Source organism: Stegostoma tigrinum, chromosome 14, assembly GCF_030684315.1.
Source record: "Stegostoma tigrinum isolate sSteTig4 chromosome 14, sSteTig4.hap1, whole genome shotgun sequence".
Taxonomy (NCBI): domain Eukaryota; kingdom Metazoa; phylum Chordata; class Chondrichthyes; order Orectolobiformes; family Stegostomatidae; genus Stegostoma; species Stegostoma tigrinum.
Window position 1 is genome coordinate 17,294,701 of NC_081367.1, and position 288,358 is coordinate 17,583,058.

The 288,358-nt window shown below is 39.9% G+C and overlaps 1 protein-coding gene, 1 long non-coding RNA gene and 1 pseudogene across 7 annotated transcripts; 1 reads left to right on the forward strand and 2 right to left on the reverse strand.

Annotated features, from left to right (window-relative positions):
• Positions 1–2,167: 2,167 nt before the first annotated feature.
• stag1a (STAG1 cohesin complex component a) lies at positions 2,168–200,784 on the reverse strand. 6 transcript variants are annotated; one of them, XM_048542711.1, is made up of 34 exons: positions 200,624–200,784; positions 79,455–79,639; positions 73,575–73,680; positions 65,131–65,289; positions 64,207–64,303; positions 63,417–63,493; positions 62,476–62,680; positions 53,568–53,719; positions 41,458–41,531; positions 40,146–40,269; positions 36,948–37,046; positions 31,254–31,333; positions 30,903–31,010; positions 29,290–29,404; positions 27,589–27,706; positions 26,464–26,567; positions 23,033–23,125; positions 22,810–22,899; positions 21,687–21,890; positions 20,904–20,974; positions 19,842–19,929; positions 19,380–19,460; positions 17,512–17,604; positions 16,228–16,402; positions 15,708–15,847; positions 14,879–14,980; positions 14,640–14,788; positions 13,524–13,652; positions 12,819–13,024; positions 10,727–10,901; positions 10,431–10,541; positions 9,714–9,834; positions 5,375–5,455; positions 2,168–4,299 (listed from the first exon to the last, which is right to left on the reverse strand). In XM_048542711.1, exons 2-34 carry the CDS (start codon positions 79,481–79,483, stop codon positions 4,276–4,278), a joined length of 3,780 nt encoding a protein of 1,259 aa, XP_048398668.1. In that variant the 5' UTR covers positions 79,484–79,639; positions 200,624–200,784; the 3' UTR covers positions 2,168–4,275. The 6 variants fall into 6 exon arrangements, with proteins under 6 accessions (XP_048398668.1, XP_059507005.1, XP_059507006.1 ...); XM_059651022.1 differs by having other exon boundaries at positions 30,903–31,027; positions 31,253–31,333; XM_059651023.1 differs by lacking the exon at positions 200,624–200,784 and adding an exon at positions 200,245–200,306 and having other exon boundaries at positions 30,903–31,027; positions 31,253–31,333.
• LOC125457717 (heat shock cognate 71 kDa protein-like) lies at positions 110,870–112,308 on the reverse strand (annotated as a pseudogene).
• A 218-nt stretch (positions 200,785–201,002) lies between the features above and the next one.
• On the forward strand, positions 201,003–205,396 carry LOC132210503 (uncharacterized). The gene is made up of 2 exons (XR_009446634.1): positions 201,003–201,126; positions 205,289–205,396. It is a non-coding gene; the product is annotated as an uncharacterized LOC132210503 (long non-coding RNA).
• Positions 205,397–288,358: the final 82,962 nt, after the last annotated feature.

The following is a 288,358-nucleotide window of genomic DNA, read 5'->3' on the forward strand; positions in this document are numbered from 1 at the left end:
GTGCATCCATCCACTAAAACTCGGGCCTCGTTAAATCTTGCTAGCCACTAGCCCCCTGGATAATCATAGGCCTCTTGAACTTTGATTGGATTATTAGCATATGAGCCGTTCATAGTAAATCCTGCATAGGTTATACCCATTTCCAAAGTACTTTTATTTTAAAGAAACCAAAGGTTACCTTATTGACATCACTGCCTATTGACTCCTTATTCATTAACATGTCAGTCATTTTATAAGATTGTCCCGTTTATAACAAGTTGTCCTTAGTTTAGCAATTCTGTGGATCACGATGAGGTGGCACCACTAGACAATTGATGTGTCTGCTTACACTATGTAGTATTGTAGTTACAACTCTGAATGGGTAGATTAAAAAATATCTAGGCTATATACTGCCACCTCTTACAGTTCAACTACCCTGCCAAATGATAACTCTAAGAATTCTAGAATATCTGTCAATCCCTTTAGTTACAAAAACCATGTCTGAATTAATTAAACTGTGGATACTCAAAAATACAAACCTTGATATAACAATACAAATTAATACAAAAACTGTTTCAAACTTTAAATTATAAAACAATCATTTTAAAACATGTGTCCACTTCAAAAGCATTTTAATATCAGTCAGCCTAAGTTTACATTAGATTGAATCATTATACAGCAATAAAACCATAAAACTTGCCCTAACTTAGTCATAATGTTTCTTGTGAGCAAATGCTATTCAATAACTAATCACAATTAAACATTATTAAGTATGTGGGGAAGTCAAAGTTAATTATTGTAAAATAACTGAATTAATTATACAGCATACCTTTTGCCAAACTTTGTAGAATAGCCACAACACTGGCATCTACTTGACAATCACCCAGGAATGACTGATCCAGAAAAGGAATGCAAACTCAAATTCACCTCACTAATGCCTAATCAATACATTCTCATTCTTATTCAAAGCAAGGGAAGATTTCATCATCAATGTTATCAAGTGGCACTTAACAAATGCTTACTGAAACATAGTCTTGGCTCTGTCTACAAATATTCTGTTTCAGAACTCATTACAACCTTGATCCAAATATGGGCAAAGAAATCAAATTCCAGAGACATGGTGAGAGACTCCGCTTGAGATCAAGACAGCATTTAACTGTAGCGTTCAAGGTGCCCCAGCAAAATAGAGAAAATATCTGATTAGAGTCAATACCAACAGAAGGAAGACTGCTGTAGTTGTTGGAGGCCAATCATTTCAGCTGTCAGAAATCATTGCAGATGTTCAAATTAGTGTCTTATGTACAGGTGAGGGTTTGAGCAGTAGTGAGCAGGTGCTGTGGTTCAGTGGAGTATTGTAAGGTTGAAATAGAGCTTCTTGATGGCAGGTGGATGTGGTTAGAAATTCAGCGTCAACATGGCACCAAGGTTCTGGGTTATATGTTCAGCTACAGGCAGCTGCCAGGGTGAGTGATGGAGTCAATTGATTACAGTTTGTGATTAAACAACAGCTTTGTACTTCTCAAGATTCTTAGTTGGAGTAAATTGTTGCTTATCCAGCAGTGGAAGTCAAAATAGTGTGACAAAGACAGTACTAAGGATTAACAAAATGAGAGGTCAAGCTGAGCGTTGTCAATGTAAATGTGGAAGCTAGCGCTATAACAATGAAGTTGTTGAAAGCAAGTAGTTGTAAAAAAAACAAGAGGGGTACAAGTATAGTTTCTTGGGGGCTCCTGAGGAAGTGATGTAGGACTGGAGACAGAAGCCATATTTAATCATAGATTTAGATTAGATTCCCTACAGTGTGGAAACGGGCCCTTTGGCCCAACAAGTCCACAACAGCCCTTGCAGCGTCCCATCCAGACCCATCCCCCTATAGCCTACACATTTACTTGTCCTCCTTATATTTTATGCAATTAAAGCTACTTTAAGAATGGGAGCTGAATTGACAATGTTTATTCCACAACAGTTGTGCTAAGATTCCGACTTTTTTTTCCTCAAAAATTGGATATTTTGGCTGAATAATACTCTCCAATCCACCATTGTAAAAGTCCGTGATCTACTTTTATTATATTCTGGGGTTCAAAATGAAGGAGGAAATCATCAGCTGGTAGACAGAAATTAACTGATGTTAAAAAATCAGTTGTAAATAACATTCTTTGCAACTAATTATTTTCAAACAGTTTATTAAAGGAAAGGTGAAGCATCAGCTTTAAAATGTACAAAAAGAAATTTTATACTGAAAATGTACAATTTACAGTATTACTAGTAAAACCAATCAAGGTAACACTCAAAATATAAAACTTATTAACTTCAAACTCAATTTCAAGCCCAGCGTGGAGGTATCCAGACATGAAACCATCGTTTCACATTCTGCTACAATACTGCCGAAGAATTCAGATTTATATAGTTGACTGCACAGCTTAAGTTGATGCAGAGATGATTCTAACCATGCAGTACCTATCATCGCGCCACTCAATCCACAGAACTATTTCAGATCATTGACAATTTAGCCTGAAAACTGTACAAAACTAACCAATATCGCATATTTTCACAACTGCTTAATAGCAATACCAAAAAGTCAATACCTTTAAAATCAGCTTTTCTGTTCATCTAAGTTAGTATTGTAGATTAGTAAATGACTCGTATGACCATATAATTTAAAATCTAGGCATAACTACCTTCAAAATGTGAGAAAAAGTTAAAATTTATAACGTATTATTCTTTCATTTTTATGACACTAGCTTTCAAATATTTTCTGCAAACAATTTCATGTTTTGATTAGCTTTTGTGAAATTTCAGGTGTCAAATTGTCAATTTCTATATTGGAAACTGTCTATGAACAGCTAAATTAAGACGGTTAAAATGTTAAAATTGTAGTTTACAAAATTAATTTGTTTCTGATATTACCTTAAAAATATGATCAGATGGAAAATGGCATTAAAAGAACAATTCAATACTGCAGGTAACAAATCAGAAGCAAGACAGATGGAACACACATTCTAGCACATTGGGCTAATCCTCCATTTACTCAATTATTGAACTCTGTTTTGTATAAAATTAACATTATCTGTAAAAGTACATTTAGACAATTGAGAAAGTCAAAAGTGGGTATTTCTTAATACAGTATAGAGTAGATCTGGAATCAAGGGGAACAGTGCACCAAAATTTATCAATGAAATGTGCTCTTGACCTAATTTTTACACTTTTGGGAGTGTACAGCATTGATTTATACAACCTGGTTTTAGAAAATGTACTGTATTGTGAAGTGTCATCAAATAACAATTCTCAAACAACTGAATTTTAGGAAGCTACACCAGCTTCTAAATTTTACCTGTTGGATTCTGAGCATTAAAACTAAAAGCAAAATGCACCGGACTAATGATGATAAAAGTGTACATCTCAACTCTGCTGAAGTCAAACTTAAAGCAGGTAACGAGTAGTTGTCACAGTAAATAAGGCAGCTTTTGTTATGAAAGGAAGTAGCTTGCTGGAGATGTATGTATAAGACCTTAGTAACAAAAAGAAAAGAAATCTCTAGATTACTGTTACCTGTGATTTGCAGAAGCAATATTTCACATTTCTAAAAAGCCCCCACAGAACCTATTACCCATTTATACAATAACTGCATAAGTTTTTGCAATTAATTTCCAGTTACCCACCCCACCCCTCAATAAAATAAATGCGTACCACAAAGAAACCAAACTCCAGTGTGAGAAAATTGCTTTGCTCCTAATCTAGTTTTTCAGCATTGCTGCCTTCTGAAAAATTTCTAAGCTTGAATTAAAAAACATAACATAAACTGCTGATCTCAAAAATTCTTTATATTAAACTGTACAGCAGAAAAAAATTACAAAAACTCAAGGAACTCATTTGTACTTTTGGTGTCATCTGCTGTATGTGCCACCCTATCTTTTTAAATATGCCTTCATGATTTTAATACAATTTACTCTTGGTTGATATATATATTTTTTTAAAAAATCCTACTGTGGCACTCCTCAGCAGTGCTACAGTCCATGTGTCAGGTCAATTTTGGGGGTAAGGGGTAATTCTTCCCATGAAGATGCCATGTTTTTCGGTCCATAAGAAAATCTGTCTCAGTAACAGACCATTATAGTGCTTCCTCCTTCAGGCTTCCCCATTTATCATAATCAAATCTTCATCAAGTTTATCCTTTGATAAAAAATAAATCAGATCTTGAGTATGTAAAATTTAGTTTAAAAGTTGCTGTCACAGTATTTAGATCTTGGATTCTCTTTAGACGATGGAGTTCTTAAAAATATAAAACTTCCAGCAGTCTCAGAACATTGGCATCCCAAAGCCCTGTAGAAAAACAAAAATAAAACGAAAAATCCATCTTCAGATTTGTGAGAGGAAATAAATTGATGCAACATGGAACATTTTCAAATATATCAATTCAAAACATTTTCTGTAATAATTCATGTAGGAATGCGGTAGTACAAAAGCTGAATTTACAAGTTCAGACATAAGTTTACAAAATTTAGTACAGAATGGATGATAATCATTCTAAGCAGAGTAACTAATTGTACCTCTAATTCTTGTTAGTTATTGTTAATCTTGAGAACATCAACTAAACAGGTTAGAATTTTACCTTTGATACATTACAATTGTTCAACACTTAAAAATCTCCACTGTGTGAAACGGAAGTACATCACTATATTTAAGGTTCATATATAAAGAAGTTCTACAGTTGAAAAGGTATATTTAGGAGTACACTGAAGGTTTTTACCGAATAGACTATTAGAGAAATTGAGAGATGGTGAAATTTTGAAATTTCTACTTACACAGCAAACACAAAATAATTAGTAATGATTCACATCAGTGGAATCAAGATCAACTTATTGCAGAGATGACAGGGAAGAATTATGATTTAAGTCATTGGTAAATACAGTATACAAAACAATGACTTCAAGATACGTGGGTTTGGAAAGATAGAATTGGGGCAGCTCCCACCTTACACAAGAGCCAAAAAGCCTAAATTCACATAACCAATGTTCCTTGGGAGTTTTTGTATGATATACACCTAAATAGTATACAGTATCAGTCAAGAAAACAGCTCAATCAGACTCATTAAAACATTAACATTGCAGCAGGAAATGTTAAAAGAAAATAAATAGACAACTGCTGTAAATATTTAATCCTTTGAAGATGGCAATTATAGTTGACCACTAATTTTGGAAGAAACAGAACTTTTTGGTTTAGTTTTGAACTCTAGTAAATAAACACACCCTAAAAAATTTAACTTTTCCAATTATACATTCAGGCCTTTTGCAGCTATTTATAAATATTTTGACAGCTACAAGGGAGTACTCAAAAACTTAATTTATCTTGATTATTAGTGGATGTATGATAAACCAAAGCACTCCTTGATACACACCGAATCATCTTCCATTATGGCAGTAGAGTCGAAGAAATCTGGTCTGAGCTCAGCCCGTTCACGTCTGTTTCGTGATGGAGGCTGTAAACACAGTTCACATAAGTATAAATTACTGATCAAACACGACTATCAAAAATCTGAATACAGACAACAAGCCACTCAAATTAGGAATATGATCACAAGTAGAGACAAATCTTTTCAGTTGTAACACACACAGAGCATGTTTATGAAAAGTGCAGCAAGTCTGTGCTTAATGGCAAATTGCTTTAATGTTTTATTTCACATTACTGATAATAATATCAGTATAACTGTTCAATGTGGTAAGCTTCAATTTAATGCTGCGTGCCAGACTTTGTGTTCTGAGACCTGTCTATTACATATATTCGGCAAGGCTGTTCCATATGAACGATTTTTGCCGGAATGCACCATAGTGCTATTGTCAAGGAGGAGTATAAAATCAGGTATTGCTGCTCATCATACTGACAATCTGCAAACTAGGAAGGACACAGGTCGAGATAGAGGGCCGTCTGGACGCAGCCCTCAAGTACTGGTTCCCCGCATATACACATCATTGCATTGGACAGTGCCAGCCATAATGGTGGTAACTAGATCTCCCATTGACATTCTTGAGATCCCAAACCTTTTAAGGTGTGAGGCACTCTTGTTATACATAAATCCTCGGCAGGAAATCACGACTCCGGTATCTGTTTCACCGTTGCAACCCTGTGGCCTAATGCTGCCAAGTACTTTCACGTAGCGACTACAACCTCTTCATAGCCACACTTATCATAGTTCAGAGTCCAAAATTCTTCCAACCGGGACTCTGAAGGCACCGCTACATCGCACACATAGGCAGTCTCATTCTCCACAATCACGATGTCAGGCTTATAGAATGAGATCTTCAATGGGATCCTAGGGTCCACAAATATTTCAGCCTTTGTAGCATGACGCAGCTGCCGCACAAGTTGTCTCACAACACGGTTGTGCCGTGCACAGCGAGCATCATGCGTAATCCCGCAGTTCTGTAAGATGTGGTTCAATGTCTCCGCCTGGCCACAGTTGCCGCGGCATTTATTGTCCTCAGGCCCCTCGAGCTCTCCTAGTCTTTGTCGAGAGCGACCCAGTTCTCAGTTGGGTCGCCCTGAGAATCAACCTAGGGAACATCCTTTCATTCTTCATCAGCCACCGATAGGATGTTTGGTCTGCCTTCACACCCCGGAGAATCTTACAGTCGGCATGGCTCATCACTTGTTCCCTCCAGCCCTCCTTAGCATCTTCCATGGTAAACACTTCAATATTACTAACCCTGCCCGCTCTGGACATCTCCCTACATATGGGCTGGAAGGACTCCAACGTTGCCATCGCCCGCATCCACGGTATCTCCTTCGTCAGTAGCCGGTCCAATCTCTTCCCTTTCTCGATTGGTATTATTGTCGAGAGGCAAGGTATGCCTAACCCGCTGTGGTTTATAGTTGTATGCATAAAACCAACCAACGTGTCTTTGGGAAGGTGGAGCCAGCTTCTGACGGCCTTCCGGATCTGCCTATCCATTGCCCTAAGACTATTTCGATGGGCATCGCCTAACGTTAGGCTATACTTCAATTTTGGGATCAAATAGGTATGGAGGATTTCCACCCGCTGCTGTGGTTTCAAAGGGACGTGCGGTACTTCCTGGAGCATACTATGCAACATCTGTTTGTGGGACATCGGTGCCTGACCTTTCCAGCTTAATAGGACGCCCAGGTACCTGACACGATTAGTAGGATCCATCGACGGAATTTCTGAGCCATTCACACACACCTGCATCTCCCTGATGGCCACCTTCTTCAACTTCTTTGAACCCATGACCGAGAGAGTCATCGATTTTGCTGGATTAATGTTCATACCAGCCATTTCTAAGGATGCTGTTAATTTCCTCAATTTCTCCGTCAGTCGGAGCACACTTTCAGCCATAACCACCAGGTCATCTGCATAGGCCACCACATCCACCTTTACGTCAGTGAATCGATACCCTATGCGTGGATCAGCAAGGACGATCACCTCGTCCATCGCCATAATAAATAGCAGTGGAGAGAGGGGGTCACCCTGCCTCACCCCCCCGGCGGCTCTAACAGACGTTCCTTCCAACAGAGCTTCGGCTCCGTCATACCCACTCTTCAACAGAGCCACCAATGGGGGTGGCGCTCCAAAACCTTCTGCTGCTCGGAAGATGGTATTGTGAGCAACCGAGTCAAACGCTTTCGACACATCCACAAACGCATAGGCCATGTTGTCATATCTTGCTCTGGCTTCTCACAACACCGCAGTCACCAGCTAGGTGGCCTCAAAAGTTCCATCCGTCCGCAAAAACCTGAATTGAAAGGATGGCAAATCCAGGCAGGACATCCCCCTCTCAGTGAGAATCTTATGGAACACCCGCAGCGCTAATGATGTTACATTTATGGGCCTCAAGTTTGTGGGGCTACTAACTTTCCCTTCAGACTTGGGAACCAATGTAATTCTGGGCATGCGTAGTCTTCTTGGAACGTACTCCAAGGCGATAATGATGTTAAAATATGTGGCCCATATCCTTGCATCTACCGCTGCCATGCCTTCAGCTGACAGCCCATCAACCCCTGAAGCCATGCCCTTAGACATGTTATCTTGTGATCTTCCCTGGTACTTCCACTTTTGCCCTGGGTATCCCTACCTACCATCTGCCCATTGGCAATAACTCTCTCAACCTTGTTTCCCATCATGTCCTTGGCTTGACCTCCTGTCCTCTTGACCTCACCACTCCTCTGGGCCCTGTTTCCTCAGACAGCCTCTCCCCCAAGCCTTGCCTCCTGCCTTCTAACTCAGGTAGCCGGGTTATTCACCTGGCTTCTGGTTTTGTATGTTCCTGAACTCAAGTTTTGGTCTCCATCTAGTGGCATGCATTCATCAATACAGGGTCTCGAGGTAATAGCAGCATTAATTAACAACTGCCACTAGATGGAGAGAGATAATGGGAACTGCTGGTCAACCTAAACGTACTGCACAGTGAACATTGTTATAAAATTGTATACTGTGTTGTATTTCTTTTAACGCACTCTTTTAGTTTGCAAGTTATTTCAACTAGGACTAAATGGTACTGCACATATTGTGTGTAGTATTTCAACGTGTGCCTCTATTTTCTCAGGCGATAAATGAGACAAGAAAACTAACTGTGCGTTGATTTCCATGGGAAGCCTCAATTCACAGTGACTTCAGTCATAAGTCCAGTTAGTCAGGAATGCAAACACAACTTTGTGAGGACTCACTAAAATGGGCAATTATTAATTTGAAGTTTACAGGCATTTATTATAAATTTGGGACAATTAACAAAATGGTCTGATTTTCAGCAAAATTTGGTTTACTATATCCGATAAAGCAGAAAATATGAAACTGACATAAGAATACAAAGTGTGGAGCTGGATGAACACAGCAGGCCAAGCAGCATCTCAGGTGCACAAAAGCCGATGTTTCGGGCCTAGACCCTTCATCAGAGAGAGCATATGTCATATGAAACTGACATTCTGCTCTCAGTACAGGATTCACCTGTTTTGTTATTTTGTTCAGCAGCAAATTTACTAGTTTGATAAGTTCATTCATGCTAAAAGAAAGCAATAAAAACAGTCAGGGATGATAGTCGATCAGTTTAATCCACTTAGCTCTTTTGTCCAATAGTGATTAAGCTTGATGCATCAAAATTGTGTAAAATTTAGACAATTTCCAAGATTCAAGCCTCATTTACAATTATGCTCTGTCTGCTTTGTAACTATCATTAAGTAAGGTTTGGATGTTCTATCACCTTCAAGAATGGCAAGCATATTAATGCATAATCCCACCGTACAATGAAATAGCTTTGAGATCGCTCTCAGCACTACAGTGAATTTCAAATTATATTTTCCTGGTTACCAACGCATTTCAATGTACTCACCGTGATACTGCATCACTGTCATTAAATGAATTTTATGAATATAAATCTCTTGAAGTTTCTAATTCGCATGGATCTTCAAGCAGAAAAATTAAGATATGTAGTCACTTTTAAAACACAATCAATTAGCATTTTCAATTTGATGGAAGAACGTAGATAATTAACTGTTATCCTCATAAGTAATCAAAGGAACATTCTGTGTAAATTAAAAGAATAGCCACAAACAATTCAAAATACTAATTCTGTACTTTCAGAGCTCTTCGTGTTAAAAGCAAATTACAAACCACTTCTCAAAGAGATTTATGGCTTGCTTTGTCTCAAAATCTCCAAATAGATTCTTCCAAATATGGTATTGCCCAATATTAAACGCACTTGTTTTTAAACATACAAATGACTACCTACCAGATCAATAACCATAGTGTCTTCAAATTCTTCATTCATATCCTCCAACTGACCCCTTGATGACATCATTACATCTTCAAAAATTGGTTCAGCATCATCCTCCATTAAACTGTGACTGCGGCTGTAGGGAAAGATTAAATATTAAATTAAAAAGCTAGAAGAGTAATTATATCCAATCATTTCCTTCTGGTCTCAATGGGAGTAGCATTATGACTTTTCAATAAACTGATGGCATTCAGCAAACTCCTACGTCTGGTGTCATCCTAGTGTCCCCATCTATGAACGGACGTATGAATACACACAGTTGTTAGCTGTACAATAGATTTCAAATGGATCTGTAAAAGACTGCAGTAGGGGCTAATTAATCATCATTCCTTGCACTTATCTAACAAATTCCTTAAACTAATATGCAGCCTCTAGGCCTGAACCCTTTGACTCCTTGTGGTATAGTCTTTATCACAATATTCCTTTCAATTTACAAATGAAATCATAACAATACTGTCCCAAACACCTTCAAGCCGCACCGTAACCATTTTACTTCTAACTAGTATTTCATTAAAAATAATCTCAACACTTTAAATATTAAAAATCATTAACAGAACTGCCAGATATGACCATAACTAACTAATCTTGGCACTGTGACATCTTTCATATCTTCTCAAGTAACTCAACACGGCAACTATGGTTTCTTAATAAACAAACAGTCTACAAACTTACACTGATTGCCTTACACCGCCTCTTGCTTTCATGTAGTTCATGGCCACTCTGTCTTTTCGGTGTGCTTCTTCAAGCTTGTGTTGACCCAACCAAGGCATTTGCATTTGAGGGCTAAACATAAAAGTGCCTTACTTTAAAAATGAAATGATTATGAACTATATCTATAAATTTCAATATAGAAAGAAAATATTTTAATTGCTGAAATCATAAGCTTGTTTCTAAGTGTTGCACTTTCCCCTTTATGGTCCACAGCGCTCAAGAATGATCAGTTTTGATCATAGGTAAAGCTCACTCACTTCTGTACGTAATCAGATTCGGAGCCCCGTTCAGACTCCTGATCTTCCATGTTGTGTTCTGCCGGTTGTCGAGGATTTTCCCGCATGACTGTTGAAGTCAACTGTGGAGGATGCAAGACTCCTGGAGTTTGAACAGTGTCATTCCTGTTCATCCATGAATTATCAACATTCTCCTCTACGAAACCAAACCAAAGAAAATGCTGTCATGAAGAAGTAACACGATGGTCGCTCCTATATACATTTTTGAATGGTTGAATTCTGAATTAACACTTTGAAGGCTAACCTGGAGGGGAAATTCAAATGCTACACTGCAAACAAATTTTGTCTGGAATCACTGAGGTGCTTTCAATGAAGCGCAACATTTCTGAAGTGATCATTGTGAAGAAAAACTACTAAAGATATTGTATAAAGTTTGCTTTGTTAGTTGTCACCTCCTGAGGCTGATGTAGAGTTACAAAGGAGCCCTCTAATAATCTACTCCAATGCCCACTCTAATATGAGCTGATAGCCTATTAAGAGACGTTCCAACTTTGGTGAACAAGGTCAGGAGAACACAGGACAATGGTGGGGGTATCAGTTGAATTTGATTATGCCTTGGGCTTAAAATACAAAGTTTATAAATATAGGACTTGGGACTGTTTAATATAAAATTGAGTGACAAAAGCCGCCATGTTGCCTGCTTAGAATCCTCTTCAACAACAAATCCAGGTGGCTTGGTTGCTGTGGGGACTGAGGGGCTAATTTTGATTTACTGGGAAAAGGCGTAAGATGTTCGCATCTATCAACTATGATTAGAACAACTGTGCCGACAGTGGAAAGATTTTATCCCCAAGTCTCATAGAGAGGCTGTAACAATGCCAGGCTTTATAAATGTTCATACCTTAAACTGCCTACTTAATTCCAAACTATTGGGGCTGAAAGAAGATTATATGATTTAGCACTTCTACTGCCCTGCAAGGCAGAGACGGTGACAGACAGAGACATCCAGTTTCTATAGATTACCATGCAGAATATGGATGGAATCTTATACTCAGGTTAAAGAAAGTGAAACCAGGCTGGAAGATTTACCTAGCTTTGGCCGGAAGGAGGAACCTCCAGGATATTCCATACTGTGACATTTAGTTCAGGAATTACTAACTACCCAGCTGGAAAAGTGAAAGGAAACAATCCACTACAAGCCAAAAATATTTTGGACTGGCTTTTAAGAGAATTAAATGTCAACTTAACCTTGGAGTAGATTTTCAATTGTTTCATAAGTTAAGTGAGAAATGTCTTCTGTAATTTGAAACACACGTTTCTTACTAAAACAGTGTTCAGTCAATTCTAAATAAAGGCAAAGTGCTAGAAATATACCACAACTCTGGCAGCATCTGCACAGAGAAAAACTGTGTTAAGATTTCAAGTTAAACATGACTTATTCAGAACACAGATTCAAAATGTTAATCTGTTCTCTCTTCGTAAATGCTTCCTGATCTGCTGAATATTGCAGTATTTCCTGTTCTTTTAAAAATGTTGCACCATTATTTATTAACTACTACTTGTACCTGCTGTTTTTCACCTGTTTTCTTTTTCATGTTGTTACATTCCCTTTAGTACTTCATAAGTTAACTTTCACAACGCTTTTATACACCACTATATTAAGCACTTTCTCAAAACCTGTATTAGGCAGCATCCATTTGGTCTCTTCTGTCAATGTGTTGAATGTCATTTTAAATCTGTTAGACATCACCATTTCAGCAATTTATGTATCATAGTGTCAAAATACTGCTTTAAGTAATTTTTAAGAACAGAAATGATTCATAATCATGTAGCACAATAGGTTCAGTGCAAGTTCAAAAACATGTCAAAACTGGAAAATCTGTTTAAAAATGTACAGCAACAGTCATGTTTAATATTTTATAAAACGTTCATTGTTTGATAGCCCTAATAAGAGTATCGGGGTTGGATGTAATAACAAATTATAAAAGCGCTGTGACAGAGAGACAAGCAATGTTATGAAACTGCTTTCTTAGCTATATAGAAGTTAGAATATGAAAGTTAATTTTCTCAATAACTGAAATAAGGATGCATGCTAAATAGTTCTGTAACTTGCCTTCCGTCCTCCTTTTATTTAGTGATGGACGGCCTTTTTTACTACGTATTGAGGAAGCTTTACTACTGCTGCCTCCGCTAATCACCGACATCCTATCGTCCTCCCCACCGGTAAGCAATGAGTTGCGATAGGAGATCAGGGGCAGCCAGATGTCCTCTCTTCGTTCCATCATCTGTTCAGACATGAATTTCTCCAGGTACGCATGGCTACAGAAAACACAGTAATATAATATCTAACAACTCAATTAAATAAGGATAAAATATGTTTTTTTTAAAAACAGTATTACACAAATACAGAGACACAAATTGAGAATATGTTTCTTTTCAGTTTGATTTTAATGCAGGCCCTGTCTACTCCACCAGACTATCTCCAGACGCTTTGATCTCTACACAGATTCTGGATTATTCATTGGCCTGCTTGTCAACAATTCCTTCCATCTGCTCAGATCATTCCCTGCTCTAACCTCTGCACCAAGAATTTTAATACTGCTGTTATATAAATTCCATAAACAGCTGAGAATATACAGTTCCCTGTATAGCTCATTGGAATAAAATTAGTAATTTTACTTGAAGTAATGAATTTGTTGCATCTTAGTTTCTCAAACATGTTATTCTTAAAAACACAATTAAACAATAGAAACCAGGAGTAAATGCGAGTTTTTTTATTATACTAGTTTAGAAATGAATTTGTCAATATTTTACTTACACAGTTTTTTTGTCCTGCCGCAGAAGTTTAGAAGAAAATTCACCAAGAATCTCAAGGAAGGCAAGATTTGGTGGAGGATACTCTGGTCCATTTGGGTTAGGATACTTAAAGGCAAATTCTATGCCATCCCTAAAGTAATAAGTAAAAAATCAGAAATACTGTACAGACCCCGATTTTAAAGCCAATTAGGTCTCATAATTCAAGCAAATAACCTATGGATGATAAACTGTTCAAAGACTGCTTGCTGCCTAACGCCCATAATTTTAGGGAGAAAGTATTTTAAAAAAATTATATCCTAAACAATAAAATTATTAAGAGAGGAGGAACAGAGTTTCAGGTGTACAGACAGACAAATCTTTAAATCAAATGACATTTATAGGAGAAACAGCTGATTTTTATTTATTCATTCATTGGACAAGGTATTGCTGGCCAGGCAGTATTTATTGCCCATCCCTAATTACCCAGAGGGTAGTTCAAAGTCAACCACATTGCTGTGGATCTGGAGTCACATGCAGGCCAGACTGGGTAAGGCTGGCAGTTTCCTTCCCTAAAGGACATTAGTGAACCAGATGGGTTTTTCTGACAATCGACAATTGATTCATGGTCATCATTAGATTCTTAATTCCAGACATTTTAAAAATTGAATTCAAATTTAATTTGAATTCCGCCGTGGTGGAATTTGAACCTGGGACCCCAGAACATTATCTGGGTCTCTGCATTAACAGAGTTTAGGAGGAAATTAAATTGAATTTACTAAACACTTATGTCAAGTTTGTGTTGCATGCATCCCATTGTGGGAAAGATGCAACATGAACAGGGGAGGTTCACCAAAATTAAACTCAGAATAAGGAGTTATGTTAGGAAGGAAAACTCAAAAACACAGAATTCATGGGGAACTGAATGAAGACGTTCAGAATTATGAAAGATTCTAAGATTATATTAGTGAAAGAGTGCTTTAATCAGTGGGTACATCAGAATGAAGAGGTGTATATTTTAGATTATCACAGCTAACACTAAATCAGCTATAATTAGCATGAGAGATGTCACAATCTGACGGTGCTTTCGTGAAGTATAATCTTACTGTTGTAGTACTTATAATTTTGTGCTGGTACTCACTTGTGTAAGGTAGCAACAGCTTCTCTCGTTTTAATCTGATCCAGACCAAAGGTGAGGGCAAACCGACGAGCAAGTTCTTTAATACCACTGACATGGGCTGACGACCTGTCAAGATTTGGACCTTGCTCCTGGATGAGCTCATTGAATAGCTAAAGTAGAAAAACTGAAAGTCAGTATTTCACCTAACTCAAATTTGCTCAAAAATAATTTGCTGCTGATTAGCATTATAAATGTCTTACCTGTTGTAAACTTAGAATAAGTGTCTTGGCACATTGAATTTTGTCAATTTGCCTCGTTTTACTTAACGTCTCCTTTATGATGTCTCCATAGTCATTGTAATACTGTTTTTAAAAGTACACAAACATGACACGATACCTTATTGGATACTATCTATTTACTACTTTTCTTTAAGATATTTATAATTTTCAAGATGTCAATAAATCTAGAACATTTTTCAACAGCAGAATGTATACTAATATTGCATTACTTAATCGAGCAGTCTGTTAATTCAACATGCTATGTCTTAATTGATATTTACAAAATTTCAACAGCTCTCTAAAGTTTATCTGATAAAGGTATAGACAATGAATAACTAAGCAATACAGACTAAGCATTCACAAGTTTTATTTTCAGTTTGTGCTGAGTTAATTGATCTCAAGCAGTGTAGCAAGTGGCCTCAGTTTTCCTGAATTACTGAGGAAACACTTGGGATTTAAGTACATAAATTCTTTCAAGTGACTTCAGCTGAAACGTGCACATAGACAATGAGGGATTAGGCAAGGATCAGGAATGGCTGTGTCATTACAGTCGTGAGGTCTATTCATTGTCTGGGCATATACAGGAAAATGGTGCTTGGATAAAGCAGATAGAGATCCTGTCGGCTTGGAACACTAACCAAGCAGAAATGACTGTCAAGAAAGTAAAAGAGTAATAAAAGATGAATATTCCCCACAAGTCCACATTAAGTGAAGCTAAAAAGAAATTTACCAGCAAATTGTATTGATTTGATCTACAAGGTACTTTTAATTCTGCTTTATAAGATAGCAATTTTCTCTTCTCTAAAATTACCTTCATATAGTGCTTGAAAATGTCAGCAGCAGCATTCATATCCACAACATCATAAATTATAAGCTTGCAAAAACCTGCCAAGAGGTTTCTTCTTTTATGGAGGGCTTCAATCTTGTTGGCTTCATCCTCTTCATCTCCTTCTGCACAGGAAATAGAAATGCAAGATTACAACTTATTTGGTTAAAATGGCAATTTCATTCTTGATTGAGAGAAGAACATAGTTACTACAATTACACCCTTGTGTCTTCTTCTCAATCTAAAACTTAAAACACACATCAAATTTTGTCTACTGTGCTCCTGATGCAGGTTAATTTCAAGTCCTATGTTACGTGGTCTGAACAGATCAATGCCGAAACTCAAAAATAAAAACTGACATCGTAAATAACATTATATTCCAGACACTGTCAGGTTGAGTATCTTAAATTATGATAAAGATGGATAAACCCTGAATCTCACCAAGAAACCAAATAAACTTACTTTAATTAAATACAGAAATTAACTTTCACGTGGACAGTCTTACCCATGCTTTGGTTCTCCTCATCTTGATCAATAAATACATGATCCATTACAAAGCTGAGCAATTCTGACTGTAGTCCAGTATCTGGGCTGTAAACAATCGGCTTGAGCCCATCCCTGCCACCAGTTGTCAACTGATGACTGAATATCATTAGCAGATCACAAAGCAACATGAATGCCTATAATGTGACAAAATAAATCTTTACTAAAAGATAGCATTTTTATAGTTCCAGTTGAAATGACAGTCTGGAATCAATGTTTTAGCTTGATTCAATAATCTCAAAAAATAAAAATTATTTCCTATAAACTTAGACAAAGATCTTTCAAACATTTTCAAAGCACTCACTTGCTGTGATGGAACTTTAACAGAAATAGACTTTAGAGGGCCAAGGAATGGCAGATGGAGTTTAATGCAGAAAAATGTGAGACGTTGCATGTTGGTAAGACAAACAAGAGCAGGACTTACACCTTCAATCTAGGGTCCTAATGAGTGTTGTTGAACAGAGAGTCATGGGGATGCAGGTACATAGTTCCTTGAAAGAGAGGCCACAGGTAGACAGGATGGTGAAGGTGGTGTTTGGCATGCATGCCGTCCATTGGTCACAGTGCTGAGTGCAGGAGTTGGGACATCATATCAAAACTGTACAAGATACTGATATGGCCATATTTGGCATACTGAGTACAATTCTGGTCACTCTGTGTTAGGAAGGATGTTACTGAATTGGAAGTGATGCAAAAAAATTTAAAGGACTTGGCCAAGATTGGAAGGTTTGAGTTGTAAAAGAGGCTGGTACTTTCTCCCTCCACAGCGTAGGAGGCTGCAGGATGACCCTGCAGGAGGTTTATTAAATCATGAGAATGCAGAGAAAAGATGAATAACCAAGGTCCATTTTCCAGGCAGCTGTCTCCAAAACTAGACAGCATAAGTTTAAGGTGAGAGGAGAAAGATTTAAAATGGACCCAAGTGTCAACTTTTTCCACAAAGGTCGTGCATATATAGAATGAACTGCCTCAGGAAGTCATAGAGATGGGCACAATTGCAACATTTACAAGACATGTGGACAGGTACATGGATAGGAAAGATTTCGAAAGATATGGGCCAAATGCAAGCAAATGGCACCATTCAGTTTAGGAAATCTGGCTGGCATGGATGAATCGGGCCAAAGGACCTGTTTCCATGCTGTTTGATTCTATGACTCTAAATAATACTTGAATTACACTAAATTAACCAAATGTACCACTTGAATTACTTGTGAAAAAAATCTTACTTTATGATGGAAATAGGTACCTGCTCTTTGACAGAAGGGTTGACATTTGTCAAACAGTGCTGACAGACAATACAAAATGCTTTCAATGTTTTCCTCAATCCCAGTTGTTCATCCTGAAAGAGATTTTTTTTTTAAAAGACAGTTACAGTTAACACCTAATCAAGTCTATAGGTACTCAGCTGAGCAAAGCACAAAGTTCAATGCTGTGTTCAAATGTTCAAAAATGACTAAATTTTTTTCCATTTTTCTCAGTGTACTACATTAAAATTGCATATTTCATAGGGCTAATAAGAATCTACCAATACGTAAGTAGTTCCAAATTTCTCCCCAGTTTCTATTGTTAGAACCCTCAGATATTAGAAAGGCTTGGCACAATATGCCTAACCACAGAAAGTATTCGAAGGGTTCAGCTGAGTACAACCCAGAACATACTCCTATTAGGATGTTGCTCATTCTGCTCCTCTAGCATATTTGATTTTAAATTTCACGTTTACGCTTTCGTCTGTCTGATTAATTCAACTCAAACAGCCATGAAACAGGAAATAAGATCTACTATTCAAACAACCATAGTGGTGGAAAGAGTTGTGTACATTTATTACTGTGTACTCGGGACTGGCACACTCTGTATTTCCAGTGTTGATATATTTAAATGGAATACCTTTCATACAGCTTCACATCTGCTTCCAACCACTGACCTAAACTTGAAAATAATCAAGTAAAAAGAAATACTGAAGAAAAAAAAATTATGAAGCTGCAATGGAAGGGGGGGATTACACCTCTGGAATGGCAGGGCACGTGTAATTGACAAGTTTAGCAGTATGGTGATTCAGGTTTACCACCAAGCGCTGTAGACTAAAATAATTAGACTCCAGTGAAATAGGATCTGAGCTTTCCATTCCACTTTAAAGCAGAAGTTAATGAAAGTCAATGGATGATGCATTCTTTCCCAGCACCAAACATTGTGGGCTTCCCTACCTCTATTCAAGCTATCCGTCTTCAAGCATTCAGAACGTAAACCTTCAATCACTTGACTGATATATCTTGGCTTTCATCATCTAGCTTTCTATTGTTTTCAACTTAGTTGGTGTGCTGCATTTATAAGCCATATCTCTTGACAGTGATTTCTGAAAATAAAATCCTTTTCCTTTTGATGTTCTCTTATGGGTAAATCTCAATACAGGACTAATGACCAGTCAACCCCTAAAAATAAAGTAACATAAATTTCAAACTCTCACATGTCACTTCTAACATCACTTCTCTCCAACATGCCTTGAGCACGATTAAAGTGACATTTTAACAAGTTACCTGATTAAGACCCTGAGTAAGTGCAGCCACCACTGTAAATGAGGAAATTGTCCCTTCAACAGAGTGAAGCCAATATCGAGTGCATAAGAATTACAAACTAGACTTTTTAAAAAAAAAATCAGCAGGGCAGATTTACTTCTGTAGATAACATGAATAATAAATTATTAAATTGAGGAGTTAGTTTGTAATTTAAAAGTATTGAAAGAAAAATAAAGAACATGAATTATTTTCCAATAAACGAGAACAGGCAAACTAGTGCAGCCAAAAGTAGACAACTACTTCCAACAGGTACTTCCATTCTGATGAGGAACACCACGGATCTAAAAATCAATTTAGAAATCTTAGACGTGCTTTCATAATTTTCAGCATAACTGGAAATAACACCCCAAAGCAGACTGCTACAGTTTTAAGAATGTATTCTTTAACAACATTTCAATTATAAGTATAACTTTTTCCCAATTTGATTTAATTGAAAAATTATGGTACCTTGTTTCTGGCACAATTCCAATTCTTCGAGATTCGTAAGAAGTTTTTTTTTTAAAACAACAGCATTAATATTGCTGACTTTACAGCCTTTCCTCACCTTGGCTGGAGAACCTTCTGCTATCTTGACAAGTTGCCACAGAATTGAGTAGTGACAACACTGGAGTGCCTGGACCACTATCTAGACCAGGAAAATAAACATTTCATAACTATTACATTTGAGATAAATGGGTAGACAGCAAAGTGTTCAAACTTTTAAGAGTTTTCCCACTGGCAAATAGAATGAAAAATTGTATGCAACTTTTTTTTATATACAAAGTCTATTTTAATCAAACTCAAGATTTTTAAGACATACAGTTTAAAAGCATTAGAAGAGCATATCCGTTAGCTTTTCTGATATTCATTAGTCAAATTCAAGCTTTCTGGGCAAACATCTTATACATATTTGAATTTTTTTGAGCTCCTGAAAAACTAGCACATACACGTTCGACTATTTTAAATGTTCTTTAAAAAACAACTGCAGGAGTTAAGCTTTTTTAAAACACTTTCAAGAAATTTTTACCTGTTCTGGCATAGATCCAAGTTCAATCCCACTTTTCAAAAGCCTGTAGCAGTTTCCAAACAGTTCCCATTTTGTAAGATCGTGAGCACTAATAAAAGAAAATTTTAAACTGATGACTGACCATTTTCTTCTATGATCCAGGCTGTACGGGTTTCATAGCTCTCTCAGAACATTGCATTCAATAAAAAGGTTAAAAACGAACGTCTGTCTCGCAATAGACCAACATGATCCAGATTGCTGCAGCTTAGAATGATCATAATTTGAAGTCCATCATTCGTTATTTAACACACAATGGCTGAAGTTTAAAAACTACACAAAGTTTCGAACATAAGTTTCAACCTAAATTAGTTACATAATATCTAACAGCTTATCAATTACACCAATGGTATGACTACCTGAAGCAAATAATGGTAAACTATGTCCAAGCCTCAGTTCAGAACTACAGAAATTAACATTAGTTACTACCAAAGATTTTCTTAAATTAAATTAATGTAAAATACAAACAAATCTAAAAATGACAAAGTGTGGAATGCCGAATTTATTCCAATTGTGTTCAAACCTCTAACATAATTGTTAGAACACTTTCTATATATTAAAACAAAAGCTCTAGGTATGCTTGTTTTATACCGAGTGTTTTAGAGGACTATGTCTTCAATGTGAAATTTATCACTGAATATTCCAAATTGATACTCCGTCTTCAATGTGAAATTTATCACTGAATATTCCAAACTGATACTACTTTAATGAAGTATTTCCTGCTGATTTATCTTCTCCAGCTGTAATTCTGAGCCATCAATTCCCTTTCAATGGTCTAACTAATGCCATCCTAGAGCCAGTGCAGAATGGTCTGAAAGCAGCTATCTACTGTATCAATTTTTCTTCCCTTACTGCAGAGAACCTAGTTTTTGCCTAAGACACTTCATTGTTGGGTGAACACATATCAGCTGGAGAACAATAAAGATAAGGTTACATTCCAGCATTCTACAGTACCATGCATTGCTGCACCCTGTCACCCTGAAAAAGCAAAGTGCTCATTATATAGAACAAGCACATTTTACATACTTGTGGAAGGCAGTTAACCTCTTCAAAGTAGAGAGAACATTATAAATGTCATCATCATCTGCTTCTTCTCCCTATGAAAACAGATAAAATTGACGCAGCCTTAAAATCATTTCATACAATACGGTGAATAAAGGGAAGAACTGCAGCTCAGACACTTATAAATCCATTCTGCAGTCTGCCAAATAAAAACTCCTATAACAAGGGAGCTTCTTCTGAATTTTAGAAAATGTAATTTAGGAGGTGAAAACCTTCAGAAACCTTTAACCATTACTTCAAATCATACAACCAGCTTACTGATGTTCAGTTTGTGGTACATCCAAAGCCAATCATAACAGCCTTGGCCCAAACATGGACAAAAGGACTGAATTCCAGAGGTGAACTGAGAATGGCTGCCCACGACATCAAGCCAATATATTGATTGTGGCATCATGGAGCCCTGGCACAAACGAAGTCAGTTGAGATGGGGCGGGTTCAGTGGAATCCTCCACAGTAAAAAAAAGTACAAGATGTGTACGGTTATTAGAAGCCAACAGTCTCAGTCCCAGCAGTTCAAGCTGATGATTCACAAACACTTTCTCAAGGGCAATTAGGATGGGCAACAATTTAGCAATACCAGCATACCAAAGAATATAAAACTTGTCAAATGTAAATGTAATTCTTTTAGCCACAAAACAAACTGACATATCAAACGAAACCCTCAAGATTGTAAAGCACATCTTTACGACAGATTGGATATTACTATTCTGAGCAGATAATTTATTTATTGGCACAGCTCACACTCACCTCTTGCAATAAGTCTTCAACTGACTGACTGAATCGCTCTACCAGTTCATCAATCATCTGACTGCGTGCAATGTTAACACGGTTCTGAATTGTGTATTCGTCACTACACAGGATGTTATACGTTTTGCTGCACGATTCTAAGACATCTGATTCTATGTGCTTTTCAACAACAAACTTAGTTTGTTTTAGCAATGCGTCAAGGTGCTAGGAAAGGGGAAAAAAACAAATCAAATAAGCATAATTTTATTTCCCATTAAACACATTATTTATTAACAAGGTAGGAATGTGATTATTTCCATGCAGCTCATTTTTAGTCATTCATGTTCTCATGCAGGATCTTTATTATTTTATTTTCTACTCTAGTAGCAAGTTCTCCAGAAGTAGTATAGCCTCACTTCTTGAGCATTGTTCACTCACTTTATGGCAAAGTCACTGGCCTCTACTTAGCATCTCTCTTTACTGGGAGGGCTTAAAAATGAAACTACATCCTGTCACTTTGACAGTGAGTTGGAAATCCAAAAGCACTGGCTGATTTGTTCCATCACCACGAAAAGATAACTTCCCACTTACTGTACAACTTTCTTAACTGAGTGAATGGATCACTATGAATCAGAATTTACTTCAACCATTCCAAACAGCACAAATAGCAGTCAATATCAGAAACTATAATTTTACATGCAGGTGAACCATTGATCCATTTTTTTTCTTTTCAAGAAAGTTATGCCTAAAACCTGGTATCCAATTTAAATACATGTTGCTTTGTCATGATAGAAGTGAAATGACTGTGCTGAACTTCATTTCCAATACACAGACACAATCTTTACATGTTGTAGACATTTTCCCAAATGGAAATAAAAATTTTGACATTTTTACAAATTTGAATACACACCGAAGGAAACTATTTTATTAAGGTTTTTGCTCGCGCTAACTGAACACGAACACCTTAAAATGTAGAAAGTACAAGATAGAGGGGGCTTCACCCTGTCAGTTTATGACATTTGACCTGAATTTAGAGATGGTACTACTGCCTTGACAGTCACATTGAGGCATCTATTATTCAAAGAGATTCTGAGAAAAAATTAAGTACAGAATATATTACAAGATAATTCTCATTACTATTTACCTTTTCCATTCTGCCTGTACTGTACAGTTCCAAGTCAAAGAACTGAGGGATTTGCAATAGGTTTGCCACTTTCTCAGAATCAGCTGAGTACTAAAACACAATAAATATCAAAATTCAATATTCTTTACATTCAGAAAATAAATGAACTGTAACTTTAAAGCATATTCATTCTCATCTGGATGTTTACTGTGTGAATACTGCATAAATATAACAAACTGGTCACCTTTCCTAACATCATGGGGAGTGCCACGATGAACTGTTCTGTCAATTTAGTGCGATCATCTATCTGCATTTTTCTCTCCTTTGCAGTTAAGACCTGTAAGATAGCAATGAAAATTTTCAAACTAACTTTGCAAATTTTTACATTTATTCATAGATTTATGTATATAAAGGCAATTATTAAGTACTTAGAATGAATTACAAGTTGCCCATAAAAAGCCTCTAAGTTGAAACAACGCATACAAAAATATTTGTTCAATTTAATCTACCACAACAGAAAAGCTTAAGACTTCATATTGAACTTTAGCAAGCGGCTAGGATTGCAGCCACCAAGTTCTGCTCCTCCAGGGATTGAGAACGTATATCCACGTATTCTCAAAAAGGTATTCACACGCAGCCACTGTTGTAATAAGGGAAAAGAGCAGCCAAACTGTGCACAAACAATAACTTGATAAAGACCAGAAGATGGGTTTTTGTGACATTGGTTCAAAGATGAATATCAGCCATGACATTGCCATAAATCACTAGTATTTCTTTAAAATACTGCCCTCATGGTGACGGTAAGGGTCTTGTTTCATTGTCTTATTGGAAAGATGGCACTACCAATACAGCAGCACTTCTTCAGAGCTAAATTGGAATATCACACTTGATTTTTATGGTCAAGTCCTGAAATGGAAGTAATATCTACAACCTGGTGACTAAAGCAAGATCATCATTTTTCATTCGTTCATGGGCTAAGGGCATCACTGGCTGGGCCAGCATTTGTTTCCCATGCCTGATGGCTCAAAGGGTTGTTGAAAGTCAACACATGGCTGTGGGCCTGGAATCACACACAGGCCAAACCAGAATAGCAGAGTTCCTACCCTGAAGGACATGAGATGGGTTTTTCACAATAATCAGCCACCAGTAGACCAGCATTTTACTCCAGATTTTTGCTACTAATTTCAAATTTACCATAGTGAGACTCAAATCCATATCCTCAGGTTCTGGATTAATAGCTCAGTACCATTACCATTACGCCATCGCCACCGCTAACTGATTCAACTGAAATCTAAATTAAGATACTTCGATAACCATTTGATTGACAGAATTATCTCCCTCATTTGTGATTAATCCAATTATAGATTAAGGGGATGATGGAGGGACAATGATGCAGTGACACTGCCAGTGGACTATTAAAAGAGACCCAGGCAATGTTTTGGGATTCAAATTTGAATTTTACCCTGCCAGATGGTGGAATTTTAAAAAATTTGAATTGAAAGTCTAACGATGACCATAAGACCACTGTCAAATTGTCATAAAATCCAATTGGATCACTGACGTTGTTTTGCTGCCGAATTTACCAGGGGCCTGGCCTGCAGGAGCAGAATTGTATTCAGTCATAATGATAGCCAGTCTATTCTCTTTCCCATCAATCCAGGAAATCAAACCTGGTTCACTTATGAGTACAGGAGAGTATGCCAGGATCAGCACCAGGTAAACCTAAAATTGAAGGGTCAACCTATAACACAGGACTACTTGGGTGTCAAACAACATAAGCAGCAAGTGATAGATAGAACTAACTGCTTCCACAATCAATGCATCAGGTCTAAACTCTTCAGTCCTGCCACATCCAATCCTGAATGGTAAAAGACAATTAAAAACTCACTGGAGAAGAGGGCTTCACAAATATCCACCCTCAATGATGGGGAAGTCCAGAAGATCAGTGCAAAAGATGAGGCTTTTGCAAAAATCTTCAGTAAGAAGTATCCCATGGATGATCAATCTTGGCCTCTTCTGGAGGTTCTGAGCATCACTTACGTCAGTCTTTAGCCAATTCAATTCATTCCATGTAGCATTAAGAAATAGCTGAAGGTTCTGGATACTGCCAAAGCCTTTCGGTCCTACCCGTATTCTGGCAACAGCGCTGAAATTTTGCTCTTTGGAACTTGCTGCGCACCTAGCCAAGCTGATCCAATAGAGCTACAACAGCGGTATACACTCAATAGTGTGGAATGCCCTTCACACAAAAAGAAGCAAAGATCCAACGTGAGCCAATTCCTGCCCCATCACTGTATTAACAATCATCATTTAAGTGATGGAAGGGGTCATCAACAGTCCTATACAGTTGATGACCTGCTTAAGAACCAGCCCACTGATACTCAGTTTAGTTTCCACCAAAGCCATTCAGCCCTTGACCTTTTACACTCGCTTCAAACATGGACAAAAGACTCAACTCCAGAAGTGAGATGAGAATGTTAGCCCTTGATAACAATGCTGCATTTGACCGAGTATGGCATCATGGCGCACTCGCAAAACTAAGTCAACACAAATCATGGTGAAAATCTCCACAGGTTGAGAGCCACACCTAGTGCAAATAAGGTTGTTCGATTTTTGGAAGTAAGTCATCTCAGCTCCAGGACATCACTGCTCGAGTTATTCAGGGTAGTGTTTAGAACCAACCATCTTCAGCTACTTCATCAGTAACTTCCCATCCATCACAAAGTCAGCAGTGGGGATTTTCGCTGATGATTCACAATGTTCAGCACTACTCATAATTACTAAAGCAATGAAACAGTCCATAGCCAAATACAGCAAATCGTGGGGTTACCATGGCAAATAAAATTAACTGAACTAGCAATTTAAATGACTTCAAGAGCAGGTCAGAAGGTAAGCATTGTACAGTAACTAAATCACCTCCTCACTCTCCAAAGTCTGTCCACTCTCTATAAGGCACAAATCAGCAGTGTGATGGAAAGCTCCCCACTTGCCTGCAAGAGTGCAGTTCAACTAACATTCAAGAAACTGCACACCATCCAGGACAAACAGCCTGCTTGATCAGCTCCCCATTCACCATCTTGAACATTCACTCCCTTCACACTGAGGCACAGGTGCACTTTGAATAATCTAAAAGATGTGACGCATAAATTCACCAAGGCTCCTTAAATAGCATCTGCCAACCTCGTAACTACCATCGAGATGGACAAAGGTGGATATAATGGAATGCTATCACTTACAAATTCCTCTCCAAGCCACTAATTACCCTGACTTGAAAAAGTATCACTGTGCCTTCAGTGTTGGTGGCTCAAAATCCTAGAACTCTCTTCTTAAAAGCATTATGGGTATACCATGAAGACAGCTCACCAACTTCTCAGGGGTAACTAGAGATGGGCAATAAATGCTGGCCTGGCCAGCAAAGCTCAAATTCCATGTATGAATAAAAGATAACTATTGCCATTTTCTTACTGATTGATTAATCACAGATGAGAGTAAAGAATTCTAGCCAAATAACGTACAACAGTTATCGTTATATACCAGATTTAGCTTTAATTACATGTGAAGTATAAAGATATTAAAGTTTTGTGCCAAAAAGTAGGAAACGTACTTACAAGTATCAACCTTATCTCCTTCACTTCAAACTTGTGCCTCTTCAGGGGTTAAAAGTGCAATACATACCCTTTTGCCTGTTCCTCTTCCAACTGGAGGATGTGCTTCTGCAGCTTGCCGAATTGTACACACCATAAGCTCTATGAGCGCAGTTTCCTGCCTGTCAGTCATACCTAGTAAAGATTAAACAGCTTCAAAATCGCAGAACATTCTCGATGTTGTTGTATTAGGAACAATTATAAAAATCAGCAGAGTATTTGGACAGTTTAATGCTATAGTAATGAGTTAACTTATCCACTTCATTACGTCTCTTATTTCAGTGAAAATAATTTTATACTTCAGTGTTAACTTTCTCTTGTCAAATATTTGAAGATTTAATTTGTCTTTTAAAGTTCACGGCCTTTCAGATTCTTATTTGCTTCTACAATCATTTAATTTTCTCTTTTAAAAATGTAATAAAAATTGAAGGATTAACACTGTGCTTTACCTCGAGGTTGGCTCCATGTGAGAATATTTCAATGAAAATGGCTGCTTGCCCTACTTAATGACATCACTGTCAACTGGTGCTAGATTCAAACCAATCTTTAAAAGGTGACATATGCACCATAGAGATCACTAGATCTTTATTGGCAGCTGTTAATGAGGTCAGCAATGAATAAAATCACTCCATCACTGACCACAAAATTTAGATTGTCGCTTTTTGTTTCAACATGTTATCTGGTGAGGGCTGGTTTCTTCCAACTGGCTTAAACCCTTATATATCTTTTACTGTGGTGAGTGTGATTTTTTTTGATGTCAGCAATTATGTAAGACTTACAAGCACAATAGGAGAGTAAAGAAAGTCATACTCTTGGAAAAATGTTCCCAATGCGGTTTCAGCAAGTAAATCTTTGACGGATACACTTTCCTTAGCACATCAGTCACATGCTTCAGAATCAGGAGTTTCACGTGCCTTTATTGCATTGGATGGTAAACCAAATATTCCCGAGAACGTTAGTAAATAGGCTTCAAATAGTTTCCTCTTACTTCAAACTTTCACAAATCATTGTCGCAATTATTATTCACATGAATGTTAAATTTTGCAATGAATATTCTCAATTTACTGAGCAAAAACCAACTCTATAAGCCTATTGTACTAGTAAACTCTGTTATCATCAAGATCATATGTGTTTTTATAATTAAACATTTGGTTACCTTCTTCTCCTTGTATAGGCTCTTCCAACAGCAATTCTACCATACATTCCCAATCCTTGAGAAGTTCTTGGGAGCTTTCCCATAAACTATCCACCAGATAGGCAGCATGCTCATGCAACTGAAATGTTAGTTTGAAAAGCAAATAAGCATAATAAGTTGAATTAAATTTCAAGATGGGAATACACAGTTTTCAAATTCTACTTTTAAAAGAAGATCAAGGTAAACAGCAAAATTGCTAAGGGACCACAGTTTCAGATCTTCCAAAATAGACCCAAGAGACATAAAACGTCTGATCAGGATCAGAAACTCTATTTATGACATTCGTCAGACAACAGTTTACCCTATGAACTTCCTCCAGTTTTTTTTGCCATCTCCCAGTGGAGGATTCTTCTAAACTGACTCAGCACTGGAATCCTTGGAAGTAGCAGCACACAGAATCTGTGGGAAGCCACACCCTCTTTCTACACTTTTTGCTGCCATATTCCAGTGGAACTACAGAACTTAAGTGCCCCAAATCTCTTTTGAAAAGCTCTGGAGAGAGACATGTGTGCAAATGGGTGGATAGGGAACTCAGTGAGTAAGGCATATCGGGTAAGGAGGGTGGCATACAGAGGTAGGGTAGGTGCCAGAAGTGAATAAGGGGCAAGGGTGGTGATCGATCTGGCCCAATTACTGCGATCAAAGTGATCATTGTAGGGAGGGGATGGTCCAGTGAGAGTGACTAGAGGAGAGCGGAGTTAAATTAGGCTTTTTGTAAAACACCACTTCCTGGCTAACTATTCAGCGAAGTAAATCTGAACTGCCCATAGTCTCAGACAATAGTTCAAACCCGGAGACATTTTGAGAGGGTTCTAGGAAGCAGGGGAGTTGCTTATCGGATGTTCAAACTTCTTGGGAAATTTCCACTGAGTCCTTGCTTTGCAATATACAAGGGACACCTTCCAGAGTATATCAACTTCTGACCATCTTGGGTCAGAAGATCTTGACTCGGATCACAGTGAAACAGAAATGTTGACTGGAATGACCACTGTATTCTCAAAGATGAAAGTATGATCAACCTTTCTTTAATTCTTAAATGCTTTCAAATAGCCAGAAACAAAAAAAAAATCACTAATTTTGAATAGCGCAGGAGGGAAAGACAAATGGAGCAGAGAAATGTTGCAAATATCTGCCCCCATGACGAGCGTAAAGCCAGATTTCTCTGTGAACTTCTGTGCCATTGTGAAACAAATTAGAGACAACTGGATTATGTTACATTTAATAGACTTTATCAAAGTAAATGTCTAGAAATAATTCAACAGAATATTACTCTGTTCCACTATTACATGTAATTAAATATTACTAACAAATATAACAGCAAAATATGCTGCTTGAACAATCTGTACACTAACATTACGGCAGTCTATATTTAATTGCAGTACTATTGCTGATCACAGTTACATCCATATTTTTCTTGTGGTTCAATTCCTCTCATTTATTTCAGCAAGTTATATCTTTGTTAGCTGATCCCAAATTCCCTACCCATCAGCCACAATGGAATGCATGCCATCAGATCACCTCAATAATGTAAGCAAAGTATTAACACAGCTTTGAAACCTCATGGCCTTTTGATACTTTCTCAGAACTGCTGTATTCCTTTCCATTAATAGGTCACCTTTTTCTTGACTGTTTCAATTCTTGATTTCAATTCTTTGATCTTACCTCACTTTCTAGGAAGAAAAGCACCAACATCTTAATAAGATTTCCGTTTGGACTATGCCTTCCCCTACTCTTTGCATAGGCCTCTTCTGCTTGTGGGTCATGTCGACTGAACAACCTAAAATTTATAATTAAGATGTTGTGAAACTTTCCCACATGCATCATAGCCGAGTGATTATGCTTTGTCCATGCAAACAGCAGTTAAAAGGGCTTACAATATTATTTCTAATGGGCTGATGTTTTTTGGCTCCCAAACAAAGTTAACAGTCTTTATAATATGCATTTTGGAAGTTGTGGGCAAAGAAAAGTAGCAGAAAGCTCATAAAAGTGTCTCATAATATTTCATACTTTCCAACTATTACAGGATAAATTATGAAGGAAATATGTAAGAGATAAATTAGTAAAGAAAAGATCAAACAGATTTTGCTGAAAGAAAATGATGTACTGTAGGATATTACATTGCTAACTATCAACTTTGTCTGAAGCACTATCACATTACAATGATTTGATACTATGTCATCAAGTTATGACATAAGCAGTGCAAGTTAAAGCTAATGTATTTATTGAGAAATAGCTGCAGAAGTCAGAAATAGCATCTCTACAAGCAGCTACTTTCATAATAAACAGCACTTATACCTCAAATTCGGCATTACTTTTAAAAAGGTGCAATAATCACTGCAGTAATTCCTTGAAAATACTATAAATTGCCACCTCGTTATTTTAGTTTAAATCTTTGCTCAGTTTTGCCACCTTGTGGACATTACCTACTTTCTTTTTTAAATTCAGTGCTGCCATCTGCTGTACTGCTTCTACATTGCAGGTAATGAAATTTTCAGGGAAAAATGAGTTGTAGAAGAAACAAAAAGCTTGGTTTCACTGACTTTTCATGCTCTCAAGATGCCCAAAAATCTTTAAAACTATCACGTCCTTTTCAAGTTTGGTGAACGTTCTCCAATATTGGGATCGCACAAACAGCAGTAAAGTAATGATGACTTTTGTCGGGGATGTTTTTGAGGCAGTGGTTTGGTCACTGAGACTCAAGCGAGCTTCAGAGCTCTTCTTCAAACAGTGCCATGAACCATTTATAGCCATCCAAACAGAAATATGGGAGCCACATTTTAAAGGTGCATTGAAAAAACAACTGCATTTCTTCAGTAATGGACTGAAATATCAGCCTAAATTCTGCACTCACTACCCCACTAAAGCGAGGCTAACATTAATGTACAGGAAACTATTCTTAATAACAAGCTAAATTATAACGGAAACACTGCAATGATATACAGAACAAACACTGTACAGAAAACTGTATTGTGGCAAAACTGTTTAAAATTGAGGCAGTTTAAATTTATAATGCTGCTGTATAATTCAGCCATTCAAGGTGTTACGTGATATGGTTCCACCTTGGCTCTTGATCCTAGAAAGATGAATGTTGTTGCACACATCAGAATGAAATATTTAATATCATTATGTCCTTCCACATTAACATTAATTAAACATGAGTCAGTCTAAAAAGGCTGGCTTGGGTTTGTTGATAATGCACATACTTTTGAACACAATTTCATACTTCATGGAAAGCTAATGAAGGAGAACAGATAATGTATAACTGTGTCGCTTACTTTTTGTTTAGGAATTCCCCAGCCGCCACAGCAACAGGACGATGTGCAGAATATACAAGGTGATACACATTCTCACAATCTTCATTGGATAATGCCTCCTCACTTCCCCTAAAACAATCATGAAGCCAATAGGACAAAACGTTTATAATGCAAAACTGTAGTACAATTTTTAGATTTAATCTATCAGACCCAGTGGGGGTAAAAACAACATTAATAGCCTATCTCCCCATTGTTAGAGAAAGATATAGTCAGAATGCCCACACTATTGCATCAGAGCTGGTTATCTAATTCTCGCAACAGGTGAACCAAGATAGATGTACCGTTAAACGAAAGAATAACAACTTTACTCACTGCAATATCAAAGTGACCAATCGGATAGCTTCCACAGCAACATCATACTCTTTGTCTAACGTCATGGATACAATACGATCCTATAGAGAGAATTCAAAGACTCTGCTCAAGCAAGACAATTTCACTGGGTTACCTTCTATAACAGATTCATGAGCAGAGACAGTTAAACTCCGTTTACACCAATTTCTCAACAATGACAGTTTTTCCAACAATGTAAAATCAAACTAACAAATACGAACACATTAATGAAGATCTGGTGCGGATTATTTGGCCCCTCAAGTCTGCACAGCATTTAATAAGACCATGGCTTGTGCGACTGAGGACTCAAAACTCACTTTGCAGGATAGTCAACTATACCCTGTGACTCCCTTGTTGATCAAGAATCTATTGATGTGCCTTAAAAATATTCAATGACCCTGCTTCTGTCAATTACTTGGAAGAGAATTACATCGACTCATCACCCAGAGAAAAATTCTCCTCATTGCCATCTTAATTGAGAAAAACCTTGTTTTAACATGGTCATCTCTGGTTCTAGTCTCTCCTGTAACAGGAAACATCCTTTCAGCATCTACCTTGTCAAGACCATCAGGAACTTATAATTCAATAAGATCACCATTAAACTCCTCTAAACTCTAATGATTATAGGCTCAACCGTTCATCATTCCAGGAAACAGTGGAATGAAATTCCTCTGATCTGTTTCTAAAATATTTAAAACCTTTTAGAAATAAGCTGTCTAAAACTGCACCTCATATTCCAAATATGATCTCATCAATGCCCTGTACAGCCTGCAACTAAACATCACTCAAAGATAGTAAGAACAGCCGATGTTGGAGTCAGAGATAACTGTGGAGCTGAAGGAACACAGGAGGTCAGACAGATCAGAGGAGCATGAAGGTGGACGTTTCAGGTTGGGACCCTTCTTCAGACACGGGAGAGGAGGAAGGGAGCTCTGAAATAAATAGAGAAAGGAGGGGTGGGGCTGAGGAAGGTAGGTGGGATGGGGAGTGTAGGTAGGCTGTGGTGGGCATCGGTCATTGACGTGAGAGGAGCGAATAGGTGGGGGAGAAGACGAACCAGTCAGGGAGGCAGGGATGAGAGGGGCTGGGGGAGGGAAGTGAGCTGGTGATAGGTCAGTGCAGGTAGGCAGTGACGGGGATTGGTCAGCTCCTTGACCTGTCCATCTTCTTTCCCAACTATCCACTCCTCCCACCTCACTGACCAATCCCCACCACTGCCTACCCGCACTCACCTACTGCCATCCCCAACTACCTTCCCCAGCCATTCTCATTCCTGCCTCCTTAACCTGTACATCTTCCTCCCCACCTATTCGCCCCTCCCAGCTCAATGACAAATCTCCACTCCTGCCTACCTGCACTCATGTACCACCACCCCACCTACCTTCCCCAGCCTCACCCCTCTTTTCTATTTATTTCCCAGCTCCCTTCTCCCGCCCCATTTCTGAAGAAGAGCGTCGACCCGAAACATCAGCTTTCCTGCTCCTCTGATGCTGCCTGGCCTTGCTGCGTTCCTCCAGCTGCACAGTGTTATCTGTAATGAAATATCCCTACTTTTATATTTTGTACCCCTTGTAATAAATGCCGTAATTCTATTGCCCTTTCTAACCACCACTGCATGTGTATATTAACCTTTTGAGATTCACGGACCAGGCCAAACAAATCACTCCTTACCTCAGTTCTGTAATATCTTCCCATTTAAATAATATTCTGTTTTTCTATCCTGCCAAATTGGATAAGTTCACTTTTTCCCCACACTATATTCTATCTGCCCAATTTCCACGCGCTCACTTGACTTATTCATATTATTTTCAAGTATCCCTATGTCTTCTTTATAGCTTACTTTCTGAACTACATTTGTGATATCAGAAAATTGAACAACCGTACACTCAGTCCCTTCATCCAAGTTATTGCAAATATCTGTGATTCTCTTGCGATTAATTTCTAAACTTCAGCTTCAGGAAATGTTAAGTTTTCGGACACAACATTCATGCCTTGCCTCTTTTTAGTTCTGGATTCTTGGCCAGGTAAAGTACACTTGGGCCACAACCCTCTCTACTGTAGCAGTTAAAGTCATGCCATGACTACTTAACAGGAGAATGCATGTTTTGAGGTCCAACGGTGAACTAATGGAATCAATTAATAACAGGTTAGCCTGAATGTCAGCATTGCTAGAAATCAAACATGTTCTCTCCATTGGAATGTAAACACTTGCTACTTAAAACACTGAACCATTCTGTTTAATTCATTGTATGCAAACACCGCAATGTAATGCAATTTTAACTTAATGCTGCCCATTTGGTGTTTTACAAATATTTCTACAACATATCCTAAATCTAAAGTGATCAGAAACCAAACAGCAAATAGCTTCTGCACAAGTTAGCTATACTTCAACAAAATACAGAGCAAAAATTTCAAAGCAAATTGTTCTTTCAAAAGTACATAATTTTGTCTAAAGTTAAACACTAAATATATAAAACAATGGTAACATCAACTATACATTCTCTAATACATTACTGTGCATGTAGAACATACTGCTAAGTAAAGAATATCACAATAAATGGTTATCATTGTCTGAGACAGAAAAAAGCCAACAGAACTGCAGATGTTGGAGTCAGATACAACAGGCTAGCAGCATACAGATGTAGACTTTATAAATGACAATGTGGTAACATTTTCACTAACCATTCAAACTTCAACAGCTTTGTAAATATACAATATTTCTTTCAAAAATGTTTGACAGTAACATTAGGAAAACTATGGTATACTGTTATGCAGCATCTCCTCCACACTCTTAGGGCAGGTACGTCTTAATGATTTAATTAATTAACTAGCATTTCATGTCTTGGCCTTAACATACTGAAGCATCACATAACCCTATGCTGAAGCTACCTGGCTTCTCTGCATAAATTTACATTCAAAACTGCATTATAATGTTAAAAAAGGGATGGAATAACTGTGCAATAAATGAATTTAGATATGAACGGAATGTACTTTCGACAAATTCTAGGTTTAGAATGTTCTACAGCATATATATGGGCATCAGGGTATCGATTTAATTTCATGTTTTCAAGCAACACGACGGTAGAACCCGCACTGATTTTGCACTTTTCTTTTATTCCAATTTTGGTTTGTAGCTGTGAGTGAGAGCTGAAAAGTGATCTTTGGATTGTGAGCAGTTGCTAGTTTAAAAAAATCAAATAAATTGCTGTTTAAGAGGTCACGACTGGAAAGCATATGTTTGCCCACTGACGAGGTCAGTACCTGAGAATGAGTATCAGCAAGTCTAGGCAGGAACATGATGGTCAAACAAAGAGAGGCTAAAGTTGAACCAGTTTTTGAACAGAGTTTACAGGCATAGCGTCATACAGCAGGGAAACAGATACTTCAGTCCAACTCATCCACGCAAACCAAGATTCACAAACAAAATTAGTCCCATTTGCCTGCAGAGGTGGAGTCTGACTGTTGATGCTAGAGCACAAATATTTGAAACCTCCCTGGTTAACCTTGTATTATCGGCTATTGGAGGTTTAAAGAATAGATACTAAATTTTAAGTATTATTGAAAATTTCTCAAAATGAATTGACAAGGTCACGATGATCAACTCCTTCAGAAAATCAGTAAAGAAACAATCATACATATCTGTGGAAGAACATTTTCCGAAAACACGTAATCTAGCCAGTTCTGTTATTCACTATTTTCTAATCTATCCTTTAACTGTGTTTATTTGTCTGTATTTTGTGAAAATGGGGCCGAAAACAATGGTTTTTGGGTTTAAAACACACACATTAATTAGATTACGCTGTTGCTTAATTCTGCTCTGCTGACGTTGGTGTACTGATCAACTGGTCCAGTTGATCAAGATCCCATAGCACTCTTAGAAAACCTTTTTCACTTTACACTACACCACCAATTTTAGTGTCATTGGCAAACTTACCATCCACATCTCCTATATTGTCAACCAAATAGTTTATATAAATGATGAAAAAAGTGGACCCAGCATAATCCCTGCAGCACACAGCTGGTCACAGGCCTCCAGTCTGAACAACTCTATCAGCAACCCCTCTCTCTCCCACCATCAAGCCAATTTTATATCCAAATAGAAACTCTTTTTGTATCCTACGTGATCTAACCTTACTTACCAGTCTACCATGCTGTATCACATTGAAAGCCTTGCTAAAACCCATGTAGATAACATCTACCACATGGCCCTTGTCTGTAATCTCAGTCACTTCTTCAGAAAACTCTCTACTAAGTGCATCAATACCTCTAGTCATCCAACGTTCTTGCCGTCCCTGTCCTTCACACTAAAACAAACATGCTGGTCCGGAACTCTTGTCATCTTGCAGTTGGAAGCCTCCCACTTGTCAAATACCCCTTTACTTGCAAACAGCTCCACCAACCAACTATGGAAAGTTTCTGCACAATACCATCAAAACTGACCTTGTCCCAATTTAGATCTGAAAGAATGGACCAGAGCAATCTTTTCCCATAACTATTTTAAAACTAACAGAATAAGGATCACTGGTCTCAAAGTACTTCCACACTGACACCTCAGTCACTTGCCCTACCTTATTTCCCAAGAGGTGGTCAAGTTTTGTCCTCTCTCTACATACTGATTGAGAATTTTTTTCTTGAACACACTTACCAAATTCCTCCCCATCCACGCCCTTTACATTATGTAAGTTCCAGTTTACAGTTGCAAAGTTAAAAATCCCCTACTATCACAATCCTATTATTCTTACAGCTATCTGCGATCTCCTCTCCTCAATTTCCTGCAGGCTACTAGGGGTCTATACATCAAAGTGATCAACCCCTTCTCATTTCCAACCAAATAGATTCACTTAGCAATCCCTGAAGAATATCCTCTCTTAGTTCCGCTACAATGTCTTCCTTATTCAAAGGCTCTACTTCCCTATTCTCTCGCCTCTTCTTCTATCCTTCCTGTAGCACCTGTATTCTGGGACATTGAGTTGCAAGTCCTATACCTCCCTCAGTCATGTTTCTGTATTAGCTAATATCCCAGTCCCATGTTCTCATACATGCCCTGGGAGTTCATCTGCCTTATCTGTCAGACCTCTTGCACTGAAATAAATGCAGTTTAATTCATCAGGTTCAGAGACTGAGTTATGAGTTGAAAATTGCAGAAAGTAAGCCTGTTCTCTCTCGAATTTGCAAGGTTAAACGGTGATCTGATTGAAGTCTTAAAAGGTAATATCAGAAAAAGTCAGGTTAGATAAATATAAACTATAACTATAACCCGGTTTGGGATTCTAACTTGGGGGGCATTGTCTAAAAATTAGGACCAGATCATTCAGGACAGCTATTAGGAAGCACTTCCACAAACAAAAGGTGGTCAAGGCTTGGAACTCTGCTCCACAAATGGCAGTTGTTACTAGTTCAGATGTTAATTTTGAATCCAAGATAGATACATTTTTGTTAAGCAAAGGCATGAGGGATATGGGCCGAAGGTAGTTATAAGGAGTGAAGCCAAACATCAGCCATGATCTCAAGTGAATGGCGGAACAGGATGAGTAGCCTGCTCCCGTTGCTATGTTGTAACCAAGTTCACTAAATCATTGAACTGTATCCATTTTGGGAAAATCCAAAAAATAAATGTTAAAATATACTTTTTAAACTGACTAAGCTTTCAGTCCAATTGAATAAAGACATTCTCACCTTGAACCTATTGGTGAAGAGTTCTAGTTTTGGGAAGAGTTCCTTATTAGTGTACAGTGACTGCAGAGCTTTAAGACATTTCAGCCTCACTTCACCTTGCTAAATGCAAATGAAAAAAAAAGAGAATTAATTAATTTGCACACAACTGTACAAAAACAATGCAAGAAAACAACAAACTTTGCCTCTGGTCCTTTTTGTTTTATTCATTCACACTAGGCCAGCCTTTAATACTCTTTGCCTACAGTCCTTGAGGTGGTGATGGTGTTGAGCTGTCTTCTTGAACTGAAGTCCACATGGTGTAGGTACACCTACACTGATATCTGGGGGAGTTCCAGGATTCTGACACAGTGACAGTGAAAGCACACCAAGACAGTTCTACATCAGCACAGCGACAGACTTGGGGGAAACTTGCAGATGGTGGTATTCCCATTTGTCTGCCGCCCTTGTCCATCTAGGTGGAGGAGGTTGCGGGTTTGGAAGGGATTGTCTAAGGAGCCTTCATAAGTTGTATCAGTTCAGCTGATGCACATTGTTGCCAATATCCATCAGTAGTGGAGGCAGTCAATGTTGATGGTGTTAGATGGTGTGACAATTAGTGGAATGCTTTATTTTGGATTGTGTAGAGCTTTGACTGTGTTATTGGAGCTGCACTTATCCAGGTAGTTGAGAGTATAACATCATCCAACAACAGAAACTGGGAGTAGGATGCTGCAATTTAGCCCTTCAAGCCTGTTCTACCATTCAAATGATCATGGCTGATCCTCTATCTCAATGTCATTTCCACTTTCTCCCATACCCTTTAATGCCTTTAAAATCTAAAGATACCTTCCTTTCTTGAACGTATTCAGTGATTTGGTTACTACAACCTTTTGTGGGAGGAAATTTCACTGGTTTGCTACCATTTGAGTTAAGAAAACTTACTTCAACTCAGTCCTAATTGGTCTAACTTATTTTCAGAGACTATGTCCCCCGGATCTATACTCCCCACGGTCCTCTCTGCATCTTGTCAGTCCGACACTGTTGGAACTTTATACATTTCAACTTGATCCCTTTTCATCCTTCTAAATTTGAGAGAATAAGGCCCAGTTGAACCGATCTCTTCTCATTTAATAGTCCTGCCATCCCAGATATCAGCTTAGAGAACATCCACTGCACTCCCTCTCCAGCAATTCTATGCTTTCTTAGGCAGGAAGTCCACAAACTGCTAACAATACCCCAGGTGTGGTCTCACCAACACCCTGTACAATGGCAGTACGACATCCCTAATTCTGAACTCACATTCATGACTTGCGCCTTGTAAATGGTGGAAAAGCTTTTGAGAAGGCAGAAGGTAAATTTCTCATCACAAAATTCCCAGCCTCAAACCTCCTGTTGTAGCCACAGTTTTTATGGGCCTCATCCAGTTTCTGGTCAATGACAATACCACTGAATGTCAAGGAGGGATAGTTAGGTTCTCCCTTGCTGGAGATGCCCAATGGTATCACACATGTGCCAGGCAAAGTTGCTTGCTGCTCATCAGCCCAAGTCCCAATTGTTGTCTGGGTGTTGCTGCGAAGGGACAGATCTTGCTTCAGTATCTGAGGACACACTGTATAATCATCGGTGAATATTCCCATCTTTGAGGTTATATTTGTAAGGAATGCCACTGATGGAGCAGCTGAAGATAGCAGCATCCAGGATACAACCCTGAGGAATTTCTGTGGTGATGTCCAATGGCTGAAATAATTGGCTTTCAACAACCACAAACATATTCCTTTGGACTAAGTATGACTGTAAATGGCACACAGTTTTCCCTGAATCCCATTTACTCAGTTTTGCTAGGGTTCCTTGATGCCACTTGGTCAAATGCTGCCTTGATGTCACAGGCATTCAACCTCTCTTACACTTTTGAGATCAGTTCTCTACCCATGTTTGGACCAAGGCTGTAATTCGGTCAGGAGCTTTATGGCTTGGTAGAACCAAAAGGAGTGTCTGTAAGGAGGTTATAACTGCGCATGTGCTGTTTGACAGCACTGTTGACAATACCTTCCATAATCTTGAAGATGTTCAAGAGCAGATTAATGGGTCAATAAGTGGCTCCAGTAGATTTGTCCACTTCTTGTGGACAGGACACAACTGAGTAATCTTCCACATTGCGAGATAGATACCAGTAATGCAAGTGTACTTAGCTCAGAGTGCAGCTAGTTCTGAAGCACAAGTATTTAATACCATTGCCAGAACATTATGAGCACTTAAGATAATGAAATGTGAGGCTGGATGAACACAGCAGGCCCAGCAGCATCTCTGAGATGCTGCCGGGCCTGCTGTGTTCATCCAGCCTCACATTTCATTATCTTGGATTCTCCAGCATCTGCAGTTCCCATTATCACTGATACAACATTATGAGCACTCATTGCCTTTGTAGTGTCCACTGGTCTCAGCCAATTTTTGATATCACGTGAAGTGAATCAAATTGGCTGAAGGCTAACGTTTATGTTGTTTGGGGCTTCAAGGGCAAGGCAGAGATGGTTCACCCACTTGGCCCTTCTTGCTGAAGATCCTTGCGAATGCTTCAAGGATTATTTTTGTGAAGGTGGACAGACCCATCACGGAGGATGAAAATATTTTTGGAGCTTTCTCTTCCGGTGAGTTATCTAATTGTCTGGCCTCATTTACAACTGGATGCCTTATCCTGTATTGTCAAAAAATGTCCCACACCTCAGTTGAAACCCTTATACAAGAAAAAGCAAAATGATAACAGATGATTTCACGACATCCCTGTCAACAGATTTTGTATCACTTCTATTGATGATGCACAATGAACAAAGTGTCTCATCTGTGATCTCAAATTGCAAGTGCTCTCCCACTTGTGCATACAGCTAATTAGAATTCACCTGCAAAACTTGAGAATTAGCAATCTTATATAGCCAGAAGTGGTGTAACACTCCAAGAAATTATGTCTCAGTGATTTAGACATAAATTCAAATTAAGTACATCTGGAAAATCTTTGCTTTTGTGAAATATTTAAAAAATAGGTTGACTTTATTTAGTATTCATACTTCAATAGTAATAGCATAATATTTAGTACTGGAAAGATTATGCATTATGCACAACATCATGCTCTATGAAACAGTCTTGACAAAATAGATCTTTTTTTCATAGCAATACAAAGCTTCTCGCCCAACACTGCTAAGCATAACATCAATTGACAATCCTTACCCGGTCATGTAGTGTCCATCCCACATACTTTAAATAACTGTCATTGAGAAAGGCATCACTGTAACTCTTCATCCATACACCAATTTCTTCAATACAGATAGCTCGAATCTCTGAAATTGCGTCACTACAAAACATTATAGTCCAATTTCAAACACTCCGCTTTTTGTTTTACATTTTCGTCAAAGTTTACAGCAACTACTTTTAAGCTTGTCATACTTATACAACTAAGATGCAGAACTATTAAAAAAAGCTGAGCATTTAGTTACTCTTAGAACTGTATTCAATCTCTGCAAAAATAAATCTGTTTCAAATTCCTGACATACCAAGCAGAAACTGGTTGTAAATCAATCTTGATTGATACATGCTCAAAGGTCAAATGAATATAACTTGTTTGTTTCAGCAGTTCAGTTAAAATTTATAATAGCACTTAAAGAGATTAGGCTTCAGGGGTCTGAAGTGTCGTACCCTTGGGAATTAAAGATTTTGCTTTTTTTGTTTTTGTGGATGAGTAGTACCCCTGTCAAAAGAGACACATATTTGCTTTTTGTTAGCAACTTTCTTGCTGGATCCAAAGTAGTTAAAGAAACATATGACGAAATGTAGGCGAGATGGACAGATAAGGTTTAAAGCATGTCTTCAAATGAAAGGAACGGCAGATAGGCTTCTGGGGATGGAACTCCAGAGTTAAGGGCACAGACAGTTAAAGACTTGACCACCAATGGTGAAACAATTAAAACTGGGTTTGCTTAAGAGACCAGGCGACAGGAGTGCATATGTCACGACAGGGGCTAGAGGGGATGACAGCAAAAGTGTCAGGCCACGGATGAGATTTTTAAAATCCAGGTGCCATTTAACTCTGACCCAGGTTAAAGCAGTGAGACTAGAAGTAACAGGTGATCAGGATTTGATGCAAGTTTTGACAGGAATAGTTGAGGTTTAGATTATCTCAAGTTTAGAGAATAAGAGTGTATTGGAAAAGTGAAGTTTGGAGGTGGGTAAGGTATGGATGAGGATTTCAGCAACAGAAATACTGATATGGATGGAAATGGACACAGAATACAAAGGTGAAAGTTGGCAGTCCAGTAGTACGGATGTGTTTGAAAGCACACCCTGGGATCAAATAGGACACTGAGGTTGTGAACTCTTCAGTTCAAATTCATACTGGTGCCAGAGAGAGGGGTGGAATTGGTGACAAGGAAGCAGAGTTTGTGGTGGGTTAAGACAATGATTACTGACTTTCTAATATTTAACTGTGCACTATTTATAATTATTCAAAATTACTTCTCAACCTAATTGTGCAGAAATCACTTACCGATATCGGTGTACAAATATACCCTTAAAAACAGAATTCATCATGTTTTCTATTTCATCTTGATTTTCTTGAAGCTAAAAAGGAGGAATAATTAAAACGTAAACTATCTATTTGTATTGAAATAGGAAGTACTTTTCAGTTAAGTACATACCTCAATAAATTAGCTGATGCCATAGTTATTCACAACTTCAATCAAAAATTACGTTAAAAAGAAATATTTGAAACAAACCGCAAATTATAATATGCTAAAACTACGAAAGGTTTAAAATGTGGTGAATGCTAAATTTTTGCTGGCCAGTTTTTTTCCTCTAGTTTCATCAGGGGACCTAGAATTGGAAATGAGAGAGAAATTTATAGTCTACTAAGGTGTTACAATTATGGACCTTTATAAGACGTCATGGCTTCGAACTGTATCTTTAGATTTATTGTAAGGTAATTGGAGTCTTGAGACTGTTCTGAATGACAGTAAGCCCAAGTGGTTTGATTGCTAGAGATTAAGGAAACATTAACTCAAAGCAGAGGTAGATATTCGGCCTGTCGCACTTGCGCCACCATTTGATACTATCACATCTGATCACATCTCAGCCTCAACTCCATTTCTCTGCTTGCTCTCCACAGCTCTTCAACATATTACGAATTAAAGATCTACCTAGCTCCTCCTCAAATTTAATCACTGTCTGAGCAGCCAACACAGTCTTGGGTAATGAAATTAATATGTACATGATCCATCACAAAGAAGGTTTAGACTGTCCTTTTGGGAAGAAGGCACGAAGTATTTTCCACTTGGCGACAACAGCAGCAGTGTTCTAAAAGTGGATAGACTGAAAGTTTCCAAAGTCCCAGAAAAATCTGAGAATGGCAGTTTATAAACAAAGTCAGAAGTTACACAACATCAGGTTATAGACCAAAAGGTTTATTTATAATCACAAGCTTTTGAAGTGCTGCCCCTTCGTCAGATGGACGTCGAGGGAGGCGCATGGGCACAGAACGTATAGGTGGACAGATAGTGGCAAGATAATTCCAGGTTAAAAAGATCATCTGCAAAGACTTGTTATTCAAAGCCTGTCGACACTCTATTCACACTATTTGCACTTATCTGTTGACGCTCTTAAGTGCCTCAAATTATCTTGCCAATACATTCCACCTACATATTCTCTGCCTGTGTACCTCCCTCCACTTTACCTGACAAAGAAGCAACGTGTTGAAGGCTTGTGATTTTAAATAAAATTGTTGGACTATAACCTGGTGTCATGGACTTCTGACTTTGGCATCCTAGTTCAACATCAGCATCTCTACATCAAAGTTATAAACAGTCTGCTTCAAACCATCCATATAGTGTTACGACGAGAGAGACCTGGGCTTGCAAGCATAGCTATTTAAAATTTCTACAAAGATACAAGCTTAGATGTTTCACATTGCAATGTGAAAAGGTGCAGCAGAAATGAAAGAGAAGATCAGGTAAACTACAGGTTTTTCTGAAATATCACCAAATCTCGCAGTGTTTTGGCTGAATGCTTGGGTCCAAGAGAGAGGGAGCAGCTAGAGACCAAAGAAATCTCCGTGGATTGCTGCATAATAACAAAACACAAGTTATTGTGGTTAACAACTTGTGCTTGGATTGAAAAAACCAAATTCATAGGGAGTTAAAATGAAGATGAAACAGTTCGTAGCTTGAGCAAGAGGGAGAATATTCTGGATAAGAAAACCTAATATGGAAAAATTTTAAGATTGCAGGTTACCAGGGTGACCAAAGAAAAGCACAAGAACAAACCCTCTGGAACTAAGAATACTTAGGACTGAATGAAGGAAAAGTGCATGTCCATATAATTGGCAAAGTGAAGGATATCTGAGAAGTGTTTTCTTCATTTAGGCTAAAAATAAGAAGGGAAGCATTGGTGTTCTGTGGTTGAAAGGCAGTGTTAAGCTAAGAGGGTTTTGGTCATTTACTATGGTAAACAACTTTAAAGATAAAACTGATGTAGTTTTTTCAGCTATTAACTGGAGGTTCAAATTAAATAAAGCATTATTGGTCTCTTCAGGGATCACAATGAAGGGCAATCTAATAAGCCATGTAAATTAAATTACATATTTTCAAATGTTACCACAAAATTGTCAGTGTCCTGAAGTAACTGACATTCAGAGCGCTTATGATAGTTACTTGAACAAGGCTCAAGGTGAGCAGCTTTTAAATTAGTCCAATCACAGAACACATTGGATTGGTAAGAGATATGTTACTTCGGTTTTGCTTTCTTCACAGATTACAAGTACGGTGGCACAATAACAGTCAAAATGCTCTCTACTCTGAACTACGATGATGTGTCCTTGGTTGAAGAATTATGTTGAAATCATGGCAACATCACCTGTAGACAATTAGAATAAATCAGCATGTACAATACAAAAAAAATTATTCACTAGCAGGGGAAGCAAAAGTTATGTTTATAAGGACTTTGTTGAAGCCTTAAACTGTTTCCTTACTCATCTCCCATTTCAGGCCACTGAATGTCTGCATCAGGCACTCCTAATCTTAAACAATAAAACTAAATGCCAGTAAACCTCTCCATACTCTGGTCCAAGCTTACATCATTCCCAGTCTGAATGGCTCCTGTTGCATGAACGCGTCATTCATCCATTTTCCAATGCATTAAGTATTCTTTGTACCTATCCATTTGTGCTGAATTGAGAGCCATTTTATGCTAAAGGAAGTAGATTTGAAACATTCAAGTTCCTTTCATCCTATTGGGCAACTGCAATTACAAAAGATTCTTTCACCAATCTGAAACATCAACTCTAGTTTCTCTGTCACCAGATTCCGTCTGATCTGCATAGCAACTAGCTACCTTTGCTTTCATTTTTGGAAAGCATGCATTGAGGATCACAACTTGTATTTTCTGGTGCCATGAGATGATCTTCAGCCATAGTGCGAGGCCTCATACACCCTCTTCGGATTGTCCTTTCAACTGGTTGCCTCATTTTCACTCAATACTGATATTTGCTTTGAGGATTCCTCCAGCTGTACTAATATCAATTCACTCCTAGTGCCAAGATTGGATGGATGGAGGATAAGATAGAGGGAGAATGTGATTTGTGACTGACTTCCACACCATATCAGAGAAAAGCCAACTTGAAATTTTCCATTGTTGATTCCTCCATTCATCAGGATAATTCATCTAAATCCATCGCTCACAATAAATGCATGTTTAAAAATACATCTCCCATAAAATGAATGCATGAATCACAAAATTTAACTGCAAGTTTGTGAAAGCCTTCGTTATCATGTCCACAATTATAATTTCAGACTATAACAAAGTTTTTGTTTGATGATTCAGGAACTTTGCCATTTTAATTGCTTTCACTGACAAATTCTCAAAATATTGAAACTGTTAGCGTTAGTTGTGAAACTGTAATAAATTGGTTAACTATGATGTGGAGTAGATCATTTGGAATTTTAACTTGCAGAATGATGCCACCTTTAAAATATAATTGTATAAACTACCATTTCATCACAGCCTCTGTTAACAGATCAGACCCAATAATTGAAATTTTACAAAACTAAAGATATTTTTTTCTACCAGGGTTTAAGCAGTAAAACTGAGGGTGATAAATCACACAACAGTCTGTGTAAACAACCCAGGCAAATTGTTCCTGAAGACAGCCAAAATTAATGTTAAATTTCCATAAATGCCATGACAACTTCATTTTTCATCTCTCAGTTTCTGTTCTATTCATTAATGAGATGGGCATGTCACTGTTCAGCTTTTATTGTCCAATGCTCCGAAGGAGGTGGTGGTCAGCTACTTCTTGAATTGCTGCAGTCAATGTGGTTAATATTCTCCCAAAGTACTATTAGATAAGGAGTTCTAAATCAATCCCCAAATGGAAATGTGTACTGCTGAAAAATGGACATATTTTGTCAAAGCTATTCGCCTTGAACTTATCAGGACCAAAGTACAAATGTAAAGAGGAATAACATTTCAGACTGAATGAAAAGTGAAAGATAAATAGTTGGCAAACTGCCTGATTGGTAGAGGTGCTGGAATATAGAAAGCACCCGTGAGCAGAGGGCTGATGATTAATTTCCAATCTTGGTTTGAATTTAAACCAGGCAGTTCGGTTTGTCACAGCATTAGATATGATTTCCATGATGCACGATGTTTACTAAATAATCCTGAGTGGGCTAAAATTGCACTGACAACCAATTTTACATTGTCAGTTTGTCACACAGTGTGGCATGGATATGTGTACGAGAAGCTACATATATTAACATGCAAGGCTTTAGCGTTTACAGACCGAGTGAACACGCGCACAATTTCGCCTGTTTCAACTTCTGAAAATAGTGACAGTCGTTCTCTGGTTCATTCTTCATTTCAATGCTTTGTCCTGAATGCTGTCAAGCTGTTTAAATAGCATTCAGGCAGCTGAAGTGTTCCATTACACTACATTTGTTCCATACTGATGGCCCGAAGTCTTTAGAAGTAAACATTCAAGTTACTCATTACAGAATGTACAGCTCTTCAATTAATTCTTTAATTCCCTGGATGTTGGCAAGGAACACCAAGTTGAAGAGGCTAGAAATTCTCTTCCACGCAGCTACTGTATGATACAAACATTATAAGATCAGGGACCATAAAAGGTAGGAGCAGGAGGCCATTCAGCCCACTGTGTCTGCCCTGCCATTCAATGAGATCATGGCTGATGTGATAATCTGATAACTCCACTTTGCTGCTTTTTTCCTATAACCTTTGATTTGCCTCAGTGATCAAAAATCCTTTTACCTCAGCCTTGAATATACTTCACGACTTAGCCTCCAAAGCTGTCAACAGTTAAAAGAGCTCTACAGATTGACTAACCAATGACAGCAGAAATTTTTCTTATTTGCATTTTTTTTTAAAATCAGCAATCTCTTACTCTGACATTATGCCTTCTGGTCCTGGACTCTGCCAGAAGGGGATACAACCTCTCCATGTCTAACTCATCAAGGCTCCTAAGAATCTCTCATATTTCAATATGGTCACCCCTCATTCTTCCGAGGTCCATGGGTACAAGCCCAAATGGTATCGGTAAAATCCAACCGAGCATCAAAGAGCAGTTAATATCCACTATTTGATGGGATTGGGAATAATACGTTCCATCACTTTTGACAATCAAAAGTAGACAGACAGGGTAGAAATTGAGCCGAAGGAAAGTTCTGTTTTTCCTTTTACGACCAGAACATGCCTGGGCAATTTTCCACTTTGTCCAGTAAGTATCAGCGTTGTAGCTGTATTGCAACTTTGGCGCCAGTCTTTGCTTCTAAAATTGGGTAACAGCAGGGACCATTACTGGCATTATACCCAGTTAACCCATTGCTAAATCCAGTGGTCCCTATGAAATAAATAACTGGAGGAATTAGCTGAATATTGGCCTCTGCAGGAGGCAGAGATAATAATCTACTCGGCTGAAGCTATTCCAGTCTCGTCGAGGGACAAGAACGCTAGGATCTAGAAGTTGTTTTATATCTATACATAAGCCCAGGTTAGATTATGTTTGAAATATTATGAGCAGTTTATGGTACCATTCCTTAGGAAGGATGTACTGGTTCTGGGAGGAGTACAAAATAAATTTTACCTGTACTCAGTGTTAAATTACAAAGAGGATGTACATAAAAAAGCTCGTACGCTGTGGAATTTAGAAGGGCTGCACAGATCGAAGCTTTCAAGATATTAAGGGGAGCAAATAGGACCAACAGAGCAACAGATCATATTTCTTTCAGGTCCATGGTCTGATAATGAGAAAAAGGGACTTTGCTTTAAAAGAAGACAAAATATAAGGAGTTGTTTGTAGTATTGGGAGCAAGAAAAGCTAACTGCTGCATATGAAATAATGCTACTTTTTGGAGACATTGAGTTGTTCCCTTAATTATGGATGGAGGAAAAGCAGCATAATAACAGACTCGAGTGGTCGGATTACAGTTTAACACATACACTGAGTAGGGCGAATCTGAAAATAGAACGCGAATTGCTGAAGTTAGTTGTACCAATCTCTTTCTCCCCTTTCTCTGTGAAGTTGCTACCTCCAATTTTCTCTGGAGGAGCAGAAATAAAAAACGACTTTCAGAGCTGCTAAAAGAAATAACTGTAAAATCCAAAGGAACAAGACAGACCCTGGTGTAACCCAAACAATCAGTGAACAACAGGCAGGTCAATGCTGTGCCAATTACACCAAGGCATTATTGAAGAATTGAGGATTGCCCAACCAAGCAAATTAGTTTGAAGATTTTGCACCAGCGAAACAGGACAGCGTTCCTCTGCTTATCCCTCCACTTATAATGTTTACGTGCACACACACAGAGGTACAAGTCTTACTGGGGGTGGATGGTTTTAAAGGGCATAAAGTCTAAGAAACATATATTAGGACAAGGCAAGAACAACTTGTGTGTGGGTAAATGAAGGAAATAGGGAATAAGTATTAGATGGTGGAAGATGAGGTAACCAAGTAGTGATTAAAGAAATTGGTCGCGAGAAGTTCTAAAAGGAAATGAGGAAAATGAAGTGTTTTAGAGAGGATTAGGCAGATAATAAGATTGAGATGGCTGACAAGTGTTACCAAAGTTGCAGCACGAGAGGGCAAGACACAGAAAGCATCAATCTCTGAAACTATGCAAGAAGGTACAAAACATGCTGCAGAAACAAAAGTAGAAAGGGCCATGAGTGGTTTGAAGATGTAGACAAGGACTAAGATTTTAAATCCAGTGCATCAGAATTAGGAGGTCAAAATAATTCATAAAAAACATCAATAAAGAGCAAGAGAAACAGTATGGAATATGATCAGTGAGTTTTGAACAAGTCATTTACAAAAATGGAAATGGAGAGGTCAGCATGAAGGATATCAAAGAAATAGTCTCAAGATGGAAAATGCATGAATAATAATTTCAGCACCAATGGGGCGGGGGGGGCAAGAAGAGAACAAGACTTCAAAGCTGGAAAGACTTGGCAATGAACAGGATGTGCATTTCAATTTCAGTTCCAACAATGAGTACTAAGGATTTGTCAGATTAGTTCAGCCTGAGGTGCTGAATACTCAGATGAGTCAGTGACAATGGATCACAGTTCATGGGAAAAAATGGAAAGCAAGTTTCCCGAATTTTGATTTATTATAACGGTACTGAACATGTCATCTGACAATACGAAGGTGATGTTGGAGTTCAGGAAAGTAAGGAAAAGATTGAGCTTACCATAAATAATATACAAAAGGAAGCTGATTCCAGATCAAGTTATAAAGGGGCAGCACGGTGACAAAAAAAAGGAAAAGATATGTCGTACAAATCCTAGCAGAACTCAAGACAACATTTCTGCAGATTTAAAAACACGCAGAGCTCTCTGGGACAACTCAACAGTTTTACTTTATTTTATTATAAAGATGATATTATGAGAATGAAATGCTACTCACAAAAATTATAACAGATATCGAGAAGGAACAACACACCATAACTTTGATCCTAGAATGTGTAAACTTCATTATTTGGCCAGAGTTGATTTACGGGTAAGACTGAAGCTAAACTGGCAGAGTAATTTTGAAGAGTTGAAGGCTGATATGTATGGCAATGACATGTCTTAGGCCCTTATAAAGGAATGAAAGTTTAAAGTTAGGAAGTAGTTTAGCCGAAGAGATGGACTGAGAATAATTTCTTTTTAGGAGTGGGATGATTGATTTTGAAAATGAAACAACTTTCAGTTTGTATGGTTAGAGGACGTGGATTGGAGATACAAGTGGAGAAAGGAGAGCTTACAGGATCGGTGGTTGCATGAACAGTCTCAGTTGTAAACTGTGAGCTTCTTAAACCTGATTCAAGAAATGAAGGTAGGGGAAAAGTTTGACGACGAAGTTAAATATGCAGTATGGTGGCTTCTAGCTACATTCCAAATTGTACGGAGAAAGGTGGTTTTTGCTGAGTGAGGATAAACACCACAATGCTAGGCATTGTCAAGCTAAATCTGCAAAGCAGTGGCAATGCCGGTTCTATGCTAGACAGGCCTTTACTGTGAACCTGAAAATGGTCCATCTATACCTATTATCAGTTTCTTGAAAGCTAACCAGTTCTCCATTCATGATTGTTGTGTCCCTTACACCATTAGTTCTTATTTAACATAGTAGCCTTTGATGTGCTACCTGACTAAATGCCTCTTGGAATTTCAAGTACACCAAATATACAGGTTCCTCTTTAACCACATTACTTGTTACTCCCTCAAAGAACTCGAATAATTCAGTTAAACGTGAGTTTCCCATCACAAAATCATATTGATTCTGCACTTGTGCAAGCTACAACTTCTTTATTAAGGGATGCTTGCTCTTCCTTATGACAAATGTTAGGCAAGCTGCCTTGCAGTTTCTGTTTCTGTCACTGTCACTCTCCTTTCTTGAAAAGGTTAAATACATTGTTTTCCAACCTCGAGACTGCACATAAAAACGCTGACACATCTGTCCTATTCTCTCTCATTCTTCACACGTCATCACCCATACTTGCTCTTCTTTACTGTGCTCCCAAGGTCTTGATCACTGACAGACTTTGTTGCGATCATTGTTTGATCTTTCAGCCATTTCATCACAACATTAGTTTAAACTGTCTTCATAAGTTCACAAGCTGAAACCGGGGAGTGCCACAAGGCTCAGTGCTGGGAACTCAACCACACGCAATTTATATCAATGATTGGATGAAAAAATCAAAAGATGAGGTTGCTAAATTGGCTACTTACACAAGGAAATAAATTAAGATAAAGAACTTTGATTGGATTTTGGTGAAGTGACAAAAGATTTGGCTGTTGGAATTATAATGTGGGAAAATGAGAAGGCAGACTAGTAAAATATTGCATAACTCTTTAGTCCATAGAGATCTCGGTATCTTGGTACATGAATCACAAATTAGTAAACAAGTGCATCAAGTGATTAGGAAGAAATGGAGTTTAGCTTTTGCTACAGTTGTACATGACTTTGGTGAGACATACACCTAGAATATTGTCTAAAATTGCGATCTCCTTACACAAAAAAAAATCAACTGCACAGAAGCATTTCAGAGAAAGGTTCACTTGATTGATCCTCAGTATAAAACGGTTAGCTAAATGAGGATGATTAGCACGGGCTGGACCTGTATAGATTGGAGTTTAGAAAAATGAGAGGTGATCTTATTGAAACATATACGATTTGGGGAGGTTTGACAGGTTAGATGTTGACAGGATTTTTCCCCTTGTTAAAAAATTTTGAACAAGGGGATATAGCTTCATTTTAAACTGTCTCTGAGAATCATCAGTCTATGAATTTTGTTCTTCAGAGAATGGAGGAGACAGGGTAATTGAATATTTTTAAGGGTGAATTAGATAGATCCTAAGGAAATCAATAGGATCTATCAAAGCAAAGTAGGTGAGAGGCCACAATCAGACCAGCCATAGTCTTACCAAATGGTGAAGGTGGTTTTGGGAGCTGAATGACTTACATTTGCCCCTAATTCATTTATCTATTATGTTCGTACGTAGGTTGAACTTATTGAGGATAAATTATCCCATTAAATGTGGAGGTTCATAAAATCACAGAATCCCTACAGTGTGGAAACAGGCCTCTCGGCCCAACAAGTCCACACCGAGGACCAGACCTTCCCACCCAGACCCATCCCCCATAACAAACACAATCCACACATCCCTGAATGCTGTGAGCAATTTAGCATAGACAATTTACTTAACCTGCAGATTTTTGGACTGTGGGAGGAAACCGGAGCACCCAGAGAAAACCCACGCAGACACGGAGAGAATGTGCAAACTCCACACAGACAGTTGCCGAGGGTGGAATCGAACCCAGGTCGCTGGTGCTGTGAGGCAGCAGTGCTAACCATTGAGCCACTGTGCCACCTAAGCCTCAACAGATGCAGTCTCCTGAGAGTCCTTCAGCACCTCCTTCATACAGTTTCCCAGTCACACTGAATTCCACGTAGAATGCCAGCTATTTCACTCACATCAGGGAGGAATTTGTTTGTGAAAAAACACTGATTTCAGGTCAAAATCCTTCAGCATTTGCGACATCATTCCCTATAGTCTCCAAGAATACGAGGACTTATATAAACATTGCATAAGAACTCATGTCAGCAAAAAACCTGAATTTAGTGAATGATCGATTTAAATAATAGAGCTCCTTCCTATTCCTGAACATGTGCTTAGCCAAACTTGATAAAGCAAAGGTGTCAGCTGAGAGTTTTGCAGCAAAGTGTTAATGCTGGCACCAAACGCGTACTATCCTTTGACTAACATTATCATCGACCTGTACGATACAGTTTTAGCAAATGTTCATCAATACTGTGTCCAGTGCAACTTGCAACCAAAAATGTGCACGTGCACTACTGACACAATTTTGGACATCACAGGTCACTGCATTCAAGTTTTGTACCCATGAGCAGTTAAACTTGGGCTGCTGTGTACAGCAAAGGAAGAGATGTTGGAGTGAGAACAGCAGAGGAAGCTAATGTGATATATCACAAAAAGAGGTCAGTCATACAAGGGTCGATTGAAAATGTCCACAGTAGCAGCCATCTAAGTCCTTTAAGCCATAACCAACTATTTACATCTTAAACTGTGCCTTAGCAGCACTGTGGCTGTATTTCCAAATGAGCTGCAGGGCTGTTCATCTACTTTTGTATTTTGTGGCTTTAGTTCTCACCCTTGAACAAGGCAGGCAGCTGAGTTAGAGGCTCCTCAGCCCAGGAGCCCAGGGCTCATCTGCTCTGTCCACTTTTCCCACTTTTCTTTTTATGTTTTTTTAATGTCTCCATTTATTATGGTGCCTTACCATCTGTTAACAACTTTGGTGCAAAGTATCTTCTCTCAGGCCATGTCCAGTGATGAGGTGGCTTCCAATGGCTTGGAATGGCGTACAGGCCTGGCAGGAAGATTGCTCGGGGAGGCACTCTGAGTGTGGCCATCTTGTCTGGGAGAAGCAGCCTCAGCCTAGAACTGCATTTTTGTACTGACGTGGAGATCTCATTCCATTGTAGAGGTCTTCTTCTGTGGTTTCCGGATATTACAGCAGCCTGGCATCAATGTCTAGTCCCAGGATGGAGGTCTCGTTCTTACTGTGGAGATTTCCCAGTCTTCCAATGGTCCAGCATGGGCGTCTAATCCTGGCGTGAAGGTCTTGCACAGTTGTGTGGCAGTCTTGAGCCAGCCCTGCATGGCGGTTTCAGCCCAGTTTTCCAGTGTACCCCAAACCCAGAAGCTGTTAATTGAACTGTGATGAACTTTCCCCCCCTTATTTATGCCTGCCGTCATTAATTTAGGCACTGCGTTATGGCGACACAAAAATACACATGACAATAAATTGCTATTCTACTCTACATATTTCTAATTCGTTCTATTGCCTCACAGATCATTCATTGTCATCATTTAACCATTTTATATCAAGTGGCTTGTCGGTCAATTGCCTCACTTGTTTTCTTTTGGAAATTGGCCTGAGCATTTCTTGTTTCTCTCCCTCGTTTATCTCCCAGTTCTTCCAAATTCATTAATGTAATTCTTTAACCATTAAACTTCTTTTAAATTGACTGTTTGAAACTAGTCTTTTTGTTTTACATTGACGAGCTATCAATTTTCAGGCTTTTACGTACAAAGATGTCCAATTTTTTTTTTAAAAATTATGCATTAGTGGTCAAGGTTTATTTCACATTAATAGTGAAAATCTTGAATAGTGCCCAATTTTAGTATGCTAAAAATAATAAGTTGTTTGCAAACAGATACCACCAAACTGTGACCAACAGCTTCTGCAAGGTGTGAACTGGTGTATACAAAGTGAATACTTTTTCAGTGTTCAATTTCTGCTTATGGATCAATCGTTTCTATATCTTTATGATTTTCTGGCTGCTGTTGTTCAAGTAGGTCAATCATTTTACAAATACAGAAATCGAGGTGCTCACAAAACAAAAGAATATTGTATACATATATGGATTAATCCAGTGTCAATTAATTACAGTATATCTTGTTCGAGAAAAGCCTAATTTCCTCTTACTGCTTTGTGTGTATTTAGACATTATTTGAATTTATTGCCATTTTTGGCTGAAGTGAAACATTTGCAAAAGCAATAAAGCATACCAACAACCTTACCTCCTTTCTTTTTTGTAAAAGCAACTCCAGTCGGTCATTGGCTCGTTTGCCTATCATTTTGTTCCTCTCAGCCTCATACTGTCTTTGTGTGTTATCCTGATGTATACTTAAGTTTAAGGCCACATTCACCAATGCTGTCATAAGCTTCATAGCTTTGAGGAAACAAGAAAAAATGTTAACTTAAAACTGCAAATGTAATGTACAAATGGCCAAACTTACTCATATTTATTGTATTTCATGGTGGATGATAAAAAAAATGGTTTAAATGTTATCAATGAAAGAAGCAGGGAAGTGACTGCTTGGTAAGTATGTTTCTTCATTTTCCTTCTCTAAATTACAGCATTTACGTCAACTAAGAGTCAGGAAATTAACAGTTTCAATTAGGCAAGTAAAACAGCAAGTAAATTAGTGGCTTCATCTGCATGAAGATTTCAGCACAGTCCAAAGGAATTTCAGCAACGTGGGAATTCAGCGAGGTATGGGTACAAGATGTTGCTTGACATATAAACATTAAACAAACAAAACTAAATCTGTATGTCAAATCAAAGATAAAGCAAAGAACTAAATTTAAGAAATTAAACCAGATTATCTAAATTATAATCTAAAAATAAACATTTGATTGATAATTCCAAGTTTGAGGTCCTAATTAGTTGAATAAAATCAAACTGACTTAGTAGGGCAGGTAACACGTGGATTTGTAACAGCTATATCAATAACTCAAAGAACCTCAACTCACTACTGACAAGATGGAATCTGAGTTTCAGAAAAGACAGTAAGTTAGATGGATACTTCAGTCCAGGAGGCATTAGGTACCATTAGGTTAAGTACATCAGATTTGGTCCATGGTCAGAGACAGGAGGGTATGACTAGAAGTTGGGTAAGTATGGGAATCCTCGATTCCTGTATTTGTTCAATGGCTACAAAGTTCTTGCAGCCTGCATGGATAAATACAGGCTCTGAAGGATAGAAGACAACTGGCCACAACACTGTGGCACAGCAGGAGGGTGGCAGAGTAAAAAATAATTAGTGGAAGGAGGCAACATAGTTGGGGGAAATAGATACAATCCTATGCAGTTGATACAATAGCTCTAAAAGCAAGAGTTGCCTGCACAATGCTAGGGTTAAAGACACCTGTTTGGCCAAGAGAGGAACTTGAGGATTGGGAAGAGAAGCTGTTGTTCTAGAAGTTAAACACTTTCAGATTAAGTCCAAGTATAACCTCCAAGTTAAAAACCAAAAGAACTGCAGATACTGGAAATAAGAAATGAAAACAGAAACTGTTGGAAGCGCCCAGCAGGTCGAGCAGCATCAGTGGAGAGAAATCAGAGTTAATGTTTTGGGTCCAGTGACCCCACCTCACAACTCTGATTTCTCTCCACAGAAGATGCCAGACATGCTGCGCTTTCACAGCAATTTATTTTTACAACTTTCCAGTTAGAATTTTACATCCTCATACTACATACACTGCAACACATTCTAGACGACTCTCTTTTATAAACATTTGAGCAGTTATATTAATCTATCTGTTTGGACATGTCATGACGCACCCCTCAGATAGTTGGGACTCGAACACAGATCTTCTGCATAAGACGTAGGGTCAGTATCACTGCATCATGACACCCTTTTAATACATTTTTGCAAAATGGAAAGAAAAAACCAAATCAAACTAAAATAAATATCAAACAGACCTAAGGGGCAAATATATCTTTGAGTACAATTACCTAATTGTTTCACTTACCTGGTGCATTACCTCCCAGCTGTTTAGCAACCTATTAACAGAATTAGATACTAACAGAAAGGTGGGACCCTCTTGTGGTACAGTCCCCACCACTGGCCCAGGATGCCTGGGTTCAAGTCCCATCTGCTCCAGAAGTGTGTAATAACATCTCAGAACAGGTTGATAAGAAAAAGAGGCTAAATCAATAAAAAATAAATTAACAAAATATGCGGTTGTTGTGGTCTACATTGGTCTTCCCATCTTGCTGGTACCTAGGTTAGAAGTTCAGCTAAGAAAGTGAGAGCAGCTAAGGACCAAATTAGAAAACAGAATAATAAAGCTAATTATCTCTGCGTTATTATCTGAGCCACAAGCAATTTGGCATAGAGTTGATAAGATCAAGGAGTTGAAAATGTGGATCAAAGACTGAAGTGTAAGAAATGGATTTTGATTGATGGAACACTGACACCAGTACAAAGGAAAGTCAGAGCTGTTCCAATAGGACTGGCTTCATCTGTACCATTCTGGGGCCAGTATCCTGGTGAAACAAACAACTAGGGTTATTGATAAGATATTTAAACTCAATAGCATGTTTAGAAAGGTAAAGAAACAGGACAAGGCAACAGTGCAGGGTTGTGACATGGGGATAATGACCACCAGATTGTGACAAAGGAATCCAAGTAACAAACTTAAGATTACACCAGCACACGAGGTCAGAGTAGAAAAGAATGGTAAAAAGACAAAGCAAAAGACTTGTTATTGCAACACGATAAACTAATTGGTGGTACAAATAGAAGTAAATGGTTATGATCTGATAGCCATTATAGAGACTTAATTGCAAGATGACTGCAGCTATTAACTGCGTATTCAGAGATCCTGGGCATTTTGCAAAGCGGTTGCAGAACATTCTGAAGGGGAAGGGTGAACAGCCAGAGGTTATTGTGCACATCGGGATAACATAGGTAATCAACGGGATGGGGTCCTGTGAAACAATTACAGGGAGTTAGGTAAGAAGTTAAAAAGCAGGACCTCAAGGGTAGTGATCTCTGGATTACTCCCAGTGCCACGCATCAGCGAGGATAGAAATAGAAAGATAAGCCAGTTGAATAGGAGGCTGAGGAGCTGGGGTAGGGGCAGGAGTCTTAGTTTTTGGGTCATTGGGACCTCTTCTACAGTAGAGGTGCCCTGTACAAGAGGAACGGGTTGCATTTGAACCAGATGGGGTCCAATATCCTTGCAGAGAAATTTGTTAGTGCTACACAGGAGGGCTTAAACTAGTTTAGCAGGGGGTGGGATCTGAACAAGAGAGGGGCCATCGAGAAGTCAGGGGAAAATACATTAGCCATCGAGAGCAAGTTTACAATTCAGGATAGCAGTGGCACAGTAAAGGGAGGGAACAGACTTCTGGTTTCAAGTGAATTTATTACAATGCATGAAGCCTGACTGCTAAGGCAGATGAGCTCAGAACACAGATTGGCTCTGGGGACTGGGGTATTGTATCCATAACAGAAACATGGCCGAGAGAAGGGTAGGACTGGTAGTTCAATGTTCCAGGCTACAGGCATGACAGAAGTACAACTAAGTGAGGAGGGAGAGTTGCCCTTATGACAAGTGAGGACATAACAACAGTGCTTAGGGAGGTTATTCTTAAGGGGTCATCAAATGAGGCTACATGGTTGGAACTTAGAAGCAAGAAGAGCATGATCACTGTTGGGACTGTATTACAGCAACCCCTCCCCAAATAACGAGCAGGTATTAGAGGAGCAGATGTGCAGAGAGATTGCACATGCCTGTAGGAATAAGTGTCGTACTGGGTTGGAGATTTTAATTTCTCCTGTATTGACTAGGCCACCCAGCGTGTAAAAGTCCCAGATAGAGTGGGATTTGTCAAATGTGTCCAAGGAGGTTTCCTTAAATCAACTTATAGAGAGCCCTACTCAGGAGGTTGCAGTATTGGACCTCCTCTTAGGAAACGAGGTCAGGCAAGTGACTGAAGTGTCAGCTGGAAAACAGTTTGGGTCCAGTGACCACAACTCTCTTAGCTTTAACAGTTATGGAAAAAGTTAGGACCAGTCCACAGGCTAAGGTGCTAAACTGGAGCAGGGCCAATTTTGGAGCCATTGGGCAAGATCTAGCAGATGTCCACTGGGTGAGTCTGTTTGAAGTAAATGAATGACTGGCAAAAGGGAGGCTTTTAAGTGTGATATCAAGAGTCCAGTGTCAGTATGATCCTGTTAGGATGAAGGGAAATGCTGACAGATTTAGGGATTTCTGGCTGACGAGGGATATTGAGGCTCTGGTCAAGATAAAGAAGGCGGCATACACTGGGTTTAAGCTATTGGGCTCCAGTGAATGATCAGGTGACAATAAAAAAATGTAGAAGCAGCTTACAAGAGAGAAATGAGAACAGCAAAGGGAGGGTATGAGATGGATCTAGCAGTTAAGGTTAAAGATAATCCCAAGAGGTTCTACAGCTATATTACGAGCAAGAGGGTGGTGAGGGAGAGAACAGATGGCATGGCCATCTATGTATGGAGTCACAGGAGATGGGATAGATTTATAATGAATCTCTCTCTTTAGTCAACACTGAGGAGAGAATGATGGATGCTAAGGAAATAAGGGAAACAAGTGGGGATGTTCTGGGCTACATACATATTACCAGAGAGGAGGCGTTTGCAGTCTTAAAGTGAATTAAGGTGGATAAATCCCCTGCACCTGATCAAGCCCATCTCCAGATGTTGTGGGAGGCTAAGGAAGAAATTAGCGACACTTGCAGTGATTTTTGCTTGATCGTTACTCACCGGGGAAGTTCCAGAAGACTGGAAGGTGGCTAATGTTTTTCTTTTGTTTAAGAAAGGTAGCAAAGACAAGCCAGGAAACTACAGGCCAGTGAGCCTGACAGCAGTGGTAGGCAAGTTATTGAACAGGATACTGAGGGACAGGACCAACTGGAATTTTTTATTTTTATTGTCACATGTACCGAAATACAGTGAAAAGCTTTGATTACAAACAGTACAGGAAAATCATAGCAAGTAAAGGATGTACAGATTAAAAAGACTCAGAGGCATGCAGGTTATATTATTTGAGGGTAGAGTCCATTCAACAGTCTGATAACAGCCAGAAAGAAGCTGTTCCTAAACCCACTTGTGCTTGTGCTCAGGCTTCTGTATCTTGTGCCTGAGAGAAGAGGTTGTAAGAGGGCATTACCAGGGTGCAACAGGTCTTTGATGATGTTCACCGATCTTCTGCGGGAGCAGGCAATGTAAAGACAGCCTGGGGTATGCATACCACCTTCCGTAGTTTCTTACTGTCCTGGGTAGACCAGTTGTCATACCAGGCTGTTACGTACCCGTAATACTTTCAATGGTGCATCTGTAGAAGTTAGTGAGGGACCTTATGGACATGCCAAATTTCCTGAGCTGCATGAGGAAACAGAGGTGTTGTTGTATCTTCTTGATTGCTGCTTTTACGTGTGAAGTCCAGGACAGATCGTGGTTATCGTCACTCCAAGGAATTTGATGCTCTTCACTCTCTCAACCTGAGATGTAGATGGGGCTGTGATCGCCTCCAATCTTTCTGTAGTCAATTATCAGTTCTTTAGTTTTGCCGACGCTGATGCATAGATTGTTTCCATTGCACCATGTCACTACACCCTCCATCTCCTTTCTGTATTTTGATTCATTGTTGTTAGATGTCTGCCCCAGTATGGTGGTCTTATCAGTGAACTTGTAAACAGCGTTCATTCAGAATTTGGCCACTCAGTCGTAGGTGTGCAGGGAGTACAGGAGGGGGCTGTGGACATATCCATGGGGGCTCCAGTGTTCGGTGTGATTGTGGAGGAGGTGCAGTGACCTATCTTCACCGATTGCAGCCTACAGGTCAGAAAGCTGAGGATCCAGTTGCAGAGGGCAGAGCTGAGTCAAGGTCTGATTAGGTATAGTCAGCATGGATTTGTGAGCGCAAGTCGTGTCTGACAAATCTTTCAGAGTTTTTCGAAGAGATAACCAAGAGGATGGATGAGGTAAGGGCAGTGGATGTTGTCTATATGGACTTTCGTAAGGTCTTCTACAAGATCCCGCACAGGAAGCTAATCATGAAGATTAAGTCGCATGAGACCCAGGGAGAGCTAGCAAACTGGATTCAAAATTAGCTTGATGGTCGATAGCAGAATGTGATGCTTGAAAGTTGTTTCTCAGACTGGAGGCTTGAGACAAGTGGTGTGCCATAGGGTTGTTGCTGGGACCTTTGTTATTTATTATTTACATACATTATCTGGATGTGACTATACAAAGCATGATTAGTAAGTTTGCAGATGATACAAAATTAAGAGGAATTGTTGATAGCAAGGAAGGTTATCAGATCTTAATCAGATGGGGAAGTGGGCTGAGGATTGGCAAATGCAATTCAATGCAGAGGAGAGCTGTTAAACTTTGGAAAGTCAAATCAACGTAGGATTTATACAGTAAATGGCAAGGTCCTGAGGAGTGTTGTGGAAAAGAAGGACCTGGAGAACAAGTACATAGTTCATTGAAAGCGGTGTCACAGGTAGATAGGGTGGTGAGGAAGGTGTTTAGCATGCTGGCCTTCATCGGAGGAGGCAGTGAGTATAGGAGTTGGACCATTATGTTACAGTTATGTGAAATGTTGGTGAGGTCACACTTCGAAGTATTGTGTACGGTTTTGGCCACCATGTTATAGGGAAGACATAGTTAAACTGGAAAGTGTGCAAAGATGATTTGCAAGGATGTTGCCAGGACTAGTACGCTTGAGTTACAGGGAGAGGTTGGCCAGGATAGGACTTTATTCCTTGGAACGTAGGAGAATGGCAGGTAACCTTATTGAGATGCAAAAAATCATAGGGGGTGTAGATAGGATAAATGCATATAGTCTTTTTCCCAGGGATGGGGAATTGAAAACTAGAGGTCATATGTTTAAGGTGGCAGGGGAAAGATTTAACAAGGGCCTGAGGCACAACTTCTTCAGGTGGAGAGTCGTGTGTATATGGAATGGGCTGCCAGACAAAGTGGTTGTGGTACAATAGCAACATTTCAAAAACATTTGGATAGGTACATGGATGAGAAGATTATGGAAAGTTATGGACAAAACGTGGGTAATTGGAACTAGCTGAGTGGGCACCATGGACAGCATGGGCCAGTTTCGGCCAATGGATTAGTATTAGTATCAGGTGGATGTTGTATTAGACTGACTCTTAAGCATCAGAAAGGAAAAGGTGGTGTTATAAATCCATTAATAAAGAATGACAACATTATAGCTGTGAGAAATTATCTTGACTCAGAAGGTTAAAATAGAGAATTACTTTGGGCTGAGATAGAACTAGCAAGGGAAAGATGTCAATGACGGAAATGGTTGATCAGTCCCCATATAGCAGCTACACTGCAGAACCGAATATATAACAGGACAGAATGGGATGCTGGGGAGTTGTTGCAAGAACGCACCTGTAATAATCATAGGTGACTTTAATCTTCATGTGAATTGGTGAAATCAAATTGTCAACGCTAGGCCTGAGGCCTATATAATGTACTCAGAGCAGTTTGTTAGAAGAACATATCAACAAACCAGTGAAGGAATAGGATATTTTCGATGTGATAATGTATAACAAGACAGGATAAACAAACAGTGCACATTAAGAGAATTTCTGGGGAAGAACATTAAAATGTGAGGGAAACTGACATTTAGTTTGAGAGAGGAAATTGGTTAGTACCTGATTTGGTTTACTTATGGCATTGTTAACCTGTGTCAAATTCATTAATTATTTCTGCATTTGTATTCTGAAATTCCTTGGTTTTTCTAGCCCACAAAGACCCATACTTTCTAAACTACCTCCTTTTTCTTCTTACCAAAACCTAAAATATCATACTTTTCTACCTTAAAATTCATTTCCCATGAACTTGAATCTATGCAGCACGCTGACTATTACAAACATTTTTTGTAATGGAGCACATAAAATTGCAAAAAGCCCAAATCCCTATTTATACAAGTTAAAGTTCGACTGACTTGAACCATCTGCAGTGAAAATACCGTCTGGTAATCTGCACAATTAAACATCTGGAATGCAGAGTGCAGTTAATTTCTTCCTCCAGCCATTTCATCTACTACCGGTCTTATAGATAATTTTTAAACTTAATATGGCAATAAAATTTAACTTTAAAAAGCAACTAAGATACCATTGCAGCCTGAATGAGACTAAATTTGTTGTGAATTGCGCAGAGTTTTCACCTGCGGGCTCAGACCATCTATTAATTGGGTCAAAACAACATTTTACAGTGACATATCTTGCAGCTCTCTGTCAAAACCAATCACAGTTTATCAGAAAAATGAAAATTTAAATTTAGACTGCTAACAAGCAGAATAGAATGACAACTCAATCAACCACTCAACCTTCTTTTGCCCTCGTCTTAAATTAGTAAAGAATCTGAAGATAAATCAAATCCCCATTCCACACCCCAAAAAAAAGTTGAAAAATCTGCTTTATATGTAAAATTAGTTATGTGTTTGAAAAGTTATCTGCTAATTTATAGTAACAGCAGAAAATAGAAAGTATCCGGTACTCAGCACAAAGTGCAGCTGTTTTCCTGGCTGATAATTAGTTCCAACTTGCCAGTTTCCAACGGTATGTTACTTGGATTTCATCTTTGCACTAGTTGACCTACTTTTTTCTTTTGATACACCAGTATTTCCAATTTAAAATTCTCATCCTCAAAGCTAAATCCCTCATGGTTTCACCCTTCTCCATTTCTTTGTGACCCAGTTGAGTCTTACAGATTAGCCATATATTCACCTCTAAAAGTCTGCTGACATGCCATCTCTTTGAACATGCTTCTAGTCACTTCGATCTGTCTCTGTGGCCAATATTGTCTGATTATGCCAGAAACCTTTACGCTACAGGTGCTTTGTAAATGAAAGCTGTTGTTGCTCTGTTCAGGAAGTAGCAACTTACTTTCAACCCCAAACCTGCAGCAAAGTTCACTGGAACCATAATTAAACATAAATACACAAAGGTGCTGCATTTTGCAGATTAGAACCTGAAAGCAAATTATTTAATTTAAATGCAACAAAATGGATACTTAATATGCATAAAAAGGGACCATAATTATATACTTCAACTACTGACTGTGTGTTTAACAAAGCAGCACAGTAAACTTCCTTTGGCGAAGGAAACTGTCAACTTACCAGCTAATGTGCTGGTGTGCCTGAAGGCTCGAACTTGTGAATCTGAAAGCCCAGTCAGGAGAGAAATCACTGTATCCATCATGTACTCATCATAAATGATACTGTACTGACACTGCCGGATAAGCACTCCAATAAACTCACAAAAATTTGATCGAAATTTCTTCCATTGAGGACCAGGCATAGTTAGAGGGTAATCTCCACTGTCCTGTAAAGAAATATATTCCAAACTATAATTTTAACTAAATGCAAACAAATGGTCTATAAATTTACTGCAGTGAAGTAATACGGTTTTGTTTACCATATACACATTTATTTTTCTGGCAGGCTGTGCTTAACTCATATTTTTGGTAGGCCAGGCCCTTGAAAACTAAACCAAATACATTCAACATCTTCACTACTTCTAAGGATTATTCAATTTGGTTGACTATCCCTTTCAAATTGATAAGTATTGAACTTAGGAATTGTGTGTGTTAGGACAACATTCCAAACACACTTGTCATTTATGTCTGTAATCATCCAAATCGTGACTGTGGATACTTGGTACCTTTCTTTAACATAGCAACTGAACAGAGTACTCAGTAAACAATCTCAGTTAGTAGTCTTGCCTTTGAATAATTCCCCGACAATATTAACTGTAGCAGTTTTAATTCTTTCAAAAATAAAAGAAAATACTAATCCTGATTCACAGCTACCTTTGCGTTTACAGCAATGACAGATCTTGTTATTCACACTGCTTAGGTGTAAACTAAGAAAGCTTCATTTTGCCCTAGCGAATTTTTAAAAACTTAGTCTAACCTTCCACATTCAAAGCAGGACAGCTTACTGTACACAGTATCTAACTTCCCCAGGAACAACTAGTTGTGACATACAACAGACCAGAGGTCAGATCTGAGACAATTCCAGTTTTTACATTATCATTCATTTAATGACTGAGGACCCACCTCATCAAACTCTTCGGTCATTTTCCTAATTATTTCTGTATTCTGCATATTTCGAAACATCTCAATTCTTACAGTGCCTGTATAGGAAACATGCACAAAGAGATCGCAAAGAAACATCAGTGTTAGAGCAAAGTCACTGCATCTAATAATGCATACCTTAAAATCCATTGGCTGCACTGGTACAAAATTTAAATTGTGACAAGCTAAATCTTGGCAAAAATATTTTTGGAACAATGCACTTTAATATTCTATGATAAGCTCTGATCCTCTGAACCTTACTTGGCAATTTAACTTTGAAACAGATTTTGCTGCTTAAAATACTGTGAAATTTGAGAATTGTTTATTAAATTTGCTTAACAACAGAACATGCAACAAAAATAAAGTAGCAGTTAAAAAATGACTGGAAAATTGTTGAAAGACTCAATTATATACCTCTAATTTCTTAAACTGCTACCTTTTCTATGAAGGCTACTTCGATGTTTGTATAGCTCTTTTGTTTATATCACATAGGGGGAGCTAGTGAGGCAGTCTGAGCAGCGGGGAAATCAATACATAAATGTATTAAGTGTTCAACAGTAGTTATTCGTACAAAATCAGGTGCCACTTGATGAGCAACCAAACAAAGTTGGTGATAGTGTTTACTATAACATTACTTGTGATTATACTTTTCTTAACAAAATTACCTTACACAGAAACAAAATGCCTCAAGTGGTAAAAGTGATTCATTGTTAAAATAAAACAAAGAAAATTATAATCCTTTAATGAATGTTTCAAGGCCTTTAAGATTTACCCTTGCATCCTGAGCACTGGATGAAAAAGTTGATTAGATCCAAAAGTGCTATGTCTCTGTCCTGTTTGTACGATTCTATCCAGTCATCAACGACAGACTGTTGAGAAAAGTATTACTAGTAATTATTATGCAAGTTCGATAAACTTCAGATGAGGTATTTACAGCAACTATGACTCTACAACTTACTTGCATGATTATTCACTAGAAAACACTTCACAATAATTTAAACTGAGGAGTGAAAACCAAAGAATGAAAGAAGGCATGTAACTGAGACAGGAAAGACAGCGTGAAAGTAACTACACATCTAGGTATTGGCACAATTAAAGAAAATCTGTGAAAGACAAACTTAAAGAAATGAGTACTGACATGATTATGTCAGCCAATGTCTTGGAAGAGCGATGGAACATCTATGTTTGAGTAGATTCAAGACAGAGTTTGATAGATATTTGGATTCTAAAGAAATTGAGCTATACGGAGGTAGTGCTAAAAGATGGGATGGAGGCAGTAGTTTAGCTGTATTGTTACTGAATGACAGTGCTGTCTTGAAAAGCCAAGTGTCCTCCTCCAACTTCTGCTTCTTCTTCTAACTTCTTCCAGCAGGATTGATTAATGCTTGGACATTATGGAGTAAAATATCATATGTAACACAAATCTCACCGTTAACATGATAACTACAGGTTAGTGCAATTGAATTTTCATGCATTTACAAATTATAACCAGAAAACTTAGAACAGAATTATGTGGTCAGATTCCAATTAAAGATATGAATCCTGCCTCAAGTTCATGGAAATATGCATGGAAACAGATTCAACTTTCAATTATTCTTGCAACATTCTGACAATTTGATTAGAAGCATAAGAAATAATCTGTTCTTTTCACGAGAGCTAACTGAAAGCAAAGGGTGATATTTCAATTTCTGTTTACCTGCATGGCACTCTTTCCCATTTTCACCACCTCAAAAAGTGTGACTGGTTCAATGTCTCCATTTTGTTGATGGTGCCCATTAGCCTTTCCCAGACTTGCTCTACCACCTGTTCCTACACGACTTTTCTCTCCTGGGATACGTCTTGCCTTCTTAGCAGTCTTGGAAAGAGAACAATATGGTGTTGTCAAATTAAAAACAGCAGTCAAAATTTTCTGACTTGCACTTCTAAATATTTAAACATTCACATTCATTTATTAAAATGTTAGGAAAGCCCTATATTTAAAGGGGCACTGACTGGCTAATTCCACCCTGAGATAGGTCAACAAATTTGTGAATCAAAATGTTACACCTACTGTAAACAGTTAAATGAATTTGTTCTTGCTGTAATTAATCTGACCGAGTTTAAATATGATCCTGTCAACTGTTAGATACAACACAAACTCACCTTCCGTCAAAGCTTGCACTTTTCAAATGTCTGATACCCAGAAAAGCAACGGATGTATTTATTTAAACCTTATATCTGTTAGCACATTGTCTCATGTTCCTTCACTTCTAAGTGCAAAAGATTACACAACCAATGAATCTTATTGCATCAGGTGTAGCCCAATTGGCTTGGTTTAGCATTTCATCTTAAAAATAGCACCTTGAAGAGTGCAGCACTCCCTCAGGACGTAACTTGAATTGTTATCTTCAGATCCCGGAGTGGGACTCGGCTACTTCACACACCACAGCTTCCTACTCAATTTGTCTTGAGTTAATGCCCCCTGCTGAAATGCCAAGCGGTGTCATTATCACAACTTCAGCATCTGCTTGGAGTTTGCTCCAATACCAGGCATGCCCCACTTCTAACCATCTGAAATTACAGGGAGAACTCCCAACAAAGCATAAAGCCACAAATGGCAGTTGAGGCCACAATACTAAATGTTTTCAAGAACAAGCTAGATATGATTCTTGAAACTAAAAGGATCAAAGAGTATGGGGGCAAAGCAGGAACATAGTACTGAGTTGGATGATCAGCTATAAGTACACTGAATAATACAGCAGAATTGAAGGGCTGAATGGCCTACTCCTACTTTCTATGTTTTGACAGCCTAAAAGGTGATGGCATTCCAATCCGTAAGTCAAAATGCATTATCTTCTCCCAAGCAATAAATGTGTGAGGAATTAAACAATATATAAACATTAACATATATAACAAATATATGGTATTGCAATCTGACGCAGTGGTTAAAAAGTCTGCAGGAGTGAAAGGACCAGCCATAAGTGTTGGACGCAGGAGAACATTGAAAGTAAGGCAGAGTTAAGATAATAGGGTACAATATGAAGTATCAGATTGGACAGGCTGGGAGTTGATTTAAAGCGGCATCCAAATGTCTGGCGAAAATGGTTAGAATTCTTAAGCCTGAAGCTGCCAGGTCATAATGGGAGTTGGGTGAATTGTGAGCAGAGACAGATAACGCTATCAAAATGAAAATGGGTAGTCTTCGTGTTATCTGGGATATGGGGTTTAAAAACACAATTTAGCATTAAGTGAAACTGTTTCTGCAGTCAGGTATAAGAGCGTAGCCCAAGAATATGAGATAAAGGAGCAGAAGTAGGCCATTCAGCCCATCCAATCTGCACCACCAGTCAGTGAAGTCATGGCTGACCTGATAATCCTCAAATGCACTTTCTGGTCTCTTCCCTATAAATCCCCATTTCCCTACTAATTAAAAATCTGTCTATCTCAGCCTTGAACATACTTGAAGTCCCAGGTTCAAAAGCCTTATGTGGTAAAGAATTTCATAGATTGACTATCCTCAAAAGAAATTCCTCCTCTTCTGTCTTACATATGCAACTCCTTATTGAGATTATGACTTCTGGTCATAGATTATCCCACAACAGGAAATAACCTTTCCACATCCACCAAGTCCTTTAAGAAGCTTACATCCTTCAATGGGGTCACCTCCTATTCTTCTAAATTTCAATGTGTACAGGACCAAACTCACCAACCTCTCCTCGTGAGGGGGTCACTCCATACCCAGGATCAGGTTTGTGAACCTTCTCTGGATTGCCTCTAATCTCAGTATGTCTTTGTTTTGATATGGGACACAAAACTGTACAAGATTCCAGCTGTGGTTTGACCAGTTACTCCTTCTAGTGTTTAGCAAAACCTCCCTACTTTTGTACTCCATTCCCTTTGAAACAAAGCCCAATATTCTACTTGCTCTTCCCATTATCAGGTGAATTTGGATGCTAACTTTTTACAATTCATGCAAGAGGACTCCTAAACCCCTCTCTTCTGAAGCTTTCTGCACTCTATTTGAATAATGTTCAGCTTCTCTATTCTTGGTACCACAATGTATTTTTCCCAAATTAGATTCTATCTACCAACTTTTGTCCACTTTCTCAACCTGTTTCCACCCCTGTCCAGGCTCTTTCTACATCCTCACCACTCGCTTTCCCAAATATTTTTGCCATCCATAAAACTAGCTCCCATCCATTCACTTTTCTCATCTAAGCCTTTAATATAAATTGTAAATAATTGTGGTCCTAGCACTGATCCCTGTGGCACCCTATGAGTTACAGGTTCCATCCTCAAAATACATATTCTCTTAAGTAAATTTTTCTATTAGCTAGTCAACCCACTAACCACGTTAGTATATTAAGTCTAACAGCATAGATATCTTATAAAGTAGCCTAACATGTGGTATCTTTTCAAATGCCTTCTGAAAATCCAAAAATATTACATCCACTGTTTCCACTTTACCTATCCTGTTTGTTACCTCAAAGAATTCTAGTAAATTTATCAGGCATGATTTTCCCTTCATGGAGGCATGCTGCTTCTGTTTGACTACATTATATACTTCTGAATGCTGTGTTAGTACATTTTATATGACAGATGTTAAGCTAATTGCCTTACAGTTAACTATATTTTGTCTCATTCCATTTTTAAATAAAGATGCTACACTGGCAGTTTTCCAATCCTCTGGGATTTTTCAGAATCTAAGACTTCTTGGAAGTTTACCATCAGCGCAAAGCTGTTGGAGGGTAGAGTAGCACAGCAAGTGAACTCTGGAACTCAGGAATCACAGCCTACTTGGCAGGAAGCTTTCAAAGGGCAGAGCAGCAGAGTGAATATAAACCTACTAGAGCTCGGCGCAAAATGCGGCTGTGAAAAAAAAACTGGACTGACGTAACAGGGAGGCTGTGATCTGATAGGAAATCAGTACTAAATTTGAAAAAGAATACAGCGAAGTCGCATCAATAAATTTAATTAACTCAATAAAGTAATTAACTAAGTAGAATTGGCTGGACAGGTGATGTGTTGTAGCTGTGTGATGTGGGAGCCAGCTGATCCCACTGAGAACTGCGATGCCCACATCTGCAGTAAGTGTTGGTTGCTTGAGGAACCAACAAGCAAGCTGGTACAAACGAGCTGGAATCTGACCTTCAAACACTGTGGCACATCCGGAGAAGTACCTGGATGGTGGATTTCAGGAGGGAGTCACACCTGGTCATTGGCCAGAGACGCAAGGGCTGACTGCAAGTAAGGCAGGTAAAGGGATCCTACATTCAGGAACAGAGGAGCCTCAGCTCTTGGCCTTGTCCAACAGGTATGAGGTACCTGCTCCCTGTGTGGATGAGGAAAAGGGCTGCAGGGAGGATGAACCAATTGACCATCGCATTATGGCATGGGAGGCTATTCAAGAGTGGGGAGCAAAAAGGCAAGTCGTAGTTGTAGGGGATTCTATGAGTAGGGGAACAGTTAGATTCCTTTGTAAGCAGGATCGAGAGTCCTGCCTGATGCCAGGGTAAGGAATATCTCTGACCAGCCTGAAAGAATACTGGAGGGGGAGGAGTAGGATCCAGATGTTGTGATGCTATTTGGAACAAACAATACAGGCAAAACTAGGAAAGAGGACCTGTTCAAGGATTATCAGGAGCTAGGTACAAAATTAAGGAACAGATCCTCAAGGATAATAATCTTCGGATTGTTGCCTGAGCCACGTACAAATTGGCATAGGGATACGAGAATAAGGGAAGTAAACACCCCAAGCCGCACCTCCATCTCCTACCTACCAAACTCATCCCACTTCTTGACCTGTCCATCTTCCCTGGACTGACCTATCCCCTCCCTACCTCCCCACCTATCTTCTTTTCTCTCCATCTTCGGTCCGCCTCCCCCTCTCTCCCTATTTATTCCAGAACCCTCACTCCATCCCCCTCTCTGAAGAAGGGTCTAGGCCCGAAACGTCAGCTTTTGTGCTCCTGAGATGCTGCTGGGCCTGCTGTGTTCATCCAGCCTCACATTTCATTATCTGAGAAAGAGGTGTTCTTTTCCATGGGGCACTGACATCAGTATTGGAACAGGAGGGATCTGTACTGCTGGGACAGGCTTCACTTGAACTGAGCTAGGACCAATGCTCTAGCGAAAAGTGTAAATAAATTGGTCAACATGACTTGAAACCAGAAGTGGGGAGGGGGCTACTTTCCCCAGTGGGGAACAAAGCAGCAGGTTAACATTTTCTAAACAAGAGTCTAGACCCAAAATGTCAGCTTTCCTGCTCCTCTAATGCTGCTTGGCCAGCTCTACACCTTATTATCTCAGGTTAACATCTGTCAGGGTGGATTCAACTGTCTGGAAAAAATGTGAAGAAAAAACTGACAGGAAAGGAGAACTCAGGAGAGGTTATTAAAGTTTTCAGCACAGACACAAATAGGACAGAGTGCTTGGAAAGGGCGAGGCATCAAATTTCAAGTACACTGGATACACGAATGACAATGAAAAGAGGAACTGCTAATACAGGACTGAAGTTGTTCTATCTGAATGCACACAGTGTAAAAAATAAGGTAAATGATCGAAGTTGGCAAATATGATGAGGTGGGCACCATGGAGACGTGGATGCAAGGGGATCAGGATTAAGAGCTAAATATCCAAGGATGTACATCCTATGGAAAAAAGATAGGCAGGTGGGCAGATAGGCTTTGCCTCACCGTAAGAAATGAAATTAAATCCAAAGTCAGAAACTAAGTAGGGTCAGATGATGTAGAATCTATGTGGGTGGGGCTGAGGAACTGCAAAAGTTTAAAAAAAAACCATCGCTGGAGTTATTTAGAGAACACCAAACAGTCGTCAGGAACTGGGGTGCAAGATATACCAGGAGATAGAAAAGGTGTGTAAGAAAGGCAAAGTTACAGTGATCATGGGAAATTTCAATACGCAGGTGGACTGGGAAAATCAGATTGGTAGTCTAATGCAAGAAAAGCAATTTGTGGAATGTCTATGAAGTGTTTTTTTGGAGCAGCTTATGGTGGAGCCCAATCTAGATTTAGTGACATGCAATGAGGCAGACTTGATAAGAGCTGAGGGTGAAGTAACCCTTAGTAGGCAGTGATCATAATAAGATTGAATTGCAGAGTAAATTCAAGAGGGAAAAGAATGAATCAGAGTTAACGGTATTACAGCTGAGTAAAAGCAACTACAGAGGCATGAACAAGGAGCTCAGCAGAATTGACTCAGACAGGAGCCCAGCAGGGAAGACAGTGGAATAGCAATGGTAGGTCTTTCTGGGAGTGATTCAGGAGACACAGAAAAAATTCATCCCTAGGAAAAAGCATCATGATACAGGGAAGATAAGGTAACCATGGGTGACAAGGGAAGTCAGGGATAGCATAAAAGCAAAAGACAAAGCTCACAATGTGGCGAAGGGCAGTGGGAAACCAGAAGATTGGGAAGCTTACAAAGGCCAACAGAGGACAACAGAGGACAACAAAAAAAGAAATAAGGAGGGAGAAGATTGAATATCGGGATAAGTTGGCCAGTAATAATAAAGAGGAAGGCTGGAGGAGTTTCTTTAGATAGTTAAAGGGCAAAAGTGGACATTGGACTGCTAGAAAATAACACTGGAGAGATAGTAGTAGGGAATAAGGAAGTGGCTGAGGAACTGAATATGTAGTTTGCATCAGTCTTCATGGTGGAAGGCATGCATATCATCCCAAAAATTTGAGAGAGACAAAGGGAAGAGCGAAGTATGTGGGCCCTCACCAAGGAGAAGGTACTAGAAAAACTGAATGGCCTGTAAAGGGATAAATAAACCTGGACCAGATGGACTACACCCCAGAGTTCTTAATGAGATAGCTGAAGAGATAGTGGAGGCATTAGTGGTGATCTCTCAGGAATCGCTAGAGTCAGGAAGGGTCCCAAGAAGGCTGGAAAATCACTAACATGACACCCCTGTTTAAAAAGGGATTGAGGCAAAAGATGGAAAATTACAGGCTGATTAGCTTAACCTCGGGCGTGGGTAAGATTTTGGAGTCCATTGTGATGGACGAGAATTCTGAATATTTGGAATTGCGTATAAATGACTTTTACCTGCAGGAGTTTTTATTAAAAATGGACAGTTTAAAAAATCCCAGATTAGCTTGATTCTTTGTTTTTTAAAAAAATCTCACCTGAGACTATCCCTAAATCTACAAATCTGCCAGTTGAATGCAAGTTCCAATTCATTCTGTTTTTGAGATTTAAAATGGATTAAATACAGGAAGGATTGGACGTGCTGTGTCCTTCACAGCAAATGTCTCAAAGCACTTTACAGTCGATGAAGTACATTTGAAGTGTTAATTTTGCACTGTAGGAGTTTCTACACAGCAAGCTTCCACAAACAAACCATGACCGACAGAGATGACTCTATTGCCATTCTTGATGTAGTGTTATTAGATCTTTTGTGTCTACTTTAGAGGGCAAACAGGCCCAATGTTTAACTTTTCTCCAAAAAGACTGCGATAGGTTTAGGGTTTCAATCTTTCAACGGTGTAGTACTTCCCTAGAATTGAACTGATTTTTGAGCTCATATCCTAAAAAGGGCTTTAAATGAGAACCTCTGGCTTACAAGTGAGCATGCTAAAAACCAAGCAACAGCTAACACACACTCTTCCATACTAGAGTAGCTTTTCATTGATGGAGGAATGCCCTAATCCTGGGATTTGCTGTACTTTTAAAATCCTCACAGAGTGAAGCAGGTTCTAGAGGGACAGCAATCCTAGAAAAACTGAAACCGGGTAGTTGAAGGTAGCAGAACTGATATCCTTGCAGACCTTATCTTGGACATCTTTTCCTTCACATGCTGTAGAAGTTAAAAACTTAAAGTGTGAGAAGTGAATGCCAGTACCTCATCAACATGACTTACTGTTCAAGTAACGTTCCCAAGAGTAAGCAAAGAGATTCAGCAACAGCAACCTAGTCTGAATATAAAGAATAAGCTTTTATGAATATATACCAAGGAGAGCGGATAAGTAAATATTGGTCCCTTAAAGATAGAGACAGGATAGACCATCATGGGGAATAAGGAAATGGCAAAAACATTGAAATATTTTCCATCCATCTTCATATCAGACTAAATCTAGCAATTTAATTGCACCTTTTTTGTTCCTTTTGTTCTGCCCAAATAGCTTCTGTCCTTGACCCTCGTTGGACATCCTCCAGCACTGTAATATTATTCTTCATCAACGCTACCCACTCCCTCTTTTCCTGTCTTTCCTTAATATACTGTATCCAGGGATATATAGCTATAATATTATAACTCCACATGTTGCTTCACACCTGTAACTCACCAACTTACCAGATTCCATCTATTCACGAACATGCACAGTATCGCAAATTGACATTTTTTACTTCATTTATTTTGTACCCATTTAATAACTTACTATTTCCCTCTGCTATCATTCCCTCCTCGTACTCTGTGCATGTGTATATTCCTCACAGATACTACAACCTGACTCCCGCATACCTGCCCAGATAATTTAAAATCTCCCAAATAGGAAAGCAAATCACCCTGCAAGGAGATCAATATATTTATGCACAACCACAGCCAGTAGTAATGTCTCAAGAAGCTAAAGCCTTCCTTCCTGGGCCATATCGTCAACCATTATTCTTGCGCTTTATTTTCCTATTTTTACACTCACTCACATGTAGTATTGGAATAATCGGGATTTTACTAATTTTAAAGTCCTGCTTGCTAACTTCCTGTCATCTCTCTAAATAGTGACTGCAGGAACAGCTATGGGTGCCCACATGAGCCATCACTCCTCATAACCGAATACTGTTTTGAAGGAGACTGGAACTCAGTGCTCCTGCACGTCCTGCTTCTTCTTGACTTCTGGTCCTTATCCATTCAGTTTATCCTTGTATCCATGAACTAAACACGACATTTATGAGACTCAACCTTAAAGATGCACTAAGAATAGTGAATTAAGTCTGGCAAATTTGGAGAAAATATGAAAATTTGTAAATAAGCGTATTGGAATGTTGTGCCTTTGTATGAACTGCATAACTCTCATGTTTAAATTGTTAGATCCATCTTCTTCCTTCAAATGAATGTCTTCAGTATAAGCTTCTTAATGCAGCAAGTACCAATGCATAATTTCTATGACAAAATGTCAATACTTAATTAAAAAGTCATACCGGTGGCCTGCCAGGACCGCGAGCTCTACGCTTTTGTCCTTTCCCCTCCGGATCATCAAATTCACCAGTAACATCAGAATGAATAGTTGTTTCATTAGCTGATTCCCTGAAAGTTAAATGTTGCAGATATTAATCAGAGTATATCATAGACCATAGAATCCCTACAGTGTGGAAACAAGCCCTTTGGCCCAACACATCCATACCCACCATCAGAGCATCCCACCCAGATCCATCCCCTTTAATCCACCTTATCTACACATTCCTGGACACTACAGACAATTTAGCATGGCCAATCCACCTAGCCTGCTCATCTCTGGCCTGTGGGATGAAACTGAAGCAGACATGGGGAGAATGTACAAACTCCAAACAATCACTCAAGGGTGGAATCGAACCCGGGTCCCTGGCCCGTATCACTGAGTCCGACTGTCTACAAATTTCAATTCTTCTTGTGACCACCACCACCTGAATTTAGATTTTGCCCACTGTGAGATCAGAACTGTGGAATTAGTTATATTCTATAATACATGTTAATCAAAATTCAGTAAATTAATCTACCCAAAGTGACACAAATCAAAATCAAAGACCTACATTCTGTATGACCTACAAAAACACACCTTTTGTGAATATAGTTAGTAAGTTTGCAAATGACTCCAAAATATATGGTGCAATAGATAGTGAAAAAGATTATCTGAGTACAATGGGACCTTGATCAGATGGGCCAATGAATGACATTCGGAGTTTAATTTGGGTAAATGTGGGGCGTTGCGCTTTGGTACGGCAAACCAGGCAGGAGTTAGATGCAGAAAAAATTTACAAGGGTGTGGCTTACAGGGAGAGATTGAACAGGCTGGGGCTTTTTTCTAACCTGGAGCGACAGAGGCTGAGGGCTGACTTTATAGAGGTTTATAAAATCATGTGGGGCATGGATAGGGTGAATAGTCAAGGTGTTTTTCCTACACAGGGTGGGGGGGGGGAAGCAGCAGGTTTAAGGTAAGGGGGGGGCAGATTTTAGAAGGACCTGAGGGGTATCTCCTCACACAGAGGGTGGAGTGCACAGAGTCATGGAGGACGATATAGTTACAACACTTAAAAGGCATCTGGATGCATATATGAAGAGGAAGGGTTTAGACGGTTATGAGCCAAATTCTGGCAAATGAGACCAGGTCAGATTGAGATATCTGATTGGTGTGTTCAAGTTGAACTGAAGGGTCTGTTTCTGTGTTGTACAACTATGACTTTAAGTTTTTCACAAAAGCAGGAAGCAAAAGAGGTCAAGTTTTCTGACTTACCACAAGGTCCCTTCGTTGTCAACTGAATCACAGAAGTGTCAAGGCCAGAAGATTTAATGTGGACCATCGTGTCTGCACTAGTTCTCCAAATAAGTACCACGACTTAGTACAATTCACCTACCATTTCCCAACACTTTTGTATATTATTTAAATTGAAACAATCATCGATGTCTTGAGTGCCTCAATCGAACCTGCCTCCAGCACACTTTCAGGCTGTGCATTCCAGAACCAACTAATTATCGTGTCAAAGAGTTGTTTTCCCCTCACACCATATTTGTTCCTTTTGCAAATCACTTTAAACCCAATCCTTTTGCAGGCAGGAACTGTGTCTATCTAGCCCCCTCATGGCTTTGTAAACTTCTATCTGATTTCGTCTTAGTTGTCTTCTTTCCAACAACACTGCCAATATCTCCAAAATATATTCAAACTGAAATTTCCATATCTGTAACCAATCTTGTAAATCTCTCCTGCACTTTCTTTTCCTGTTTCCATTTCTTGGCCATAGAAGAGGTGCCGAAGGACTGGAGGACAGCCAATGTGTCACCAGTATTCAGGATGGAAGAGACAAACAGAAATATAGAATCAATGAAACACTGCATCGTGGTGATCCTGTGCAATGCTGCCTTCTTCCTGGCAAGCCACGAGAAACATGCAGAGCTTGATGTGTAGCCCCTAACTACCATGATGGGAGTGATGAAGTATTATTTTATTGGCTGTAGGGGCTTTGTGGCTCTTCATTTCATTGATGGGGTGGTCATAGTTTCTGCAGGGGTTAGGGTCTCAGCCAGATCTTCAACAACAAACAGTTGCTTGATGTGGTTGCACTGCACATGTCAGGTAAGTGACGAAAACAAAGGAGAAAGACCAATTCAACTACTGTGGGATCATCTTCTTTCCAATGGCTGGGAGGATCTTGACTAGATTGTCGGAAAACAAAACTTCCTAGAGAGCCAGTGTAGTTTCAGTGCAAGCAGAGGTCCTCAAAATCTGGTATTTGTACTCAGTCAAATACAAAATTGTTGTGAACAAAGTAAAGCCTTGTATGTAACACTCAGAGATCTTGCCAAGGTATCTGACACCGGACTCAGACTTTTGAAAATTCTTGAAATACCATGCGCGCCTTTCTAGGTTCCTGGGTATTGTGAATCAGTATCATGAAAATCAGTATGGACAAGTAAAGTGCAACAGCAACCTCTAGGCATGCTTCTAAATTTCCAAAAGGGTTAAGTGAGGATGTGTGCAGGCCTGGATCTAATTCAGCAACTCCTTGAATATAATGCTACTGCAGGGAATGGCAGAAGGGAGTATATGCAATCATGTGGGCAAATTAGAGATCTTTTCAACCTCAGGCATCTTCATGTAAAGAAAGAAGAAAAACTTATCAGTGATTTTTTTTGTATTGATGGCTGTGCCCTCCTGTCTTCTCTAGAGTCATTAAGTACAGGACAAGCTCCTTACAACATGTTTCCCGAGGCAGCACAACTCTGAATTAAAATACCAATTAAAGAAATATGAATGCCTGCATTTGCCTGCAAGCATTGTGATCGAAGTGAGCAAACTGAAAGCTCTTAAGCAATTAACCTATTAGTGAAGCATCATCTTGCCTGCTGCCATCATAGATCAGGAAGCAGGTGATAGGATCTCTAAAGCAAACACAGCATTCTTCAAAATCTAAGATTAATCTGGAAGAAACACATCATCAAAGCACAGACCAAACTCAAACGTACAAACCAGAACTGAGTCAGTGGTGCTATACTGCCACAATATTTGGCTCGCGGGCACTTCCAGCAACACTACCGCCACAGCATCAAGATTCCCTGTCAGGACTGCATCACAAACACTAAAGTCTTGGAAACAGTCAACATCAAAAGCATTGAGGTCAACTTTCTGAAAAGCCAACTACAATGGGTGAGTCACCTTGCCCAAGATCACGCCATACAAAGAGTTGCACACTGGTGAAAGGGATTGTGGAGCCCCGGCAAGCTTTTCAAAACCTCCCTGAAGACATCACTCTCTATCCCTCACAATGACTATCATTAGTGGGCAGTGTCAGATTGAGATTGAGATGTCTGGAGATGCTACAGACACCTTGGAGGCAGACCCAGGAACCAGCACTGAAGTAAAAAGGAGACGGTTAGATCCAAGATAACAAAGTGTGGAGCTGGATGAACACAGCAGGCCAAGCAGCATCTCAGGAGCACAAAAGCTGACGTTTCGGGCCTAGACCCTTCATCAGAGAGGGGGATGGGGAGACGGAACTGAAATAAATAGAGAGAGAGGGGGAGGCAGACCAAAGATGGAGAGAAAAGAAGATAGGTAGAGAGGAGAGTATAGGTGGGGAGGCAGGGAGGGGATAGGTCAGTCCAGGAAGACGGACAGGTCAAGGAGGCGGGATGAGGTGGTAGGTAGGAAATGGAGGTGCGGCTTGAGGTGGGAGGAAGGGATGGGTGAGAGGAGAACAGATTAGGGAAGCGGAGACAGGCTGGGCTGGTTTTGGGATGCAGTGGGGGGAGGGGAAGAACTGGGCTGGTTTTGGGATGCAGTGGGGGAAGGGGAGATTTTGAAGCTTGTAAAGTCCACATTGATACCATCGGGCTGCAGGGTTCCCAAGCGAAATATGAGTTGCTGTTCTTGCAACCTTCGGGTGGCATCATTGTGGCACTGCAGGAGGCCCATGATGGACATGTCGTCTGAGGAATGGGAGGGGGAGTTAAAATGGTTCGCGACTGGGAGGTGCAGCTGTTTGTTGCGAGCCGAGCAGAGGTGCTCTGCAAAGTGGTCACCAAGCCTCCGCTTGGTTTCCCCAATGTAGAGGTAGCCACACCGGGTACAATGGATACAATATACCACATTGGCAGATGTGCAGGTGAACATCTTCTTGATTGGAAAATCATCTTGAGGCCTGGGATAGGGGTGAGGGAGGTGGTGTGGGGGCAGGTGTAGCACTCCCTGTGATTGCAGGGGAAGGTGCTGGGTGTGCTGGGGCTGGAGGACAGTGTGGAGCAGACAAGGGAGTCGCGGAGAGAGTGGTCTCTCCGGAAGGCAGACAAAAGGTGGGAATGGAAAAATGTCTTCGGTGGTGGGGTCGGATTGTAGATGGCGGAAGTGTCGGAGAATGATGCGCTGTATCCTGAGGTTGGTGGGGTGGTATGTGAGAACGAGGGGTTCCTCTGGGGGCGGTTGTGGCGGGGGCGGGATGTGAGGGATGTGTTGCGGGAAATGCGGGAGACGCGGTCAAGGGCATTCTCGACCACTGCGGGGGGAAAGTTGCAGTCCTGGAAGAACGTGGACACCTGGGATGTGCTGGAGTGGAATGCCTCATCCTGGGAGCAGATACGGTGGAGGCGGAGGAATTGGGAATAGGGGATGGAATTTTTGCAGGGAGGTGGGTGGCAAGAGGTGTATTCTAGGTAGCTGTGGGAGTCGGTGGGCTTGAAATGGATATCAGTTTCTAGCTGGTTACCTGAGATGGAGACTGAGAGGTCCAGGAAGGTGAGGGATGTGTTGCAAATGGTCCAGGTGAACTTGAGGTTGGGGTGGAAGGTGTTGGTGAAGAGCATGAACTGTTTGAGCTCCTCTGGGGAGCAAGAGACGGCGCCGATACAGTCATCAATGTAATGGAGGAAGAGATGGGGTTTGGGGCCTGTGTAGGTGAGCAAGAGGGACTGTTCCACGCAACCTACAAAGAGGCAGGCACAGCTTGGGCCCATGGCCACCCCCTTTGTCTGTAGGAAGTCCCATTATCACGGTTAGATCCATGTGTACGCAGAGGCAACTACTGCTTCTTTTGATTCACTATAGAACAATCTACCTGATACAGATAGGACTGACTAGCTTCCAGCAGGTCTGCATCCAATAAGTACCAACTTCCTAAATTCTTCAACTGTGAATAAATGCCAAGAAGACAGGCAGATTGAGGGCTCGGGTATTATGTTTTCTTCTTGATGCCCAAAAGATTTCATTGTATTTTCTGCCCTGACCAATTCCCTTGTATTTTTACCTGCTGTGCAATGAATCTCCCCAAAGAGTTTGATCCTGATCAATCTTAATCCAGGGTTCCTCTTCTATTGATAAACTACCACTCCACCTCGAGTGTTTAGAGTGAGAATACAGTTTTTCCTGCTTGGACTGACTTTCTGACGTATGATAAGATTCAATATTTGATAAAAATGTTCAAAACACATTACGTAAAAAAAGCATAGAATTGGAAACTGATTCTGTTTAATGATCGGATTTTTAAAAATATTGATGAAACAAATTGTAATTGAAAATTTGTAGGGATACATAATTGTACTTTCGTAACAAAAACATATTGTGTTTGTGACATGGCTTTAATACATAGCTTGAATTTTTTTGAACACTTTGTTGGTCATATAACAATTATTTTCAAAGTGCAAACAAAATAAAAGGTTGTACAAAACATTTTAATTGTTGCTCTAATTTAGAGGATCAAAAAACTGTTTACATTCAAAGAAATCGCACTGCAGTCCACACACAAAGTGTGTCTTGAGATAAAAGATAGATATTTTGGAAATAGCCACTGCAACGTTACATCTAAAAACATATTTTTTCAATATAAACGAGTACTTACTGTAACACTGGTAACTCTGGAGTGATCATCTCTTCAGCACCTTTGCTGTCCACAAATCTGGACTGGAATTTTGTAATTTCTTCCTTTTACTTTTTGGCAATCTTTCAAGTAACTTGATCGTGTGAAAACTGTTTGCTGCTTCTTTTTCTTGATCAGTTTTTATGAGAAACATGTTTGGGCAATTTCTAAAATTAAAAGTGATCATGTTAGAAAAGTATAACAACTTTAAATAACACAGACACAACAAAACATGATTCTTTACAATTCATGCCATTCTCAATTATTAAGTCAATGAAAGATTTACATCAAGCTCCACTGCTGATCACACAAGCTTGTCCGAATTCTATGTTGACTATGAATGCTTTAAATACAGTTTGAGACACCAGTTTCTACCACCATACAGATTATGTCCAAAATACCTGGAATAATTTGTACTTTACTCTAATTCATGACTTAGTTAAAATATTGGAAACAGAACACTCCTCCATACAATGAGTTCTTTAAAAAGGCTTCACAATTTTAACTATTTGTACTTTATTTGAAATAATTAATACATGACCAGATTTTAATAAATAAAATGTAAAAATAACTTTTACAAAAACCAACATCTATTAGCATAATTATACATGGTAGTTTTAAAAGCTGGATCTGATCAAGAATAAAACTCAGTTTTCCAAAAGAAGCTACTACAAGCTTCCATTAACTCTAATTTCAGTTACGTTTTCCAAAACAGATTTTTTAAAGTTGACTGCATTTTTTATTCCAAATGAAATACATTAGAAATTGGAACAACTGAAAAAAGCCACTTTAATACTCAGTCTTCTCTATGCTTGGAACCCACTGTTGCTCAGTTTTGTGAAATCACAAGGGAAAAGAGACACCCACAGGAATACTTCTGTATTGCACACTAAAAATTTGTTTCAATTCTAAATGTTTACATCCACGTTAATACATTTTATTTTGACACTGCACCATGTTTTGCTACAGTATGATTACAAAGGGGATGTCACCAAACCCTCTTATATGGTTTGTATTTAAAGTAGCTAATCTTAAACCTCTTGAAATAAATTACATTATTGGTTAAATACATTAATCAAAGACTGTTTTCATAAAATTCTAAGATCTTGTGTTACATGCTTCATCCACAGCTACACATTTAAGGCATCTTTTGAAAAGGACAAGGAGTTTAGTTATTCAAATTACAAAGAAGTTCCAAACTGATCTTGTGGTGTGGTCTCTCCCTCCAATTTAGCTGACACTTTTGTCTCACCACCAGGGGCAGTATAATCCACAAGCTTAAAATGATAAAAGCATTAACCCCTTGGCTAACTATTTCTAAAGCTAAATTGAAATATTTCAAGTTCCATTCCAACAAAAAAACTAAAGCAAAAAAAAACTGTTTGATTCGTTTTGGCACTTATACTTAAGACACCACCAGGATCTAAAAATTTTAACATTAAATGCTCAACTAGTTACAAAGCAGTAACAATGAAGAATATCAAAATTAAATCTGCTACTCAATTAGTTTTATTTTTGCACAAGGTGACCAACTGTCAACAAACCTAGTGTTACTATCATTTTAATATTCTTGAAAACACGTATTTCTAAGAACCTTCAATATATACCGGATTCAACGAAACTCAATTTTACAAAAACACAAATTAAATAACTTATTAGCCTGCCACTAGATGGCTGCATTGCAGATAAGCTGATGTAAGGTTAGCTTGGATCTTACAGCTGCGGTGAACTCTTAAATGTTATGAAGCTACAGCCTACAGCTTCTAATTTCTGTAACTTAGAATGGTACACGTATTGTTTCTCAAGCACAGCGTGCAGCATGTTACCAGCAGAGGGTTCTCCTAGATAATACGAACCATCTCACTCACAGATAATCTAGATTCAACTCAGAACTACAATAGCCATTACAACTCAAAAGAAAAAAAGCAATTCAGAACTTTATAAGTCAGCGTTTAACTGCTTTAAATGTGCTTTCCTGCTGAACTCACTTTAATCTGTCTTGGAATATTGGCAGATGCCATTATGTACTGCTGTGCTTGGGTGAATTTTGTTTTGGTTTTCAAATTGTTTTGGCATTCTTGCATGCTCCCTGGCAACACAAATCCTCAGCTGACTGTTTCCTGTCTGACAAGCCTGACAAAACAGCTACATAGCTGTAAACTGCAGCTAATCTTGCTACAATAGCTGGTGAATGAATAGCAATGCCCATCCCCCACCCTGTTAGCAGTATGCTCCGAGGACAGAAGAAGTCAACTGAGCATTGAATTCTTATCATAAGATAAACAAAGGGGACACGTTTCTGTGTGCTTTCAACAGAAATAAGTGACTTTGAATTCCTGAAGTTCTAAAGAAAAAAGCATTATTATCCACTTTACTTTTAGTCACCCTTCCTAATATCTTTCATTTGCCTTTGCGTCCTTGGAAACAGAGACATTTTTCATTAATAGCAATATAGATTTTCTACATATGTACGTGCAACTAGTACTGATACTCTGTTACTTCTTTGAAGGGGTGTGGGCATTGCTAGCATGGCCAGCATTCGTCAGCCATCCCATACTGTTCTTTAAGTGAGTGGATTGCTACGCTATTCAGAGGGCAGTTAACAGTGAACTATATTGTATGGGTCTGATATCACATACAGGTCAGACAAGAATGAAAAATTTCACTCCGTTAAACACCAGAGTGAAATCAGATCAGTTTCATAACAATCAATGAGAGTTGACATGGTCACCATCACTAGTTTATGCTTCAGATTTAGTGAAATTCAAGATTTCACCAACTGCCATGCTCCCACAGCATTAATGTGGGCACCTGGGTTGAAATTACCACAATACACCCTTTTATTAACCACAATATGATTTAATTAGGAAAAAATAAACTGAAACCCAGCATTAGGTAATAGAAAATCAATTAGAATACTCAGGTCCAGATGTCAATCATTTCTATTGCGTAATGATCACCTGTAGTACGAACATTTTTCAGTGTTAGCTCAATGCATACTATTTTGATTATTTAATTCATAACAAAAATTTTAAGCACAATAAGATGTTAAAATGGAAGTGTCATCTGATGTCGTTATTTATAGTTTAGTGGGTTCTGTAAGGTTTAGGAATATCGTGATTATCAACTTAATTCTTAAAATTCTTGTGCTGCTTGCACAATTTCTTGAAGAATGCCCCAGAATATGAAGTGTGCCATGAAAAAGTTCAGTAATTTAAGCCAGCTAGAGATAGCTTCCTGCAATTTTCAATCCCAATACTCATTTGCTGGCTGCTTTTCTTTGGTGCCAGTTGCTCATGTTCAGAGAGGTGGTTACACTGCAAGTTAGGGGCAAGCAGACAGATAATGAATGGGTGACTACCAGCTGGTTCATTAGATCCCACTCATTAACTGCTGTTCTGTCTGGGTGAGCAATGGCCCAAGGGGAGTGAAGCAAAAACCAAACCTGTACCTCCCCTGGTGCCCAAGCTCTAGAGGAAGAAAGGAAGAAGAGTGTAACAGCTGTACTGATGGGGGATTCATTGGAGAAACAGGCAGACATTTTGGAGGCCAGTAATGTGACACCAGAATGGTATGTACCTCTCTGGAGCTAGGATCTAGGACGTCACAAAGGAGATACAGGCCATTCCTCGGGGAGGGCAAACCACTAGTAATCGAGGTCCACACTGGTCCTTATGAGACAAAAATGAAATATGGTCCTGCAAACAGAATTTAGGCAGCTAGGTAGGTGTTCAAAAGTTCAGGGCCATGCAATTGACTATAGAAACTGGAGGACAGGACATGTGACTATGTGGCTGGAAGGAAGTTTTGGATTCTGGCACACTGCGACTGGCTCTGGAGAGTTGGCACCTGTGCAGGCCAAACAGGTTATACCTGAACAGAATCAAGACCAAGCTCATTGTCAGTGTCTGTTACTAGTGGTGGGAAAAGGTTTAAAGTAACTCAGCAAAGCGTGGGAATCCGGACAGAACACTGGTGATTACAAGGATTCAAAAGGTCTGGGAGAGCAGATAGCGCTTGGAGAGAGAATAGTATGTTTGAAGTTAGAGTAAGAGCAAAATAATGAAGTCGAAATCAGGATTAGACTGCACATATGTGCAGTTAATCAGATTTGAGAGTTAGAGGCAAGAATGCTAGGACAGGGTGTTAAATATTCTTAGTTATAAGGTGATCAAAAAAGACTGGGAAAGGGAAAAATGGTGAGCAGCATTTTTTGTTAACAAGAACAGCACTGAGGAAGAGAGGATGTTCCGGGGTTCAAGAACAAAATCGACTTGGCTAGAACTGAGGAGCGAAAAGGGTGCAATAGTCTATAAACTCCAAAGAGTAGGAAGATGTAAAAGAACAAATCTGTAAGGAAATCACTGAGATACACGTCACTGAGTGCTTATCCAGGGGAGATTAATTACTCTAAAATAGATTTAGTGTAGTGTTAGGTTCAGTGCAGATAGTAGCAAGCATTCTTAGATGGTTTTCTGCAGAATTTCTTAAAGCAGCATGTGTTTGGTCCAACAAACAAGCAGGTCTGTTTCTTGATAATTAAAAGGGTCAAGTAGATAATGGGGAGTGGAGGAAATATTTAGGAGATAGTAACCATTCTAATAGTAGAATGTTTAGGATTACTGTGGAAAGGGACAACAAGTTAAAGAAAGACTAACTAACTGTGGGAAAGACAATATCCACTGGGCAAGAAGGGTGCTGGGCTCTGTCCTTCGGCACTGCAGCAGAGCATCCAAAAAGTGTGAACTGGCTGGAGACGCTTCCCCCAATTTGCATTCCCAATCCTCGTTTGCTGGCTGTTTTTTTGGTGTCAGTTGCTCATGTTCAGAGAGGTGGTCACGCTGTAAGTTAGGGCCAAGCAGACAGATGGCAAATGGGTGATCAACAGCTGGTCCATTAGATCCCACTTAGTAATTGGTTTTTCATTCTGGATACTGGTGAACAATGGCTCCTCAGATGAGTTAAAGGAGGAGCCAAGCCTGTGACTCTACTGGTTACCCACTGCTGCACATTCTCTTTGAATCCCACCCCCTGACAAGCTATTCAAACACTCCCCAAACACCAACAGACCTCCCCACAAGAATGGTGGTCCCGTTCCAGTTCAGGTGAAACCTGTCATCCTTGCACACGTCTTATCACCCCTAAAAACATTTCCAGTCCCTGAAATCTAAGATCCTCCCTCCTGCACTTCCCTCCAGCTATGCATCCATCTGGACTAACCTCTTCATTCACCAGCAAGTGGCACATACATAGGAAAATGCTAAGGCCTCAGCTGGAATGCTGCACAGAATCTGGGCACAATGCTTGAGGAATGATATGAATACACTGAACACAGCGCTTAATTGCTTTATATGAACAGTTCCGGGCATGAGAAACTTCAGTTATGAGTATAGATTGGAGAAGGTGGAGAGTATAGATTGGAGAAGGTGGAACTGTTTTCCTTGGACAGGAGAAGGCTGACGGGAATTCTGATCGAAGTTTTCTAAATCATGGGGATCTGGACTGAGTTTCCCTCTCAAACAGACAGAAAAACTAAAATTTTTTGCAGAAGGGTCTCGGCCCAAAACGCCAAACTTTCCTGTTCCTCTGATGCTGCTTGGCCTGCTGTGTTCATCCAGCTTCACACAGTGTTATTTCAGAACACTAAGTACATAGTTTGTAGCTTTGCAAAAGAAACAAACGTAAGATGAGAAAGAACTTTTTCTCACTGACCAATTCAGGTCTGAAATGACTGGCTGCAAGTGTGATGGAGGTAGGTTCATTTGAAGCATTAAATTATTATTTAAACAGAAATAATGTACAGTTACTGGGAAAAAGAAGCAGTGCAGACAGGATGGTTAGATTCACCTCCGTCTGCAGCACAACTACTATGATTCTGTGACTTTGCTCAGACAGTTTGAAATTAAATGCTATTATGACAGGTATTGGAAGCCACACCAAATAAATCAGAGTCACTATCACTGAATTTACCACATGTGAAATTAAACCATTCGCTGGCCCACAAACCCATGTTCCTAAGCATCCCTTAGAAATAAGAGATTCTGGACAATAAGTTTATAACTTAAATAAAAGTCAATGTTTTTTAATAACATAATTTGAGCAGAACATAGATGAATGACAACACAATCTAATTCATATGTATGATTTAAACCCAATCTTCTGTACCAAGCCCTGCTCACACACCGACAGTCACAAGAAGTAAAGGGATAAAGTTTTAAAAATAAATTATTAAGTTGCCAATTCGGTAACCAGTTCGATGACTAATGCCAAGCCTTCATGAAATCTGATGGGTTGTATTACAAGGATCTTGCTTGAATTTTGAAGTCACCTGTCGATGCAAATACATTCTGCAGACCTCTGGGAGATTTTTCCTGATTTCCTATAGACTGGGGTTCTTTTCTCAGGGCTTACAACAATCCAATAATTGGAGAATAATTAGAGAGAGCAAAACGAACAATCCAGTTCAACTTTTGGTTTGTTTCTTTTTTTGACATTGTCTGTGGTCGGCTGGCAGACCAGGTACTCTCTTGACTGATCAATTCAAAATTCATCTAGGTGCCAGTCCCTGAGCATTCTGATGTCTTGGTTCTGGTTATTCTATAGTGTTCTTAGAGGATTTTCAACCTGCATTATCTTTCCAGGCCAATCCTCAACAGCAAACATCAGTTTTTATTTAACAAGGTGTGGAGCTGGATGAACACAGCAGGCCAAGCAGCATCATAGGAGAAGGAAGGCTGACGTTTCAGGCCTAGACCCTTTATCTGATGAAGGGTCTAGGCCCGAAACGTCAGCAATCCTGCTCCTATGATGCTGCTTGACCTGCTGTGTTCATCCAGCTCTACACCTTGTAATCTCGGATCCTCCAGCATATGCAGTTCCTAGTATCTCTGATATCAGTTTTTAGTTCGCTCCTTTACTTTAAGAAAAGCTCGTAAAAAGCTTAATTCTCAAATGCAACTTAGTTCCAACCACAAATGAGAATAATAAAAGAAAAACAGTGATAGTCTCCAAAAACATCTCGCCCCTGCTGTGAGCAGACTGCCAGCACTCAGCAAAGCTGAAAGCTGACTGACCTTTGTATGTGATACTCAGCAAGAAGCGGTTAGTTTGAATCCAAGCTTGCAAGAAGTCACTTGCATTGCAACTGCTCCTGGAGACAGAGAGAGAGCAATTTCAGCCTGCAATCAGCAACCTATAAAGTTCCACAGTCGTGTACTTTCATACGTGTTTTCTCATAGTTTCTTTTGCAAAAATGTGTAAAGAAATACATAGTTAAGAGGCTACAACTAAATTAGGATACAGGTTTATGCTTTTCTTTATTAATTTAATTATGCTCAACTGAGACTATTCTGCAAATGGAACTTGTCTGCTTTTCAGGGCAAAAATCAATGGAACCTTGCTTAATTCTTTTCTTGTCTCTAACCACCAGCATTGTTTTATTCACTACTTCCATAACCAGAGTCTAAGAGTGATGAATATAACAAAAGTTGTGAAGAAAAATAATCTCCAATAAAACTCAAAATCTCAAGTAGTAAAACTTTCCTTGGAGATGAACTGAGTTATGCATAAGTTTCGTCAAGGAAGTGTTTACTGTATGACTTGTTTAATATGCAGTTTTCTTATTATAAGTTTTAAATTTGGTTAAGTCAATGTATCTTTCAGTTTCTTAACTCTTCATGATTAATAAAGCTTCATTCATTCGCGTAACTTTAGTAGAACACAGATGAACTACAGTGCTATCTAACTAAGAGGGTGGATTGGCTGGTTCATTTTTACATAAACTGTGTTCAACCAGGGTGATAATTTTCAAACCTGACTTCATTGGCCAGGATAAGCCACCCGCAAACAATCAACTAGTCATAGGTGACAGGTCACACAGGGGTCAAGCATTTCCAATTGATATTAACTGACTGGTCACAACCATCCTTGGCTGCTCCAAACCAGAGATAGCTGGCCAGTCAAAAGGATTGTTGACCACAAACAATTGGATGAACATATCTGCTTGGCAACCAGGGTCAACTGTTTCAAATGGTCTTGCATGGTGGTTGTCAACTGCTTTAACCATTCCAGTTAAACTTATTTTCTGTGATTATGCCCCATCTGAATTCCACACAGTGAACTAAATAGTTTCTTCATACAAAGTCCCAACAACAATTAATTCTTTCAGTAAGCACATTAATAAATTGAAATCAGAAAATGTTCCTGAGCTCCACCATCTCCATGATGACTTAGCACATGCTGGGCTGTTCTCATTTTGAGCTTTGAGGTCATTTATTCCTCATTTACAATTTCTTCTTTGTTCTTGTTAAGTGAATGGATTTTACAACCTTTCAGGATTCAATGAAAACTTTGAAATCAATTTAACTTTTGTTCTCTAATTTAAACATCTCTGTGGAACGCCCAACTTGCGATGATTACAGACACTATATCTCCAATTCTTCAGCCAAGTATACCTTCAGTTTTATGATCTTACTTTTCTTGCTATTAACCTATTAAATCAGCATAGGTCGTAACCTTTTGAGTGTAATAGTTTTCAAGTTGCTTTAATTGCATTTACCCCCTTTTCTACAATTAAATTTTAATTGTTAAAACTAGAAATTCTATACTAAAACACATGAACCATGAACTAAAGCCCATTCACAGTACAGAATGTAATGATTTTCTACATTAAAGTCAATAAACTAAGTTTATAGATCATCTCAATTTAAGATAATAGATCTTTGAAGATTCGGAGTATTATTACAGAAACCAGCAGATATCTTGTTCACAAAAAAGTCATAATAAAATGTCAGAAATAACTTGTCTTTCTGAAATGATTTCAAAACTTAAACTATTAACTAGGTGACACATGTTTACAGTCTGTACAGTTGAAGTGGAGGTAATCATTTAAGCAAAAAGTACCAGTGGTTGAACCACTGAACTAAGTAATCTAAATCCTGGAGACGTGCTTAAATCCTGTCCCAGCAGCTGGAAATTTTAAATTAAGTAGATACTTAAAAATAAAAGCTGATTTCAGTTTTGGTAACCATGCGACTGCTAGCTTGCCACTTAAAACCTACTTGGTTCCCTGATGGCTTTTACTTGCTGATACCTGATGATCTGACAAGACTTGCCTTATATGGCTACATGCAAAACACCCAGCAAGCCACTCAGTTATCAAGGGAGGATAACACGATTTGAAAGTTCTGACCACTCCAGTGCCACCCAAATTCTATGAAGGAGTAAACAACAAGAAAAAGATAGTCACATACTGCCCTATCACATTTGAAATGCAGTGATTTGTGTAGGCAAACAAATACATCACTTAGAAAATCCTTTTATTGCAATTTTAGTTCCCATAAACAACTGTTTTGGCTTTTTAAGCAGAAAAACTAGAAAACAAATTCTAAGCCAGCTGCTGAATCAAAACACATGTTATTTTTAAAACTGATTTGACTGATAATCTGGAATTGCACCCCAAGTTCTGAACGTGTCTAGAACTACACTAACGTCAAATTCATGGTTATCAGTTATGTTTGCATCATGGCTCATTTACACCAACTGGAAGCTATGCTCATAAGAAGACCCCTGTCCTCTGAAAAAGAAACCATCAATCTGGGGCATTGAGATATTTTCAACAAAGCAACCGCCTGGTGTGAGAATGTTTCCCTGTGGCACACCCCACGTCAACATCTTGATCAATCAGGGTCAAGTGGCCAAGTTGGGATTTAATGTGACTCAACTCTATTTAAATATGTATTGGTAGAAATGCATATATTTTATACTCAAGTTATGTTTCTGACCAGATTTCGAAAATGTGACATTTCTAACAGAGGCAGCTTCGTGGTACAACAAAACAATCCTGGATGTGAGATTTCTCGCTGAGCTGGAAGGTTCATTTTCAGACGTTTTGTCACATTCCAGGTAACATCATCAGTGAGCCGTTTTGTCACCATTCTAGGTAACATCATCAGTGAGCCTCCGACGAAGCGCTGGTGTTATGTCCTGCTTTCTATTTATCTGGTTAGGTTTCCTTGGATTGGTGATGTCATTTCCTGTGTTGGTGATGTCATTTCATGTTCTTTTTCTCAGGGGATGGTAGATTGGCTCCAAATCAATCTCCCATCCCCTGAGAAAAAGAAAAGGAAATGACATCACCAATGCAGGAAATGACATCACCAACCCAAGGAAACCTAACCAGATAAATAGAAAGCGGGACATAACACCAGCATTTCGTCAGAGGCTCACTGATGATGTTACCTAGAATGGTGACAAAATGTCTGAAAATGAACCTTCCAGCTCAGCGAGCAATCTCACATCCAGAACCTCAACCTGAGCTACAAATCTTCTCAAAACTTGCTAAAACAATCCTTTTAAATAGATCTCAGTATGACATTCATTTTCTCAACTTATTCTCTTTACTGAAACACATGTATTTTGTCTCAACATACTGCACTGTTCTACCTCTGCATGTAATTTTCTCACTTAATTTTGTCCCAAATCCTCAGTCTCGTCTTTTGTAATTCACTACACCAATTTGAAAATTTACATTTTGTTATCTCAGACTCTATTAAGTTTAACTCATGCAGTCTAATAATTACACTTCCTGATTGAGTTTAAATACCTTTTTAAAATAGGCATCCTTACATATTCACCGAACACATTTATCCTAAAAAAAATTACATACAGTTTTGTTCCATTGGTGGTGGTTAGATTTTGGCTAGAATTTTAGCCAAGATACATTCTACTCTGGACAAACTACTTCTATTTTGTTAGAATAAATTATAAATTGAATCTAATGTTTGTAATTCTTGGTTCTTTCTTACAATTGTGGAAACATTGAAGACTTAAAGAAAAAAAAACTACCAATGTGTTATAATCTTGTCAATATCTTAACCAAAGTTTGGCAGTATCTGTGGAGAGGAAATACGTTAACAATTTTAGAACAATAAACCATTTTGTTGAACAGCACCAAATTTTGATACAGTACGTGATATTACATTAGGTCTCTATTTCTTTAATGTCATTTAAGGTCAATGTGCACAGCTTCCAATTATTGAAATTATTTTTGAATTTTAAATTAGTTTTGAATTATTACAAAAATAAGTTTGATTTAAATTAATTTAAATGATTTACTGGGTCACCACAAAACAAATAAAAACACTACTTAAATTGATTTTTCCAGCACAATCAGGTGTTCCAATGATAACCCAAATAATTCTAGTTTTTGACAGTTTTAGTCTGTGTTGGCATGAATTCAAAGTTATCTCCAGGGAATGGGAAAAAGAAAATGAAGGTTCAATGACAGAATCTAAACCTAGAACAAAAACAAAAAAAATTATACTTCTGCCAAAGTTGCATTATCGAATGAAGGAGGAAGTTATGTAGCATTATTTGAAAGTAACATGAAGAGAGACTGAAATATCAAATGAATAAACTGTAAAAACACTGTTTCTAGGTTGCTACGTAAGCACAGATTCTTGATGCAGACAAGGTGCTTCTGCAAGTATAAGAGGATATTTACCTATCCAATATTCTACAATCTATTTGGATTTACATTTTTAAGGGATAAAGTAACAGATGCAGTGGTATTAGAACAAGATTTACATTACCTGCAGAATGAACATAACCCACTGGTTAAGCACAATGAAACAAGGACCCACTCTCCACTCCCTAGCATCCCACAGGAAAACAGACATTTGGCCACAGGAAATCTTCAGGCTACTTTTATCAACAGTATCAATACTGTTCATCTTTGCTCTGATGAAATTAGTATCAGATATTTCCCCTCAGAACTGAAAGACTTTATTGGTTTCAAATTGTAACGTAGGGTTTACATTCTGCAACTATCAGTAACTGAATCAAAACAAGTGGTCAGCCGTCTGTGTTCAATCACCTACCCATGGTTTAAAAAAGTCTTACTTGAAGAACACTTTACAGCTCATCCATAAAATGTTATCTCTGCTCTAACAATTAGACACCAATTTTAATTCTTATAAATACAAAAGAAATGTAACAGGTTCTCATTTTACTCCAACTTATTTTGAAAGTTTAGTTGTGACAGTGCAGAAACAGTTAAGAACAGCTTTTTCATTGTAAAAGTAAATTATTGTGCAATAGCTTGAGAGGCTAACTGCTTTAAGTATTCCCAGATGACATACAGAATTGGAACAGTACAAAATTAAATGGTTCCTAGTAATTCTAAAGTGTTGTTTTAAGTCTAAACTCAGAAAATTGCATGCTTAATTGTGCATGTGTATGATTAGCAAAAAACATTAAGGGCTGAGTTCTATCATGGTCACATTCAACAATGACATATGCAAGTTTTATAGTAGAAGCTGCTGAAATGTATTCAAACACAAGAAACCCTGTCAGATTAGAAACGCATCTTGGCCTCGAGTTCAGCTTACTCAAACTTTATTACTGAGTAAATATAAAGGTGTTTTTGGTCTGCATGTATCATCTAGACCCACTCAATGCTTTTCAGCATCACATCAGACAGCTGCAGAGAACAAAATCTCATCATAATCATCAAGCACAGCTTTACACAAGTAGCTCAGCAACTAAAACACAATACACTAACTTGTACTGCTCAACATCCCTTTCCACATATTTCCCCCCGGAAACTGAGCGTAGCAAGTAAAAATGACTCGGACCATAACCCAATGGTGCAAAATAAGAAGCATCACATTCTCAAAATCTGTTAACCTTATACTAATGTAGTTTCAAAATAAGCCCTTCTCCTACACATACATCAACAGTCATCTAAACTTACTGTATACCCTTAAAGCACCCAAGCATTTCACACACATCAGTAAGGAAACGTTATGGTGACGTGAGCAAGTGTGGCTGAAGGGGCAAATTTTAGCATTTCTGAATGTCAAGAGAAAAAATAAGTTACAGGCATTCAGAGGGCAGTTTGAGTGGATAGGCTGATGGGTAAAGACTTCAATGATAGAGGTGAAGTGGAACAAACATGAGAAAACCAGTTCAGGTCGGTGAGGATGAGACAACAATTTGAGCTAAACTCCAAATGATAGGATCCAGTGGCAAAGATTTGATCACATTTCAGTTTTTCAAAGTTTAGTCTGTAAAGTGCATGGAAAACATTATTAGACTACTGGTTCTATTTTAGTACATGTGATTGATATCTAAATTATTAGCAGAGATAGTGGCAATCGGAATGGTGGATAGGTTGTGTCTGGAAGTAACAAAGACATGTGAACATGATCTCCAGCAATGGTACTGATGGGTGGATGCAGCACAGATTGGGCTGGTAGGTATACAGTATTATAGAGGTAGAAATTGGCAGACTTTATAATAAATAGGATAGAAAGTTTGAACTTCAGCCAGAATCAAACATGAAATTAAGAGTGCATATTCTTAAACAGGCAAGCATCTGAGAAACAAGACAGAACCGAAGGATGAAGTTTAAGAGTTTCTGACAACAGCTGAACTGAATGGCTTTGATCTTGAAGCATTAGCCTGGTCATACTGCTGCAGATGGCTCCAGTTAGATGGGCGAAATTGTGTCACCCATCCCTGTGGAAAGATTTGTACAGAAAACAATTCTGAGCACATGTCCATCAGGCACTGATCAGCACATAACATTCTTGAGGACCTTACAGGAAAAGTAGAGGGTCAATTCTGTCAGATGGATTCCTGAGCAGACTGTCAAAGTCATTCAGCAGAATTTTCAAACAAGGACTAAAATATAGCCTGGCAGCTGGCGAGGACAGTACTTCCCATGGATACGTGTGTGAACTCTCCACGTCATCTTACACAGTCCTCGAGACCATTGCAATGATGAAGGTGCTATTACAAATCTCATTCTAAAGGTGCCTTGGCAAAGAAGGTGAATAAGGAATGCAAGCTTTATCAAGATTCATTCCAAACAGTTCTATGACACAGGATTTGGTTGTTGCAGGATGCAGAGGTTCCAACACAAACATCAACTACACCTGGCGGATCATCATTGTTATGAGAAACCCCCTTTTGTATGCTCGCATCAGCTTGGTCTTCCAAGAAAAGGAATTATGCATGACAGAGCGTTACAGGCTTGCACATTCCAAGGTCCAGGGCTATGTGCTAAAGCTTAAAGCAGCCACTACAAAAATGCAGTAGGAAAAGACCACTTCCGTTCAGTTAAAATTTTCTGAGGACATGGTAACTTATAAAATCCTTTGGGACTGCATGCTTGTAGAATCATAGAATTTCTACAGTGCAGAAAGAGGCTATTTGGTCTATTGAGCCTGCATGGACCCTCTGAAGCACATCTCGCCCAGACCCAGCCCGCCACCCTATTGTAACTCCCATTTATCATGGATAATCCATCTAACCTAGATACTACAGGACAATTTAGAATGGCCAATCCACTTAACTTGCAGGTCTTTGGACTGTAGGAGGGATAGCTGCAGCATCTCACTGAAACCCACACAGACACAAGGAGAATGTGAAAACTCCATGCAGTCACCCAAGGTGGAATCAAACTCAGGTCCCTGGCACTACAAAGGCAGCAGTGCTACCCCACTGAGCCATCACGCCAGCACAATGTACCAAAATTAATAGAGCTCATCATCATTTTGTAATTGGATTCAGTCATCGAACAGCACAAAGTGCACAAATACATCACAGAGTACTTTGTTAAACTTCTCAATTTTCTGACCTGACATGTTATGTAATGGACTAATAGACATTTTATAAATAAAGTTTCCTTTTGCCAAGAAGGAAAGAAAGCTCATGTATGTTTTAGGCCAGCAAAAGTTGGGTAGTTCAATGTGACAAAGATAGATAAAATTGGGAACTGTTGCTAGCCAAAGGAAAATGAATTCAACTCACTGCTAAGTCAGGAATAGACCACAAGTGACACGAGGCAAGTGTCAAAGATGGATTTTTTTTTGGGGGGGGGGGGGAGGAGAGACAATTTTGGCCTTGTGGGCACAGGATAAATCGACTCCAAAAAAAATCACTGAATTTGTAGAAAAGGGAACTGAACAAGAAACTAAGCTTCTGAAAAATAAGCGGCAGAATTACCCCAAAAAGATGAAATGCTAGGAGATTAAAAGAATACAATCAAAAAAGTCATGTGTTTCAATATGTTTATGATGGTATTCCAAAAATTAGCATTGTTTGCATGCACATGGGGTAATTCTGCCGCTTATTTTTCAGAAGCTTAGTAATGTGCCAAAATACTTTAATAGGGAAGAGATTATAAAATGGCTCTTTCTTAACACAAGTTTGTCTTGGAGAAAGCAACACAATTTAACACTGAAAGAGAACATTTTTTGATTGCCAGGAGTTGGAGTTGGAACTGATATTTACTTAAAATGTGCTCACATGACATCATGAATTTCTAATTTACCAATATGATAACAGCTTGCATTTATGTAGCAGCTTTTATTTGGAAAACATCACAATGTACACTACAGGAACTTGGTTTACCAAATACACTTTGACACTGTGCCAAGCAAATGAAATCAGAACAGCTGAGATTATATAAAGGAGTTTCTTAAAGAGGAAGGAGGTACAGAAGTGAAAAAGGTAAAGAGCTGAGGTTAATGCATCAAATTCCAGAATTTAAAGTTTTGACAGCTAAAGGCATGAAGGGATTGGAAATTAGCGATCAGCAAAAGATCACAGTTGGAGGACTGCAGAGATAAGGTGGAACGAAGGGGTCAAACAAGTGCGCGTGTTTCAAAACTGATGGCTTGTCAGGATGGGACTCAATGAATACAGGGATAATAGGTGAACAGGATTTCGTGCAATTTAGAATAAGAGTAGTAGATTTTTAGAAGACTATGTTTATGATCAGTGGTAGATTGGAGGCTGGCTGGCAAAGCACTGAAATATCAAATCTAGATGTAACAAAGGCATAAATGAGAGAGTACAACAAACAGATTTTGCTGCCCTGAGTCACCAGTGCTTTCTGTGCGGTAAGTGGTGAGAAATGCCTGCCTCATTGTGGAATGGTTCACATAAAACATACACCCCACCGCCAGATAATCTTTCGTCAGCATATAAAGTGAATCCTAGTAAGAGTAGAAATAATCATTTTACATAATCCATGTGACATTTAACTAACATGCACTATGTGCACCTAACATACATGAACACACACAATAATATTTTTGTAGACACACTAAGGATACAGTAGTTTATAAATATGTGTTTATATCAAACACACACCGATTCAAGCAATGAAAACTGATGGCATGAGCCAAGCTATTTGCATTTTTATAGCAAATACCTTGACCTATAGCTTGTACATGGTGAACAGATCCAGACTAGAAATACAAGAGATACCACACAGTGGAAAAAGAAGCCAGCCACAATATGATTTACAAAGGTATAAGTCACTTAAGTTTTCTTAGAGAAGGAAAAATTTGTCAAGGTGAACCTCTAAGGCAGCACAATGCAGAAGGAAGTAGTTCTCGCTCTCCAAATGAAATATGACATAAGTTAATGTATCTATCCTGTTATTGTAAATAGAAAACTAACTTGGAAATGTCCATGGGTAGTCTGCCTCAACTAAATAACTACAGCAGCTCCAACGTTCTTCAGTCAGCCAAATCCATCACATTAAATCAACTGACGGAAATTGGTTTAAAAACACACATTTTGAGGGAGAAGGTAAATATTTTGTTTGAAAACAAATTATACGTTGCGGCTTTCATTTAGTTAAAATGTTTTGACTTTCAGCTATATTTTACTTGGAGTTCAATTTCTCGACAAATAGCAAGTCTTGCTAAATATACAAATTGAAAGATTATATGGTTATATTCAATCGTATTTGAATTATAACAGATTTGATTGCAACAGAAAATTTCTGAGCTAACTGTATTTACACTTTCCCAGTTTAGTTTGCTTTGTACACTGGAGACAAAATAATGATTATTAACATTTAATGGATTCAAATCCCCTCCCCCACCCAAAGCATTTCAAGCTTAGTTACTGCCTCCAAAATAATTGTGTGCCTTTTATTAGAATCCAAACTATAAGAGGTTGAACTGTATAGGATACAGTAAAAATAAACAGCATTAACAGTTCAGATGCATAACCACACTCAATGGAAATTGTACAGTATTTGATTAAATATGCTTTTTGAAAATAGGTTTAAAAATTCAGTTTAAATCAAAATCATTATTAAATCTGTTGTTTGCATTAGTTTTCAGGCAACAAAATTCAGCATGGTCCAGGAGGGGATGCATGTGGAATTTGTGCATACTCACGTCTGCTTATATTTCCTCCTACAGTCCAAGTACGTACCGGTTAGATGGATTGGTCATGGTAAATTGCCTATGGTATCTAGAGATATACAGGCTACGTGAATTAGCCATGGGAAATGCAGAGTTACAAGGAGTGGGCGGGTGTCTGGGTGGGTTGCTCTTTGGATGGTCAGTGTGAACATAATGTGCAAAACTGCCTCCTAACACACTGTAGGGATTCTATGATTTTAAGTATTTCCTACCACAATAATGGAATGGTTTTAATTCACACTGATGCAGCTTGAAGCTTGCATAAATAAGGCGCATAGGTGCTGCAATACTGTGTTTTCCATTCTGTGGAGCATGTGTGTTTCACCAAGACATATCTACAGACTTCAGAATGGCAGGGTGAACTTATGTTGCTTATCACTTGCCAGAACCACCAGCTACTTTAGCTTCTAAGAGAATTGTAATGAATTGCATAGCCTGAATGATAGGAATAGAACCAGATGACAACAGCTCAGGGAAACATTGACGCTAATACTTTTCCAAACTGTAGGGTACGGTACAAGGGATAAAAGCAGGTTGACAATTTGATAGCTCTTGAAATCAAGAAAGCAAAGTTGGGTCATTAGGTTGGGATCGGAGAAAGGTAAAAGGAACAGATAGTGTTCTTCTTCAATTTGTTAATATTAGTGCAGGGAGAAATGTGATAGAAACTAACGATTGAGAAGGTGGTTAGAAGATGAAGTGTACAGCAAAGGGAGCATGTTTGTGATGGCAGAATGAATATTCCTAAGTAACACCTTTAAACTTTATCAATTACCTAATTTTAAAAAAATTGCCTAAACTACACAAAGTCTACAGCTGCTTTACTTGGCCTCACATCCAAAAAATTTGGACAACTCTTTGTATCCTACAAATTTCTTTTGCCATATTTCAACATACTGGATGGGCTTGACATTTTGCATAATATAAAAATATACATTCATTGTCCAGGCACAATGTTTTTATTTACACAGGCTAGAATTGCAGATCCAAAAGTAGAGAATGAAAGCCCAAAAAGCAAGTGAATGGTGGGAAGGTGCCAATTTCAGAGGCCAGAGCATCATAAACTTAGCTGCATCAAAATGAAAATGACTTATAAGCTAATACTGGTTTCACTTTGCATAATAATGTATAAGCCACTGGGAGACATTTACAGTTAATCCTCAGGCCATCAATTTATTAGTTTCCCACCTCTTTGGAAAAACTAAAGATGATGCAAAGGGCAAACCTGCCAGATTAAATCTGCAGCAAGTGGTGAGAAAGGCACAAAAGGTAGAAAATCCTACCTGACTTCATCCCAACCAATTAACTGATCTATCTGTAAATAACAGTAGGTAGCAGCGTCCCTACAGTCAGGCTGAAGACAGAAACAATGAGTAGGGTTTTTGTGGACAAGCAGTAGTTTGGCACTAAGTCAAAATACTCAGAGGTGGTGAAGACCTAAAGAACTGAATGGCTTCCTTCTGCAATTCTTTGAGGTGGTGACAGAAAGGAAAGAATTACACAGAAAAAGACAATATGGGCTAAGAAACCACTGCAGAAAGCTTAAAATGTTAGAATCCTTAGACAAGAATGCCCCAATATATTTTAAGATGGGGAATGTCTAAATAATTTGATGCCAGACTGCACTACCTTTCTCATACTTTTCCAATGTATAATTAATTAGTTACATTAGCATCAGCCAGGACTTTGCAGTCAATGACAAGCAAGGGCACTGGCACTGCAATTAAAGAACGTGGTGCCGAGATTTCAATGTTACGGGTGAGAGAATTTTACTGTTAAGTAACACAGCTTTATGGGATTCCCAACATTAAGCTGTCCAAGCAGCCAAACACATTAAAGAATTCTCACAGACAACCAGAAAAGGAAAAGCTCTAATAGTCAATGTTAAAATTATTTATAGTGAGCAAACTAAAGATTGCAAGAAAAATAATTAAATTTCAGACTTTTTATTATTATCCTGACGTGTTAACTGTTTTTCTGTCCACAGAGGCAACTTGCCCTGCTGAGCTATTTCAGAGATAATGGGAACTGCAGATGCTGGAGAATCTGAGATAACAAAGTGTGGAGCTTGAATGAACACAGCAGGCCAAGCAACATCTTAGGTTCACAAAAGCTGACGTTTCGGGCCTAGACCCTTTTCTGATGAAGCTTGGGCTGCTGTGTTCATCCAGCTCCACACTTTATTAACTGCTGAGCTATTTCAGCATTTTCTGTTTGTACAAGTTTCCAATAAATACAGTGTTTTACTTTATTATTTACTGGGAAATGCATGATCTTCACAATTCAGGTTGTTTAGAAAGTCCTTGAGCAACTTCAATACCTTGGAATCGATGCATGATTTAAATAAAGTATAACTGAAGGCCGGAACATTAAATATCTTCAAGGCAGAGATTGATAAATTCTTGATCTGACAAGGAATCAAGGGCTACGGGGAGAGCGCAGGGAAGTAGAGTTAAAATGACCGTCAGCCACGATTAAATGGCGGAGTGGACTCAATGGGCCGAATGGCCTTACTTCCACTCCTATGTCTTATGGTTTATGGCATACAAAAACCTTGTACGTAATACTTTACAATTCAAAATTTCTAGATTTCAATATAAACAGCATCTTTTGAAATGCATTGCGCAATCTGGTTTTCAATGGTTCACATTTCTTCTGTTTCAATCAATCAGTTTCAGCATTAACAATACTACATTACAAGTTGTATGAATGACACAGACAGACAGGTGGCCGGAAGAACACAGCAAGGCAGGCAGCATCTGGAAGAAAGGAGAAATCAACATTTCAGGTACTACGCTTCTCCTTCAGCAAGGACCATTCCCTCCTTAGTTCATGCCACGCTCCCTACCAACCACCCCAAAGTACTCGGTACTTTCCCTTGTAACCACAAAGATGCAACAACTGCCCATACACCACCTCCCTCACCTCCACCTAGGGCCCTCAGCAGTCCTTCCAGGTGAGACAAAGCTTGACCTGCATCCCCTCCAACTTCGCCTATTGCATCCGGTGGTCCTGATGTGGTCTTCTCTACATTGGTGAGACCAAATGTAGACTGGGTGACCGTTTCATCAAGCATCTTCACCTGGTCCGCAATAGCCAGGCTAACCTCCCAGTCACCGCCTATTTCAGCTCACCCTCACCCCCTTGTCCCCTCCCCTACCCTTGCAATGGTTGCATACTAGACACTGTTTGGATTACGTACGTTCTCTGCAGACAGGTATAGCAATTTTCTATAGCGATTTCCCAATAACGTGGTTTTCTATAGCATGAGGTCACAAGGAAGCTGCTATTGCATGATAGGAGAACTAGCTGTATGTCAGTTAGCTGGATGACTGGTTGTGATATAGAATGATGCCTACTGCATGGGTTCAATTCCCATGCCTGCTGAGATTACCATTACCATACTTCTCAAACTCTTCCTCCCTGGGTCTTGGTGACCTTCAGGTCAAACTACCACCAGTTGTGTCAGTCTAATGAGAGAGTAGCCCTACAGTCCAGTAGGGCACTGGCATCTTTATGTCAGTCATTGATTGTGATTGCATGTAAATCCAAAGTCATTACATTTAAGAAAGTTGAAAAGAGGTTTCATTACTAAGCTTTATTTCAAATACAAACAGAGTGAAGCAGCAGCAGGGCAGGTGGCCCCTCAAGCTTGTTCCACTCGTTAACACAATTTTGGCTGATGTTTGTGTTTTGAATTTCATTCACCTTTCAAGACCCCAAAGACCCTTTGATTCGTTAACCAGAATCTACCTACTGCCAGTCTAAAAATATTCAATGACTCTGGTCGCACTTTTGAAGCAATGTTCCAAAACCTTCCAAATCTGAAGGAAAACATTCACCCAATCTCTATCTTAAATGGACAATACCCACTTTTTAAACAGTACCCCAGCAAAGTCAGTCTCACTTCTCATTTGAAAATTGGAACTTAAACCTTAAGTGAAACCTGAATCAAAAGTTTCAATGTGGTGCTAGTACCACCATAACATGAAGGATCTTTCTACAATTCCATGATAAATTGATCCCAACCAGAACAGATTTCAATCAGTTGGACAGTTTTCACAAAACAAAATTTTCTTAGAAGGGATCAATTTCATATTGACCCTTATCTTAAATACACAACCAACTTTTTAAAAAAAGATTTCGTGCAGGGCTTGTAGCAGTGCATGATATTTGGGTAACAAGTCAGTTATTCTAAATTATGCTATCAGTTGTCACGAACAGTAATGCAAATTCTTTATTCCTGCTCCAGTTACATCCTAAACTGTCACTACAACCACATCCTTCATCCAGTTTTACCCTTTAACTGTTCACTACTCCTTCTTCAAAGAATGCAAGAATGGTTACTAAATTCTTTTTATGTGCATGTAGACATAATATAATACCTTCCCGTGGTGAAATTTAGGATTTACTAATGGTGTTTCTATTCTGGGCTTTTGTAGAATCACTGTCTCACGAAGCAAGATTACATCAGCAACCAGAGATTAGCTCCATCTTCCACAACCTACAGTTTGTGAAAGTTAAAGACTACCAATTATATTTTTCTTTATTCATTCACGTCATGAGGGCATTGCTGACCAGGCAGCATTTACTGCGTATACCTAATTGCCCAGAGGGTTGCTCAGAGTGAATCACATTATTATTTGTCTAGAGAAGACCCGGTAAGGATGGCAGTTTCCTTCCTAAAAGGGATTTAGTTAATCAGATGGTTTTTTTGGACAACTGACAATGGATTCACGGTCATTACCAGATTCTTAATTCCAGATATTTTGTTGAATTCAAATTCCACCACCAGTTGTGGCGTGTTTGAATTCAGGTCCCGAGAGCGTTACCTGGGTCTCTGGGTTAATCATCCAGTAATAACATCACGAGGCCATCGCCAGCTCCCCATTACTTACAATGCAATGTTGCACTACACTGATAAACATTGAATTGGCAACAGATAATAGATTTCATAAGATGAAACATATGATAAACGGGGAATATGCAGTCAAGGTTAGTAAGTGAAAAATGTCTGCATTACTCTCTACCAATTTGTGCAATTAGGAAATAGGTTTTGAAAGAATTTAACTTTTAAAACCTAATGTAACTTTTTTAGCCATTTCTCTCTCAGATGCTCATAACCACAATACATTTCTACCCTTATAAATTGCTCTGAAACATCCAGTTCTCCTGGACAGTGCAACGGAAATGTAATTCCTTATTTTTCACTTCTGCTCACTTGTATCTCAAAATGGCACATAACCACTTCCTTCAAAATTTATACCTGTCTTTTTGTAAGATATACGACCTTTGTTCCCATCTATTCAGGTTCCATCCTATTTTTTTTTCCACAGAATACTAATAACTATAAGCAGCGCAAGTTTCCTGCTCTCACCATTAATTGGGTATTTTCACCAATCTTGCTTCAAATTTCCAGGTCACGTTCATATGTAGCAATGCTCTCTCTGATCCTTTCAGTCCCCACTTCTGGGTATGTTACTTACCAATATTTACTATTATAACACTAATACCCACAACGATCTTGACTACACATCCTCCCACTCCACTTTGTGAGGGGATTTTCATTTATTTTCCTAATTCCTAAATCTCCATGACAACTGATCTATCAATGTTACCTTTCACACAAATTCTTCGAACCTATCCTCCTCTTTCCTTCATGAAGGAGTCTCAACTCGCATCTTCGCTTACCTGGGCCTTGACTATGTCTATTCCATTTCTCACATGTTTCTGACATATGTTCCTCTCTCTTCAAGAACTATAATAGCATTTCTATTTCCTCACCTTCCAACATACCAGAAAACATGATAATAAAACGTGAGGCTGGATGAACACAGCAGGCCCAGCAGCATCTCAGGAGCACAAAAGCTGACATTTCGGGCCTAGACCCTTCATCAGAGAGGGGGGTAGGGTGAGGGTTCTGGAATAAATAGTGAGAGAAGGGGAGGCGGACTGAAGATGGAGGTGCGGCTTGGGGTGGGAGGAAGGGATGGGTGAGAGGAAGAACAGGTTAGGGAGGCAGAGACAGGTGTGGAGGGGAAGAGCTGGGCTGGTTGTGTGGTGCAGTGGGGGGAGGGGACGAACTGGGCTAGTTTTGGGATGCGGTGGGGGAAGGGGAGATTTTGAAGCTGGTGAAGTCCACATTGGTACCATTGGGCTGCAGGGTTCCCAAGCGGAATATGAGTTGCTGTTCCTGCAACCTTCGGGTGGCATCATTGTGGTACTGCAGGAGACCCATGATGGACATGTCATCTAAAGAATGGGAGGGGGAGTGGAAATGGTTTGCGACTGGGAGGTGCAGTTGTTTATTGTGAACCGAGCGGAGGTGTTCTGCAAAGCGGTCCCCAAGCCTCTGCTTGGTTTCCCCAATGTAGAGGTAGCCACACCGGGTACAATGAATGCAGTATACCACGTTGGCAGATGTGCAGGTGAACCTCTGCTTAATATGGAAAGTCATCCTGGAGCCTGGGATAGGGGTAAGGGAGGTGGTGTGGGGGCAGGTGTAGCATTTCCTGAGGTTGCAGGGGAAGGTGCCGGGTGTGGCGAGGTTGGAGGGCAGTGTGGAGCGAACAAGGGAGTCACGGAGAGAGTGGTCTCTCCGGAAAGCAGACACGGGTGGGGATGGAAAAATGTCTTCGGTGGTGGGGTCGGATTGTAGATGGCGGAAGTGTCGGAGGATGATGCGTTGTATCCGGAGGTTGGTGGGGTGGTGTGAGAGAACGAGGGGGATCCTCTTTGGGCGGTTGTTGGGGGGGGCGGGGTGTGAGGGATGTGTTGCGGGAAATGCAGGAGACGCGGTCAAGGGCGTTCTCGACCACTGTGGGGGGAAAGTTGCGGTCCTTGAAGAACTTGAGCATCTGGAATGTGCGGGACTGGAATGCCTCATCCTGGGAGAAGATGCGGCGGAGGCGGAGGAATTGGGAATAGGGGATGGATTTTTGCAGGAGGGTGGGTGGGAGGACGTGTATTCTAGGTAGCTGTGGGAGTCGGTGCGCTTGAAATGGACATCAGTTACAAGCTGGTTGCCTGAGATGGAGACTGAGAGGTCCAAGAAGGTGAGGGATGTGCTGGAGATGGCCCAGGTGAACTGAAGGTTGGGGTGGAAAGTGTTGGTGAAGTGGATGAACTGTTTGAGCTCCTCTGGGGAGCAAGAGGCGGCACCGATACAGTCATCAATGTAACGGAGGAAGAGGTGGGGTTTGGGGCCTGTGTAGGTGCAGAAGAGGGACTGTTCCACGTAACCTACAAAGAGGCAGGCACAGCTGGGGCGCATGCGGGTGCCCATGGCCCCCCCCTTCCTCTGTAGGAAGTGGGAGGAATCGAAAGAGAAGTTGTTGAGGGTGACAGAACCCATGCTACTTCCATAATCTTCAATGAGATGTCACCTTTCAGCATTCTGAAAGGATCAGAATAGACAGTTGCATATTTTCAATAGCCTCTCTTCTTACCTAAGCACAGAAAATACAATATCTTGCATTGAATTTTGTCCTATCCTACTGTCCAACGCCTTCAACTATATCTCCAGGTAAAATAATCATTCAAATTGCATGACGTACTAGTAGCATGCATCACCCATTATGCAATTCCAACAACATTCCACCCAATAAATGCAAGTCCAGTGATGATTTTCAGAACATACTCAATTTGAAAGTCCCTGTTTTAATTCTCTAACACACTCCCATTCTGCCCTATCTTTTGTCAATATACTACAATGCTCCATTAAAGCTCAAGATTAACTTGATTCATGTCATGCTTTATTGGTACTTGACAGCCTTTGGATTCAACACCGATTTCAGCAATTTCAGATTGTTTCCTCTCCCCTTGCTTTGTTATACATTTCTTTAGATGACAGATGCAGGTGATTATACTGCTTTTCCCATTTATAACTTTCTAGAACCACATTTTCTTTCTTTACTTGCTCCACACCGTCAATTTTTGCTTTGCAGCTTTATTTCTTTTAGCATTTAATCCCTCTGCTTTCTATCCTACCACAAGACATTCCTTATTATTTTCCCTCTTACTTGCCTCTAATTACTTAAAATCAATAACATCTCAATGTTTTCAAAATCATATGCGACACCATTGACCAGCAATGATAACTCTTTTTTCGTCTCTCCAAATGTCACATGATCATCTGAAAATCTTCAGCATTTTCTGCTTTATTTCAGATTTCCAACATCTGATGCAGTTTATTTTTATACTAACATTCATCAGTATTTTAGTTGCTGAACTTGATCTCTTTTACTTCATTAAGAAAAATTCCGCTGGCGACTGACATCCATATCCAGTGAAGGATTTTTAAAAAATCCTGAGCGCTGCATAACTTGTACAACCGACAACAACTCCACCTGCAGTTACCTGCATTCAATTCAATGTATTGTTAGCCCGTATTCTTATAAATTTAGGAATTGCTAAATATGACTCCATGCTTACTCTGTAAAAATATGAATGACAGTGGAATTTAGCAAATATGAATACTGATAGTAAACTTGTGGTCAGTTCATATTTCTCAAAGAAACACTTTTAGATAATTACTCAGTTCTTCAGATGGTAAATTCTGTCCACGTCGATTTTACTTCCAAGGAAGGGTCACTTGACCCGAAACATTAACTCCAATTTCTCTCTACAGATGCTGCCAGATTTACTGAACTTTTCCAGCAATTTCAGTTCTGGTTTTTGAATACCTTATCCTTATTCAGATTTTCAATTATATTTGATCATATTGTCTCAAACACAAGCATTAATTTGCTACACATTAATTTACAACTTAGAATAAATTAAACAAGAATAATTTATCATCCTTGAATGCTATAATGATATTTTCAGCCGAGCCGAACAATTAAAATTCCTGGACACAAAAGGATCCATTTTATCCATCTACTGTACCTGCATGTGATGAGTTAACAAACGGCTTCCAATCCAAATCATGAAACAGATGAGCCTCCTGGTGCAATACACTTTACAACAAGTACATGCATTCTTAAAGCACCAACAACGTAGTAAAACACCAGAAGAACTTGACAAAAGTGCTAAGCAAAATGTAACATCATATAACAGAAGAAGTTATGACGGCGGATGAACAAAAATTTGTTCAAAGAGATAGGCTGCAATAAAGTGTTTTAAAGAGCAAGACAGAGATGGAGAAGCAGAGAAGTTTAGGGAAGGACTTCCATGGCTTTGGACTCAGGCAGTCTAAAGCATGGCAACAACTGTTAGAACGACTGAAAGTGGGAATGTCTAAAATATCGTTACTGGAGGTACACAGAGGTCTTAGATTTGTAAGAGTGGCATAGATTACAAAAACAAGGAGGGACGAAGGCATAGAAGGATTTAAAATCAAAGATAAACTTTTTAAAACTGGAATGCTCCAATATCAGAAGCCAGTGTCAGTTGGCTTTATGAGCATGTGATTTGCAATTTCAGACAACGCTACAAAATATGAAATATTCAGTCACTTCGCAGCACAGAACTTAAATACTTCCAGAAAGAGACAGATTTTGCTGAAACATTCAACGTCTGTGTTATATCAGGTATATAGACCACACATCTGTATTTAGAGGGATTGAATCAAACTATGTTCCTCCACAACAACAACCATTCTGACAAAGGGTCAGAAACTTTAACTCTGTCTTTTCCCACACAGATGCTGCCAGAGCTGCTGAGACTCTCCAGCAATTTTGTTTTTGTTCCTGATTTACAGTATCCACAGTTCTTTCAGTTTTTATTTTGTATGTTCCTTCAGTTGTCTACAATCATCAGAGGACAGTGTACTCAGCCAGCCCATACCTACAAAACACAAATCAAAATATCTCCTATTATTTGTGATTCCACAAGTAAACAGCACACGGGGACAATCCTGACAACACTAACCAGTGAAATAACAATCATCTTCAGATGATCAGTTAAGCTTATAACATTTACACTTGCTGAAAGCAACGTGCATTCATATATAGGGACCATTCTGAAAGCAAAACAAATATGTTCAAGCACGGAGACTTTAATGAATTACTCTTGGAGCCTAGGGAGCTGACAGATCTCTATTGCTTTTGCGATGGCACAGCTCAGTCAGTTGAAGTTGATCTACCAACTAATCAGCACCCTTTTCTCTTCTCAAATTCGAAATGCTGAGATTGTTTGAAATTCGGCTCTCTTGCATTTGTCTTGCATTGAACAATATCTCCTTTGAACAATGTAATGTGTGCTTTTAAAGTATGGATAAACTGTAAGCAATTCTAAAAACCAGTTTTATTTTTACATTAAATATAACCATTTGGCTAATACAGCAGCAAACTAACAGGAACAAAGGATCCATGCTTTTTTCCACGCTCTTGACTATACTCAATGTTCAACTGTCACAATCAACTTCGCACATTTGCAAAATATGGTTACTGGCATTAGGGGTTTAGCAGGTTCATTTTCTAAAAAAAAACTTAACCTACTTTTCTACTCAACCTGCTCAGAGATGTTATTACATATCTGGGGGCCGGGTGGGACTTGTCAGGGACTCTGTATCGGGGTTAAAACCTAAATACCAATGGATGGTTTCAATCCATCAACCTCTGGGTTATGGGGCCAGCACATTTTTCTACTCTGCTCTCGGTTCATTCTTAAAAACGGCATGCAACTGTACACTTGATTGTGCAATATTCCATTAACAGTGAATTCAAAGAGAGTTCTTGACACAAATTCCAGCAGATGGAGAAGATCTCCATTGTCACAGAAAAACTAAAAGTCTATCTTTCTGAATGGCGGGAAAGGGAGAATGGGTTCTAAACTGCACACCATTAGTTCCTGGTGGGAAATAATTATAAACATATAAATCAGCACTTGCCTCCACTTGAGTGGTTTTGGTACAGTAGAAGCTGAAGACCCAAAGTCAACAAAATAAAATAAAATTAAATTAAATTGTAGAAATGATAAAAAGACTGGACCCAGCACTGATCTTTGTGGCGCACCTCCGGTCTCAGGCCTCCAGTCCGAAAAGCACCCCTCCACTATCACCCTGTCTCCCACCTTCGAGCCAGTTGTGTCCAAATGGCTAGTTCTCCATCTTTATGTGATCTAACCTTGCTAACCAGTATACCATGTGGAACCTTGTCAAATACCTTACCGAAGTCCTTATAGACCACGTCCACTGCTTTGCCTTCATCAATCTTCTCTGTTATTTCTTCAAAACTCAACTAAATTAGTCAGACATGATTTTTATGCATAATGCCGCGTTGACAATCCCAAATCAGTCCATGCCTTTCCAAATACACGTAAAAGTTGTCCCTCAGGATCCCCTCCAACAACTTGTCCACCACTGATGTCAGGCTCACAGCCTACAGTTCCCTGGTTGTCCGAGCCATCATACTGGAGCACAACAGTCCCCCAATATTAGTCTTTTAGATCCAGCTTGGCAAAGTACAAACCACATTTCTGTGCTTAACAAGAACAAACATAAGATTGATGGATTCTAGCTACACAGGAGATTCCAATATGTATATTGCATGAGAGGAGACTGGTGGCAAGTGGACTCTGATTGGTAGAGGTGTTGCCAAGGAAAATGCACTTTTAAAAGCTGATTCACAATTAATAACCAGGGTTTGTTTGAATTTTAACTAGGCTTTGTTTGAATTTTAAATGAGGCAAGATAACCGACTGGTTAGGACACTGTAATGAGGAATCACCGACAGAATAACTGGCACCTATTTTGTTATGTTAAAACAGGTTCAGTACATTAGTATGTTATGTCTGCCAAAGAAAAGATTCTGTGTATAATATGTTGCTTCCAGTACAGGTGAGTACAGCGCTTTGGGACGTGGGCATTACCAGCTGGGCCAGTATTTACGGCCCATCCCTCAGTTCTCTAAAAAAAAGTGATTGTGACCCGCCTCCTTGAACTACTGTAATCCAATGTGGAGTAAGGTAGACCCACAATGTCAGTAGGGAAGATTTTCAAGGATCTTAATCTAGCGACAATGAAATAATGGGGATATATTTTGAATTCAGGATGGTGGCTTGCTTGGAGGAAAACTTGCAGGTGGTAGTGTTCCCATGTAGCCACTGCCCTTATCTTTCTACATGGAGGCAGCCATGGGTTTTGGAAGGTGCTATCTAAGGGCTATTAGCAAAATTCTGTCATACACCTTGTACCGCCGCTATTGAGTGATGGTAGTGGAGTGACTAAATTTTTGTGGATGCGGTGCCAATCAAGCAGGCTGCTGTCCTGGATGGTGTCAAACTTCTTGAGCATTGTTCCAGCAGCAGTCATCCAAATAAGTGGGAAGATTCCATCACATTCCTGACTTTGTTTTGCAGCTGGTGGACAGGCTTTCGGCAATAAAGAAGTGAATTACTTGCTGCAGTATTCTGAGCCTCGAATGTGCTCTTGGAACTACTTTATTTATATGGTGAGTCTTCAGTTTCTGGTCAAAATTACCTCCAAGGTGTTTACAGTGGGGACCTTCAGACATGGTAACACCACTGACTGTCAAGGGCTATTGATAAGCTGTCTCAAATAAGAGATGGTCATTGTCTGTGACACAAATGTTACTTGCCACTTTTCAGTCCAAGCCTGGACATTGTTTGTTTAGCTCTTGTTGCATTTGGACACAAGTTGCTTCAGTATCTGAGAAGTTACCAAACATTCTGTAATTGTCAGCTAACATTATCACTTTAGACCTTAGACTTTAGGTAAGGTCTTTGACAAAGTAGCTAAAGATAGTCTGGTTAGGACCTACCCTGAGGAGCCCCGCAGAGATTAGCTACAGCTGAGATGACTGACCTCCAACCACAGCCAACTTACTATGTGCCACGTATGACTCCAACTAATGGAGAGTTTGCCCCCTAATGCCTATGGGCTACAATTTTGTTCAGGCTCCTGAATGCTGCACTCAGTCAAATGTGGCCTGGATGTCTTGCAAATGCTAATCCACTGCAAATCCATGGAAACCAGAAAAATGCATCCTGGGAGTAGCAGCCAACAAGGCAGCTAAAGCAACATGATGTAAGTTAACTCAAGGTACTGCAGACAATATGTTCACAGAGGTGATGGAGAAGAGACAGGTTTGAGTTTCTTATAGTATTCATTTCAAAGCACTTGGTTAGATAAATACAAATGTCCGCAACACATCAAAATTAATCTATAACAGTTTTGTAGAGAATAATCTGACTGGTCATGCTAGTTACTGATATCAGAAAGTTCAGAATTAAGTATGCTAGATGTCTGAATAAATATGAACATCACTGATGTACAAATCAATTGAAAAATAAGAACAAAAAATTACTTTTTAAGAATGTAAAATTGAACTAAATTAAAATACTAACAATCAGAAAAGAAAGATGATAATCTTCCACCTTGTCAAAACAATGCAAATTGATTGGTAAAACAAAATATAAAGAGCAAGAAAGAGTTTAAAAAAATGAGAGTAAGTCTACATAGTAAATAACAATATAAGACTGTAATTGCAAAATACATTATCTTATTCTCAATGTTTCATTACATTAAATTCTAGCAGAATACTTTGAGAGGAATGACAGATTTGCACAAGACTCTACAGGCCTTCAAATCCTACAAGTTTTATAACTGGGAAACACAACAGGTAAAAAGGAAACAACAGATATGAGCATTAGAGAATTTTACTGTCTGGGAAGACAAAGCGAGACATAAGGTTCACAAAACAATAAAGTGAAGAATGAGGTATATAAAATCTTTAACAGGCTACCAAACACAGTTAAGATATTTCATCAAATGAACATAAAGTCACAGGCTTGACTCCAATTTTTGAACAAAACACAGGACTGTCCATTAAAGCACAATTAGCTCAATAATAGAAACAGACCACTTCAAGGCACTGCAGATAAGGCATTCAGAATCTAAAAGTGAATGGTCAAAGAGGGTAAGTCTTTCAGTACTTTGTTGGACTTCAATGATGCAGTTAATTTTGGATAATGTTGATAAGCCTATTAAAGAAATGTCAGAAGTCCAGGATATTAATTTAGACAAAGCTTTCAATTAATTAAAGGATAAGTTCACTTAAAGGTGGAGTCGCCATCATGAAAACATAAAACTTAATGTGAAGCATTTATTCTCACAGAATCCAGTATTAAAACTGGCAGCGTAGTGTCAGTATTTGGTTGGGCTTGCTGGCAATACCTCTGCTTTCTCTCCATATTCTGACCTTAGCTGTGGGATTCCTGTTGCTGGTCATCTTCAGTTTTGCACTTCCCAGTTTCCTGGACCATATGTTCAATATCTTGCTTGCTCAAGAAAACTTTGTCATTCCTGATGGTGATCTTGTTTTCTAAGCCAATGCTCTTGTCCATTGTAAACATGTTCAAAATGCCACTGGCATCAACATTAAACTTCACCTCAATTTGAGGCATACCCTGTGGATCATATGGACTTCCATTAAGTTCAAACTTGCCCAGTAAGTTGTTATCCTTGGTCATGGGTCTCTCAACCTCAAACATCTAAATTAGCACACCAGGTTGATTATCAGAGTAGATAGTGAAGATCTATGTTTGCTTTGTTGGAATGGTGGTGTTGCTCGATTATTGTTATCATTAAATCACCAGCAGTTGACATCCAGCAGCAGATCGGGCACTGCCTCAAACTTATCATCAGACAAGAATGCAGCCAAACAGCTGCAACGTATGTTACAGTCTCAATGGGGTTTGATGCTCTCGTTCAGTTCATTATCATTGAAGAAAACTTCCAACAACTTTGGATTTTGGGAATATCAGTGGATCCACCAGCCAGTACAATGTCAAGGGTTTGAGCGTTGTCAAACCTAGCATCTCGCAAAGATTTTTGTACAGGGTTAGTTGTGCCATAGAGGAGGTTGATAATGAGCTCTCTGAATCGCTCCTTAGTGATGGAGATGTAAAAACCAACAGTTTCTGCACAGTCAATTTCAATTCTAGCTTGCATACTCGATGACAGGATATGCTTGACATCTACACATGGTGCTAAGATGACGAACAGCTCTCTTACTGTCAGTAAAACCTTTTTTGTACTTCCTTTTGAGTTCATTGATAAAATGATTGACCATACGGTTGTCAAAATCCTCACCAAGATGTGTTTCACCAACAGTAAATTTCACTTCAAAAATGTCATCTTCAATGGTCAAGATGGAAACATCAAAAGGCCCACCAGCCAGGTCAAAAATCAGTACTTTTCTTTCAGCATTAATCTTCTTAGCCAAACATAAATGATACCAGCTGCAGTTGATTCATTGATATTACACAGAACATTAAGGCCAGAATTAGTACGAGCATCCCTTGTAGCTTGTCACTGAGAATCTGCAAAGTAAGGTGGTACCATGATGACTGCATTCATAATGGTCTTCTCAAGGTAGATCTCAGAAATCTCCTTCACTTTAGTCAACATTATGGATGATACTTCTTCTGTATGAAAGGGCTTCTCCTCAGCTCTGTACTTCACTTCAACCTTGGAATAGCCATCATTGGTACACAATGGCCAATGCTTCATGTCAGAATGAACAATAGAATCAAACCTGCAGCCAATAAAATGCACTGAAGATAGTGCTGGTTGGGTTCATTACAACCTGGTTCTTGGCTGCACCACCCATGAGCCTCTCTATATCAGTGAAAGCAATGTAGCTGGAGCTTTCCACAATAAAAAGCAGAGAATGCGCATTACCATTCACAAAAAAAAATCAGAGAAGTTTAGTCACTGTAAGGAATAAAGAGCACCTATTTGATTTATTAAGTACCATAAATATACCAGCTTAATGTAAACAAGTGATTCTTGTTCTGTTGTTGCTTTAAGAACTGGATATGCTAATAAGCCAAAGATCAGAATGAAACCAAATTACTGCCAAGTGCAGGTCATCAGAAGCATGCAGAGGACGTGTGCATCATTATCTGCAGTCTGGGTTGTTAAATAAGTCCGACATTTTCAAGTAAACAGAATCTGTGTCACTTAATCTATGCTAATTCCCAGTAACACAAGAAATTATGGCACAGTAATAAGTGCTGGAGAATTTCCTTGAAAAAAAGTAATGATGTGAGCTTACAATCCACGGTAGGTCTCAGATGAGACAAACACAGTACAAAAGTTACATGTACACTAGGACCCCAGAGAAAACAAAGAAACACTGAGTACTTGGTTTATTAAAAGAAAGCAACTTGAACTACAGCTAAAAGCAGAAGACAATACTTTATTTTAAAAGTGAAATAACATAGTAGCTACATTGCTGGATCTATACTTAATAACTTCATTGCAGTAAGACAACACATTGAAAAAATTGCTACGAAATCCTTTGAATGCACAGGAACACCACAGATGTCCGATCTGAATTTAGGCTTTTTAGACAAAGCACAGATTTAGCTGTTACAGAACCAGATAAGCAAGCAGTGAAAATAAAGACAGCTTTTGGATTATTTCTTTTTTAAAGACTAATCTGAATGGATAATGGAACTCGTTAAAGCTTCAACTTTGAACAAAACTTTCCAAAAAGACCTTTGGCTATAAAAGGTCATGCTATTAACATGTTGCTTAAAGGTTGCAGAAAATACAAAGCCACTGCATTTAGACAACATGTTCACGCATGAGCTGCACTTACTAGTATTGACACTGTAGGCAGGATGCAGAAAGTCATCAGTTCTGTGCAATGTATTGTCTGTGCACCCACCAAATAGATCTTTACATGTCATGTAGTGCAGAACAACACTGGGCTCATCTATGTAAGAAATCTGGTACCAAAGATACAACCAGAGACTACAAAAGAACATAACCAAACAAAATGTCTGCAGAGCATACTGATACCAGTAATAGAGAATGCACCACCAGAAACCTTCATAGGTGCAAGCACATACATGTGGTTAGCAGCAAGACTGACCACAGTGAAATTTCTAAGTGGAAGAACCTTCAAGCAGGTGGTGATCAGGCATTCCACACTGCCCACATTAACACTGGATCTCTGAACAAAATTAGCAAACACACACTCAAGGCCAAAGTCAAAGTCCTACATCAGTTGTAACTGTGAAAGACATGTATCTGTATCATTGGAAGTCAAAGATACAACCAGCAGTAGCGACACAACTGCACATAATGGGGAAACCTGCCTTCGCATTGGTACAGTGACAATGACATGCAGTTATGGCAACTCTACATGGAAACAAGTAGACACAAAAGGACTACTAACAGCAGAACAACTATGCACAGGTCCTATTACTATGACTATTGATGAGATCACAAGAACACCAACTGCAGCAGAAAAGTCCAAAAAGATTCACAATGAATCACTCTGAGACTTACAACAACGTATCCAGACAGATTTGACATCATAGGAAACTCCAAAGGTGATGCATTAGATCTGAGAGAAGATGCAATTCTATTAACCAAACTTTCCATGAAATGCAATGCTCATGCACAAGAAAAGTTTAAAGAGTGGGCTGGACAATACAAAATATCATCAATTTTCTTTCCTTCATTCACAGGATGTGGCACTACAGTTAGACCAGTATTGATTCTCCATGCTTAATTGTCCAGAAGGCAGTCAAGAGTCAACCATATTGCTATGGGTCTGGAGTCATATGTAAGAGAGACAAGGTAAGACATTAATTTCCCTTCCTACAGGACAACAGTGAACGAAACAGGTTTTAACCACAATTGATAATTTTTTTTAATGGTCACCTTCAGACTTAATTCAAGATTTTCATGATTGAATTCAAATTCTATAATCTGATATCAAGGATCAGCTGGGTCCTCAGAACATTAACTGGATCACCAGATTATCAGTCCAGTGATAATACCACTAGTCCATTACATCCATCAAACACATTAATTTTTTAAATTCATTTACAGGAAGAGGGCGTTACTGGCTAGACCAGTGCTTATTGGCCACCGGGAAACCACACTGCTGTGGGTCTGGAGTCACATGTCGATAAAACCAGTTAAGGAATCCTTCCTCAAAGGACATTCTTGAAACCTTTGATGATTAGTGACTGCTGAAAAACAATGGATTCATGGTCATCATTGTACTATTAATCCCACATTTTTACTGAATTCAAATTCTATCATCTGCTCTGGCAGGAACTGAACATGGCTCCCTAGAACATGAACTGAATCTCTGGATTAACAGTCGAATGAAAATACCACGAGGCCATCGCCTCCCCTTGTAGTTCTAATACGTCCAGTTCTGTAGAAACATGACATAGTCACAGTGTATTTTGACCAAAGACATCTAAACCATTCTCTAGAGGGACGTTCCAACACAATTTCACCATTAGTGGAACTGAATCCCGAATTCACAGGAGCTAAATTGTTCTCCAATCAAAATATCAAACACGGATATTGGTTGGTTAACAAGGGAATCTCAGGAAATCGTTACTTTCAGAATACCATTTGAAAGCTATTATTTCCAGAAACCACCTTTCAGTCAGTCAGTCAGTCAAGATCTATTGCAGCAGAAAGACAGTATTACAAAAATAAAGATTGTTGGATGGGCTGGCTCAGGATGAGATCTAGGGAAGATGGCACCCAGACAAGTTGGCCAGATTTTACCTGAACAGAGTTGAGATTGATTTGCTTGAGGAACATTTTGTCAGTGCTGGTGGCAGAACTTTAAACTACCTTGGCCAGGGTGGAGAACAAGATACAATATTAGAGAATAGCTGGGTGTACAAAATACTCAAAGATAGAAGCACGGGCACATAGAACAGTACATTAACAAGTGAAGTCTGAATATGAAGTCTAAATCACAGTTAAGCTGCATGTATTTGAATGCACAGTGTATGGTCAATTAGACTGGGGGGCGGGGGGGGATGCAACAGTTGTATACTGCCATGTGAAAATACAATGTTGCGATGATAACAGAGACCTGCTTTCAAGGAAGGGGAGGACCGGTTGTTAAATGCTCTTGTAAACAAGGTTTTTGGAAATGATAGAAAAAGAAAGAAAAAAGAATTGACAGCATGGGCTAAGCAGTGCAGTGCAGAGATGGAGAAAAAGTGCTTCCAGAGGGTTCAAAGCAGAATCAATTTGGCTAGAGCTAAGATACAAAAAAAAGGGTACAATTACATTGCTTGGTGGAGTCTACAGATAACCTATTGGGAAGGATACAGAAGAACATATTAGCAGCAAAATTACAGAAAGATGCCAACATGATGGAGTAGTTATAATTACACAAATATGGACTGATGGGAGCTGACAGGGGAAATGTTCTTAGGTTAAATTTAAGAGTTTTTTTTACAGCAGTAGGTGCCCAGTCCAACCATAAAGGACACTGTTGAAACAGGCACTTGGAAAATAAGTGGGTCAAGTAAATAAAGTATAAATGAGTGAACATTTTGGAGACAATGATCATTGTATAAGGATTACATTGACGATTGAAAAGAACAATAGAGTAAGAAAATAAATCAATTGGTGATGAGCTGATTTCACTAGGACACGAGAAATTAAGCTAAAGAGGAAAATCTGTGCTTATAACAGCTATCAGGAGGAAATACAATTTAGAACAAAGAAAAATGCAGAAGGTTCAGAGAACAGATGAAACTGTATACTCGAGAAGTACAGATCAATTCTTAGAAAAGACTTGCAGCCAACACAAAGGGGAATCCCAAGGTACTCCACAGGCAAATAAATAGAAAAGAATGCAAAGAGGAATAGGGTTGATTAGGGCCCATAAAGGGGATTTATACATGGAGGCTGAGGGCAGAGTTGAAGCATTAAATGAATGCTTTGCATCTATTTTCACAAAGGGGATCGATATTACCCAGGCCACGGCATTAAAGGAGGACACTTTTTCTATAAAGGTTCAGGACTGATATGGAAAGTGCTGGATAGACTGCTGGTTCTTACAGTTGACAAAGTACAGGTAGTGGCTGACATATTGAATGAAGTGACAGTAGTAATTGCAGGGGCAATGGCCATAATATTTCAGTCTTCTCAGGTACAAGGGTTGCCAGAAGACTGGAGACATCACACTTTGTTCAAAAATAGTTTGATAATGCCACATGACAGACTTGTGAGAAATATAGTGCCTGGAATAAAATGGTCAGTGTGTGGAATGGAAGGGACTGAGTAATAAGAAACAAAGAGTAACGGTCAAAGATTTTTCTTCAAAAGTGGAGTGTCCCATGGTGAGTAATGGGATGTGTGCATGTCCAGATATATAATGCTCTAGATCTTGGTGTGCAGGGGACAGTTTCAAAGTTCGAGAATAATATCAACGTGGGGGACTAGGAGGGGGCAGGAGTGGGGGGAACAGTCATGTAAAACTCAAAGACTCACTGAAGATGGTTGGATAAGTAGAGAAATACGAGAAAATATAGAAAGTATAAAAAACAAGAGCAAGGAGGTATGCTGAACTTGCAAAATTTGTTTGTTAGATCTCAGTTCGAATACTTTGTACAGTTCTGCATGCCATACTATAGGAAGGATGTGAACACATTGGAATGAGTGCAGAAGAGATTTATTAGAATGGTTCCAGAGCTGGAAAACTTCAGTCATGAGAAGAGACCGGACAGCATGGAATTCTCCTCCCTTAAACCTACTTTTTTCCAAGTAGATCTGATAAAAAAAATTGCAAAATCATGAGGAAGCTAAATAGAGTTGATGGGAAGAAACTATCCCCGCTCGTAACAGAATCAAGAACAAGAGGACATAGGTTGAAGTGATTTGCAAAAAGTGCAAACGTAAAGTGAGAAAAAGTTTACCAGCCCAGCTTGTCCCCTCCCCCCCACTGCATCCCAAAATCAGCCCAGCTTGTCCCCGCCTCCCTAACCTGTTCTTCCTCTCACCTATCCCCCTCCTCCCACCTCAAGCCGCACCTCCATTTCCTACCTACTAACCTCATCCCGCCTCCTTGACCTGTCCGTCCTCCCTGGACTGACCTATCCCCTCCCTACCTCCCCACCTATCTTCTTTTCTCTCCATCTTCGGTCCACCTCCCCCTCTCTCCCTATTTATTTCAGAACCCTCTCCCCATCCCCCTCTCTGTTGAAGGGTCTAGGCCCGAAACGTCAGTCCATGTGCTCCTGAGATGCTGCTTGGCCTGCTGTGTTCATCCAGCTTCACACTTTGTTATCACACATGTGGTTCAGGTTTGAAAGGCACCACTGGAGATGTAGAGGAGGAAGGTTCAAATGAAGCATTCAAAAGGCAGCTGATGATTCTTTATAGGGAAACGACATGGAAAGGTGTGGAGAAAAAGCAGTAGAATGACATTAAGCCATGGTGCTCATGTGAACAGCCAATATAAATATGATGGGCCTAATATACTACATACTTCCATGGGTTGTGTATATATCGCTGAAAATATTGCAATGATAGACAAAACTAAAGAACACAATTGAAATCTATGCTAACTAATGGTGGTAGCTTGTTACAAAGGATTCATCCTCAACAGCAAGAACTAACTAACAGGTGCATGTGGATCAGACCAATGTCTTTCATCTTTATCTATTCAAGTTTTAGGATCTGTCCCAATCCAGGCAGAGTTGATGATGTATGATGCATACCTTTGTATCCATCCCCTCAAAGTTAAAGAAGGTATAAGAGGTGGACTCCCTTGCACTATGTGCATTAAACGTTTCCAATAAAACATCACCATTAAGAAACTTGTATGGAAAGCTATATGTATGCAGGAGGACCATCAACGGTCGTCAAGGCACCTCAAAGGCAAAGACACCACATACGACGGTTAACCACTATAAACATCCCTGGAGTTACAACTAACCAGAAACTTAACTGTACTCACCGCATAAACACATTGGGTTCAAGAGCAGGTCACAAGCCAGGAACGGTGGCGAGCGACTCCCCAAAGTCTGTCCACCAGCTATAAGGCACAAGTCAGAAGTGTGATGGAATACTCCCCACTTACCTGGATGGGTGCAGCTCTAACAACAATCGAAAAGGTTGACGTCCAAGCCAAAGCAGCCCGCTTGACAGGCACCACATCCACTCCCTCCACCACCAAAACTACAGGATCTGCAAGATGCACTGCAGAAATTCACAAAGACTCTTAGATAATACCTTCCAAGCCCAATATCACTTTTATCTAGAAGGAAAAGGCTGGTTCTATCCATGCTTGCTGCTGATAGGTTAGACAATGAAAGTTCCTAATTTTATTGTCATTCCTTCACGTCACAGAATAAATGGGTGTACCTGTATCAGATGGATTGCAGTAGTTTTAAGGTGGCAACTCAGCAACACTTCTCAAGAACAGCTAGATAGGGGCAACAAACACTTGCCCAGCCAGTAACAGTCACCACGGAAGAACAGAAAAGTGCACTTTGGCTGCACTGTTGAAACGTCTTTCATCACTTTCATCATAGTCGACAGCAAACTGCTCGAGCAATAACTAGCCGGTTGGATTTGTGGACAAGAGTAGGAAATTCCTTACATTGTTAGGTCGATACCAGTTTCAAAGCTATACTGAAGGAAAAAAGTATACATCCCGGTGAAATTAGTAGATACATGCAGACAAAATTCAACAGAAATATGAACTAATTCATTTTAGTTAGAGGAATGGGGGGAGGCAATATAAACTAATTGGTTTATTATTAAAGTTGTTGTCGTAACAGAGGCATCTAGGAGTGTACATGTACAAGTATTAGAATGTGGCAGGCAAAGTTTTTAAATCAGCACATAATGTCCTTGGCTCTATTAACAACAAAATAGAATACAAAAGTTATCAAAGTTATACCTTTCCTTTTTAGAGTATTGGCTTTTCCAGGTGAAGTTTTAGGTCCTCACATCATTTTAGAAAAAATAATGTCAGGGCCTCGACAAATTTGCAGATTTTTATTGAAATGATAGCAGGAATGAAAGTTACATGAAGTGACTAATGAAACTACGTTGATATCCTTCGAGATTGTAAAGTGAGGCCAAGTATTCGAAGTCATGAGGTTTTGATAGTTCTGCCTTATTTATTGCTTCCATTGGCAGATGGATTGGGGATTAAAGGTCACTGATTTAAGATAATTGACAGATAACCAGAAGCATTACAAAAATTAGTTTTCTCACACACTGAGGTTTGAGTATCTTCAATTCACTAGCTGAGCAAGTGGTGGTTGACAATGACATAAGTCAAAAGTGCATTTTACAAACGCTTGACAAAATGTGCAGGGCAACGGAAACAGGGAAGCACTCTATTTGAATAGGTCTTTCAAAAGAGCAAATACAGACAAAACAGGTATTATTTATCTTCTGTGCTATATCACTTTATTCTGGAACTCATCAAGATCCAGAAGACTCTTAGAAATAGATGTGTCCGACAGTCGTCGTTGGCAGTCCTGAGAATTTTGCATTTAGTTTATAATCAGTGACATGGCTTGCACTTGAAAGAATGGATGCCATCAATGCATTTTAAAGTACCATATGATTTTCAGAAGCAGGTATACCATCAATTTCATTGTACTTTCATTGTCAAATTAAAAAAGGTCAGTAATTCCAAATATAAACTCAATATCACAATGCACTCAGTAATTCAATTAGACATATAATTGTCTACATCAGAAAGAGGATGGTAAATACAGGGCTGAAGGTGTTGTATCTGAATGCATTCAGTAGATAAATAAGGTAAATGAGTTTGTGGTACAGATTGAAATTGGCAGCTATGCTGCGGTGTGCACCATGGAGACTTGGCTGCAAGGGGATCTGGAATGGAAGCTAAATATCTAAAGGACATACATCCTATCAAAAAGACAGGTCGGTGGGCAGAGGGAGGTGGAGGCTGCCTTATCAGTAAGAAATGAAACTAAATTGATAGCAAGAAATGAGCCAGACAATGTAAAATCTGTGTGGGTAGAGTTGAGGAGCTGCAACGGCAAAACAAAACATAATGGGAGTCATGTATGGGCCTCCAAACAGCAGTCAGGATGTGGGGCACAAAATACACCAGGAAATGGAAAAGGCCGAGTAAGAAAGACAAGGTTACAGTGATCATGGGGGATTTCAAAATGCAGGTGGACTGGGAAAATCAGGGTGATAATGGATTGCAGGAAAAAGAATTTGTGAATGTCTACGCGATGGCTTTTTAGAAATAACTAGTGGAAAAGCTGCCTAGGGAACAGGCGATTCTGGATTTAGTGACATGCAAGGAGGCAGACTTGATAAGGGCTCAAAAGGTGAAGGAACGGTCAGGATGCAGTGAGCATAATGTGATCAAATTTACTTTGCAATTTGAGATGATACCAAGATAGGTAGAGCAACATGCAGTATTGAGGAAACAAGGAGGCTACAGAAGGATTAGGACAGATCAAGAGAGTGGGCAAAGTGGCAGATGAAATACAACATGGTCAAGCATGAGGGTGTGCACTTTGATAGGAAGAATACACGCAAAGACTATTTTCAAAGTGGGGAGGAAGGTCAGAAATCTGAAAGGGGGTTAGAAGTCCTTGTACAGGATTCGCTTAAGGTTAACTTGCTGGTTGAGTCAGTAGTTAGGAAGCAAATACAATTTTAGCATTTATTTCAAGAGGGCTAGGATATAAAAGGATGTACTTCTGAGGCTTTAAGGCCCTTGTCAGACCACATTTAGAATACTGTGGGCAATTTTGGGCCCCATATCTCAGAATGGATGTGCTGGACCTACAGCAGGTCCAGAGAAGGTTCACAAGAGTGATCCCAGGAATGCAAGGCTTAACATGAGGACTGTTTAAGGTCTCTGTGTCTACACTCAATGGAGTTTAGAAATATGAAAGGGGATCTAATTGAAACCTACAGAAGACTGAAAGGCCTGAAGAAGGAGACATTGGGAAGATGTTTCCTTTTAACAGGAATGATTAGGATCTGAGGGCATAGCCTTAGAGTAATGGGACGACTCTTTAGAAAGGAGATTAGGAGAAACTTCTTCAGCCAGAGAGTGGTGCATCTGTGGAATTCATTGCCACAGAAGGCTGTGGAGGGCAGGTCATTGAGTATATTTAAGACTGAGTTGACAGGATCTTGATGGTTATGGAGATCAAGGGTTATAGGAGAAATGGGACTGAGAAACCTATCAGCCATGACTGATTGGCAAAGCAGACTCGATGGGCCAAATTGCCTAATTTCTGCTCCTGTCTCTTATGGTCTACACGACCAGCAACCGTACTAACGTACAATACAGTAACTAAATATAAATAGATATATGCATCAAACAAACCAGATTGTAGATCCTAGAATTGATTAACATACTTCAAACATTACATTCAATTAAAACATTCAACAGCTACTATCAGTACTGTGTTTTTCATTTGAATGGAAATCTCAGGATCTTTTCTAAGGTAATGAACGAGGGAATTAGAGAACAAAAGTTTGGAATAACATATAAGACGTCAACATACAAGATAGACAGGGGCAGTGGAATAATGCAGCTGCCAAGACATCAATTAGCCAGGAAAACCTACTCGTGTGAGGAGATCAGAGAAAAGGCTCAAGTGACTCTATCAGAATCAACACAGGAGAGAAACAGCCTGTAAATGAACAGGTAGCGAAGTCATGGATGGCAGTAGCCAGGGGAGCCTTTAGTGTTGGCAGGGGCTGCTTTATGCAGAGACTGAAGGAGGGCATTTTTCTGGATCCAGGAGTGGGACATCACCCGGGTGAGATTAGAGAAACATCAACAGGAATCAATGCAGTAGAATGAGTCATGGTAGCTACAAACAGACAACAGGAGAGGAGGGTGTAAGGAATGGGTCAAGGAAGAAGTAGGCTGCATGAAAGTGGTGAAAAAGATTTTAAAAAAAGGCTGAATGATCCTCGCCTACAAATGATAAAAAGCTGGTCACGGCAAGTAATAAAATCAGCATCATAATGCAATAATATGCAATAATAATTTAGAATTCTTTCTACATTTTCAATCACCATACCAGGACCCAGTCCTGGCAATGAATCAGCTGAGAGAATACGTGGAACGCTGAAAACAAAACACAGTTTAGAAGAAATACTACTTTTACTGAGATCCCTTAATTCTAGACTTAGCAGCCAGGGAAACATCCTACCTACATCCACCCTGTAATGATTTCCTAAGTTTGAATGAAATCACTTCTCATTCTTCAAACTCTAGAGTACACAGGCAAAGTTTCCTGCTATTAGTCTGGTGAGCCTGCACTGCATTCCTTCTATGGCTAATATATGCTTCTTTCAGAGATGGGATCAAAACAGTACACAGAGGCAAGGCAATGGCCTAGTGATATTATCAACGGACTGTTAATGTGCAACGCAGATCATGTTCTGGGGACTCGGGTTTGAACAGCCCATGGTAGATGGTGGAACTTGAATTCAATGAAAACCTGGAATTAAGAGTCTAATGATGACCATGAATCCAATGTCATACGTCAGAAAAACCCATTTGGTTATGGACGATACAATGGCTGGGAGTTGGGAGGGAGAGTTGTACTTCCAAATCCAGCCTCAAGGCCCCAGCAACTGCAATGGAAAGACTAAAACTAAAATTCTTGGTTCTGTGGGAGCTTGACCTATAAGACAGACAAGGGGGCGACAAGGTGGCTCAGTGGTTAGGACTGCTGCTTCATAGCACCATGGACCTGGGTTCAATTTCACCCTCACGTTATTGTGTGGAATTTTTACATTCTCTCCACGTATGTGTGGGTTTCCTCCAGATGCACTGGTTTCCTCACACAGTCCAAAGATGTGCAGATTTGGTAGTATTGGCATGCTAAATTGCCCCAGTGTTCAGGGATATGCAGGATAGACAGGTTAGGCATGGGAAATGCAGGTTACAGGGATACAGTAGGTGTGGTGGGTCTTGGTGGAATGCTGTTCAGATTGTCGGTGTGCATTTAATGGACCAAATGACCTCCTTCCACAATGCAGGGATTTTTTGACCCCACTCATTCAGGTTGCTTCTCTTTTTCCCAACTTGAAAAAAATAAAATGAAGGCCCCACAAGCTGTTTACTTTATTGGCTTTGGAGCAGACTGTCCATCACCTCTGTCACAACCTTTCTTCATAGAGAAAGGACAAAATATACCTCCTAAAGCCACTGTATTGTCACACACATAGCAGCTGAAGCCAAGTCAAACAGTTAAAAATTGTTTCAGTTCAGTCAATGCAAAACATCAGTCAACAAAAAATATTATAAAAGCACAAACAGACTTGAAATGGATAAAAGTAGTAAATATATTGAATTAATATTCACAAAAAGAACAACTTCCTTTCCTTGAAGATATCACTGATGGTAAAGTCAGTGCAATCCAAGGTAAAGGTGATTTCAATTGGCAGAAGACAAGTTGAGCAATAACCTTACTTTATAGTGTGGGACCAGCACACTATACTTGTTTCAAATTAAGTACAATTGCATATTGGTAAATAAATCTGCAAAAATGTGGATCAACTGTTTGATTTTTAAAAAAGAGGTATGGATAGAGTTGATAGCCAGAGACTTTTCCCCAGGGCAGGACTGACTGCCACGAGGGGTCATAGTTTTAAGGTGTTAGGAGGAAGGTATAGAGGAGACGTCAGAGGGTGCTTCATCACCCAGAGAGTTGTGAGTGCATGGAATATTTTGCCAGTGGTAGTCGTGGAAGCGGAGTCATTAGTGACATTTAAGCGACTGCTGGACATGCACATGGACAGCAGTGAATTGAGGGGAATGTAGGTTAGGTTATTTTATTTTTGGATTAGGATTATTCCACGGCACAACATCGTGGGCCGAAGGGCCTGTACTGTGCTGTATTTTTCTATGTTCTATGTACTACTAAGAATTCTCTCCTATTAAGAGTACCAATGGACTTTGCATAATGGACAACTTTTTGACCAGCAACAGATATTGGTACGTTTGTTTATCTGCACGTTAATTCAACACATTATGGGACACACTCCAAGGTGCAATCAAATGATTCTTGCATAAATTTGGTGAAAATAAAGATCCAAGTATACTTCAAAAGTATTGAAGAATACACTGTTTCAGAGAGCAGTATCTCCATTATTTGAATATAATCTTCAATTATTAAGTGTTACAGCTGATATTCTTAGACACTGAAAAATATTGAGGTTGGTTGGCTCGCCAAGCTGGTTAGTTGTTCTGCTGACGTTTCATTACCATGCTTGTTAACAATCTCAGTGCAGCCTCTGATGAAGTGTTGGTGTATTTTCCCGCCTGGTTTTTGAACTCTGGGGTCCGTTGCGATGGACTGCCTCACTTCCAGGTTTCCTTTGTAGTGGAATGCATATGGGGTCGAGATCAACGTGTTTATTAATAGCCTGTTTCATGGAGTGCCATGCTTCCAGGGATTCTCATGCTTGTCTCTGCCTAGCCTGTCCCAGCAGCTTGGTAACAAGGTGTGGAGCTGGATGAACACAGCAGGCCAAGCAGCATCTTCGGAGCAGGAAAGCTGACGTTTCGGGCCTAGACCCTTATAGGCCCAAAACATCAGCTTTCCTGCTCCTAAGATGCTGCTTGGCCTGCTGTGCTCATCAAGCTCAACACCTTGTTATCTCAGATTCTCCAGCATCTGCAGTTTCTATTATCGCAGGATTTTGGTGTTGTCCCATTCGAAGACTCCTTGTCCATGTGGATTGAGATGAGTGAGTATTGGTTGTGTCTTTTTGTAGCCAGTTGGTGTTCATGTACAACGTATCATCCTCCGACACTTCCGCCATCTACAATCCGACCCCACCATCGAAGACATTTTTCCATCCCCACCTTTGTCTGCCTTCCGGAGAGACCACTCTCTCCGCGACTCCCTTGTCCGCTCCACACTCCCCTCCAACCCCACCACACCCGGCACCTTCCCCTGCAACCGCAGGAAGTGCTACACTTGCCCCCACACCTCCTCCCTCACCCGCATCCCAGGCCCCAGGATGACCTTCCATATCAAACAGATGTTCACCTGCACATCTGCCAATGTGGTATATTGTATCCACTGTACCCGGTGTGGCTTCCTCTACATTGGGGAAACCAAGCGGAGGCTTGGGGACCGCTTTGCAGAACACCTCTGCTCGGCTCGCAACAAACAACTGCACCTCCCAGTCGCGAACCATTTCAACTCCCTCTCCCATTCCTCAGACGACATGCCCATCATGGGCCTCCTGCAGTGCCACAATGATGCCACCCGAAGGTTTCAGGAACAGCAACTCATATTCCGCTTGGGAACCCTGCAGCCCAATGGTATCAACGTGGACTTCACAAGCTTCAAAATCTCCCCTTCCCCTACTGCATCCCAAAACCAGCCCAGCCTGTCTCTGCTTCCCTAACCTGTTCTTCCTCTCACCCATCCCTTCCTCCCACCTCAAGCCGCACCTCCATTTCCTACCTACCACCTCATCCCGCCTCCTTGACCTGTCCATCTTCCCTGGACTGACCTATCCCCTCCCTACCTCCCCACCTATACTCTCCTCTCTACCTATCTTCTTTTCTCTTCATCTTTGGTCCGCCTCCCCCTCTCTCCCTATTTATTCCAGTTCCCTCTCCGATGAAGGGTCTAGGCCCGAAACGTCAGCTTTTGTGCTCCTGAGATGCTGCTTGGCCTGCTGTGTTCATCCAGCTCCACATTTTGTTATCTTGGATTCTCAGGCATCTGCAGTTCCCATTATCACTAGTGTTCATGTACTCTTGTTGCTAGTTTCTTTCCTGTTTGTCCGATGTAGTGCTTTATTTTTGGAAGTATTATTTTGAAAAAATAGTTTGAAAAATATTATTTAAACAACATAAACAATTTCAGACAAAATGAAGTTGACTTCTATTGCAGTTCAACTTGCAATATTTGCACAATAAAACCAGTACAGTTCACAAGGAATGGGTATCAAGTTTTGGCAAGAAAAACTCTCCAATAAGCTCTCATAATAATAATTGTAATGTGTAGTCAAGAGCATTTCATCTGGCTAACTGCAGGCTGCAGCTGTGCTCTAAAACAGAAACATGCTATGGACTTAATTTTCAGTACACAAAATCACTGAAGGTGGTTAAAACAAATTTGATACATTAACAAATTAGAATATAATATGAAAAAGTACCTATTTGTATTTTACATATTTTCAGTTTATAAAAGGTCGTGTGTCCAGGAGATAAAAATAAACTTGCTTCAATGTTTGGCTTGCTGACAATATCATGCACCTTTGCTCTGCGGCAAATGAAGAATGAAGTATATGTAAACTATAACTTGATACACACACATACAAAAACTTAGAATAATCAAATTGAAATCATTTGATTTTAAACTGAAATGAAATCTCTGGGACACCCAGCCAGATAGGTACATAAATGTGCATGTATAGACAGGCAAGCATGAATTACAAAATACTTTATTTTGTAATGTCAGGAGCATTACAGTACACAATAAAATATATAATAAGTTAATTGATCATCACACCAATGTTCATGAATTGAAAAGACACTTCTTTGGTAATTGAGAGAAAAAAATGGCACTCACAGCCTGTTTCTGGACGTTGGGGCCTGACAATAATTTTGTAACTTGGTGAGTTTCAGGGTAGCATGGATCCTAGAAATAGTCCGCAATTGCTAGGGGGATGCAAGTGCCCACAGGAAGGAGTGCAGGGGCTGAGAGCATGGAAAAGAGTGAAGCAATACACAACAGGGGATGGGGTCATCCAAAACTCCTCAAAGTGGACATCAGGAGAACTGAAGAGTTTGGGAGTCCAGAAACATAAGGCAACATTGTAATTTCTGAATAGTTAGTAGAGGTCATGAAACCACAAGTGACTTATTGGGATGGAATAACTGAAAAGGGGTCAAATGAAGAAATCTGGACTTGATTATTTTTTTAAAAATTCATTCGCGAGATGAGAGCAAGGACTGCCTTTATTCCTTATTGCCCAAGAGGTCAGTTAAGAGTCAACCTCATTGCTGTGCATTTAGACTCACATGTAAGCCAGAACATTTTTGTTCCCTGAAGAACATTAGTGAACCAGACAGGTTTTTCCAACAATCAACAATGGATACACGGTCATCATTAGGCTCTGAATTCCAGATTCCTATTGAACTCCAACATGTGTCATGGTGGGATTTGAACCTGTGACCGCAGAATTTTCACCTGGGTCATAACAGAAGTTGCTGGAAAAGCTCAGTAGGTCTGGCAGCATCTGAGAGGGAACAAAAAAATCAGACTGGACATTTTGGGTCTGATGCACTTCCTCAAAGCCTTTGGCTTGGCAACATTGGAAGGGAGGGACTGGTCCCTCTCAATATTCAGACAGCAACAGCTACAAAGCTAGTACTTACAAAATTTGTAGAAGGAAGTCGGGAGCATGTCTGAATTCTGGTGGTATTGCTGAAGGCAGTTCTAGGATCACTGAGCAACAGAAGGATGAAACTTTAGATCAACCCAAATGAATAAAGAGCTGAATGTTTTCTTATCAGCATGTCAAGTTTCAAATAGCGCAGTTAAGGTGGAATCTAACACTTTTATCTCCTCAGATTAAATACTACTATACAGTGATGATAATCACAGACATTTCTGTTAAAGGTTTTCCTGCATGCTAACTGTGAGGCATGACATAACTTTGTGTGTGCACATGTACGTGGAGGGGGGGCGGACGGATGGACGGGGGTGGACGGACGGGGGAGGGGGGGGGGGGGGGGGGGGGGTGGAGAGAACCAGAACAAAGTGAAGGGGATAGGGGAGAGGATAGATGAGAGACATGGGTATTTGAAAGTCTTCGGCCTGCACATAATCTCAAAGCAGGTTGCATAAGTTTCATTTATTTGTGCAGATAATCACTGTAGCAGAGAGCAAATCCTTGAAAGGGGTATAACTTTTCAGGTATAATAATGGCAGCCTGCGCTCATCACAGACTAGAAACTACTATTGAGCATGCTCAAAGTGGAAATAATTGTCAGAAATACCCATGCAAACATCAGGATCCCAGCAGACCTCCATACCTCCCCCATTTCAAAAGCTGCTGGGCCTGGGCTACAAGCAAATCTGTGACAAAGTATGCAATGTAGATTAAGTTTAATAATTTCTTTGAGAACATTTTTTGTTTTAATCATTAATGTAATCTTATCATGTGGCTCAAAAAGCATGAAGTGCCCTAGTGTCACAATGACACCACCTGGAAACTGGAGGGGCAGCATCTCATATTCCGCTTTGGGAGCCTACAACCCAATGGTCTCAATGTGGACATTACTAGCTTCAAAATCTCCCCACGCACAGTCACATCCCAAGACCAACCCTCCCTCTCACCCCCACCTCCTTGACCTATCTGTCTTCTCTCCCACCTATCCGCTCCTCCCACCTCACTGACCAGTCCCCACCACTAGCCACCTGCACTCACCTATCACCATCCCACCTACCTTCCCCAGCCCGACACCCCTATTTAGTTCAGAAACCCCTTCCCGCCCCCATTTCTGAAGAAGGGTCCCGACCCGATACATCAGCTTTCCTGCTCCTCTGATGCTGCCTGGCCGACTGTGTTCCTCCAGCTTCACACTATGTTATCTCAGACTCCAACATCAGTAGTTCTTACTATCTCTCATAAAGTATATAAATCATTTTGCATGATTTCTATTTGACAATTTAGCCGCCAGTTGACATTTTATGTTGCTCGCGAAACAATTCAGTTGTTGATTGATTAGGTATAAATTAATCAGCATGACTAACTTGCCACATATTAAGTTATTTGAGATGATCAATGTATCATCTGTAGATTGAAGTTTTTCAAGTTTGACAGAATGAGTGAAGAATCAATAGAATTTAGTTTTCGTAGTACTTCTGACAAAACATTTATATGGTAAAATGGCTTCCAAATATTTACTTAAGTCTTATAACACTTTGATAAGAGGTGAGTGGATATTCTACGTTTTCCAACAAACGGACATCACAATTAAGGTTAATTACTAAATAGGAAATATGCTAAGTAAGTACAGCAGAGAATAGAGGTACAGAGTTCAGTACCAAAAAGACCCTATTCCACATGTAGAAACTGTCATCTTGTACAGAGGGTGAAAAACTGTTCGACAAAGCAAAAACAATAGTGAATGAATAGAATAAAGTTATCATGATTCATTTTTTCCCAGGACACTTGGTTTTATTTTCCCCCACTGGAATAAGTTTACTTATTAACAGCCTTTTCCTCTTCTAATATATAATGTGTCGTCAGTTCCCCGGGTAACAAAGGTCGTACAATGGCCGAGCACTTGTATTCGTGAGTAAGGTGGGAAACTTCACAATCAAAATGGTAGTTTACATGATGCTAATGCAGAGTTTGGAATATTCATAACCTTGATCATCTGTGTTAGTTTGAACCTACTTCACCACTACATATTAATAGCTCAACGAACGCTTTTTAAAAATTCTTCAATATAGCTCTAGCCAATGTTACATAATTGGAGGTACTATCTTTCAGATGAGATGATCAACCAAGGTCTTGTTCCATTCTTGCAGATTGATCTAAAAGACCTTACACCTTTCTCCAAAGCAGAGCAGGCAAGTTCTCCTGGTGTCCAGGGACAATATTTATCCCTGAATGAAGAATTAATAAAATATGACTTAGGTTGAAATTTTAGGCAATGCAAATCAACTTTAATTACTTCAGCAGCATCACATCGTGTGAACAATTAGTACGAGCCTTCTTGCATAGACACAAAATTAAAAAGGATTATGCTTAATGATGCTCACTTTCAACCATCTCAAAGTTTTACAACAATTTGCATTAAAGTTTTTTTTAAACAAAGAAAAATGTTCTTTCATGGGAGTGTTATTGAACAAAACAGGACGTCAAGTCACATAAGAGGCTATTAGGACAAATAACAAAAATCTTGGTCAAAATGACAGATTTTAAGGAGGCCCCTAATGAAGAAATGAGATGTGGAGAACTGTACGATGGAATTCCTGAACTAATAGTCAAGGCAACTCAATTCATGACTGCCAAAAGCGCAGCACTGGAAATCAGTGATATACAACATGCTAAAACTGAAGGATTACAGAGATTGCAGAGGGTCATCAGGTGAGAAATGGTTACAAAGATAAGAAGAAAGAAGGCCAAAGAGGAATTTGAATTAAATACTTGAGAATGATAAACTTAAGGCTTTTCCAGACAGTGAGCCTGTGCAGATAAATAATCACCGGAACTGGTACTGGGCAAATGGATTGTGATGATAGTTAGGACATGGAAGGTGGTCAACATAATATTAGAATAATTGAGTCTAGGGCTTATAAAGGAATGGAAGGTGGTTTCATTGGCTGCAATAAGTGACCTTGATGATGAGGAAACTACCGAGAGAAACTCAGCTCAGATCAAGTAGGGCACTGAAGTACAAATTGTCTAGCTCAACTTCAGACAGTAAGTAAATCTCACCAAATGGCACCCTCTCAACACCATCTTACAAATAATAATGGTAATGCAATTTTCAAGTGGAACTGGGGAGGAAAGAAATGCTAACTAGGTAAGGAAAGCTGTGTCCTTCTCCAAATTGTGCCATCTGTTATTCAATTACTACCTGAACAACCACAGCAGATAAACATGACATTAAAATTTAACCATTTTTGGAGAATCTAAGATAATAAGGAGCCTGTGCTGGCTGTCTAATGTTTCCTCTGCAGAATCAGAATCAGAATCCAGCAATCAATTGCATATTTGGAGATCGTAGCATACTAAAAGAAACAACATCTTCTGCTGTAAGTTCCATCACGAAAAATATTCAGAAGGGATATCACTGCACAAAACACTGATGCCTCTTATAGTTTTGCCCAAATAAAAACATATAAGAGTTAAGATAGTGGCCACTAGCAGGTGATTAGAGCAATCGTCAAGTTGACCTCATTCATTAGTAACACTTTCCCAAGTGACTTCATAGCAATTAAAAGCAATGAATTCGGATTGTGTTCTTCCCTTCTTCAGGAGCACTGACACTAACTTAACTGGTTCTATGATTATTTTGGGTAACATCAACAAACTCTGTAAATAGGAACAGATCTGGTCAATATGGCCCAGTTCAACATTCAACAATAGCATCTGTTTAAATGTCTGTTCCCCAAGAGAACAGGTAAGGTCTACAGCCTTCTCATTTGGATGTTCTTTAATAATTTTACAAGCTGTACAGGATTGATGACATTATGTTTAATGAATGAAGGCTCTTGTCTCCTGAAGTGTGGCACCTTTTCAGGGAGAGGTACTGGCCTACTGCTATTATCACTGAACTATTAATCCAGAGACCCTGGCAGATAGTGGAACTTGAATTCAAATCAAGAATTTGGAATTGAGTATGGAACGATGACGGTGAAACTATTGTCAACTGTCGGAAAAACACATCTGGTTCACTGATGTCCTTTAGGGAAGGAAATCTATCAGCCTTCCCTGGTCTGGCTGACAGCTAGCAAAGGCTCCTTATTATCTTAGATTCTCCAAAAATGGTGAAATTTTAATCTTCACTTTTTCATGAGATGTTAATGGGATAACATCCCATTAATATTTATGCTCCTTATCTCCCTACACAGGGGCATGTGGAAACTGTCTTAAACTTCCTGCCTGAATAGGATTGGGTGGGAAACGTTTGCAAATGTGTGAGGCATCTGTAATTCTGCAAGGGGATGAAACTGCTCTAAGAGGGTGAAACTTCTGTTTATATTGAAGTGGCCAGGTCAGTGACCTTTTGTTCAAGCCAGACACTTTGGCTTGAAATTGAATCCTGTCACTTCGGCAACTTGAAAACGCATTCTGCCGTTATCAGCCACTTTGCGAATGATCAATGCTGTATCCTGCTCTCTTTATGTTCCAAATGTAGTAATTTTTTTTTGTTAGCCAATTCATACATAGAGCATAAAAAGCGGGGACTATCCGCTGTTCGGGGAGAATTGCTTATGAAACTCGGCGCTCTGTGCCGGGTTGAGTACAGTGATCCTCCACAGCTTGTACTTGCTAAATAATAAAGGCTTGTGCTTTTCAGCCAGGACAGTGTCTTGCCATTATATCAAGTCCATGAGAGTCTCCAAAAACGAACCTGACACATACACATCACTCACTAGACACAAAATCCAAAGACAACATAAGTAAAATGGAAAACTTAACTAGTATTCGACACAACACGTTCTGCATCAGTCCAAAAGTGCAACTGCTGTAGGCTCATATTTTGCAATTAAAGATAGAAGGTCTGGTTTAAAAGTCAGCAAGCTTTGCAAAGCTGTACCGATCATCATTTGAATATAACATTCCCTGAGTGTGACATCACTAGAAAGTGAAAACAATGCACAAATCTGACGGCCAGATACAATACTTCAATGTGATAATCCAGCAACCGAAGGATGCAAAGATAGATAACGAACTGAAAGGATCGTTCGTACTTTTAAGGAAATAATGTCTGAAAAAAGTCAGCATGTCCTCTCTGTGTGTAGATGTGAAATTTTCCCTCATTAGTAACGCGACTCCTCCATCTCTTTTACTTTTCTCTCTATCTCATTTAAAACAACGAAACTACGCAATGTTGAGCAGCCAGACCTGTCCCCCTCTCACCCAAATCTCTGTAATAGCCAGAAGATCATAGCCCTGTGTACTGATCCAGGCTCTCGGCTCAACTGCCTTACTTATAATACTCTGTTTGTTGAAATAAATACACTTCAACATGTTAGGACTATCGTGTTCATTCACTTGTTCTGCCTGTCCTTCTTTTCTGACTTACTGGTCCTAACATCGACCTTCCCCTTAATCCCTCCACTTATTGACCTGCTGCTCTGGTTCCCAGCCAACTACCACTCTAGTTTAAACTCTCCCGAGTAGCACTAGCAAAACTCCCTGCAAGGATATTGTCTCTCATCCAGATTATTTGCAACCTATCCTTCTTGTACAAGTTAGCCCTATCCCAGAAGAGATCCCAATGATCCAAGCACCTGAAACCCTGCTCCCTGCACTAACTTCCTAGCCACATATTCATCTGTCCCATCCGTCTACTCCTTGCCTCACTAGCACATGGTACTGACAGGGCCCAGGCATTACTAGTTTCAAGGTCCTGCATTTCAGCTCTTTCCTAACCTCCTGTACTCACTCCACAGGTCCTCATGCCTCTTTCTATGCTGCCTGTACCAATGTGCTCAACGACCTTTGGCTGTTCATTCTCCCTCTTAACAATTTTATGCAACCGCTTAGCCACATCTTTGGCCCTGGCATCAAGGGGGCAACCCACCATCTTGGAGTCTCAAACACAGCCACAGAAATGACTGTCTGTATCCCTAGCAAACATGCCTCCTACCACTATCATGTGCTTGGCCATTGCCCAACCCTGCTCTACAGCACAGCCAGTTGTGGTGCCACAGGCCTGGCTGCTGCTGTTACACTCCCCTGAGAGGCTATCCAACCCCAAAATATTATACTTGTCGGCAAGGGGAATGGCCCAGGAGACTCATTTGGAGAATTCTATTAACTTACAAAAATAATATGCAGTTCTTATCTGTCGCACTGCCATGATTGGTTGGTGGGTTGATCTGGAGATCAATATACTTTGGTGTGAGTGATTGGAACACATTATGCATTTGTGGTTGTCAATGAAAGCTGGCTTGGCTGCAAAGAATGGGGATGGTGATGATGATAGTGAATGTGGAGAATGGCATGGAATAGAGATTTTATTACGAGCTGTCATATAAATGTTTGAGAGCCTTTTGCCATTTATACTTAAATTTCAATAAAATCATATCCAATAGTGTGTTCAGGTCAGTAGGCTTTTGACTGGTTATCACTTTTATTTCTCTTTTTTTTAATGACTTATGAGCAACAACACAGAAATGGAAGATATGGCAACTGATTCCAAAGCTCTTTACATGTATTACAGTGATACGGATATCAAAGATGTTTTTAAATCAACGAAAAGTGAAGCTAATCAATACTGGGGAGCAAAAATATGAGGGGCATGTCATATCTGTGCATGGAACTTTAAATGCAGTGAAACTGGAGTGAAATCTAAACTGGTGGGCAAGAAGATGAACATATCCAAATAGACACTGGAGTTTACACAAACTAAAATTCAATGCAAAGAAGACTGAAATTAATTTTGCTTGAAAAACACAAGGTAGTAGAAACTCAATGGCACAATCTTAAAGAGGGCGCAGGAGCAAAGCGATATGAAGCACGTGCAAACAAGTCTTCAAATGTGGGAGGATAATGTAATTAACAAAACATAGGAATTCCTTGATTTCATAAGGAGTTAGACTCAGAGTCATACAGTAAACAGAACAGAAACAGACCCCTCAGTCCAACTTGCCCATGGCGACCACGGTCCCAAACTAAACTAGTGCCGCTTGCCTGCATTTGGCTGATATCCCTCTAAACCTTTCCTATTCATGCCCCTGTCCAAAAGTCTTTCAAATGGTGTAACTATACTCTCCTCTATCACTTCCTCTGGCAATTCATTTCACATCTGAACCCATCCTCTGTGTGGAAACAGTTGCCCCTGAAGTCCCTTTTAAGTCTTCCTCTAATCACCTTAAAAGTATGCCTCTTATTTTGAAGTCCCCTCCCCTACGGAAAAGACCTTTGCTATTCACCTTATCTATGTCCCTCATGATTTTATAAACCTCTTAAGGTCACCCCTCAAACTCCAATGAAAAGGGGTGCAGCCTATCCAGACTCTCCTTATAACTCAAATCCTCAAGTCCTGTTAACATCCTGGTAAATCATTTCTGAACCCTCTCCAATTTAATAATATCCTTCCCATTGCAGGGCGATCAGAACTGTACACAGTACTGCAAAAGTGGCTTTACCAATTTCCTGCAGAACATCAGAATCACATCCAAACTCTTATACCCGATTAAATTAGATTCCCTACAGTGTGGAAACAGGCCCTTCGGCCCAACAAGTCCACACTGACCCTTGCAGCACCCCACCAGACCCATCCTCCTATAATCCACACACTCCTGAACACTACGGACAATTTAGCATGGCTGATCCACCTAGCCAGCACATCTTTGGACTGAGGGAGGAAACCTACGCAGACACAGGGAGAACGTGCAAACTCCGCACAGACAGTTATCTGAGGCTGGAATCGAACCCGGGTCCCTGGCGCTGCGAGGCTGCAGTGCAAACCACTGAGCCACTGTGCCGCCCATGGTCTGAGCAATGAAGGCAAGCATGCTAAATATGTTCTTAACCACCAGTGTCTACTTGTAACGCAACTTTCAAACAACCATGTACCAGAAAACTTAGTTTCTGTTTGAAAAGCAAGGACATTATACCACATCCTTAAAAAGCACAAGTTATCCAATAACAAAGTGTTGTGATCAATTCTGCATACTACATTTTAAACAGAATGGCTCTGTATTAATGAGGATGCACAGAAAATTTCTAGAATGATGCCAGGAAAAGTCACCTGAAAATATAAAAAAGCACTGGGAGTTTTCTCCTCAGAGCAGTGATAGTAAAAGTTAGGGTGGGGGTAATATTTGACGAGGGATTCAAAAACATGAAAACTTCCACCTAATTTATTCTGTCACTAGTCAGCAAATAAAGCTTTAAAGAAATTAACAATCGAAATACAGGAGACATGAGGAATAAAGCATTTATGCAGCAAGTTATGATGATCTGGAATGGAATGCTTCAAAGCATTATGGAAGCAGATTCAATTAATAACAATTTTCAAAGAAGAATCATTTGAATATCTGGAAACGTTTGTAGGGCTATGAAGAAAGGGTGGGAAACTGCACTGATTAGATTGCTTTTTCAAGGAACCAGCACAGGCACAAACATCCTCCTCCAGAGCTGTGTCATTACTATATAACATATATAACAGGTGCACAAGTCCAAAGTTAACACTTTTATTTTCAGGTTGTTTGTAGTGATTGTAACAGGGTCAGCCAGGTGCACATCATAGAATGTGACTATTTCCTAAAGCCAAACAGTATTCGACATTCATGGACAGCTCTATACCTTCTATCATCAGGAACATTAATGCCGGACACAAGATCCCATTAATTGAGAGAGACAGTTTAGTTTAAGGGACAACGTTTAGTGTAGAAACCATGGAAATGGCCCCACAAGGGTAACAGGCACAGTCAAGGGGGGCAGGTCCAGTGGTGTACAAAGTCTGGGTCAGCGTGACGACCTTGAACAAGCATGTGGACCATACGAAAGCTGCAAACTCATGTACAAGATTAGAGCAAAATATGCCCAGCTCCTCACGATGGTCAAAAAAGCTAGCAGAACCTATGGATTCTCCCTCTTTATCATGCTTTGAAGAGGCCTCACAATCTGAGATGGATACAGTGGATGTCACTGCATCAATGCCTTTGCCACCCAAAGAGAAAATGAATTTCTTCCAAAGCAATCTAGGTACTACAGGTGAGCTCATCAAAATGGCTGTTCTCGAAGTCAACTTTACCAAGTAAAACAAAGCTATTTCTTACTTGGATCGCAAAATCACATAAAAATAAAAAACTCTGGACAACTTTATTTTCCCTTATCCAAGAAGAGCAATGCTAATTATGAATTAAGATGAAACAGCATCACACTAGTTAAGTTTACATGACACAGGTACATCCATGAGTAAAATCACGACAATCCCTGAGGACCACTGGCCTGCCCTCTTATTTGAGCAAGACAATTGGTGGTGACTTGAGGGTCTTGGTCACCATGCCAAGTCAAGAGATGAGGTTAAGAAAGTGGAACCATCATGGTGATCTCGGCCAGTACGGGAATTGAGCACTCGCTGTTGGCGTCATTTTCCAATAGTTAACTCAGTTGGCTAATTTGCAATGTCCAGGTACATCAGAACAATGTTAGACGCAGCAACTTATGACATAGATGGGTGTGCACAGACAACTCCTTCCTATACCCCTCCCAAATCAAGAATGCTAACATGCATAAGAAAGAAGTGCAAGGAAGTCCTTCAAAGACTAGGGACCAGATCTCCTCGGGTAATATGAGCAATAAATACTAGCCAATGACACCCACAATGAATTTTTTAAAAATTCAAATGGGCAATTACCCTACCAAAATACACTATCCTTGCCCTCCTGGCAATCTATCCCCTCATATTTTAATTACTTATCTACTCTTAGTAGCTGTCAAAGTGACTTCAGAACCTTTAGTTTTTGAAACCTGACAGGAATTGTCATAAAAAAGGGCCATGGTTTCAACGTTGATTCACTTAGCAATTGGTAGCATGCATTCCTGGACTAAGCTAGACTTCTTCAGCTGAGACAACGTTCTGACCCGGTGTTTGTATGGAAGACTCTACCAAGGGTAGTTGTGTACCTTTCTGGCTGATCCAGATGTAAATAGGATTTACCGATCTTGATCAGTAAACCTGGACCAAGGCTTTTTTCTAAAAAATGGGTGCAGCCATGGATGTTGTTGCAGTAGCACTTTATTTCACTGATAATCCTGCCTTTTGGAATTCCACACCAGACCAGTTGTCCCAAAGTGATATCAGGGGTCAGTTCAAGAGAAACAGAGAAAGGGGTTACACATGTTGAGTAACGGAAATTGGCACAACACAACAGTAAAGTTTAATTTAATTCTACAGGATAGGAGGCACTCAATTCAGCAGATTAAAGCTGGTATTCACCAGTCTAGCACGTGCAAAACTGATGCTTCTTTTAAATTTATGCTTCTTTTACCAAATTTAGTTTTTACAAGTCTGTATAATTAATAATTCTAAATGTGCACCTGCATTTAGTTCAACCTTTGTTTTGCCATTAACACCTCAATACCAATCCAAAAGGATTCCACAAACCAAATCTTCCCATCACTCAGCAAGCTCAGTGGCTTCTCTCACTGTCCAGCCCCTCAAATGATAAGTTTTAGATATAGAAGGATGAAAGAGAAAAGAAAATAAATATCTGGATGAATAGTCAGAAAGATGGAAAAAATACCAAATAGCAAAATTGAGAAAATATTAGGTTTTTAAAAAGGGATTAACAGATAGTGAAATAATTTCAGACATGGATGGAAAGATTAATAAGGGAGGATTATTTTTCAACACTACAGTTGATATCATAAAATACCTATCAATGTTATAGCTCTTTGTTATCAAAGCTAAGTACTTCATTAAATTGATCAGTATATGTATATATTACTGTCATTTGGAATTCCTACTTCTGTATTTATGATTAAGATATCTATACCAGTCCTGAATCTTCATAACAATGTCACATCAAGGTCATTCTAATTCAAGACTGATTTCTTTTTCATTAAATCAATGTTTCAAATCAAAATTGAATTGACATTTCTGCTACTTCACTCTGAATCAATCCAAAGGCTAAGTAGCAAGCAAGAAAGAATGAAAGCCAGACAAATTATCAACTGTCCCATGAGACGTGATAAAATTAACATCTGAAAATATGAAATACCTGCACTATGGTTTTTACCGCCCCACGCACAGCTGTACGCAGGATTTGAGCTGAAAGAAGGAAACAGTCAAGTTGAAAAACCTAGGTACTCTAGTACATTAAGATTCATTTGTTTCAGAAAACACTTGGCCACAAGATATTTTGTGGTTCTTAAAGTGAAGGAATTTTTGATCATTTACTTGATAGCAATGAACACAAAAGGCTTTTCTGCAGAGAAACCTCAACTAATTTTATCCACATGGTACGATATCTCAAATGAAATGGCAACCCTTAACAATGCCCTTCCCCCACAACATGTTCAGAAAGTGGAAAGCATATTGTCCGTTCTACTACACTCATTAAGACTCACTGTCTAAACGATATTCTGGGACAACTTTTCTGTCACAGATTAACATGTGCATTTGCAAATTTAGTACTTCAAATGCCAATCTATTGTTAAAAAAATTTCAACTTTGCCATTTGTCCTCGATTCTATATTATTCGATTCTACGTTCAATTAGCTGTGAATTTGTCAAATCTTTTCCAAATAAATACTGACAAGGGTAATACTGCTATTTTCTTGCCAGAAAATTAAAACACTAATCTGATTTAATCAAATGGTTGCTTACTCAGCAGTTAAAGCCACATGCTACAGTTTGTAAATTTGATGCCCTCAAAGCTAAACTGTACATTAAACTCCTATTCAAAATTCATACCCTACATTAAAATCTAGCACTTCTATTTCTGCCATATTTCCCACTAAGCCACACCATAAATAAAATCCTTACTATAATTTGGGCTCTCTACCAGCATTATTTATTCACGCTCAAACAAAAGACAAAATTCACAAGCTGGCTCACACTTATTAACCTGAAGTTAACTTTTATGTATGTAATGAATGGATATATTATGACTCAAGGCTAACGATCCTTCAACAGATTGATTAAATTACCAAGATAAACCAGAGATGCACAGAATGCCGTTGTCTCCAAAAGACAGAAAAATATCAAACTGAAATATAGCACATTCTAGGCTAAACTTTGGATGGCTTGTTGTGAGTAAAGGCATTTAAAAGAAGTTACGTCAAGAGGAAATAATGCCACACAAACAAACAGTTTCAGACACTAAAAGATGCCATCTTCAAATTTCTATCATCAGAAACATATAATTGGATTTTATCAGTGACATGTATAGTACAAGATAAATCATTATCACAAAAATTTTCTACCAGAAAGCTTTTCATGCTGCAGGTACAAACTTCAAGACAAACAACTTCCCTAATGGGATATCAACACGAACAGCCACAGATCACGGTTCTGCCTACTTCTGCAAAAGTAATCTTGCGTATGTTGAGGAATCGATTGAGCACATTCTTTGACAAGTACTTAGACAAAAGATGGGCCACTCATTGAGCAGTACACTTCTCTAGACAAAATGCAATTGCCCCACCCCCACTCTTTACAGACAAAGACAACAGAAAACATTCAGTCAACAGAAACCAGTTTAAAATGTGTCCTTCATATATAATGCTCAAAACCATAATAAAAATCCAAAACCTGCATCTTAGCTTTCATTCCAAACAACCTTGATTTTTTTCCCCCTCAATTTCCACTGCTTTTCATTCTCCAATTCCCAAACCTCAAAATTCTCATCTATAAATCCTTTTCTGGACTCAATTCACCTGATCTCAACAGCCCCCTTCCAATCCTAGAATTTCTTGAATTGACTGCCAATCTAAACCTAAAATACTGCACTGTATTGCTCTTGGTGCAACCTCACACCACCACTTCTGCTTTCAGCTACTAATTAATTTTCTCTCTAAAACCTTCTTCAATAATTCCTTCCTGCTTAATATCATAATACCTCTGCAAGTTCTTAACTTTCCCATTGATTAATTCTGAATTTTTGCTTACTCTCTGAATTTATTTCCTTCATAAAGCACCTTGAGATGTTTTGCCACATTTAAAAATACTGCATAAGTGTATTTGCCAAGGGTCATTGATGCCCTCATCCCGTGAATGAATAAAGAAAAAAAATTTTGCTTAGCTCTCAAGTTTTCAGTTTCTGTTTTGCTTTCTTAAAGTTTTTTTTCCCCAGTATAAAGTTCCCTTCTGAGTGGCAAGATTTGTTTCAGCAGCTGATTAATCAATTTAGTAGCAAGAAAAGGTTTTACTTGCAATTTTTCCGAAGTTAGGCATTTCAGTGTAAGATTTTTGCAGCAGCTGAAAGTTCAAATGATACCAGAATTCAACTACTGCATATTAGTATCATATGCATATCAAGTATAAAGCACAAAAATGACACCACCTTTCCGAAGTGACCTTAAAATCTTCTCATATGACAATTTTCTGTGAAAAATATTATTTGGAAAAAATAAAAAGGTATTAAAGAGGAGGAGGAATTGAATCAACAAAATACTTCTGACAGATTGAGAGACTTATTAAATCTCTGGAAATAAAGGACACCCTGCTGAACCACATAAGCAGCAGTCATGCAGCATCAAGTAACAAGCTGAAATTTACTCAGCAACAGATCTGTTAGCCTAAGTTGAAGTTTCTCCACACAAAATTCAGTATATTATTTGATGCTCAGGCCAGTTAGTTCAGTTCGCGATGCAGAGTGATACCAACAATGTGGGTTCAATTCCCGCTTTGGCTAAGATTACCATGAAGGGCTCTCCTTCTCAATCACTCCCTTCACCAGAGGAATGACGACCCTCAGGTAAAACCATTGCCAGTCGTGCCTCTAATCAGAGAGAGCCCTATGGCCCTCCAAGACTATGGTGACCCGACCTTTAGAGATGCAACAATTTAAGAGCAGATTAGGAGCTAATTAATTCAACCCAGAGTGAAGAAGGAAAAATTTGCTCACAACTGAAAATTGTGTACTTTCCTTGGGAATTAAAGCAATATAATGACTATAATTTGATTATGTTTCTCAAGGAGACAAAACAACAATACAAAATCACCTTTGCTCCTGTGGTTTTAAGATTTTGCACCCAATGAAACTGAGAGCTGAATTTTAGCATGAAAACATGTTCCGTGCACAGGTTCAGAGGTCAAGAAATCTAGACAAGTTAAGTTCCCATAAAATCCTGTTGGATATTTTATTATTTTCTTGTCAGTTTTACACCCACAGTTGAGTCAATTGACAGGCTAGAGATCTATCAGATACAGAAGCCTGTGTGAGGGAAGCGAAGTGACATTGTTCAACAGTGTAAGGATATAAATTGTTGGCAATCTAGTACAAATAAGAAGGAGTTGGCCATTCATTCTCAGAGTCTATACCACCATTCAAAATATTTGCAACTTCAAATCTGTACTCCTACCTACCCCAGACAACCCCACAGCCCCTTGTTGTATAAATGGGTTGAGATAGTTTGATGGTAAACAGTAGATAAAGGTTATGTTTACGGGGTGATAGCCGACAGATTACAGAGGTTTTACATGGATGTGTCTTGGGGGTTGGAGGAAACTGTCCTGGCCCACCTGTAAATGACTGATGCAAAAGCATTTACTCTGTGATTACAACCTCCCCTCCTCTTTTAACTTACTGGGTTTCAGAGAGCTGATCAATCCATCTATCATGAATTAAAAATAGAATGACTTTTAATGAGAAGGCAGCTTCAAGGCAATATTTAAACAATCAACCTCCTACCCTCAGGAGGGCAGATCCAAGGTGGTTTGGGTTCTTTGTTACTGAATTTTAACTTCAGAACCCACCTTAAATTACACATTTCAACAAGTTATGATTTAGCTCCAAGTGCGTCCACACCTGAAGGGTTTTCTTAAAAGACCAATAAATAAGATGATATTAATATCATTTGCAACTATATTTTTTAGGAGTCAGCGCACAAGAATTTGAATACAGGGGGTACTATAACATGATAGCTGATTTCCGTTAAATAACGCATTATAGAAAATAGTGTTATAAAAATAACGGGGCCGATGGGAAAAGCAGGGTTGGGGCAGACCACAGAAAAAACTCAAAATTTCTCAGAAATCACTCAAAAGCCTAACACAAAAGGACACTACAGTTTGAATACATGTTTTATTCATAGCTAATAAGGAAATAAAAATAAATGTAACACTAAGGTGAAAAAATGTCAAGACGATTGGATGGAGGAGATTTTGAGGTTGCTCTGTTGTTAATACAAGTCTGAGGGTCATCATCACTTTGTTCAGGTGCAGTTGTGGTTGCAGGGCTAGGGCGAAAAACAGTTAATCCAGAAAAGGATGGCTGTGGTTTGTTGTCTTTTGGCTGTTTCTTGGGAGTTGGTTTAAAAAGACATCCAGTTTTTGCAGCTTTGCCCTTTATCTTCTTTCATGAAGATGTTCATAGGGTACCAAGTAAGATCTTATTCCACAAACTGCTGCCTTGCTTCGTTCTGCATTGTAATCACTGTCCTCTAAGAGCTGCAACTGCTTCTCAACTTCCCTCACCATAGTAGAGAAAACAGAAATGGAAGCTCCTGTGGTACTTGATTACTGTTACTTCATCTGCAGCTTCCACAGCTCCTTCAGCAACAGGTTGTTACAGATCAGCTGCAGAGGACGTCTTCACAGTGGAACTCAAGTAGTTTTTCAACATCCTCACTCTCCACTTCTTCAAATCCAACACTCTTTGCAAGATTAACACAATCTTCTTTGATCCTTGGAGCTCCTCTGACAGATCAAAGGTTTTAATATTCTTGAAAATAAAAACTGGGAGAAAAGTCCGCCAAACTGCATGCAAGCAGTCCTTACTGATATCATCCCAGGCCTCCACAAAAATGTCAATTACATCTTGATGCTAAAACTCTTCCAAAATTGAAGAACACTGTCTTTATCCCCTTCAGTAGCTGCATTCAGCCTGCTGAATGTGTGCCTTAAATAATAAGCTGCTATTGCACCCTGGTCCATGGGCTGAAGAAAAGAGGTTGTGTTTGGGTTGAGAAATAGCACTTTGATGTTTTCAGAAAGCTCACCAATGTAAGGAGAATGGTTTGGTACATTATTCAGGATGAAGAGAATCTTGAAATCCAAATTTATTTTCCTTCAATACTTTCTAAAACCATTTTCCAAAACATCAACAAGGTCAGAAAAAATTTGTCCCATCATCCAATATCTTTTGCTTGACCTAAAGAAGACACCGAGAGTAGATTTAAGATAACCTTGAGGCTTGTGGGTTGGTAGAGTGGTACACTACCAAAGGCTTAAGCTTTAAGTCCCCAATGGCACTGGCACCCAGCAACACAATCATAAGATCCTTTGCCACCTTAAAGTTTAGAACATGTGCTTCACTCAAAGAAACAGAGGTTCTTGATGGCATTTGCTTCCAGAATAAACCTGTCTCATCCAAAGTGAAAATTTAATCTAAACTGTAGCCTTCTTCATCAATTGTTTTTTGCTTTGGGAAGAAATGCCTGCATTGGCAGCCTCATTGAATAATTTTACATTATGAAAAGCACAGCAGTTCTTAAAACCTGTAAACCAACCATTGCTAGCACTAAAGGCAGGCACATCTGCAGGATTTTCAGTTTTTTTTGTTAAATCTTCATAAATTGATAAGGTTTTCTTTTTTTGGTGAGAAGGGTGGTTCCAGATCGCTTTTTCATTTGATCTTCTATCCACGTACTTAGAAGCCGCTCCACCTCAAACTCCTTTGTCCATGACCTCTCAGATTCACTAGCACTCAGACTTGTTTACAGCTTGCTTTAATCTTTTCTGCATTGTCTCTAACAGTACATAGGGTAGACTCCTCTTTTCCTGTTAGGAGAACTATATCATATGTTCTCTCTTGATGCTCAAAATGCTTCATAACATCTAGCTTCTCTTCCAATTAGCCTTTCTTTTACCTCCACCACCCACAATTTTACCACCAGAATGTTTCTTGATAACATTCTTGTCACTTTGTCTTCGCATTTTGTGTGTAACACTGCAGAATCCGCAAAATAAAACTGAGTGCTATACTGTCACAGAAAGTGCAACGATCGCATGATGCTGGCACAGAGACTCTTTCCGTGCTAACCCACTGCACACGATCAGGGCAAAGCCTATGAAGCATTCATTGATATTGATGTGCATCGATGGAGATCGTATTACGGCCAACACAAGTTTCTGTTTTAGAAATAGTGTTTCCCTATTCATCAATCATGTCATTGCCAATTCAGATTGCTGGAACAAGAACCCCCATATCTCAATTATACAAGTGCTACAGTTGTTGATTACATTGCCAACTTCCCCGTAGATTAGTTGAAACCATAGCAAACTATACTGCTTTTTAACATGACAGCCTCTTTCTTTATGAATGACTATAAAAATCAGCATGTAACCAGTTAATTGCTTGACAATTAAGCACATTAAAATAAAACTAGGGCATGAAAAACATTGGTACACTTGCCTATTTGAGTGCATTTGAAAGTTCTATTTGTAGTATGGCAAAGTCACCAAACTTATACAACTTCTGTGCAAGAACTGGAAATCCTATGGATGGTTGTGCAAATAAGGATGAAAATTTTAAAATTTTAATGTTGGTAGACCTGGAGTCAAAATAAGCCAGTATGAACAGGCCTTTGTGCAAGTTAGGGTGCAAGCAGCCGAGTTTTGGAAGACAATAAATCCATCAAGAATAGAAAATTTAGTCGACAGTTGGGATAGTCATCATAAATACAACAAATGCACAGATAAGGACTGCAGCTGGTGACGAGCTGAGGAAGAGACAGGATGTGGTAAAGTACAGAGAAAGAAGTAGGTAGCCCTGTTGAGAATGCAATGTACAGTTGGAATTTTACCTCGTAAGTTTAATTATTCAGAACGTGTCAGAAAAGCTCAGCAGGTCAGGCAGAATCTGTGAAAAAAAATTCAGGGTTAACATTTTGGGTCCAGTGACCCTTCCTGAGAGGATTACGTGGGCAGGGATTGGACCAGGAGAGATAGGAAGAGATAAGTTCCGTGGGGCAAGAGCAGGCTGAAACAATGGGTCCGTCGGGACGGTCCTGTTTGTTGATTTTTAGAAGTAGGTAGAAGAGAGCTGGGGAGGGATGGGGCACTATCAGCTTGGAAGCAGTACTGGGGGTGGGGGAGAAATCACCGGATGAAATGAGATCACTTACTGTAGTAGATATGAGGAAGGGTCTCTTCTCTGAGAAGAGTCACCAGTCCCGAAACGTTAACCCTGATTTTTTTCTTCACAGATGCTGCCAGACCAGCTGAACTTTTCCAACACCTTCTGTTTTTGTTCCTGATTTACAGCATCTGCAGTTCTTTCAGTTTTTATTGAGGCTGTCAGTGATAGGGTAGGGTCAATGCCAGGGGAAGAGAGTTTGCGGTGGGGACTAAAAGCAATGTTTCGGTTTTCCTGATATCTGCCAAACAAATTTTGGATGTCACATGAACAGTCTGGCAATTTATACCAATAATGAAGAGCTCAAGAGATGATATACTGATGAGACAGAACTGGGTGTTGTCAGCACACTTGCAATTTAACGCCGTTTAGACCTGTCGGCAGCATATGGATGAGAAACAGAGGTAATGATGCAGGAGCAAGCAGACAGGCCACTGAAGATGATTTTTTGGTTAAGACTGAATGAATAAGAACTAAACTAGGGAATGCAGTTCGACCCAGCCAGATGACCAAGTTCTGAAAAAGAGTTAGGCCAGAAGACTTGAAATGTTAACTCTACTCTCTCTCCACAGATGCTGCCAGATTGCTGAGTTTCTCCAGCATTCTCTGTTTCTGACTTCCCGCATCTGCAGCATTTTGCCTTTATACGACAATGGAGGGAAAGGTGTTGGAGCAGAATGTCATAGTAATCCACTAAATAAACTGCAGATAGTTGTGGAAGATGAGCAATAGTTCTGCATCGTTAGTCAACTCAGGTATATATCCTTTACGACTTTGAAAAGAATTGTTCCAGTACGACAATGAAAATAGAACAACAATTCAGACAGTGAACTCCCAAGCAACAACACATTCGAGGACTGGCGAGGCTGAGGAGATTAGAAATAAGGAAACAGTTTTGAGGACGTATGGGTCAACAGCTGGTATTTTGAGGATAGGTCTGATCACAGAAGGATTTGAAATCAGGTGTAACTAGAGCAATTGCGCATTCACAAATGGGTAGAAACAGTGTATACACAGCAAGACAGTATTGACCCACCTAACAAAAACTGAATTAATTCAAATTTGTTGGAGGTGAAAGTGGAGGCAGAAGAGAGAAGTAAGTGTTTTTGTAGCGAATAAGAGAAAATGAATGGAGGATGATCTTTGATTGATGAACAGTTTCAACAATATCCAATCTACAATGATGTGTCAATAAATGGTTAAAAATGTATTTGAAGACATTCAAAATGTGCAACTCTAGGACTTAGGAGCAGGAAATGAGGGGTATACTAAGAAGAAGGATTAGAATAATAGAGTAAAAATGTTTCAGGTCACTGCAGAAATTCATGAAATATTCACAGACAGCACATCCCAAACCCACAACCACTTCTAACTAGAAGGACAAGGGCAGCAGATACATGGGAACACCCATGCAAGTTCCCCTCCAAAACACACACTACTCTGACTTGGAAATATTTTGCCATACGTTCATTGTTGCCGAGTCAAAATTCTGGGATTCCCTCCCGATAGACACTGAGAGTCCACTTACAGCACATGGGCTGCAGCAGTTCAAGACAGCAACTCAACATCATCTTCTCAAGGGAAAATAGGGATAGAAAATAAATGCTGGGCAGACAGCGTTGTCCACATCCATGAGGGAATAAAAACCCCTTATTACAGTCCACTTTGAAACTGGTCTTCAAAAAAAGATCAGTGAGGTATTTAATAAAGCAAGGTGAATTGATAAGTAATTAAAATAAATACGATAGTGTTTCCAATGTAATGAGATTCACCAGCACACAACAAATCTTATTATGGTAATCAGAGATTCATGAACAATTACAGCACACAGGCCATTCAGCCCATTCTGTCTGCACTGATCAACAAAGATCCAGATATAGGATTATCCCACTTTCCAGCTTGTAGCCAATGGAGGTGGGTATCTAAGTGCTGCTTAAATGTTAGGAGAGTTTTTGACTCAATCTTTTAAGGCAGTGAGTTGCAGACTCCCACCATGCTCAGTGGCAATAAAAACTCAACTCTCCTATTTGACCTATACCTCTTAAATCTATGCCCACTGACTGCTGACTCCTCTAATAATGAAAAAAACATCACCATATCTAAGTCCTCCATTAGCTCATAGAATCCTATTGGTAATCCTAGCCTTCACTGCTCCCCAGTCTATCCAATCTTTCTTCATTGTTTAGACCCTCCAGGCCAGACAAAAATTCTAGTAAACAACCTCTGCACCCTCTCTAGTCATCACTTTTGTAATGTCACGACCAGAAGTGCGCACAGTACTCCAGCTGTGGGCTAACCAGCTCTTTTAAAAAAACGTTCCAGCATAACCTCTCTGCTTTTGAATTCTACGCCTTGGTAAACAAAAGCAAAAATCCCAAATGACATCACTGATAATGGGAACTGCAGATGCTGGAGAATCCAAGATAATAAAGTGTGAAGCTGGATGAACACAGCAGGCCAAGCAGCATCTCAGGAGCACAAAAGCTGACGTTTTGGGCCTAGACCCTTCATCAGAGAGGGGGATGGAGTGAGGGTTCTGCAATAAATAGGGAGAGAGGGGATGCGGATCGAAGATGGAGAGAAAAGAAGATAGGTGGAGAGGAGAGTTTAGGTGGGGAGGTAGGGAGGGGATAGATCAGTCCAGGGAAGACAGACAGGACAAGGAGGTGGGATGAGGTTAGTAGGTAGGAAATGGAGGTGCAGCTTGGGGTGGGAGGAAGGGATGGGTGAGAGGAAGAACAGGTTAGGGAGGCAGAGACAGGCTGGGCTGGTTTTGGGATGCAGTGGGGGTAGGGGACGAACTGGGCTGGTTGTGTGGTGCAGTGGGGGGAGGGGACGAACTGGGCTGGTTTTGGGATGCAGTGGGGCAAGGGGAGATTTTGAAGCTGGTGAAGTCCACATTGATACCATTGGGCTGCAGGGTCCCCAAGCGGAATATGAGTTGCTGTTCCTGCAGCCTTCGGGTGGCATCATTGTAGCACAGCAGGAAGCCCATGATGGACATGTCATCTAAAGAATGGGTGGGGGAGTGGAAATGGTTCGCAACTGGGAGGTGCAGTTGTTTATTGCAAACCGAGCGGAGGTGTTCTGCAATGCGGACCCCAAGCCTCCGCTTGTTTTCCCCAACGTAGAGGTAGCCGCATCGGGAACAATGGATGCAGTATACCACATTGGCAGATGTGCAGGTGAACCTCTGCTTAATATGGAAAGACATCTTGGGGCCTGGGATTAGGGTGAGGGAGGAGGTGTGGGGACAAGTGTAGCATTTCCTGAGGTTGCAGGGGAAGGTGCCGGGTGTGGTGGGGTTGGAGGGCAGTGTGGAGCGAACAAGGGAGTTACGGAGAGAGTGGTCTCTCCGGAAAGCAGACAAGGGTAGGGATGGAAAAATGTCTTCGGTGGTGGGGTCGGATTGTAGATGGCGGATGTGTCGGAGGATGATGCATTGTATTCGGAGGTTGGTGGGGTGGTGTGTGAGAACGAGGGGGATTCTCTTGGGGTGGGTGTGGCAGGGGCGGGGTGTGAGGGATGTGTTGCGGGAAATGCAGGAGACGCGGTCAAGGGCGTTCTCAATCACTGTGGGGGGAAAGTTGCGGTCCTTGAAGAACTTGGACATCTGGGATGTGTGGGAGTGGAATGCCTCATCGTGGGAGAAGATGCGGCAGAGGCGGAGGAATTGGGAATAGGGGATGGATTTCTGCAGGAGGGTGGGTGGAAGGACGTGTATTCTAGATAGCTGTGGGAGTTGGTGGGCTTGAAATGGACGTCAGTTACAAGCTGGTTGCCTGAGATGGAGACTGACGGGTCCAGGAAGGTGAGGGATGTGCTGGAGATGGCCCAGGTGAACTGTAGGTTGGGGTGGAAGGTGTTGGTGAAGTGGATGAACTGTTCGAGCTCCTCTGGGGAGCAAGAGGCGGCGCCGATAGTCATCAATGTAACGGAGGAAGAGGTGGGGTTTGGGGCCTGTGTAGGTGCAGAAGAGGGACTGTTCCACGTAACCTATAAAGAGGCAGGCATAGCTGGGGCCCATGCGGGTGCCCATGGCCACCCCGTTCCTCTGTAGAAAGTGGGAGGAATGAAACAGAAGTTGTTGAGGGTGAGGACAAGCTCAGCTAGGCGGATGAGGGTGTCGGAGGAGGGGGACTGGTCGGGCCTGCGGGACAGGAAGAAGCGGAGGGCCTTGGGGCCATCTGCATGCAGAATACAGGTGTATAGGGACTGGACGTCCACGGTGAAAATGAGGTGTTGGGGGCCAGGGAATTGGAAGTTCTGGAGGAGGTGGAGGGCGTGGGTGGTGTCACGCATGTAGGTAGGGAGTTCCTGGACCAAAGGGGAGAAAATGGCGCCAGATAGGTGGAGATGAGTTCGGTGGGGCAGGAACAGGCTGAGACAATGGGTCGACTCGGGCAGGCAGGTTTGTGGATTTTGGGAAGGAGATAGAAACGGACCATGCGGGGTTGGGGAATAATAAGGTTGGAGGCTGTGGGTGGGAGGTCCCCTGAGGTGATGAGGTCATCAATGGTGTTGGAGATGACGGTTTGGTGCTCGGGGGTGGGGTCATGATCAAGGGGGCGGTAGGAGGTGGTGTCGGAGAGTTGGCGTTTGGCCTCGGTGATGTAGAGGTCAGTGCGCCATACTACCACAGCGCCACCCTTGTCTGTGGGTTTGATGGTGAGGTTGGGGTTGGAGCGGAGGGCTGCCCATTCTGCAGGGGAGAGGTTGGAGTGGGTGACAGGGGTGGAGAGGTTGAGGCGGTTAATGTCTCGACGGCAGTTGGAGATGAAGAGGTCGAGGGAGGGTAGGAGGCCTGGGGGTGGTGTCCAGGAGGAGGACTTGTGTTGGAAGCGGGTGAAGGGGTCAGTGGAGGGAGGGTTAGGTTCCCGGTTGAAGAAGTAAGCGTGAAGGCGAAGGCGGAGGAAAAACTGCTCTATGTCCAAACGCGACTGGTATTCGTTGATGTGTGGTTGTAGGCGGACCAAGGTGAGCCCCTTGCTTAGGACTGACCGTTCGTCCTCAGTCAGTGGGAGGTCTGGGGGGATGGTGAAGATTCAGCAGGGCTTAGTGTGACTGTCTCCTCTGGGGTTGCTGGCTGTGGAGCTTGTGGGCGGAGCGATGAGGTTGTCGGCCGTGGGCGGGGTTCCGTCAGCGTCGGCCGTGGGCAGGGCGGCTCGGTTCGCAATAAACAACTGCACCTCCCAGTCGCGAACCATTTCAACTTCCCCTCCCACTCTTTACATGGCATGTCCATCATGGGCCTCCTGCTGTGCCACAATGATGCCACCCGAAGGTTGCAGGAACAGCAACTCATATTCCGCTTGAGAACCCTGCAGCCCAATGGTATCAATGTGGACTTCACCAGCTTCAAAATCTCCCCTTCCCCCACCGCATCCCAAAACCAGCCCAGTTCGTCCCCTCCCCCCACTGCACCGCACAACCAGCCCAGCTCTTCCCCTCCCCCCACTGCATCCCAAAACCAGCCCAACCTGCCTCTGCCTCCCTAACCTGTTCTTCCTCTCACCCATCCCTTCCTCCCACCCCAAGCCGCACCTCCATTTCCTACCTACTAACCTCATCCCATCTCCTTGACCTGTCCGTCTTCTCTGGACTGACCTATCCCCTCCCTACCTCCCCATCTATACTCTCCACCTATCTTCTTTTCTCTCCATCTTCGGTCCGCCTCCCCCTCTCTCCCTATTTATTCCAGAACCCTCACCCCATCCCCCTCTCTGATGAAGGGTCTAGGCCCGAAACCTCAGCTTTTGTGCTCCTGAGATGCTGCTTGGCCTGCTGTGTTCGTCCAGCTTCACACTTTATTGTCAAAAATCCCAAATGCCTTCCTAGCCACACGATCTACCTGCCCTGTTAACTTCAGAATCTGCATACCAAGATCCCTCTGATCTTCAACACTTTCCAGAGTCCTACCATTTGCAATATAGTCGCTTGCTTTGCTAATGCTTCTCGCATGCATTATTCTCACACTTCTCCGGGTTTACTTCCATTTGTTACTGCTATACCCACCTGGCCCATCTGTTATATCCACCCGCTGTCTATCACTGACCTCACTTTTTAAGCACCCTATTAATTTACATATCATCTGCAACTCCTTAATCATATACCACACATGACTCCAAATTATGAGAGTGCATCATCAACAGCAAAAGCCCCTGCACCAGATACAGCAAAATATCACTGGAAACATACTTCCAAACACAAAGCTTCTGCCATAATCCTCTGCTTCCTGCTTTTCAGCCAATTTTGGACCCAACTTAACACTTTACCTGGTAACCCACAGTCTCTTACTGTCATGACTTGTTTGCCACAAGGGGCCTTATCCAAAGCCTTGCTGAAGTTCGAGGAGATCAAATCAAAATAATTAACTTTGGCAATGTTTCTGGTTATCTCCTTGACAAATCTGATCAGTTTTTAAACATTATCTACCCTTAACAAATATTCATCAGTTCATAAACCTACATTTTCTCTTTACACAGTGGGGTAAACACCATCTTTTCTAAGACAAAGACCCACAAATGTTGAAAATCTGAAACAAAAACAGAAATTGTGCAGAAACTCAGCAGGCCCGACAGCATCCGTGGAAAGAAAGTTAATGTTTTGAGCCCAGTCACCCTCCATCCCAGCATGCTTCCAGCAGGGTGGTCACTTTGGAGTCCTTCAAAGGCTGTTCACAAACTTCAGCTTACGAAGGCCAAATTGTGGAAGTACATTAAGTCCCTGCTCAGTGATGCCTTTTGAAATATTGTTTCAGTTTAATACTGGTAACATAATGGTGCCTATATTTACATTTGCTCTGGGGATATGGGTTCAAAACCCATCAAAGCAAATGGTGAAATTTGAATTCAGCAAAAATCCAGAACTCTGCAACCATATTACCATTGTCAATTGGCATGAGTACCCAACTGGTTCACTAATGTTCATGAATGGGGTAAATCTGTCAACCTTACCGGTCATGGCCTACATGTGCCCTCTGAAAAGGCCTAGCTAGCCACTCAGTCCAAGGGCAACTATGGATGGAAAGTAAATTCTCACCCAGCAATGCCAATATTTCCAAATGAATGAAATCAAATCTGATTTCAGCTTTAAATTTTTTTCCAGAGGTTAACATCTTCTAAAGATGTCATTTTGATCCAGGTAGGCCTTTCACTGTTGTAGTCGTGGAAGAATTTCATTTTCATCTCTCCATTCACTCTTTTATGCTAACTATGAAAGGAGCAACTTAAGCAATGTGTTAGAAGGGCTAAAAGGGACAATGAAATATGCTTGGCAAACAGGACGAAGGAAAATCCCAAGGTGCTTTGTATGTATGAAGAGCAAGAAGTAGCTAGGGAAAGGGGAGATCCATTCAAGGACAAAGGAGGGAATTTATGTGTGGAGCCGGAGGATGCTGGTGAGGTCCTTAATGATTACTTTGCAATAGTATTTACAAAGGAGAAGGGCATTGTGGACGGTCAGTCTAAAGAAGGGTATGTTGATATTCTAGGATGTGTTGATATAAAAAAGGTTGAATATTTTTGAAAGCATTAAGGTTGATAAGTCCCCGGGACCTGATGCAATCTATCCCAAAATACTGAGGCAGGCAAGGAATGAAGCTGCTGGAGCTTTATATGAAATCTCTGTACCCACTTTAGTCACAGAAGAGTTCCCAGAGAACTGGAGAATAGCTAACGTTGTTTCTTTGTTTAAAAAGGGCAACAGGGATAATCAAGGAAAATCCAATGAACCTTATATCAGTGGTAGGAAAATTATTGGAGAAGATTCTTATGAATAGGATTTAGTCACATTTGGAAAAAAAAAACTGGTGCCAGCCTTTTAAATGAGTTACCTAAATTGGAACTGCTACTTTTACTTAAAAACGAGTCACGTTTTGTTGGAATCATTTGTTTGAAATCTACAAGCAGACTTTCACTGGAATTCTGAACACAGCCCGCACTAGCTAAGGGATTGAACAGATACGATGAATTTGCTAAGAGCAAAGCCTAGTAATTTGAAGCTACTCTCCATAAGAGTTTATGAAAGTCTACTGCCACAGTTTCATCAGCACCCATCTATTAGGGTCAATTAGAAGTTACAGAGGGTTTATGGAATTAGATTAGAATCCCTACAGTGTCAATTCAAATATTCATTTGGATGTTGCTAAAGCTGCAATGTACACTAACAAACTGGGATTTAACAAGAATCAATGACTTATTGGCCAGATGTCATTTGAGACCCCATAACAAAATCAGTTGATGCCCTGAGAAGCAACACATTGCTGTCACCATCAGGGAAACTTCTCAACATTTATTTAAACCTTACAAGAGTGATCATATCCCAATAAAGAATCTGAGTGTGAAACACATTTGGACTGCCCTGAGATCACAGACGATACTATACAAGTTTTTTCCTATCATTTTGAAAGCCGACAAATAAATTGTAGTCAACACAAGGAAAAAAAAAGTTTTGAACTGTGTGAACATTCCTTGTAACGCTTTCAAATCACTGGAAGTATCTGGTAAAAATTAAACATCCACTTTTGTTTACAACTATTTCAAATAAAATCAACTAGATATAGTCCATCTACAGCTCAACATAATGATGAGGCAAGTAGTCAAAATCACAAAAAATAACTTTACGTTAAAAAAAACTGAAGAAAGAATTATTTCAAACTGTGATAGAAAAATACCAGCAGTGCATAAAACAAAACATATTTGTCTGCTTTGGAAAAAAGCAAATTGTGTATTCATAGATAATAAAATGTGAGGCTGGATGAACACAGCAGGCCAAGCAGCATCTCAGGAGCACAAAAGCTGACGTTTCGGGCCTAGACCCTTCATCAGAGAGGGGGATGGGGAGAGGGAACTGGAATAAATAGGGAGAGAGGGGGAGGCGGACCGAAGATGGAGAGTAAAGAAGATAGGTGGAGAGAGTATAGGTGGGGAGGTAGGGAGGGGATATGTCAGTCCAGGGAAGACGGACAGGTCAAGGAGGTGGGATGAGGTTAGTAGGTAGATGGGGGTGCGGCTTGGGGTGGGAGGAAGGGATGGGTGAGAGGAAGAACCGGTTAGGGAGGCAGAGACAGGTTGGACTGGTTTTGGGATGCAGTGGGTGGGGGGGGAAGAGCTGGGCTGGTTGTGTGGTGCAGTGGGGGGAGGGGATGAACTGGGCTGGTTTAGGGATGCAGTGGGGGAAGGGGAGATTTTGAAACTGGTGAAGTCCACATTGATACCATATGGCTGCAGGGTTCCCAGGCGGAATATGAGTTGCTGTTCCTGCAACCTTCGGGTGGCATCATTGTGGCAGTGCAGGAGGCCCATGATGGACATGTCATCAAGAGAATGGGAGGGGGAGTGGAACCCTGCAGCCATATGGTATCAATGTGGACTTCACCAGTTTCAAAATCTCCCCTTCCCCTACTGCATCCCTAAACCAGCCCAGTTCATCCCCTCCCCCCACTGCACCACACAACCAGCCCAGCTCTTCCCCCCCACCCACTGCATCCCAAAACCAGTCCAACCTGTCTCTGCCTCCCTAACCGGTTCTTCCTCTCACCCATCCCTTCCTCCCACCCCAAGCCGCACCCCCAGCTACCTACTAACCTCATCCCACCTCCTTGACCTGTCCGTCTTCCCTGGACTGACCTATCCCCTCCCTACCTCCCCACCTACACCCTCTCCACCTATCTTCTTTACTCTCCATCTTCGGTCCGCCTCCCCCTCTCTCCCTATTTATTCCAGTTCCCTCCCCCCATCCCCCTCTCTGATGAAGGGTCTAGGCCCGAAACGTCAGCTTTTGTGCTCCTGAGATGCTGCTTGGCCTGCTGTGTTCATCCAGCCTCACATTTTATTATCTTGGAATCTCCAGCATCTGCAGTTCCCATTATCTCTTGTGTATTCATAGTCCATTATTGGTTTTTTAAATTTCTACATTAAAGGATTTTTTATTTTTATTTTTAAGTACAGATTCATCTCTACCCATCTTGAGGATATATTTAGCAGGTAGTGCCAGGGATACCCAAAGTGACAATAATTACCCTTATCTCCAGGCCAGGGTGACATGCAGTAAAGCTGCATTAGAACTGCCTGAGGACATCATGATACTGTTTAATTGTGGGATTCATTGAATGCAATGAAAAGTATGCTTCCCCAAGGTGTGGACACATCCTTTTCAGACTCTCATATTTCCTCAGAGAATTAGCAAGATATTCAAGGTGGCACTGCTCAAGCAGGAGGAGGGAACAAAGACCATTAAAAAATAGTAAACCCTCTTTACTTATTTAGTAAAAAAAGTCAGATTTCAACTTTAAATCAGATGCTTTTGTGTTCAACCCTAGAATTATACCTATGCCACTGCTTCAATACATTACAGAGGGAATGCTACTGCAGCAAAGACTGTGAAATCTTAAAATCAAAGGCGCATACTTCTGGAGAATGCTCAAGTTTTCCTGTATGACTAGGTGCAGGGTCCTCCTAGTATCCTAGATTCACAAAATCAACTGTATAAAAGTTAGTTAAGTGACAGTCACCTCATTGTTGAGATGGGCCTTTGCAGCAGTAAAAATTTGTGTCACGATCATCTATATTTGCAACTCATTCAAGTTTTGTGCATCTCCGAGAAACAAAACATAAACTGAAGTAGTTTCAGAGATAGCAGGAACTGCAGACGCTGGAGAATCAGAGATAACAAGGTGTAGAGCTGGATGAACACAGCAGGCCAAGCAGCATCAGAGGAGCAGGAAGGCTGACACCTCGGGCCCAGACCCTTCTTCAGAAAGAAAAGGCCTGTTCATCCAGCTCTACACCTTGTTATCACAGAAACCGAACTGTTTGCTTTTCTTCCAAATTCTTACCTGTAGAATTATAGCATTAGTGACTTCACTGATATTGCAAACAATGCCAGAGAAACTAGATAAATTGGTGGAATTATATTAAACTGTACAAATCAGAAAGGTTCCAAAAACTCATTAGTGCCCTGTACTCAAGTATCCTGAAACTGAAATATATCATGGTGGATTCTATAGTTAAAATCCACTTTTCGGTCAGATCCCCATCATCCCTTGATTCTCTTAAATCCAAAACAATCACAATCTTGAATACACTCAAGAACTGAGCATCTAGTCCCCCAGGGGTGTGAATCACAAAGCTGCAAAGCCTTCATAACTGCTTGCTGTGTGTTGACTTTGTACATTTGCTATACAAGGGCACTTGAAACACAACATCAACAACTTATGTTTTGGGTGTCAGCTGTGGTTCAGTTAGTAGCACTCGCACCTCAGATTGACAACATTCCAGGTTCAAGTTCCACACCAGAGCTTCAGCAGAAAACTGAAGTATTACACTTCCAGCATATAGCACTGCATGAGATGTAGCTTTCAGATTTTACATTAAATAAAGCTCCGAACTGCCTTGAATTGATAAATTTCCTCAGAACTACTTCAAGGAAGAAGAGAGAAGTTATGCTCGTGTTCCAGACAATATTTATTCCTCAATTAAAATCATAAAAAAAATTCCTAGACATTATTGCATTGACCTTTGTGGAAGGTCACTGCCCACAATTCAGCTGTTCCCATCTCTACATTACAACAGCAACTACGCTTCAAAAGTACGGAATTGGATATCTCAAAGTGCTTTAAAGTCAATAGTCATGAAGGGCATTATACAGAGGCATCTATTTCTTTTCACAAGTTTAACATTTCAGCTGCAGTAGCCTGAAAACTCGCAATCTCCAAAAAACATTTTCATAATCATCCATGCATTAATTTTAACAAGTAAAATTGTAAAAATATTTACCTAGACAGTACAATTAGCCACTGCATTGCAACAGTATTAGCTTCAGACTAATTACCCATTTCACACATCACTCTACCTTGTGCTCCAAATGACACAAGGCCCAAACCATCCAACACAAAATCCAGAAATATTTGAAATTTGATACGGTTTTAGTCCAAGGTGCCTCATTTAAGTTACTGAACAGTACGTTAATAACCTCTTACCATTAAAAATATTACTTTTTTTAAACTCGAGTAACATGATCAAACTCAGATTAACCCACACTTCATTCCATCTACCATTTCCCTTCCCATTTAACCAAGCTGGAAGAGCACAACCAGTGCATCCAATAACCCTGTTGTCACATCACTTTTAGAATCCTAGAAGGTAGGCTGTTAGGTGTATGGGAATTATAAGGTTTCAGTCTTATTAATTTCACTAGTACTGTACATATTCCTTATTTATAAAATTTACTTGAAGTTTCTAACTCACATGAGCCCTCCATCTCTGGTACTGTATTTGTACTATATAAGCAACATGTTATCACTAGACTGTTAATCCAGAGACCCAGATAACAGACTGGGGACCTAGGTTCAAATCTTGCCGTGGCAAATAGTGAAATTTAAATTCAATTTTTTAAAAAATCTGGATTAAGAGTTTAATGAAGACCATGAAATCATTGCTGATTGTCAGAAAAATCCATCTGGTTCGCTAATGTTCTTTAGGGATAGAAATCTGCACGTGACTCCAGAACCAGCCGACTCTCAACTGCCCTCTGGGCAATAAGGGATGAGAGATAAATACCAGTCCGGCAGCAATGTCCAATGAATGATTTTTTAAAAAAATCATGTTTGAAGTAAGGAAGAAAGCTGATGGGTTGTAAAGCTATAGATTACAAAAAAAATCAGCTGGTCAGAAAAGCGGAAATTGAACATACTCTAATAAAGAGCAAACAATGCATTTGGAGAGGGCAAACAAGGCAAGTTAAAAGTAGACTGTCAGAATTCTTTGAACACTGGTTAGGCCATAACTAGAATACTTATACAGTTTTGTCACTGCATTACAGTAAGAATGTGATGACACTAGAAATGGTACAGAACAGAATTACAAAGACTTTTTTTAGAATTCACACATGGGCTGTGGGTGTCTCTAGCAAGGCCAGCACTTATTGCTCATCCCTAATTGCTCAAAATACAGCTAATAGTGAACCACAATGCTGGGGTCTAGAGATACATATCGATCAATGGTAGATATTGCCGGTAAACGAAAATTCCAGTTATGAGGTAAGATTTCATGGGCTGGAGTTGCTTTCTTTGCAACAAAGATCTGAGGGGAAATTTAATAGATAGGTATAAAAGAAATCTAAACAGACTGGAAGGAAAGGCTTTCCATTACCAGAGAGGTTTTCAACCAGGGACCGTGGATTTGAGTGGTTAGGGAAGGATTACAGAAGAGTCAAGAAGAACATTTCCACTCAGATGGTGATGGGGATCTGGAACTCACTGTCTAAAACGAATGGAGCAGCCGAAATCGTCAACTCATTTAAAAAAAAAGTTATTCACTTGGAAGTGCAAGAACCTGCAATATTATGGACCAAGCATCAGAAATTAGTAATAATATTGATAGTTTTGTCATTGCATTCATGAGCTGTAAAAACAAAAATAGCCTTCTCTGCCTCCATAAATGTGCTATGAAGACAGACAAAATACTTCCTGTGTCTGACATTTCCTAATTCCCCATGATAATTTCTCCTGGCTCTGCTTCTGATTCTCAATTACCCAAGTTTACCTTTACTATTTTGCCTTTGTACATACTCATAAGAAGTTCTTAAAATCAGGTCTTATGCTTCTGGCTTGTTCATGTTCATATTACATTTTTTTCCTCTCTACATTTTCTACTTATTCTTTGTTGTGATTTAAAACTCTTCTCGAATTGTAGATTTAGTAACAATGTTTTAAGCCTCTAGCTTCGATGCGCGATCCTTAAACCCTTTAAACATTCACTACCATTAACCTATTGGAGTATCTTTGTTAATGAACTTCCCAACTTGTCTTAGCAAACTCTCCCCTGAAACATACAATTTATTTAATATGCTGACACTAATTTTGGGCTTGCTTACGGTATTCAAACTCAATACTAAATTCAAATCAGATTCTGGTCAGTCTTTCCCAAAGGAACCCTTGCTGTTAATTTACCTCAGCTGTGACACCGCTGCCAACTTTGATATTATCATCTCGGTTGCAGTCTGAGTCAGATGACAGTACAGCTGTTCCTTTTTCCTTCTACTATATTGTTCTCATCTCCATTTATACTCCAAGATGAAGAAACTGTCTGGAACGCAGTAATGCTTAGGTACACTAGCAAATGACAAATATTTTTCAGATGTTGCAGAAATGAGAGAAACTAAGACTTGTTCATTGCACAGGTACATAACTAAGTAATTCCACAGAAATAAAAATAATTAAAAGGAGCTTCTTTCATGAAACAGCAAAGACAATCACAAAGCTTGAACCGAGCTATCGCAGTGCATGCCAACAAACTGTGAACTTAGCCACCAGGTACCATATTGATAATATATTCCGAAAGATGAATTGGGATGACAAGGAGATGGCAAATGAACTGAACATGGGATGACAAGGAGATGGCAAATGAACTGAACATGCAGGTTGCATCAGTCTTCACTACAGACATTTAGCATCCCAGGAATAGCTGTAAATAAGGAAATGCAAGGAAGGGAAGTCTCAACAAAATTACAAAATTACCAGGGAAGTGATAGTAAGCAAATAATTGAGCCTACAGGTTGACTAGTCTCTTGGTCCAGATAGACTTCATCCTGGGGTCTTAAAACAAATGGCCTGTAATAAAAGCATTGCTTTTAATTTTCTAAAACACCCCGGATTTAGGGACAGTTTCATTAGATTGGAAAAAAGCAAATGTAATTTATTTATTTAAAAACAAAGAGAGACAAAAAGCAGGAAACTACAAGTCAATTAACTTCTGTCATAAGCAAGATGTTAGAAGCTGTTATTGAAGCTGTTATACCAGGTCAATTGAGCAAGGCAATCAGGTGAAGTCAGCATTGTTTTACGAAAGACAAGTCGTGATTAACTAATTCATTGGAATTTTTGAGCAAGTAACATTTGGATAGAGGAGAATCTCTGGGTATACTTTAGATTTGCAGAAGGCATCTGAAAAATGAAAGCTTTTTGTTCGGGATAATATCTTAGCACAGATAGAGAATTGGCTGGCTTACTTGGCATGATGCTAAAAGTCATGTGTTTCAATATTTTTATATAAATTTCTTGGATGACAAGTACAAAAGTTTCTAAATTAAAGTAATTGTGAAAATGACATTAAGAGGCTATAAAGGAGATACAGATAGATCAAGTCAATACAGCAAGGTTCAGACAAATGGATTTTAATTGGGAAAGTTTGAAGTTTTTCACTTTAGCTAGAAGAATATAAAATTAACAGTATCCAAATGGCAGGAGATTTGACAGCTCTAATTTGCAGGGAAATCTGGGTACGGGGTGTATGAATTGCAAAAGGTTAGTAAAATCTTAATAGAGTGCTATCATTTATTGCGAGGGGAGTTGAACACAAAAGTAGGTTATGTTTCAGGCGTAACATGCACTAGTGAGGCCATGTCTGAAGTAACTTGTATAGCACTGGTCTCCTTATTTAATGAAGGATATCAATGCACTGGAAGCAGTTCAGAGAAGACTTACTGGCATACAACTTGCAAAGGATGGGTTATTTTGTAAGCAAAGATTGGACAGGTTAGCATTATATCCACTGCAGTTTAGAAGATTGACAAGTGACTTGATTTGACACATACAAGATCCTGACGAATCTTGACAGGATGCACGTATAAAGGATGCTTCCTCTTGCAAGAGAATCTAGAACTAGAGGTCATCTATTTAAGCAAGATGAGAATAAACCTTTATTTCACCAAGAGTTATGGGTCATTGGAACACACTTCCTTAAAAGGCATTGGTAAGCAGAGCCTTTGAATATTTTTAAGGCAGAGGTAGATATGTTTTTGATAAGCTAATGGTGTGAAAGACATCTGGAATTGTGGTGTGATCATATCAGCCTGGAGAAAAGTAGATTTTACTGAACTTTTCAAAGTAATGAATGGTCTGACTACACAAAAAAAACTGCTATACATTGCTAAAAGAGACCAGAAATTGCAGTTTTTCATCTTTCACTCATCAGAAGACACAAGAAACAGACGTGAAAAAAACAAACACATTTAATATGGAATGATCAAAGTCATCATGACAGAATTAATCTTATTGGCAACCACATGAACAAGGACACCATCTTAGCCTGATGCTAAGACAGCGCACAGTGAAACTGTCCCATCATAAGAGAAACCTTGATCAAATTGCTCTATAATCACAAAACTCCTGAAAAGGTTTAAAACCACCGCTGTTGGTCCCGATCAGTCTACATCAATACTCTGATAGGGAAAGGTGTCTCAAAACGGTGGCCCAAAATGCCTCACACTGTTCCTATGCAGTGAAGTCATGAGTGGTTTCCTTTATTAACTGTGTGCCACTGTCAAGTCAAACAGATGTTTTCCTTGCCAATGAATGAGCAATGTGATATATACATTTCAGAACTGGTATGATGCCAGATATGCAGACCACATGTCCCAATGACTGACAACTGTGTCATACAACACAGCCTACTGAGACCATTGACAAGTGGGAGCAGATCACTTGTGTTCAATCAGCCCATGCTTGAGATGCGATTCTGCTTAATGGAAATCATTTGTGAAATAATCCAGACAGTTACACTTGAAATCAATTTATGATCAGCTGGGCTTCTGTGCGCTGCATTGCATGTGCTAGAAGGTCTATGCATAAATATTAAATGTTGTGTTTTACTTAGACAAAAGAAATGTTGCACCTTTTCTAAAAGGAATGGTTATGGAGGCAGCTAAATGCTGCTACATCCCCATGGCAATTCGCTGACCAGTTCAGAATGTATCTGCCTGAACTGAGAATTAAGATTGATCATTAACTGTGTTTGCTAAATCTCCATACCAATTGTGGCCCAACCAGTCAGCACTCTGTTTTCATTCCATATAAATATTTTTTGTTCTGGAAAGTGCAATACTAGAAGCTTCAAGTTCGAGTTTCTTTTTAGAAGTCATTTCATTCTGGAGAAACTGCTGCTGCTCACTAAGGAATCAGGAACAAGAAAGCACAGATTCAAATATTACTACGTTGCAGATTCTGTCATGTACCTCTTTCAAAGTTCAGCTGACTGCTGTTCAGGGACTTTTCCTATACACAATCCCTCAAATCATTTGCTCTGCTTCTGCCCCTCCCCACTGTACAACTCCACCACTCACCAATTTGAGAATACCCTTTATCACAGGGAATCAGCTTCAAGAACCCAGATCACGTTCTTCAAATGCTGCATAGCATCATCCTACCCATTTTGAGAAATCCTCAACAAAAACACGGAGCAGTGTATTTTAGGATCATTTTCCCTCATAAAAATACCCAATTTACAACAGTTTCTAGCACTTTGTAGTGGTAAGGCTTTGACATGCAACAAGTACTTCATGTTTTTAAATGGGTGGAAAACAAACTCTTGCCAAAAAACAGGGATGTTTAATTTTCATACTTATATGACAAAACAGCATGACTCTGAAGTGAATTGCAACACCTTTCTATCTTGACATTTATTCTCACGCCCCCCCCCACTCCAAGTACAGACAAATTATCAGACACCTATGGAGCTCGATGGCCACAAATTTTTATGTAGCTGAGCTCAGGTTTTTTGAAGTTTAAACAAGTGGGACAGTAGTGGCAGAAAACCTGCAGGGTGATAAGTAGTGCAATTAACTAAATTTAAAAGGGATAAAATTGTTTTTACTGATTTGAGGCCATTCAGGTCAAATTATCACAAATCAGAAGTCTTCAGTGCAAAAAAACCTGAAGTGAGGTGCTAAAAGCCAATGGATAGCAAATGAGCCATGCCCATTCATTGATACATGCTCATCTACTTCTACAAAAGGTGGCTGCTTCCGTTACAATGGCAGAAAAACTAGTACAAGGGAGGTTCCAACTATTTAAACTACGAAAGGGGCAAGGGACACTAAATCTTAAATAACTGCTATGCTGGAAAGATCTTCAGAAAGTTTCAGAGGTGAGTCATGTTATCCAAGGATATCTGCTGCTAACTTCCTCTTGTAATCCTCTGGTGCATCAGCTTGTTCTTGCCTTAAGCATATTCACAGACATTACTTCTCAATCACTTTTATCACTGCTTGATCATGTGTCCTTCAGCCATATTTAACAAAGGATGCAAATGGAAGGAGAAACGCTTTCAGGAACTTGCCCTATGAAAATTATCAGAATCTTTGTCTTTGAATGTGACATCTTTAATTGCCCCTATCCATTTATGCACCATCTCCCATGCCTAACATTAAATGTATGCTAGATACAGGTACAGTAACAACATTCAAGAGATATTTGGTTAAGTACATGAATAGGAAGGGCTCAGAGGGATATGGGCCAAATGCAGGCGAATGGGACTAGTTTCATTTGGGAATTGGTCTGCGTGGACTAGTTCGACCAAAGAGTCTGTTTCCATGCTGTATGATCTTACGATTCCGAGATTGAGACTGAAACTGAATCTTTGCCTGATAATGCATATAGGCTGATCCAGGAAATTGAGTTCTATTAATCCATTACCACTCAGGCAGATATACTGCTATAAGTCTTAATCTTAAGAGTACAACTTGCAGCACTTTAAGAAAATCAGTCACAGATTTGCACCTCCATATATCAAGTGGCCAAAAGTACTGAAGTTAATCAAATTAAAACCTCATTTTCCACAGACAAAATTTATTATAATGAGTTACACTGAAATGGTTTAAAGATTAAATGCCACTGCATTAAGATTTAAAATAGTTACATGTACTCATGTAAAAATTCACAACAAAAATCCTACTGAAACATCGCAACGTGTTTCTAATCTGGATGTCTAAAGTCCATTACAAATCACGCCTTTTTAACACTTCTTTCTGTAAAATCACTACACAGCATAACAAAATGTACGCTTCCTGCATCTCGATTACTATCACAAAAATAGATCATCTGGTCATTAGTACGTTCTGCCTGTGGTTAAAGTGATTATGGCGCATTTGACACTACAATTCAAAAAGTACTTAATTGACTAAAGCACTTGGGATATCCTGTGGTCATGGAAGACACCAAATAAAAATCAGATGGAGGCAAACAGAACAGGTAATCAGCTGTTCACCTCAGGATCAAATACAAAACCATGACTGGTCTGGCCAGACTCAAAGCTGATAGGAAGATGAATGGATTTAACATCAGGGACTGGAAGTTTGCGGTGGAGACCAAAGACAAGATTCGGCGCTTTCACTGTCATGGTCCGCATTCAATTCTTGGTTCGGGAATGACAGTTTTGAAGGCCTCTTGGTACAGTAGTAGCATCTCTACCCGTGGGCCAGCAGACCAACCCAGGGAGCAGTGGCTCAAGTTCCACCTGGTAAAAAATAACATCTCTGAACAGGTTGCTTAGAAAAGTAATGAATTTGTTTTAAAAATTACATAGATTACATTTAATTACTGCACAAAACAGGTCTGTGGTCCAACAGGTTCATATTATTCAATGTTTTGAACAAACTTTCATTGTTGCAACATAAAACACAAACTTCAAACAAGACAGTATAATGACATATCAAGTTTCTTTCAAAAATAATTCATGTATTTGCTTCATTTGCAATTTTTTTAAATTCACAGCGATAGGATTAAGAAATCAGTCCCATCTGTTTGTTTTATGCCCTGCTTCAAAATCTGAGCCAGGATTGGAGATTGCCGACGGATAGATGGATAGATGGATTTGGTTGAAAGCTCAGATCTAATTTTGTTCTCCATGAGCATTAGAAAAGGAAACACAGAACATGAGAGAAATCTGTGGGTTGCCAAAAATGCACGTTTTCATCTGCCTCTTTGAAAGCTTGATTCTGTATGGCAATTTAGTTCATCTCACAGTTTCTACTGGCAGCTTGTTCAATTATCAAATCCAAAATAGTTGAAAATTTAAAACTCCCAACATTGCTTATTTATTTTAACATTTCAGCATCATATTACTCTAAGAAAAATCTTTTATCACTAGGCATAAGAAATAGGAGCAGGCGTAGGCTTTTTGCCAAACAAACCTGTTCTGCCAATGAGATTACAGCTAGACTAACTGCTGTCTCAAAATCTATTTTCTTGCTGCCCCTGTAGTCATTAAGCTCTACTATAGATCAAAAATCTCTGTGTTCAACCACCTCACCTATTCTAGGTGTCGAGTATTCCAAATATATCTGACCCTGAGAAAAGAGGGTCTCTGCCTCCATCTTAATTGGGAGACACGCTTAGCTTTACATTTTGTTGATAATAAAATGTGAGGCTGGATGAACACAGCAGGCCAAGCAGCATCTCAGGAGCACAAAAGCTGACGTTTCGGGCCTAGACCCTTCATCAGAGAGGCTCTCTGATGAAGGGTCTAGGCCCGAAACGTCAGCTTTTGTGCTCCTGAGATGCTGCTTGGCCTGCTGTGTTCATCCAGCCTCACATTTTATTATCTTGGAATCTCCAGCATCTGCAGTTCCCATTATCACTGTTTACATTTTGTTCCCTGGTTTGACTCCCCCAAAGGTTGGAACCATCCTCTCAAAACCCAGCCTGGCAAGTCACTTTTGAATCTGGCGTGTTTCAATTGAATCGTCTCTCATTCTGCTTGTTAAAACATTCATTCATGGGATGTGGGTATCTTTGGGTCGACCAGCATTTAGCACCCATCCTAACTGATTTCTTGAAGATGGTGGTTAGCTGCCTTCTCAAACGACTACAGACTACTTAGTGTAGACATATCCACAATATTATTCTGATAACTCCAATTATTAGAGGCTCAGGCTGCTCAACTTATCCTCATGAGAAAACCTCTTCATGTCAGGAATCAATCTCATGAGTTTTCTCTGAACTATTTCAAACACAAATAGTGATGGCCTAGGGAAGCCATTTTATTTTGGGATAATGTGCCTTTAAGAATGAATTTTTCAGGCTGCTGATTTATACTTAGGCAGGAATTTTACCAGAAGTGATCACGTAATCAAGAGACCTGGAGATAAATGACTGAATAGCATAGGGTAATCAAGAAGTTATAGGGTAGCTTAGAATTTGGATACAGCTCTGGTCTCAAGTTGGATATTAGCTTTTAGAAATATCTGGTGGCTCTTTCCAGCAGAGCTCATTTGAAATTGTGTGTGCTGACACAGAGAGTGGAAATCTATTGTTAACTGATGGACTAACAGTAAGAGGGATTTATGGGCTAGCTAAGCTGAGAGCACAGATTTCTAAGTTTATGATTCAAGATTAAAATCTGAATATCTGAAATACTGGAGCTCTGGGCTGAGGTTCCTATGCATAAAATACCAGATATGTCAGTGTTGAACGGGGAGTGTGCAACCATTGCACAGGTGAAGAGGAGATTTGAAAGAAAAATCTTACCAGAGGTAAACAGAAGGGCCAAAACATTCCAACTATTGCATGAATCTGCGAGGCAGTGCTGTTAGATACTTCCACTAAACCTTTCATTTTCTAATACGGTTTCAGTTTTGGGGTTTAAATCAAATATAAGTGGAGGAAATTGAATTAAGTACTAACTAAGCCTACTGAAATTTTTATATACCTAAAGCAACTGATCATTTAAGACAGAGTACAGTTATGAGCATTCATCTTTCAATTTTTAATTAAACTTAAAAAAATTTAAACTGTAAATCTTGTGGTTTCATTCTTTTTTGTAAGCATATCAGTAAATACTTTAATCTATATTGAGAATGTGGCTTTCTTCTGTGGTAATAACCTAGCACATTCCTCTCAGAAGGTTAACACTGTACACAACAGGTATAGTCTCACTGATGTTGTACATTCATAGCAAGACCTCTGTACATATATACTCCATTTCTCTTACAATGGAGTCTAACGTACCATTGTCTAATTACTTAAGCACATATGGCAATAAGGCAGGAATGTGGCATTGGCCAATGGAATAGAGAATCAGCAACGATTATACTGAACAGTGAGGGAGGCTTGAAGGGCTGAATGGCCTACTCCTGTTTCTACCTTCAATGTACCTGAATACTAACCTTTAGCAATCCATATACTAGGGCACGCAAATCCCACATATATACAACATTCTGCTTTTTTCTATTCTTCCAGCCAAAGTGGACAACTTCACATTTTCTCACTACACTCCATGTGTCAAACTTTGTCCACTCATCTAACCTGCCTCTAACCGTTTGAGGATTTTATATCCTCCTCCTAACATACTTTTGTACCTATCTTCATATCAGCAGCAAATCTGGCTACAGGATCAATACTTCCTTCATCAAATCACCAATATACAGTGTAAATAGGACAGACCCTAACACTGATCCCTGATCACTCAGCACTGTTTGCCAACCTGAAAATGATCCATTTATTTCTGACTATTTCCTGATTGTTATTTAATCCTTTATCCATGCTCAATAACAAAAACAGAAGATGCTGGAAGCTCAACAGGTCTGGCAGCATCTGTGAAGAAAAAAAATCAGAGGTAACGTTTCAGGTTTGGAGACTCTTCCAGTTCTGTGGAAGGGTCACTAGTCCCTAAACGTTAACTCCGATTTTTTTTGCTTCACAGATGCTGCCAGACCTGCTGAGGTTCCAGTACCTTGTTTTTGTTCCTGATTTACAGAATCTGCAGTTCTTTTTATGTGTTACCTCAGCACCATGCATGCATAATGAAATTAGACACATAATACTGTGCTACCAGGTTTTGTAACAAATAAATTTTCATCTTTGATTATGCCTTTTATAAAATGACTATTAAACCAAGCTTCTTCAGCATGGTGTTAATCATTTTGTTGGGGAGGGAGGAACAGAGGGTTATCATATTAATTACAGCCATAAGATTTATTATCACCACTTAAGAGCAGGGAGGTAACAAGTTTATATTAATGTCATTGGCTACAACTGTACACATTTAATTTTCCAACCAACTAACAGCTCAGTAATACAGAATGTACAATAACTGGGCTGTTATGAAATTAATTCAGAAAGAAAGCTAATTATAACAAAGACTGAAAGATTGCTTGCTTACTGTAATATTAGAAGGGATATGGATGATCATTTTTGAGTCTAAACTGCAGAAACAAGCTAATCTTCTTGAATAAGGCACTGAACACGAAGACTGCATGAATGCCATATACAAGGGGTACAGAGAGGAAATAAACAACATTAAGGAATGGAAGATTGAACATTTTTTTGTACAGGAAATGGCAAAAGACTTATTTGGTAGTAAGTACAGAGAAGGACATATCACAAAATACCTACACTAAAATTCTTTATCTGAATTTTTGAGCTGTACTAACGAAGCTGCTTCACAGTTGTGCATACAAGTGATTTGTTAATTATGTTATATCCCACAAGATTGGCAAATTAAAAAAAAATACAGCCTGGCCTATTACATACTCAATATGCAATCTTCATTTTGATGTGACATTTAATTAATCTCTGAACTAGCATTGCTACCTCAAAATTAAAGAACCAAAATATACCTTGCAGAAGAGATTGGGGACACCAAAGTTCTACAAAAGAAAGTTGAACAGATGGTCTTAACTGCTAGAGGGAAATAGAAAGAAGAAAAATAAACTTTAATAATATGAGAACTTTCCCAATCTCATATTTCAAGGCACTCGTGAAATGAGGTCATTGTTGGGTTGTAGGAAATATGGCACACAATCTCAGCAATACCATCCACTTTAGAAATGTTGGCTTAGAAATATGCATTGGTCAGAATATCTTCAAAAACACCAGTGTTTGAAACTGTGCCATGGATTTTTTTGAAAAACACCCATCCAATTGGTGAATGTTGTATGTTAAGGACAGTACAAACAGTGCAGCATTCCTTCCTAAGTTTCAGATCTTGCATGCATCCTCAATTCATCCTCAGTATTATGTAATCTGATTATGTTATCCAAATACCTCTAAATTTTTTTTGTACTTTTTCATTCTCAATTATAAATTGGCAAATTTGGTTATTTAAGTTTTCAATATGCCCATAAAAAAAATTAAAAATCTAGTTCAGTGTTCTGACACTAGGGGCCCTCGCCCCGTCCCCCTCTCTGATCGGTCTGGGCCCGGAGCGTCGGCTTTTGTGCTCCTGGGATGCTGCTTGGCCTGCTGTGTTCATCCAGCTTCACACTTTATTATCTTGGGTTCTCCAGCATCTGCAGTTCCCATTATCAAGGTACTGTACCAGGTTGCTATCTGGATCCAAGCCGGTATTGACTTGTGGCATGGGTACCTGTGACAGTTCACAGGAAGAGGAAAAGGTCTCCCCTCACCGCCTCATCCACCAGGACCTGGATGAGGGATGACGTGGTGTACAAGTAAAGCCTTTGATAAGGTTCCACGTGGTAGGCTATTGGAGAAAATACTGAGGCACGGGATTGAGGGAGATTTAGCAGTTTGGATTAGAAACCGGCTTTCTGTAAGAAGGCAACGAGTGGTGGTTGATGGAAAATATTCAGCCTGGAGTCCGGTTACTAGTGGTGTGCCTCAAGGCACCACTGCTGTTTGTCATTTTTATAAATGACTTGGACACAGGCATTGGTGGATGGATTAGTAAGTTTGCAGATGACACTAAAGTTGGTGGAGTGGTGGACAGTGTGGAAGAATGTTGCAGGTTGCAGGGAGACTTGGATAAACTGCAGAATTGGGCCGAAAGGTGGCAAATGGAGTTTAATACTGATAAATGTGAGGTGATTCACTTTGGGAGGAATAATAGGAAGGCAGAATACTGGGTCAATGGAAAGATTCTTGGTAGTGTAGATGAGTAGAGGGATCTTGGTGTCCATGTACATAGATCCCTGAAAGTTGCCACCTAGGTTGTTAGGGCTGTTAAGAAGGCTTACGGTATTTTAGGTTTTATTGGTAGAGGAATTGAGTTCCGGAGCCGTGATGTCATGCTGCAACTGTACAAAACACTAGTGCGAATTCATTTGGAATATTGCGTGCAGTTCTGGTCGCCCTATGACAGGAAGGATGTGGAAGCATTGGAAAAGGTGCAGAGGAGATTTACCAGGATGTTGCCTGGTCTGGAGCGCAGGCCCTGTGAAAAATGGCTGAGGGACTTGGGTCTGTTCTTATTGGAGAGAAGGAGGCTAAGAGGGGATTTAATAGAGACATACAAGATGATCAGAGGATTAGATAGGGTGGACAGTGAGAGTCTTTTTCCGAGGATGATGACTTCAGCTTGTACAAGGGGGCATAGCTACAAATTGAGGGGTGATAGATTTAAGACAGATGTCAGAGGCAGGTTCTTTACTCAGAAAGTGGTAAGGGCGTGGAATGCCCTGCCTGCCAATGTCGTTAACTCAGCCACATTAGGGACATTTAAACAGTCCTTGGATAAGCATATGGATAATGATGGGATAGTGTAGGGGGAGGGGCTTAAATTAGTTCACCGGTCGGCGCAACATCGAGGGCCGAAGGGCCTGTTCTGCGCTGTATTGTTCTATGTTCTATGTTCTATGTACTACAAAAATAAACTTAAATTTAGCATTTAGGTATTACATTGGACTTTCAATTCAAATAGTTTCTCCAACTGGAGCTCAAAACTTTTCATTAATTTTTATATGCCATACTAAATACATTAATGTTCAATTGCCATATAGTTCAATGCCAGTTATATTCTTAATCAGAATTATGTACAAGAATGATGAAAGGATCTTTCACAAGTAGCAATCTCAGAGGAACTCAAACATGTCAAATGTGTCACTGAATTTTAAACCCTTCACAGTCATCAGATGTTGAAATGACATTGTTATTTGGAACAATTTACCTGCAATCAAAAAGACAAATAGGTTCTACCAGATATCTTATGATATTACTTATTGACGAATCAGAGGACATGCTTTTTATCCCATACAATGTAATCAGGACTCCTTTTTAAAATCAACATAAATGATTGTATTTGACCTATTCAGAACATTTGGGACTCTGATGTTTTCAAGATGAAATTCTGTAATATGTTAACATTTGTACACAATATATCGTGTAACAAGACATTAACTGTGCAGTTAATTGCAGACGTATTACACTTTTGCATATTTTAGAGGCTGGGAACAAAAGCAGTCTGCTAATTTAAAATAAAGAAACAAACGTAAAGATATCATCCAAAAAGTATTTTAAGTAACTGTATGAGAACTATGTATATAATTTTTTTGTATAAAAAGACAGAGATGAAATACTTAGTGGCAAAGTACACACATTGTATACTGGAAACAAAAAATGCTGGAGATCACAGCAGGTCAGAGCCTAGATGACTCTTCTTCATTATTTACACATTCCACATATTTGATCTGCATATGCAGCACATACAGATACAATAAATGTATTTATACACAAAGGTACAAAGTCATGCTTTACAAAAATATATCTTTTTCAATAGATTAGCTGGAAACCACCAATTAGATTATAACTGAATTAACATTCCAGTAACTTGAAATCTTAGATTCTAGGGTAGCTCAATGATTGTATCACTGCACAAGATAAATTCCAAAGCCATGACATGGAGCCACGTTTAGAAAACCACAGAGCATTATCTGGAGGAGTGTACATAGTATCATCTCCCAAACCTGCACAAGGATTACACATTAGATGTGAGCATGTCATTCTACAAATTCTGGCTGAAAAAGGAATCTACCACAGCCAAAATCAAACCTAGTTGAAACAAACAACCTGCAATAGCCATGAGCCATGAAGGGACAGACAGACAGAGCAAGGGAACAATGAAACAAACGAGAGACCGAACGAAATGAGGAAGAACCAGGAAGACTGGGATGGGGTGGCAGTGATGGGAGTAAACCGGAACAAGGGAGGTATGATAAATCAGTTCATACATAAGAGCTACCAGGAGTAGGCCACCTGGCCCTTCAAACCCGCTCTTCCATTCAATAGGATCATGGCCAATCTTGTCATGGCCTCAGCTCCACATACCCACCTTCTCATAACTCTTCATTGTCTTACATTTCAAAAATGATCTATCTTAATGTTACAAGCAATGAGGAAACTCAACTACTTCACTGGGCAGGAAATTCCACTGATTCACAACCCTTTGGATGAAGAAGTTCCTCCTCAATTCAGTCCAAAATCTGCTCTCCCTAATTTTAACGCTACGCCCTCTTGCTCTAGTTTCACCTGCAATGGAAACATCCTCCCTGTTTCAGTCTGATTTATTTCCTTCACAACTTTATATGTTTCTGTAAGATCCCCCTTCATTCATCTGAATTCCAATGAATATAATCCCAGTCTACTCAGTCTCTCCTCATAAATCAACCCTCTCAAATCTGGAATCAACCTAGTGAATCTCCTCTGCACTTACTCCAGTGCCAGTGCATCCTTTCTCAAGGAAGGAGGCCAAAACTGCACATGGTACTCCGGGTGTGGCCTCACCAGCACCCTATACAGCTGCAATATAACCTCCCTGCTTTTAAACTCAATCCCTCTAGAAATGAAGGACAAAATTCCATTTGCTGCCTTAAATACCCTTTATTAATGCAAACCAACCTTCTGTAATTCATGCGCAAGGACATCCAGGTCCCTCTACACAGCAGCACGCTGCAATTTTTTACTGTTCAAATAATAGCGCTTTTTACCATTATTCCTACCAAAATGGATGACTTCACACTTATCAACATTGTACTCCATCTGCCAGATCTTTGCCCACTCAAACTATCTAAATCCCTCTGCAAACTTTGCTCTACCACTTATCTTAGTGTCATTTGCAAAGTCTGACACACTACACGTGGTCCTCCACTCCAAATAATCTAAGTTGTAAACAACTGAGCTCCCAACACTGAATCCTGAGGCACACCACTCGTCCAATGTTTTAACAAAACTCTGCAGCTCGAGTTGTGGTTGGAATTGTTGATTGGTTCACTGAGCTGACTGGTTTTCATGCAAACGTTTCACCTCCCTTCTAGTGCTGCACAGCCTCTGACGACGCACTGTTGTTCAGTCCTGTTCTGAATTTATATGATCCAATCTGTCACGTTGGGCAGTCTTGTTGCTGGTCTTGTACAGTAGTGGTATATAGATGGAATCTATTTCAACACATTTGTTAATTCCATCTGTGGTTGAAAACTAGGCATCCAGGAAAAAGATATCTCAGTAATGATCAAATTGGTTACTTGCACAGGGGAAAAGTTTCATTTCCACAGCAGAATTAGAAATACAGCAGACATTAAAAAAGGCTTCTGAATAATGAAATGACTAGTTTGGACCCAGGGATAGAAGAATAGTTAAGAGATGTCTCAAAGGCTGGAACCTTTGACTATGCAAGGGCATATCACAGCGAAGTGGATATCGAAATCAGATACTTTAAGATACTGTAGGCAGTTTCACGACAAGTAAAGAGATTACTAGACCTGATATGAAGGAATGGGGTGCATGAATATTTGAGAAGTGGTTCCAGATTACAGAAGCAGTTGGACAGCGCTCATGAGAACAGCAAACAGAACAAGAAGCATTATCAAGACTATTCTGGTTTACAGATAGGGAAAACATTTAGAGAAGTGCAATGAACTATTCTGCACTCATGACTTATTTGAAATAAATGCATAGTGAAAAGCATAGGGTTTTTGTGGTGTACAGGTTGGGACCCTGTATCTGAGGGAATAGGTGTGGCTTCAAACCCCACCTGCTCTGACGTGTGTCATAACATATGTAAACAAGCCAATTAAAAATATTGAAACTGAAAATATATAGGGCTGGTTGTCGTACGGTGATGGTGTCCCTGTCTGCTATCTGGGAAGTTCATATCCCATCTGCTCCAAAAGTGTGAAATAACATCTCTAAACTGGCTGATTAGGAAATATCCATGAGAAATTCTTTAGGAGAGAAAGGACACCGGTTCACTTTTGGCCTATATGGTCCAACAGTCATGTCATAACCTGAGAAAAGAAATCTGGATTCAAGTGCCACGTGGTTCAGAGGTGTGTCATAGTTTACCTGAGCAATTTGATGAAAAGTGGCTATATATAGTTTAGGTCTCTTGTAGCACAGTGATAATGTCACTGTAGAAGTGCATAATATCATCTCTGTACAGGTTGATCAGCAAACATTTAAAAAAAACAATGAGTGCGCCATGCCAGAGTTTGGCAGCTGTTGTCATAAGTAGGAAAACTGGGGCACTTCAGCTTACCAGAAATAACCTGAAATATATTGACACTATTGACGGCCATGATCTAAAATGGATATACTGGAAAAAGACTCCAAATTACAAGAAAAATGAATCATATATGGATAGGCATTGTGGGTTTGGTAATGTTAAGAATGCAGTGGGCTCTTATGATGCAGTCGCAGTGTCCCTACCTCCAAAGCCAGGAAACCCAGGTTCAAGTCCCATCTGCTCCAGAGGCATTTAGTAACAACTTCTAACAGGTTGTTTAAAAATATCAATATTGAGAGAGTAGTGAAGTGGTGCAGTGAGTGGTATAGTAGTAACAGGACTGAAAACATTAAAGATGATTACTAATTAGGCTGAGAATGTTGTAACCCACACAGAATTCCTGTCTGCATAACCTTACGGCTTGGTGTCACCATTATTGTCACATTTTTCATCAAGGAATGGCCATTCTGATGAAGCATGTAGCTGTTACAATGTAGATGGCCTGATATTGAAACACCTTCTGCCCATAAAATTTGTGATCTACAGTAAAATCAACAATAAATCAAACTGCAGGACAGCCATCACAAATTTGTGTCAGCAAGAGTTTTGGGATAAATCCCTAAGCAGCCCTGTTTTGCACTCTAAATATGCTCAATGTTAAAGAAAATCAAATGGAAACAGTGATGCAGTAAACGCGAAAAATGTCATTTTCCTACTTGTTTATACCATAGATTGACCTGACATGGCAAAGCAAAAGACATTTGAGAAATATTGGGAAGTAGCTCTGGAAAAACAATTTGTTCCGCTTAACTTGCTGTTTTCAGGGGAGTTCAATACAGTCCATGTCGTCAACGCAGTCAAAAATATTTCCCGGTTTTCACGCTGCTGAGTAAAATCCTGTAGCATCTCTACAATCTTTTGTACACTCAGCTAGAGAAACAAACAGGTGAGTGGAAGGGAATTTCACTAGATTCTTTAGGGTGATCGGCCTCCTCAATTGAAAAACCTATTGCATCAATGATTGTCTGTTCTGTTGTGTAGCATACAGCGTCATTCATTTCAGCAAATATTTCCATGTTGGTCTCCTGCAGGCAAACAAAAATAGCCTCACATAAGGCTAGTTGGTCTTACTTTGCTCTTCCTTGTTTTCAGTGTCATACACAGTTGTACCCAGTTTAAGTCCAACATGGTGAAATCAGTCAGCGATTGGGGCTTCTGTCACTCTTTTGCATGGCTTCTTCATGAACGTGGCTCCTAAAACAGCTGGATTGTACTACAAGTTCCAAATCATTTCCAGATCCCATAAGTTAGCACTTGTCCATGGTATTCAAAAGGACATGAACTTTATACAATCAAGGCTAATATCATCAAGATTTGTGGGAATTTAGTGATAATAATACCCTCAATTCCAATAACACATTTCATCCACTTTCTTAATCCATGTTTCAAAAAAATGCTGGAGATCATTTTACAAGTCCCATAGGAAGTGGGTAATGTCATGGCATTTACAATGCAACAAGGCTTCTTAAATTTTCAGACATAAGAACTGGCAGTTTTTCAATGCCATTTATGTTGGTTCAGACCATAGCAGTCATGGGTCCCTTGTTTCACTTTCCACCATTGTATTACATCTTTCAATGCCAAAAAGTCTTAGCAATAACTCATTCAGAATATGAGCAAGATGATTTTTCAATTATCTGCCATTACTGCCACACCAATCACTGTTTACTATGTAGGTGAGGACAAAGTGCCTTTTATTGGTCCAGGCAGTGATCATGAAATTCCTTGTAGCAAAGACTAGATAAGCACTGTCCTTTTCTTCAGCTTTAGACTGGAGATAGTAATGTTCTCTGTTCAACCTGTATTGAACTATATTGGCAGAGCCACTTTGATTGCATGATAGACATTTTTTCTCATTCTTTTCCTCGCTGGAGAGAATGTTTACTTCTGAAACTATTCTAAGATTTTCACAATGCTTCAAAATGGTTCACAACCTCTGTGGTAGAATCTTCCACTCCTTAGAATTGTCCCACGATTTTGCTTCACATCATGGTTTTCACTCGCTGTATCAATACTTTCAACTTTCCCAAAGATTTAACCATGCTTGCAGAATTTCAGAGAACATTTTCATTGCCAAATGTTGGCTTGCCCATGATTTCACACTGTAGCATAGTCTAATTCTGCTCAAATTAGTTGGCATGGTCATGTGATAAGTTTACGCAAGTACGGCAGATTCAGAGTTACATGTTTGGAGTGACTCGGCCGGCCATCCTTCTGCTGGATTTTCTATTCTGGCAGCAGGAATGGACGACAACTTCAACACAATTATTCAGTTTTGAATCACTGCAACTTCAATTTTTCATTGTAACAAAATAGGCTTGGTCCAAGCTACAAGTTTAAATAAACTTTTTTAAAAGTATAAATTTCACAATAACATGACAGATTTATCCACCATATTTCATTGTTTGTTTTTTAATGCCTTCATTCAAGTTTTCACTTGATATTCTTGGCCTGAACCTGGGCCTGGACTCAATCATCTTGCCCAAAGTTGTAATGCCGTTAGCTGAATTCAGATTGTGCAATTAGAGACAAAACTCTATGTTTTATATTAGTCATGAAAATTTTTCTTGTTTTTACAAAACTGGGTAAAAGACAAATACACAGATAAATATGCAGAATCAATTTGCAAGGAGATTGTAGCCTCCAAGGTAGGTGGTACTGTTGGTAAACTTAACTCTGAAACCTCCCCCCCCCCACCTCTCCATCTCTAAAGTATGTAGCACTTGTGGACATTCTGTCACTCAAGTTGACATTGACAGACATAATATTTTTCAAGATTAGGGAAGCTGTTGGCCTTGTGATATTATCACTAGACTATTAATCCAGAGACCTAGGTAAGGTTTTGGAGACCTGAGTTCAAATCCCACCATGGGAGATAATGGAATTTGAATTCAATAAAAAGAATTTAAAAACTGGAATGATAACCATGAAATCATTGTCAACTGTTGGACAAAACCCATCTGGTTTATTAATGCCTTTTAGGGAAGGAAAATGTATCGTTACCCAGTTTAACCGACATGCAGCTCCAGACCAACAACAATGTGTGGTTGACTCTTAATTGTTTCTGGGCAATTAGTCTGCGCAATACTTCTGACTTGCAACCCCCAATCCTGTTAATGAATAAAAGAAGAATCGCTCAAGTGTCACAAGCTTGAAAATCTGATACCACCAGTCATACAAGTCCACCTTGTACTCCTCCATCAATGCCATCATGGTTATGCCTTCCCTTTCCCATCATGGTGGCAGAAACCAGATACCCATTAGCTGCACAAAACCTCAGGTTCCTCTTTCATAGTTCTATCAAAGATTTGATTTCTTCTTTACAAATATAGACTATTAAAAGGACACGATATCGCCAAAACTTCACTAGCCACACTAGAACACATTTAAATCCAAGGCCTCTATTCCAATTTTACCAAATATAGGCTGACTTCTCTAGCACGACAAAAGCCTAGAGCAATTTTCAACTGCAACCAATGCTCAGGAATGACTTAGAGTCAAAGTCATGTTGGTCACGGTGCCCACTTGTTCAGTATCAGCTAGTTCAATTGCCTGCATCTGTTCCATAGCCCTTGAAACCCTTCCCATCCATGTACCTATACAATTTTTTTTAATGTTGCTTTTGTACCTGCCTCAACCACTTTCTCTGGCAGCCCATTCCATACGCGCGCCACTCTCTGCGTGAAGAAGTTAAATCTATCCGCTCTACCTTAAACTTACACCCTTCAGATTAAAAATTCCCCTTCCGTAGGAAGAAAACCATATACGTTCATTCTATCTATGCCTCTCATAATTTTGTACATCTCAGTAATGTCAACCCTCATTCTCCTACGCTGCAAGGGGTAAAGTTCTATCCTGGCCAACCTCTCCCTATAAGTCAGGCCTACTAGTCCTGGCAACATCCTCATAAATCTTCTTCATAAACTTGTACATTCACATCCAGATAATTTATGTAAATCACAAATAACAAAGGTCCCAGTGCCGACCTTTGTGACACACCATTCGTTACAGTCCTCCAGTCCGAGAAACAACCTTCAACTGTCACCCGCTGCTTCCTACCATCAAGCCAATTTTGAGTACAATTATGTAGCTCTCCCTGGATCCCATGCGACCTAACTTTCATGACAGCCTGTTGTGCGGAACTCTGTCAAAGGCCTTTCTAAAGTCTACAAAGACAACGTCCATTATCCTACCCGCATCCATCCTTTTGGTTACCTCTTTGAAAAACTCTTAAAATCTCTCACCTGCAACTTCCCACCGACAAATCCATGCTGACTATCCCTAATCAGACCTTGACTAACCAAATGTTGGTTGATCCTGTCCCTCAGCATCCTCTTCAAAAATATGTCTACCACTGATGTCAGGCTCACTGACCTGTAGTTCCCTGGCTTATCTTTGCTACCTTTCTTAAACAATGGATCAACATTTGCCACCCTCCAGTCTTCTGGAACTTCACGTGTGGCTAAAGATGAAGCAAAAATCTCTGCAAGGGCTTCTGTAATTTCTTGCCTAGCCTCACATGTCCAAGGATGGACTTGATCTGCCACAGGGGATTCATCCACTTTAAGGTTGCCAACACCTCCTCTCTGGTAACATGTATGTGTTCTAAAACATCCCCACTTGTTTCCCTTATTTCTTCAGCATTCACGATTCTTTCCTCAGTGTTTATTGAGGAGAAACGTTCATTAAAAATCTCACCAATCTCCTGTGGCTCCACACATAGATGGCCATGCAGATTTTTAAGGGGACCTATTCTCCTACTAGCCACCCTCTTACACATAAAATTGCTATCAAACCTCTTGGGATTATCCTGAGCCTTGTCTGCCAGATCCGTCTTATACCCTCTTTTTGCTCTTCTCATTTCCATGTTTAGTGCGCTCCGACACTTTTTATTGTCAGAGGCATTCACTTGAGCCTGACTGCTTAAACCTAACGTATGCATTCTTCTTTTTCCTGACCAGAGCGTCAATATTGTCCCTGGGCTCTTGGTCTCACACTTTGAAAAGTCTATTTGCCAGTTGTTCGTTTTCCTTAGAACAGACTCACCCGATGGACCTCTACTAATTCCTGCCTATCAGCCTAAAATTTGTCCTGTTCCAGTTTAGTATCTTAACCTGTGGACTTGTCCTATCCTTTCCCACAACTATGTTAAAACTAGGACAGTTACGGTCACTGGATCGAAACAGCTCTCCAGCCGACATTTCAGTCACTTGCACAACCTCATTTCCTAAGAGGAGGTCCAGTATTGAATCTTCCAGTACGGCCCTCTACATATTGATTTAGGAAACTTACTTGAACACATTTGACAAATTCCACTCCGTCCGGGCCTTTGACACTCTGGGTAGCCCAGTCAATTTAGGAGGAATTAAAATCTCCGACCAATATTACTCTATTTTTCCTACAGGTATCTGCCATCTCTCTACACATCCGTTCTTAACATTCCTTGTCAATCATTGCTTTCTGAACTCAAGACAGATACAAATACAGCAAAAATTCACTCCCTTCACCAAAATCATGAAACATCATATTTCTGTGCATTGATAGCCTTAAAATTGGAAAAGATGATAAAATTAAATAGATAATTATAAACAAGTGAAATGAAGGCTACTGACAAAGTTCATAGAATATTGGACAGGCATGAAGTTCATTTTTAAGTACTGTTTAAGTCTTAGAACACCATTAATGGATTTTAATCTAATTAGAATAAATTAATGGCACTGATGTCATACTGCCTATAACTCAAACCTTCCAGTCCCGTCAACATTCTTATAAATCTTTTCTGAACCCTGTCCAATAATAGCCTTCCTACAGCAATATATACTATACACAATACTCCAAAAGTTCTGTATAACAGCAACACAACGTCCCAAATTGAACAAAGTTTTCATTTCTTTTCTAGCGTTACACTGTCATGACCAGCTATACATGCATTATTGGTGAATTTGGATGCAGTTTTCAACTTGCATTTGTGCATGATAAATTGCCGTGACTTTTTAAGTGCTTGCCAGCTATTGTGTTGCAGTATTCAGAGTATGACTCCATTTCATCAATAAATTCACATCCTGCTCAACTGGACCACACCTGTTACTCTACCATTTGCAGTTTACTCGCTGCTGGTTATAGCATTCCTTTAACATTTAAATGGGATTCCATCTGTCCGTACAATTGAGTTTCCATTAGTTCTAAGCAATGTCTTAGTAATCACTGTTCCTTTTATGACAGTACGGCTCAACTGAAATTAGTCATATATGTCCATTGATATAGATTGCTTTCATCCAGAATGTATTGTTTGGGTCTTTGATCTCCACAAAGAAGTCATTCAGCTCATCATCCATTGAAAATTCCCTCACTGTACAACTTGTTTTTATAGACTACACCTTGAAGTCTTTTTAAGGGTTGATCTTTTACCATGATGCACTTTCTGAAAGTGAACAACTTTGCACTAGAGACATCCTACTTCATCTGCAGGGCACTGACCTTGCCCGTTGTGGTAATTTAGGACAACAGTTGTCTCACGATAAGACAACTTTAAATGGTCTGTTGCAGTAGTGTCTTCATTTTTCCAGTATCTTTCAGCCCTTTTTGTTTTAGGAACTGCATTGTTGCTGGAGGTGATCTATACCACAGTTTTGTTCACAGCAAAGGATTGCTTAACTTTGCTTTCAAATCTCTAATTTTTCAATAGCTTTATTGAGCTTTTAGGATTGTCTCAATAGCTGTATTGATTTTTCCAGATCTTCTTTTGAATGTAATAAATCTGAAAGAGATTCAGCAGCCATTCCAATAATGATATTTTCTCTAGTGTATTGTTTTCAAATATCCATTGCAACATTCCTCAACTCAACTGCATAAATGTTTCCACTAAATGAATTAATCCTGGCCCCTACCTGAGATGCTGCTTGGCCTGCTGTGTTCATCCAGCTTCACACTTTATTATCTTGGATTCTCCAGCATCTGCAGTTCCCACTATCCCTTCCAAAATCTTACTTGTTCTGACATTGCAGTAATTACCAAAAGCTTTTAAATGTTCAAGCTTGTATAATTCTTTCTTAACACCTTGCCTTGGAATCACATCATCTGATACATATTCAATAGAATACAGTATGTTAATATTGTTGTGCTGCAGATTTGTTGTTTAATTTTCAAGTAATTCTATATCTTAAGAATCCCTTTCGCCATAATGCCCAATCTTGTTAAATTTGGTCCATTGTTTTGTTTGAATCTTTCAGCAAAGGAAATAATTTTTTTTTCTAAAGTTACTGGGTTTATCTGTTTCTTTCTATAAATTACTTACTGAGCAATGGATGTTTTTTGTTTCCGAATACAATGATCCTTTTTTTAAACTCAAATTGTTTACAGTCAGATATTTTTTATTCAAAAAGCTACAAACATTTTAAAAGCTTTATTTAATTTCTGCAAGATCAATCATCCTTTTCACATACTCTTAATTCTTATACCAGCCTTCTAAATGGTCATTCTTACGACTTGTTTCTCCCGGTCTGCATCACAGCTCTTTTAAATGTTTAAAGGGCAGCTATTCAGCCGGACTACTTTGCACCATTTTACAAATTCTTTTCTTTAATATTTGAGTTTACTTACTCACCGTGACCTCTGGCTCATCAGCTCAAATCTGAAATTTGGACCTCTCAGTTAAGTAGAATCTTCATGGTTTCTCAGGTCCATGGTTCAGGCATTGTTGTTAGTTGTTCTTTTAAGTAGGTTTTATATTTCATTTCCCCCAAGCTGGCTCCAGCATTGACATCACATTATAAATAGTGCATACAAGGTTAAATTTTCAGATCCTACACTGCTCACCATGTTGTAAGGTTTGGGCCCAAAGTCTGTCTCTCTAATAGTTAGTCTGATCTAACAATTTTGCTGATTTTTTAAAAAAATCATTTAGTTATCTAACCTTACTTACACATGGTACTTGAGATGTGCCTCCATAAAAATTCTTACCAAGCAATCTCTTGACATCATCATACTGGGTGATGACACATGTTCTAACCTTTTCAAACTATTTAAAGTTACAGCACATCCCTAATTAGCTTTGACCTCAGTGATTTGATGGGCCACTTCAGAGAGTTATTAAGAACCACATCACAGAGTCCAGAGTCTGACAGATTTCCTTCCCTGAATGGCAATGTACCAAATGACAATAGTTTTCTGGTTACCTTACTAACATTAGCTTTAGATTACGTAATTATTATTTGAAATTAAATTCCACCACCTTCCATGGTGAGATTTGAATCTATGTCTCCAGGACTATGACTTTTGGAGTACTGCTGCACTGACACAACTGCAAGTCAAACAACTCCCTGAATGGTTCATCTAAAAGATGGATCCTTCGACAATGCATTACCAATTGGGTCAGGTCTCTTAAGAAAGGATTGAACCCACAGGTCTGTGACACAGTAGCAACAATATTAAACAATTCAAGACTAAAAATGGTATAACAGACTAACAGAGAATATATATTAATGGATAACTTCTTGATATAATCAAAGTACATAGTATGTCCAGTTCCAGACAAAAGAATATGATGAGCAGCACCTGTCAAATTTATACTTGAGTTATACTCCAATGCAGTTATAAATTGTATACATTATCCAGAACATAACTTATGGAAAAATTTATGTTTATAATTGAAAACATATGATGTAATAGTACATGCTATCTGATAATACAAACTGTGTTTTCTGGAAGTATTTAGAATATTTATTAATTTTGATCTGTTACAAACACTTTGTTTTAAACTATTTGCAATATCTGAAAAAAACACTTTATACGAAATTGAAATATGAAAAGAATTAGACAAAAATTGAACATGTGCAGAAAACCCCAAGTACAATTCCATGGCCAATGATATTACTCTCAACTGTACTACCTACAACATTTTACAAAAATTGGGAACCTGCAGTAGTAATTCGAAAAAGTATGATCCGTAGTATTCCTTCATATCTCAACTACAACAAACTCACGTAGCCCCAGTTAACTCAATTCAACAGCCTTTTGCATAATAAACCATTCCCACATTAATTCTTCTGCTTGGCAAATTAAACACACCACACATTGAAATGAATTTACCAGAAAATGGTCTCCGTGAAATCTGAAACAACTAAAGTCAAAATTTAATATTTTAAAAATACAATCCAGCAGAAACACTAAAGGTTTCAATGATAGGCCTGTCCCCAACTCCACACACTTTCTCTCTCTCCTGACCCCCTCCCCTCTCATTTTTCTTTCTAGAATATCATTTTCTACTGTCAGCCAATCAAATATGCCAAGCTGGCTATGACCTACCAGAGGGTTACCATGGTAACATCTGCCTTCTGGAATACATGTCATGCATGTTAAGTGCTTTCCGGACACACAAACAGTGTATAAATCTGCACCAAAATAAGTCAGTTAACTCATCAAAAACATGCCTATTTACAAAAAAAACATCATTGGAAAATTATTTAAATGAATATAAACAACTTGTGACATTATTAAGCTGCTTTGTTCTTAGAATGGAAATTCTGCTCCCATTTCAAGCAACTGATCAAATGGTACAGTCTGGTATGCAGCCCAGAATTAAGCTCGATTGTCGATAAAAATAGCTCAAAGCAACGTCTAGAGAGTGTTACCTAAGAATGGAAGGTATTCTCACTAAAAAAAATTCTCATTGCATTTACTTAAATGGAGCTGCCATTTATTTTGCTAATAGATGCCTAAAACAATATCACCATTTTATCACATATTCAAACTTATCGATTACCACACTAATAGGACTCCACCACAACATACTCCCTCCCTAACTCCCCAATAAAATGTAACATGAGCTTTAGACAAAGCACTAGCCCTCAGGTCATTTAACAGATTTTCTCTTAACAATGTGGCAGCTTATAGTCAAGAGTATAGTCACAGGTAAAAAAAAGGCAAGAAAGTCAAACCATTCCACTACCGCACCCCCTCCATTTAGTCGTTATAAAATCAGCCAATTGAACACATCAGCAATTTCACATAAAGTCAAATGAAGATGCTTTCTTTCTATGATAAAACAACAACAACAATTTCTGTTTTTGTCTGTGTTAAGTATTAACAATGTTCAAGCCTTTGCCATGGTACAAAAAGCAGCTAAATGATATTATCTTGGAAGTAATAAGAGTTCTGACAAGGTAGTTTACAGTTACTAGCGTAATGGTGGCCAGACAGCAAATGACACTTGAAACTAGAATTTGAAGTTGAAGTGTTGCTTTGTCTATTGTTTGGTCATGGTGATGTTTTCAAATTTGGCAACTAATCCACTTCCAAAAAATGTGGCAACAAACGTTTGAAGCTCTGGAGTAAGTTATACAGCATCTTGGCACTTAACCTTTGAATATGAACAAATTTGCAATTCAATAGTAAATCTATTAACAGTTTAAAAGATATTTAAAAAACTAATACCTTAATTTTAATTTAGCCAATGTGATCAAATGAAACTTTGTTTAATGAATGGAATTGATTTACTTCCTACATTATTTATAAATCCAGAAAATAAATAGAGGAAAAATGCTACACATGGGTGAAGGCAAAAGTATGGACTCTCTAAAGATATCTGCATGGGTAATTTCTTTGTATATGCCAATATATTGTCCGTCCTTTTGCTTAAAGGCACACAGATTTATTTTGGTGTCATTCTTGGTGCTTCTTGTATTTTTTATATTCCAATTTTATATTTTTTCAATCTTATTAGCACAAAACATGAATGATATTCTGCCTTTTTAAAAACCATTCTAGTTTGTACTTATATTATTGTCAGGTGCTCCATCACAAATTCCAGAGTTTTGTCACAAATTCCATCTTTCCTCTGCCAGCCACTGTCTCTGGTTGAGCCAGATGCTTGCAATGTTCCTGTCATACTCCAGTCTAAACTGAGAAGCTGACCTCACATCCTCTCCATTACAAGACCACCAACTTCCATCCTCACCGTATCACTGAATTTGCTCCTAATATTGTCAAGCACCTTGGAATGCTTTGCTGCTTTTAGACTCTATATAGATTTCTAATCAGTGCTCAACAAGAATGGCACTGCAAAGAAAAATTAAGTCATTGGAGTTCTACAAAAGACTATAATACCAATCCAACACTTACAGCTTTTTAATTAATGTGATGATGGTATAAGCAGTTTGAAATTGAAATCAGGAAATAAATCTCTTACTCTCCTTTGCTTCAGTTAATTCAGGCCTGAACCATAACAACATTCTGCATTTTTGAAGACACTTTTTGCATCCCTAAATTTTCTAAAAGTGCATCAAAGCTAACTAATTACCATCTGAATTGCGACACTGTTAAAATCACCAGCCAAACTGAGTAAAACAAATTGTAATGAGCTAAGTGACCTTGTAATGTTTTGGTGATTTGCCCAAGGAATAAATGTTGACTAGGATACAACTGTGTGTAATTGTGAAGCAAAAGCAAAATCTGGAGAGAATACCATGGACAGATCCACTGCAGTTGGTATCACTTATTGAGTAACTAAAGTGCATTTCCATGGATCTCAACAAACACATTTAAAGTATTTTTTGCAGATTAATTATTTTCCAATTTGACACATTTCACATGAAGTAGATTAATCACTGCAAAATAACTGTGCCAACTAATATTCATACATGCATGCACACATACATAACAACATCAGTTCACAGTGATCAATACTGAGAGAATCCAGCTGGGATCAACTGCAATCGAGAACTGAACCTGGGATATTCCACCTTGTCAAAATTGTAACAGCAGGCAATGCTATTCAAGAAACTCTTAAGCCACCTTCTAGGACAATCTGAATTTTGACTATGTGTTGAGATCCTTGCAATTAAGGTGTTGAAATTAAATGTTTTGTCTGCAAAACAGCTTTTTTATTGGCCTTTGATGACATTATTTACAATTTTCACTGGAACTTAAACACACTTTTTTTAAGAAAGGTCTTGTAAACAATCTCAAATTTAAGAATACACAACGATCCAAATGGCACACTCACAAATTTTTAGGACATTCACTCATCCACAAAAACTTCAGCACTTCAACTCTATTTGATACTATTTTCAAACTTCTCCAGTCAAAGAAGGTTGCTGCTTCCACTTTCTTCATACCACAAATAGTGTTTAAAGATTTAATACCTTGGTTTTATATAAACCTGAAAGTTTAGAACAATACTTAGGTAATCACAGCTGCAAAACAACAATACAATATTCAAACTGAACTTCTGTCACACTATAATGAAGTCAGTTGCTAAGTCAACAGTGCTTGAAGTACAGCAGACCATTGTTTCGAGAAGCTAATGCAAAAATAAGGCCATGATGAATCAATTGGATATAAGAGCAGAAAAAGAATTCAACTTCTGATCTTCTTAGGTGAGTGGCTGCATACTTTTCATCAGAACAAACCAATACCATTTTGGATCCAACATCTGCATTGATGAAAACATATTACTAAGTCTTTGATACATAACAATGTGGGCTGAACAGTGATGGTAATGAGGATGCCAAATGAGGTGCCTGTGCATTTGCAGTTACTTATCTGAATTCTCAAGGTATGGACACTACTGCATGGTTTTATCAGGCTTTCTTTGACTTGTATTTTACAGCTTTGGCTAGGTTGTTCCAGCTTTCTGTTGATTGCTGCTCCAAACAGATTAGGAATGTTAGTTTACTTCCAATTCTATCCAGTCTCCTACTACTTTATTCACTTTAATACATGTGTTTTAATTAATTTTTCATCTCATGATCAATACTGTGCACTTGTATGCATTCAATTCATAAGTCATTGATCAGTCATAGAATATTCTGGCTAATTCATTACAGTCTGAGTTGTTTCTTCCAATTGCAACGTTACTCACTGTGAGCAACAGATGTGGCTTACTGCCTCCTATGCAAATAACGAACTGTGGTGAAGCCAACACAATTGCTAGTTTCTTACCCATTCTCAGGGCTTACACAAACTATAAAGCAGTGAATTTTACTTATCTTTAACAGAATTTTTTTGGGATATCTAGATACAAAAGCAGAAAGCAAAAGGGACACGCAATGTCATTAAAGTAATATTTTGCAGAACTTACAGAAGAGTCTACATAGGGCTACTTTCCATATTTTTATTTGTTTGACCTTGCAAATCTCAACCACTTCAAAAGTATTTGATTCTGCTACCTGAGATTTACACCTAATGCAACAAACTGAAAAGTAAAAACAACTTTTGCCTGTCTTGGGGCTCCTATTCTAAATTACAGTGGAATTGAAGGATAAGTACTAAAGGTATACTAAATTCACAAAGTAAACTCTCTGGAATGATGTAATATATTTCACACAATAAAGTGTCACTATTACATTGAAACACCCATTTTTAGAGATACCATTGTGTAACAGACAGAAGGATTTTAAAATTATAAACATTACATAATCACTCATGCTGCCAAATTAAATAACTATAGGGCATAAAATATGAATATTAAGGTTCTATGTTAGTTTATAGTACAGACAGCTAATTATTAGCAAATAAAACTTATTTCTGGAGAGACTGAGTTTCTGGCTGCTGGAATTTAAAAGACTAAGAGGTGATTTGATTGAAACATAGAAGATTCTGAGGGGACTTAACAAGATGGGTGTTGAAAGGCCATTCCCCATGGAATAATCTAGAACTACGGGTCACTGTTTGAAAATAAAGAGTTAACCATTTTAGGACAAAGATGTTACTTGTGAAGGCTGAACATCTTTAAAATACTCTTGCTCAAAATGCGATGCAAGCAGAGTCTTTGAACATGTTTAAGGCAGAGGTATATAGATTCTTGGTAAGCAACGGGGTGAAAGGTTTTGGGGTAGGCAATAGGTGCACAGTTGAAATTACAATCAGATTAGCCATGATTTATTAGGAGGCAAAGCACACTTAAAGTGCTAATTAGCTTATACCTGCTCTAACTCATATGACTGGATGTATGTTAGTGTCTTAATTAGCACATGCTCTTTTATCATTTATCCAAGTGTGTTTTTGGATACGTAACAAAATTAGAGCTCTACAACATTTTGGGGAATAATGAGCTGTCGAACAAATCTCCTCAGTCTCATCCACTCCTCCTTTGGCAAAGCCCATTACCCATTGGGCTTTTTTTCTGATAGTTCCAGAGTGCACAATGAAGTAAAGCAAAGCTGCACCCTAGTCTCCAACATTTGGTGTATTCTTCTCCATGTTGTAGACTTTCTCCTTCCTTGCAGATATGGAAGGAGACAATTTGCACAGTGGGTCAAATTGTGTCCTCACAATTTATTAAAACTGAAAACAAAGATAAAAGTTCATTAGATTCTGATCAGGGAATTCCTTTACTTTGAAAATATTACGATAGTCACCCACATGAAAACTCAAATACAGGGGATACAGTCCCTGATATCCTGATGTCTGTAATTTGTTCTTCCTAATTATAAGAGTTGAGAAAATGGTGGTCATAGGACACTACAAAGCATATTCATCCCTGATTGTACAAAATAACTCCCCTGCTGGAAAATGTTAGCAAATTCTAACTCAGATCCATACTAAGAGATAAACTTCTCAATGCAAGACTCTATAGACACAAAGACTATCTTAACCTACTTGCAAAAAACACACACTTAGGACCAATGATGACCATAAATGACAGTGCATAAAGTCGGTGTCCTCAGCACATGCATGTGAAACAGGGTAACTTGTAGAATCAATAGTAGTTCAATAATTCCCACCTTCACCATCTGTTACTCATTAGCCATATATCTAGCAGAACAAAATCACAAATGTCCTCTCAAAAGCAGAAGATATGTTGGCATTAATCAAACAGAGTTGGCTTCAATGGATGAAGCACATCCACAGGATAGAATATCCAAGGATCTTCTGGATGGTGAGGTAAGCAAAGGAAGATTCAAAGCTCTCGTTTAAGGATGCTTGTAAACAAGACATGAAGACGCTGAACAATTAGACCTCGGAATCACTCACAGGTAAAAGAGGAAAATGGTGATGGCCTGTGGGCTGGCATGCACAGCCACAGTTACTAGTGCTACACTAGCTTACCACAGCCACCAATGCCAAAACAACAACTTGTAATGTCACTTGGTTGCTTCAGGTGCAGCATTTATGGCTAAACCGGCTGCTCAAGATTGACCTTCACAACTGTAAGCAAAAATGCAAAGGGCAACACAAAAATGAATTGTTTGCTTCACTGCCATCATATCTTGTAGCCGAAAAAATTGCTGAAAATTGATTTACATTGAAGTAGCTTTGTATCTTGAGCTTACTTTCAAACAGTTAAAAGATCACATAAATCAGGTGACCATCTTCAGTCAGGTTTTAAATCACCTATATATTCATTACACACCTACAGGCATATAGCATAAACTGGGCAAGGAACTCCCAAAGGACACAACTTGTACTATGTACATCCACTTATACAACACAAATTGCATATTTTGAAGATATGTAGGATTTTCTAATTTGTTAATGAAAACAAAAAGATTTTTAAAACATTCAAAATGTAGTTGAGTTAAATATACTGCATAGGTAGCATATCTGTTGGAAATTATTCATAAATACTCCTGGTAATGACATATAGCTCCCTGTATGCTAATACAGCATCCAATACTTTGAGGAGCATCCAACATCTGAAGCTTGTGATTTGAAAATATTCACCACAATCTCTTCTCTGCTAACTTGTGATGGCATAAGATTGTAAACATGCCAGCAGCACTTTAGTATGTCACTCAAATACACAGTTCTAAAATGAGCAAACTTATTTAATCGTGAAAGCCATCAACCTGGCTCTCGCAACATTGATAAAAACACAACTTGCAGCATTTGCTATCATTACTCCTTTGAAAATTATTGCAACTTTGGGAGTCATGCACAGAGTGAGGCACACATTCAGAAATAACTGTCAGACAGTTCATGCTCCTTCTAGGGTGTACTGTTCAAGTCCTCCAATTTGAAATCTATTGGAAATCATTAAACTGGTGAGAACTTCCACTATTACATTCATGGTAAAGACCCTTGAAGAGGTGACACCTTGCTGAACTAAGTGTAATTTGATTTTTAGTTGTGTTTACAGTTTTAATTACTCTCATTAGCACTGAAAATCTATTTCCATATTTGTGGAATGTCAAATTTCTCAATAACAAATATTTCAAAACTGTCTACTTTTTAAAATTTATGGTATGCCATGTTCCAACTAAAACCAGTCATTTACTTCACTGAACAAAGTATTTTTGGTTTCCTCACAGTGATAATACTTCAGTGTGACTGACTGACTATCCTGCTTGCTGACACCTGCAGAATCTCTTGACTTGATGCCAAATTTAAACTGCTGTCAACAAAGAAAAAAAGCATGCCAAGGGGATCATTAGATCTTTCCTCTAGATCAATGGCAAGCGATGTTGCTTCCCGACCAGCCTGTCTCCACCGGTGAAAGGCTGAGAACCAATGGCACAGATTTACGACCAGTGGCAAAACTAGTAGTGACAAAAGGAAAACCTCCTTCATTCGGAGAGTGTTTTGGATTTGGATATACTGCCTGAGCATGTGGGAAGTTGGTCCAGTTGGAGCATTCAACACGGAAGTGAATGATACAGAAAGGAGGAACACATATTGATATGGGAAGCAAATCGGGTGATGACACCAGATGAACTGGTCCTTCAGAAAATTAGTACAAATGATGGGCAAATAGTCTGTGTTACTACTATGTGATTCTGCAATCTTAAAATCCAGTCTAAAGCAGGAATGGAGGTTACTTGCATAAAAATATTCATGCACTCATTTTCAGGCAAGGCCATTGCACAGTTATGTGGATTAGAACCTCTGGCTGTTTCTCACTTCCATGCCAGCTGATTATAGTAGTCCTAATTGCTGTCCCAGACAACACTTATCCGAAACCAGATCAGAACTCAAACCTACCACTATTGCTCTGTATAACTCGAAACTACACTAATTTTTTTTTGATCCTTTAGGCCCCCGAAGAATGATTAAAATAATTTAACAGCTCACGATCACCAATGAGAGACAATAAATAGCACCCAACATTTAGCTGATTCCAAACTGTTACTGGAGACATTTTACAGCAGAGTGATGTATAATATCTATTCCATTCAAATGTTCCTTCAGGCTCTTGCCATCCAAGTTGACCCACTGCAAACCAACTTTTAATTCTTAAATTAATAGCACTGGCCAAGCTGTTCAGTAAAGCCTCTGACAACAAACAGTGCAATAACTCAAGGCAGAAGTGGCCAGAGGTTTTTGGATGTAAGTGGTGTGCACATCCAATTTTTTCCTCCTTTATATGGGGGCAGTGCTGATTTTAAAAAGATGAAGGCTGCCACAAAGGTACACATGAATTTAATCCACAAAAGAATACAAAAAACAAAATGATTTAAGCAAGTAATTAACAGAAATTACCAGTAAAAGGTATTGAATGATTTCTGCCTTTGTGTTAAGGAGTAAGACTACACAGAAAAAAAGAATCCGCCCAAATGATCAAGGGAGTGACTACTGCAGACAACTTTAGGATTAAACGACTCTGATCTTGGATCACCTCTGGTGGCATAGATTCCAAACTGGCTTTGGCAGAATTTACACTGAAGCAGAGGTCAGCTGCGAGTTATCTTTCAAACTGGGGTTTTCTTCTCGCATAGCCTGCTTTCCTTCTCACTCACATTTACCATTTCTCCTCCTTCTCTCAGTCCTTTCCCCTTTTCTATAACCAATCCAACTCCATCTTACCCTGTCCTCTTTAACTTCAAGAAAATAATCCACAGGCTCCAAAAATTTCCACCAGCATTATTGCTCCTGCAATAAACGTTTTACATTGAAACAAAAATAGACTATTTATTTTTCCCCTGCAAGACATAAATTCATTTTGGTAGAAAGCAAGTTCTTTTTAAGAAATGAAATGGAAGAAAAATGAGTAGACCTTAGTGACCTATCATGCCCTCCCCACCCTAAGAGTCCAATCTGCAGTCCTCACTTCGTTGTCCAACTCTTTGTGGTCTGACTCTCAGCTTCTTCCCCAAGCTGGAATCTACCTGAAAGCGCTCTTTTCCCAGGCCCAGTTCCTAGGCACTCTGTCAGGACTTGAGGTCTCTGGATACTCTCAGCCCGTCAATCACACACTGGCTGTCTCCCACATTTGCTACTGACGGGCTCCCCAGTAAGTATGCAGTAGTGTACACAGGACAAGAAAGTGTTTCTGATTGGAGCAGCAACTCAATGAAAAATCTTCCATTTATACTTGCCTGGATTTGAAACCCTGACTTAAAACAAAATATAAATAAAACAAGAAAAAAGTTCAAAAGAAAGAAACTTCCACTTCACTTTTTTTTTTCCTAGTCTTTTATAAGGATATGCAATTATTACTATTAGAATCCAAGCTGTAAATTCACCTACCAATAAAGCAGATATAGGGCCGTATGAAATACTCTGGTTGACACATGCAGCCTGTGGGCCACAGGTTGGCCATCTTTATCAGAAGAAATTTGACACTCAGTTCAAAAGGTCACAAAGTCTTTGTCAGCACCCAAAAGTTACTAGCAGGGTAACTATTGTAGATTCAGGTATAAATTTAAATTGTAGAGAACGGAATTCAATACAGTAGCAACCTGATAACATTTCGTCATAGGCCACTGCAGCATTAAGACATCAATACAGAAATAAGGATTTAAATCGTGAGATAAAGACACCAATGTAACACTGTCAGAATACCTGATTAATGGAACTACAAACGTTTTTAATTACAATTCTCATTTAGATAGAAAGACTATTTTACAGGCTGCAATTTATTCTATTTTTAACAACTCAGTCTGTTGAATTAAAGCACTAAATAAACATTTAGGACGCGAAACAATTAAATGGCAAAAATAATGCAAAAGAAATAGCTAAATGAGCAGCAAACTATGTAAGTTTCTTCAGAAAACTCTCGCACAGTAACATCAGCTTGTTAAAAATAATTAGGTGGATAACAATTTTCTTTCACATTCAGCAGTTCATTTTTTCTCTTTGAACAGTTTATTATTATTTGATGATACATGTCATTGATGTAATTATGTAACATGTCAGGCCCCTTAATAGATGCAGAATTTCTGCAGAAATCAATCACAAATAATTTCCAAAACACTTACACTTCACATACTAGATCAAATATTTTAAATTTTCCCTCCCTCTACCTAACATTCAAGGCATTTGTCATCTTAGGGAAGTCCATCAATTCCTCATGCTTCACACTCAACTTTCAAAATCCAATCACTGACAGCTGATCTTTAATATTAAAAGCACATTAAGATTAAACTTTATACAAATCCAAAATCTATGCAACACAGATGACTGATTTACAAAATGCTCCTCTTTAGTGTGCGATATTTAAAAATGAGTTAAAACATACTTATCTATTTTGTGTCTTTCTTTCGAACAGCAGGATATAAAAATTTCAGTTTTTTTTAGATATTTTTAATAATAGATGTTTTCTCATGTACTCTTTGCTTGCATTTAATGTTATATGAATCCTGAATTTCATAACTGTTGAGCATTAGCTTGGAAATTCTCCCACATTGTTTATAGTATAGTTGCACACTGCTAATACTGAGCCTGTTAAACATACTCATTTGAATGCTTTCAGAGTGGGGGAAGGGAAGAACATGACCTGGAATTTTCCAGAGCATGGATTTACTTAAACAAGGAACTAGAAGGTTCTGAGAACATATCCAAATTCCTGAGAATGTTTAAATCTGTAAACAGCTTCATACTAATTGCCAAACAGTACTTGTTTCAGGATTCAACAGTAGCACTAAAATATTCCACTGTAACATGCAAGTAGAACAGGAGTATCTCACAAACCATCAGCTAGTCGGAATGGTTTGATTTTGTTAAATAATCAACTTACTACATTGTATAAACCTACTATGATGGTAAAATGCTGAACAAAATCACAGTGCAAATATTTTGAAACAGCTTGGACTGATGCCCAAAAATAATGAGGCCTATTTGTTACTGTGCAAGGGAAGCTTAAGTATGCGGAGACAGTGAATTCATTGTCTACTTTCATAGCCAGTTTAGATCTGCAACATTAGTGATTAGTACTTTTTAAATATATATATGGAGTACAGGAAATAATTGGCAAATTTTAATAAATTAGGAACTATCACTTAATTTTACAGGCTAAGATATGGGGAAAAGGGTGTGGAGATGCCCAAAGTTAAAGACTACTCTACATATTAACCTTTGATACCATGCAAAATCTTTGCAACCAAATTACAATCTGCACCCAGTTAACTGACATGAAATTTGCAAATAAAACCCTGAATTAAATACAGAAAAATTGAAGAGCTGAGCTGTGCTATTTAATTTTCAACTGCAGTGCTCAACAACTTTTGTTAAGCTAGCATCTTTAATATAATAAAATATCCCAAACGTGTTTTTACAGGAACATTACAAAATATGAAAAACTACATAAGGAAACATCAAGTCAGGTGAACAGAAGATTACTCAAAGAGGTAGATTTTAAGGACTATACTGAAGGAGTAAAGTGAAGTAGAGAGGTTGATAATAGTATAGAACTTACTCCAGAGTTTAAGCATTGCGGAACTGACCGTGGGGCCACCAACATCAGAGTCATTAAAATGAGAAACAGCAAAGTGACCAGAATTACAGAACATCAAATATCTAAATTTCTTTTTAAGTATTTGTTCTTGGATATCAAGACAAGCTATTGGGTGTTCACTAACTGTAAAAACCATGAGTCGGACAAACATAAAACAAAATATACCTTCTGTACTTTATTTGCTGTAAATATTTGTTGAAGGCCCATAGTTTAGATTAGATTAGATTCCCTACAGTGTGGAAACAGGCCCTACGGCCCAACAAGTCCACATTGCCCCTTGGAGCATCCCACCCAAAGCCATCCCCCTATAACCCACACACCCCTGAGCACTACGGGAAATTTAACATTGCCAATCCACCTAGTCTGCACATCTTTGGACTCTGGGAGAAAACCGAAGCACCCAGAGGAAACCCACGCAGACACGGGGAGAATGTGCAAACTCCGCACAGACAGTTACCCGAGGCTGGGATCGAACCCGGGTCCCTGGCGCTGTGAGGCTGCTATGCTAACCACCGAGCCGCCCCCACAGTTTATTTACAAACTACTACAATTTATCTGATTTTTGGGTGCAATGGAGTGTCATTTCCTTCTTGTGTATGATCATTCCTAACACAGCTAAATTTACAAGGCAACTCCTGTATAGTACAAGATAGCAAAGTGTGGAGCTGGATGAACACAGCAGGCCAAGCAGCATCTTTGCTGCTTGGCCTGCTGTGTTCATCCAGCTCCACACTTTGTTATCTCGGATTCTCCAGCATCTGCAGTTCCCATTGTCTCTCCTGTATAATACAGTCTGTTCTCTGGTTAAGCTAGCCATGACTTAAATTATTTCAATATGTATTTTATACAGACAACATTAACAGTGTCCCATCGTATGCTGATATCCATAATGTAGAATTTGCAGTGAGAAAAAGACTTTTTTGATCTTGAAAATACAGATTTACTGTCACGCTGAACACTTAAAACACTTACATTATACCCTAAAAAAAAGTCAGCATAGAACATTTCAGTCTGATTTGAGGAACCACCCAGATAACCATGACTATTGTATAAAACCATTTACATTCCCATCACTGATTTCTACAATGAATATAACTTTCATTCTCAAAAGCAAGATACTGCAATTGCTTAAAATCTACAGAAAACCAAAAAAAACCATAAAATTTCTGCAAGTCTGAGAACTGTGCCAATGAAAGGTTATTGATTTGAAATATTAACTCTGTTTCTCATCACAAATGTCCCCAACCTACTGAATTTTCCCAGCATTTATTCTTACAGCAATTCTTTAATATTCAATTTTCCCATTCCAAAGGCTGTAACTGTTCAGAGATAGGGCAAAAAAAAACCATCAGAGCAGCCTACAGCATTTGCTCTCCAGACATGCTGACTGACTTGCTGAGTATTTCTGCACTTTCAGTTTCAGAAGTTATAATTGTGACAGGAGACCTGAAAATAGCAACTGTAATACATTTAAAGATGAGGTACAAACATGCATGTCAATTAAAATATTATGTTCCCATATATACACCTGATATGAATATAAGAAAATATTCTGGATTACCTTTGAGTCCTACAACATCAAATATCTGCACTCATCTAATTCTGGCCACTTGAACATGCTAATTTTAACTGCTTAACCATGAGCATGATGCTGCTTGGCCTGCTGTGTTCCTCCAGCTCTACACTTTTTTATCTCGGATTCTCCAGCATCTGCAGTTCTTGTTATCTCTAACCACGAGTGGCTGTGTTTTCAATTGTATAGATGCAAGCTCCGGCACTCCTGTCCCACACCTCTCCGCCTTTCCTCCTCAAAGAGGCTTCTTGAAACCTACTTGTAAGGCAAAACTTTTGGACAGCTAATCAATTATGCAGTGTCATGTTTTGTTTTATAACGCTCCTATGAACCACTTGGAACATCTTTATTCTCACTAAAAGGGACTGCACAAATATAAGTTGCTTTTGTACATCACAGAAATAGATGACAATGACATGCACAAATTAAATATTTTCACAAGTGTCTTACTCAAGTTTTGAACTGGTTGCAAGTGAAACGTGTATTTGTAATGTGCTTTAAAAAAGAAGTCCTTGCCTTTTCAAAAACTAAGCTTACGCAGATTAAAATTGCAGAAAATTTAAATAAACTAAAAACATTTTGTTTCTGAAGTTACAAGAATGCAGTTACATAATTCAAGGCAAAACTCCTGCATATAGTATTTCTGAAGAAGGGCCTAGACCCGAAGCGTCAGCCTTCCTGCTCCTCTGATGCTGCTTGGTCTGCTAGCTCTACACCTTGTTAACCGTGATACAGTAACTCGGTTTGAAGCAACATGTCTGTATTCTCTACTGGCCATTCTCCCTTGTTCTTAGAAATCAATGAGACATAGTACTCTGTAATGTGATAACCGAGTCCAAACTGCAGCCCTATTGCTGCCTCTATTAATGCAATAAAGGAAAAAACAAATTCAAATAATTACTTAAAAGTAAAAATATTTGACTGTGATCAAAGAAGTCACCTAGTTCATCTTGCAACTAAAGTTAGTATAATACTTATTGAGCAAAATTATACTTTCCATTGGTCCAGTCTCACCAACATTTCGTTCCTTGGAACTCTATACCCAGAAGTCCTAATGACTTAACTGGATTCTGATTATATAAAATTTTACAACACACAAGAAGAGAACACATGTGGGAAATCTACTCTGTGATCCCAGGATAAAAGCTAAGGCTTTACTACGACAGGGTCAGAAGCAGCAGTCTTTGACTGAAGCATCACAACCTATTTTATCTGACATCATCACAAACATTAAATTGGCAGAGTTAAACTTCATCTACAGTGAAGAATTCGCCATCTATGAGTCGTCTGTTTGAAGTTTTTAAATTAAGAAAAAAATATCAATTACCAATACAGTTACAGTATTCTCAAAGAATCAACACCCTAACAATAATTCACTCCAAAAATGAAATAAAATGGTTAACCCCACAGTATTTCAGAAAACAGTCACTGTCTCCTACTGCATAACATAGACTGAATTGTAACTCAAAACAACTCTACTTAAGTCTGTTCATCTCAATTCATGAATCAGCTTGATTGCTATTCCAACAATTCCTGAGGCAACCAACCTCATTTTCACACTTGAATCTACATTGAACATACTAAATTTGCAGAGTACAATTATACACGTTGTCAACAGGTTGGCACTGGAGTCCTTATTTAAAATCTGTTGGTAGCAATTGTTCAACTATTGGAGATTTCTTCAGGAATGAAATGAAGACTTCTGCCAACTTTTGACAAATTCTACAGTAATATTTTACATGGGGCATATATCCAGAATCAGTAATTACTTATTTTGTCTTCAAAGCCCAATTACAGCGAATGAATTTTTTCATCGTGAATGCACTGTAAAAGGGCCATATTGAGAATTCTGATCTGTTCTGTAGGTCCAACTATGTCTGGACAGTATTTCACCCGACAGGACAACTAGGAGCCATTTAAGGCCATTACTTACTAATCAAATAAACCATATCAGGTGGATAAACATTATTCAAAATCAAAATCAAGTTCAAATATAGACTTATTCCCAGTAGCCACCGTTCCCCCTACTACTTTTGGGCAAAGAAAGCAGGTGCACTAATTAGCTCGGATTTTCAAATACATTCTAAAAGAAATCAACATCTCACAACAGAGTTACTTTGGACAATTTCTTTCTACATTTTTTTGAGAAGCATTAACATACATAATCTCTTAAATATCCTCAAATGAATCTATACATTCAAATATTTTATCATTCTTACCAACTAAAGATAAAATACTCAACTTCATACATAAACAAATGATAGAACTAGGTTAGAAAACAATATAAACCATTCCCACTTTTCAAAAATAATTGATATTTCCAAACTCCAACCACAACATTTCATTTTGAATGGCTTTAACTATAGACCTTCCATTTATCTTATTAATCCGTTATTTACATTTACCATGCCCAATAACTGTTTACATATTTATCTTTGTATAGATACATACACACAAATATCGTGCCTTAATTAAAGTTGCTGTACTTTGCCCTGAAATTTCAAGTAACCTAGACCTCCATTTAATGCCATTGAGCCAGCACCTTTTGTAAACAAATCTAATTTCTATATGCTTTTACAACAGAAAATTGAACTGCTGCTTTTAATAAGTTTGATCTGTACTACCGATTTAACATTTGTCAAACAAACAAACAAACGATTATTTGGCAAAAACAGGAAATTTCACCCTTCCCCCACCTGAAAAAATATAAATTCGATAAGAATATTTTTCTCTCTCCCCTTGTACTTGTAAAACTAGCTGCTGGGCGGATGGATTGCGTGAGAAAAACCAAGGACAGTCATCAGCATGTCGTCACCTGACTCCACACAGAATAGTGTAATAACAAAAAACCCGTGAGATCAGATACTGAAGAAGGCTACAAAGCGCTTTTCCCGTTTACCAAATTAACTTTGCTTTCCGATATATCAAAATCCAACAAGTATCAGTCTTTTATTTACAAACATTTGCTCTATCATCAAACAAAAATAGCGAAAGTGAGAGTAAAAGCACACACTCCAGCTTCCTACTCGGGCTTGTCTTTGTATCCTTGCACGTCCTTCGTCTGCTTGGCAATTAAACAACATTTGTATTTTAACCTCTTTTTAAATATTTACGTGCAATGAAGTGACGCGCAAACGTTCAAAACACACATTCCACCAAAAATAAAACTTTAAAATTAATTTCACCACTTAAAGGCAGGGATCGGTCAAATAAAACACAAAATAAACAAGGGAAAGAAAGTATTTTTAAAAGATGTGAACTCGAACTGAAACCACATTTCCCGCTCCCCTCCCCCAAACACACACGATCCGACTCCCGTCCTCCATCTTAGATCCGCACTTCGGTCGCCTTTTTTCTCTTAAAAAATAGAACAAAAGTTCAAAAATACTAACCGTTCCTGCCCATTTTGGAACCGATTTTCACTTTCCGTTCGATTGCGTCAGGAAATATCGAGTTTTAAATTTGATTAAATTAGAAATAGGAATAGTTAACACCGCTTCTTCACAGGACGAACAATCCTAAGCCGCCATCTGGTGGCATTTTCCACAATCGAATGGCGCAATGCAAATCCAGACAAAGATTGCCCTCTGGCGGCCACCATCCGATGCCTGGCTCGTGCCCGCGCGCGAGCGAGCGAGCGACCGTTGCAAGAATATCGCGGTCGCGCGCCCCGTAGGTTTGAGGGTGTGGTGGGTCACGGGCGAGGGGACGGAGGGGGGTGGGCCAGCGCGAGCGCGCGCTCTCCCACGCGCGCACGCTGTGCAACACGAGGACGTGCGTCATTACGTCCAGCTTGCGGTCTGTCTATAAAATGCGAGGGTTCGCGGGTTTTGCTCTTGAATGCCGTTGGTTTGGCTGTTTCGCTTAGGGTTACAACCCTAGTTAGTAATGTTAGGTGCGTATTGTAGGTATAACGGCCGAGGGACCCTTACGTTTGATAATGCCAGTGTACTTTGTTTTGAACTTGTTGCTGTGGTCTACGCTGTTTACGTAGTGTTAGTGAGTTGTCTTGTTTTTGACGGCGCCGTTCGACCAGACAAGGAAGGGTGTGTAATGGCGGCTGCATAGAGGGAGACGTTGTTTACTGAAAACTGAACACAACGTCTTTGCACCACATGAAACTAACACGTTAGGAATCTTTTCCCAGCGAGCACTTAAGTTTGCAGGCACTCATGACAAGTGCCGGGGGGGGGGGGGGGGGTGAGGAATGTATGGCATGTAGGCTAATGAACAGTGTAATTTTTCTCAGTACTGACCCACCCCTGCCCCAGAGGAGGCACCATTGCTTCCGAGTCATTCTGTGCATGCCGTCGCCCCACTAACATGGGACTTCAGCGGGCCCTGTTTCCCTGTGCTGTTATTAAATGGAGTAATGCTTGCCCTCATTGAGGGAGCGCTTATTCGTGGCGCGCGAATAACGTTATGCATCAAATTTTTGAGCCAGTTTAACTTTTTTATTCTCGCGTAGTTGAAACGCTAACATACAGGAGCCGGGCCATCTGTCTGTGCCTGTCCTGTTCATCAAGGAGTCAAATATTGTTGGTGTCTTGACATAAACTGGGAATGCAATGTGTTGGAGAGAGATAACGGGATCTGCAGATGCTAGAGAATCTAAGATAACAAGTGTGAAGCTGGATGAACACAGCAGGCCAAGCAGCATCTCAGGAGCACAAAAGCTGAAGGGTCTAGGCCCGAAACGTCAGCTTTTGTGCTCCTGAGATGCTGCTTGTCCTGCTGTGTTCATCCAGCTTCACACTTAGCGTTAATAGTGTTGTACTGTTTATATCGATCAACTTGGATGGTTGCTGTGTTTGTGCGAAAGCACCAAGTTCTGACAAGTGCTGTGATTTTCCTGCAGCTTTGGCGCTTGCTTTTTTTTGTAGGGAGCAAGCAACTGAATTGCCCCAGTTTTGGAGTAGAAACCTCTAGAATGTCAGTAAGCATGTAATTTTAAGATAAGGGTTCTTTCAACCCTTCAATGTAGAATTCATAAACATGTAACTGTGACCCAAATCATATAACTTTAATTTTTTCACTCTCTCTTCAATGAAAGAAGAACAGACATGCAGCAAGTCAGTTTCAAATGTGTTTCAAATATTGCATCTCTTCCTAATGCATGAATTTGCTGGTGTTTGAGGCAAGTACTTCCTCAAATGGTGCACACAGCTACCAACTTGTATGTTTATTTGAATCTGATGCTTAGCAAATGATAACTTGTGGTTTTGTATCTTCACACATGTACAAACAATACTGTTTCTCATTGGACACATGGCAACTATTTTTTGTCAGCCATTAGATGGACCAGTCTGCTATCATTAACTCCGAAATAGTGACAGTACCCTCCCCTTAACAGTTGTGGATTTTATCTGGATGGTTTCATTTCACTTCAATTCCCACTAGAAGCTATTCCAGAGTGAAAATTCCTGGATGTTTAAAATTTAAATGGAAAATATTTTCACTTTGCTTGGGTCAAGATAAATACTTTTTGGAAAATGAAATGTTCACTTCCTTAAATAACTTGTAACTCATTGCCCAATGTGAAACTGAACAGGGGAAAAGAACAGGTTTAATCTTGGCTGTGCGCTGCATTTGCTAGCCTGAATGGAGGTCAAAGCAGATGTTGGATGCAGGAAGCAATGTTAAACCAAGCTTTCCATTCCTGCTGGATCTTGCTAAGAAGTAATTAAATCAATCAAAATACCCATCCATCTGATTATCCCTTATGCCAGCAAGGTCTATCTGGTATTTGCTTAGAACTGAAGTGTGTATCAGTCTTGATAATGTGTTTGAAGTTTGCCTGAATAAAAAACATTGCTCTAGAATGTTGCCATCTAGACATAAGCATCTTAAAAGTGAGTAAAGTAGCTTTTCAGGAAGCATTTATAAAGTGTCACACATTTTAAATGGTGGAAGTACTGACTCAGTTGGATAAATGGTCAAAAACAGCTATTTACAACACCAAATTCAACTGGAGGGGGCATAGTAGTGGTGGTGTCTAATACATCAAGCCATTAATGAAGCATGTGAAGAAGTTACGTGAACCAGCTGAAGTGTACCAATTCAGAGCATCATATTAAAGAACACAAAGGCTTTGGGGAGGGCACAAAGGAGTATAGAAAGAAACTTTCCATCGCTGTCAACAGTCACTGATGGTGGAAAAGATTTATAAGTATGACTTGAGGATTTGGAATGCATAGTTTCAGAAAGTAGTGGATGGACATGTATTCAAAGAGAAGAAAAATGCAGGGATGAAGGAGTGGGTCAAACTGCATCATCTAAAATAACAGCAAGAAGTGTATATTATTCATATTTACAGATTTCATAGTAAAGCCTAGGCACTACAACAGAATATGTGAATACATCCTCACACATCTCCAGTTCTCACTGGGATGTCTAAAGGAATTAAGGTGTGGGATAGAGGACTTGTGGTGACAAGTACTTCCTCTTAAAATGAGATGGATAATTGACCAATTACAGTTTTAAATTATAAAAACACATCTGTGCCATCTTTGTGTCTCCACATACTCCCATTCTTCCTGCCCTTATCCCATTGCACATTTGGGTTTCCCTTCAAGTGTTTATCTAGTTACCTTTTGAAAATTACAATAAAACTACTTCCACCATTTTCAGTCAGTCCATTCCAGATCATAACACAGTGGGTGAAAAAAAAGTCTCATCTGGTCTCATTTTACCACTTATCTTAACTTGAACAGATAGGGAATGAGTAATTCATAAGTGCTAATCAACAGGCAAAGTGGAAACATTTGTTAAAAATAATAATATACAAAAATTAACTGACAAATCAATCAGTTGCCCTTTGAATTCTCAATAAGGTGAAAACTTGAGTACTTCTAATGTAAGCTTTTAACATATCACTTGCGAAAAAATTATTAGATGTAACCAAATGTCATTTTCTATGTTTCCACTAAGATTTGCAGTTTGAATTTTGAGGATTTATTAGTGTTTCCAGTTATAACTGTCAGCTGAAGAGATTAATTTTGATATCAAGCTAACTTCCACCTACATTGCTACCTGTAACTCCTATTTTAATATTATTGGCAGCAAGATAGTTACCGTACATGTCAAGATTCTATGACTTGATGATCCCTAAATTAAATATGGTGAGTTGCATAAGATTTGTCTCAATGTTCCAAAGAGCTGAACCCATCAGAATGTCATTAGAATTTCCTTTGTATGTTTATTGGGAACTTTTAGCATGAGTACCATGTATAATTGGACTAGCGCACTGAGATGTTTGAAAATTACTCCTCAAAAAAAAAGCACTAGCTGAAGGTGGCAGCATCAGACTAGAAGGAAAATGTTTGCGTCACTTGCGTTCGCTGTCAAGGCAGCTGCAAGAGGTAACTTGTATTGGAAATTGGGATCTCTCCTGAGTTCACTCTGTTCCAAATTCAGTATTCCCTGTGTGGTATGAAATCTTATTTAACTGTGTTGCAATAGAAACTGGCCACCTTCAAGTTTAAACGATTTATTATGAGTACAACGTTGCTGGAAATAAGGTTTTGTTCTTGGAAGGAAAGAAACTAACTTTCATAATCTGTTTTGAAAGCCTGTCAAGGATGCACGCAAAATCACCCATTGCTTATTTCTACAATTTCCAAATTAGCTCTTGCTACCGATTGTCTAACTTTTCCATTGAACTACCTACCAGTGGCATTTTAAAATACAGCAAACTTCATTTTTATTGGCACCTTATCAACCGGTACTTTTGATAAACCGGCAAAATGGATATACATCAAATACTGCGATATTCGACTGTGTGTGTTGTCAATAAAATGCAAGTGGTATGTATAACATTGGCCTGACGTTTTCATTACCTAAGTGTTTTATTTAAATTGATATCATTAGGTGTGGTGATGTTTTTACATAGATTCTTTTGGGAAATGTTGATGCCCCTAACCTTTGCTTGGTCAGGCTTTACGGCGGTTACGCGCACCTCTGTTATTTTGATCACAATGCCTGTTTAAAAAAAAAGTTCTAAGGAAGGGTCACCGGACCCAAAAAACGTTAACTCTGTATTTTTTTTTCCTTCACAGATGCAGCCTGACCTGTTGAGCTTTTGCAGCAACTTTTGTTTTTGTTCCTGATTTACAGCATCTGCAATTCTTTCGGTTTTTAAAAAATAAAAATGCAGACCTCGTTAACTGTAGTCCTCATTGGGGAATTTTGATCAGGTGACCATCATCAGGCAAAGCTTTCCGGCAGCAGTCCTTATTAGTCCTTAGAAAGCTGTCTTCTCCAGATGGAAGGTGGACCAGAAGGACGATCCTTAACACATTGTCTGGAGAGAATGGTACTGCCTTCGCGCCTTCAGTGAGATCAACGCATTCCACTCCTAGTTTGTTTGCCCACTGGTATCCTGAACCACCTCAAAGTGCCATAGGTGTATACATTTTTAAAAATCTAATTAATAAGTACATTATTTCTAGACTGCTGCTTCTAAACAAACACAATAAACTATCTGAAAATTGCTACAATTTGTTAACTGCCTGTATTAGATTGTCAGGAGTGGGATATCGCAGGAGTCGAGGCATGATTGACTGTAAATTCGAGAAATTGGGAAGCAACAGTCTTAGATTGTAGTTAAACAATTTTTTGAGTAATTCCTAAGTAAATTAGGAAGTTATAATGGAGTACTTTGAATGCAGTTGATGTTCAGTTTAACGGAAACTTTAAACAGCCGGTAGAGAGAGCTGCATTGAAATTTGTAGAAATATGCGAGCGATTACGAGTGCGTCCTTGACAGGCTTTCAAAAGCGGTTATGAAAGGAACTGAGTTGGAAATGAGTTAGCTGACACTCCTCATTTGTGCTTTGCAGTTAGGTAAAAATGTAAAGCTGTAGGATTCGTTAACAATTGCCAACAGGAATTAATTAAAGACTTAAAGGACTGAGACATGGATTCATATTTCTCTAGAATTAAGTCTCTGTTATGAATGATATTGGGAAACAGGTTGAAACTTTGATTCGATGTTTATCAAGATCTTTCTAACTTTTATATACTTTTGTCTATTTATTTCTTTTACATAATATACATATGGCTCGTTAAAGAACGCCTGCAGCTTCCTGTGAATATAGTTTAGAGACTAACTCTCGTATTAACCAACCGCAAAAATTAAATATATAAGTCAAACTCGCCTCTTATGTAAAGATTGATGTAAATACATTGGAGGCAGTTGAAATTAGTGGATTGTCTTTCGTCGATAGATTGGACAGGCAGGGCTGTCTACATGGAGATTAGAAAAGTGAGGACTTAAAGACCCTGAATAGTCTTGACAAGGTGGTCTTGGAAAGGTTGTTTCCTCTAGTGGGTGCGTCCAGAGGGAGGGCATATTTTAAAAATTAGGGGTCACTGTTTAAGAACAGAGAAACTTTCTCGCTGGTGGTTGTTTGATCGAAATTCTCAGAAAGCCATGGCAGCTGGGTCATTGCTTATTTTTAAGACAGAGGCGGATAGATTCTTGTGAAGAGGAGGAATCCAGGGCTGTTGGGGGTAGATGGGAATGCAGAATTCAAAACACAATAGATTAGCCATGATCTTATTAGATGACAGAAAGGTCAAAGACCAAATTGCCTACTTCTGCTCCTACTTGATACATTCACCAGAGGACAGTTGATATTTCAGGTGTTTAGCCATTGTCAGGTAGATCGTAGACACCATGGGAACTGTCACTCAGTCTTACATGACACCAGTCCAGATTTTGAAGGCAAATTTCAAATTTATCAAAACAGCTGCAGTCGTATGATTACAGTGAAGTTTCTTGGACATCCAAATATTTGGTGAACAATTCACACAGCATCACAGTTTACTGAATAACTGCTTTGGTCAAAGTATTGTTGTTGACATTTTCCTTGCAACAGAAGACCTCGTCTCTGGGAAGTACATTTTAGCTATGGTATACATTGTTGCCCAGTGCATTGCTGGTAGACTGAGTTAGTGTTTAAGTTGATGAAAAGCTTCTTAATTAAGAAGAGTGCTTTATACTGCATGTATTGAATTTCTTGAGTGTTGTTGGAGCTGCATCAGTGGAAAGCATTTTCATACACTACTGACGTTTATCTTGGAAATAAAGAACAGATATTTTGGGAGTAAAAATTGTGTTATTTGCTGCCTCTGACATTGTTATAGCTATAATTTATTGACAGTTTGTTGTGTTAGGTTTATGATCAGTGATGGCTTGCAAGATATTGATAGTGGGGATCAGTGATAGTAGTTATTTTTCATTATCTGTTCATGCATTGCAGTTGTTGCTAGCAGTTGCCAACCCTGATTGCCTTCAAATAATTTCCTCTTGAGAAGGTAGTAGTGTTGAGCTGCCTTCTTAAATCAATCCAGACAGTTGAGTTGGGTGTGTGGAGGTACTGGATGATTTATGACCAGATAGTTTTTAAAGTAATGATAGCTGTCATGGTCACCATTACTAAGAATTAATGCATTTTAGTTCCATCAACGGCCATCGTGGAATTTGAACACATTCTAGAGCATTAAAAAGAAATATGGACTTGAGATGCTGGAAGCGAGAGTCTATAGGCGTGAAGGTGGAAAATCATAGCAGGTCAGACAGCATCGGAGGAGCAGGTAAGTCAACATTTCGGCCCAAAATGTTGATTTTCCTTTTCCTCTGATGCTGTCTAATCTGCTGTGCTTTTCCAGCTTCACCCTATAGACCCCAGAGCATTACTAATCAGCAGAAGGCCTTTCAGTCATTCAACGCTGTTCCATCAATCAATGAAATGGTCCACTTACATTATCAAAGGGGAATGGTGTCAAGGTAATAATGTCATTGAATATCAAAGAGGGGTGGTTCCTTTCTGTTTTGTTGGAGATGGCCTTTGCTCGATGCTAATATGATGTGAATGTTACTTGCCACTAATGAGTCCAAGCCAAAATGTTGTCCAGGTCTTGTTGCATGTGAGCATAGGCTGCTTTGGTTTTTGAAGGGTTGTAGTGGTTCTGAACATTATATAATAATTAACAAACATTCTTACATCTGATCTTATGGTAGAAGGAAAGTCATTGAGGTAACTGAAAATGGTTGGGCCAAGGTCATTGTCGAATTCTTGTGTTCTGACCAATTTAGCCCTTAATCAGCATCACAAAGCAGATAATCCATCAATATTATGTCAGTATTTGTGAGATTTTCCTGCATAACCATGGTGATTGCACATAAAAATCACAACATGACCATGAAGCATTTTGGAATATTTGGTGGTGTGAAAGGTGCTACATAAACACAATTCCTCCTTTCTGTATCATTGCTGCGCTATTTTGTAAAAAAGAGACAATTAAGCTTTGCCTTAAAAGTTATATATCCTTGGCCTTTCTTAATCAAACTTCAGTTACCAATCTTAAACATATCTTTCAAAAGTCCTAAAACATCCTTTTTCATTTTTCAAATTATGATCCCTGATTGAATCCAACATCAACGGAACAATGATAATGAAATGTATTTGAACAGAAAGTAATGAAAACAAAAGTACTTCTCAAAGCGGGTTCAATTCGCACCCAGATCAGTGACCTTGCCCAAAGCAAAAGGTACTCTGCTATCAGAGGAGTCAAGCAATTTCAAACAATTAATATACAGTGAAAGTGTGATTGAGTTTATCAATGATGAATTGTGGCAGTCTGCCAAGACTCATGGTTCAGTATCATGAGGAGAAATACTGAAAACCATACATGAAGGGAAAAAAGAAAATTAAGAAAGAAAAGTTGAATGCTTTCACTGTCAATCAACTATCTGTTGCCTCCATAAAAGGCAATGGATTTATATGTTTTACTTCTGAATGTTTAAAGCTGTTTTAATATTTATTTAGATTTAAACCCACATACTGCTACGCATTATTGTCCAGAATAACTGAGCCTTTAATATGTGACATAATAATTCCATGCAAAAAGAATTAGTGAGGCAAGTCAACATAATTTCAATTTTCAACATTTTCCACTTTATAGCTAGTATCAGATTCACAGGCCTATGCTGCTGTCATCTGTGACAGCAGCAGCAAGTTGTCAGAACAAATACATGACCTATCATGTGTCAAAACATTGTTTACAACTTGATAGAGTAATTCTGTTCTCCCAGTGGGGAAGCTACATTAGAAGGAATATGCACTTCCTGATCATGAATTTTCATTGTGAGCATGCAAACTTGGAATTATTTGAACTTTTTCATAAATATGTAGTTACAGTTATGTGCTACATATTCGTGGGTTTTAAGACAGTTGACAGGGAGTGGCTTTTTTTTAAATTGAGAATCAAATTAACAAACCACAGTGCACAACACTTTAGAAATTTTCAGTTGTGGGTGTGCAAATTAAATAAATTTAAAGACAATGATTAGATGATGCAAAACGTCAATTTCTAAAGTCTGTAGATTCCAAAAGTGTGGAAAAACTCAAGCATGAAAGTACCTCTACTTTTCAAGATCTGAAGATGGATTCAGGAGAATATCTTCCAGAGAGAATGAAAGGGGAAAAAAAGCATATAGAATGATGTATGAGATATCCAGGAAAAATAAGAATGAAATACAGAAGCAATTATTTTAAATCTAAAATCTAACTTATTTCAAATCAAGCTTGAACCATTTTGGTTAATGGGTTTTAAAAAGGTAATTCTACTGCATTACAATAATTTCTCCTGGCTTAGAGGAGGGATCTGTCCTTAATTGTGATTATGGGTTAAATTTTACATTTGCGCTTTTTCACAAAACAACCAACTCTATTAGAAGGCTATCCCAAAAATATAACATGCTTGGTCAATATCAACAAGGTAGTTATGGGACTTCTGCCCCCTCATTGTAAAGAAGCCCCTTCCTCAAGATTTGCTGAAACCACAAAGAATCCAAAGCGGACAGCTTGGTATACTGAACTATGGTAAATCTGGTATTTTTGGGCATTGATAATTTGGGGAATAGAGGGGTGTATGGAGGGTCACGTTTTCGACACCAGCAAGGGGCCATCAAAAGAGGATGTATCATTACTCCACACGTTTCATTCTCACCTTTGCACCAGAAAACCATTAGAGTTAAGAATGGGCGTGGGTAGTTGAGCTGCCTGATGCCTTACCTGCTGTCTGTTTTATGGAAAACAGCTCGGTTGGTCAGCCATACATCTTATTTTACGCACACCCCTCCTCATCCATGCAAAAAACACATACAAATGAGGCTATAGAATACAGTCTTAAGTCCATTTTTAAGACGTTGTTCTAGATTCATATGATATTTCCACTGATACGTAAACAGTAGTATTATATATGAGATAACAAGGTGTAGAGCTGGATGAACACAGCAGGCCAAGCAGCATCAGAGGAGCAGGAAAGCTGACGTTTTGGTTTGGATCCTGCATCGACAGTTCCTGCTATCTCTGAATCAGTTATTAAACATTCACTGTATGAGAGGAAATGATCTTGAGTGGGAGAGATTTTGTGTGTTGGTCTTGCAAGTTAAGTGCATATTAACAATTAACGTTTAGATTGTGTAAATTTTTGCAAACATTAACAGCCGAAGAGGTTTGGCAAGTTTGACGATAACTCTATCATAGTTACCAGCAGTTCAGTGACAAAAGATTTTCCACAATTGGCAGCTCATCAACATAGGAAACATACCCTTGAAATAACTTAATGTTAACAGCATTTTCACTGACCTAGAAAGAATGTGTACTGTGGATGATATAAAGTGCACTGAACATAATTATTCAGCGATAGGAAGAACTGCAGATGCTGGAGTCAGATACAACACAGCCTGGAGTGGAGGAACATGGCGGGCCAGGCAGTATCAGAGGAGCAGGAAGTTTGGAGAAGGGAGCTGGGAAATAAATAGAGAGAGGAGTGGAGGGGCTGGGGGAGGTAGGTGGGATGGTGATAGGTGAGTGCAGGTAGGAAGTGGTCAGTGGAATGGGTGGGGCAGATAGGTGGAAGAGAAGATTTTTATTCATTCATGGGATGAGGGTGTAGGTGGCTAAGCAGCATTCATTGCCTATACCTAATTGCCCAGAGGGTGGATGAGTCAACCACATTGCTGTGGGTCTGGAGTCATATGTAGGCCTGACCAGGTAAGGGTGGCAGTTTCCTTCCCTAAAGGACAATAGTGAGCCAGCTGGGTTTTTCCAACAAGCGACAATGGATTCATGGTAATCGTTAGACCCTTCCAGATATTTATTGATTTCAAATTACACTATCTGCCAAGGTGGGATTTGAACCTGATCCCCAGCCATTATCTGGGTCTCTGAATTAACAGTCCAGTGATAATACCACTAGGCCATCACCTCCCCTATGATGAACAGGTTGTGTCAAGTCAATGAGGTGGGGAGATTTTAAAACCACTAAATTCCATGTTTAGGCCAATCTGTAGGCTCCCAAGATGGAATAAGAGGTGTTGCTGCTCCAGTTTGTGCGTGGCTTTATTGTGACACTGGAGGTGGTCCAGGATGGACATGTCACCCAGGGAGTGAGAAGGGGAGTTAAAATGGTTGGCGACCAGAAGGTGTTGTCATTTGTCACTTAAAGAGTGCAGATGCTCTACTAAATGGTCTCCGAGTCTCTGCTTGGTCTCACCAATATAGAGGAGGCCACATCAGGAGGAGCGGATACAGTTGATGGAGCTGATAATGTACAAGTGAACTCCTGTCAGATATGAAAGGTTTGTTTTGGGCTTTGAATAGAGGTGAGGGAGGAGGTGTAGGGGCAGGTGTAGCACTTCCTAAGATTGCAGGGTAAGGTGGTGGGGTTAGTGTGGAGTGGGTGAGGGAGTTGCAGAGAGAGCAGTCCCTATGAAAGGCAGATAGGGGTGGGGATATCTCTTTGGTTATGGGGTCAGATTGTAAATGGCAGAAGCAGCGGAGAACAATACGTTGGGTACTGAGTTTGGGAGCGTGATATGTGAGGACAAGGGGATTCTGTCTTTATTTTTATGGGGGGGGGGGGCGGGATTGTAAGGGCTGAAGTCCGGGAAATGCAAGAGATGCGGTTGAGGGCATTTTCGATCACTGGAGGTAGAATGTTATGGTCCTTGAAATAGGACGGCATCCTGGATGGTCAGGAGTGAGACACTCCATCTTGGGGGTGGAGGCGGAGGCATTGGGAGTAGGGGATTGTAGAATTATTGCTAGTTTCATGTTCTGCTTTGGTGCCTTTTAAAAGCAAACTTGATGACAAATACTGGAAACTAAAATGTGCAAGGAGTGAATGGAATCTGCAAACAAATGTTGGAATCACAGCAGGTCAGTCAGCATCCATGGAGAGAAAGCAAGCTCACATTTAAATTCTAGGCTCTTCATTAGAGCTGATGTGAAGTGTGGAGGCGACACTTTACAACCTTATGGGCTCAATATTGAGTTCAACTTCTTCAGATTGTGAACCCTTCCCTTTCATTTAGCCTTGCTCGTTGCATTCTCTGTCACTATGTCCTCTCTCCTCTTTCCCACCGCCCCCACCCACCCCAGTGGAGACTGCCTATTTTTTCCCGTGTGGCAGTTAGACACACTGTTGTTCTGCCATTCTCACATTCTGATCTCTTAATCTGAGCTTTCAATTTCCTTACTCCCCCAACTGCCCCCTCCACACTTCACATCAGCTCTGATGAAGAGTGATCTAGATCAAAATGTTAGCCTGCTTTCTCTCCATTGATGCCACTTGACCCACTGTGATCTCCAGCATTTTTTGTTTTCATTACAGATTCCAGATTCTGCAGTAATTTGCTCCTACAATGTGTGGAACCTAAATGTTATGTAGTTCACCTGATAATTCCATTGTTGTAATTGTATAACCTTCTAAAGAGACTGTTTGATATTTTATTACTATGAAAATGTACCACTTTCACATTTATCTATGTTGATCTTCATTTACCAATCATTTGACTAAACTGTAAGTTTATTAATACCTTTGTGCAGAATTCCTCAGTCCTATTCAGCTCATCCCCATTTTAGTGCCATCTGCAAATTTAGAAAGTTTTTGTTCTGGATTCCAAACAGCAAATTGTTAATGTAAATTTTGACCATCAAAGGTCCCATCACTGATCTTTGTGATATGTCACTTCTCACTTTCTGACATTCATCTTCACCCAATCACTGTTTTCTGTCTTGAAGCCAGCTATCCATTTACGCTTGTCTCCTGACTTGTCAAAAATCACACAACACCAGATAATAGCCCAAAACATTTATTTGAAGACATAAGTTTGCTCCTTCTTCATGTGTCACTGAGAGAGGTGGCTTCAGACACAGAGTTTATAAGCAAAAGATCAGAGTCATAGGACTGATGCAATTAAAACCAGTCTGACTCAAAGTTGATAACAGCCAGATACGAAATAAGGCCTCACACCTAAAATGCATTGTTTGACCTGGGATGTCACCTCTGGTATACCAAGGGAGCTGATACAACCTTTACTTATTTCGGGACAATAACTTGAAAGAAATTCTGGAATTTGCATATTAATCCTTTATAACTGATTAAAGATTTAGCAGCTATCTTAGGTTTGTTCAATACATTTGCATCAGTTCTATGACCTTTTGATCTTTTGCTTGTAAATTCTGTGTCTGATGCACACCTCTCACTGACACCTGAAAAAGGAACAAGACTGCGAAAACTTGTGTCTTCAAATAAACCTGTTGGACTGTAACTTGGTGTCATGTGATTTTTGACCTTGCCCACCTCAGTCCAACAACGGTACTTCCACATCAGGTCCACATTCTGTGGTTTTATTCATTAGTCAATTATGGGACGCCTTATCAAAGGCCTTTGTAAGTTCACAAAAATCACATTGCCTCAATCTATCTGTTACCGCACAAAGTTCAATAAGGTTGGTCAAACAAGATTTTCCCTTTTGAAACCTGTGCTAGTTATTCATGATTATATTTTTAATTTCTAGGTCCTTCTCTATTCTTTAGTAGGGATTCCATTACTTTCCTGCTACTGACTTTAAGTGGACTGAACTGTAATTCCTTTGGTCATGTTATCTCCTCCCTCTGAAATACAGGAATTCTATTTGTAATCTATCAATCCATTGTCATGACATCTTTTTCTAATGAATTATTGGACATGTGCAAACTATTATCTCTTCCCTAGAATCTTTTAAAATATCTGAATGCAATCCAGAGTACTGGCACCTTGTTTTTTGGTTACAACCAGACAGAAATATCACAGTAGTAAAATACAATCGCATGCAGATAGATTTGTTATACCTCCCATATTTGCAGCATTTTGCATTTAATAGTGGGTATCGATAATCAATGCAGCAACTAAGTTTAAAAAATAACCAAGAGCAACAATTCTGAAATAGATTTACTGGCAACATAGCATACTCTGCTTGGCAGAGTGTATTTCCCTTCGGACAGTTAGAGGATATTTGATTCACCTCTGGACTCAGTGGTTAGCACAAGTTCTTCACAGCGCCAGGGATTGGGGTTTGATTCTGGCCTTGGGCGACTGTCTGTGTGGAGTTTGCGCATTCTCCCTGCGGCTGTGTGAGTTTCCTCTACATGCTCCGATTTACTCCCACATACCAAAGATGTGAGGGGAGGTTGATTAGCATGGAAAATTCAGGGTTATAAGGAAGAAGGATGGGTCTAAATGAGATGCTCTTCAGAGGGTTGGTATGGACTCGACGGGCTGAATGGCCTGCTTCCACACTATAGGCATTCTCTGATTATAATTACCTACAGCACTGGTAAACAGATTTTTGTCCATACAGCCTACGTAGGTAAGAATCATGTTGCCATGCAGGGCGCATATTAAGTTTAAATTCAAGTTCCCATTGATTGCATATATCTAAAGTTGAAGAAAACCTCAAAATCTTAGTGTTCTTGTTTTGGATTTATTCACAATTGAGATGACCATATTTAGAACAGCTCTTTCCAAATTTCAAGATACACAAAATCCAAGCAAGACAAATACCAGCTAATTTGTTGTACAGCCTGGGCTTTGAGTGCCAGATTATTAGTGCAAAGGGTACAGAATTAGGCAACATTATCAGATCTCCTTGCTGTTTCAGTTTTCCAAATTACCATATTCTGCTGTCAGTGCCAAACACTTAGCATTCTCTTTAGTGTTTGTAGCTGTGTTGAAGCAATTAGTTTGTGATCAGTATCAGCTGCTGAATTCTGTGTTAACTGTTAAATACCCAGCATTCAAGAAAACATAATGTGAAGGATATTAATTTTCTTACCATTTAGAAATACATTACCCAATGTTTTAACTACAATCTTGCATGTTGTGAAAATCCATTTTCCACAATAAAAGCATGATCAGTGAAAATGCCAATGTCAAAACATTTCAGAATTTACTGCCAAGAATTTTTGTTTCTCTTGTAACTATCTGGTTTATAATTCTTATGTTTTTGAATATAGTTTTTTTAAGTTTGGTAGTTAAAAGTTTCATTGCAAGCTTAATAGAAAAGCCAGATAAAGAGACTAGTCTGCATCTCAAATGAATACAATTCAAACAAGCTTGGAATGTGTTGTATTTAATAGGTAGGTTGCGTTTATCTTACAAAATCAGAGTTGATAGTGAAGACAGCTTGAAGGGTGATCCATTTCTGTGCCTCTCAATGGATCTAGAATCTACTATTATCTCCATAAAAGAAGCCAGCAGCTAGAAGTTCTGAGGAGAGTTGTAAATTTGCATGAAAGACCTTATTTATATGGATTGCAGAGTCAGAGTTGTGTTGATGGCACAAAATAATTGTTTGCATTTATGTTTGAACCATCTCAAAGCATGCCACATTGCCATAGGGATAGTAATTAAGGATAGCGCTTCAAGTAGCAGCTGGCTATTTTGTTTAATTAATGTGTTTGTCACATGTGTGGATGAAGCCCAGTGCAGAGTCCAGCCTCAAGGAAGCCCAAGGTGGACTCCCAGCCTCAAAGTGAAGCTCAGCATAGACTCCTTGCTTTATAAAATATTGTAATATTGATGTTATAATTTTTTCGTTTTTTCTCATTTATACCTAAGGTATTGTATCTCACCATCTTTGTACCTAAGATGGTGCCAGAAATGGCAACTTTGTACATTTTTCACTGCACTGCATTCATGTATCCTTGTACTTAAGTACATGTGACAACAAACCTAATTCTAATGCTCTGTGTGTTTGGTGACAAAGCAAGCAGATTAGTTTTGGAACAAACAGAGACATCTTCATGTTTGATCTGTGTAGGCCGCACCTTACTGAGTGGGGGAGGCAAATACGAATGATACTCTGGCCTGCATTTAAGCAGAAAGATATTAATTTTCTCATTCACTGTACAAACATGGTTAGGGTCTCTATCTCAGTTTGGGTTTCAGGCAAGAAAAGCAATGGGTAGGTTTACCTCAGCTTCCAGCTGGTTGGAAACTTTTACAGTGGTACTGCAGAGCCTTGCCGCAGAATTATTACTTTGGAATAAACTGCAGAAACCATTGGTGTAGACTGGGGGAAGAAAAGCAGTCTATGCTTGTACAAACAAGCACAGAGAGCTGAAGAGTCAAGAGTTGCAATGACTTTAAAGAGAATTGGAGGGTTGATTTGCCATGAGCTAATGGAAGGATCGCCTTAATTTTTGTAGCTTTGAGAAAGTTGGACCAACGAACAGAATTAAAATACATCTCAGAGAATGGTGACATTCTTTTGAGTTAGTTCATAAAGAAATGAGAAATCTTCAAGATTTTTGTAACATATAAGGGGGTGTATGTAGGTAAGGATGGAGAGGGGCTAGAAAGCAGAACTACATTCTTGGCATGAGTAATTTGAAATTACTTAAATGGTATTTAGTTAATAATGGTTACCTTATTTAACTTTTGTGTCCAATAATTTTTTGTGTTTAAAACGTTTGATATACTGTGGCATTGTTCTGTTGGTTAATTGATGGTAGTTCAGATTTCATCTTGGGCCCGAACAGGTTCATAACACACTGCTTGCTTTTATTGAAGCAATGAATGAATTGTTAAATCATCCCCATTGAGATTACCTGAAAGAACAGAAAACAAAAGTTGTTAATGATCTAAAAAATAATGCTTGGAACATGACACCATGAGTTGAAAGCAATTTGACTCAACACTTGATGTCAAATGTCAAGCAGGAAATGAAAGTTTTGCTCATTACTGCAAAGTATTACAGTTAACTTTGTGATTTCCTGTACTGTCAGAATTGGAGTGCTCTATCCATTGGAATCTCTGATCAGTTCCATTTTTAAAAAATAAGCTAGCTGGAAACCCATGAAGATGCCAAACGTAAGAAACAGAAACTGCAGTTACATCCTAAACCAACTCTCAGTGACGTGAGAGTTCTTTTCCTTTAAAAAACAATCTGAAAACATAAACCTCAATGTTGGAATTCGCCATTTCACAGAAATCTCTCATCTTCTGGCACACTACAATAATGTAACATGCATGCTGCTGCCTACTAATCAGAGTGCATTTGTTCACATTGCTCTATATTCAAATTCTATTCTCGGTGAGTATGTGTGTGTTGTGCTGAAACCAATGAGAGTTTCTGTCAAGCTCGACCTTCAGTTGTTGTATCCGTTTGATGCTGGTTTTGCTGTGATGACATGCTATGCTTGGCTCTGTTCAGTTGTTTCCCCTCACCTGTCAATCCCTTAATGACAGAGCAGTGTCCTGCATCTGGAGTAACTCCCTATTAACCAACATTTTTGATGCACCAGTTCTGAGGAAGGTTCACCGGACCCAAAACGTTAACTGATTTACAGCATCTGCAGTTCTTTTGATTTTTATTTCAGATAACTGTACCTGCCCATTGTCTACCATGCCTTATGATGCTGTTCTGCATACTCCCCACTCACCTCAAGAACACCACTCCACCAGTCTCTATTTTTATCTCCACCTTTATCACATATCCTCAACTCCCTCATCTTTGGCAGTGATGCCCCTGCTGTTCCTACAGGCCCTCTCTACATCCACCTGAGAGACAGACAGATGGACACCCAGCACTGTGCGTGCCCAACTTCTTACTGACTTCAACAAGCAGCCTTTTGACATGACTGTTCAGAATCCTGACCATTGTGTTTGCAGCTCCCTGACTGTCAATACACAGTTTTTCTCTGGCTACAGGCCCTGGCCCTATATGACTGCCTGCTGACTGCAATGGGGCAGATCACTTGGCCATGTGCATTGCAAGTGGGCAACTGACTGTCAAAGCTGCAGAGCTATGTGCAGACTGTGCCGATCATTGACACTGCAGGGGCCCCAACTAAAGACTAGCCTCCACCAGTTTTAACATGGCCATTGTGTTGAATGAATTTGTGGTGTGATTGCCATGTAGGCAGCTGGCACATGCTGTTGGTGATAGACTGATATCATGGTGTACTGTTCATCAAGATGAACCCAACCCCATACAGGCTCCTACTGACAGACATGTTAAGCAACCTGTCTGTGTGTATACCCAAAAAAGCACCTTAAATTGACAGCCTCTGGCTCTGGTTGAAGCATTTACGCAACAATGGGCGTGTAATGGCAAGGCATGGATGCTGCAAGCATGCAGGTAGACACTGTGTGTATGAGCACTAAGAAAGCCAGCAAACAGCACTGAGATGCAGCTTGGCCTAATTTGAGAGCTAGATGTCCATCACTATGTGCAAAGTATCTCAGCTGCAGCCTTTTCATCCTAGTTGCTGGTATGATCTACAATACATGTCTATGCTTCCTCAGCAGCCTGTCATATCTCTCATTATAGCCACATTGCTCTGACCCCTTCCAAGACTCTGTCCAATGTTACATCAAAGATGTATAACAGAATGACTGTATTTTGGCCATTAATATCAATCTAAAAGTGTATCACAACCTTTGGGGGACCTGACCTCATTACTCTTTGCAAACTTGGTACCACTCATCACCATTCTATGCTTTCTGTCCTTTAGCCAATTTTGTATCCATGCAGTCACTCTACTCTTAGTACCATGCACTTTAATTTTTTTGAAACAAGTCACTGATACTTTATCAAATGCCTTTTTATCCATGCTGACAACATCAACTGCAGTACACTCACCCATCCTGTCTAACTTTATCGTTGACATTTGTCAAACATGGCTCTCCTTTAACAAACCCATATTTTTCCAAGTGCAAATAATTGTGTCTGAATTCAATGTCCCGCAAAGTTTCTCCATCACTAAAGACAGGCTGACAGGCCTGCAATTTCCATTATCCTTGCAGCTTCACTGAACAAGGGTGTCACATTTAGACCACTCCAGTTCCCCAGTAATCACTGCCATATCCAAAGAGGATGGGACAATACTCACTGAGCCTGCACAATTTTAACCTTTATTTCCCCTAAAAACTTAGGGTACATCCCATCAGGACAAGAAGACTTTCTATTTTGAGTACTGCTAACCTTTTTAAGTCGTTCCTCTTTGTTTATTTTCATTAATTAAAATTCTACCACTTCCTTTTTGTGACATTTGAAGCATCCACTTTTCTTAATGAAAACATTTGCGAAGTATTCGTGTTGCTGTAGCTACACATTCATAAATAACTTTTTTGCTCTTTGTTGGGTCTAAACTGCCCTTTTACCCATTCATGTGATAAATAATACTTTTACATTATCTGCTAATCCATTACTATATACTCCCTTCACCATCATATTTCTATTTCCTCTTCTCTGCTGTACTTCTATGTTTGGCTTTGTTCTCCACTGAATTATCAGAAGCTTCCATCTTCAGTTTAGTTTTAGTTTCCATATCTTTAATCATCCATTGAGTTCCAGGTCTGATGCCCTTTCTTTGCACCTTAAGATAATGCATCCAGTTTATACACAAATCATATTTTGTTTGAATGCCTACCACAGCATTTATTACCCATCCCTAATTTCCCAGAAGGCAGTTAAGAGTCAACCACATTGCTGTGGAGCTGGAATGACATGTAGGCCAGACCAGGTAACTATGGCAGTTTCCTTCCCTAAAGGATATTAGTGAACCAGATGGGTTTTTTTTCGATAATTGACAATGTATTTATGGTCATCATTAGAATCTTAATTCCAGATATTTACTGAATTCAAATTCTACCATCTGACATGGTAGGTTTTGAACCCACGTCCCCAGAAGATTATCTGGGTCTCTGGAATAACAGTCCAGCGATAATACCACTAGACTATCACCTCCCCCACAGTCCAAGTTGCCTGAATCCTTTAGGAAGATTTTTCTCTGTGAGGTCTCATGAGTTTGCTTGCTGAGTCTTGCTAAACTCACCACATTAATGACCACACCCATATGGCATCTCTCACGTCCATTTTCCACCCCATTTGAGCTGATCCCAGAACATGTTGCCACTTCTTGGATATCTGCCAAAAGACTGGAACCCTTGCACCTGTGCCAATTTTGAAAGCCCACTGTGCACCTGGACAGATGTTGGCAATGCACTATTGTCCTTTGTTGGCAATGTTATGGTCCAGCTGCCACAAAGCCGTGCTGTCCATGACACATAGCTGATCCTACCAGGTAGATGCAATACCATTCTCTCAACCTTGTCACTGTTCAACCACTGTGCCACACATTTTCCCTGTCACTAACTACAAGGACAGCATGGTGGTTCAGTGGTTAGTACTGCTGCCTCAAGCATAAGGAAACCAGGCTCAATTCCACCCTCAGGAGACTGTGTGGAGTTTGCATATTCTCCCTGTGTCTGCGTGGGTTTCCTCCAGGTGCTCTGATTTCCTCCCACAGTCCAAAGATGTGCGGGTTAGGTGGATTGGCCATGTTAAATTGCCTGGGCTATGCAGGCTAGTTGGATTAGCAATGGGAAATGCAAGGTTATAGGGATAGGTTAGTGGGTTAGGATTGGGTGGGATGCACTTCAGAGGGTTAGATGTGAACTCAACAGGCTGGATGGCCTGCTTTCACAGTGTAGGGATTCTATGATTCTATCCTATCTGACCCTATATGTTAGCACTAACATGTCCACAATGCTCAATAAAGATCCACACTTTGCCATTGTCATTCACAGTGGGGAACATCACATACAGGCAGGCAATCAGAGAATTTAAACAGGAGCTTATACTCATAGGAAGCAAAAGGGAACACAAACAAAACCAATAAAGGCTGAGTTTGCCTTGAAAATCCAACCGTATTTCAGTATCACAACCAAATATTTAACTGACTGCTGCACACAGACCTTATCTATTGGAAACAGGTAAGCATGAGGTTTTGTCTGGCTGTAGTGCCCGACACAACTGAACTCTGTCATAGATTACAGCTTCCTCCTCCCCAGTATTCTTTTCTTCCTTCTCCTCAAAAAGAAACTGCTTCCTTCTCGCCAGTTCCTCAGAAGCCAGCAGATCACCTCATTACTTGTACCAGTTGTGCAGAGCACAGCAACACATAATGATGCAGCACATTATGTCTAGAAGGCCCCCCTCCAGACCAGTGCTAGCCACAGAACCAAATCTTTCGCAGCCCTATCGTCTGCTCCACTGAGGCCCTGGTTGAGGCATGCTCGACATTGCATCTGTGCTCCTCATCAGTCAGGGGCTACATAAGAACATGAAAGTCCTCCCAGACGTATGAGATCTGGCAATGGCCAGGTTAGTGGGCATGCACGTCCAGGAAGAGATAAGAGTGATCTCACACACCATCCAAACATCAATAGAATGAAGCCCCTTCCTGTTCATGATCTTCGCCCTCTTGGCACTAATTGTGTGTAGTCAATGATGCCCTGCACCGGGGTGGGGGGGGGGGGGAGTGGTGGGTAGGTGGGGGTGTCAACTATGTTCCTGAATCTGACTGCCAATCTGCAGCACTGACTTCAACATGGGGAACAAATTGATTTGCTGTGATCTTGCACAGATGACATTGTTCCTGATGCTTTTCAGTGCACACAGCTGAAAGATCCCACACAGGTCACCAGCTGCTCTCTGTAAGGAGCCAGTCACATAGAAGTTCAGAGTGGCTGTCACTTTCACAGATACTGGAAGAGGATAGCCTCCCACTCCTGAAGCCCTTAGGTCCCATTCCAGAATCTGGCATTGTTCAGTCAATGTCCTGGAACATACAGAGCCTGTGTCAGTGCTGCATCATGTGCATCCCCAGGGATTGAAGCCAGGCCTGGAAAATATTTGGCCTCTGTATCCCCTACCCATCCTGAGGGGTCTGCAGTAGTGACCTTACCCTGGGCTGTGTGTTTCTCATCCTCGACACCAGTCTGCCGCTGGCTCTTTGGCTTGCCATCAGCCTTAGTCATCATTCATCCACCTTAGATAGGGGGTGGCCGCAGTGACCAAAATGCGACCAGCAGCAAGGCCTGTCAATTTTGCTGGGAATGATGTTCATAGGGAACAGAAGGAGTAAAAGATGTTTGAAGATGTCAGGTCAGTATTAAGTGGTATACCCTGCAGATATGGCTGAGCACACACTTTTCCACACAGTGAGAAATACTGCATATGGATAATGAGGGACATGTCCCCATCATCCATCCACATTCAGGCTCAGACTGCACAGTAATACCACTCACTCCTCAATACCATCTGCAGCTACCTGCACCGCGACAACCCTGGACAAATATCAACTGCTCAACTTTGCACTGCAGTCGGTATAGATTATCATAACACATTCATGATAGATGAGGAAATGATGCTGAGTTCCTTGGATTTTGCCAGTTGGTTGGGCTATATCATAGTGCCCAAAACTGGACCTTTGTGTCATCGTTGCTGCTCATTTCTACGTTAGTGAGATGCCCAAGTTCAATCTGCAAACTCCAAAATCATGTTATAAATCACCTTTGGACAACACCTAACACCTAAGCACCTTCATTCTACATGCATAACAAATGAGCAGTAAAGGTATTGCAAATTTAGTGTAGCTCGGCTTTGCAAATAGCTGCTTCATCAACTTGTTGCTCCAGTATCTAAATGTCCAGCAAACTTGGATCCTATGCTTACATCCACTAACTAACATTTACTCTGCCAGCCCTAGATGTTTTCCGGGCATTTTCCAGTAGCACTTTGCATGTAGAGAAAGGAAAGTGATAGCAGGGAAAGTAGCTCATGATGGATTTCGTCACCAGCCAAGCCTGGTTGCAGGCAGCCCCCAAAGTCTCCCATGTCTTGTATTACCTCACACCACCCCACCAGCCCATTTCAAACCAGAGTCTCACCACATTCTTTGCCTACAACTGCCCTTCCTGCCCATTGAAATCCAGCATTTCATCATAATTATGCCCACCCTGCTCTTCTATGTTCCCCATGTGGAGGCCACGGTGGTGGTCACTTCACTGGAACAAAAACAAAGTTGCTGGAAAAGCTCAGCAGGTCTGGCAGCATCTGTGGAAGAGAAAACGGAGCTAACATTCAGGTCCAGTGACCCTTCCTCAGAACCAGTGACACCCTCATTCCATTAATGAATAAAGGAGAAACAAACATAATATTCAGCAATAGGCTTCAATGAATCTTTTTAAGTGAAAGAATTCTCGGTGATCTGAGACAAGGTTGAGTAGCTTTCCATATTTATTCAGGTGAGAAATAAACACTAACAATCTTTAGCAAATGTTTTAATCCATCCATTCAAATCTAGAAGTGTATTCTCTGCTTTCTTAGGTATCTCAGGGGCTGTTACAGCTTTTCTCTTTCCTCGTTAATTTATGGAAGTTTAGATAAAGCCACAACATGTAGCAATGAGAACTTTCAGGATTGTGGTTTTAAAATACAGGTATATATGTTTTATTTCAAAGAAAATCACCTCAGACATGAACTTAATGCTTAATATCCCAACACAATCAGGATGGCAGATTAAGGCAAGGGTCTTCATTAAGTATCCTTCAGCAACCTTGAGTTTTTAAACAGTCACATTCCTTTAAATGGAGCTGCTTTAGATAATAGTGTTTTCAAGTATTGTGCTTTTGCTACATTATGCTCCACTGGTATTAACTGCACAACTCTCTGTCAATCCATCAAATGACTCAATTATGAATTATCAAACATGAATTTCCTTTAACCAATCTGTTCTAGCTGTCAGTAATCTGTATTTTTTTCCAAATGCCAATTAGTTTTGTCTAGAATGAATGGCTCTAAATATTTCCCAACCATCAAAGACAGGCTGACCAGTTTGCATGTGCCATTCTCCTCCCCGCTTCTTCGAATATGGATGTAATGTTTTCAATCATTCAGTCCTCTAGAACCACTCCCAATTCCAAAAAGGTTTGGGAGATTGTGGCCTGTGCTGTTTCAAATCTTCAATATTTCATTTTTCAGTATGGAGACATGAAAGTTAATTAAATCCAGCAAGGTCTGGACTTCTTCTTGCTCACTCTCCCCACCATTCAGCCCTTCAAGCCTGCTCTGCCACTCAATAAGATCATCATTGATCTACGACTTAACTCCATATGCCTGCTTTTGCCCCATATCCATTGTTACCCTTGCTTAATAAATATTTGTATATCTCAGATTTAAATTTAACAGTTGAATTCGCATCTACCACCATTTTGGGAAGAGTTCTAAGCTTCCATTACTCTTTGAGTGTAGAATTGCTTTCTAACATGTCTCCTGGATGGCCTAATCCTAATCGTTAGATTATGCCCCTTGGTTCCAGACTCTTCAATTAGTGGAAATGGTTTATCTTTATCTACCCTGTCCTTCCCTGTTAATATGTTGAAGACCTCAATTAGATCACCCCTTAACCTTCTCGAGAAACTTTGCCTAATCTCTCATCATAACTTAACCCCTGAAGTTCAGGTATCATCTTTGTAAACTTGCATTAAACTCCCTTTGGGGCCAAGACATCCTTCCTAAGGTGTGATGCTCAGATCTGCTCACAGTACTCTAAATGGGGTCTAACTAGGATTTTGTATAACTGCAGCATAACATCTGCATCTCTCTACAGCCCTTTAGATATGAAGGCCAGCCTTCCATGAGCATTCTGGACTATTTTCTGCACTTGTTTGTGGCATTTTAAAAAGCTATACATCTGTGCTCCCAAACCTCATTGGACATCCATTGTCTTCCCATAGCAATATGCTACATGTAACATAATCTGATACAATATGCCACCATCATGGGAAGCGGTCATATGGTGGATTAGATTGGATTAGATTCTCTACAGTGTGGAAACCGGCGTTCGGCCCAACAAGTCCACATCGCCCCTTGAAGCATCCCACCCAGACCCATCCCCCTATAGCCCACACACCCCTGAAAACTACGGGCAATGTAGCATGGCCAATCCACCTAGCCTGCACATCTTTGGACTGTGAGAGGAAACCGGAGCACCCAGAGGAAACCCACACAGACATGGGGACAATGTGCAAACTCCACACAGACAGTCGCCCGAGCCTGGAATCGAGCCCGAGTCCCTGGCGCTGTGAGGCTGCAGTGCTAACCACTGAGCCACCATGCTGCCCCTGGATGAGGCGCAGATGCTGGTGGTGGCAAGGAATGAAAAGAGACATTGCAAAACACTGCCAGCAATGTCTGGTGTGTGCCCAAATCGACCTGGGAAGACCAGTCAAGGTCCCTGTGCCATGTCAGTCTGGATGAAAGGGACCATGGAAGCAGTCACAAATCAATTTCACAGGAGTTCCACTGAGTTGGGAAGGCTTCTTGTTTAGTCATTATTGAACCATCTGTGGACTAGTTGCAAGTCCATCCCACATGAATCTGTTCAGTGACACGAGTTGCTTCAATATTGTTAGAAGAGGTAATCCCAAAATGGGAAATGCCGTTACAGATGAAGCCAGATCAGAGAACATATCTTGCAAACAAGTGATTACGTTACAGAAAGTAATTAAGAAGAATCATGGAATTTTGCCCTTAATTATTAGTGAGTTTAAAAACAATTTGAATACAAAAAGAAACAAACAGTCTGATAACAACAATACAGATATTAGTGAGGCTGTACCTGGGTACTGTGTGCAGTTTTGGTCCCACATTTACTAAAAAAAAGGATATCTTGGCATCAGAGGAATTCAAAAGAGGTTTATTGACTAATTCCTGGGATGAAGGGGTTACCTTATTGAGGATGGCTAAACAGATTAGGCCTTTATTTCTTAGAGTTTAGAAGAATGAGGAATGATATTGAAATATACGAGATTCTGAATGGACTTAGCACGGCCGTTGTCTTCATTTGTGGGAACGGTGAACTAGGAAAGATAGATACAGACAAAAGGGACAGTCATTTAAAACTCAGAAGCAAAAAGACTTCTCTCCAGAGGGAATTGAATGTCTGGAATTCTGTATCCTACAAAGTTGTAAAGGCGAGACCACAGAATGTAGTCAAAGAGACGGTTGATAGATTTTTGAATAATCAAAGAGTTGAGGTCTTGAGTGGTCTTGAGAGGATCCAAATAGCCTACTCCTACTTCTATATCTTGTTCTTAGGAAGTTTATATGTTGCTGGGAATCAAGCAAAGTTTCACTTCTTATCCCACTTCCAGAGCTCAGATATGGTAGACTGAATGAATAGGACATTTAGGAAAGCATTAGCTAAAGCCATCCAAGAGACTGGGCAAAGATAGGCAGATCTTTTAGTTGGTATCCTGAAAGAGCTCAGCAGACACCCAGCAGAATGCCTGGATTGACTCCATATGAATCAATGATGGGGAGGATTATAAGATTGCCAGGCAATGTTGCGACTGGTAGTGATGAATGAGGACCGGCAAAGTGAAAGTGTCAAATGTTTTGTGAGAAAGCAGTACACGCTGCTGCACAACATGTGACAGAAGATTAAAGATAGCAATTTCTGTATTATATGGAGGTGAAGGTAAAAGCAGAACATCTGGGAGTTCTGTTCACCATGAGCTGGTACCCATTATTCTAAACATCTCCAATATTGGTTTACCCGAGTGGTGTTTGGGTCAGATTCGAGCACTATATACAGCCTTGGTGAAACAAGTACCAGCATGTTCGGCTTGATTTAATGGTACAGGGTGGAAAATGGCTGCATGTGCAGCCTATGGAACAGGTTGACCTGAACACAGTTTGGTTAATGTTCTCACTATAGCATTCAACACAAGGACCTCAGTAATTCAGTTGGCTCGAGAAGGTACGGACTCTAATTTTCCAAATTAAGGTATTCATAGAAAAGGGACAAAAATCTAGGACAAAGAATACGGACCAACGTCTGACTGACATGGGTAATTCAACGTTTGGGCACAATACTACAGACTCGTGCCTGATTCATTAATAAAGTGATCAAGGTGGAGGAAAAACTCTCATACATGATCCGAAATGATGTTTGCAGTATCTGTGAATCATGGATACTCAAACAGTTGAAGGGAAATTTGAGACAAATTCCTAAAGGTGATGTACCCTTGTAAATAACTAATGCACACTTGTTTAACCTGAGCATTGTCTGATAGTTGCCAGTTCAAGGATTTAATGCATGCATATAAAGCTAATGTGGAATGTGTTTTATAGGATAATATGCTAATTGCATGGTCCTGCTAGTTCCACTTAGACCAGAGTTAACACAGATTAAGACATTACATAGGGTAGAGAATATTGGGGTAATCAGGGTTTATTATTATGTGAGGTATTGTAATACCATCATATGCAGTTGACATAGGGAGAAATGTAAGTACTCATTTAGATAGAAGTAGTATAGAAGCCTCTCTGGTAGTATAGGCTTATTTGATTTGTGTAACAGAAGAGGCAAGATGTGGATTTACTGGAGTCTGTATGGGCAGCAAAAGATCTATTATCAGTCACATATATGCGTGATAGAAGAAATTATTTCACAACAGGGCAGCAGAAGATTTGAGTACAGTAACAATCAATCATGTCACATTTACAACCATTCGGTGTGTTTACACCCACAGGTGCCAATGACTGTGGGAAAGATAGGACTGGTGAATTATACAAAGAAAGTGTGAAAGACAACCTGATGCCATACCTAAACTGATTCTCCTACGTTCTTGTGTTGAAACACCTCATCTAATCAGGGATGAAGCACAATAAGCCTGAGGCCACGTTATATACTGCAGCAAAATGGCTGAGCAAAATATCAGGCAACATTGAATACCAAGACTGTACCACCTGGTAGAAGGAACTGTAGAATTAGGGAACAAATATACAGATATATCCATATATTTGAATGATCTCTCATGCCCTGGTTATTGCACAACTCTTTATCCATTTTATATCTAACATGCCTGAGATATCGCATCAGGAGAGCACATAGAAGATGGCAACGGCAATTCAGAAATTAGGACAAAAGAGTGATAGGTCAAATAAACCTGGGTTGAAGGACCAAGTAGTACAGATGGTTTGACTCATTACCCTTACAATGCGAAGCTGGATACCTGGCTAATTTTCCAAATGTAGACTGGTTAGGTGTATTCAGTATCTTACTTGTTGTGAACAGCCAAAGAATAGGCTATTTTAATTGCCAGCCTTTGGGATGTGGATCTTCTTTCCCAGCATCATACAGGCGCTGAAATTCAAATACCACATTACTTATTTATGTAATAGGCAGAACATCATTTAGGCTTGATGGTGGTAGTCTGTTTATGGCAAAAAATGCTACTTTGCAGTAGCAATGTGATATATCTGGTTTCACCTGTTGCTCAAACATTTAAAATCCCCTCAGGGGAATTAAAAGCACTCTGTTTACACAAGAGACAGTGAGAATTGATATAAGACCATAAGACATAGGAGCAGAAATTAGGCCAATCGGCCCATCGGGTCTGCTCATTCAATCATGGTTGATAGATTCCTTAATCCCATTCTCCCGCTTTCTCCCTGTAACCCTTGATCCCCTTGATAATCAAGAGCCTCTCTATCTCAGTCTTAAATGTACTCCATAACCTGGTCTCCACAGCCTTCTGTGGAACTGAATTCCATAGGTTCACCACTCTTTGGCTGAAGAAGTTTCTCCTTACCTCCGTCCTAAAAGGTCTTCCCTTTACTCTAAGGCTGTGCCCTCAGGTCCTAGTCTCTCCTAGCAATAGAAGCAACTTCCAACATCCACTCTGCCCAGTATTCTGTGGCTTTCAAATAGATCCCTGCTTATCCTTCTAAACTCCAATTAGTGTAGTCTCAGAGTACTCAAACGTTCCTCATATGTTAAGCTTCTCATTCCTGGGACCATTCTCGTGAACCTCCTCTGAACCTGCTCCAGGGCCAGTACATCCTTCATGAGAAATGGGGCCCAAAACTGCACACAATACTGCAAAAGTGGCCTGACCAGGGCCTTATAAAGCCTCAGTATTACATCCCTGCTTTTATATGCAAGTCCTCTCAAAATAAATGCCAACAGTGCATTTGCCTTCCTGACGACTGACTCAACCTATAAGTTTAACTTAACAGAATCCTGGACTAAAACTCCCAAGTCTCTTTGCACTTCAGACTTCTGAACTTTTTTCTGCATTTAGAAAATAGTCCATGCTTTTATTCTTCTTACCAAAGTGTATGACCTCACACTTTCCCATGTTGTACTCCATCTGCCACTTTATTGCCTACTCTCCTAACCTGTTCAAATCCTTCAGCAGAATGTCCACCTCCTCAATACTACCTGTCTCTCTACCTATCTTTGTGTCATCTGCAAACTTAGCCCGAATGCCCACAGTTCCTTTATCTAGATCATTAATGTACAAAGTGAAAAGTTGTGGTCCCAACACTGACCCTTGCGGAACACTACTTGTCACTGGCTGCCATCCTGAGAAAGACCCTTTTATCCCCATTCTCTGCTTTCTGCCAGACAGCCAATCCTCTATCCATGCTAGCCCCTTGACTGTAAAAGCATGGGCCCTTATCTTACTCAACAGTCACCTGTGCAGCACCTTGTCCATTGATATGATGTCTATCATATGATGTCTATATGATGTCAGATATGATCAGGATGGACCTTATTCCACAGGATAGCTTATGTGTCTCAGCATCAAGCCTGCACATTGAGCAATGGCTTAGGCCTTATTTATAAAATTAGCAATAAGACCAAACTTACACTGTGTGGAACTGTAAAAATTCAAATGAATATATTGATCAGTGAAAGTAGGCTTTGGTGGACAATAGTAGAGAAAGTCCTGGCTGATTTCTTCATTAGGACATCAAGAAAGAGGAGCTCATTTGTCTGCACCATTTCAAGGAGAATTTGAGCACAGGATTTTTAAATTGTTTGTTATTAATTCGTGGGATGAGGGTGTAGCTGGCTAGGCAGCATTTATTGCCCATTCATAATTGCCCAGAGCTCAGAGTCAACAACATTGCTGTAGATCTGGAGTCACATGTATGCCAGACCAGGTAAGGATGGCAGTTTCCCTCCCTAAAGGGCATTTGTGAACCAGATGGGTTTTTCTGAAAATTGACAATGGATTTACGGTTATCATTAGACTCTTAATTCCTGATCCATGGCAGTTTGGAAGACATTAAGACTTTTAAGGCAATTTTTACATTTAGCTGTGATTGAAATATAGTAAATGTATCATCCAAACTTCAGAAATATCTAGGAAATTAGCTGTCATTCCATCAAAGAAACATTCTTTATGGAACTTAACAGAGAGGTTTGAGTGATGTGGGCCAGGTGGGAATCCCACTGCAATGCCATCTATTTGGGCATATGTGGTTATTAAAACTGAACTCAGCTGTGTGAATTGTTGACTTAATTTAGTCAAGTAATACAGAACCACACAGCCATACAACATGGAAACTGGCCCTACTTGTCCAACCAGGTTTCCTAAACTGAACAAGTCCCATTTGCCTGCGTTTGGCCCACATCCATTTAAACCTTTCCTGGCCATGTACCTGTTCAAATGTCTTTTGAATGTTGTAATTGTACCCACCTCTACCGCCTCCTCTGGCAGCTCATTCCATATATGCATCACCCTTTCTAAGAAAATGTTGTCTCTCATATTGCAAATGTTTATGGCTTCCTTGAATGCTATATTGGTGAATAGGCTAGCAATATCAAACGAACAGAAAGACTTTCAACTACTGTCAATGATCAAGTTTTGTACAGCTATCACAAATGTGAAAGAAATCCTTTAGTGTGTGTGGACAACTTTCTAAAAGTTTGTTATAGTGATTGATTCAATCATTCATCATTTCAAAATGTTGTTTTTCCTTTACGTTGATACTTCATGCCAATTAACCTGATGAGGCTGATAAGATGACAAAGTGTGAAGCTGGACGTACACAGCAGGCCAAGCAGCACCTCAGGAGCACAAAAGCTGGCGTTTTGGGCCTAGACCCTTCATCCAGAAGGGATTGTATGAAGGGTCTAGGCCTGAAACGTCAGCTTTTATGCTCCTGAGATGCTGCTTGGCCTGCTGTGTTCATCCAGCTTCACACTTTGTTATCTTGGATTCTCCAGCATCTGCAGTTCCCATTATCACTTAGGCTGATAAGATGGAAAGCTTTGAGAATGCCTCTTTTGTCAACAATACCTCTGACTTTGTGAAAATTAGCAGAAGGGTAATTAAATCAAAGGTAGGAAGAATTACATATATAGCATTTAAATTTGTCTGTTTTGTTCGTAACTTTATTTCAACTAAATTTAACCATGTTTATAAGGCATATGTGGTTGACATTGAATAAAAGCATCAGCGTTATTGCTGTAGATAAATAAATCCATTAAAAATGCAGAGAAATACGCATTGACCCAGATTCACAGATACTGAGCAAACATTTTAGTAATTGCCATCTGTCTGAACTCTCCCTACTGATCCAGAACTAGTTATTTCCACTTCCCTGGACTCTGACTAAGAAGTCTATTTGTTCTTTCTACCCTTTACGCCCTTATTCTTTTGTACATCTCTAGTCCTCTAGATTCTGCTGCATTATCACATTTTAACCTCTAATGCTATGAACACTTCAAAGAAAATCATGAGGTTTGTATCTAATGTGTAGCCATTATCATATGTTCCTTTCTACATTGCTGAAATAAAAATGCTTCATTATAAAGGCAGAGTCTGTCTAATAATAGAAATTAATTAGAAACCTACTGATTTTAATGACCAAAATTGGCTGCTGATTACAATTTTGACAGAAGGAAGGAGGCATCACTCAGAGAGTCAGCTGTCCAGTTGATCTTTAATATCCCCCCTACCGCTCAAAAAATACATGAGGGTTATGATGTTAGTTACAGGAGCAAAAGTTATACAATTTGCTTCAAAATTTCTGAGTTTAGATTCCACCAAATACAGCCTACAAGGGAGCCACATTAGGTTAAAAAAATGTTGCATATCTATGACTTTGCAGCCCTTATTTAATTTCATATGTGTGAAAAATAACATAAGGGAGGGACTTGAATCAAACCTTCTAGGTATTTTTGCTGGTGTTTTATCAAATAACAAAAAAAATCTTTCACTCTAATATTTCAATGTTCCTTTGAAAGTCTTAAGTTAATTCCTTTCTATTGATAGCTCAGTGGCTTTTGAACAAAAATGCAGTTTAGATGGATTACTTTAGAAAATTTATAAACATTCCTCCAATAGTTATTTTATTTTCCTCACATTTGAAGTATGCAGGCAAACAGATGTTCTGAGCCACTGAGCTGGCTCTGTAAAACACTTTTTCATTCTGTTCTATCATTTGCCTGACTGGTTCAACCCCAGGCCTGAAATTTGAGTTGCATTGTAAGGTTTAAATATTGGCTTAATTATTGACTCATGTTTATTTGCATGATGATGTGTTCCAAGGTGCACTGAAAATTTTTATTTCATTAAATTATTTTATAGAATCAGACTCCTTGTCCCAAATATTATTGTCTTTTCATGAGCTTGCATTTAAAATGAAGAAAATTAAGCCATGCAATTTTCACAACGTTTGCAACAGAATGTGCTGTCAGCAATAAGGATTGAGAGTTTGGGGTCCACGCAACAGAGAGAGGAATGTTTGATATTTGATTTTCTTTGCAGTCTCTTTCCCTGCATCTCCCAGCAGCTGTTTAATGCAATTTTTGAAGCAAAACACTCGCACTGCTGGTCCAGGAATGAAAATGAACAAGAGATTGCATTTATATAGTATTTTTAAAGTCCAGAACAACAACTAGAAGCTAAAATAAATGAGACTCCACATTTAATTCCTACTTCAGTGCGTTCTATAGCCATATTTCAGTAATCCCAACTATATTTGGTTCTTCATAACAAATGCTTCCAGTTCCCCTGTATTGTGCATTGCTGTTTAGATAAGTTGGCTACGAAATTCAAAACTTGCAATCAGGTGCAGGATCATGGTGTACAATAAAACTATACCTGTTGCTTCCGATTTAGGCAGCATGCAAATTTTGTGTTGATTTCCAGTTTAAGTGAAGTGACCGTGCTGGTATAAACCTGAGCAGGGGCATAAAAGCCTGTGATGTTAGCAGCAGTTGAAGCTAGTCTGCAATTCTTACAGGGGTACTACAATTTGGGAAAAGTCATTTTGAAATGGGCACAAGATGCGGTGCCAGAAGTTCAGTGACCTCATACAAATGGTTAAGATCCTTGAATACATCTTCAAATGCACCAAGTACATCACTAGCCTCACAAATTGCTTAATACACCATGTATCCCTGTCACGTATATTCCAATAATCACCATCAGTTAGGACACATACCTAATAATCATAGCTTCACCTCACTGTCACACACTTAGCACAGCCACAAGCCTCAGACATATATCTCTGAACGCACATCTGCTGTGCTATTCAATTAAGACAGTTACATCACCCAAACATATTACACAAAAGTCACTGATGTTTTGCCTCTTAGGATTGCATGGTGAATAGCCAGAGATGGCCAGTCATCTAAATGGCAGGATAGTGGCAATTTTGATTATTCTCACCCCAACAGAAAAAATGCTGCTTACCATTATTTATGTGATCCTGCCTAATGCCATAGGTAGTAATGTTGTTGAAAACATCACCTATGATAGTATGCACATCCCGTACACTCAACATATCCCACTGCCCTTAATTTCATTGAAAGTCAGTAGCCCATCACCAAACATGCTATAGCCATTCTGGTGTAGAAGCAATAGGATTTAAAATAGACAAATTTGTGCATGGAATGTGGATATTACTGAATGGGCCAGCACTTATTGCCCATCCCTATTTGCCCTTGTGGTGGATTGTCACAGTGCATCTGTAGATGGTAAACACAGTTACCACATGTGCTGGTGGAGAAGGGGATGATTATTGGATTGGGTGACAATCAAGTGGCCTGATTTGTTTTGTATGACATCAAGATTCGTGAGTGTCATTTGAGCTGCACCCACCTCGGCAGTTGAAGAGTATTCTATCACAGTCCTGACTTAGACGTGTACTTGAAACACCATAGCATGGAAGGATACAGGCCAAGTGCTAGAAAATAAGACTAAGACAGATGGCTGGCACTAACATGATGGGCTGAGGGACCTCTTTCCATGCTGCAAACTCTCTATGTCTTGATGATCTGTGCCTTGTAGATGGTGGAATGATTTTAAGAGTCAGGAGATGAGTTACTCACTGCAGGAATCCTAGGCTGTAACCTGTCTTTGTAGCTACAGTACTTTTATGACTGAACAATCCTTTCATTGATGGTAATGTCATTGACTTTGAAGGGATGATAGTTGGTTTTTCTCTTATGACGATAGTAATTGCTTGGCATTTGTGTAGCATAAATATTACTTGTCACTTACCAGCCCAAGCCTGGATGTTGTCTACATCTTGCTGCTTTTGGATATAGACTACATCAGTATCTGAGGAGTCTCTGCCTGTTGACTTAATGATCGACAATTTGTCATGAATACAGGTATTTTACACAAGCACCTGGCTCATCGTGATATGGATCTGATAAATCTGCTTCATGCCTTTGCTTTCTTGTTGGTCCCTACTGAGGAAAAATATGCACATTGTCATGAACTCTGGACTTTGCAAGATTTGCTCACTCCTGGGTTGACACTGCATGTGTGAGCTAAGCATCTGTCCTTGGCCACCTTTCATTCCTTATCGACCTGCTGCCTCTCAGGAGTACTATCTGCATGTACACTGACTCCACTCAGCTTTCCTTCTGCCATTTTCCTTTTTTTCTAAATTACCAGATAGTTTTTCCAACATTCAGTACTGGATGAATAGAAATTTCTTTTTATTAAATACTGTATTCAAATTTTGTACTCAATGCCCTTATTAATAAACCCTGGGATTGTGCATTATTTATTAATTGATCTCATCACCTTTAAAGACTTATGCAGATATATACACCCAAGTCCCTCTGCTCCTGCAATCCCTTTAGAATTGTATGTTTTCTTATGTTGTATCTCTAACTTCTCCCTGCTAAAATCAAGCACTTTACATTTCATCCACATTTGCAACTTGTCTGCCCATTCAACCAACATGCCTATGCCCTTTTGAAGTTTTTCGTTGTCCTCACAGTTCACAATACTTCTGAGTTTCATATTATCCAAATGACTCTGCTATGGATTAAGTAAACACATGCAAAGGAAGAAGATCACCTTTAAGATCCTCACAGGTTATTTGGGACAACATTTCCCAAAGTGATATACGCACTAGAGCTGAGGATATCTGTACTAGTCAGTTAGCTGTGCATGAAGTAATTTGGGTCATGGATGTTTTGAAGCCAATCAATGCCTGAAGATAAGATCTGTAAATGAAGCTGTATTTTCCAATCTGTCAAATGCAATGCCATAAGAAGTCACCTCACAGGAGAAACAAAAATGCAAAACTAGTAGCTTTCTCGTAAGAGAATATTATCCAAACTTGAAAATTGTCCAAATTGTCTACGTAAGTCCTGTCACAGTGCCACCATCCTCACAGTGCCTGCCTAAAGACATTGTAAAGCATCTGTTACTAAAAAAAAGTTACAGCTGTTAGGCAAATGATGCACAAAATAGACATAAATCATTCAAACAGCCCTGTAATAAAACCGAACAAAAGAGATCCTTAGCAAGATCTTGGCCTAAGAGCTAACAACACAGTCCCGAATGTCCCATTTAAATTTGAATAACCTCAATAACAGTCAAAAGCCCACAAACCAGCGAAGTAAGCTGATGTACTAGCTTGACAGAGAACATGGCTCCCACTCCAAATTTAACCACTTCATCACCTTATACATTGAAAGGAATGACCAGAGCTCACTTGTATCACTGATTCCTCTGTAATGGCCAAATTGCAAATGAAGAGTTGGCATCAGTGCACGACTGGGTTTAAGAATTCTGAGCTGTGGCTCAGTCCTATTCCACTGTGTGGCCAGAATCATCATAGACCTCAGTAATCCACCTCATAATTTTTTGGTTATTTAGCAAACTAGTCAAACACAGACATTTTGTAAACAGGAATTTTAATGTGTTCATTCTATTTATGAACCAGAATCATTTGAGCTCCTTCTTTTGTAAAATGACCCCTGCTTTTCAACTTCCTGTCTCCATCTGGTAAGTACTAATGCCTACTGTGTTTCACAGGCACCAACAAGTCTTTATTCCTCATAAGCAGTGATTCTTTATATAAGGCTTTGAAAGTTAATGCCAACAGGGCAAATTGAGTATGGGATACGTTAGGGATGAGCTCAACTGTTTTGTGATAAGAGATAATGGGAACTGCAGATGCTGGAGATTCCAAGATAATAAAATGTGAGGCTGGATGAACACAGCAGGCCAAGCAGCATCTCAGGAGCACAAAAGCTGACGTTTCGGGCCTAGACCCTTCATTTTTTGTGATAAACTCTCTTTTCAGCAGGAGTTTCTGGACAGCAATCAGAAATGAGGACACTGACTAAATTTATCCACTCAGATCATGAATAAATAGACCAATTGTAACCCTAGCTGATGAGGTAGATCTGTATTGACTGATTGAGCCAATTCTCTTCCAGTGTCTTGACTTAATATGGGCAAGCAAATGTTGTTGCCATCAAATTCAGACTCCTTGTTTAATGCAATGTTTAAACAGAACTTTTTTTTTACTTTCAGCATCATGAAATGGTAAGCACAGACAGAGGACATTTGATCCGTCAAAAGATCCTCATCACCCTCCACATCCCCATGCCAAGGAATGCCCACCAAACAACCTCCACCCCCCTTGCATAAGCTAAGGTTGATGCTTGTGTGACCCCTAGTTCACCTACTATATACTCCACATAATCAACATTTTGAAATTGATAGGAATAGACATCCAGAGCTGCCAACCAATTGGTGGCAAGCCTTTACAACAATCAGGCAAGCAATAAAGAGCAGAAACACTAGAACCCTTTCATGAATGACAGCTCAATTTTACAATGTTTGTTTATAGAAAGTTGTGATTCCAAGTGCCTTGCAGTTTCAATCACTGAAACTTTAAAGAGTCTGGAAAATCAGCGCTTCTACTGGGCCAGAGTGAATAAATGTAGTTTATAGATTTAGTTCTTATAAATATAGTGAAAAGTTATGAATAAATCACTTTTTTAAGGTTTATGTTTGCTTGTCGCTATAGCATTCATTAATTCTCGAAAGTGTTCAATGGGTGTATGAGCATGAAAGTGCCATGTATTAATAGCATGGGAGATTGTTTAGGGAGCATAACTTGGCATGGAGGAATGATGGGCAATGAGGGGCCATGGGGAGATTTTTTTGGAGGACATTAGGTGGTAGAGATGGAGCATAAGGAGTTTGAGAGGGGTAGAAGTTACAGGACCTCTTTTTATTGCAGCTGGAATGAAGTCTCACAGCAATTAATGTGGATGTTTTAAACAGCCCATCTCCTTAGCTGCATCTACAATTTCCTAGCCAAACAGTTTGACTTCAACCAGCACCTGCCTCCAGTAAAATCTGAAAATCTTGCCTCTGGAATCAGTAGCTGAAGCTGGGAATCTTCTCAAGTCTTGTTACTTGGGTTCAAGATGCAAATCTAACCCTGTCATCTTTTTGTTCATTTTGGGATCATTTTAAGTTTATGCCTCATCAACCAATAGAATCAATCTTCACTGCTTACCTATCATAAGCTTATACAAAATCTTTAAAATCTCCATCAGCACATTTCTTTGCTTGCACAACATAAAATTGACTCACTGCTTAATCATTTTCCATAATATAATACTTCATTCTTACTGGTCTACATGGTTTACCTTATTCCCCTGCTTATTGTTGCTACTACAATAGGAGCTGTGCATACGTTTCTAAACTTAGTCAAACTTAGATGTTATACAATCTCAAACTATTTAGTCATGTATTCCATGAACAAATATACAAAAATGATTCCATTTGCCTTTTTTGTCACCTTAGCCACTTGTCCTACCATCATTTACTTTAATAGTGACATCAGTTGTAAACTGAGGCGAAAGGCAATAGGCTTACAAACAACAAATTTTATTCCTCTTGATTTTTTAAAGACACAGTGCTGAATCTTAACATACTTTGGCATTTTCTTCAGTTTCATGGAGGATTTCACAAAATGAGTCTAGAAAGTGTTCTTGTGCCGTTGTCCCGAGCTTGTGTCATTAACTACCTAACACATCCCCTTTTCCCCACTCATTCAGTGCTAGCCCAATTCTCCCACTTGCTGCAGCCAGAAGCACTTACCACTGCAGATACCCTGGGAGCATTAGTGTCTGCATATCTTTAAAAGCTCATTGTGCATCCAGTCAAGCTTTGTCGGTATGGAAATGTCCTGCATGGTTTGCGACATTTGTCCTGGACAAGGCAGACAAGAAGAAGTTGGCATATACTTTGTGTACAAGGTTGTGTTGGATTGGGATAATGCAGATGATGGACACCTTCTTCCCATAGGACTTGCAGTGTAAGGCACAGCACCAGCCTTTGCCTGGCATGTCCAGGGTTGCTATCTAGATCAGTGTGGTCTCAGCCATCTGTAGGGATTGCCAGCAGTGGCGGATGATGATCAATAACTCTCTCCATTCTCCTGCCACAAACTCACTTTATCTCTTTTATTGCACCCACCTTCCACCAAACCTCATGTTCTACAACTTTCATTACAGCAGGCAACACATACAACACTAAGAGACAGTCAGTCTAACCTCAGTGGCAAAGGAAATATTGGATGCAATTCAGAGGGACAGAATTAATCTGGTTTTGAAGAGGTAAGGGTGAATTCAGAACAGTCAGCATGGCTTGTTAAAGGAAGGTCATGTCACACCAACTTGATTGAATGTTTTAAAGTGTGACCAGGTCTCTAGATAAGGTCATTACATTGAATGTAACTAACTTGAACTTCAAGGTTTTTGATAAAGACCCAAATGGGAGACTGATAGCCATGGTAAGAACTCATGGGACACAAGGAAATTTGTCTAATTGGATCCAGAATTGGCTGAATGGCAGGAAGTAGGAAATGATGGTTGAGATGTATCTCTGTCATTGGAAGACTGTGTTCAGTGGGGTTTTTGCCGGGATCAGTGGTTGGGGTCCTTGCTATTTGTGTTATTTATGAATGATGTACATGAATGCAGGAGAATTTTGCTAGAATGTTTGCAGATGATATGAAAATTAGTAAGACGGCAAAAAGTGAGGAAGATTGTCTTCAGTTACTGTAGGATATAGATGGGCTGGTCAGATAGGCTGATCAAGACATAAGGAATTCAATCTGGATAAGTGTGAGGTGATACACCTGGGCAGGACAAACATGGCAAAAGAATATATGATGGATGGTAGGACCCAAGGCAGCATCAAGGATTAGAGGGACCATGGTGTGAATGACCACTCGTCTGTGAAGGAAGTGAGTCTGGTCGACAAAGTGGTTAAGAAGGCATATGGGATACTTGCTTTTACTAATTTAAGAATTTAAGAATGGGGAGTTTATGCTGGAACTGTATAAATATTTGATTAGGCAATAGTTAGAGTATTATGTGCAGTTCTGAAATCCACATCATAGGACGGATGTAATTGCACTGGAGAGGGTGTGGGGTGGGAAAGGGTGGAGGGGTGCACAATATTTTGCTCCCCGTCCCCCAAGACAAGAGATTCCTCATCCCACTGCCCCAAGTTGCCAAATGACCAACCCCAAGCCCCTGGACTGATAGTGGAGGCTGCCTTTGACTTATTATGCTGGGAACCCCTGGCTGCAGGTTTTCTCCCTTGATTTGACTGAGGACTGCTCCCCTTAGACTTTGAGGGTGAAGCTATTTGGTTTGAAGTACATGCAGTGTGTTTACCATGTACGCTGCTGGCATGTGGTGCAGTTGGGAAACTGACATAACATGCTGGCGTACCCAAACTATTTCATCCCCTTGTTTGATGACTGCTGACAACTATGACAAGTCCACATCTATGCTAAAAGGCACATGAAGATAAAAGCTCAGAGAGGCCATTAGCTCTATCTGAGGGGGCAAAGTGCTAAAAGGCAAGGCCTGTTACAGATGCTGTAAACACCCAGGTAGGTACAAAGTAAATGATCGCTAAGAAGGAAAGCAAGTAGTCCTGAGGTGCAGCCTGGTCCAATCCATGAGATGAGGCCTGTCTCAGCATATAAAGTGTCCTTATAATAGTGTTGCAATCTGAGGTGCTACTTTGTGCCAAAATGCGGCATTAAAGTGAGATATGCCTCATGCCGAAGAGACAGGCAAGTGTTAGATGCCAACATCTGTGGACCTGTGGCCATTGCTTGGAGCTTGCTCTGAGATTTTTCTGCTGGCTTCTTCATGATAAAGGTTCAGTGGAGCAAGCTGGAGTCACCAATCTGACATTCATATCAGGAATTCTCAGCATCTAGTTTTGACCCAGTAGTGGTAGAATGGGAACAAAGAAAATTACAGCACAAGAACCGGCCCTTCGGCCCTCCAAGCCTGCACCGATCCAGATCCTCTATCTAAATCCGTCGCCCATTTTCCAAGAATCTCCCTCTGCTCCCTGCCTATTCATGTATCTGTCTTGACACATCATAAATGACACTATTGTGGTCGCCTCTACCACCTCCACTGGCAATGCGTTCCAGGCATCCACCGCCCTTCTGAGTAAAGAACTTTTCACACATATCTCCCTTAAACTTTTCTCCTCTTACCTTGAAATCGTGACCCTAGTAATTGAGTCCCCACTCTGAGAAAAAGCTTCTTGCTATCTACCCTGTATATACCTGTCATGATTTTGTTGGCCTCAATCAGGGACCCCGTCAACCTCTTGACTTTCTAATGTAAATAACCCTAATCTACTCAACCTCTCTCCATAGCTAGCACCCTCCATACCAGGCAACATTCTGGTGAATCTCCTCTTTACTTTAACTCGTTTACTTTTACGCTTCGACTTTAAGACAGAATATACATACAATAAAAGGATTATCTAGTTATGTCACTCCACTATACTTGTTCATTTATGTTGCTTGATATGCATGCAAGCCAAATAAATGAACTCATTACAATACAATGAATTTTGACAGAATATTTGAAATATTTTCTTCATTAAAATTGTCTAAGAAAAGGTCACTAGTTAAGAGAGCAGTTGTCTGTGATTTTGCCTTCATGTTTGTTGATATTTGAGACATCTGTTAAATGGGCTTCAATTGTCAAACAATTATTGATTTTCAACTTGCAAAATATTGTGTTGTCTTTTGTTTTCAGCACTATCCTGTCTCAATAATTTGTAACACTCTATGATCTTATAAACATAGAGGGCAGAAGTTTGCAGTCTCTTAAGAGTTTCTTAATGTTAAGAAAATTGGAAAAGCAAAGCAAAAATGAAAAATAAAGTTAGATTCTTAATATTGAGAAAAAAATACTGATTTTCCCCTCCAAGGTTGAAAGGCGAGTTCAGAATCTTGCTAGCAAGTCATGACTACCTTCCTCCCATGAATTTATATCATTTTTAGCTAAACTTGCCTCATTTTGAATCAGTTCCCAATCTCCCCTCCTTCCCTGAGAAATTAGGTGGTGTCAATTCGAGGCATGAAAGCCATTTACCTGGTGGTAGCAGTGCACCATTTGCTTCTTCAAGTCTTCAGACAGTTCTGTCTTCACCACAATTTCTCTGCATGATCCATGGATATCCTCTTCTTCCACCATTCATCCAAGCATGTCAACATTGCCAAAGCCCCAGCATCACCACAACATCATTGTTGCTTTTCGTCCAAATTACTCAACACTTTAGCCTTTCAAGAGTTAACTTTGGAGCTTGGGGACATCTAGTATGTTTCTGCCAGTTTGCTTCATGAGCGATATTCAAGCATTTCATTCATCTACATAGAATGCATTTAATCACTCTCTGGTTATCTTTTTAACCCACCCTCTTTTTGTTCTTACTTGGGATCTGTCACCCTCTGTGATTTGCTTTGCTTTGTTATCAGGCAGTTCAATAAATTGATAAGAGGACTCAGGAAGTCAAGTCAAAATTTGAATTATTTTCATACATATGCAACAAAAGCAAGTCTTATCACTGTGAAGTGTAAAACTAATTCTGATGGTTCACGACATCTAAGAGCTTTGTACAAATCATTACAATATACATATTCCATTTTCTACTGTTTTCACAGGCATTGTCCATATTTCACCCAAAGTGCATGCTTTCCTGCTGATTGTGCAGCTCCTGCACTCCCAGCCTGCCTCTTCAAATCTGTGGTTTCCATTTTCTTTTGCAATATGACTGAAAATGTAACCCTTAACTAACTGCAACAGATTTCACCCCCTTCAGCTATTTAGCACGTATGGACAGGCAGGTACATTGTCTTGGCTCAGCATACTTAACAGTCAATGGGATGGACATGTTGCTGTGCAGCACCAGGCTACCTCAACGGCATACTTTTGCATGTTCCAAGCACCCTTCATGGCAAGCACACTGCATATACTTCAACAAAACAGCCATATCTGAGAGTCAAAGGTAACTAGTCCTTCTTGCTGTCAAGGGATCATACGCTTAGTTGGTGCCACCACCACTGCCAGTCAAGGGGGTCATCCAATTCCATTCCAGGGGATCAGCCATAATCAGCCCTGCAGGTTAAGTGCAACCAATCCAGGAATTGCAGATGGGTCATTTGAAGTGTCGTGGAGACATTGGTCCAGTGGGTGGCCAATCTTCCCTTCAATAAGGCAAAGGGAAGCACTGAATATAATAGAAGTGGATGGCAGAGCCATTGGAGGTCATGCAGGAGCAGTAGAGATGGCGAGGTGTCCGGAGTGAGTGTGTAGGATATGAGGAGGGCAGGACAGGTTAGTAATTTGGGATGATGAAGTGGGTGAGAGTACTCGAGTAGACATGATGCATTCAATAATGAGAGCTAAACTCCCCATCCACAAACACCTCCAGGTCCCTATCTGTACAAAGTGGGGCACCAGTTTCCTTTCCGTCATTCCCTTTGCAATGATTTATAAGCGTAAAGGGGAGGTCCTGGCTTGCAGTATCTCACTATGAAAAAGTGGAGCCTGTTAAATCCAATCTTTAGTTATCTCTCATTTACAATTTCTTGGTTGATCTGATGAGGTAAATAAGTTTTACAACATGTCAAGGTTCGCTGAATGATTTTAAACTAACTGAGCTCTAACACCCAAAATTTTAAAAAAATTCTGCCTTAAGTGTCTTAACTGCAATGATTGTGGACATCACACCTTCAGTTCTTTAGCTGACTAAGTTCACCATTTGCAAAAGCCCTAACTCTTGAAGCGCAATAGACTTCAGACTTCTTTAACTGAATTTATCACATTTTCTACAGTTAAAACTTTAATTCCCAAAATCAAAAGTTATACTTTAAAACACGTGAGCCACGAACTAGATACTTGCAACAAAAGTAATCACTAGTGTGCACTCTGTGGGAAATACACATATTCTTTATAACTTGCTCAATGGAGCCATACCAGGATGGTTTGGAGGGAGGAAGCTGGCTCCAAAAGTCACAGTTTTATTGAAGGGTGACTGGACTCAAAAAATGTTAACTGTACACTTACAACATTTAAAGATATTTGGCTAAGTACATGAATAAGAAAGGTTTGAAGGGATATGAGCCAGGAGTAGGCAGGCGAGACTAGTTTAGTTTGGGATTATGTTCAGCATGAACTGGTTGGACTGAAGTGTCTGTTTCCATGCTGTGAAACTCTATGACCCTCCACAGATGCTGCCAGACCTGCTGAGTTTCTCCAACAATTGCTGGTTTTGTTTCAGATTTCCAATATCTGCAGTTCTTTGTTTTGTTTCACTGCACTTTTTTTGACATCTGTGAGATGTGCAAGAATTCTTGACCACTGCACGGCAATTGTTCCCATTGATCCAGTCAAAAACATGATATTCATTTCCTGGTCTTATAGTTTACCTCTTGTTATGTCACATTGGGAGAAAAATATAAAACACGGGAAGAATCACTCTGAGATAATGGGAACTGCAGATGCTGGAGAATCCAAGATAACAAAGTGTGGGGCTGGATGAACACAGCAGGCCAAGCAGCATCTTAGGAGCACAAAAGCTGACGTTTTGTCATTTCATCAGAAAACTTCATCAGAAATCAGAAAACAGAAAATCACTCTGACCCTTGTTGTGGCAAGGTTGCAATATCTAAATAAATCAGATTCATCTTTGGTATCCAAGATCTATGATGTCCATCAAGGTTGTCAACAAAATATGCAGTAAGAATTTTCCATAGTTCTTTCAATGTCTCTAGGCTAGATCCTGAGACTTGACTAGATTAGACTTGATAGTATTCATCATCAGTTATGTTCAGAATATTTGTTATAAAACTGAAGATTTAGAAAATTCAATTTACAAAGGGTTAAATATTGTTTAGTAAAGATGACTAATAAATAATTGCCTCTTCCATTTGGAAAAAGAAACAAAAAGTACAGTACTTGTGTACCAATTACATTTGATACAATGCTGTTCTTCATTAGATTCAATAACGGTCCATGATGTCATTTATAGCTTAGATGCCAAAGGAAGCCAGAAATGAACAGAAAAGTACAGTCAAGCTCTTTAGACCAATACTTTCTTTCAGTTACAAATTGCACCAACAGATGGTGCTAACATTTGGCTTTAAAGTATTTTACCATTATGTTTAAAATTAATATTTCAAGAATTGTCAGTATGTTTATGCAGCATATTTTTTCCGATCTGTGGCTAATTTCTGTAAAAATTGAAACATTATGGAAAATCAGATTTATGTTTTCTGCGTGAATTCTTATCACCCTAAAGTACTCACATCCACTGGCATTGAAAGATAGCTGTATCAGAATAAATTGGCCCTTAAGAAGTACCATCTGTAAACATTGTGCAGAATGACATAAACTAACCTAAATTTCAAGGGCATAAATGGTCTCAGTGTTGAAATGATATTGAAAAGCCACTGAAGGTATGATGTTATTGCTATTACTGAGACTTGATTGAGGGAAGGGCATGACTGGCAACTAGTTGTCCCAGGATTTTGATGCTTCAGGCGGGATAGAGAGGGAGGTAAAAGGGGTGGAGGAGTTGCAGTAATGGTCAAAGACGATATCACAGCTGCACTGAAGGAGGGCCCCATGGAGGACTCAAGCAGTGAAGCAATATGGGTAGAACTCAGAAATAGGAAGGATGCAGTAACAATGCTGGGGCTGTACTACGGGCCACCCAACAGCAAGCGTGAGATAGAGGTACAAATATGTAAACAGATAATGGAAAGGTGTAGGAGAAACAGGGTGGTGGTGATGGGAGATTTTAATTTTCCCAACAATGACTGGGATTCACTCAGTGTTAGGGGTCAAGACGGAGCAGAATTTGTAAGGTGTATCCAGGAGGGTTTTCTAGAGCAGTATGTATGTAGTCCAACTTGGGAAAGGGCCATACTGGACCTGGTGCTGGGGAATGAACCCGGCCAGGTGGTTGATATTACAGTAGGGGACTACTTTGGAAATAGTGACCACAATTCTGTAAGTTTTACAATACACATGGACAAGGATAGGAGTGGTCCTAAAGGAAGAGTGCTAAACTGGGGGAAGGCCGACTATACCAAGATTCGGCAGGATCTGAGGAATGTAGATTGGGAGAAACTGTTTGAAGGTAAATCCACATTTGATATGTGGGAGGCTTTTAAGGAGAGGTTGATTAGCATGCGGGAGAGACATGTTCCTATGAAAATGAGGAATAGAAAAGGCAAGATTAGGGAGCCGTGGATGACAGGTGAAATTGTGAGACTAGCCAAGAGAAAAAAGGAAGCATACATGAGGTCTAGGCAACTGAAGACAGACGAAGCTTTGCAAGAATGTCTGGAATGTAGAGTGAATCTGAAAAAAGGGATTAAGAGGGCTAAGAGAGGACATGAGATATTGTTGGCAAGCATGGTTAAGGAAAATCCCAAAGCCTTTTATTCATATACAAAGAGCAAGAGGGTAACTAGAGAAAGGATTGGCCCACTTAAGGACAAAGAAGGAAAGTTGTGTGCTGAGTCAGTGAAAATGGGTGACATTCTTAACGAGTGCTTTGCATCGGTATTCACCAAGGAGAGGGACATGACGGATATTGAGGTTAGGGATAGATGTTTGCTTAGTCTAGATGAAGTTGACATAAGGAAGGAGGAAGTGTTAGGTATCCTAAAAGACATTAAGGTGGACAAGTCCCCAGGTCCGGATGGGATCTATCCCAGGTTAGTGAGGGAAGCGAGAGAGGAAATAGCCGGGCCCCTAACTGATATCTTTGCATTGTTCTTAGACACGGGTGAGGTCCCGGAGGACTGGAGACTTGCTAATGTTGTCCCCTTGTTTAAAAAGGGCAGCAAGGATAATCCAGGTAATTATCGACCGGTGAGCATGACGTCAGTGGTAGGGAAGCTACTGGAGAAGATACTGAGGGATAGGATCTATTCCCATTTGGAAGAAAAAGGGCTTATCAGTGATAGGCAACATGGCTTGGTGCAGGGAAGGTCATGTCTTACCAACTTAATAGAATTCTTTGAGGACGTGACAAAGTTGATTGATGAGGGAAAGGCTGTAGATGTCATATACATGGACTTCAGTAAGGCATTTGATAAAGTTCCCCATGGCAGGCTGATGGAGAAAGTGAAGTCACATGGGGTCCAGGGTGTGCTAGCTAGATGGATAAAAAACTGGCTGGGCAACAGGAGACAGAGAGTAGTTGTAGAAGGGAGTTTCTCAAATTGGAGACCTGTAACTAGTAGTGTTCCACAGGGATCTGTGCTGGGACCACTGTTGTTTGTGATATATGTAAATGATTTGGAGGAAGGTGTAGGTGGTCTGATCAGCAAGTTTGCTGATGACACTAAGATTGGTGGAGTAGCTGATAGTGAAGGTGACTGTCAGAAATTACAGCAGAATATAGATAGACTGGAGAGTTGGGCAGATAAATGGCAGGTGGAGTTCAATCCGGGCAAATGCATTTTAGGAGATCAAATTCAAGGGCGAACTATACAGTAAATGGAAAAGTCCTAGGGAAAATTGATGAACAGAGAGATCTGGGTGTTCAGGTCCATTGTTCCCTGAAGGTGACAACGTAGGTCAATAGGGTGGTCAAGAAGGCATATAGCATACTTCCTTCATTGGGCGAGGTATTGAGTACAAGAGTTGGCAGGTCATGTTGCAGTTGTATAGGACTTTAGTTCGACCACATTTGGAGTACTGTGTACAGTTCTGGTCACCACATTACCAAAAGGATGTGGATGCTTTGGAGAGGGTGCAGAGGAGGTTCACCAGGTTGTTGCCTGGTATGGAGGGTGCTAGCTATGAAGAGAGGTTGAGTAGATTAGGATTATTTTCATTAGCAAGCCGGAGATTGAGGGGGGACCTGATTGAGGTCTACAAAATCATGAGGGGTATAGACAGGGTGGATAGCAAAAAGCTTCTTCCCAGAGTGGGGGACTCAATTACTAGGGGCCATGAGTTCAAAGTGAGAGGAGGAAAGTTTAAGGGAGATATGCGTGGAAAGTTCTTTACACAGAGGGTGGTGGGCGCCTGGAACACGTTGCCAGCGGAGGTGGCAGACGCAGACACATTAGCATCTTTTAAGATATATTTGGACAGGTACATGGATGGGCAGGGAGCAAATGGACACAGACCGTTCGAAAATAGATGACAGGTTGGACAGAGGATCTTGATCGGCACAGGCTTGGAGGGCCGAAGGGCCTGTTCCTGTGCTGTAGGTTTCTTTGTTTCTTTGTTCTTTGAAACTTATTGGTTATAATGCCTTGGCATATATTCCATATTACATGTTATGTTACCTATTTGGTTGTATTAAATGAATTCATATTTTTAACAAAGGGTACAGTCTTTTTTTTTAAGAGGTCGCCATCACGGGTGGTCCCTTGCAGACAAAGATGTCTCTTTCCCACTCTCAGGGTGAGTCCGTAGGTGACTGTACAGACCAATGCAGCTCCTGCAGACTCTGCCACATTTGGCGCAAAAGGTGGTCATGGAAAGTGGTAGGTGGGGCATTGGTGTGGCAGCGCACTCCTTATGCTGCTTTAGCCTAGCTTCCCAATGGCAAGTCTCCACTTTGGATGGTCATGGGCCAGTGACTCCCAGGTGTTGGTGGGAATGCCACTGCACCAGCGACTCCTTGAGAACATCCCTGAAGTGCTTCCTCTGCTCACCTGAGGCTCACCTGCCATCTTGAAGTGGGAGTAGAGTACCTGCTTACGAGCCTTATGTCAGTCATGCGAATGACATGCCCAGCCCATCGCAGCTGATCAAGGGTGGCACCGATGCATCTGTCTTCCTGGTGGATTTGCAGAGTCTTGCACAGACAGCATTAGCAATACTGCTCTGGTGCTTTGAGCGTTTGCTTTTTGAGGTACTGGAAAGTGACATACAAAGAAGGGATACAATTTTCATTTGTTATTTCTAAACCACTGAACCTGCCTTCTTGCATGTGAGCTTGGGCACCATTTGTTGACCTTTGATTACATTACTTTGAAAACCTTTGATTACATTACAACCTTGTTGTCCCAGCCACCTGTTATTCTATATTTAAACCCCTGACAATGTACAGCCTCATTTAACAATCACTTGTGCATTGAATCTCTCAAGATAAAGAACAGACCAGTAAATCTTGCCACATTGTCTGCTTGATGCGTTCAGGATCCAGAATGTGTTTCATTTCAACTACATACAAATCAAATAATGTATTTTAGACATGCTGATGAGAGCAATGCAAGAGAATCAATATCATGACCAGGTCAATGTCTAACCATGAATATCAGAATTGATTTTAGATGAACTCCGCCGTGATCTGATTTGTGTGATTTCAGAGACAATATTGTTCTTTTTGGACCCTCAGCATGGTTTGAAAATTCCCTAGATTGTGACAAGACCAGACTGATAAACTTTGGTATTTCAAGACATCCCATACATTGCCAGAATGAGCTGTTATGCTGATGAGTTCATTGTACTTAAATTAAAAATCTCAACTTTTCAGCTTCTATTTTTCTTGCCTTTTCTATCAAGATACCCTGGACTCTTAAAGTAACTGAGTCATTAAGTAAGTATTTACAGTTTTCTGCCAGCGACACAGGTGACACAGTGAATATGAGGTAGGTACCTGGGAGTGCAGTAGAATTCCAACAGGAAGTCCTCTTAAGTCTTCTTCCCTTATTCGTTATCTCTCAGTTCATTAACTGAAAGCATTATTGAAATGGAAAACCCTTTGGGAACGAAATTGCCCTGTGTGGTGCATGTAACTTTAAAAAAATCAACACTCATAAAAGAAGAATACTTCAAACACTGGTAATCTGAACAAAAAGCAACCATTGGAGTTACTAAACAGACCTGGCAAAATCTGTGGAGACAACAAGAGAGTTAATGTTTCAAGTCCAGTATGACTCTTCTTTAGAACAAATTAACACTTTGAAAATTATTATGCTTTTGTTTGAAAGATGGCACTAAACTATTTTCAATGAAGAAGTTAACTACTTACATTAAAACAGATAAGTATATTTCAGATGAACAATCTATTGTGTTTATCGCAAATACTATGCAGAACAACATTGACACTGTGTGTTTTGAACTATACTGAATGAATGTATTGCCACTTAATGCAACATGTCTACTTTGTGACCGCGTGGAAAGCTCTCAATTTTTATTTTTTATCAAGTATTTCAGTACAATTCACGGAATCTATGAGGAATTAAACTGCCAAAAGGTGGTTCTGTAGTTTTGCTGCACATCTCCCACAGTAGGTCCTGTTTCTTGTATTCCAATCTGTTCTATTTCAGCCAAAGCAAACCTGCTTTGACAATTTGTCCATCTGCTCTTCTGTGGTTATCTTTATTCTTGTATGGGATGTGGGCATTACAGTCAAAGCTAACATTTGTTTCTGACCACTTAATTGCCCCATAAACTCAGGATAATTATGGTTAGGTAAAGGACAATTAGGAATCAACAACATTGTTAATAAGTCTGGAGTCACATGCGGGCCAGGTCAAGTAAAGACAGCAGAACTCCTTCCATAAAAGGCCATTAGTGAACCGAATGGATTTTTTTGTCAATGGTTACTTGGCCACTATCAATCTAGATTTTAATTCCAGATTTAATTGAATTCAAATTTCATCTTCAATGGATTCAAATCCATGATCACAGAACATTAGCCTGGGGTCCTTGATTACTGTCCAGTGCCATTACCACTGTGCCAATGGTTTCCTCTTCTTTTATTTTGGCTCAAAGTTTTGGTGGAAGTTTTGTAAAGTTTGTTACATTACATTTCAGATTATATTAATACCCACTGAGCATTACACAGAACAAAGCAAATAAAATGTTTGCTATATTTTTACAGAGTTTCACAATATACATTAATCATATACTACATATCAAAGCATGAACTCAGCTGATGCTGCACTAAATATATTAGGCCTTGTTTGTTAGGGGCAATAAAGATAACCAAAAAATATCGTCATAAATTGTTTATTTAAGTCACTGTAAGCTATTCTGTAAGTTTAAGAGACTTAGTATGAGTGAATCCATGACTGGCTGTCCAGAGAATTTCAATGACAAAAAATGTATTACTTGAGATAACAATATATTAATCGAATAATAATAATAATAATAATAATAATTTATTTAAAACATCTCTGAAGATTAACAGTTATTCTAATATGATTCTCACGAAACATTAACGACATCGGTCATAAGAGACTAAGTTCATACAGGAGAAAGTATATATAACAGGGCAAGAAACGGCCAACCATTACATCCCTCTCCACCGTCGGTACACAGATTTCCTCTCCTCCATACTCAATGTGGCAATTCATTGTGGGGATGGACGTTGCGAATGATGACAGCATTTGTTGCCTATGCCTAAAAATTCTCTTTGAAAAGGTGCTGGTGACCCTACCTTCACAAACCATTGCATTTTGTCTGATGTATGTATACCCTCAATGCTGTTAGATAGGTAGATCCGCCAACACTAAAGCAAAACATATAGTTATAACTCAGAATGGTGTGCAAGCTGAAAGAGAACTTAGAGATGCCAGTGTTTCTATGCTCTTGCTACCCGATCTATACCTCGATAATGAGTGCTAATGATTTGGGAGGTCCTTTGAAGCAGACCTGGTTAGTTGGGACAGTACCATTTTGTAAAAGGTGCACACTGCAGTTACTGTGTACTGATGGTGGAGAGGGGTGAGTGTTTTAGATGTTAAAAGTGGGCTGCTTTAACCTGCTTGAATGTTGATGGAAATGCATCCATCTATGCAATTTGACAGTATTCCAACTCAGTGTTGATTTGTGCCGTGTAGATGGTGCACAGGCCTGGGTGAGCCACTACCTAAGGAATATCTAGCCTCTCACTGCTGTTTTATCACAGTATTTAAATGGCTGGCTTAGTAATGTTTTGGACAAGAGTGATCTAAGATGCTGATGATGGGGTACCTAATGATGGTAATACCATTGGATGGCAAGGGCAGGTGACAAGACTTACTTTTATTTTTGATGGTCTTTGTCTTCTATTTATGTGGCATGAATGTTGCTTGCCACTTATCAAGTCGGGCATGGATATTATTTTGGTTTACCTGCACTCAGATATTGAACTGAGCATTTCAATCATCAATGAGAGTCCCTACTTCTGACCTTACATTGAAGGGAAGGTCATTAATAATGCAACTGAGGGCAATTGGGCCTAGAATATTACCTTCAGGAATCCCTGAAATAATGTTCCAAAGTGGTTGGCCTCCAACAGCTACAATTATCTTCCATTCTGAGTCCATTCACTGGAAAATTTTCCTTCTTCTACCCATTGACTTCATTATTGCCAGGGGTGCTTGATTCAATGCTTGGATGTTTGCTGCATGATATTAAGGTCTGTTACTTTGACCATATTTAGAAATGTAGCCATTTTATCCATATTTGCATGAGACTTTAAGTGGGGATGCAGTCAAGTGGTACTGGTAGATCCCAAACTGGGAATTGGACTGTAAATTCATAGAATCTCCACAGTGTGGAAGCAGGCCATTCAGCCCATTGAGTTCATCGACCCTCCGAAGACCATCCCACCCAGATCCACCCCCTACCCTACCTCTGTATTTCCCACCCTAGATACGAAGGGCAATTTAGCATAGCCAATCTATCTAACTTGCACATCTTTGGACTGTGAGAGGAAACTGGAACACGCAGACACAGGGAGAATGTGCAAACTCCACACAGACAGTTGCCCAAGTCTGGAATCGAACCCAGGTCCCTGGTGCTGTGAGGCAACAGTACTGACCACTGAGCCACTGTGCTGTCCTTTAATTATTAAATTATTTGTGAGTACGTATTATCTCATATTTCTGTTGATGACATCTTTTAACACTTGCTGATGATTGGTCATAGACCAATATGGTGGCAATTTTCCTAATTTTTTTGAGGACCTGGAGTAGGTACCAGGGTAGTTTTTCACTTTGTTAGGTAGATGCCCAGCACTATCATTGTTTGGAATGGCTTGGTTAGATGCATGTCTGCTTCTGGAGCACAAGTCTTCAGGATTACAGATGGCATGTTGATCAGCTCATAACTTTTGTTCTACCCAGTGCATTTAGCTATCTCTTGATATAAATTAAGTTAAATCAATTGTCTGATGATTGACTTCCGTGACAGTGGGGACTTCAGAAGGAGGCCAAGATAAATCATTCTCTTTGCATTTCTCGTTGAAGCTGATTGCAAGCAATTCAATTTTGTCTTTTGCGCTCACGACTTGGGATCTGCCATTATGGGGGACAAGGATAATTTGGGACTCGCCTCAAACTTTCATTGTTCATTAGTCACTATTGATTCTGGCTGTTGTAAAACTGCAGAGCTTTGAAGAAGAGCCATTGATTGTGAGATTACTTAGAGGTGCACAGAATCTCTTGTTCCCTCAGTTTAGCATTCCTGAAGTTCCATGTTGTAGCTTCATCTTATTTGTAATTATACCTGATACTGCATTTAACATCATCTTCCACACTCCTGATTGAACTAGCATTGATTCTTTGCTTGGTAACAGTAGATTGAGAGATATGCTGAGCCATGAGGTTACAGATTTGGCTGATTATACTTCTACTGCTGCTGATGGCCCATGGCACCTCAGAGACACTTATTTTGAACCTGATAGGACAAAAACAAAGACACAATTTTCAGCTTGACAATAAACTTGCATGATTTGGGAAAATAGGTAGGTGCTATCAAGGGAAACAACAGTGATTATATGAACCAACCAGAGACACTAATGCTTGAGTTTATAAAGATTAGCCTTGAACTGAGCTAAAGTGAATCACAGTGTTCCATCAACTAAAAATATTTTATCTGCATGATTGACCATTTGGAGTTTCACACAGTGGAAAATTACTGGAGAAACTAAAAGAATGATGAATAGATTCTAATCCTGCTTTTAGCGAAGGCAGCACATAATTTGGTGTTTGGCTTTATAAGAAAATTCATAGGACAGTATGGCTTGCCAATAGAATAAACTTACCCGAACTGTGAAAAACGGTTGATCAAGACCTTCACTTCTGGCAAAAGATCAGCACTGTAGGGAGGTACTGACATCTCAAGGAGGTTGCTTGGTTGATCACCAAGTGAAAAATCTCCACCCACACGAGCTGCCATTATTGAACGCTTGTATCAACAGAGTTAACTGTAATTGAGCTCAATATTGAAGGAGTACACACTTGTGAGAATTTAGGGCTCTTATGGCTCAGTGGTATTGTCCCTATCATTGGGTTCAAGTCACACTTACTCCTACATACATCAGTGCTCAATTGGAGTCTTCCAGGACTGCTTGGATGAATCCTTCAGTACAAACTTAGTCCAAGCATGGACTAAAGAGCAGAATTCAAGAAGTGAGATGAAGGTGGCTGCTTTTTGCATTAAGCCAGCATCTGACCAAGTATGGTATCAAAAATCAAAAATTAGGCTTCAGGGGTAAAACTCCCCACCCATATCATACCCATATCAAAAGAAGATGTAGGTGGCTGAACAGTTTCCTGCTCTTCTTACAGAGCAACTCCACTCCAATGGGAAGCATCATGTATGTGAGTAGTGTGTTGTGGGTAGGACAATGGAGGAGAACAGTGATGCGATGGCATTTCCTTGCTTGACCCGAGTTTATGCATGTGTTAGGTCTGTAATGGCTTTAGTGGTAAGAATCATAGCTTGCATGTTGTCATGCAGTGAACAGAGAATGGTGGTGATTTTCTGCAGGCAACTAAATTTCAGGAGAATGCTCCATAATCCCTCTTGGTTGACAGAATTAAAGTTCTTTGAAAGGTTAAAGAAGGTTATACATGTAGGTTGCTGATACTTACTGGGTTTTTCTTGTGATGAAGGTCATGTCCACAGTGTCACTTGATGGACAGAATCCATATTGTGACTCCAGTCAGAGTCCTTCAATCATATAGGCCTTAGAGTACAAGAACAGGGAGGTCTAGTTGACCTTGTATAACATGCCTGCTTAACCTCACCTGAGGTATTGTGTACACTTCTGGGCACCACATTATGGGAATGATGTGAACACATTTGAGAGAGTGCAGAAATGATTTACAAGAATGGTTCCAGCAATGAGGAACTTGAGTTAAGAGATAGATTGAAGAAGTTGGGTCTGTTCTCTTTGGGGGCAACAAAGTCAAGAGGACATCTGTTAGACATTTTCAAAATGGATGGATAGAATAGATGGGGAGAAACTGTTCCCATTTGTAGGCAGAACAAGAATAAGAGGTTATAGATTTAAAATGATCTACAAAAGAATCAAGGGTAAAGTAAGGAAAATCTTTTGCACTTAGTGAGTAATTAGGGTATGGAATGCATTACTTGGAGCTGTGGTAGATGCAAGTTCAAATTCAATCCAAGGGAGCTTTAGATGATTGTTTGGGTAAAAATAATATGCAATGGTATGGGGAAAATCAAGAGATCAGGATGAGGTAACGATGCATATTTAACAAACCGCGACAGGCATGATGGGTTGTTCTTTTTAAATTCACTTGTGCAACATGGGTGTCACTGGCTGGCCAGCATTTATTGTCCCATCCCTAGTTGTCCTTGTGAAGGTGGAGGTAAGCTACTATCTTGAACTGGTGCAGTCCATGACTGGCCTCTGTCAAAATCTGTCACTTATGTGATTCTGTGATTCACTGAGAGATTGAGTATTTTTGCAATTATCCTACCTGTGGCAGATAGCAGGAAAACCTTGTGTGCTTACCACAACTGATATTATCTCCTTTCTTGATGATACTCACAGTTATGGCATCTTGGTGATCTGCTGATCTACTCTGTTTCTTCCAGATGAGTGAGGTAAGCTTATATGTTTATACCATGAGTACATCTCTGCTGTATCTGTGTATTTCAGCAGGGATTTCATCGGCACTGGTAAATTTGTTGGTTCCTAACTATCAGATGGGGACTTTTCAATGACATGTTGGGCTGGAATTGTGCTCAGGTGGTGGCTGGTAGCATATTGTAGAACGGGCAGCAAATATAGGGGGACACCATCGCTTGGAAGTTATCTTCCAAGACTCACACCATCCTGACTTGCAACTATATTTCTGCACCTTCACTGACGCTGCAACAACAACTAGAATTTCTACCCTCCCACCACTGTGGCTGTATCTGCACTACATGGATTGCAGCAGATTAAGAACATAGCTCACCGCCATTTTCTCAAAGTTAATTAATGCAGAACCATTTCATGTATGGTTGGAAAAATTACAGAAAAGCTTGAAAGTTACCTTGCTCAATTAAATTACAAGTAAAATATATTTAGTAGAAATGTCATGATACGTGACATAGAGGGTTAGTTATTTAATTTGGATTTATTATTCTTCACATTTAAATACAGGTTTCCATAGTTGCATCTAGCAGTGCTTAGCTCAATAAAATATTGAATATTGTCATATAATACAATAAAATGCTCATCTTTGCTGTTATTTTCCAACCTAGAAGTATGTTGTCATCTAGTAACCATGGGAGATGCTGAATTTATCTTGATGAATACCTTTCTGCAAACAACAGAAAACCAATTATCTCTGAGTGAAAGATGCTGGCTGTGATTTTGGACTTCAAACCATAAATCTCTCACCTTAGGTAGGAATTGTTCAGCTGTGTAGCAGAGGTGCTTCATTGGCAGAAGAAAAATGATCTCTGAATTGAATGATCATGCAGCCACACTGGTAGAGTCAAATCCCTGGGCTATCATTTCAATTGAATAACAACATTGGAAAGAACATTGTTCAGAGCTAAGTTATGTTTTGCTTAAATTTATAGGAGAACTTTTTCCTGAATTAGACTGCTTAACAAAAAATACAAGTAATTATCCAAACTGGGACTATAAATGTCAGGTGCTGACGTCTCAGGAACTTGTAAAAGTAATATCAGCTCTATATTTGTCGAGATTCTGGAATCTTCAAGTACCGCCTACGTATATTTATTTCTTTTTTCCCCCCTTTTTTTCATTCAAAATAACCTTGCAGTAGATACTTTCATTTTGGAACCAGGGTACTATGTTATAACTGAAGTCTGATAGTTTTGTGCTAAAAATTACAGTCAGAATCTTTGATAACAAGGTGTAGAGGTGGATGAACACAGCAGGCCAAGCAGCATCAGAGGAGCAGGAAAGCTGACGTTTCGGGCCTAGACCGTTCTTCAGAAAATCCAAGAGAGTTGCAGTGGGAGAGAGATCCACTGAGGTCTTTCCGGAGGGAGGAGGGTAACCTCAAGGTAGGCATCCTTAGAAGAGGCTTCTCAGAGGGGTTAAAATTGTTTCAGAGATAGTAGGAACTGCACGTGCCAGCGAATCTGAGATAACAAGGTGTAGAGCTGGATGAATACAGCAGGCCAAGCAGCATCAGAGGAGCAGGAAGGTTGACGTTTCTCACTTAGACCCTCCTTCAGAAAGGCAGCCGCTCCTTCAGCATCTGCAGTTCCTACTAAGTCAGAATCTTTAGTGTGGCCAAATGAGGGGTTTAAAATTAAAAATACAATGGTGACCATGAAACCATTGATGATTGTCAGGAAAAATCCATCTGATTCACTAAGGCCCTTCAGGGAAGGAAACTGCTGACCCTGCCTGGTCTGACCCACATGTGACTCTGGACAGCAAAGTGGCTTACATTTAACTGGCTCCAACAGGGATTGGGATTATATACCTCCTCTCACCTGGTAACAATAATTAACTACTTTAATTAAAGAAACCCACACCATTTTAAGAGTTACAATGAAATGATTTTTCAACATGAGATCTGTAGAATGCTTGTTAAACTCCATTACTTTTTAACTGTGTCTTATGAGACAGTTTAAAATGATTTATCTAACAAAAATTATCAGACATAAAAATTAATTTGGGATATGTTTAAAGTTTTAATTTTATAGAATTTACTATGTCCACGAAAGGGATGATTTTTCAAAGACATTTTTAGCGTGCTTTTCCAATGTCTTTTTAATTGGATTTTTTCAATGTCTTTTCACAGCAGTTTTTTTTAACAGAGCAAGAGGAGTGCAATATCCCTCTATTCCTCCACTCTATAGGTCACGTCATAAACTAAAAGTTCTTTGTGCAGTTGCCAAGATGACCAATTAAATCCTTCATATCAGGGTTTTAACAAAAGAAATCAATCAGGAGTTTGTTCATAAGCCCAATTATGCTCTATTGTCAAGACAACATGCGTTCAACAATGGAGCAATAATATGTTAACGTATGCAGTCAATAGTATTTCTTTTATTCATGGGGCACAGGTATCACTGGCCAGACCAACAATTATTGCCCATCCCTGATTGCCCATGAGCTAGTTAAGAGTCAACCACATTGCTGTGGACCTGGAGTCACAGGTAGGCCAGACCTGGTAAGGACAGCAGTTTCCATCGCTAAAGGACATTATTGAGGTACATGGGTTTTTCCTGACAATCAACAATAGTTTCATAGTCACCATATACTCTTAATTCCAGTTTTTTAATTGCATTTAAATCGCATTATCTCCCACAGTAATATTCAAAGCCAGGACCCTGGAACATTAAATGAAAATTGAAAGAACTGCTGATGCTTAATCAGAAACAAAAACAGAAATTTCTGGAAAAGCTCAACAGATCTGTCAGCTTCTGTGCAGAGAAATCGGAGTTAACGTTTCAGGTCTGGTGACCTATCCTGTTTTTGTCCCCCAGACTGTACCTGGGCTTCTGGATTAATAGACTCATGATAATACTGGTAAGCTATCACCACCCCAAAGTATTGATGCTTATCTCTCAAAAGTCCCCAAAACACACACACATGCATTAGGAAAAAGAGAGAATCAAAAAATTCTCTGCAAAGATTGGCTTTCTGAATCAAAAATATTTTAATCAATATGCAAAAGGAAAAAGTATCGGGTGCTCCGGAGTCTGTTGTTCTGGTGTTCTAATGCATGCAGTTAAGTCACCAATCATACACAGTTGTCTCTGAAATCTTGCAGACACAGATTATTCGAGAAATACAATCTTTAGATGTTTGTTCAGTCACTCTTCCAAAGGATTGAATAGGTTTCACCCTGAACAGAGCGTCAGAATCATAACATGTACACAATGGAAACAGACCCTTGAGATTAGCTGAGCAGCTTTTTCATAGTATGTTTTCTCCTAGTTCAGCTTGTCCTAAGCAGGCTTCCCTCCAACTTAATCAGATTAAACAAGAACGATTCCAAGTCAGGCTCTGTTCAAACAGCCTTAGAACAGTCCACAGCAAAGCAAGCAATTATCACCAGGCATGTGATTTAGAGGAAAACTTATTAAAATAAAATCAATACCCACAGTAAAGTTTCAATCATCTTTTTCAGAGAAACCACTCCATGTATGTCCATAAAGTGGATATAAATTTATCTTACCTTCAAACTTTAAGTGATCTGAACAATATTAAATGTAAAACAACTTCACAAGGCCAATACTGTGACTGCTGACCTTTGTTCTGCCTGCTCCTATGTGAAGGGTTTCAACTGGATACAGAACAGAGGTTGCAGTATAATTTCATTAAAGCTCCATCTTGCATAACAGCCAGCATCAGTTTTAATTTCTGGCAAATCTCCAGCAAATAATGAAAGGAATATTCCCAGCCCTGAACAATTGGACAGTCAGTTGGGAAATTATGGCAAGTTTGGACGTCAAGAAAAGAAAGTCAGATTCTGCAACCAGGTTTTGAATGGTGAGGCAAAATCTCTCCAGTGAGTGATGAGAGGCCTATTAGCTTCTCTTTGCATATTTTGCATGTCATTAGTTCCTAATCTTCTCATTGATATGCAATTTCCTATTCTCCCACATGCCAGATAGAAAATAGATGACGATAATTGCCAACAGAAGAGCCAGAGCAGGTTTTTGGCTATTCTCAGCTTGTTGCTTGCTCCTCCAGGTTTCCATATGGACAACAATCATCAACATCTCAGGGCATGTTCCATGGGCAGTGATTACTTGCACCTCCTGTCTATTGAGGTTGGCATCAGACACATACCAGCCTCTCTGCATCCTAAAGCCATATACCCAACCCATGAACAATACAGTTCTGTACTTCTGGACTTTGGAGTGCACCCACACCTTCATTGTAATGCTGCTGCCAGGACAATTTGCAGCCAGGGTTAGGCATCCCAATTCATGTATTCAACTAGGTTCATCTCAGAGCTTTACAACAACACTGTTGTTATATATCGATATTACACTGCACCCTGGCTCGCAGCAAACACACTGAATGTGCTTTAACCAAATGGCCATGTCTCAAGTCAAAGGGGTGTAGTCCTCATTCAGTCCAAGGAAGACAGCTTTCAGTCAGGAGTCCTGACACGTTAAGTCAAGGGTATGGTCCGACATCATTCCAGAGGCTTGGACATGGTCAGCCAGCTGCTTGAGGCAGTCAGGATAAGGGATTCTGTATCATTCCCATCCAGGGTCAGTTCGGAAGATATGATGCAGCCTTTATGTGGAGTTGCGGGAACCCAGCTGGGGAGCTGCACAGTGATCAGTTTGGGGCCTGGACACCCATCAGTCTGTTCATATAGGCCAAAGGTGAGCCATGGTCAGTCCTGTCAACTCAATTAAAGTCAAGGGTCGCAAACAAATCCAGAAATTGTTAGAAAAGCTCTACAGGTCTGGCAGCATTTGTGGAGAGAAATCAGAGGTAATGTTTTGGGTTCAGTGACCCTTCCTCAGAAACTGATTGTAGTAAGGACAAAGTTGGTATTTTTGCAGAAGACAGGGTGGCATGGAGGGTGTAAGAAGTCAATGTTAGGTGGAGATAGAGTCCAAAGGGAGTGAAGAATAGTTGTACAGATCAAAGGAGCAGATAACAATCAGCCTAGGAGAATGAATAGCTACTAAAAGGGATTATTAGTGGCTCACAAAGGTTTGTGTGTAATAGCAGATCATGTGATAACAATGCTGTTATGTGGGGTTTGGGATAAGGCAATGGGAGAAAGTGCCTCAAGCCCTAAAGTTGTCGAACTTGAGATTGAGTCCAGAAGGCTGTAGAGTTCCCAAATGAAAAGTGAGGTGCTGTTCTTCCATCTTGTGCTGAGTTTTGCTGGAGCACGGCTGCAAGCTAGAGATAAATTTGTTGGCCAGAGAACACAGTGTTGTGCTGAAGACACAGGAAACTGGAAGCTCAGAGTCTTTTTTGCAGCCAGAACATAGGTGTTCTGAGAAGTGGTCACAGAGTCTATGCTTCATTTTCCCAGTGTAGAGGAGACCACACTGTGAGGTGCAAGTGCAGTAGACTAGATTGAGTGAAGTGCAGGTAAAGTGCTGCATCACCTGGAAGCTGTATTTATGCTCTTGGATACTGAGGAGGGAGGAAGTAAACAGGCAGGTGATACACCTACTGTAGTTCCAGGGGAAGGTGCCGTGAGGCTGTGGGCTATTGGGAGTGAAGGAGTAATGGACCAGGGTGTCCTGGTGGGAACGGCCCTTGCAGAATGCTGACAAGGGAGGCTGGGGTGTGGGGGTTGGGCGTGGGGAGTAGGATATGTGTATGATGGTGGCATCTCACTGGAGGTGGCAGAAATAACATCTAATGATCTCCTGAATGTGGATGTTGGTGGTAGGTGGGGACAAGGGGTACCCTATCACTTTTGTAGGAGGGAAGAGAGGGGGTCAGGGTTGACTTTGGGAAATGCGTCAATCTGGATAGAAAATGAAGTGTAGTTATTAGGAACTGCTACTATTGTAGAGAAGGTTAGAAAGTCAGTTCAAGGGATTGGAGGCAACAGGCTAGGATGTAGGAGGAATAATTATGAACAGGGAAAACTGAACATGTAATTTGCAGGGAGGGGAGATGAAAGCACCTTTAAGGACATGAGCTACTGCAGGAGGGTCTCATTGATGGTCACGATCACCCGGTCCTCAACTGAAATATATTGCAGCACAATGTTGACATGACTAATTTGTAGATCTGGGTAATGTTGGGGGGTGAAGTTGTAAATCAAGTGGTGTGTAGGAATTTGTGGAAGCTCAGTAATAATGGGCTCAGTAAAGAGTACAGGGAAGAAAGAAACATGAAGGTTCAGGACATGTCCCTTCATTTTCAACTGAGTCAGAGACTCATTCGTAAGCATGACTTGTGTTGCCTTCCATTCTAATGTGAATCATATTAGCTCAATGGAAATGGGGAATGGTTGCCTCACACACTGACAGTGCATACAGTAAGTGTTTGTTTTTCTGTCTGAGCAGGCACACTCCACTTGTGAGTGATGTGAGGCCATTCAAGGAGCAATTACATTAATTAAGCATTTACACAGTACAGAAGTCATCCCAATTACTGTACCCTGCACGTGAAATGCATGCAGTGCCCAACCATGTAGGATACAAACCCTGGTCACAAGCCATCTCGACCATGTTGGTATTCACTGCAGCTTGATCCTTGTCATCTTTGCAAAGCTGAAGTAATCACAGGTCACCTTAAAAGTAGCTGCTGTTGCCCACAATTCACAAAGACAATCCAAGATCTCACAGGCCACGCAAGGACTTGGAGCTGACTTCATCTCACCTTGAACTGTAAATATTCATCAAGATGCCTTTATGTGCAATGTTACTTTGCTTGGGTGATGGGGGTATGGTGGCTGGGCTAGTTATCAGTAATTATACAGCACTAACAGTCTCCTGCTGTATTTCTGTGATATGACTCCTGCTGTATTCATCAGAATTACATCCCTCTCTCAAAAGAACGCGTAGAAGCATCCCATGGACTTCCTTGGCTTAATGTTCGGAGAAGTACATTAAGTTGCCATTTGTGAGTGATGTAAATTCTGACTTCCTTCCTCAAGATGTATAGGGTGCAGGTTTTCTGCAGACCTGAGGATGTCCTTGGACACCATCACAGAACTGTTGGAGTGGACCTGGGACCTGAAGGGATGGGTATGCATCCTATCCTAGTGGCCATCATCATGCCAGCTGTGGTAGACTTTTATTCAACTGGCTGCTTCCAAGGATCCACTCAGATATGTGCAGGATCTCTCCACCCTTGACCCACAAATATATATCTTGGCTGTATTTAATGTAATTTATACCAGCTCATGCTGCTTCATTTTGTTTCCCCAAGGCTAGGTAAGTGCGACAGTTTGGGCTGTGTTCTTTGTCAGCAAAGGCGAAGGGCATTGAAGACTGTATACCCATTGTGTTGAGAGTGCTATATCATAATGCAGCTGATTACTTCAACAGAAAATGGTTCCGTCCCATCAATGTTTAAGTTGTCTGTTACCGTTGGTATCACATCTTGGAAGTTTGTGCCAGACAACCCAAAGGGTATCATGATATCAATATCTTTGATAATGCTTATGTTCCTTCTTTGTTTCAAGAGCTGAATGTTTGACATGGCTGGTTGCTGTGAAAGGGCCACCCTCATCAATTATATCTGATAACTCAATTACACAACTGATGCAGAGGATAGATTCAGTGCTGCCTGTTCTTAAACAGGGTCATTATGGAGCAGATGAGATGCTAGCTGAAGATGAGATTCTGATGCTTCAGTAAATGCTTGGCGGAGGGGGCACCTTTGCAGCGCAGTACAGGCTATATGCTGCACAATCCTGCCGTGCTGCGCTGTACACAACTGTCACAGGCAACAGGGAGGTACGGCCGACTCTGAAGAGCTGGGAGATTGACTGCAAATGCTGAGGAGGAAGATGAGGACTTTCAGCAGGAAAAGCTTCAAATTTTACATGATAGAGCACAGGAGCATTGGATGTAACAAACCCGACAGAATTTAATTGACCCAAGTTTCTAATGTGAGCTGGATGTTGTGATCACTTATTGATTGACTGTAAATTTTTGCTGTTGAAAGGCAAGCAGCCCCAGCCTGTTCTATGAAACAAATGCAGCTTTTATTTGTTTTTCTATGTTTGCTATTGTTGTTGATGAATAAAGGTGAAAAATTACAATCGTTTTGAAGGCTTTTCCTGTATATGATACACTCTTGTTGAACAATAAGATGTTAGGCTACAACTGGATTTGGGGAGAGAGGAACATTTCCTTGGACAGGACTTTCAGGTGGGCTAAAACTGACTGCAGGCTTCTGTAGGAGAGAGAGATAATGGGAACTGCAGATGCTGGAGATTCCAAGATGATAAAATGTGAGGCTGGATGAACACAGCAGGCCAAGCAGCATCTCAGGAGCACAAAAGCTGACGTTTCGGGCCTAGACCCTTCATCAGAGAGGGGGATGGGGGGAGGGAACTGGAATAAATAGGGAGAGAGGGGGAGGCGGACCGAAGATGGAGAGTAAAGAAGATAGGTGGAGAAGGTGTGGGTGGGGAGGTAGGGAGGGGATAGGTCAGTCCAGGGAAGACGGACAGGTCAAGGAGGTGGGATGAGGTTAGTAGGTAGCTGGGGGTGCGGCTTGGGGTGGGAGGAAGGGATGGGTGAGAGGAAGAACCGGTTAGGGAGGCAGAGACAGGTTGGACTGGTTTTGGGATGCAGTGGGTGGGGGGGAAGAGCTGGGCTGGTTGTGTGGTGCAGTGGGGGGAGGGGATGAACTGGGCTGGTTTAGGGATGCAGTGGGGGAAGGGGAGATTTTGAAACTGGTGAAGTCCACATTGATACCATATGGCTGCAGGGTTCCCAGGCGGAATATGAGTTGCTGTTCCTGCAACCTTCGGGTGGCATCATTGTGGCAGTGCAGGAGGCCCATGATGGACATGTCATCAAGAGAATGGGAGGGGGAGTGGAAATGGTTTGCGACTGGGAGGTGCAGTTGTTTGTTGCGAACTGAGCGGAGGTGTTCTGCAAAGCGGTCCCCAAGCCTCCGCTTGGTTTCCCCAATGTAGAGAAAGCCGCACCGGGTACAGTGGATGCAGTATACCAAATTGGCAGATGTGCAGGTGAACCTCTGCTTAATGTGGAATGTCATCTTGGGGCCTGGGATGGGGGTGAGGGAGGAGGTGTGGGGACAAGTGTAGCATTTCCTGCGGTTGCAGGGGAAGGTGCCGGGTGTGGTGGGGTTGGAGGGCAGTGTGGAGCGAACAAGGGAGTCACGGAGAGAGTGGTCTCTCCGGAAAGCAGACAGGGGTGGGGATGGAAAAATGTCTTGGGTGGTGGGGTCGGATTGTAAATGGCGGAAGTGTCGGAGGATAATGCGTTGTATCCGGAGGTTGGTAGGGTGGTGTGTGAGAACGAGGGGGATCCTCTTGGGGCGGTTGTGGCGGGGGCGGGGTGTGAGGGATGTGTCGCGGGAAATGCGGGAGACGCGGTCAAGGGCGTTCTCAATCACCGTGGGGGGGAAGTTGCGGTCCTTAAAGAACTTGGACATCTGGGATGTGCGGGAGTGGAATGTCTTATCGTGGGAGCAGATGCGGCGGAGGCGGAGGAATTGGGAATAGGGGATGGAATTTTTGCAGGAGGGTGGGTGGGGGGAGGTGTATTCTAGGTAGCTGTGGGAGTCGGTGGGCTTGAAATGGACATCAGTTACAAGCTGGTTGCCTGAGATGGAGACTGAGAGGTCCAGGAAGGTGAGGGATGTGCTGGAGATGGCCCAGGTGAACTGAAGGTTGGGGTGGAAGGTGTTGGTGAAGTGGATGAACTGTTCGAGCTCCTCTGGGGAGCAAGAGGCGGCGCCGATACAGTCATCAATGTACCGGAGGAAGAGGTGGGGTTTGGGGCCTGTGTAGGTGCGGAAGATGGACTGTTCCACGTAACCTACAAAGAGGCAGGCATAGCTGGGGCCCATGCGGGTGCCCATGGCCACCCCCTTAGTCTGTAGGAAGTGGGAGGAGTCAAAAGAGAAGTTGTTGAGTGTGAGGACGAGTTCCGCTAGGCGGATGAGAGTGTCGGTGGAGGGGGCCAGGCTTCTGTAGCTTGGTTCTTGTAGAGCAATGCATTTATGAATGTGCATTTGCCCTTGAGGAGTCTGCTGTGCGCCTATGTGCCCTCTGAGCTTTTTTTATCATTACCTGCCCACGTTATGCATGATGACAGCCAACCCCACACTGGCAGAATTTGACCTGGTGAAAAAATACTTCAGTGCTAGGAATCTCAGGAGATCCTGTCACTGATAAGTATTTCTGCCATTGCTGAGAAGAGGATAGTACAAGCTGGATGTCATAGATAAGTGAAGTATACATGATGAGGTGAGCTGCAGAAAATAGCATGACAATTCACTCGGGTTCACGAAGAGGACTCTCCTAAAATGACACGGTTGAGGTTCCAGTAACAGTCAGTGTAGTGTTTAGAGATAATGGGAACTGTAGATGCTGGAGAATCCGAGATAAAAAAGTGTGGAGCTGGATGAACACAGCAGGCCAAGCAGCATCTCAGGAGCACAAAAGCTGACATTTCGGGCCTAGACCCTGCTTCTCTTCTCTTGAAATCTTTTATCAAAAGAAAACAGTCTGCTCTTCCGATATGATCACTGTTCTATTTAACCGAGCTTGAGTGAAAACTGCATGATATGATTGTGCTATTGAAACCCCTATCTAGATCCGATAAGTGAGACTGATAGTTGGAGCAGTTGATGGCTTTTCTTAAATTCCTTCTCTTAAACACTGCAGTGAAAATTATCCACTTTATATTCATGCAATTTTTTTTAAGAAGTTATTAGGTATGGCAAACAATGCTCCAACATTAAAAGAGGTTGTCAGGTCTATTTTCTACTCTTAAAACTGGCAAAATCTCCTGTCAACCAGCATCAGAGGAGCAGGAAAGCTGACATTTCCGGTCAGGACCTTTTTTAATTTCTGAAGAAGAGTCCCGTCCTGAAACATCAGCATTCCTGCTCCTCTGATGCTGCCTGGCCTGCTGTGAACCTCCAGCTCCACACTGTGTTATCTCTGACTCCAGCATCGGCTGTTCTTACTACCTCTAGAATCTCAAGTCGCCCTCCTTCCAGTTCAATCATTGGCAACAGTCCATTAAATTTCAGATTGTATCAGTTTTGGAGGGACCGGTGGAATTGAGGATGTCATCTGAGAAAATGAATTGGAAAAATGTGGAAGCATGATTATCAATTTTGAAATTTAGTGTTGATCGCGATAAAATACTGCTTTAAAATAAGACCAGGCCTTATGGACTAAATCCAGTTCACTGTAAAACAGACATTCGAGTCTAAGAAGCAGCAAGACTGATGCCCTGAGGTTCGCCCCAGATGTTGGACTTAATTTGAGGAAATAGCTGAAAAGTCTGGCTTTTCAACCTGGGAAGAATGTGACAATGAAAGTTTAAGGTTGAAATCAGCATGAGTTTGTAACTGTGCCCCTTCTTTCCTAGTTGATTATGTGAATTGATCAGTGCATTTTTTTCTATGTACAATTTTGGGATTGGGTATCACTGGCTAGGCCAATATTTATTGACCATCCTTAGATTCCCTAGAGAAAATGGTGTACTGACTTCTTGAGCTGCTGTATACCATGTGCTGTAGGTAGGAACACAATGCTGTCAGGGAGGGGATTCTACGATTTTGATCCAACAACACTGAAGCAATATATCCAAATCTGGATGGTTAGTGGCTTAGAGGTAAATTTGCAGATGGTGATGTTCCAATGTATTTGCTCTCTTGCCCTTCTAGTTGGAAATGGCCACGAGTTTGGAAAGAACTGTATAAGGAGCCTTAGTGAATTTCTGCAGTGCATCTTGCATTTCTGCTCTTGGGCATTGATGGTGGAGGGAGTAGATATTTTAGATGTGTTGCCAGTCAAGTGGGCTGCTTCATCCTGGATGGTGTCAAGCTTCTTGAGTGTTGTTAGAGCTGCACCTACCCAGCAAGTAGGGGGTATTCTATCACACCACTGACTTGGGAGAGTTAGAAGGTGAGTTACACACTGCAGGATTCCTAACCTCTGGCCTGCTTTTATAGCCACAGTACTTACATGGCTAGTCTAGTATAGTTTCTGGTGAATTGTAACCCCCCCAGGAACTCAATAGTGGGGGATTCAGGAATGGTAATGTCTTTGAATGTCATGGATTGTGATTAGATTCTTTCACAGAGAGGGTCGTTGCCTGACATTTGTTTGGTATGATGTTTTTTGCCACTTATCATCCACCGCCTGGGTTTTGCAACATTTGTTCACTGACTGCTTCAGAAGCTGAGGTCACAAATGGGTTGCTTGACACCATACCATAAAATTAAGCTTTGACGGAATGGGCAGTCACTCTCACTTCACCTCTGGAATTCAACACTTTTTTGTCCACATTTGATCCAAGGTTATATTAAAGTCAAGAGCTGAGTGGCCCTGGCAGAAGCTGAACTGATCATTGGTGTACCGGTTATTGCTAAGTAAGTGCTGTTTAATAACACTGAAACCTTCCATCACTTTTCTAATGACTAAGAATAACGTGTGGTAGTAATTGGCTGGGTTGTATTTGTCCTGCTTTGACTGTAGGACATAGAAACAAACTACCACCTTTAAAGTTCCTTTCAAAAAGTGTTAGTAAAGATAAGCTGATACTCGTAAATACCACTGCAGACAATACTCCAAAACTTTCAAACTGCGCATCTTAGGAGGGGAAAATGTGCTGCTCACAATTTTCTAGCCATTTAATTGTTGGGCAATTACTGGGTCTGTAGTTGCCAAATGGAAGAGGGCAAACATGTCATGACAATAAAGACAACATTTCGATAAACATACTGTGTTTAATTATACACTTTCCATTTTGCCATTAATAGTTATAAGTGAGAGAGTTAAATGAAAATCAATTTAAACAAATTCAGGCTTAATTAATAACTTCCATGAAAGTTGGTTTCATGTGTAGACCAATGTGAATTAATGTCCTGTCCAATCAGAGAATCTTGGCAAGACCACTCTGCCCCGCAGAACCACAAACTCTCTGCCTGAGGTCCTGTGATGCAAAAACATACCAGATGCGTTATATGGTCAAATTTTAAAGTCATTATTAGACAATATAATTGGAATCATTCTCTTTTAATGTTGATAAAGATGAGAAAACGCTCTGTATGAATTATGAAAAGTGTTCATTTTGTTGCTAGACATTACTGCGAGCAGAACAAACACAGAACATAGAACATTACAGTGCAGTACAGGCCCTTCGGCCCTCGATGTTGCACCAACCTGTGAAACCAATCTGAAGCCCATCTAACATACATTATTCCATTATCATCCATTTGTTTATCCAATGACCATTTAAATGCCCTTAAAGATGGCAAGTCTATTACTGTTGCAGGCGGGGCATTCCACGCCCTTACTACTGTCTGAATAAAGAACCTACCTCTGACTTCTGTCCTATATCTATCACCCCTCAATTTAAAGCTATGCCCCCTCATGCAAGCCATCACCATCCGAGGAAAAAGGCTTTCACTGGCCACCCTATCTAATCCTCTGATCATCTTGTATGTTTCTATTAAGTTGCCTCTTTACCTTCTTCGCTCTAATGAAAACAGCCTCAAGTCCCTCAGTGTTCCCTCATAAGACCTTCCCTCCATACCAGGCAACAACCTGGTAAATCTCCTCTGCACCCTTTCCAATGCTTCCACATTCATCCTATAATGCGGTGACCAGAACTGTACGCAATACTCCAAGTGCGGCTGCACCAGAGTTTTGTACAGCTTCACCATAACCTCATGGCTCCAAAACTCAATCCCTCTACCAATAAAACTTAACACACCGTCTGCCTTCTTAATGACCCTATCAACCTGCGTGGCAGCTTTCAGGGATCCATGCACATGGACACCGAGATCTCTCTGCTCATCCACACCACCAAGTATCCTACCATTTGCCCAGTACTCTGTATTCCTGTTACTCCTTCCAAAGTGAATCACCTCACGCTTTTCTGTATTAAACTCCATTTGCCAGCTCTCAGCCCAGTTCTGCAGCTTATCTATGTCCCTCTGTAACCTGCAACATCCTTCCACACTATCTACAACTTCATTGACTTTCGTGTCATCCGCAAATTTACTAGCCCATCCTTCTGCGCCCTCATCCAGGTTATTTATAAAAATGACAAACAGCAATCGCGCCAAAACAGATCCTTGCAGTACACCATTAGTAACTGAACTCCAGGATGAACATTTCCCATCAACCACCACCCTCTGTCTTCTTACAGTTAGCCAATTTCTGATCCAAACCGCTAAATCACCCTCAATCCCATGCCTCCATATTTTCTGCAATAGCCCACCGTGGGGACCCTTATCAAGCCCTTTACTGAAATCTATATACACCACATCAACTGCTTTACCCTTATCCACCTGTTTGGTCACCTTCTCAAAGAACTCAATAAGGTTTGTGAGGCACGATCTACCCTTCACAAAACCGTGTTGACTATCCCTAATCAAATTATTCCTTTCTAGATGATTACAAATCCTATCTCTTATAATCCTCTCCAACACTTTACCCACAACTGAATTAAGGCTCACTGGTCTATAATTACCTTGGTTGTCTCTACTCCCCTTCTTGAACAAGGGGACAACATTTGCTATCCTCCAGTCTTCTGGCACTATTCCTGTACACAGTGATGACATTAAGATCAAAGCCAAAGGCTCTGCAATCTCCTTCCTAGCTTCCCAGAAAATCCTAGGATAAATCCCATCTGGCCCTGGGGACTTATCTATTTACACACTTTCCAGAATAGCTAACACCTCTTCCTTGTGAACCTCAATCCCATCTAGTCTAATAGCCTGTATCTCAGTATTCTCCTCAACAACATTGTCTTTTTCCCGTGTGAATAGTGATGAAAAATATTCATTTAGCGCCTCTCCTATCTCTTCAGACTCCATGCACAACTTCTCACTATTGTCCTTGATGGGCCCTAATCTTACTCGAGTCATTCTTTTATTCCTGACATACCTGTAGAAAGCTTTAGGGTTTTCCTTGATCCTATCTGCCAAAGACTTCTCATGTCCCCTCCAGGCTCTTAGCTCTCTCTTTAGATCCTTCCTGGGTAACTTGTAATTCTCAAGTGCCCTAAATGAGCCATCACGCCTCATCTTTACATAAGCCTCCTTCTTCCTCTAGACAAGATATTCAACTTCTTTAAGTAAACCACCGTTCCCTCGCTCGACCACTTCCTCCCTGCCTGACAGGTACATACTTATCAAGCTCCACATTTCAATTATGCCCAGCCCCTGCAGTTTCCTTCCCCATCCTATGCATCCTAAATCTTGCCTATTCGCCTCATAATTGCCTTTCCCCCAGCTATAACTCTTGCTCTGTGGTATATATGTATCCCTTTCCATTGCTAAAGTAAACGTAACTGAATTGTAGTCACTATCACCAAAGTGCTCACCTACCTCCAAATCTAGCACTTGGCCTGGTTCATTACACAGTAACAAATCCGATGTGGCCTCGCTTCTTGTTAGGCTATCTATATACTGTGTCAGGAAATCCTCCTGCATACATTGGACAAAACCTGACCAATCTAAAGTACTCGAACTATGGTGTTTCCAGTCAATATTTGAAAAGTTAAAGTCCCCCATAACAACTACCCTGTTACTTTTGCTCCTAACCAGAATCATCTTTGCAATCCTTTCCTCTACATCTCTGGAACTTTTCGGGGGCCTATAGAAAACTCCCAACAGGGTGACCTCTCCTTTCCTGTTTCTAACCTCAGCCCATACTACCTCAGTAGACGAGTCCTCATAAAACATCCTTTCTGCCACCGTAATACTGTCCTTCACTAACAATGCCACAACTCCCCCTCTTTTACAGTCTTCCCTGATCTTACTGAAACATCTAAACACCGGAACCCGCGACAACCACGCCTGTCCTTGCTCTGTCCGTGTCTCCGAAATGGCCACAACATTGAAGTTCCAGGTACCAACCCATGCTGCAAGTTCTCCTTATTCCGGATGCTCCTGGCATTGAAGCAGACGTACTTAAACCATCTTCCTGCCTGCCATTCACTCCTGCGACCTTGAAACCTTAATCATGACCTCACTACTCTCAACTTCCTGTATACTGGAGCTATAATTCAGGTTCCCATTCCCTTGCTGAATTAGTTTAAACCCTCCTGAAGAGCATTAGCAAATTTCCCCCCCAGGATATTGGTACCCCTTTGGTTCAGGTGTAGAACATCTTGTTTGTGGAGGACCCACCTATCCCAGAATGAGCCCCAATTATCCAGGTATCTGAATTCCTCCCTCCTGTACCATTCCTGTAGCCATGTGTTCAACTGCTGTCTCTCACTATTCCTTCCCTCGCCAGCACATGGCACGGGTAACAAACCCAAAGATAACAACTCTGTTTGTTCTAGCTCTAAGCTTCCACCCTTGCTGCTTGAATTTGAAACAGCTGACCATGGAAGCTTAAGCAATTTATACGAAGGAAATATTCCAGACAACTTGAGTTCAAAAAAATCAGTAATGTTTCATTTGTAAAATCAAATGTTCACATGGGAATTATTTTTCTTAAACAAAATTCATTTTCCAGTGTGTTATGAAGGCTGCACTGACTGCAGACAATGAAATGCAACCAAAATCAGTAACTGCCCCTTTTAAATTTCAAGTTTTCTTTGATTCAAATTATCTTGATGGGTTGGTGATCATGCATCTTTTAATTCCAACCTTTTAGTGTTAACAAACTGTTTTAGAGACACAAAGGATAAGAGTATTTTGTGGCTCTCATACAAAATCAATGTCACTGATCTCTAAATCTCACAAACAAGGGCAAGCCTTGTGTACCTTTCTACTCAAAGGTTGTGAATTGATGGGCTTCTGGAGGCCTTGACTCAAAAAAAATTCAGTTTGGAATAATTCATAAGTAAGTGGGCTGGGCCTTACCTTTTGCTGTGCACAGCCTATCATAGAGCAAGATATGACACTCAGTGATAATTTACTCTATTATGCTACAATCCTTGGGGGAAAGGGTGGACAGGACACTAGTTCAGCTCCTTGCGGTCTCCTTTGCCTCCCATATCTAAATGAAGAGTGCAATACCAGTTTTTAGAAGTTGCTGGAGCAATTTCAAAATTAGCTTGAGCCAGTTTCAGTTCTGGTATTTCTCAGTGCTCTTGGGGAAACAGACCACTCATTCTTGAATTTGGGTGTTGTGCACATTTTGCCCCATTGTAGTGCAGCATTCACTTTTTCTTTGCATGTTTTGCTATCTTTGATCTGGATGCCTTGAGTAATGTTGACTAGAAGCTAATAACCTTTCTTTCAGTCTGATTCCTCAGTGAAATGTTAATACAATAACGCTGGATGGCTTTCACCATTTCTTAATTGAACGATCTTTGCTGCAAATCGATCATCCTGCTCTGGTTGTGTCCTTTCTGTCTTTCAAGATATCACCACTGTCTTTTTAGAGCATTATGTTTGCATAAATCTTTATTTACATGTGCAGTGCAAATTGTATTTTATTGTAGGGAATAAATGGATGCAATTCATAAAAAATGTCTTATATTTTGAGGACTAAACCATGTTACTTCAGCTATTGATCACTATCCAGTACAGCTATTAACACAGTGCCAGTGGGTCATTTAAGGTTCTTTAGGTTAATTTAGAATATGCATCTTTTGCAGGCATTGGATTAACCCCTTCATGCATGGGGCTGAAGTTCCTTCAAAATGCTTACACGCTATCAAACATTTGTATGTTAAATTCATCTTTTAGTCAATTTATTTGTATGTTTAATGGTATGCTTCCAGGACAAGTGAAACTTTAACCTCGACCATCTGTGTAGAGATAGGGAAGCTCCAATTGCATCAGAATATCTCCCTCATTTGTGTTTTAGAAATTTTACTTTTTAAAAATCAATCTGGTCAGACACGTTATGTCACTTCCAGAGCAGATGGGGCTTGAACCCAGGCCAGAGATAGGGACACTACTGTTGTGCTATACCAGCTGTGTAGCTGTACGCAGCTATATTTGTGATATATTTTCTAATGAGCAGATGCTATTTGAACCTAGGTCTCCTGGTTCAGCATGAGGGACATTACCACTGTGTCCTTAATGGAACATTTGCGAGGGTTGCAAAACTCATTAGCATCATAGTAGCAGCACAAATAAGATAGCCTTGTTAACCTAAGTGGGCCATTTCCTTGAGTCTGATTTACATGAGTACATCTTGTACTCTATTAGAGAGCTTAGTAGACAATTGGAGATGTTTAACAAACAAAGCAGACAATGCTATTTAAATGACAGCATATTTAAAATACAATTAGCTTTGATTATTATTCTTATTATTATCAAACAACCTGCTGTTATTACACAGCTCTGGAGCAGGTGAGACTTGAGCCAAGGTCTCCTGGCTCCGCGATAGGGTCATTACCAGTGCACCATAAGAACCTTATGCTAACGTTTTTATAGTATGGCAATATAATGAGAATATCCTGTATATCTAATCTGAACAACAAATGCCAGTTGAAATTAAGACGCAGAAAAGGGGTAATATGGACATCTCCTTCTTAGGATGGCCGTGGACATTCATCTAAATAATCTATGAATGTCTCTGCATTTTGTTACCAGCAGAAAAGAAACAGTTTTGCATATCCACACTTGCATGGGAAAAACTTTAAGGGAGATATGTGTGGAAAGTTCTTTATGCAGAGGGTGATAGGTGCCTGGAACGCATTGCCAAAAGAGGTGGTAGAGGTGGTCATGATAGCGTCATTTAAGATGTATCTAGACAGATAAATGAATGGGCAGGGGGCAGAAGGATACAGATCCTTGGAAAAAAGGTGACAGGTTTAGGTAGAGGATCTGGATCAGCGCAGGCTTGGAGGGCCAAAGGGCCTGTTCTGGTTCTGTAATTTTCTTTGTACTTTGTTCTTTGTCACATACACTCGCTCCACCCTGCAAACCAACTCAATCGTGAAGCAAACATTCAACAAAATGAAAGGTAACTTCCAGAGTTAAATTGGCATAATATTTTACAACTCGATTAGATATTTTGTTCTTTGCAATGCCCATCTATTGCAGAACAATGGCAGTGAGCATGAACTTCACTATTCAAATTGTTACACATTTCCATTTTAAGAAGAACAAATAAAGAAATGCGGATACTGGATATCAGAAACGAAAATGGGAATGACTGGGAAAAAACTCAGCAGGCCTGGCAGCATCTGTGCAGAGAAAGCAGAGTTAACATTTTGGGTCCAGTGACCCTCCTTCAGAATGATTCTGAACTTGTGTATGAATCCTGCCATAGCAGATGGTGAAATTTGAATTCAATACATATCTGGAATTAAGGGTCGAATGATAACTATAAAACCATTGGCAACTGTCAGGGAATCACCCATCTGGTTCACTCAAGTTCTTTATGGAAGGAAAATGCTGTCCTTATCTGGTCTGGCCTACATCTGACTCCTCACTCACAATACTGTGGTTAATATTTAGGGATGGGTAGTAAATGCTGATCAGGCCAGCGATAGCCATATCCCATGAAGGAATACAACAATCTCTGACATCAGTAGAAGAGAAGAAACCAACTGAGAATGAGCATGCTCGAGAAAGAGATATGTTAGATACCACTTTTGAGTTGTATTTGAGAACCTCTTATAGACAGGGAGCATTACAGTATGTAAGGACTTGAAGATCCATACTTAGAGGTTAAGAAGCAAGTGGTCTTCGGTATAGTGTATGTACCAAAAGCAAGAGATAGTCCAGAGTTATATCACAATGCAAATGTAGCAGTGTTGGCTTTAAGAACAACATAAAGTGTTTTGTACACTAATTACTTTATCGACATCAGTGTGGTATAAGCAGCAATTAGATGAATTGCCAGATACTAAATTAAGCCAGCACAACGGCAGCCAGCAGTGAGGATGAGTGAGCAGAAGCTGATTTCCTTCATGCCACAAATCCACGAATTGTATTTACTGGCTCTAAAACAATTTGAAATGTAATGGGGTCATAAAAACCACTTTATAAATGCAACTTTCCATCCCTTCCCTATGTTTCCTGAGGTGATGTTTAGCTTTCTGTTTGTACTATCAATGCTGAGAAGGAGAAGCAGCAAGGTGCCAGTGAATGGGGAGGTGTTGAATGACAAATAAGTATTTGGTTTGATGTATGAAAGGTATCCTAGGGAAGAATCTCATTCTGCAGTGGCTGCCAAGAGAAAAGACTGCTCTTGGGTCTGTGAAGATAGTAAGGAGAGTGGGGTTTGTGTTTAGAATAAAAATGGGGTGGTGTAATGGATCTTTGCTGTAATGTCTTCCCTCCATCACTGTCCTCACCACCCAGTAGAGCGTGCAGGAAGCACAAATGAGATGAAGTTATTGAAAAGATAGCACAGCTGATCTCATTTTGCTGTTTTAGTGAAATCATTGAAAATTTTATCCAAGGCCTGAAGTTGATTTTCCAGGAGCTGATTACTTGTGACACCACTTGATTGACCTGCATGGAGCTTTTCCTTAAGATTTGCTTTCTAGTTCTTTCCTCTGCTATCTCTGCCTCTCAAGTGACTCAGACAGCTTGGCTTCCTTTCCCTTTCTGACATTCCTATTCCATTGCCAGCAACATTTATCCAGGAGCTAGGAGCAGATAAAATCTTGCATTAACAGGTGCATTGCTGCTCCAAGTAGGCATCTGGTTGACCATGGAAATTGCCCTGTCAATAAGGGTGGGTTTCCTTCCATCACCCAACCGTGTTAGATTACAATGTGAGGCCGGGTAGTTGATGTCCAAGGCCATTTTAAGTTTGCAGCGGACAAGTTTCTGATTTTTCCTGCTTGAAGTTAAAATCAGTGATTAAATTGGACTACATGGATTTCTGGAGTTACTAATTTATTGCATCTACTGATTACTGTGTGGTGAAACTCTAACATAACTGAGATGGTTATCACTTTTGAGTTGCTTTCCATTTAGGTGTTGAAGACAACTTAGCACAAGGGGGTATGAGAGAATAGACTAGGATGTAATAAATAGGACTGTTTGACTCTACTTTATTCAGACTGTGTTTTAGCTTGTGTATTCAGCTGCATACTGCCAGAGTTGATGGTTGATAGCATTTGTTGCAGGTTATTTAGGAACAATAAAGTGAGTTAGCTCGGTTACAGCAGATCTGCTTGCTAGCTGAAGTTGAGCAGATAGCAATGTGATTTTGTTTCAAAGTGCCAGTCGTTGCAGGAAATTGAAAAACATGCTTGCAAGGCAAACTTTTTTTTGGGTGTTTGAAATTTTCTCAGATATTTCAAAGTGTCGCAGATGACTTGGGTCCTTTTTTGATACAAGGAAGGTTATATGCAGTCGGGTCCTAATGGTGAGACAGAAACTGAAAAGAACTGACACAGGACTGAATGAGGTGAGAAGAACAGGAAACTGCTGAATAGTATCTGTAGAAGTCAAATAGAACTTTTCAGACATTGTTACTAAGCAGGAAGTTTGAAGTGTCTAATCAGTACCGGAAAGATTGAACAGAGATTGAGCAAGAAGCAAAAGACAACATTGAAGACTGGTTCAACCAGTATACTGAGCAAAGAGCTTACCTGTAGTTGCTGTGAGTGCAAAGCCTGGAGGACGATTGCTGCCCGTGGCTTTTGACAACATGAAGACATTGAGAGAATATAAAAACAGAACAGAATATTACTATCTATAATCATTTTTACTCTCAACTAAATTTTTACTTCAATTATTTATAAGTGCTACTAGAGGAAGTGGTGGAGGTTGGTACAACTACAACATTTAAAAGGTGGCTTTATGAATAGGAAGGACTGCTGGAATATCAGCCAAAAGCTGGCAAGTTGTACTTGATTACTTTAAGATATCTGGTCAGGGTGGATGCGTTGGACCGAAGGATCTGTTTCCATGCTGTATAACTCTATGACTCGATGACTGTAAAGGGTGTGTTGCAGTAGCAGGTTAGTAATTAGACCTTATTAGACCTCAAAATACCTGTTACTATATTGTTTGTCCATGCTTGAAGTCATGAAACTCTCAAATCATTCCATCTGCTGAAAGCTATGAGAGATTATCTCATCAAATCCTCTTATTTCATCTTCTCTAGATTAGAAACCAACATGGCACCTAGATTCAACATTTGATGTCTGTACAGGATTAATTGGAAAATCAATTTAAAATTGAAATATAGCATTGTAGGTGGAAAGATGCAAGAACCTTATTGCAGCTATTCTTATAAGTTCCTTTGCATAAAAGGAAGTATCATTAAACTGTCTGTTTCATTTCTTACCGCCCAGCTTCTTATTGTCACTGCTCACATGGTTAGAATCCAAGCAAGTTATTTATGTATTATTCAAAATTGTTCAAATATTACAACCCCAGATTCCATGGTACTACAGAAAATGCAGTTGTCTTCCTCTGCATCTGATTTATACAGAGATGACTTGTATTTATGTCAAACATTTAACAAATAAAATATACAAAAGTGCTACACAGAGAAATTATCACCGACAATCTGATCCCACGATCAAAGAGATATTTCCCTCCGCACCTCTATCTGCCTTTCGTAGGGTCCGCTCACTCTGCGACTCCCTCATCTGCTCCACACTCCTCACTAAACCCCGTCACATTCAGCACCTTTCCCTACAACTGCAGGAGGTGCTACAACAGCCCCTAAACCTCCCCTATCACCTCCATCCAAGATCCAAATCAAACTTACCATATCCAAGAGGAGTTCACCTGTACATCCTTCAACTTGGTCTACAGTATCCATTACTCCTGATGTGGCCTCCTCTACATCGATAAGACCAAGCGCAGACTTGGGAACAGTTTCGTGGAGCATCTGCGCTATATTCATGATAATCAACAACACCTTCCGATCGCTAACCATTTTAACTCTCCCTCCCACTCCCTGGGTGACATGTTCATCCTGGGCCTCTTCCAGTGCCACAATGACACCACCGGGAAACTGGAGTAACAACTCCTCATATTCTGCCCCAGGAGCCTATGACCCGATGGCCTCAACATAGAATTCACCAGTTTCAAAATCGCCCCACCTTTGGCCTCATCCCCATCTCCTTGACCTGTCACAATCTGTCCATCATCTTTTCCAACTATCTGCACCACCCTTCCCACTGACCAATCCTCACTATCCGCTACCTGGATGCACCTTTCACCATCCCACCCACCTATGCCTAGCCCCACCCATCCTCCTTCTTGCCTCCTTGACCTGAAACAACCTGTCCATCTTCTCTCCCACCTATCCGCCCCACCCCGCTGACCAATCCCCACCAGCCCCTACCTGCATCCACCTATCACCATCCAAGCTACCTCTCCCAGCCCCACCCCTCTTGCCTCTATTTATTTCCCAACTCCCTTCCCCCTCCCCCTCCCCATTTCTGAAGAAGGGTCCTGATACAAAATGTTGACTTTCCTGCTCCTCTGATGCTGCCTGGCCTGTTGTGACTTTCTAGCTCTACACTGTGATGACTCTGATTGCAGCATCTGCAGCTCTTGGTATCTTTGATAAAACAAAAAATGATATAGAGCCATGTAAGAAGATATTAGAATGGATGATTGTAAGCTTCATCAAAGAGGTAGTCTTGAAGGATTTTCTTGGTGGAATTATTTCATGTTACAGAGCTGGAAATAGACAGTCTTAATGACAGATATGTGACTGAAAGCTCAACTAAGTTGACAAACAAACTATCAGAGCACTGCTCTACTTTTGACATATGACATTAGCCTTTCAAAGTATACACTTAATTGTGAAATAATAGCTTGCAATAACATACCAATTAATACTAAAACTGGTGTGTCATTTTTGTACAAGATTTGATTCAAACTTGAAAACTGTTCTGAAATTTTTCATCTGAAGTATTAAACTTTTTATTCCCCTCTCGACAGAAACTGACAGATCTGCTCAGTATTCCAATGTTCAATCTTCTCAGACCTAGAGCAATTGCAGTTTTTAGCCATTCACTTGGTGATTTGATGCTTGCGATTTCAAGTCTGAAGATTCTGAATAAGAATGCCCACAGGTCTAAGTATAAGTTCTTTTAAAGTTATTGTCAGAGGCCCCAGTAAGTCAAGATAGATAATGAACCAAGAAAAATTGTACAAAATCAGACGCATGTGGAAAGATCTCATGGCATAATTTGCACAGCAGGGCATTCTCCTGGTAAACCAATTACATTCCTTCCTGAATGAGGTGAACAAAATTCTAACCATTCATTTGCTGTTTGCAATCTCAATGTGGTTAGATTCACTATATATATTAAAGGCACTTTCAGATTAAATGATAAGACTTGATATTAAAGATAACTTACTTTCTGCTTTTATAGCAGATCCACACAAATGTGTTTTGCTTTTCTCTTTGAAAAAGTTGCAAATACACATTTTGAAAAGTAGTATCAGAGATAATGGGAACTGCAGATGCTGGAGAATCCAAGATAATAAAATGTGAGGCTGGATGAACACAGCAGGCCAAGCAGCATCTCAGGAGCACAAAAGCTGACGTTTCGGGCCTAGACCCCTCATCAGAGAGGGGGATGGGGTGAGGGTTCTGGAATAAATGGGGAGAGAGGGGGAGGCGGACCAAAGATGGAGAGAAAAGAAGATAGGTGGAGAGAGTATAGGTGGGGAGGTAGGGAGGGGATAGGTCAGTCCAGGGAAGACGGACAGGTCAAGGAGGTGGGATGAGGTTAGTGGGTAGATGGGGGTGCGGCTTGGGGTGGGAGGAAGGGATGGATGAGAGGAAGAACAAGTTAGGGAGGCAGAGGCAGGTTGGACTGGTTTTGGGATGCAGTGGGTGGAGGGGAAGAGCTGGGCAGGTTGGTGGCGCAGTGGGGGGAGGGGACGAACTGGGCTGGTTTAGGGATGCGGTTGGGGAAGGGGAGATTTCCCTCACCCCATCCCCCTCTCTGATGAGGGGTCTAGGCCCGAAACGTCAGCTTTTGTGCTCCTGAGATGCTGCTTGGCCTGCTGTGTTCATCCAGCCTCACATTTTATTATCACACATTTTGAAAAGTTGCTTTTTTATTAATAGAGGTACAATTTTCACTTTGACATCAAATAACAATTTGACATAAACTAACTGAATTATTGTGGTGTTTCCATTTTCCCCATGCTAACTGAGAGATAGTCATGTTTGTTAAATTACGAAAGCTCCACGTTCTTCTGACCAGGAAATATATTTAGACTGATGAACTTTTAAACTCCTAAACTGACAGATAGGGAACAAGCAGGTTCAGATCTATTTAAGTCAATGAGACCAAAATTGGGTGGAATCTAGATCAGACTACTGACTTGAACCATTGCTGAACCTGCTAGGTGAATTAGATTAAAACCTAAGCTATACAGATTGTTGAAGCAGAGAATTATAAGATACATAAGGCATAAGAATTGCGAGATGGAGTTTTAAATATGCAGGGAAATGAGATAGCATAGTTGAAGAGAGCAGAGAATATAAAGCCAAGTTTTACCAGGATTCATCGAAATTCTTCATGCGAGCCTTAATGGAAGGATACATGATTTAAATCATTGGTTTGATATTACCAACTGGATTATCCTACACAATTTAGACAATTGTGTTGTGTCCACTTCTAGAGCCATTTCCATCTGTGCCCATCACAACAAGCGAAAAGTACACCATTTGCTGTTTAGTGGCTTGATGAGGATCCATTGGACAGATAACATTAGTAAAGCTACTAACTCTATAGTTACATAAAGTTTGAACCATGTACAGTGTATTGAAAATTAATTCAGGAGAACTATAGGAAATTTGTGCTGAATGATTCATAGTCTATTAAATATAAAAAAGTAGAAGATAGGAAAGTGATAAATGATTTACGCTTTGATAAAGGAGAAAGACTTAGCTAGAGAATACAACCATTTGTATGATTTATACACTGAAAAGATGTTAGAATCTCTTGGGGCAAGGATAACATTCAAGCATATTTTGATTAGAGGTGGAAGCAATGATTCCACAAGACTTATCATAGAATTCTTATGATGCTGCACGATTGTTGGATACAGATTGGTTCCTTTGATTAGAACCAAATCTCCTGGGATATCACATTCATTACAATTCAGTAAACATGCACAAACTGGCTAAGAACTTTGACCGAACTGGTACAGCACCCACAATACACACACTCCACCTTTTCCACTTCAAAAGAACTCAAAAAAAAGCCCTGAAGTTTGGTGACGTACGTTCAAAACAAATAATAACTCGAAAGGTACAATGAAACAGGGCATTTCGTAACTTAAGTTATATCCTTAAAGTGTGATTCGAAAGTTACAAGCAGGACAATGAGTTCTGAAAAGATGCATTTATTTATGAAAGTCAAGGGTAGCTTTACTCCAGAAAAGTTTGAAATTTGCCAAATGCGTGGGATATTTTCTAGCATTTCAATCAACTGTAATTCTGTACCACAATCACAGATAAGTTTTCCTTGAGGAGTTACAGACTCACTGTCCCTACCCCTGCCTCAGCTCACTTATGCTAAAACCTTCATCCATGTCTCAGAAAGCTCTAGACCTAACAATTTCATTCTATCTTTATCAGCCTTCCATTTCAGGGATCCTATAGATTGATCACATCCATAACTCTGCCATCCATTTCCTAACTTCTATCACAATCTGTTTGTCCATTGCCCCTGTGATCAATAGCCTATTTTGGCTCATTGTCTGGCAACACTGCAAGTTTGAATTTCTCATCTTTGCTTTCAAATCCCACCATGACCTAATTCCTTCCCACATCAGTTTTAAATTTTCCAAGCTGCGTGATCCTTCAATTCTGGCCCCTTAGATGTTCCTAGTATTCATGCTATACTATTGGAAGTGGTACGTTCAGTTGTGAGGCACTATTCTCTGGAATTTCTTTCTGAAACCTTGTCACCTCTCTTGCCATTAAAAAAATCCTTAAACTCTGCCTCTTTGACCAATAAAAGGTGTTTCTGGTCCCCTGTGTTAATATCTCATATGGCTCATTGTCAAATTTTATGAAACGCCTTGGATATCTTATGCTATATTAAGGGGCCAATTTAACTGCAGATTGTTGATGTATTATACGATGACTCCTATCCTGCAAAGTACAGAGAAATTGCGACATAACTCATCTGAACGAGATAGAGTCACATATCAGACGTCAAAGAATTTTTGGGTTAACATTAAAACATCCATTTGCTGGTTCTGCTTCCCCTGATGCCTTCACCGATTAATTCCCACATCATATTTACCTCATTTCCTGTTCGATTTACCTCCTGCTGCTGCCCAACACTAGCATTAAGCTTCTCATCTATGACACCTTTATCCCTATTTATTACCAAGCCTATTCCATGCTCGCCATCAGCTTTGTGCCTGATTCAACATTCAGATATTAGAGTCAAATTTCATTATAACTCTATCCTTCAGAAGGGAGTCCAAGTCTTCATTTTCAAGGATCTAGCCATGAAACTCCAAAAGTGATCCTGCCGCAGACTACCTCAACAACTGCTCATAACTCGGTGACTCAGTTGCTCCACCGAAACTGTGTCCTTCTGGGTTCCTAAGGCTGCACGCCGGTACCTTCCAACTAGTATAATGCTGACTCTTTCACAGAATGTTAGAGTTAGTTACCTGACAATGAGGCTAGGGTTTCTCCAAGTTCCAGTATTTCTCAGGTATGCCAAACAAATACAGCTGTAGGTTTCTTCGACATTTCCACTCAGCTGCATGCAAATATAAATGGCTGTGGTGACTTTTCTTGCCCTAACCATCTGGAGTCTACAAACAGCAACACATTTTTTTAACCTGAAGCCGCTTTGTGCTTTTGCATTCTCACTTCTAAGCTGCAACTCACTTCTTCCAGCTCCATGCACTAAGATAAATTAAAAGCAGGGTCACCTTAAATTCCAATCATCATCTTGATGTTCTGTATTGTCCTCCACCTGATTTTTTTAATGGCTTAGATATCTCATTTACAGGTTGTTCTTTGATTTGATGAAGTAAACTTCACTGAATGCTTTTAACATATATCTGACTTCCAAACAACCATCCCTCTGGACTGTCATTAAGAGAAGTAGTGTTTACATCTCATCCCCAGGCTTTCTGCTCACATCCACAGCTGACTTTTGATCCTGTCTTTGGGGTTGTTAAACCCTTTTTAAAGCAAGGTGATTTCGACCTTTTTAAGTGCAATACATGTCTGTGTGCTTCACTTGCAGCAGTCCCATTTTGTACAGCTAAAGATTAATTCCTAAAAGTTAAATTTGTGTATTAGAACATATGAACCACAAGGTATTGATAACACCATGTTGAGATTGACCCCAGAAATCATGGCAGGATCAGTGCCACATTGCAGAACAAACAATGTATACGTTCCACAGTAATTTGAGGATTGTATGCCATTTGGTAACCTAGGCATTCATGTGTGTCTGAGTCACCCCTTTGCAAAATATTTTAGAAATATTCTTTAGGAAGGATAATAAATGGGAAACTCTTGCAGGATAGCGTCAGCATGGCTCAAAACTTACTGCTATTAATATCATTTTCAGGTTCTCGACCATAAAGCGTCAGAGCCATCTGTTCATTTGGACAGCTGCTTCACAGGTTGTGTGCTTCCTGAAGTAGAATCATGTTAGAATTTATAAAATGGTTTTGCAAATGCATGAGCATCACTTGTATACTCAGGCCATCAAACTCTATGTGAAGATATCACAACATATTATGCATGTTGTTCGGTGTGCTGTATTCATTTTTGGAAGGATTTTGAATTGCGATGTTGTAGGCATGACTGTCCCCACTGAAGTTGTGCCTGACAACTTCTGTGCATTGAAAGAATGTTGAGAAAATGGACAAATGGTATTTGGGACAAAAATAGAAATTTTTGGAGAAACTCAGCTGGTCTGGCAGCCTCTCCAGAGAGAAAGCTGAATTACTGTTTCAGGTCCACTGATACTTCTACAAAACAGTTCTGAACTGCTCTCGGGCCTGCTGCATTTCTCTGACAACTTCCGTTCTTGAGACAGATTCCCAGCATCCACAGTTATTTGTTTTTCTTTAAATGTTAGCTTGACGTTTGACAGGCCAGTTCTGAGTACAGCAGCTCAGCTTAGAATTTAACTTGATTCCATGCCTTCGATTGAATATACAAACAAAAGTGTTTGCATTTACCTTGGCTGTATCACCAAACAACTTCTGTATTTGCTGTGGGATTCAACAGACCTTGAAGACAGCACCTATTTGCTTTCACAACAAGCAACTATGTGGCATTGACCTATAATTGGAGAGTAATCTTTGGGCTGAATCTCACCAGTTATGGTTAACTGTGAGCCATGTTGGGTTTGTTGAAATGATTCTCACTGTAAGGCTAAGTGTAGTCTCTCACCATATCTCACCAAGCCTGTTGCAGTAATTGCTGTTTGAGCCTGCAGCAACCAGGAATATAACATACCACTAGGCTGTGAGAGGTTGGACATTGAGATTCACATACCTGTAGCTCCACACATGGCTGATAGAGAGATGCAACAGGCTACTGACATCCAGAGCCCCCAGAAGGAGATGAGCCTGCGGTGTCCAGTCATGAATGACTTTGTACAGATGCACAGGGAGAAGCAGCGGTGGATGGCAAGCATTCAGGACTTCGCCCTGCTTGCTGAGAAACTGGGGCAGTGCAGCTACTGATTCACTGCCTGCCATTGGTTGGACACAGGCAGTGCATCAATCTGCTGTGTTTCACTTTTATTGCACACTTACGATTTGATAGGATGCTTGAAGGCACAGTGGCTGTTCTCTGAACTGAGAGTTCTGAGTTTCCCACACTGTGTTGGTGAACCCTTAAAACTCAACATCCCCTTCCGAAAGCTCTCTCCGTCAATTCTATAGGCGTTACACATCCTCCAACCCCACCTCCCTCGGGCCCACCCCTCTCCAGCCATAAGCATATGTAGTGAATGTGAGGTCTTGTAGTTCACTGTCACCCTTGGGAAGCCAGGGTGCTTTTTACTGTCTGAGCATGGACTCTGACCCTACTATGCTTTAATCATCCACCCCCACCTTGACATATACTCTCTTCCGTTAGGCATAAGGCCATAAGGCATAGGAGTGGAAGTAAGGCCATTTGGCTCATCAAGTCCAATCCGCCATTTAAGTCATGGCTGATGGGCATTCCAACTCCACTTCCCTGCATCTCCCTGTAGCCCTTGATTCCTTGTGAGATCAAGAATTTATCAATCTCCGCCCAGAAGACATTTAACGCCCAGGCCTCCACTGCACTCCATGGCAATGAATTCCACAGGCCCATCACTCTCTGGCTGAAGAAATGTCTCCTAATTTCCATTTTAAATTTATCACCACTAATTCTAAGGCTGTGCGCATGGGTGCTAGTCTCCCTGCCTAACGGAAACAACTTCCCAGCGTCCACCCTTTCCAAGCCATGCATTATCTTGTAAGTTTCTATTAGATCTCCCCTCAACCTTCTAAACTCTAATGAGTACAATCTCAGGATCCTCAGCTGTTCATCATTCATTAAACCTACCATTCCAGGGATCATCCGTGTGAATCTCCGCTGGACACGCTCCAGCGCCTGTATGTCCTTCCTGAGGTGTGGGGCCCAAAATTGGACTCCGTATTCTAAATGGGGCCTAACTAGAGCTTTATAAAGTCTCAGAAGCACATCACTGCTTTTATATTCCAACCCTCTTGAGATAAACGACAACATTACATTCTCTTTCTTAATCACGGACTCTACCTGCAAGTTAACCTTTAGAGAATCCTGGACCAACACGCCCAGATCCCTTTGTACTTCTGCTTTACGAATTGTCTCACCATTTAGAAAATAGCCCATACCTGTATTCTTTTTTCCAAAGTGCAAAACCTCGCATTTGCAACGGTATAAAAGTTCGAATTCATGTACGAACAGATTCAAGAACAGCTTCTTCCCTGCTGTTATCAGATTTCTAAATGGACCCCTTAAATATTAATGTTGATCTCTGTCTCTGCACCTTCTCATCAGCTGTAACACTGTATTCTGCACCCTGTCCTGCTTTTGTATGGCTTAATCTGCCTGTACGGCATACAAAACAGCACTTTTCACTTTCTCAGTGCATGTAACAACAATAAATCAAATCAAATCAACTACATTGTGCCATTCACTTCACTATGGTAATTCCCCCATGTATCCAGCCATTCTGCCTCCATTTTCCACCATCGAGTTCCCTATGAACCCACCAGGAGCCCACTCATTTCTCCTGCTCCTCCACCCATGCTTTGACATTTAGTGAGCAGACCCAAGATTGCCCATGACCTTGAGCAATTTAACCTTACAGCCACAAGGCTAACCGTGAATCACATGCCAGACTCTTGAGGTACAGAATCCCCATGACTGGATACCTGACCATGATATTGGAGGCTGCCTTTTACTTACTGTGCAGGGACCCCCTGGCTGACAAGAGCTTCCCTGAACTTCAGTGAGAATTTCTATCCTAACTTTGCACTTGGCTGTTTGCTTGAAGCACATGCAGTGTGTTTGCTAGTTAAGTGACTGGCACACAATGCAAATGTGAGATTGCTACATCAATGGATTATAAACATTGTATCCACTCATTTGACAGCTAACAAGCTGCCTAGTTTTGTGTCAGTACTAAATAGAAAGGCCATACAATGGTACTATGAGCCCTTAAACTCTGCCTGAAGAGGCAAATTAAAAGGCAGGCAAGGCAAAAATTTTGTAAGCATACAGACATGTGGCAAAGTGAGTGGGGAGCCCTGAGATGCAGCCTGGTCCAATGTGTGAGCCAGGTGCCTGTTTAAGAACACTAAGAGTCTTTGCAGGAGCATATCAGTAACAGGTGCTAGTGTGTCTGAGTACAGCATTAATACAGAAGCATACTGGAAATAGGTGCGAGATGTGCCATGATGGTACTTATAGGCTAGCACGTAACAGAAGGTAGCGTTTGTGGATGCCCTGGACTGCAGCTTTAAATATTGGTGCTGAGTTATCAAGATGATGGTCCAGATGAGGGTGTGCAAATCAGAACTGTCAAGCACTCACTCTGACTCTCAGGAATATTGGGAATTCTGATAATCTAGTTTCAATCTGGTCTGTGGTACGAGGTAAGGTTTAGTATTAATGCCTATTAGTGGGTGAAATAACTGCACAGAGACCAGCATCCTGTCATAAAGTCAGCCCTTATTTACTCATGCACAGAACACAAGATGTGGCCAGCCAACTTGGAGTCAATCCCCTGGACCAATGAGAGGTGAATCTCCTAGTTATATTGATCTGCTAGGGGTTTCCTGATTGGCCCAGGTTAACAACCCAATCAACAACCTTGCAGTCAACAAGGTCAGTGATAATGGGAACTGCAGATGCTGGAGAATCCAAGATAATAAAGTGTGAAGCTGGATAAACACAGCAGGCCAAGTAGCATCTCAGGAGCACAAAAGCTGACGTTTCGGGCCTAGACCCTTCATCAGAGAGGGGGATGGGGTGAGGGTTCTGGAATAAATAGGGAGAGAGGGGGAGGCGGACCGAAGATGGAGAGAAAAGAAGATAGGTGGAGAGAAGAGTAAAGGTGGGGAGGTAGGGAGGGGATAGGTCAGTCCAGGGAAGACGGACAGGTCAAGGAGGTGGGATGAGGTTAGTAGGTAGGAAATGGAGGTGCGGCTTGAGGTGGGAGGAAGGGATGGGTGAGAGGAAGAACAGGTTAGGGAGGCAGAGACAGGCTGGGCTGGTTTTGGGATGCTGTGGGGGGAGGGGAAGAGCTGGGCAGGTTGTGTGGTCTGGAGGG

Bases quoted from the DNA above. Each gene is read 5' to 3' on its own strand.
- stag1a (XM_059651022.1), bottom strand. From the start codon at position 79,483: ATGATCACTCCAGAGTTACCAGTGTTACA. The intron at 22,900-23,032 runs GTGACCAGTTTG...ATTGTGTTTTAG, and splicing joins TCCCCATGATGTTAGGAAAG to TACTCAGCTGATTCTGAGAA. The intron at 19,461-19,841 runs GTAAAAATTTCT...TTCCTGGTCTAG, and splicing joins TTGGATCTATGCCAGAACAG to ATAGTGGTCCAGGCACTCCA.